At 49.3% G+C, this 250,175-nt stretch overlaps 9 protein-coding genes and 1 long non-coding RNA gene across 25 annotated transcripts; 7 read left to right on the top strand and 3 right to left on the bottom strand.

Annotated features, from left to right (window-relative positions):
• Window positions 1-9,614: 9,614 nt before the first annotated feature.
• ABCA5 (ATP binding cassette subfamily A member 5) lies at window positions 9,615-44,381 on the top strand. Of its 3 annotated transcripts, none has more exons than XM_080395399.1 (40): window positions 9,615-9,725; window positions 12,457-12,568; window positions 13,269-13,382; window positions 14,115-14,319; window positions 15,437-15,595; window positions 15,800-15,897; window positions 16,566-16,795; window positions 18,288-18,429; window positions 19,166-19,354; window positions 19,740-19,887; window positions 20,828-20,996; window positions 22,545-22,603; window positions 23,129-23,239; window positions 23,455-23,630; window positions 24,066-24,185; window positions 25,000-25,138; window positions 25,314-25,404; window positions 25,631-25,770; window positions 27,353-27,472; window positions 28,470-28,671; window positions 28,922-29,091; window positions 29,873-30,006; window positions 30,923-31,060; window positions 31,710-31,823; window positions 32,189-32,359; window positions 33,318-33,431; window positions 33,682-33,819; window positions 34,308-34,382; window positions 34,941-35,032; window positions 35,560-35,686; window positions 35,782-35,899; window positions 36,005-36,096; window positions 36,235-36,410; window positions 36,914-36,989; window positions 37,090-37,184; window positions 37,574-37,693; window positions 37,905-38,054; window positions 39,040-39,119; window positions 39,413-39,468; window positions 40,993-44,381. In XM_080395399.1, the coding sequence occupies exons 3-40, from the start codon at window positions 13,278-13,280 to the stop codon at window positions 41,098-41,100; spliced, it is 4,947 nt and encodes a 1,648-aa protein (XP_080251525.1). In that variant the 5' UTR covers window positions 9,615-9,725; window positions 12,457-12,568; window positions 13,269-13,277; the 3' UTR covers window positions 41,101-44,381. The 3 variants fall into 3 exon arrangements, with proteins under 3 accessions (XP_080251525.1, XP_080251527.1, XP_080251526.1); XM_080395401.1 differs by having other exon boundaries at window positions 9,687-9,754; XM_080395400.1 differs by lacking the exon at window positions 9,615-9,725 and adding an exon at window positions 10,022-12,362.
• A 1,303-nt stretch (window positions 44,382-45,684) lies between these two features.
• LOC308067135 (ATP-binding cassette sub-family A member 9-like) lies at window positions 45,685-66,472 on the top strand. 2 transcript variants are annotated; one of them, XM_080395465.1, is made up of 27 exons: window positions 45,698-46,749; window positions 49,727-49,839; window positions 50,332-50,542; window positions 50,744-50,902; window positions 51,837-51,937; window positions 52,302-52,528; window positions 53,365-53,503; window positions 53,998-54,183; window positions 54,771-54,903; window positions 55,565-55,736; window positions 56,453-56,511; window positions 57,431-57,541; window positions 58,024-58,199; window positions 58,526-58,645; window positions 58,993-59,131; window positions 59,665-59,755; window positions 60,388-60,527; window positions 61,000-61,119; window positions 61,654-61,813; window positions 62,113-62,279; window positions 62,717-62,844; window positions 63,267-63,404; window positions 63,968-64,081; window positions 64,509-64,679; window positions 64,841-64,954; window positions 65,117-65,227; window positions 65,812-66,472. In XM_080395465.1, the coding sequence occupies exons 1-27, from the start codon at window positions 46,635-46,637 to the stop codon at window positions 65,953-65,955; spliced, it is 3,759 nt and encodes a 1,252-aa protein (XP_080251591.1). In that variant the 5' UTR covers window positions 45,698-46,634; the 3' UTR covers window positions 65,956-66,472. The 2 variants fall into 2 exon arrangements, with proteins under 2 accessions (XP_080251590.1, XP_080251591.1); XM_080395464.1 differs by lacking the exon at window positions 65,812-66,472 and having other exon boundaries at window positions 45,685-46,749; window positions 65,117-65,705.
• Window positions 66,473-72,379: 5,907 nt separating this feature from the next.
• On the top strand, window positions 72,380-99,163 carry ABCA10 (ATP binding cassette subfamily A member 10). Of its 3 annotated transcripts, XM_080395431.1 has the most exons (39): window positions 72,380-75,323; window positions 77,498-77,607; window positions 77,987-78,197; window positions 78,635-78,793; window positions 79,043-79,143; window positions 80,004-80,230; window positions 80,551-80,689; window positions 81,060-81,245; window positions 82,269-82,416; window positions 82,922-83,093; window positions 83,699-83,757; window positions 84,177-84,287; window positions 84,380-84,555; window positions 84,943-85,062; window positions 85,495-85,633; window positions 85,775-85,865; window positions 86,150-86,289; window positions 86,910-87,029; window positions 87,200-87,389; window positions 88,116-88,282; window positions 89,004-89,131; window positions 89,497-89,634; window positions 90,156-90,269; window positions 90,562-90,729; window positions 91,079-91,189; window positions 91,824-91,952; window positions 92,777-92,845; window positions 93,299-93,390; window positions 93,825-93,945; window positions 94,297-94,414; window positions 94,883-94,974; window positions 95,345-95,523; window positions 96,118-96,193; window positions 96,474-96,568; window positions 97,019-97,138; window positions 97,354-97,494; window positions 97,767-97,846; window positions 97,927-97,982; window positions 98,577-99,163. In XM_080395431.1, exons 2-39 carry the CDS (start codon window positions 77,506-77,508, stop codon window positions 98,673-98,675), a joined length of 4,884 nt encoding a protein of 1,627 aa, XP_080251557.1. In that variant the 5' UTR covers window positions 72,380-75,323; window positions 77,498-77,505; the 3' UTR covers window positions 98,676-99,163. The 3 variants fall into 3 exon arrangements, with proteins under 3 accessions (XP_080251557.1, XP_080251559.1, XP_080251558.1); XM_080395432.1 differs by lacking the exons at window positions 72,380-75,323; window positions 77,498-77,607; window positions 77,987-78,197 and having other exon boundaries at window positions 78,745-78,793; window positions 79,043-79,907; XM_080395433.1 differs by lacking the exons at window positions 96,118-96,193; window positions 96,474-96,568; window positions 97,019-97,138; ... (2 more) ...; window positions 97,927-97,982; window positions 98,577-99,163 and having other exon boundaries at window positions 95,261-95,397.
• Window positions 98,993-139,675, bottom strand: LOC308067202. The gene is made up of 2 exons (XR_013929490.1): window positions 137,013-139,675; window positions 98,993-136,043 (listed from the first exon to the last, which is right to left on the bottom strand). It is a non-coding gene; the product is annotated as an uncharacterized lncRNA (long non-coding RNA).
• LOC308067201 (uncharacterized protein) lies at window positions 100,455-109,145 on the top strand (the record flags this gene model as incomplete). The annotated part of the gene is made up of 6 exons (XM_080395651.1): window positions 100,455-100,562; window positions 100,736-100,807; window positions 103,760-103,912; window positions 104,534-104,597; window positions 106,121-106,324; window positions 107,380-109,145. 6 exons carry the CDS (start codon window positions 100,455-100,457, stop codon window positions 107,448-107,450), a joined length of 672 nt encoding a protein of 223 aa, XP_080251777.1. The 3' UTR covers window positions 107,451-109,145.
• Window positions 139,676-140,491: 816 nt separating the features above from the next.
• Window positions 140,492-163,179, top strand: FAM20A (FAM20A golgi associated secretory pathway pseudokinase). The gene is made up of 11 exons (XM_080395602.1): window positions 140,492-144,436; window positions 150,803-150,987; window positions 151,428-151,478; window positions 151,916-151,994; window positions 153,115-153,207; window positions 154,748-154,863; window positions 155,306-155,486; window positions 155,808-155,917; window positions 156,289-156,370; window positions 156,454-156,513; window positions 159,626-163,179. The coding sequence occupies exons 1-11, from the start codon at window positions 144,132-144,134 to the stop codon at window positions 159,888-159,890; spliced, it is 1,527 nt and encodes a 508-aa protein (XP_080251728.1). The 5' UTR covers window positions 140,492-144,131; the 3' UTR covers window positions 159,891-163,179.
• A 1,221-nt stretch (window positions 163,180-164,400) lies between these two features.
• On the bottom strand, window positions 164,401-179,623 carry PRKAR1A (protein kinase cAMP-dependent type I regulatory subunit alpha). 2 transcript variants are annotated; one of them, XM_080395612.1, is made up of 12 exons: window positions 179,487-179,623; window positions 178,268-178,327; window positions 177,165-177,343; window positions 171,640-171,813; window positions 170,914-171,005; window positions 170,640-170,701; window positions 170,056-170,102; window positions 169,250-169,408; window positions 168,522-168,582; window positions 168,119-168,240; window positions 167,423-167,504; window positions 164,401-165,052 (listed from the first exon to the last, which is right to left on the bottom strand). In XM_080395612.1, exons 3-12 carry the CDS (start codon window positions 177,339-177,341, stop codon window positions 164,880-164,882), a joined length of 1,149 nt encoding a protein of 382 aa, XP_080251738.1. In that variant the 5' UTR covers window positions 177,342-177,343; window positions 178,268-178,327; window positions 179,487-179,623; the 3' UTR covers window positions 164,401-164,879. The 2 variants fall into 2 exon arrangements, with proteins under 2 accessions (XP_080251738.1, XP_080251739.1); XM_080395613.1 differs by lacking the exons at window positions 178,268-178,327; window positions 179,487-179,623 and adding an exon at window positions 177,540-177,781.
• Window positions 179,624-179,830: 207 nt separating this feature from the next.
• WIPI1 (WD repeat domain, phosphoinositide interacting 1) lies at window positions 179,831-212,455 on the top strand. 3 transcript variants are annotated; one of them, XM_080395534.1, is made up of 16 exons: window positions 179,831-180,978; window positions 181,453-181,592; window positions 186,512-186,673; window positions 192,459-192,541; window positions 194,164-194,333; window positions 197,830-197,926; window positions 201,683-201,780; window positions 202,826-202,918; window positions 203,240-203,310; window positions 204,228-204,335; window positions 204,729-204,893; window positions 205,073-205,180; window positions 206,415-206,536; window positions 207,291-207,391; window positions 209,495-209,621; window positions 211,917-212,455. In XM_080395534.1, exons 5-16 carry the CDS (start codon window positions 194,247-194,249, stop codon window positions 212,105-212,107), a joined length of 1,368 nt encoding a protein of 455 aa, XP_080251660.1. In that variant the 5' UTR covers window positions 179,831-180,978; window positions 181,453-181,592; window positions 186,512-186,673; window positions 192,459-192,541; window positions 194,164-194,246; the 3' UTR covers window positions 212,108-212,455. The 3 variants fall into 3 exon arrangements, with proteins under 3 accessions (XP_080251660.1, XP_080251659.1, XP_080251661.1); XM_080395533.1 differs by lacking the exons at window positions 179,831-180,978; window positions 181,453-181,592; window positions 186,512-186,673 and adding an exon at window positions 190,425-190,586; XM_080395535.1 differs by lacking the exons at window positions 179,831-180,978; window positions 181,453-181,592; window positions 186,512-186,673; window positions 209,495-209,621 and adding an exon at window positions 190,427-190,586 and having other exon boundaries at window positions 211,917-212,104.
• Window positions 212,456-213,673: 1,218 nt separating this feature from the next.
• ARSG (arylsulfatase G) lies at window positions 213,674-240,766 on the bottom strand. Of its 6 annotated transcripts, XM_080395484.1 has the most exons (13): window positions 239,321-239,505; window positions 238,311-238,422; window positions 231,821-232,596; window positions 231,334-231,521; window positions 230,386-230,433; window positions 230,195-230,306; window positions 229,732-229,872; window positions 226,911-227,104; window positions 226,177-226,257; window positions 222,728-222,836; window positions 217,978-218,098; window positions 214,357-214,447; window positions 213,674-214,040 (listed from the first exon to the last, which is right to left on the bottom strand). In XM_080395484.1, exons 3-13 carry the CDS (start codon window positions 232,015-232,017, stop codon window positions 213,706-213,708), a joined length of 1,617 nt encoding a protein of 538 aa, XP_080251610.1. In that variant the 5' UTR covers window positions 232,018-232,596; window positions 238,311-238,422; window positions 239,321-239,505; the 3' UTR covers window positions 213,674-213,705. The 6 variants fall into 6 exon arrangements, with proteins under 6 accessions (XP_080251610.1, XP_080251609.1, XP_080251611.1 ...); XM_080395483.1 differs by lacking the exons at window positions 238,311-238,422; window positions 239,321-239,505 and adding an exon at window positions 240,627-240,766; XM_080395485.1 differs by lacking the exons at window positions 238,311-238,422; window positions 239,321-239,505 and having other exon boundaries at window positions 229,732-229,869; window positions 231,821-236,191.
• SLC16A6 (solute carrier family 16 member 6) lies at window positions 239,615-248,638 on the top strand. Of its 3 annotated transcripts, none has more exons than XM_080395565.1 (6): window positions 239,615-239,771; window positions 241,762-242,002; window positions 242,627-242,770; window positions 243,531-243,659; window positions 244,627-245,451; window positions 246,052-248,638. In XM_080395565.1, exons 2-6 carry the CDS (start codon window positions 241,768-241,770, stop codon window positions 246,291-246,293), a joined length of 1,575 nt encoding a protein of 524 aa, XP_080251691.1. In that variant the 5' UTR covers window positions 239,615-239,771; window positions 241,762-241,767; the 3' UTR covers window positions 246,294-248,638. The 3 variants fall into 3 exon arrangements, with proteins under 3 accessions (XP_080251691.1, XP_080251693.1, XP_080251692.1); XM_080395567.1 differs by lacking the exon at window positions 239,615-239,771 and adding an exon at window positions 239,796-239,994; XM_080395566.1 differs by lacking the exon at window positions 239,615-239,771 and adding an exon at window positions 240,661-240,796.
• The last annotated feature ends 1,537 nt before the right edge of the window (window positions 248,639-250,175 follow it).

Raw genomic sequence — 250,175 nt, 5'->3', positions numbered from 1 at the left:
ATGACCGTTGTCAGAGTTTATATATTGCAATTTCTTACATCTCAGTGGGGAGGGATATGTTTTCCCCTGCTTCATATCCCATCACTAAGAATTGTTTGGAAAATTCAGATGCCAGTCACGTGTGGTTTATAACTGTTGTAACCATAGATGGTGTGAAAGAGAAGGAAAACTGGTGTCCAAAACACCTCTGGTACCTTTTACATCCTTGAACACTAAGACCAGGTTCTGGGACTCAAATCACAGGTTTCCCAACAGGTCATGCACTGTGAAGGTGTCGTAGCTATTGCTCTGAAGCTGTTGTGGTTTTTGGATGACAACGCTGTGCAGGGACGGACAGAAGTCACGGTGCCTGGGAAATGGGATCTTCCAAAACCGATACGCTTTGCAAATGAAGAAGTGGAGCAGAGCAGAGGAGCTTGGTGAGCCAACATCGATGGAGCAGGAGGTGGGACGGGCTCCAGCAGGACCTCTGCAGGGGGACCTGGCGGCTGGTTTGGTTTCCTTCCATTCCGGTTCGTGTTTTTGATGGATTATTCTGCTTCCAGCCATCACCTCCCTTCGTGGGAATGGGAGCTGTGGAGAAAGGATAATTGTGGGGCAAACGTAACGAGGGTTTGGCTTGGTCTGTCCTGTGAGAGGGTGTAACGATGGCTTTTAGCGACACCAGGCAGGGCAGTGGTATTTTCAAGCGTGATCCCATTCCCTGGACAGTATCTCATGAAATTTCTTGTCATTTTTCAGCTGAGGCAGTGGTCAGCCTCCATAGGGAAGCAGAGGAGATGGCCAGCCATTTCCCTAATGCTCCCCAGGTGCTGTGGCCTCACACTGCCAAGCTGAAAAAGGAAAAATAGTGGGAATAAGCACACTGAAGGCTCTGCCTGCTATGGGGCAGGCAGGGCAGGGCAGGGCTCTGCCGCAGGAGGTGGAGAGAGTGTAGGAAGTTCTCCAGGAGAAGACGGACCAGCTGGAAAAAGGGATGCCCCTGACGGGGTGTCTGGGGAAGAGGCTTGAAGAAAAGCCAAAGCAAACAGTGGGTGCAGATGCTGGGGAGGAGAATGCAGCTTGACAGGAGAGGAGGTGGGAAACAATGAGCTGTCCAGAGCACGAGCCGCTTCTGGGAGCAGAGACCACCTGCTGCTCTTCACCAGCCTGAATGGTGCCGAGCCGCATCCCGCATTCCTTTGTTCCCCAGTTTAAAGGGAATTGCAGGCTGCAAGTGCTGAAAGCCAAACACAGACCCTGAGAGTTCAGCCACATCTTACCTTTTGTCTGAATTTCCTCCGTCTCCTTCTCCTGAAGCATCTTCTCTTGCAGCCATCAGCTTGTAGCACATTTTTACACCTCAGAGTCCCGAGTAGGTGGATGAAAAGCCCAGGAGGATGTTGCACTTAGCAGAAATTAAACAAACTGTGCACGCAAGGTGGGATAGTTGGGAAAGTCTCTGTGTGGCTTTAGCCAGATAGCTAGGGAATTCAGAGAGGATAAAGTGACCCTAGAAGTATATGCAGCACGTAAAAGTGGCAGAGGCGAATAAATAAAAACTACTTTCAACTCAGTAACCTAATAATAAGTCTTAGAGTCGTAAATCTGGCTAGATAATAATGATGGGTTGAGCCCGCTCTGCCAGGAGGGGCGAGGGTGCTGTCAGTGGCTGTTAACCTAAAGCAGGGGGACAGAGATGGAGTGGAGAGCTGTGACATGTGAGAGCCAGAGTTTTTAAATTATTTTTTTTTAAAATCTAGGGTTAATGCACAGATGAGCTAAAGCAGCTTCATACCTCTGGAAATCATTTACTTGGCAGCTGGGGGAAAAGGTATTTTTCTATGGCATGTCTTCCATTGCATGGCCCTCCTGGGCAGTCGTGCTCTTGGAAATGGTTTTGTCTCTTGTAAAAAAGCCTGACATTTTACCAGATACATTTTGTGTGATCACTTTTTTGTGGTGTTGCTGGACACAGATGTCCACGCTCGACACATGCCCTGTGCAGAGAAAGCTGCCATCAGAGGGGGCCCCCCTCTGTCACACATTAGGGGTGGCACGACAGAGGCAGAGCTAAGTGTCGTGGCTGCTTTTTCCTTGGCTGCTGGTGTGGCTTTTAGTGCTGCAAAAACACTGGTTGTTCTTTTACTGTTTGCATTTCCTCCTATCTGTACTCCATGCATATACGTATATGTATAGAATAGATTCTCTGTTTACTTCAGTGAAGTAATGGACCAAAATGCATCCTTCAGGCATCTTGCGAGCACTCGGTTCAGTTGTCAGTCCCAGGCCTTTTGTGCTTTGCTAGATTTGCAGTGCTGGCTCTGGGTGCTTCCCGCACCAGAATGTGTACGTACACTGGGTACACTGGGGGTATGTACACCCCCAGCCTGACGCCGTGCCATAGGCTCCGCGCTCAGCGCCCTGCGGCTGCACAGCTCTGCTGGGGGAAGCGGGATGGTTAAACACCTTTCAGGGTCACATCCATCACCTTTAGTCTCCACGGTGGTAAGATTTGCAGGTCACTCACCAGGCGTTGTTTGAATGCCCAGTGGCTTCACCCCAAAGACAGGAGCAATAAAGGAAATTCAGGCTTTTCTAAACTCTGCCCAGCCACCGGTACCCAAGCCCTTGCATTGGGATGGGTAAAACACCACATCCGAGAGCATTTTAAAGGACTTCATCAAGGTTCTTCTAAAATCGAGGCACTTTTAAGCTGCATTAAATAAACGCCAGCCAGCTGGGCTCTGTTTGGGGAGTGCTCCTGCTCCTTCCCAGGCAGGCAGTAGTGGGGGCAGGACCCCGACGAGCCCGGAGCTGGAGCCGCCAGCCCCACACAGGGACGCCGGTGGGTTGCTGTTGGCTGGGTGTAGATGCAGGTGCAACCTCTGGCCCCATGGATGTCTGTCCCTGCGCGTCACCTGCCCTTGCTGCCTGGCTCACATAGGAGTTTAAGTTTGGGTTGTGTGGGTTTTTTGCCTTGTGGCACTGCTCTGTGCTTTGAACTTTGTTTCTTGCTGGTTTTCCCCGACTCCTTCGTTCTGCTGTTGTTTTGTGTTGGGGTTTTTTTTCAGCAAAATGAGTTGCAGGCTCGTTCAACAGCGCTATTAAGGGTTCAGCCGTAACCAGCTCATTGCTCAGGATTACCCCGGCTGCAATCCCGTGCCTGCACATGCTCCTGCGCGGGGGCTTTCGGCGGGAGCATGGCTGCAGCGGGGTCCCGGCTCCCCCACAGGGGCTGAGCACCGGGGGGGTCCGAGGGCTTCCCACAGGCAGGCTCCTCGCTGCCAGACCAGACCTGCCCGTGAGCAATCCGGGGTAGGAATGGCCTTTATCACTTACCCACCACTATGTGTGTGGGGTTTTTTGTCTAGGCGGTGTATTAAACCTTTATTATATTTATGTAACTCTTGGGGTAATATGATCTGAAGTTAATTACTGGAGCCAGTTTTCTTTCTGAATGCATCTGAAGAGTTTGTCAAAAGCCTGTGGTTAAGTCTTTTGCGCTCTTGTTTAACGCGATACAAATGTGGATGGCTTGGTGTAAACACGTGCACCAGGGCTCTTGGACACTGAGGGCGAAGGCGGCCGTGAGCCCCGTGTCGCTTTGCAGGGGCTTTGCCTCTGCACGGCCGCTCTGTCAGCAAAGCCCTGCATCAAATGTGGGCGCCCCGTGATTTTTGGCTATGGATGCAATACTGCACCGTGACCCAGCCAGGTTTGGTAGGAGACCACCCGGAAACGCCCGGTACAGAGCATGCAAGGCAAGGAGAAGCCCAGATATTCAGGGCTGGAAGCTGGTGCCTCTCCGGCAGCCAGGGAGAGGAAGGAGGAAGAGGAATCCACTGCAAAAATGTTCTCAAACATGGTTGAATGGGGGTGAGCAGCTCCAAAAGTGAGATTCTGAGAAAAGCGGTGCTAAATAATGACAGGTAGCAGCCTCTGTCTGAAGGGATATTTTTACTGGGCCGGCAGCAGGAAGCGTAATTTTCTTTAAATGACATGTATATCTAGACCATGCTGTAATACAAAGCCAGCCAGGGCGGCGCTTTTCTAAAGTGGGAAATTACATTTCGTAATGCGTACAGCACATTCAGTGGGCAGGGAATGCAGCTGGGGGTCAGCAAGTGTTTGCCGGCCGCTGGATCCGGGGATGCTGCCGCACACCAGGGCAGCGCAGATGAAAAATACCTGTTTTCTGCCATGTCCCCATCAGCAATGGGGCACGTTTCCCCCTCTGAACTCTGTAGATTTAAAATAGGAATTTTGGTTCTTTTTTTCTACAAACAAGAGGTATCATTCGTGGCCAGAATGAACATATATTTGTACTGATGTGGCTGTAATTATAGTATTCTATATACGTTGTGTACAATAGATGTATTATCCTTGTACCCCTGGCACTGCTGTTGTTAAGAGGCTATTGATGCTTCAGTTACAAAACTTGTTTTTTCCAGAGGTTTCTAAGTTTCCATAAAAGTCTATTCTGGGCTGAAACTCTGTGCCAAGTCTTAGGCCAAGATTGAAAATTCTTTTCTGAAATTTTATTTTGAGCCAGTTTGAGTGTTGTTACAGAAGGTGGATAAGGGCACAGAGTAAATTTTTTGTCTTGCGTACTATGAGCAACTCTGACTTCTAAAGAATTTGTTTTGCATAACCATTCTGGAGATGCAAAATGCTGCCATCCCCAGCAGGGATTTAACCCCTGTTCTTTATACACGAGTATAAAGTGCTGTTGGTATTGGCCTGTACTTGGTATTTGTGCCCTGCTTCTGAGTGTCAGGGAGGTTTTTGGTGGCAAAGAGCTCCTGGCTTTGGCACCAGCGGAGCACCCTCCTCAGCTGGGTGCAGCTGCAGGCTTTGGGCAGCAAGTGCTGAAGGAAGTTGGGTTTTGCACGGTTTATTTTAGTCTCCTTCTAGCCCACAGAAAGAGGCAGGTCTCTAAATTAGGTGGTCTGAATTACTGTTGAAGGGCTTCCCTGGCAGAGAATCCAGGCTCTAGCATTAGGTGATGCAAATACATCACCGTTGTGCTTATATACAGGTTTATCAATGCAAACACATCATTTCTATTAAATATGGAATGTATCTTATCTCTAAAGCCTGTTCTGTCTTCTTGCAAGCCATAGCCTCTGCTCCGGAGGGTGGAATAATTGCTTCCAGAAAAAGCTACCTAATTTCTGAGAATGGGCTTAACTGTTGGTGGCAACTTCTCTGATTAATTAAACCTTTAAAAAAATCCAGAGAAGCCTGCTTTTTTAACAGCTTTATTTTGCTTCAATCTGGATGAAACCACAGCAGGTGAAAGAAGCCGGGAAGCAGCAGCGGTTCCTGCTTGGTCCATGCTCTGCTGGGCACCCCTGATGCTCCTAATGATGAACTGTGCTGCATGCTGCCTTACAGCTGAACAAAACTCACCATAATGAAAAAAGGCACAAGCACATTACTGTGGTTTTGTTCTCCCCACCTGTGTTCTGCTGAAGTGCTGGGCACTCAGGAAATGGTGTCTCCAAATAGAAGCAGGACACAATGGGGAACTCATTTTTTTCACCTGTAATTTGTTCTGCCCGGCACAGTCTCTAGTAACGATCCCTGGAAGAAAGGAAAGAGCAGTTCTTCAATGCAGACCCTCAGCGGAGAGGAGGCAGGCTGCTGGCACGAGGCTGAAAACCTGCTGTCAGCGCTGGGCTTCAAGGGAGTCACAACCTGGGAGGACTTGCAGGCACTGGTTTGGATGCAGGCGGACCCGGGTGTTGGGGGAGAGCATCTATGCCCTCTGAGCGCATGATGAGGATATCTATGATTTACAGTCTAAATGCTGTTTCTTTTTTTTTATTTCTGCTTTCTGGAAAGCAAAAGAGCTCTTAGATGCCAAAGGAAGAGTGTGCCAAGGACTCCCAGCGTCAGTCGCCCCTTGGTGGTGGTCACTCGGTCCGCCTGTGACAGCGATGAGCCCGAGGTCAGGAGAGCACCTGCAGCACAGAAGCAGCATGGCCAGTGCCTGAGCCAGCTGTTTGCGTGAGAAAAATGCATATAAACAGTAACAAGGAGTGGGCCAGGAGCAGGACTCAAGTCAGTTAATAAGGAGATGCTAAGTCCAAAGGAAAATGTAAAATAATTTCTGTATTTGAATCTGAGCAATTTATGTGGTGAGCCTCCAGTTCTCAGAGGGCTCTGCAAAGCTCTGGTAAAAAGAGAAACAGTGAAAGAGCAGCTGCTTACCTGAAGCTTCTGCATCACTGGACAAAATCATTCCAACATTCCTGGGCTTTTTGCAAACTCTCTGCAGAATGGGAAGAGCAATCGGAGCAGGCGCGTTCTTTCCAGCTGAGACACAAAAGCCGCAGGGGACAGAAGGGCCACATCCACCTAACTGAAATCTGAGAATAATGTTCCAGCTCTGGCTATCGATTTGCTGTCTCGCTACTGAACTTGTGCTCCCCTCTCAACACAGCACAAGAAAGGACGGGCAGAACCTTCCATCCTTTGTATGCTGATGGCAAGGAACAGGCTGCTGTGCTGCAGGCATCTCCTACCCGCTGTGCTCCATGGCCAGGCGTCGCGGGGTTCGCCGTCCTTTCACCAGCAGGATGAGCAGGGATGCTACCGGAGAACTTGGAAATGTCCTTGGCACTTTCAATGCTTACTTTTTTTTCTTTTTACTTTTTTAATGCTTACCTTTTTTTCTTTTTACTTTTGAAAGGCTGAGTCACTACCTACTCAACAAAAGGAAATTGAGTTGATCATGTTTCCTTTCTGAAACACGATGGATTAGTGCGTTACAACTGCAGCGCAATGAACTGCGTTTCCATAATATCCTGTTGACAGAACTCCTTAGGTGAGCACCTGTGCACAACTTTCTTTTTTCAAAGAAATACTTCTGTCAGGAGATCCTTTAAAAAGAAAGTGGAAGGAACGGCCATCCACATCAGGCAGGGAAGAAGTGCCATTCCACATGTGCCGCTGTGGTTTCAGAGCTCACGATGTGACACGGAGTCCATCAGCCCAAAGTGATGAGAACTGGAAAAAAATCCCACTGCTTCAGCATGAGCTGTCAGTCATTTAGGCACAGAAAACAAACTGGAGGCTTACTGGCATAAGCACCAGCAAAATGGGGAGTTCAGATGTTTGAATTCCTTAAAGTGTTGAATTCTATATTCCAAACTCAAGCGCTGCTTGCTTGCCTACGCAGAGCAGAAACAGGGTGCTAAGGAGAGCTGGGGACCGGGCAGTCCTGGCGCTGGGTCACCTCCGTAGGTGCTGCGTACCTGGAAAGCGAGGGCAGCCCCCACGCCCCCGGCACAGGGAGGTGGTGGGGTGCTGCCCTGCAGCTCAAGGACAAATTTTGCCTTGGTCTGGATGTCCTCAGCCCGTATCGCCAGCAGCCGCTTGGGGTTGGACTGGGACCAGCACATCACCCCCCTGATCTCCGTGCACATTTTTTAAGTACAAACAGAGACCACCACAAACATCAAAGTGCCCAGAATTCGGCTTCTGTTCCGTTTAATGCTGGACGGATCAAGCCAAGAAGTGTTGGGTGGGTTGGGTTGGTTTTTTTGGAAGCTCAAGTTATGCCATTTTATTTACTCAGTCTTCGTTAGGCTAAACTAAAGGGCATTATTTAATTCAGTACTTTTATCTAATGCTTGTTGTCAAGGGGGAAACTACTGAAAAAAGGAAGTTTCCAGTTACGGGTTGAAGCAAGCCTTCCTGCTGGCTGTTTTTCCCTAAAGGAAGTGCTAGCACAAAGGTTGGGTGGGATTTGACCATTTTCTGTATGTGAAGGATCTGAAGAAGCCTGGACCCACCGATGCTGGGCCACCCGCTCTTGGGGGTCACCTGGTGGAAGCAGCCTCCCCCCCAAAAGTCCAACCCAAACCTCCCTCCTGACACCTCCCCTGCAAAATCTGCCCCCCAGAGCCCCCTCCCCAAAACCTTGCCCCACAATCCCTTCCCCTGAAATCCACCCCCCCATACCACCCCCCCAAACCCTCCCCCTCCAAACCCTTTCCCCCCACTCCCCCCCCCCCCCCCGAGCCTCGCCGTACCGGCCCACGGGATTTCTGCTGCTGGGGGCTGCCGGTCCCCGCTCCAGGGCTGGGGCTCGGCTCTGGGCATCTCCAGACAGGAGATCTTCGCTGGGGTGAGGTGTGAAGGCAGAGGCTCCTGCAGGGCCACCACGCCTGCCCCTGCTGGCCCTGCTCCCACTGCTGGGCTTTGAGACCCTTTTCTTCTTGTCTGGATGAGGACAGAGTCTCCTGATTCAGTTTTCCAAGGAAAAATGTAGAGTCCCAACTGGGACCAGTAGAACCCAACTGGGAGCCCCAAAACCCAACTGGGACCAGTAGAACCCAACCGGGAGCCTCAAAACCCAACTGGGACCAGTAGAACCTAACCGGGAGCCCCCAAACCCAGCTGGGAGCCTCCAAACCCAACTGGGAGCCCCCACCCCCTACCTGGGACCAGGAGAACCCCTGCTACCGAGTTGCACCGGGGCACCCGTGGTGCTGGCGTGATGCTTGTGCAGCTCCTCAGGTGCACAAAACCAGCTCCAACAAGGCATTTCCAGTGCTGTTGCCTGGAGCTGCTGAGCTCCTCCTGGAGCCACTGGTCCTGGGGGAGCGCCGGGAGCTGCCCGCTTCCCTCCCTTCCTCTGCAGCAATCCAGATGTTCCCACCACCTCTGGGCTTCATCCTGTGCTCAGCCTTTCCAGCAACTTGCAGGAGGCGTTGAGGAAAACAAGCGGCTTGTGCCCACAGGGACGGGAAGAGGATCATTAAGATTTTGGTGATTTGATTATTTTTTTTTTAATCAATTAAGCTTTGAGTGCATCCCGCTCGTCAGCAAAAAGTGAGGCTGGGGGCTGGTGAGGGGCCTGGCCAGGGGGTGACCGAGCGGGAAACGTCACGCGGTGTCGAGCCACCGAGGCAGGGGTGCAACAGGCGGAGATGACAGGAGTTCATCGCTGGTATTCAAGGCAGCATTTTCAATGCCTTAATTATATTTTGGGTAATGGCATAAAATACCGGCAGCCGCCTGGATGCCAGCGGGAACTGGCAGCGCTGGGTGCGTCGAGGCGGCTCCCACCCAGGCGTAAATCCCTGTGCCTGCCTCCAGCCCCTTCCTCTGGGCATTGGCTGGGAGGTGGGGGGGTCCCTGGGAGAGGGGGGGTCCTCAGGGGGGTGTCCCAGGGAGTGGGGGGTCCCTGGGAATTGGGTGTTCTTTGGAGGAGGGGAGCGGAGGTCCCTGGGATGGTGGGGTTCCTGGGAGAGGGGGTGTTTCTGAGGAGGGGTCCCTGGGAGGGGGGGGGCCTTGGGGGGGGGGGCTTGGGGGTGATCATTGGGAGAGAGGACGGTGGTCCTTGGGAGGGTGGGGGTCCTCGGGTGGGTTTCGGAGAGGGGTGTCATTGGGGGTGGGGGTCCCGGTAGAGGAGTGTCATCGCGGTGGGAGGGGGCCTCCCCGGACGGGGGTGCCATTTGTGGGGGGGTTCCGGGAGAGGGGTCCCGGCGCTGCGGTGCGGCCCGGCCCGGGGGCGGAGGGGCTGCGCGGCGCGGGGTGCGCTCCGCCCGGGGCGGTGCAGCGCGGCCCCGGCCCTGCGCCCGGCGGGGGCGGCGGGGGGCTCCGGCGGCGGGGCGGGGCGCGGGGGCGGCCCCCCGGTGCGGACGGGAAGGGGAAGGCCGAGGCCGGCGGAGGAAGAGGAGGAGCCGTGCCGCACCTGCCGGGCGCGGCGGGCCGAGCGGCTGGTCCCGGTGAGGGTGCCGCGGCCGGGCGGGCGGTGGTGCGGGGCCGCCGCGGGGGGGAGGCCGGGCCCGCGCTGCCGTCACCGCTTGCGGGAGCGCCCGGCAGCGAGGGGCTTCGGGGAGCGGAGCCGGCGCCTGCGTGCGGAACCGCAGTGGGGCCGGGTGCGGGGCCGGGTGCGGGGAGCGGCGCGGGGTGCGGAGCCCCAGCGGGGCCGGGTGCGGGGCCGGGTGCGGGGAGCGGGACCGAGTGCGGAGCCGCCGGCGGCCGGGCCGGGTGGGGGGAGCCGTGCTGGATGCGGAGCCCCAGCGGGGCCGGGTGCGGGGGCTGGTGGGGAGAGCGGTGCGGGGTGCGGAGCCCCCGGGGGGCGGCCGGATGCGGGGAGCCGTGCTGGATGCGGAGCCCCAGCGGGGCCGGGTGCGGAGCCGGGAGCGGTGCGGAGCGCGGTGCGGAGCCGGGGCAGCCCTGGTGCGGCCCCGCAGCCCCAGCCCGCAGGGAGCCGCTCTGCAGCTGCCGGGCTCCGTGGTGCCGGAGCCGCAGCCGCTTCCCTCGGGATCCAGATGGGGAGGAAGATTCCGCCCATTTTTAAAAACGCATAAATAACCTATTTCGCTTAAATAATTGAAGAGCAGTAAAAAGCACATCAGTGTTTAAGTATCATCTACGTTGCCGTCGCCTTGCAGCAAGATCAGTAATTTTATTTTCTTATCTTTCTGCAGGTGGTGTTCACTAAGTTGTTGGCCTTTTTTTTTATTCTCTTAAGCCACAGCTCATTTAGCTGAGGTGTGCACACCCGCACACCCGCGCCTTGTTCACGCACACGCACACATGCACATACACCCCCCACCCCCACCCCCCTTGTTTATTTGTTTGCTTTTAGCTTATGAAGCAAGGGCCGCCGGGCATACAGCACCAAATCACAGCAGCTTAAATCCCTTAAAGCCCGGCAGGCTGATGCCTGGGGAAGCGAGGGAAGCCTCGAGTACGGTCTGATCTTTATCCCCCCGTAAGGACCGCCAGCATCTCTGATCCGGAACTGAAGTACAAACCAAATAATCTCCTTGGGATTGCTTGGGCTGAGGTGCCAGCAAGCGTTTCAGCCACTTCTGTCAGTACGAGACCATAAACAAGGGGCGACATTGAGGGAGGCTTTTGCAGGTTCAGCATATTTGCGTTTTTCTCCGGTATTTATTCAGATAAATGTCTTGGCAGCTTCTTTTTCTGTTCAACCTATGTGTTTGTTTTCCTCCTCTGGAGTTCCTAGGAAGGTTTGGGTTTGTCAGCGTTCAAGTGATGCTTCAACGTTCTTAATTTTGTGTTCTGCAGCTTCATTAGCTTACGCAGAGATGGCAGGTGTAATATCAAGAAATCAATTAACGTTCTTAAAACAACCCCTCCTCCAACCTATCTGACGTAAATTAAAGCATGGGGGCATTCCAGGGAAGATTGGAAGAGTTACTGGTTTGTTTGGGTTTTTTAATAAATGGATAGAAAATAATTAAAAAACCAGTAAGTGGCATTAGAAGTTGAATCCTATTAAATCTCTGCCAGTTTTTTGGATTTTATTAGGATGGAGCAGTGTGACTGAGGGAGGGTTTGGCTTTGGTGCAGCCGTGTAGCATTCGGTGGGGACCATGGTGGAGCTTGTCCTCTCCAAAGGACTTTGAATCTGCTTCTGAAAGCAAAGGGTGGGAGTCTGGGCACGTAACAGGGCATGCTGTGAGCATAGGGCAGAAGCACATTATTCTTTATGACCTGTAAGCAACAGCTGCTGCTCTTGATTATTTTTAAAACATTCTGCTGTCATTTTGAAACATTTCTTGCTCGAAAATATCCAGAGGAGTTGGATGCAATTTTCCTGCAAGAGTTAGTTATTAGCATAGGGTGATGTTTAAGCAATTCGTGTGGGGTGGTCTGGGGTTTTTTTGAGCAAAGCGGGGTTGTTATTTGGGGGGGAGGAGGCTGGACTAGATGATCTCCAGCGGTCCCTTCCAACCCCAACCGTTCTGTGATTCTGGGATGTTTGAAGTCGATTCAATGGGACGTTATCAAAGCGCTGCAGGTGGGATCGCTTCCCAAGGCTCGGCTTCCCGGGATGTGCAGCCGTGTCCCACACAGCCCCTCGTGCTGCCTGTGCCTGCTGGGGTCACTGCCCCGTGGGGGACCCCAGCACCCACAGCAGAGGAGGCCGTGAGCAGTGGCATCGGGATCTGTCGCTTGCAGAGCCTTCCCCCTCCTCTCCTCCCTGCTGCGCTCGGAGGAATGCAGGCTCTGGGGGAGCTCTCTGTAAAGCAGTTTGTGCATTTGAAGTTCTTCAAGCTCAGCTCATAGCAGCGGTGCTGACATCCAAGCAACCTCATGTATTTCATTAGATGATGTCTGCACTCCCAAAATAGATTTCTATATTAAAATACAGCTGGGAAGGAAGCTTGAGCCATGTGTTGTCTAACAGATAACAGAGAAACCAGGTCCTGCCGCAGAGCTGTGCTGAACACGCAGCACCAAAAACATCAGTCCGCTTTCTGAACAAGCGTTGGCAGCTGTAAAACCTGAAATAGGGATGTGTTCTTAAAATCCGCACTGTGTTTTGTTGGAAACGCTGGGCAATGGCTCGGTCGGTCACCTGTGGCATGAAGGTGTTGCTGGAGGTGGGACGGGGCCGGAGCAGCTGGGGAGCTGCAGCAGCCCACGCTGGTTCTGCTGGCCCTGCTGAGCTGCTCACGTTGTATTTCACCTTCACAGGTGAGAAAACAGAGATGTAGATGGACCAGTGACTCCAGACCTCCAGCAGCAAAGTGGTGGCAACGCTGGGGATAGAAACGTGGTGGTTCCCCAGCCTGCCATCCCTCACCAGGTACGTCCCGGTGGAATTGGATGCTGTCTCTTGGAAGAGCGTTTCAAAATTTTTTTTTATTTTTATTTTTTCCCAGAATATTATCTTCAGCACTACTGTGCTGTACGGTTGGCCTAATGGAAAAAGTGGAAAAAAAAAAAATGAAAAGGAAAGTACGTAGTGTTGGATCTGCTCCCGAATGGAAAGGGGTTACTCATGGTAAATTGAACAGTTTGCCTGGGGTGAGGTGGCTCTTGCTTTCAGATGCATCGATCTGGCTGGCTGCCCTGAGCCCATGGGACATGGGACGCTGGAGCTGTGCTCCGAGATAAATACTTTGCTTTGTAATTCATGTGTAGCAAAATGAAAATAAGCCCAGGTTAGCTCAAATCTTAGCACAAATGCTGATCCTGCTTCTGGGTGGAGGATTGCATCCCGAGGCCTCTCCCAGCCAGTTTTCCCAGCTCTCTCGTTGTGAACAAGCGCAACCAATTTCTTCATGTAGCAGGCATCTGGCATATATACAGGAAGGCATTGAAAATATGAAAAAGTGAAAGTGAAATTTCTATCTGAAAATATAAAAATATGAGATACTGAATGCTGCAAATGCCTGGCTTCTGCTTTTTCAATTATTTTGTCATTTAATACAGATTTGGGTTTTGTTTGTGGTTTTGTTTGTGTTTTTGTTTGTTGTTTGTTTTTGTTTTTTTTTTCTAACTAGCCTGGAAAAATGGCACCAGCTGCTCCAAGAGAAGCAGGAGTATGGAGGCAAACCAGAGCTCTCTTGTTCAAGAACTGTCTTATTAAGTGTAGGACTAAAAAAAGCAGCGTTCAGGTAAGCGGAGTGCGTGCTCACTGCTGCCTTCATGCCTGCAGTTATTCTGCGTTTCAGTAGCTCCTGAGTTAGAGGCAATGCTCAGTTCTGTTACCATCTTTCTGAAGTTTCACGGTCTGCTCTAATTTTGGGTTGAAATAAGCTTTTTCAGAAGATATTTTGTGATCCTTTGGCTGAAAATGTGTTGTCATGCAGAAGGCATTGTCCAGAAAATACCCTGGAATTAACACTGCAGCCTTGGCGCGCTTCTAAAACCCAGTTAGTTGTGCCCATAACTGAGCAGTGTGGTGGGATTAGACCTCTCCAAAAGATTTTTATCTTTCCTAACAGTTCAGCCCTGTGCATAGGTGATGTGTGTGATGCTTTAAGATGAATTTTGGGGTGAAGAAGAGATAGTACAGTGCTTGGCTAGACTGGTTTAATGCTTCATGGTTTGTGTTTTGCTACTTCCCAAACAGCATGAAGTTGCTGATTTTTTTTTAAAGCATGTAGAGTCATCCCTTTGTACCTTAAAACAGCTTCTTAGGTTACCGATGAATGCGATTAAAATCCTGCTTCAGTGCCAGAGAAGGATTTGGCATTAAAATCGCTGTTGCATTGAAAACGTTCAGGGAACTTTACAGTCAAGTAATGAAACTCACGGTCCCTCCCTTAAGCTTCATGTAACTAAGGTAAACTTTGTTTCTGCGACTGCTCTTTGAAATTTTCATATTTCTTACTTTCCTTGTACAGGAGGTCCTTTTCCCACTCTTTTTCCTGTTTTGGCTGATTCTGATGAGCATGATGCATCCGCACAGGAAATACGGCGAGCTCGGCAACTCCAACCTCGGCACCCTGGATACCTCCGTGCTGGTGAATTTTGTCATCGGATACACGCCGCCCACCCGAATGGCACGAGAAATCATGAAGAAAGTGGCTTTTGATAACTTTGAAGATGGTATTCACACCCTAAGAATTTTCTTGTTCTTGCTGTGTCTCACGCTGTGGCTTGTGTTGGAAGGGGGAGCTCGCTGTTGCTGCTGCTGGTAGAAAAAAAATGTTTATTTTCCATTGCAGATAAAAGAAAAGACTGTGAAGGCTTTCTTTTGGTTTTGGTTTTTTTTTTTTTTTGCTTGGCTGGCAAATGTTCTGGCACTACCATCTTAAAATGATGCCCATTCTTCTGTCACAGCCAAGAAGTGTTACGTGGCTGCAGGAAAGTTTTGGGAGGACCCAGAGTACAAACATCCCCTGAGCAGCTCTGGGCTAATTAGTACTTGTCCTGTGGCATCCTGGGGCAAATCCAGGAGATGATGCTATCCCGCAGATAATTCAGGTTGTGTTTTCTATTCTGTTGTTCTTATCAAGACAACATCTTAGAGTTTTTAAAATGCTGATTCCCATTAACACCGTGTCACCTTTTCTTTTGAAAGCAATTTTTTTTGTTGGTTTAAACTGCTTTGCCTACACAGCTTACACATCTAGCAGGAACTTCTCTCTCCAAAACCTGATGTATTTTTAGTTTGGTGTCTTTGGTTCTCCTCCTTGTGGTATGCATGCCTCAAAGGTACCATGGGGAAACAGGCAGCCCAGCATCTGCCTTTTCCCTACGGGTGCCTTCAGCTACTTTGAGCAAACAATTCTGCTTTCTGCCTGTGCAGCCCATTTGCCTCCCATCCTCTGCCGAAGTTGGTGGAGAAATACCATGTTTTCATGTATTTAGCCCTTTGCAGCAGTTAATCTGCACTTCTTGAAAAGTGCTGGTGCTGGAGGATAAACTCTTGGGTGGCTGGCAGAGGATTGGGGCACAGAAGCTGTTGGAGCAGCAAAAGATCGGGGGAGGGAAAAGAAGACCTGGGGGTAAATTTGAATTACCCACCCTGCAGCTGAACAACACTCCTGCAGGTTTCTGTTCAGGAGAATAGTTCCTTCACTGGGACAAAAATATAACTGTACGTATCTCGAAAACAGAATGAATCGTTAATGATTAACGTGATGCTTCCTTAAACAGTCACAGTTTTTCTTCCTGCTGTGCTGATACTGAAATCAACATGAGAATTTCTTCTATCTCACAGGCATCATCACGGAGGAGTATTTAAGCGAGGAGGAGCTGCAAGAGGCTAGTGCTTCTAAATCCTCAAAATTTGTGGGCGTTGTGTTCAACGATGCCATGTCCTACCAGCTGAGGTTTCACAATTCCATCGCTATGTCTTCCATTTACACGGAATCAAGAGGTAAATGTGCGTGTTCTCGTATTGCTCTGTAAGGGGATAAACTGAAACATCATTCCCTCTTGTTCTTTTTTGGCCTGGTGTTGCCTGTATTGGTTTATGCGGGTTATTTCCATCATTTCTGAGGGATGGCCTCAGGCTGAGCCATCTTTGCACTGGGGATAAGACGGCTTTTTGCATTGTAAAACGCCTGCCTTTATTCTGCAGCCAGTTGCTCCAACCTGCAGAAAGGATGCGAGTCGGTAACATACTGGAGCTCAGGGTTTACAGCTCTGCAAGCCTGCATCGATGCTGCAATCATACAGGTAAACCTGAAAAAAATAACAAAACCAAGGAAGTTCAAATCCGTGGACTGCCTTAGGCTCTGTTTTTCTCATGTTGTCTATTAATTGTGTAAAATGCCATATGAAAAATTATCTTGAGTCTGATGGGGAGGCAGGATATTTCATGTGTTTTCCCGTATTTCATACAAAAGCGTTCTTCTGCGTTGAATAATGCAGGCATTTGTCTTCATTTACATCCAAATGAGCCTGAACCATACATCGCAGCAGTCTTTCAAACACAAAGGCTTGACAGTGCTCACCCCAAAATGTTATTTAAGATGCTGTACCAAAAGGGGCTGCGGAATTTGCCTTACTGCTTTGGTGTCGGCGTTCGTCAGCAGTGCCCTTCTCCCTGTTTCTTTCCTGTCACTCTGCTCGTGACAGGAGGGGGTCTGTTTTTAAGGTGCTAGGAATTGCAAAATTATTAATTTTATCTCCACATGTTCAGGTGTTCTCCAATTCCTGTGCTTTTGGCCTGGGATTTGGGGCCAGGAAGGTTTCGGGGTCTCCCCCTGGCAGTGGGGATGGAGGCTGGGCTGGGTGCGGGGCGATGCGCTGGCCGGGGGGGCTAAGCTGGGGTCGCTGCTGCTGGGTGGGATGAGGCACTAAAATCCGAGATGATGCAGAAATACCTCTTCCCTTCCTTTCAGCTGAAGACGAATCAGTCGGTTTGGGAACAGCTTGAATTGACAAGAGCAGTGGTTATGGGAGAGGCTGCGGTGGTGGAAATAGATAATTTTCCTCGTGCGATTATTTTAATTTACCTAGTGATCGCTTTCTCGCCATTTGGATATTATTTGGCAATTCATATTGTGGCGGAAAAGGAGAGGAAGTTGAAGGAATTCTTAAAAATATTGGGACTTCATGACACTGCCTTTTGGTATGTGAGTGTTTGTTTTAACCTGTTGTTTATAAAAGAAATATAAAATGTGTAAAGGAATAATACAAAATAACACTTTCTAGGAAAATTCCCCTGTCCTGTCCTCTTTTTTTTAAATTGTTTTCTGTCTGATGAACTGAAACCCACCCAGAAGTGAGATACTGTGTAAAATCTAACAGGTGCTTGCAGTATCGTGAAAATAGGAATATTTTAATAAGTAATACCAGAGTAATGCCATTGCATTTGTGCACGTAAAGTTATGCCAGAGTTAGAGGGATTAAATGTGACAACGTGTGAGATTTTTATGTCGTTCGGTTTTTACTGCTTTTAAATATTTTTGGCTCAATGCCTCCTCGCCGGGAGGCTCAGCAGGTCACCTGCGGTCTCTCTCCAGGGCTTAGCAGCAGTTTCCCCGACACATAATGAGATGAATCTAGCTCGATAATTTTAATGTGACGGAGCAGTCTGAGCAACAGGTTTTAATGTGTTTCCTTACCATGATGGAAAAGGTCCTGCGCAATGTAACGGGATGGGTTTTTTTCCAGATGAGAGGATGTAGTAATCTGAAATCATTGATAGCTGTGGAGATAAACACGGGTTTCGCTTTGTCCTTCGCCTCAGTGGCCAGCAGCGTTTTAGCATCTTTCCCTGCTGCAGGGTACCAGCCAGCTGGGCTTGTCTGGGTTACTTTTTTCCTGGTTGCTTTTGTTTTATTTCTGCGCCCAAGCTCTTTCTCTGGCAGCCGTTCCCTTTGCTGACGATACGTCCTTGGTGACAAATCTTCTCGAGCCGAACCCTTCGCACGCAGCGATGGGCCTCTGGCCCCTCTGGCCCCTCGCACATCAGCGCTGAGCATCCCTGCTCTGGAGAAAATCATGTTACCCTTTCCAGTGTGAAATGGGAGCGATGTGCGAAGGCTCGCTGGGAGTGCAGCCCTGAGCAGCCGCTGGATCTGACAGAAGTGTGCTGCTGAGGAAGATGGGTCGTTTTTTACTACCCATACACAAACCACCCTTGTTTCCTGAGGTCAGAATTGCTCACAGACTTGCAGCTCTGTTGTGAAAAAGAAAAGGGTTTTATTACCCTGCATAGCTACTGGAATGACCAGTGTATTAAATTTTAAATAGAATTTCTTTAATTATTGAAACCTACTGCTCAGTTACGCTCTTTTGGTTATACCAGGGAATTAATTATGCAAGTTAAAAAAAAATAAAATAAAAATCATGAATCATCTAATTGTGTATCTTTTTGATGCTGTGGGTATTGATGTGTGTGCTCTTATGCCTAGAACAATTACAAGGATGTTTATAAGAGCTCTTTTTATTTGGAGACTCTTGTTTTGTTGCAAGCTTGTGCTTTGGTGCAGCTGTCTGGAATATTAAAGAATGGTAGTTTTAGCTTTTTGTGTGCGTGGATAATTCCAGCTGGGAATTCATTCACTGGTTTCTTTTCTTTGCCCCCCCCCCTCCCCCCCCCTTCCTTTTGTTCTTAGGCTTTCCTGGGTGCTGCTCTACATGAGTCTGATTTTTGTCATGTCCATTCTGATGGCAGTGATTGCTACGGCTTCTTCCCTCTTTCCCCAGAGCAGTGCCTTTGTGATATTTCTCCTTTTTTTCCTGTATGGAATCTCTTCGGTAAGTATTCCTGGTCTCGTTGAATCCAGCATTCCCATCTCTGGGGTTTTTTTATCCCCTTCCCATCTGACCTTGTTTTCTCTACTACAGGGTTTGGATCAAATGTAGCTTCTGTCGGACAGAGTGGTGGGTGTCTTACCCATCCCGGGGACCACTCTGGTTGGGGTGTTGTATGGTCCTGACCATCGCTAGCAGGAATACCTTTTCCTACTGAGACACCCGAGTTTGTAATTGTCTTTGAACTGAGAACACTGTGCAGCACTGGTCTGAAGTCCAAAACCATGCCCTCTCCTAGACGTTTGCTGTTACTATACAGTGTAATGTTACAACCCAAATTAAAGATCAGAGAATTCATTAATACAGCCAATTGCTTGTCTGAGTTCATAAGCAACCAGTACAGGAATAGCTCTTTGTTTACTGTCTGTCATTCACGGAAGGTGTACTAACCAGGGTGTACATGCATGCTCAGCCATATGGCTCCTTATTTTTCCTTTACCATATTTTTCAGCGCTCTGTCACCGGCATCTCTGGGAAGTAGGTCCCTCCCAGCAGCCTGTTTGTAAGGCGAGAGTAGCACGTGGGTGAACGCTGTAGTGACTATACCAGGAAAATGATGCAATTATCAGAGGCAAAATTGAAGCGATGTTCTTTCTCCTTCAGTTTTTCTAAGCCCTGTATGATTATTATTTTTTTAATAGATACCTTTTTTTTTTTCTTCCCCATAATCTGTTCTTAGGTTTTCTTTGCACTGATGCTGACACCTCTATTTAAAAAGTCAAAACATGTGGGTATAGTAGAGTTCTTGGCCACGCTGGCTTTTGGTTTCGTGGGCCTTAACATTGTCCTGCTGGAGGATTTCCCCAAGTCCTTCGTGTGGGTGCTCAGCCCCTTGTGTCAGTGCAGCTTCTTGATCGGCGTCGCGCAGGTGAGCGACCGCCGGCCTCGCCGCTTGCGGCCTCGTCGCGCTCACTTGTCTTGCGTTGCTTTCAAGTAGGTCTTGATGTAGATATTCTTAAATACTCTTCTTTTTTTTCTTTTTTCTTTTTTTTTTTTCCTAATAATCTGTTGACAGCGGGGAAAAGGCCTGTCTTACGGGTCTCCCATGGCAATTTAATATCAATTAAACTACAGCGTGCCATCAAGCAGCTGTTATTCTTCATGTTTGTTGCTGTGATTTCAGTCACTTTTTCATCTCTCTTTTTTTTTTTAAAGTTTTTCCTTTTGCTAAGCTTTGCACCGTGTTGTCGTGTCCTCCCAGGCTGGTACCACGCTGGTGTGTAACACCTTCCTCTGTCCGTGTTTGTTGGCAGGTCATGCATCTGGAAGATTATGAAGACGGTGCTACGTTTTCAAACCTATATGACGGTCCCTACCCACTCTTTATCTCCCTTATTTTATTGGTGCTGGATAGCATATTTTATCTGCTTGTAGCTGTCTACCTTGATCAGGTTATCCCAGGTACGTTCTTTGGGAAAACTGAACCGAGCAGGGCCAGCGTCACCGGAGCCCTGAGCCCCCTGAGCTGACCCGGCTGGTGGCAGTTCTCAATTAATTTCTGCTGTGGGAAAGGAGGTGATGCTATTTGTAAACACATTCTATGCTGTGACTCGGAATACTTTTAGCTGAAATCATTTACATTCTGTTATAACTACGAGATGTGGGGAGAGGTGCTGGCATGTTTGGGATCGATGGCCCTTAGGCACACCAGCCGAGCTTTGTTTTGCCCTCTTTCTAGAGGAAAGCCTTTGCAATTTGCTCTTAAGGGTTGAAAATTCAGGACCACTCTGCCCGTTCCAGACCTTTCCCTGCGACGGCAGTAGTTTAACATGAAATGCAGAATTAAGTTGTTAATCTCACGACTAATGCCTGGTTAAGCCCTTCAGCTCCCTTTGCCTCTGATCTCTCTGGCTTTATATCGCCTGCGTTTAAGTCACCGTTGTTCGGTGCCGGGGATTTCTCCTGCACAGAGAGATTTGCACATACATTTAAATTGCGAGCAGGTTCCAGCTTTGCTAACCGAGTTGATGGGAACCGTGGCTTAAATGCAGATGATGTAAACTTGGCTGATGGAATCCCTCCAGAATGGGGATGTGGGCTGGCTGCTAGACCTTCGGCAGGGTTTTAGCTATAAAAGATAGAGATCTATATATGCACACACACATATATAAAAAATTACCTATTTAATATCTTCTATTACTGTATGATCTATAAATAAATAATACATATGTATTGAATAGTTATATGTATATGATATATAAATATTCTATATATATTAAAATGTTATATATGATTATCATATATATATTATGTTTATTTATATATATATATATATAAAAAAAAAGCTGAAGAGTATCCACAGTTACTGTTAAGAAATTGTCTTTTTCCCTGTATTCTCCAGGGGAGTTTGGACTACGCCGCACACCGTTCTTCTTCATGAAGCCCTCGTTTTGGTCGAAGCACAGAAAAAACTACAAAGAGCTGTACGAGAGCAGCGTCAATGGCAGTCTGAGTTTCAGTGAGATAGTGGAACCCGTGCCCTCCGAATTTCAGGGGAAAGAAGCCATCAGGTACAAGCCCTGCCCTGCCCCACGTGCAGATTAGCAGGTCGCCTGGGTCCCTGACATGTTTTGATGTGCAATTTGAAAATCGCTCTGAGTTCTCCAGGCGCTGGATTCAAATAGCATATGGTATGCATTGCAGGGTCCTCCGCACGGCTAGTTTCCATTTTCAGTGAAGCCCCATCATCAGTGACATGGATGCTCTCCAAGGATAAATCGCTGGGCTTAAAGGCAGGGTTTGTTTGTGGATTGTATTCCTTCGGCTGGAGTCCTCTCAAACCCGGCCGGTTTTCCATTCCCTCAGTTTCGCTGAGGCCACGAGAGGTGTAAGCGGTTGCAGATGTTGAAACGCCTACTCTTCTGGGAAGGTTTAGTTTCTGGTAACACGCATTTTTGAGGAGAGAAAGCTGAATTCTAAGTTTGTGTGGAGGCTGTTGTGTTCTCCATAGACCAGAGTGGTTTTCCCCAGCTGCCATACATAAGAGGGTAAACCAAAACTGAAAAATAGATGTCCATGCTGTCATCTTCCATGCTGTGTTTTGTGTCACCTGTTGTCTTGCATCTGGACTGTCATGTGTTTTCAGAGTTCCTCAGATATTATTTTCAGCATCTTCCTTGTAGCCCTTGTTGCCATCATTTTCCAGTGGCACAGCCTGATACGCGTAGGGGAACTCAGCAGCTTCACTCCTCCTGCTCGGCTCCACTAGCCTCAAATGGATGTTTGGGGTTAGTGACCAGAATGAATCTTGTGTTGTCCATGCTGTCCATGTCTCTTTGAGCATCTGCCATAGGTTGAAGGATCCGGTTCTAATCCTGACGTTCACGTGAGAACATTGTGGCCATTTTTGCATTATTCATCTACCCTGGACTCTTTCCGTAGCATCCCTCCACCAGCTCACCATCATTTTTGCACTGTTTTGTCATCTTTACATCTACAGGTTTTGTTTTCTTTCATACCCGGTTCTTCTCCCCCCATTCCCACCTGTAATCCACTCTCCATCCTCGCTTTCAGGGTGGCCAGGCTTCCAAAACCCATCCTTCAAATAAACTGGTTGTTTTTTTCATTTTGGAAAACGATGGGGCCGGAGGGATGGTTTTTACCCTTCTTGGAGAGAAAGATACCTGCTTGCTTTTCCCTAATTTTGATCAAGGGCTGTCTGTAATCACATCTTTGGAGTCTCTTCTACCCACGTCTCTTTTCCATCTGGCGTCTGTTGAGTCTTCTGTTGTTCTGTGAAATTACTGGGGAGTAGCCATTCCCTTTTCTAGCTTGGGAAAACCTCTAGTGTGTTGTTCAAGAACACAGATTTGAAATAATTCAGTCTGTCATCATGGGAAACGCCCTAGAAAGTGACCAGAAAATGCTTTCTGATGGCCAGGGTGGAGATGCACTGAGCTCTGTGGCAAGGTGGCCTGTCTCTTGCCTTCATGGGTCTTTAACGTGTCTAGTGCAACCTTAGTGTGGTTGTCTTGTTGTGACTGTTGCCAAGTGTTGATCATTCAAAATGACATACAAAGATCCTCAAATAGTTTATAAAATGACGTGTCTTCTTTCAGAATCAGCTGTGTTCAGAAAACATTCAGAAAAAAGGGGGAAACTGTGGAGGCTCTCAGAAGTAAGAACATTTTAGCTTTTTAGCTGCTTATCAGATGCAGAGGAGCAATAGCTGGATTGTTGAGTGACTTTTTTTTGTTTCGGTTTGGGCTTTTTGGTTTATTTTAGTGGGGTGGGGCCTTGGAGCATGAATGCCAGATGTGTTTGTGTGTGTCTTTTTGCAAAGCGGTGAGAGTAAACTTGTATCAATCGGTACCCCAAAAGAGGAGCCTTCCCATCACAAGAAAACCTGCTGACACCGGCCCCGTTACTCCTCCTGCGCCCGTGTTAGTAGTGATATGATCTTCCCTGCCCCGTCTCCCTAATGCTTTCATCTCGTTTCCCCGTGTGGCGTTTAACGCAGCCCCCAGCCGGTGCAGGGCCCCCCAGCCCCAGGGCGCGGAGGTAAGGCGTCCCCCCGAGCCAGCGTGGATGCATACCCCATATGTTAGTATTTGAATTTACCTCTGTGCTAGGAGCCGGCTCTGGGCGCCACCAGCCCATTGCTAACATCTCCTCTCTCTCTTGCGCCTGCCTCGGGGACCAGATTTGTCCTTCGACATCTACGAAGGGCAGATCACGGCTCTGCTGGGGCACAGCGGCACCGGGAAGACGACGCTGATGAACATCCTTTGCGGGCTGTGTCCGCCGACTGACGGTGAGCTGCTCCACTCTTAGCAGGCTTTGAGTACCCTGCTTTTGATAAACCAAAGCCGTTAGCCTTTATGGTTGTTCCGGGATGCACTGAATTTTTCTCTGGATAGGGTCTGGAAAGAGTCTGCTTTAGATCCACATCCTTGTTATCCTGCTCTCTGGCTGTAAAAAAACCTCTTGGCTGATGGCTCCCGTGTTTGTTCTGATTTGTTTTTTAAGGGTTCGTCTCTGTCTATGGGCACAAAGTCTCCGAGATCGATGAAATGCTTGAAGTGCGACAGATAGCCGGGGTGTGCCCTCAGTCCGACATACACTTTGATATATTGACTGTGGAGGAGAATCTCTCCATATTCGCTGCAATTAAAGGAATCCCTCAGAATGATTTGATACAAGAGGTAAGTCAGCTGGGCACAGACGTTATCTTACCTGTTCATTTTGAACCAATAAGGCAAAACACCCTTACGTTACACCGGTATTTCCTTAAGGCAAGTTTGCAGGGAAATGCTGCTTTACAGTACAGTCGACAAAGAGGTGCAGACAGATACTTGTACAAGAATAAACTCTCAGTTTTTCCTATGAAACTAAAATGCTCATGAAACATTTTGAATCCTTGTGTTTGTGTTCAAGCATAGACACCTTTTAACTTCAGGTTTGCTGGAGCTAAAGACCCTGCTGTTGATGTACCGGCTGGTTTGCAGGGTGCACAGTTCAGATACAGGATACACGGGGAATTAGGAGCAGTTCATTTGACCGTTGGTTATTAATAATCTTGTTTAAAAAACTTGCTTTTAAAAAAAAAAATAAATGTGCTTTTTTCTTATGTTTTGAAGGTGCAGAAGGTATTGCTGGATTTGGATATGCAGCCCATCAGAGACAATCAAGCTAAAAAATTAAGCGGGGGGCAGAAGAGGCGGCTGTCGGTGGGAGTTGCTGTTCTTGGGAACCCAAAGGTGCGAGTGATGGAGACAAACCCGACTTGCTGTCACTAACACACCCAAGGGTTGATGTCTCTTGTCAAAACCGACTAATAATACGTAAGATGCAGAAATTGTTCCTTTGAGTATCTGTGTCTCTTTTTTTTTTTTTTTTTTTTTTTTTTTTGTCTTCATTTGTGGTTTTAAAAATACCACTTCAACAGCTCAGCCTTTATGCTGGGGGATGCTAATGGCTTAGGTAGTGGCAGTAGCTCTGGGTTTCATCTCTCTGTGAAACCACAGCGTGACAGGTTTGATGTCATTTCTGGCAGGTGACATTTAGCCCCCAGCAGTGAACCTGTTGGAGACGTTCCTCGCAAAGCTGTCCACGCACTTGGCACGGGGCTGGGGACGGAGAGTGCTTTTGTGTTACAGATCTGTACTGGTGCCCTGTAAGAACGGGGGCTGCTTTGAGATCTGTGTTTAAAAATGGTGTGTGTGACAGTCCACCGGGACTTGAATATAATAACATGTGTGTGTATTTAATCATCCCTTAATAGATGGACTGCAGCCGTAGCTAAACATAATTGTATCAGAAACAGAATGAAAGAGACGATGGCATTAACTTACTATGTGATTTTTCCATTTGTCGGAAGAGGAGATGAATTTATTCAAAGCACAGTGAAGACAGCTGCCTTGCTTACACTAGGATGTTTCCTGCATGTTTTCGAGGACTCATTAGCAGGCTTCAAACAAGAAGCCCTGTATCTGTTACTTGGGTAGGATTTCCCACGGTTGATTCCTTGCACGTGGATATGGCTTTGCAAACGCTTCCTGGTTTTTCCCAAAGGTCTTGCTGCTGGATGAGCCGACTGCGGGTATGGATCCGTGTTCGCGGCACATCGTCTGGAACCTTCTGAAAAACAGGAAAGCGAATCGTGTGACCGTTTTCAGTACCCACTTCATGGACGAGGCAGATATCCTCGCCGGTGAGTGCCCTGGGTACCGGCCGGGGGGCAGAGGCAGAACAGCAGCAGCAGCCACGGAGCAGAAAGTGATGCTGCTCTAACGGTGGAATACAGCTTTGTTTGAAATACGTAGTTGGGGTTTGAAACAAACTGACAATTGTGTGATTCAAAGGGCCTTCTTGATTTTTGTTTCTAGATCGTAAAGCTGTGATTTCTCAAGGGATGTTAAAATGCCTTGGATCTTCTCTCTTTCTCAAAAGCAAATGGGGAATTGGCTACCGCTTGAGGTATTCTTTTTCTGTGGTATCTTCTATGTGACATGATGTATCTTTATTTTTTTTTTAAATTGTTTTCTGTTTAAAATCTATAAGATAGCACCCCCTGGCCCCCAAAAAAATCCTTTCATCGTGTTTGTGCTGAAGGTTTGGCGCTCTGCAGGCTGATAGTTCCGGTGTGGGTGTAAGGAGAAAAGCAAGCTTTAAAACCCCAATTGCTCATCATGTGTTTTCTCAGTATGCACATCGATGCCTATTGCAACACGGAAGCTACAACTTCGCTGATAAGACAGCACATACCTGCGGCCAGCCTGATCCAGGAGAACGACGAGCAGCTCGTGTACACCTTGCCGCTCAGGGACATGGACAAGTTTGCAGGTATCGATGTTTGGGTTGCTCTGCAGGGTTGAACAGTTGCAGAAGAGAAATCCTTCAAGCGTGGCCACAGCCTGCAATTCTTGTTAAATTGTCGCTTCTTTTTTGTGGTTTATATATATAAATATATATATATAAAAAATATATATCAATATATACATGTATTTATATATATATATATATATATATATATATATATGAAAAAACACATTGGTTGGCTGATTTGTCTGCCGCTCAGTCAGCGAGGTCTCTTCCAAGGGGGCTACGGTGTGTTTAGAGGGATGTGGTACCCGACAGCAGGTGCTGGGGAGGTGCCTTTATTTAGCAGAAGGGTGAAGAGACCCTTTTGCCCGAGAATCCCCTCGTCCTGAAGAAGCATCCTCTTACCACAGAGCATTTTAATGGGGAGGGCTGCCCTCCAGAGAGCCTCAAGTCCTACAAAAATCAATCCCCCTTGTTGTGACCTGTGTAGAGCCTTGTGTCGCTGCCTTGAAATTCACTGGCAAGAGGGAGTGCAGAACAGATGTGTTGATTTCACTAGATGGCAGCAATTATCTGATCAGCCCTATGCAGGGCTCCTTGTTTACCTCCCAGGAAAAAAATGGAAGAAACAGTGTGTCCTTTGCGCTGTGTGGAAAGCTAGGGGAGAATCAATACTGATGTGAAAATGCAGCTCATATTCCATAAACGGTTTTTTCCCCTTTGCATTTAACCAGTTAATAATTTATTAGTTTTACCTTTAGCAGCCACTGTGTGTACTTTTGAAAAACAGGCGTCTTTATGCAAGAATGAATCCATTCCCCCAAACTGTTTTGAGGAGGAGCTGAGGTCGGGAATATGCCTCAGCCACTGGAGCAGAAGTTGTGGATCTGATAAGCATCATCGGGTATCCAACTGCTCTTCCCATTTTACGCAACTGCATTTTCCTTCAGTGTGACCGTGGCTCTGAAGCTCCTCATTTTGTCAAGTCCTTCACTTCACAGGATTGACAGGAGCCTGATAGTATTTTTATCCAAAGGTGCTAAGAAGTGCTCTCACTCTTGAGCATCATTTTGGTTCTTCAGCCTATGCATGCTGTCCAGGTTCTCCTGCCCGGTTAAGCTGGCTTTACTGAATCTGGGTATTTATTTTTTTATATATGAAAAAATATAAAATCACTGAGTGGTTTTATTTGTAAAATCTCTTTGTGCCTGGGCAGGGATCTAGGTAGGACGAGCTGTCCTGCAGTCCCTGTGGGTGATGTTTCCAGGAAAAGGGGCTCTTGCAGCTAGCTGGGAGGCAGTTCCGAGCCCAGGAGCTTTAGGATGCTGAGGTGGTTTTCATAAACACTACAGCGTTGGGAAAACATGCCCCATTTCCCATACCTGACCACAGAGGTTGAAGTTTTGTGCTAAAAGGAGCTTATCCCTTCCTTGGTCCTCAAGCCATGACCTGTGTCTTTGTAATTAAGTGACCGTATTTACACGTTACCGGCTTGTTCCTACCATGCAGAAGGCTTTAGGGATGCCTCTGATGCGCTTGAAGATCTCTCGGGGGGTGATGTAACCCTGTTTCAGAGCAACCACTCTTTCCCTTCTGTCTCTAGGCTTGTTTTCTGACCTGGATATTCATTCCCACTTGGGCGTTATCACGTACGGCGTTTCCATGACGACGCTGGAGGATGTCTATCTGAAGCTGGAAGTTGAGGCAGAGATTGATCAAGCAGGTGGGGTGGCCTGTGGCTGGCTTCCTGGTTCCCTCCTATTTGATTTAGTCTTAATTAGCGTAGAACTGTCCACGCCACATCAGTGCCAGCAAGAGTTTTGCTATGAAGGTAAATTATATAAAAAAATCCTCTCGTGGAGCACTGCACCCAGCAGCGTGGGGCCCCTTCGGTCTCACGGCATTCCAGGCTTTTGAAATATTTAACATGAAAAAGCAGTGAGCCGAGCGGGGAGTGACTCTGGGAGGATCCAGGGGAAAAGCTTTTTAGTGGCTCTCTCTGCGGTAATTAATTTTTCATCCAGTGTACTTACATCTAATTCCTTTGCTTTGCAGTTGCACTTTTTCTGGCTAGCTTTTAAAAATGTGCTTTATTTTCCTAATGGAGCTTACTTTGGAGAAATTGTAAATGCAGTGTATAAAATTTATTCCCAACTTTCTGCACAAACAGTATTAGCAGCCTGCGCTTAAGGCTGAAATAGCTGTTGTTGCTCTTCCCCTCCTTTCAGTTAACTTTCAATTCAAGTGAAAAGTTGGGACTGCTTAATATTACTCCAGAATTAACCAGTTGTTCTTTTGATGCCAACTTCGAATGGTTTAAGCCATCTTGATCTCTTTAGAGCTTTCTGTGTGATACAGACGAGTGAACTGTCCTGCTCCGCAGGTCTCTGCGTGGGTATGAGAGTTCAACAGCTCAGTGTGCTGGGATGGAATAGTACGGGCACGTACGTAGGGCAGCGGTGTGAAACCGGGGCAGGTCTGCACCTTCTGAGTGGCAGAAATTTGTACCATCTGCCTTCAGTGCCCGCTGTGCGTGTGGTTCAGGGCTCGGGGGTAGCCCAGTGTCATTGACCTTGGGGCTGAGAGGCTGGGCTGGGGTGGCTGACGCAGTAGCGAGGGGAAGGAGCTGCTGGCCACCCAGCCTTCTCCAGCCCTGCCGTCCCAAATCGCATAGCTCTGTCGGAGCGTCGCGTTCGTAGTTCTACTCTCTTCTCTTTCAGATTATAGCGTGTTCAATTCCCAGCAAGTGCAGGACGAAATGGATACAAAATCCCTTGACGACATGGAGCAGAGCCTGCTGATGCTCTCGGAGACGAAGGTGCCGGCGATGAGCAACACGGCCCTCTGGAAGAAGCAGGTTTCCACCATAGCGAAAGTTCATTTCCTTAGTCTCAAGCGGGAAAATAAATGCGTGAGAGTGATGTAAGTATCGGGGCTTTCTCCTTTGTATACAAAATCCTCAAAACCTATTTGAATGAAACCAGAGAAAGGCAGGATGCAATTAATTTTTCTCCCATAGTTGCGTTTAAAATATAAGAAGCATGAAGCTGTCTGTTACTGTTGAATACATGCTTTTTGGGGGGAGAGGGAGATGTTGTTTTGATATCATGTACATAAACTGCATTGGCTTCTGCTGAATTTTAATAAACCCGAAATTTTTTATTTCTTTCAGGTTGTTGCTTTTTCTGATTTTTCTTGTCGTTCAGATTTTATTGTTTTTCATACACCACATCATCAAAAATTCTGTCGCTGCTATCAAACTTTCCCCAGATTTGTACTTGCTGAAGCCCGGAGAGAACTATCACAAGTACAGGAGTCGTCTGCTGCTGCAGAACTCCACAGGTAGGGGAGCAGGGATGCTGCGCGGGGCAGCTGCTGTCTCCAGCTCTCTTCAACGCAGCATGTCACGTGGTGGGGAAGGATGGCGTGTGATGCTTTTTGGGGCTGGGGTCAAACTTTTTCCTTGGAATTAACCCAGATGAAGAGTTTCTAAGTACCCAGAGGTGGCGGAGAGTGAGCATCCTTCATGCCACGTCTGGTAGCCCTGTGCTCGCTCTGTTGTAAGGTGGCCCCTGTGAAGGAACTGGCCGGACAGACATTTAGATACATCAAGGTTAAAATCCTGCTACGAAGCATTTTGGAAAATGCCATTTTGTTTCCACTTAGGATGTTTTAAAAGCGCGTAGCAGCAATCCAGGCAATAGAAATGAGTGTCTATTTGAGCTATCAGGGAATTTGTGCTTAATACAACTTAATTTCCCTGGGTGCCGTGTCGCAGTGCCGCTGGTTTCCAGCTTTCTTGGCTAATTCTCCGTTCAGCTGAAACCTTGAGTATCCTGATAACGCTTGTTGGCAGCTCCACTTCCTCGGTGCTGCATTTGACTTGCACAAATTAGTTGGAGAAAATAACTAAAAAAACTTTCTTGAGTTCTTTGGAGGTGGTTGAGTGGGAAGCAAAAAAAAAAAAAAAAAAAAAAGTCATTCCTGTTGTTCAAAGTAGCCGAGAACTCTTTGGCCGTGATCTTTCATCGTAGGGTTGTATCAGTGAGGAAACGCGTCGATAATTTTGTGTAAATACTCCCAGCTGATGGTGAGTGATCATGTTTTCTCTGTCTTACACCAGAATCGGATATCGATGACATTGTCCGCTCTCTTGGGAGCATGAACATACTCCTGGAGATGTTCAATGACAGCGATTACGTCGCAGCTGCACCTCACAGCGCAGCTCTGAACGTGCTGGACCCTGAGGGCAGGCAGGTAGGACGGGCAGACTGGGAGCAGGCACGCCGCCGGGCAGGGCTGGTGGTGCTGTACTCCTGCCTGAAAGGCACAGATTGACGTATAGAATCAAATGGTGCCATATACTATTGCTTATACAAGAAGCCTGCAAAAAGGACTTGTATTGACAGGATGGAAACGTTATCAAAATAACTTTTTCCATAACAATAATTATGGTAGGCTAATAAAACTTCCATCCCCCTTTCCTGCCCACAAGGATACAAAAAGCCAAGGGAAATATTGTACCTCGCAAGAGACCTGGCATAGGAATTTATTTTTTGTTTTATTATTTACGTACACTAGCTGAATTACCCAGTTTGACAGAAGTATATAATTCCAGGGTGCTCTCATGCGTAAAGAAAAATGAGTTTCTGGGATTGTAGGTGTTCGTTTCAGTGTGGCCGCTGCAGGAGTGTCAGAAAGATGTGTGCGTGGGGGTCGTATTTAATCTCCAGCAAAGGAACCGCTCTGCAAAATGCCAGCTCTGTCTCTTGTTCCCATTTTTATTCATTGCAAACTGTTAATATTAGGGTGACTGTGCAGCCCTTAGCTAATGCGAATTTTTGCCTGTCTGGTTTTTAAATGCATTAGCAGGAACATACGAGTGCGGGTCACTGTGTGTTTTGTTGTTCAGACTGTGATTGTCTGGAGCGTCGTTTGTCATAGCATCGCAGTTGCGCAAAACATTCTGGGAATTTATTCCAAATAATTTCTTCTCTGTGAACACGACTGTTCTCCTGAACTAGGCTACACGTTATAACCACCGTGAGCTGCCCAGAGTTCGCTATGCAGAGATTTTCCTCGCTTTGCAGTTAAATCAAGCCCATAGGAGAGCCCTCGCAGGGTATTGCCCTTCGTGCAGAAGAATTAACGTGGTGTATACTTTCCTCTCCAGAACTATGTTTTCGCGGTCATATTCAACAGTACCATGGTGCACTCGCTGCCGGTTTTGATGAATATTGTCAGCAACCTACTGCTGCGCAGTTTAAACGTGACGGAGAGCATCCAGATCTGGAGCAACCCCTTCGTGCAGGTGAGCAGCACCTGTGGCTGCAGCGGGGCAAAACCCACCCTTAAACACGGGGTGGGTGGCAGAGCATCCCTGGGGGGAGAGGGAGAGGGCAAAACCACGCCGTAAACAAAGGGAGAAGCTGTGGGGACTGGCTGCAGCACCGAAGGCTGCGCTCTGCACCGCGCTGTCGGGAAGGATTGGGCCTCGGTAGGCAAACCCCGTGGAGTAAGTCCTTGGTGGTGTGGTATGGATGCTTGCAGAATGTAAGAGGATGTGAAAGGTGCTGTGATTTTGCCCTGCAGCTTGTGGAAGTGGAGGAAAAAAGGGCTTGGAACGAGGGTGTCCTGTTGGGAATTTGTTACGGGTTTGTTGCGGGTTACCTGCGATTCTCGGAGGCTGAGCGTGGGGATGCGGGAGGTCCACTGCCTCCCGTGCAGCTGGGGTGGTCTTGAGGAGAGGAGAGGACCTCCTGCAGGAGATAACTGCTGCAGGAGTTGATTAGAAACATAAATACTCCAAAACCTCCCGTGGGTATTTTTCTTTATGCTGCAGCTCAGATGATCTTGAGATAGACAGGACACATGTTTTAGCATTTACAGCCACATTCCAATTCTGAGCGGTTTTTGGTCACGCACATTCTGGCATTGAAGCCATCTGATTTATATTTCAGAACCTTCCAGACACAATTTTCAGACTGGAGATCTATTTTGAAGCTGTGTTACTGGGAATCATTATTACCGGAATGCCACCCTATTTTGCCATGGACAACGCAGAAAACCATAAGGTAAACTCCCAGGTGTTGATTTAGAGACTGCACGAGAACGTGAAAACCTTGGGATTTGGGGGGGAAATCGAGAGAGGTGTTTTAAACAGCATCTTTTGCCATGAAAGGCAGCGTGGATGTGACTGCTGTTTGCTGCCTGGGGTAGAGCAGGTTTGGGAAAAGCCCTTTTGCTTTCCATGGAAAGGCTTTTTGCTCCTGCGGTGGCTAAAATCAGCAATAACCAGGTAACGTGCTGGTGCCACATCAGTGTAAAAGCAGCGTGTTAGAGGGAAAGCCGAGATCCTGCTTGCACACCGAGGCAGATTAACACAGTATTAATTTGAATAAATCTTTTATTAACATTGCATTTTCTTTTCCTGCTGCAGATCAAAGCGTACACGCAGCTGAAGATAGCGGGGCTTTATCCCTCCGCTTACTGGACTGGCCAAGCCGTTGTCGACCTCCCGCTGTTTTTCTCCATCCTCGTCCTGATGATCGGCAGCCTCTTCGCCTTTCATTACGGCGTTTATTTTTACGTGGGCAAGTTCCTCGCTGTGGTGAGTGTGGTGAGGCCAGGAGCACCGGGGGGATGTGAGAGCATGGTTAGGTTGTTTTCTACAAGTGTTTTATTTTCCTTGGATGGTTCAGCAGATTTTTTCCAGCCGATATACGTGGAAAGTGCCTAATTGAGGCTGCTGGTGCAGAGGCACTAGTCAAGCTGCACCAAAGGCAAAATAGTACTAGTTTTCGTGGGGAAAAATATATGCAAATTTTGGAGTTTTGTTTAGAACTGGAATAAAATGGAGCTTAAAAATAGCAGGATCTTCCGAGGAAATGCTCCATCCTTTTTTGCCCTGCTCGCTCAGCCTGCTTTGTGCTCTTCGCTGCCGATTGATATTTGCTCCTTTTGTATCAGCGTGCTGCTAACGACAAGGGTACAGTGACTTTGAGCACAGGCCGGCTCCACAATGAATTGCAGCATGTGATTAAATCAAAGACACTGCAAGTCTTCATGTCTTTTATATTCAGAGCGGGCTTCCCTGAGATATTGGCTGTAATTGAGAGGAATCACATTTTCCTAGCTGCTTTCCCAGAAGCTCTGAGTTAATCAGGTTTGGGATGTGACTGTCGTGCTGCAGGGCTAGTTTTCTGCCAGTGCATCTACTTTTATTTTAGTTTCTGTGAAAATGCTGAGGCTGAAAGGGGAATTTCTAGTATCTGCCAAAATCTTCAGGTCGACATTTATGGGAGCCTGTGGTGGTTTTTTTTTTAAAAAAGGGGGGAAATGGTTTAAAGGAAGCTAGGAGAGGTTCCTTCCTATCCACATACTCTTTTATTTGTGTCTTTAGTAGTATATGCTGTATATACCAAGGTGGCAAAACATCAAATTAAGTTACAAAAATGAATGCAGAGTTACGTAGCGCACCTGAAGTATTTCCAGTTGATACTTAGGCAAAAAATTCACCCCTGGGTTCTTGCTGTACCTTTCCTGAGAAACCTTTCCTATCTCCGCAGATTTTTTGCCTGATCGGTTATGTCCCGTCAGTCGTGCTCTTCACTTACGTTGTCTCCTTCACATTTAAAAAAGTCCAGAATACGAAAGAATTTTGGTCATTTATATTTTCAGTGGTGAGTAATTTTATCTTGATGTTGGTTAGCTGGGGAGGCTGGTTATCCACAACAGGCTTCTCGGTTATTTTTATTTAACTGCGTGTCCTTAATGCACGAGAAATTTGAAACGTTTACCAACATCTCTGTATTACTGCCGTATCCTACGTGATAAAAGCTTTTAAAAAATGTGCCTGAAATTAGATAACTTATGCTTAGAGAGTCTGAACTGCATGAAAATAGACTTTTTTTTCCCTTTTCTTTTGTACAGACGGCCTTGCTCTGTACAGTTGTCACTGAAGTGGCCTTTTTTCTGGACTTTTACCTGGTAACCACCATCCTGCATTACGTCTTCTCCATCTTCATTCCTATTTATCCCCTTATTGGCTGTCTGATTTCTTTTATAAAGGTAAGGGAACACAGGACATCCTCTCCAGAGCACTTGTAGATGGTTGGGATTGAGTGTTAATGATAGCGGGGCAGTGCTTCGGTGCCCGGTGGTGTAACACCATCCATAGCCGTTTAACACGTGAAAAATAGCAACTGCTGGTGACAAGTCACCTTTTTCCTGTAAGCAAAGTGTTGCAGTTAAAAGAAGGAAAGAAGCAGGTCTTCCGTTAAATACCTAAAGGAAACCCATACATGTCTCGGCCTGTGGGCTGAGCCGCCCCAGTGATGGGCGAGTTGGGAGTTGGTGGCGTTAAACCGGGAGCAGCCCCCGGGACTTCAGTGGAGTTTTCCTGGTGTCAGACTTGCACAGGCAGGGTCTCTGCAGACCCTCTCAAAGTGCTGGAGCGACATAACTTACCTGACCGATCCGAGGTGGAAGCGCGGTGCAGAGTACGCGCTCTCCGGTGGGTGCTGGGGTACCTGAACGTGGGGTTTCTGCGTTGTCAGGTCTCGTGGAAAGGCAAGGAAAAGAACGGAGGATACTACGACCCCTGGGACCGGCTCCTGGTAGCAGTTGTAGCTGTAAGCACGGTTATTTGATTATCTGCCATGTTTGCTGTAGAGAACTGCTGATTCCTGCTGGGAGGCCCCTTCTGTTCAGGCATCTTTATTAATAAAGATTGGATGTAATGCTGAGCATCGCTGGAGCCTGCAGCTTTTGCAGCCTGTTGCAGCACGAACAGTCTCAGTAGAGCTGCTGTGCCTGCCAGCTCGACATCTGCTGCTTCAATGGTCTTATTAACGATGCTAATGTTAATTCCGATTATTATGGGAGTCGGTGCTGATGGAGCAAGAGCTCCAGAGCAGGGGACAGTCCCTTCTCCCTCCAAAACCCCCAAATAATTATCATTAAATTAAAGCAGACTCCGGTTGTGCATCCTCAGTGTCAACCCACTGAGCAGCAGCGAATTATATATTTCATCTTTGCGGATACATCGGCACTTCTGTGGTGGTGAGGAGCTGGAGCTTCTTGTCACTCATCAGACTGGTGGGATTACCTACAGGGTCACCTATAGGATCAGCAGCCTTGGAGGGGCTGGCAGCGCTCCAAGTAACCAGAACTGTATTTGTCTGTTTTAGCCCTATTTGCAGTGTGTTGTGTGGCTCTTGCTGCTGCGATGTTTTGAGCTGAAGAATGGAGGGAGGACAGTTAGAGAGGATCCGTTTTTCAGGTGTGTCTCTGTTGAATAGAATTCTAAAAAGTAATAGTCCAAAGAAGCTGTTTTTCGAAGTGACGCTGATGATGAAACTGGAGTATGCAGCGTACAGCTTTGGGGATACTGCAGAAAATAAAACACCTTTAGTTACATCCCATCCCAAGTTGCTAAAGAATTTGTTCTCCTGAGTTCAGTTTTCTAAAATTCAGTCACTGACGTGCAGAAACAGGTTTTGCACTTCCTTTTAAGTTATAACGGTGTAAAATTGTGAGTTTGGTAAGATCATCCCCTATATAAAAATAGGGGAGCTTCCTTTCCCGTTGCATGGCTGGGGATGCTGTGCCCCGGCAGAGAGCTCAGTGGGAAGGTGACATAGTTGCTGTCACTGGCAGCTCTTTCTGCTCCTTTGGGGCTTCTCCGACGTGCCGCAGAAACGTGTTACTCCAGGATTCAGCAGGCGCAAATGGTTTCTGCATCGAAGCGGTGAGCGAATCTCAGCTGAATGCCGAGCAGAGGCATCACGTTGTTTTCTTCCCCCTTAGAAAATGTTCTACAAAAGCCAAAACCTGGAAGTTCCCGGATGTCCCGCATGACAAGAACGAAGATGGAGACGTGAAGGCGGAGAGGCTGCGAGTCCAAGAGATACTGAGCAACCCCAAAAGCAAGGAGGTAACGCTGTGCGCCCCCGGGCACTCCCCGGACCCCAGGTGTGAAGGGCTCCCAGAGCCACTGGGATCTGCAGCCGCTTCTCTCTTCCCTACTAGATGCCAGCGATCCTGGTCAGCAGCTTGCACAAAGAGTTTGATGAAAGAAAGGAATTTCTTCTGGGGAGAAAAATAAAGAAAGTGGCAACGAAACATGTTTCTCTCTGCGTGAAAAAGGGTTGGAGTTCAATTACTTGCTGTTGGGCTGTTTTATTTACAAAAGCAACTCTTGGATCTGTTTATCTGACCTCATGAGCCGTGTTTTGTGTCGTCCTTTCTTTAGGAGAAATACTGGGTTTGTTAGGACCCAACGGAGCTGGCAAAAGCACGTTAATTAATATGCTCGTTGGAGAGATTGAGCCAACCAGTGGGCAAGTACGTTACGTGCTACAAGCTAAATAGAAAACAAATCTATTATTTAAATTTTTATTATTATTATTGCAAGTGTTCCCAAGTGTTTCTTGGTAAAGCTTTACAAAAACAATTCTAAAGCTTACCATATTTTCCTCGCAGGTTCTGATGGGAGGTGATTCTTTTGGGCTGAACAGCGAAGAAGACTCAGTGAAATTTGTGGGGTACTGTCCTCAAACAAACCCGCTTTGGCCAGATATTACACTGCAGGAACACTTTGAAATTTATGGAGCTATCAAAGGAATGAGTCAGTCTGATGTTAAGGAAGTCATAAAACGGTAAGTAGTTTATTATAGAAACATTTTAAGGTTTAGCTGTGTTTTTCTTAGTGGGTTTGTTGGGGCTTTTTTCCACTTCTCCTAGTGCAATCTTCTTCTCATTTAAGTTTGATTGCGTCTTTTCAGCAAACTCGGCACGTGTGAATTTGTAGGTTAGAAGATACAGATTCAGCCACACAAAATGCAGCTGGCATTTGTGGGGGTTTTATTTTATTTTTTAAGTTGTGAAGTGCTAACGAGGCTGCAGGGACGGGTAGTCCAGGACTTGGAGCTGTTTCTGGGTTGTCACCACCGGCTGCTCTGGGACAAGGGGCAGGTGGTTTGGTAGGGAAGCACCCAGCTCAGATTCTGCTTATTGCTCTGCTTTTGGGGTCGTATATAATTTATATACAAATATTTGTAACTGAGCTCTTCAAATGAGACTGTTTGCATACTGCATGATGAGGGGCAAGCCAAACCATCACCCTCCCAGCTGTTCACATGTGGTCCTTCCTCTTCCACAGCATCACCAATGCCCTGGATTTAAAAGACCACCTGCAGAAGACAACGAAGAAGCTGGGCATGGGGCTGAAACGCAAGGTACGGGGGAGCTTTTCGAGCTGCCGTGCTGGCTGTCCCTGTGCTGGCTGTCCCCAGCAGCGCTGGTGTCCCTTACCCTTTCCCTTTGCCTTCCTCCCAGCTCTGCTTTGCCCTGAGTATGCTGGGCAACCCGCGGGTCACGCTCTTGGATGAACCGTCAACCGGGATGGATCCAAAAGCCAAGCAGCACATGTGGTGAGTGCCACCGGCGCCACGGGCTCGTTTCCTTTTGGGAATTTGCCCAATTTTATGTGTGCGTTATCCCTGTTAACACTAGGGAGAGCCATAGGCAGGGAATAAACCTCACCCTGGTGCCAGGTGCGCTTTGTCTGTGTCCTCTCCCAGAACAGCTTGGAGATCAAAAGCTTGAAAGTCAAAAGAAATCTTTAAAATTACATGAAAAATATAGATTTGAGTCATTTTTGTGAAAAAGTTAGGTGTTGATTGTTGCTGTGGCAGTAGTATTGGCCCATAAAATAAAGGGTTTGCGTCTGAGCATCACAGTCCTCTCTTCCTGCTAACCCAGGATGTACCGTTAGGTGCCGAATGTTTTATTTGGGGATTTTTTTGGTTATGTTTTGTAGGCGGGCAATTCGAGCAGCATTTAAAAACAAGGAGAGAGCAGCTATCCTGACCACTCACTACATGGAAGAGGCAGATGCTGTCTGTGACCGTGTGGCCATCCTGGTGTCCGGGCAGCTCAGGTACCACCGAGCACTCCTCATGGGCAGGTGTCGTGGCAGGGAGGATAGACTAAAATATATTTCTTTGAAAATACACATAGACAATTTTTTTTGCACCTTAAATTTGGAGCAAAATTAAACTTAAACTGCAAAAAGGGTCTGTAAGAAGTCAGAGCACTCCCTGCGCGTGATATAACGTGTTCAGCTCTTGTTTTCTCTCTGCAATGGGTAGGTGCATAGGTACTGTCCAGCACTTGAAGAGTAAGTTTGGAAGAGGATACTTCCTGGAAATGAAATTAAAAGAAACAGCAGATGTACAGCAGGTGGAGTACCTGCAGAGCCAGATTTCGCACATCTTCCCAAATGCAAATCGTCAGGAAAGGTGAAGTTTCACAAATACGTGGAAAATATTAATATTAATACAAGCCCCTCATTTTTCAGCAGCTCCTTGGCACAGAGTAGGGCATACTATGATGCTAAAATTTACCAAAAATATTTACATGTAGCTTCTAGAAAAAAAAAGAAAAAGAGGAAGGGTTTTGCAGGCTGGCAAAAGCTGCTGGGGCTGGGGCTGCGAGCCCTGCCTGCAGATGTTCGGCACGGAGGAAGCAAAACTGGATTTCTGCATAGCTGTTCCTTGACAGCTTCCTCTTCAGTTGGGGCCCCCGGGAAACGGGTAAAGTCTGAGTCACTGGCCCTTACCAGGAAATAATTGAATGTTTTCTGGGGATACCTTAAAGTCTGAGAGTGGGTTAGTTGGTTTTCCCCAAACAGCCTTGGATTTCTGCCGTGTGACCTAGAGGGTCTGGCTTGGTGGGCGCTGATGAGGCTCTCCGAACAGGGCACTGCGGGCATTGTGTAAGGAACATCCCACAGGTGTGGGAGATGTGGAGGAGCGTTCGTTTTTCGGAAGCAGGTGGGGAGGGGTAGAGCAGCTCCCTGTTCTGGAATCTGGGTTACGGGAACCGCTGCATGATGCAAAGCCCCAGGAGATCCTGGGACCTCTGTCCGAGTTCATCTGAAAAGCAAAACCTCATAACCTTGAGAATCCTGGTCAGCGATTTTTTTCTTTCATGAGTTTATGAGCAGAATATAAATGGTTGAATCTTAGCTGAAGAGCATATAAATCATGGAGCAGTCTCAGGGAGACCTCAGCTGATGCACCTGGACCTGGATCCCTGAGACAGGTTATAAACCAGCTGGGCTGCTGGCGCTGCAGCCTTCCTGTTGTCTTGTGTAACGATGACTAGTCAAAATGCCTGGAGTAACTGTCAGAAAATGAGCTTAAATCCATTTGCTTGGATATTAATATTTTCGTTTTGGTTCATTTTACCTGAAGCTAAGTTTGCTTTGTTTCTTTGTTCCAGTTTTGCTTCTATTTTGGCGTATAAAATTCCCAAAGAAGATGTACAGTCGCTTTCACATTGTTTTTCCAAGCTGGAAGAAGGTAATTAAGAACCTGCCACACATCATGTACAGAAATCATTTTGTCTCCCATAAATGACACATTTGCCATGCGGTGGCATTTTTGCATTTCTGTTCCAAAGTACTTTTTTTTTTTTTTTTTTCCTATTATTATTGCTCTCCCCAACTCTGTTTCTTGGGAAATCAAGAGTGAGAACTTGTACTGGCTTAAAATTCTTTAAATCTAGTTGTGTCCGATCGTTCAGTATCCCTAAATATAGTCTATATTATGTGTATAAATATACTAAATATGCTCTGTCGTCATTCTTTCAACAGTAAAGCACGCCTTCAATATCGAGGAGTACAGCTTTTCTCAGGCAACGTTGGAACAGGTACGTTACAGCAAATTGTATTTGGTGGTAGCAAACCCCGCCAGGCGAAGGCATTTGTTGCCGGGCATCGGATGGGGTTTGCAGGTGGCTGGGCTGGGTTCACTTTGCTCCTGCCGTAGAGGGCTTGTGCATTCCAGGCTGGGCAAGGCACCATGGATGGAGGGGACGATGAGCCCTGCGCAGGCAGCTTGTCCCCCGTCCCCAGCTGTCGGGCAGCTGCTGTGGTGGTGCCTGTTCGGGTGTTTTGGGGGAGCTGAAGTCCCCTTTTCCAAAGTGAATTGTGACTGCCAGTTCTTCTGCTCCTCTTTATCCCCGTTCTTGCCTTTAAAAATAAGATGCCATCTGTAGTGGCTGTTAAAGGAAAAATTTACACAGCCGTGGGTACCACTGGGCTTGCTTTAATCGCAACTTGGAGTTGGGCCACCACCCCAGTGAGTGACAGAGAACAAAGGGGTGCAGCACAGCTTATATAGACTGATCAACTCATTAGTCAATATCTGAAGTTTTTAGAAGTTTCCTTTGGTCTTGTCAGTTTTGCAGTCCATCACCTGACTCTGTCCCAGTTGATTCATCTATTCAGTTCCAGTCTCTGCTTCAGTTCCCAGCTCCTCCTGGGATCAGGATCTCCTTTCTGCCTGCTTTAACTCACTCCTTCAAGCACACTTAGTCTTTGAACAAGCAATTCCTATTCACACATACTGATTTTTTCTAGAAACCCCTGCATTTCTGAGAGCACAAATCGATCATCTATTGTTTCTCTATTCTCCCACTGATTAACCTAAGTTTTAAACCAGCCTTGGATTAGGGCTATGGTTCTGCCATTTAGCAGCTTCAGCACTTTAAATTTCTTAATTCAAACAGTGACTGGAGCAAAAAAACTTGTGGCTTTCATGGAAATGTCGCTCAGATTTATTCAAAAGATGGGCATTGCTGTTCGTTTTCTGAAAGGAGGGCAAAACTGAGGGTTTATTATTGCTTATTCGGGATTAATTATTGCTGACGATAAATGTCCTTTAGTGTGTGTTCTGTCCAACTTCCTTTTCATTGTACTCTTGAAGACATGAGGTGGGAGGGTAGGAGCAAGGAGGAAAAAACCCAGAATACTAAGAACTTCCTACTCGGAGATAATGCAATACATGCAATACCCATGGGGGTTTTGGCATAAATTCTATTGCATAGAATAGAGTCATTCAGGTTGGAAAAAAACCTTTAAAATCATCCAGTCCAACCATTAACCCAGCACTGCCAAGCCCATCACTAAACCATGTCCCCAAGCACCACATTTATGTGTCTTTTAAACACCTCCAGGGATGGTGATCCCACCGCCTCCCTGGGCAGGTGTTCCACTGAAAGGGTGGTGAAGCATTGAAAAAAAATTTCCTGATATCCAATCTAAACCTCCCTTGGTGCAACTTGAGGCCGTTCCTTCTTGTCCTGTCGCTTGCTATCTGGGAGAAGAAATTTGTGACCAAGAAAGTTCCTACAGGGAGCATGATGCATTCAGATCTTTTCTGTCTGTCCCAGGTTTTTGTGGAGCTGGCAAAGGAGCAGGAGGAGGAGGACAGCAGCTTTGGCACCCTGAACAGCACGCTGTGGTGGGAGAGGACGCAGGAGGACAGAGTCGTTTTCTGAGCTCCTTACGGTCCAGATCTGCTTGGCAGCTGGTGTTTTGTGCCAGCAATGATCCTCTGCGCACACTCTGGGACATGCGTGTGGAAAACATCGGAGCTGGAATAGAGAAGGAAAATCAAATTTGGAAGCACTGAGCGGGTTCCACCATCCTGGCCTTAGGAATAACACCGCAGTAGCAGTGAGCATCCCCACCGTTACTCTGGCTGATCTGAAATCCCTTCTTTCCTCAAGGTTTCCCAGTTTCAGTTGAGCTAGAAGACATTGCCATGGCTGTCGGTCATCTCCTGGTGTGGGTCACTTGCGCGGGAGCATCCGCCTTCGTCCCTCGGCTGTGCTGCCTGGGCGTCAGGGCTGCCTGAGGTTGGGTTGTCCTTACTGGAAATCGTGCATTTGAGCAAAAACAGTTGCCACTGGAGGATCCTGCCCCACGGGACCCCCTTGCTGGCTCGCAGGGTCGTGCCGTGCCATGTGCCCTTGGTTGGGCGTTGCTGCCTGCCCCACAAGGTGCTGTGCGGGCACGTGCCCCTGCAAGGTCCTGCTCCCCCACTCTCTGATCAGTCCTTGCTTATGCTTAGAAGATGCACCTGCTTAAAGAGAGGAAAACCCACCCCAAATAATTGTATTCACTGCTGAGAGGGTCCTGAATTCCACTGCGAGCTTAGCTTGGTATCCAACTGATGAGAAAATGTTCATTTACAGATAGAATATGGCCCTTGTTGACACTAACATGCCTTTCTACTGCGAGCTGGCAGATGTGGCTAAGTCCTGCTGCCATTCTGGGTGGTGTTGGTGTTTGTAATGCATGCACTGTAGGGTTAAAGGGGGCGTGCAGAAGTGGATGCTTTCTTTCCCCCACTTGGTAAAAGTACAAAGACATAACTGTGTAGCTACGGGATTTGCAGAGCTGTGAGTATTTGTCTTCATTAAAAACAGTCTAATTCTTCTGTTGGGTGTAACGACATGTATCTTGCCAGCTGCTTTTCGAGACAGTCCTTTTTAGATGTCTTCATTTTTCTTGACAGTGAATTCATAAGCACATGCAACAGTATTTCCTAATCCGTCTTTGTTGTGATAGCAGTAGGTAATGCAGTAGTGTGCTCGGCACAGGAACGTTAGCTTTTGCAATTTTTCATTCACTTTTGTTAAACCCAAAAGGAAAAGATCCAAATTTACAACCTCATCGGTAGAAATGGTGCCTTTGGTTTACATAGAAGCACTAAGAAGAGTGGAATAGGTGATCCTTTATCCTATGATATGACAGATGTATGTTGAAATATATTATTTTTTTGGTTTTTTCTACACAAAGCTATCATCACTTTTTTTTTAGTTTTATAAGGTGAAATTAAAGATTGCTAACAGTTCATTGTGTTCTGCAGTGAACAAATATAGAGGTGCATTTATATTGAAACATTGGCTTCATAAGTCATACCAATTATCTATCTTCACATTAAAGTTAGAAAAGACCTTTGCTTTTCTTGCAAAAACTCAAAAAAACTATGGGCTAAGGCGGAGCTGTGTGTCCCAACTGTATGTAATTATCAGGCAATAATGTATGTAACATGTCCGATAATCACCATGGTGAGCCAAAACCTGTTCTCATTCGTTTCTCACTCGGCTGTGGGGAGGTGTGGACTCTTTACGTACGACTTTTGCTTCCTCATTTGTACCCAAAGATTGCACGTAAACGTACGGATTTTGGTTTGTAGTTAAAATTTGAGCCCAGGAACTGCAGAAACAGCTGGTTGTCCCATTTGCCCCACCAGGGGAAGGTCCCTGCCCCTGGGGAGCGCAGAGCTGGATCTGCCCCTTTTGATGTGCCCTGGGCTCCTGTGCTGGAAACAAAACGGAGGCAAAGAACAGGATTAAAGCACCAGCCTCTAACCAACAGCTCCAGTAGCAACCTTGCTAGGGCTGGAGCTTCCCTGTAAGAAAAGAAAAGTAACCCAGACTCAGCTGCTTTTTGTTTATACAGCCTTTTATTTAGCCCCTGGGAGCCCCCAGCCCACTGCTCCCAGCTGCATCCCTGTTGCTGGCCGGTATCTCTGAGCAATTTCCTTTATTTGGAGCAAAGGTGGGACCCCAAATTTTGTCTCATGATACTTTCCCATGTAGGTCCATCCAAGTTAAGCGCGTCTTCCCCAAAGCCCACATTCTTTACTTTAATCTCTCGTCATAAATGGTGTTTCAGCCGAGTGCCATCTGCTCATCTGTCCAGCAATGTCCAGTGCGCTCTCCACGTGAGCTTAGGAAAGTACGGTTGTGGCCAGTTAGCCTTGATGTCTTTTTGTAATTTTATTCTTTAACTTCGAGTTAATAGTCTGTAAAATAGTTCTGTACTGTCTGGATGAAATTGCCCTACTTCAAATAATTCCATGCTTTCTAACATTTCAAATGGATCATATGAAGACCTCCCCTAGCAGCTAGATTTGCACAGTTTGGTACTGTTCTTGCTTACGCTGGGGTAACTCAGTTGATGGTGGCACTGTATTTGTGCAGCTGCATGGGCAAAGAATTCGGCTTAATTTGGGTGGGATCTCTGGCGTGGTGACATCACGTGTCGATGTGGCATAAGATGCTGCCCCAAAACATCAGTTTACTGTATCAGAAGTCTTTCAAAGCATCATACAATGTCCAGAACTGCCAGAATCAGGAAGAACATGTGCACAATTAAACCAGAGAATCCCCTGGAAAGGTGGGAGCTTTTTTCCTCCAATTTTAAGTCCCCTTGTTACCAGCGCTATGCCAAATCCCAGCCGTACAGCACACCCCCCAGTTTGTGCTCTGGGCGATAAAACCGAGATGAGGCGGCTGGATTCAGGCTGCCTCTGGGGCTTGGGCGAGTGCCACTTGTTCCAGGTGTAATGGGTTTAGTTACCTTGCAGGGTGGTTGTGAGAGGTCACTAGTATATCCAAAACTTGGAAGATGCATTTACTTTGTGGTGATGTTATAAGGTTGTATTTTTCTATGGAGGAATTTAATGTTGGCTGATTTTGTTTACGTTACCAAGAAAAGTCCTTATTTTAAAATATTTCCGTATAGCGAGTGAAGTCTGTTGTGTAGCCGACATCCAGTACTCTGTTAGCAAAGCCAGAAGTTACTTGGTCTAGACGTGGTAGGTTTGTAACACTCCTCCTGATGTTGGCGTCAGGCACGTGGGATCATTTGCAGTTTGTTTTCGACACCTGTCTTTCTTTTACCACTTCGCTGTATTTGTAAAGTCGAGGTTTTTCCTTTTCCAGCAGAAAGTACTACCAAAATAAAGATGGATTGGATTGTTAAATGCTTGTGTTGCTATCCTGCACGTGTTTTGCCATGCTAGAAATAGGGGGATTGTTTCCGAAAGCCTTTGCTGTTCCCTGGAGAGCACCGGGGCTTGCAGCAGAGTGGGCTCAGGCAGCGCGTGGGGGACCCCGGCTCTTGGCGTGGCTGGGGGTGTCAGGCTGCAGTAATTGTGTGGTTTTAATTGAGTTCAGAGAATTGCAGTATTGGAACACTTGGGATTCAGAACCGCCCGCAGTTGTGTCACGTTTTGCAGCCGGATTAATTCAGCCCAACTTCAGGCTAGAAGTGACCCGGCAGCAGCTGCGCGCTGCTGGCACGCCACATCGTGCATCTGCAGCGATGAATCACGTTCATCCACTTGAAAATATTAACCCCACTGCAAAAAAAAAAAAAATCATTTTTCTAGCTGGAGCTGTGCCCAAGGTGAACTGGCTGGGTGGCCAGATGGGTGCTCGCTCTGGCGCTGGTTTAGCTGGAGCTGGGATGTGGAGCCGTGGTCTGTGGGGATGGAGGATGGGGTCCGCCGCGGGAGCTGCGGCACCACCCGCTGCTGGGATGGAGGGGTCCTCCTGCAGCCCTGTGGGTCGGTTCAGCACCTAGTGGAAGGGGTTTGTGCCCCCTGGACCCCTCGGTGGGGAGGAAAATGACCCCAAAGAAACTTAATCTGAACTCGGTGCAGGTTCCCAGGTTTTCATACTAGTTTTTCTTTAATGATGTGTTAAAGGGTGGTGTGCCATTTATTTTTTTTTCAAAGCTGTAAAATTAATTCATTCTCTGGTAATGCTATTTTTTAAGAGATCCTGAGAAAGTCCCTAATTTAGCTTGCTGAATTGCTTCTTGATACAAGTTTTCTGGAGCTTTCAGTTCTCCTTTCTCCTGAAACGCATTGCTTGGGCTGCCCTCTCGGGGGGAGGGGGGGGGGGGCAGGCACTGGCTCCATCCCCAGCCCTTCTCCTCCTCCTGGCAGGTACATGGGCTGATCCAAGGCTGGCCCTCAGCCCCCTTCTCAGCAATCCTGTGGGACATGCTTGGGGATTTAGTTAATGTTATTTTGAGATGCTATGTGCTCTCTAGCTGCTTTTCAGTGAAGCCCCAACGGGTTGCCTTGGATTAGGGTCCCAGTATGCAGGATGGGATACCCCAGGGAGCACTCACAACAGGTATCTTTTTTATATATATATCTATATGTTAAAATGCATTTTTGATGCATTTTCTGCAGCTAATGCACAGGCATGCCAAGGCTCCGCACTGCACCAGGTACTGCCAGCACACCATGGCACAGGATATGGGTCAGAAACGTACTGTTTTGTTAGTGAAATGCATCTCAGATTTTCTTTTTGCCAGTAAGAATAACCTTCCCCATTTCTCCCTTGTTGGCTGATGGGAAGTGATGCAGGAAAACACTGCTCCTCTCCTAAATTAGCTCATTCCTTGAAAATGAGTAAATCGGCAGCTGCAGAAGAGCTCCAGCCTTTTGTTAAGCAACAACCAGCCAGCCTTTATGTTTTCAGTCAGCTCTGCAAATCAGATGCAGAATCCTCAAGCTGTTGAAGTTCCAGGACAGTCAAATTCCTTTAACTAGTTGAATTATCATGTGGCTGTCCACCCTTCCAACTCATTTGGATTTCCTGGGTTATCTGATTTCCTCACCTCCCTGTTTTGAAAGCAGATCCGTTTGAAAGCTATTTTTTAAAAAATACAAAAAAAAAAAACAACACAACCCAACAAACTCATTCTGATTCCAGCTGTGTGACAGCTGCTGGAAAAGCAATTAAAAGGAGGGGAAACTAAAAAAAAAAAAAAAAAAAAAAAAAAAAAATGTTAAAAACAAAGAGGGAAAAGAGAAACAAGAGATCAAAATCCTGTTGGTCATTGGACCCAGTTCATCTCTGCAGAGGAAGGCGTGCTTGCTGACTCATGCTCTGAGCAAGATGAGGAGAAGGTGGTGAAGCTTTCCTCTTGAGAACTCGGGCAGGACGAGGAGGTTGCTTGGCCACAGACCGGGAGCTCCTTTTGCCCCTTTTCAGGGCAGCACAGCTCTCCTGCTGCCACTCTGTCCTGAACTTGTAAGTGCTGTTACGTTGCACACGATGCACGTGTTGCGTTAAATCCTGCAGAACGCCGTGTTGGTGTCTCCGCGCTGTAGGCCAGCTGGGGGTAGGTATTGCTCCCCATTTGGGTCATCGCTTCAGAAGCGCTGGGAGCGTTTGCGCCGCCAGGACAGACTCTGACGTCAGGCTGGGAGAGGGGCATGGCCACTGGGCTGTACTACAGCGTTGAACCCTCTCCAGGAGTGCAAAGAGGCGAGGAGCCCAGACATATCAGAGCCGAAGGAGGCATATTTCTAATGGGAAACACATTACCAGGTAAGGAGTTTCATATTGCTCTTTTGTTAAGGGAAAAATTATACCCAGGGCGTTTTCATGCAGGGGTTGTTTGGTGATCAGTTTTTTACTTATTATTTTAATATAGTGTGATGCTGAATGAATAAGAGCTGTGCTTTCCAACTCTGTTCTCTGACAAGTGTTAAGCTTCACACCAAGATGTTTAAGAAGCAAAGGAGCAAGAGTATTCTGCTTTATGGGCATGTGTGGATTTTGATTCTCGCTGCTGATGTGCTTTGGCTCCAAGTGAAGAGCTGCAGGTTGAGCACTGGGTCCTCACGGCTAACGATCCCTCCCTTCGCTCCCCTCCTCTGGCTTTGCTATCGCTAATAAAGGCTTCTAAAAATGCATAAAAATTTCACTTCCCTGTATGATTTGTTGAACTTTGCTACAGAGCAAGCTTAGAGCTGCTTTTTCTCTAGAGTAGGAAAAAAAATCCTATTTCAAACCCCATGTGTTAAAGAGTAGAGTCAGTACAAACCTGTCTCATACTTATCAGGAGTTAAAGACAGGGCTGGGTAGGGGCCAGAGGCATGTTTTATGTTTGCAATAACTGGCAAACAGGAGGGTATGGGGGGAGCACGTTCACCTCTGTACTCCCCACACACAGGGATTAATCGCTGGCTCTCGGAAAGCCGGCGGCTCCTCTGGGAAGCAGAAGATGCGGCGCACATTGCTTGCTCGTAGCCAGCATCGAGAGGCTCCTGCCAGCACTCCTGAAGATCAGCTGGCTTGTAGGGAGTCGATACGCCCTCTTTGGTTTCTATTAGAGGGGGGGGAAATCTGAGGACATGCCAAATAGGAAATCCCCGAGATGTATAACCACTCCATTTATTTACTAGGACGTGCTTTCCTGGGACAGATTTTGGTGTAGCAGAGCTAGACACAGGATCCCAACAAAAGTCACTGCAACGCTGGGGGACCGTGTTCCTGGAGAGTGAGAAGTTCGGGTGCATTTATTGAGCCCTCCGGAGGGAAATGCTTCCAGAGATCCCCAGTTTCACAAATGATGCTCTTAACTGGTTGAAAGATTCTTCAAGCGCTGTTGCCTCCAAATAAATTTCTGATGGTTGTTTCTGTCTTCTGAATCTGAAGTTTGGAATCTCAGGTCTTGTGGAGGCATCTTTCCTGCTTACATTCTGTGTCTTGTGATACCTCACCGAAAGTTAAATTCTTCCTGATTAAGTTTGTAGGCACCATCACTTGTGTGGATTTTTTGGCGTCATGTTTCAGCTTCCATCAGTAATTCCTTCCTGCTCCACAGACAAAAACAGGATGAAAAGTGGTAGAAATTTAGTTGGAATTTTCTGAAAAGTTTTTGTTTTGCTCCGTCTTTTTTTTTTTTTTAATGAGGTGATTGTTCCATCTGTAGAGATTCAGTACAGTTTTTAGAAGCCCATCAAGTTTTCCGTCCATGTTCTCCAAATACTCCAGCCTGAACCTTTATTTACTGCCCCGACATCCTGGGCTGGGCTGGGCTGCTGCTTTCAGTTCACAACAACTGAAATCCAGACCGGGGCAAAAAAGTAGCACTTCCTAGAAATCCCTTCCTCATTGCCTTTACCCTTCGTTGTAGGCTGTGGTGGGGAAGCACGGGAGAAAGCTCCAGGCAGGGAAAGCGGAGCGCCGGGGAGATAAGCCCTGTGCTAACAGTCAGAGGGTAAACAGGGATTCTGGATCCATCACCCCTGGAGTCCGCAAATATTTAATTCTTCCAAAAACAAACAATGAAAGGAACAGAGTAGTAAAACCGTTTATTAACTCCAGCTGCCTGATCCGCGAAATCAGGAAACGATGTCCAAGGGGAAAAGAGCACTGTGCATTTGAGGTTGCTTTGATTTTTGGTTTCAGCCATTTTAAAGGATTAAAATTAAAAAAAAAAAATGTTCTGAGGTTTCCTCCCCTGCTCTCCTTCTGGGAAAGTCTGGAAACCAGTAACTCTGAAATCACTGTTGTTTTTGCACAGGGTGTTTGCTGGTTGGCCACGTGATCAAAGTTGGAGCTGAAGTAAATATTCCCCATAAAAATATCTCAAATAAATACTCCCTGCTCAGTATTTAGGAGGATACAGAGGAAGACACTGGTGTGTTAATGCTGCCCTGCTCTAGCTATACCAGAGTTACAGTTCATTATATTAGCATTAGGATGAAAAAAGAACAAATTGGTCCTTTACCACCTGCTTAGGGGAGGCAGTTTTAGGCTACTTTAAGCATCCAACCGGTGTTCCTAACTTGGCCTCCTGGGTGGCAGCCACCTTCCACCTGTAGACAATGTGGAGGGAAGGCATGTATGTAACGGGGATGGTTTAGGGTCTAATTACAATATCCAGAGCCGCTGAGCAGGGGCTTGCCAGCAAACCGCGTGTCTAAGGCAAGGCGTAAAGTCAGTGTAAGAAATGCAGTCTGAGGCTCAGCTCAGGTGTGCAGCTTAAACCAGAGCTACTGCACCCAGGAGCTGGACTTGACACTTCTGCTGCACACCATGGATGCTTTCAGTATTTTGAACAACTGAATAATAAATAAATAAATAAATAAAATTTATGTCTTCCTTTGGAATAGATTTGATTGATATAGATTGATATAAATTGAATCTATATGCCGTTCAATCTTCTCCCATTTTTAGTACAGGACAGACGAGCTCTTCTGTTGTTAATTTTACGTAGATAAGGAATGAAACTCTAGCTAGCCAGTTGAATGCCTCTTTCTCCAAAGTCTTTTTGGGATGAAGGATGGATCTGTGCACGTGGAAGGGGCAGCAGAGTCCAACCCACCTCTCCGTTGCCTCGCGCAATCTTGGACTATTTCCTTTGAACTCCTTGGTTGTCCCAGCTGTAAAATCGAGAGTTCTTAACCTTTGACGTGTTATTGGCTTCCTCAGAAGTGATGTTTACCCAGGGAAATATATTAACTGCCAGTGACTTGTTTTATTCTAAACGTTATTATTTTCTTTCGCATCCTAGCTGGGAAAATGCAAGGGATATTCAAGAGAGCCTCAAAAATATTTTGGCAAACCCGTGCTCTCCTATGGAAAAATATTCTCTTGATATGGAGGATGAAGACAGAAAATTTTCAGGCAAGTATCAGTTCTTCCAAAGGGGAGTTAAAGATTTCCACTACAAAGTATTTTTGCATTGCATTGTTTTTATGCTAGGTGACATATGAGAAGCCTCAGCTGGTAACGTGGTTCTCTGGAAAATGTCAGAAATTACACTTCTTCCTGGGGCACTGCAACATCACAGCATAATAAGGGCTTGTTACAAAGCCGTCTTGTTGCTTTTGGTTGTTGATCCATTGCTGCACTGAGGAACACAATGTCCAGTTCATGGTTATGGGTGTAAAATTATCAGCAGACCTTCTTGGCTCTGGTACTAAGAAAACATGTTTTTCACTTGGAACATTCCTCATCTTTTAAAATTATTACACCTGTGAAACAGCTCTTCCTCATTTATAGAAAGAAGGCATTCACGGCCGGAGGAGCTGGACCAAGAAGGGTCCTTGAAGATGCTTTCCAACCTCCAGGTCACTGGGCTGCCACTCACCTTTGCATTTTCTTCCCTTCATCTAGGAATGGATTACGTCAGTGGTTTTTCTCTTAGTGATACTAATATCATCGAGTCTGATATTCCACTACCCGCGGCAAGAAATCCCTTACGACTTCCTCGGCCGATTAGATGATCCAGCCTTTAACGCCACGGGGGTTACGCTCACGTACACACCCGTGACAAACACCACCAGGAGAATAATGAGCAAAGTGGCTTCGGATTCCGCAATGAAGGGTAACGCTGCTTTTAACCCCTGTTACAGATGCGTTGTCCAAACTGACCTGACACAGCCCTCGTTGTGCTGGGGGGAGAAAAGCATTCGGACAGCGCAGTTCTGAGGGTGCGAATTGTGGCTGATGCTGTTGTGTGGCTAATCAAAGTTTCAGCTGCAGTGGATTATTTTTTTTCTTCTTCATCTTCTTTTTTTAATGACAGGTATAATAATAGAAGAGATGGAAAATGAGAAAAAAATGGAAAAAAGAGGAGTTTTTGAGGAAGACGTTATTGGTGTTGTTTTTAACGATGACTTCTCGTATCGTCTCAGATTTCAAAGCTACAGTGTGGTGTCTCCGAATGATGCCTTTGAACACATTGGTAACAAAATAAATGAAACCGGAGAACTTGATTTTTACATTAAAAAATGCTTAGATCCTGTGGTGCCATGCCACTCGGAAGGGATTGAGGCTGTATGTGCCAAATGCTTCAAGAAAGATATTAATTAGGATTTGACATTTTGTTTACTTGTATGGAAACAAATGTCAGAGCAAAATGTTTTTAAGAACCATGTACACATTATCCGCGGTCCTTTTTGTCCCTCTCCCTTCTATGTCTTACCATGTCAAATCATGCCTGGAAAATGAGCATTGTGTGCGCTAATGTACATCTAACATACAGCGCGTGGACATCTAATATGTTAAAACATAAACCTGCACATATTTTTCCACACTACTACTGCTTTGCCCAAATGCACCCCTATTTACTGACTAAAGTAGTGAGCTATCTGAAACAAAAAGTTTATTATCAGACAAAAATCAAGTGAGTTCATCAGTTGATGGGCAAAAAAAAAAAAAAAAGTGTTTTGCAAAGATCTGGTCTTGGAAAATGGGAATGATGGAAAGGAGATTTATTCCATCTACACAAGTCAGTAGCTCTTTGCAGATGTGACCCCAGCTCCAGATGTGCTGGATTTCCAAGAGGGGTTCCGCTCCTGCCCTCGGTGCTGGGCACGGTTACGGTGGCCGTACTTAGAGCCTGGGCTCCTGCCAAGATAGGGGAGCTGAGCGTGGCCCTGGAGATGGGGTTGATGCCGTGTGTGGTGGCCCATGGAGCCAAAGCCACCAACTCCCAGTACTACATTATTCTTGGAGAAAAACTGACTGCCTCGGGAAAAAGGCTGAGTAAAACTAAATCTTGATTTCCTGACTCTTAGGTCAAATACGTTTTGAACCCCACACCTTATACACAAGCATTTATGTACACGTATATGGAAATATAGAGATTAAATTCTTCATTTTTTTCCTTCCTACAGATACTTGCTTCGATTTTTCATCAAGTAGCTGCAAAATTCCTTCGTACTGGTACACAGGTTTCCTATCGGTGCAGTCCAGCATCGATGCAGCAGTCATAGAAGTAAGTGTGATCAGGTTGGAAAATAGGTTTTCTGTTCTTTCTGAAGTTACCTGTGAACTGAAAAAAACAACCAAACCAAACAATAAACCACCAAACCAGTTCATTTTCTGTGATCACTAACTTTTTAAATACATAGCATAATTCAAAAGTTAAAAGAATGATGATCCTTATGGCTCAGGGTGCAGTGTTAGTGTTTATTACAAGGCAATGCAAAAAGATGCTAAATATTGTTATATTTGCCACTTATACATGTAACATTGTTATTGGCAAACTAATAATTGTAATGCTTATGGAAACCTGTTTGTGCTGATGTTGGCTGTTCCATTGCAGAAAATCAAATTGATGGCTAATTTATTTTCTTTAGATGAAAACAAACCATTCTGTCTGGGAAGAGATGAAGTCAATTAGTGGCGTTCGTCTGGAATCACCCTTGATCAAACCTTTGTATAAACTGGATTATATTTGGTTCATTGTTTACGTTGTATTGTGCTTCTCCCCGTATATATACTTTTTATCAGTGAAAGTTCTGAGAGAGAAAAAGAGGCTCAAGGTGTTAATGAGAGCAATGGGATTGGAAGATATCTCATTCTGGTAAGTCTCATAGAAATGAACCCATAATTAGGAATTGTATTATCTTATGTATGTAAGATGTACCCTAGCTTGCAGGGTGGGTGCAGGTCCAGTACCACCACTCAGCGGAGCAGCAGTATTTCCCCAGGCCCCAGCAGCAGTCATTTGCAATCCCCTAACCATTCGCCTGGGCTCTCGGAAACCAGCTTTTGCATGTTGTTGAAGCAAAACCTTTGCTGCTTTTTACCTGTAACGTACCGTTTGCTGGAGGACCTCGATTTCCAAGAACATTGCTCTGATACAGGATTTGTTGTTGTTGTTGTTATAGTTAGCTCTGCTCCCCATCTCCCCCTAAAAAAAAGAAAGAACACTCTGTGTAGCAGAGATGCGTGTAGCAAGGTTCTTGGTGTTGAGGTGTTGCTCAGGAAATGGGTGGGTACACTCAGAAAACACAGAAAGTGAAGAAACCACAGATTTTGGAGAAAACTGCAAATGGTGAAGCACAGGGGGACGTAGCCTCTTAATTAGATAAATAGCCTTCCAAAGCCGCCTGAGCACGGGCATTTCACATCATTAGGGAAAGCATGTGAATGAGTGGGACTGGCTGCAGAGCCTCTGCTTAGCTGCCCCGTGGCTCTTTGCTGGCATCAGCATCTGCAGAGATTTGGGTGGATGTGGGACATGGGTGTTTGCGCCTTTCCAGACTGGGAACTGTCAGTGGAAGTGTATTTGGAATTACACTTCTTTTTTTATTTATACAAAAAAAAATTTGAATTAAAAAGAGTGTTTTGTATTGGCTGTGTTGTGGCAAGTGCTGTCTTGTACAGAGGCAAAAATAACTGTGCCTTCGTTTGTAGGTTGTCCTGGAGCTTGCTGTACACCGTTTACATCTCAATAACAGCAAGTCTGCTGACACCGATCACGATTATAGGAGTCATCCATGACCACAACTTTTTTGAAATATATTTTTTTTATTTCTTTTATGGCATAGCATCTGTAAGTCTGTTTTTCTGTCCTTTTAAATGCTGTGTGTTTTTTTCCATTTCCAAATTAAGACATCTGAAACTGGGAGACTACAGAGTCCTCTAGGTCTGGCCGTTGCATGAGAAAGCAACAAAAATACCTTCACTACTGGGATTTATTGTTATAATCTGAAGGGTAATATATCACTCCTACTATATTTTGGGAAATTCTGACTCAAAATCAGAGTAAAGAGAGGTGCTAACACCAGTGTTAATGGGAAGGCTGGGGCTGCCACCTTGCATCCAGCCACCTCAGGAGGTTGAGAGGGGTCTGATCCATCTGTCCCTATAAACCTGCCCTAAATGTCGGAGCTAAATGATGCAAGCCTTGTCACGTGCCATGTGCATCTCTAGGGGTGCAACTGAAACTCAGCTGGGTCTCTCATTTTACTCATTGAATTTTCATGTTGTTGTTTTTAGTTGCCAGCAGAAATGCATCCTGCTAACTACTGATTTTCTCTGTTACAGATTCACTTCTGTTTCATGCTCTGCTCCTTGTTAAAGCAGCCAAATATTGCCAGTTTTGTGGCATTTGTCCTCCACATCATCTTTGGATTGCTGGGCTTTTGGACATTGTTTGAAAACCTACCACTGTCTTTGGAATGGATTTTTAATCTCTTCAGTCCCTTTGCCTTTACAGCTGGCATCTCAAAGGTACGTGCAAATTTAAAAGCCAGCACATTGTGAAAGCTCAGCCCACAACAAACACGCTGCGGGCTGTATACAGATAACGGTAGCTGCTGTACATGAGTCACATTGCCACAATGACCCAACCACACCCCTCTGCTCTAGATGCTTTGCAAAAATAAAAGTTTACTTCAAATAATACATGATAATTCATAACAAATATAGCTGGACTGTCAAATACCTCATGAATTTTACCAGCTTTATATATACAATAATTTTTGATCTCTGGGAAATTATTGTAGCAGTGGGATGTGTCTGGTGGGTACCAAGATCTGCAAGAACCGTGAGGTCGTGAAATGCTGCCTTAGTAAATACCGTGTGCATCACTCTTCTGGTGTAGTAACTTCAGCACACATTTGAATTCAGCTTACTGAAGCACTTCTGATACTCATGGTCATAATAAAGTGTTGCCCTGCTTACAAACAGCATCGTGATCACGAGCGGGCATGGGTTCCTGGCAGAAACGGTCATGATGACACAGCAGTGGCTTGCACATAGTATTTCTGGGTAACGGAAGTGTTATATCTAACTTGCGCTCTTTTTTTTCTGCCTAGATGATAAAATTAGACAAATATGGACCAGCCTTTACACCAGAATTGTACCCTTTCTTTAACCTGTACCTCATACTGAGCCTTGACAGTGTCTTGTATTTGCTGTTGGCCATCTACTTTGATAAGGTTTTGCCTGGTAAGCAGAAATGTGAGGAAAAGAACATACATTTCCTTGCACTTTTCTTCTCGTAAGGGGAAAGTTGCCAAAGGGATGGTGGGAGAGAACTGAGAAACCTGTAATCTACATGGAGCAATGGGACAGGTAGCCGCTGTAGTGAGCTGGTCAGGTTGTGGAAGGGCATCTTAACAGCAATGAGCCTTGCCACGGTACGTCAGGCGACAAAACCTGGATTTGCTGTACTGCTCAGGAAAAAAATGGTTGGGAAGGATCCTGTTTTCCCAGGAGCTGGGTGCATGTAGCTACCTCATCTAGTCCTGTCTCAAAACCAGGCTCCAAAAGGAACGTTAAAACCTGCAGTGAGGCACTAAGATCCCAGTCCAACAGCCTTAACCAGTGGGTTTAAAATTATACTGTAGGATTTGACCTGATTTTCCTACACCTTCTGGGCCAAAGAAACTGTCAATGAACAATCAATGTTGTGGTTGTTGCCCACCTGCATTTACAGAACGGACGAGCTGACAGCTTTAACTGCGAACTTACCGATCCCTTTGTGGCTACTGGAAGTCTGTGTTGTGCAGCCATAGAGGATGAGGTGGCTGGGCACGGTGTTTGTCAGAGTCAAGTGGGCAGCCAGCAGGTTTTGGTTGATATTTCACCTTCTCTGTTTCTGAATCAGGGAAGTACGGAGTGCCATACCCCCCTTCCTTCTTCCTGAGACCGTCGTACTGGGTCAAGCCCAGGAGTGGCTACGTGGGGGTGCAGGCTGTCACCGAGGGCAGCCACCATCCTGTCCTCAGCAATAACATCGAGCCGATGCCTCCAGGCTTTGATGGGAAGGAAGCGATCAGGTAAAGGCTCCTGTAGGCATGACAAATATAATGCTTTATTTGACTAGACAGCACAGACCACTTACACCGCTAAACATTGGACTGAGCCATCTGATGTATGCAGATGATGTTAATAGAACACATGTGGGAGGGAAGGTTTGTTCAGCATTTTGTTCTGCTCTAGAGCTGGATTTGAACATTTATCAGACATGGTGCATCCCTGTACCAGGGACTGACTTGCTGCCTCACACTTTCCGCAGAGCAGCAGCAGTGAGTCTGTTCCCCTCCACCGCTGTCTTTAAGAACATGGCTGATGGCACGTGCTGCACGAGATACCGCTATTGCCATCCTTCCAGGGCTAGTCTGGCCTGTCGCTACCGCTACCCGTTGCTTATTACTAGAAAGCAAATGTAAATCTGCTAAAATACTCACTACATCATTGCTTTGAATTGTATAAACCACATGTTATCTCCTTCCCTGGGGCCTCGTGCTTCATTCGCTGCGTGTTCATTGAGTTTGACTTCGAAACCTTTTAAACACCTTGTAGAAAAGCGCATCAGCGAATTCTGCTGAGCGAACAGGAAAGAAATTGCATAAAGCCATTCCTGCAGACGGGACCGAGCAGGAGCGGTACGAGGAGGAGGTTGGGGAATATTCTTCACATAGTTTTTGAGGCAGTGGAAAGATGCCAAAATTGTGAGAATCAACACTAATGACTTGCTTACCTTTCCCTTTAGACTAAACAATGTTACAAAAATATACAAGAAGAGGGACAAAAGAACCGAAGCTTTAAGGGGTAAGAGAGGTTTTGTTTTTCTTTTAATTTTTCACTAGATATGAACACGAACTGTTTTGAAATGTACTGGATGTACTTAAATCTGCCTTCAGCACCAGTAAAATACATTATGCAATGATTATTTCTGCTGGGGTAAGTTACCGGCAAATTTCTACCAGGTTGTTATCTTCCTCTTCACTCCAGGAAAATGTCTGTTTATTATTTATTTTTTTTTCAACAGCAGAAGTGTCCTTAAAAGCTGTGGATTTTGCAGGGATGAATCACTCTAAAAATCCCCTTTTAAACCTTCCTTTCAAAATGTAAATTATTTGGGGCAAACAAAACTTGGTTCTATAGCAGAGTCTGCTGTCGCTGACTGAGCGGTGTTCGAGCACTTGCACATCTGCCAGCGGCCGGTACGCAGGTAGAGGGCATCATCAGAGCATAGTCAGGGGATATTTGTTAAATGTCTTTGTTTAAATAGAACTCCAGATGATGGTGAAATTATCAATATGGTCTCAAAGGTTTATATTGAGTAAAAAAAAAAACTCGACCCAAACAATAGGAAAGGAGGTAGCAAAGTTTGAAATAGCTCTTGAAATCTCACGTGTTGGAAAGGCTATGGGCTCCTCTCTCTCTGTGGACTCTCTTGAGCCATGCTAAAATAAAAGGTTACGAACCTCACAGAGAACACAAGTCAAATTTCTGTAACTATTGAAGTTAATATGCTTGTTCTGTCAATTCAATCAAGGCAGGGCTACAAGTTCCTTACTGAGTTTAGTCCTAACTTGTGAAGATGTAACCCATGGGTTTGGATCTGTGGTTTTGCCTCTCAGCTTCAAAAGAAATGTCACTCCTGTGTCATACATGGCAGCAAGCTGCAGGTGCAAGTCTGTTTCTCACAAACTTCCATCCCAATGGTATCCTATTTCTGTTACAGGTTTGTCCTTAAATATATATGAAGGCCAGATCACTGCATTACTTGGTCACAGTGGATCTGGAAAAACTGCTCTCTTACACATGCTCAGTGGATTTTCCAAGCCTTCAACAGGTAAGATGATGGACCTGAATGCTGAAGAGGAGAAGCTGTTTGTTTTTTCAAGCGTAAGGGAGTAAAGATGCAAACCCCCAAGTTTTCCCTCACTCTGGCTTGCTGTCAGTGCAGACTGGTCCTTCAACACGAGCTTCAGGGCTAGCGCATCCCTTAGGGATACGCTCACGTGTGCAGGCATTCACAGGCTGTTATTGCTCCATCTGGTTGGCTTGATGTTTTCCATGAGCTGCATGCCTATAGGAAATACGGTTTAGTTCTTAAGGGATAGATTTGGTGCTCTGAAATATTTTTGAGTGGTATTAAAGCTTCGCACAACACAGTTTCGCTTTTTAAAAAAAAAACAAACAACAAAACACTTGAGGAACATCCACAATGCTGGAATTAATGTCAAAGGTACAAACACAAAGCAGCCAGCTTTCCCCTTGTAACTGGGAAATGCTGTACAGTGTGAAACTGGTTTCATTCATTCCTGTGTGCAGGTTCTGCGATGATATACAGCTACAATGTTTCTGAAGTATGGCATATGGAAGGATTTCAGGCAATGGTTGGGATTTGTCCCCAAGTTAATTTGCATTTTGAAGCCTTAACAGTGAAGGAAAACCTGAGAACTTTTGCTCACGTCAAGGGGATTCAGCCAAAGGAAGTAGAGCAAGAGGTTGGTATGTGCTTGTCAGTCACCGGCCTCTGTGTTGTGGCACCTTGGACAGTTGGAGCTTTCTTTATAAAAAATTATCACCAGCATCTTGTTCTGTGGAAATGAGAACAATCCTAATTTGGGAGAAAAGTGTTTTTTCAGTTCTTATCCACACATCATAAGAGTTAGGATTCAGATTTGCAGTATTTATCTCTAAGCAAAGCCATTTAAAGCAGATAAGTTTCAAATCCTGAAGTTATAGTCTCCTGTACTGTGTGTGGCTATTTATGAATTAAAAGGCAACCAGTGCTTTGGAAATCTGGCTCTTGTCTTTGTATGTTGCTAAGGTGCAGAAAGTTCTCACGATGCTGGACCTCACCAACCTTCAGGACGTTCGTGCCGATGCTCTGAACTGGGGACAAAAAAGAAAATTGTCTCTTGGAATCGCAATTTTAGGGAATCCCCAGGTAGGGACCAGTCATGTTTACACACACACAACGTGTGCTGTTTAGCACGTAGCTTTGCATTTGGACTTGGCGCACAGGCATTTGTACTTTTCCCCTGGCACTCCAAGTCTGCTGACCTTCTAATTCAGCTTGGCTGCTGGCAGGATCGAGGAATCTAGGTCAATGAGAACCATCTTTTACATTAAAAAGGTAATAATATTGTAACAGGAGAAAGAACAATAAAAATGGCTGATATTTGAGGATGCATTTTATTCTTAGTGAGATCATCAAAAGCATGAAATGAAATGATGTAAACACAGAAATGCCGGCTTGGACATGCGGAGTTCTGACCTTGTTCATCTTTGCAGGTGTTGCTTTTAGACGAGCCAACAGCCGGGTTAGATCCCTGCTCCAGGCACCACGTGTGGAACCTTCTGAAGGAACGCCAGGCTGGACGCGTGACGCTCTTCGCGACCCAGTCCATGGAGGAGGCGGATGCTCATGCTGGTGAGCTCGCCTTTTCACGCTGTGGTCGATGACGGTTTGCCAGTGAGGGTTTCCCATTGCAGAGCCCACCTTTGGGTCCTGCTGCGGCGCAGGCTGTGCTTGCTCGATGTGTTTTCTCTGGCAGTAAGCGCCCAGCCCAGGCAGAGCGAAGGCTAAAATTCGACTGACGTGCTGCTCCAAGACCTTGCTCGTGCTCTGCTTCAGGATGAAGCAGTTGCATATTATCTGGATATACCACTAGCAGAACGCACGCAAATTAGTGATAGTTTAATATATGTTCTATTTCCTTATTGCTCCCAGGTGGCATGGGAAATTTTCCCCAAGCCTGTAAGAATGCATAATTAAAAGATTAACCTTGATGCTTAGGAGAAAGGCAGCAGTTTAAAAAGACTAAAACCTTCAGCACTGGCTTGGTTTTGCTCGTCTTGATTTCATTATAAAAATGTCTGTTGAGTTCAGAAGGAGCAGAGCGAGGTCAGCCTACTGTACTGTTGTAAATCCCCCCTAAATCCTCTGTGTTCATACCTCCTTAGATCGGAAAGCTTTCCTCTCAAATGGGAGGTTACAGTGTGTTGGCTCATCTCTGTACTTGAAGAGAAAATGGGGAATTGGCTATCACTTAAGGTAAATCCTTTTCTTTCTGGTCATCACTCATTTGCTGAAAAGCTTCTAGTTGATATATTTCCTTGTACAGTCTGTGTCTCTATAGAGTTTCTATAGAGAGTAATAGAAGTCTTGACAATTCATTTTAAAAGACTTTTGAGGCTGCCAAAAATATCTTGCTTTGGATAGCAAGCTGCTTTTCTTTGGAACCCAATCCTGAAAGCTCTAAGCATGTAGCTAAAATGACTTTGCAACCTCTTTCAAATGACTTTGCAACCTCCTTCACAGCCAAAAGAGGACCAGAGTAAAATGAATTGCTATTTCCTCATACTTGATGGTGCCAGAGCAACGTACAATGGCTTTAACGTGAAGCTGTTTTTCTTTGGATTCTAATTTCGGCATTCTTGGTTTAGCAGTATGGGGCAGGATCATTATTCTTAACCTCAACTTGCACGCATGGCAAAACCAGGGGTGCTGCAATGTCTATAAAAATTCCCACTGAAATGCTGCCCAGTTTTGCAAGTTTCCCTACGGCTTGAGGAACGACCACTGGCTTTGTGTTTTAAATGGATGATGGATGCTTTTCTTTTTTGTTGTTTTTGGGGTTTTTTTCCTCATTTAATATTCTAGCAATTGCTTTTTAATACAAACAGGGCGCGCATAACTGACCTGTGTGACCCTGAGCTCATATCGTCCCTGGTCAGACAGTACATCCCCGATGCCGTGCTCAAAGGACAGAAACGGGGCGAGCTGTGTTACATGCTGCCTCTGGAAAATGCTGACAGCTTCCCAGGTAAGAAAAGCCTGTCGTTGCGCCAGAATTGGAAAGGGAAACCAAGTGGTGGGAAAAGCAGAAAGTAGAGTTGCTGTAAAGAGAATAATTGTATTCCCTGGTCCATTGTGCGTGGAATTAGGAAGCCCAAAGCTGCATAAATATCAGCCTTAAAGGAAGCCTCTAATGGATGTGCTAAATTTAATAATGCAGATGAACAAAAGAAAAACCACCAGTTAATTTACAAACTAAAATCCACTGAGTCTCCTCTGGTTGCAGGATAGTTCTTCCAGCAGGAAGGCCCATGGTAATCAAGAACTCTGAATCTTCTACTACTTACCTCTAAAGAGTGCGATAATTTTGCTGTGTCTTTTAAGTTATGGAGATTAATGATGTGAATGCTAGAATGTGCAATGTCAATCATGCCAGTGTGAGTTTCTGCTCGACGCTGGCCTTGATGTCTGGGCTGAGTCTGGTGGTTTCTGTCATGCAGATCTGTTCAGCCACCTCGAGAGCAGCTTTCTCCAGGGGGTTGTTAATTATGAGGTTAGCAGGACAACCCTGGAAGATGTTTTCCTGAAGCTGGAGGGCAAAGAAGCCATTGATCAAGAAGGTAAAACTTTGACTTCAATTTGCAAGTGTGGCATGACTAAGGTTCCATTTATACATATGTTTTAATTGAGTATCTAATGGGTTTCAGTAAAATGTGAAGTTTGGTAGTTTTTGGTATGTCAGGAGTTGCAGCTGTATTCAGCTTTCCTTTAGTGAAGAATATCTTCCTGGAGAAGTCTAGATGATTCAGTCTTGATTTTGCACAGGCTTTTAAGCACAATTGAGGACTGATGTTGGAAGGGTATTTGCCAGACTGGGAGATGGGAGAAGATAAACTAGACAGAATACATTCCACAAGGCCGGTGAAGATACTGGATGTGTTGCCACATGAGCCCAGGTTCAGCCAGTCTGAATTCACTGATGTAAATTATGTTCTGGATAAATTATGGCCCCTTTTCTCTGCCATTGTTTCTTTTCTGGCTAAAAGATAGAAGTGTTTCTCTATTCAGAACAGAAGATTGTTGTTGTTTGTGATAAAAATGTGTCCTTTGAACGCTCTTTGTGGATAATGGTATTTCTTGTGATGAACACGCAGAAAATGGAGACCTGGAGGAGAAGGACAAGAGCCTCCCGGTGTTTCCCGAACGGGGGAGCAGGGCAGCGAGCAGGATGGCGCTCTGGAAGCAGCAAGTGTGTGCGGTGATGAGAGTTCGCTTCTTCAAACTAAAGCACGAAGGAAAGTTTCTCAGGTCCATGTAAGTACCGGAGTTCTCACCTGCTCTGCAGCCCTTGTGCTGGCTTGATGCTTTTCAAAGGGTTTGATCATCCGCGTGAGTGACTGCGGGAAGGGCTACATACTGGTGGAGGTGTTTGGCAGCAGAGAGTTAGGTGGGAAATGTTTGACAGCTGCAGTAATAAGGACAGTTGGAACTTACTGGTAGAGCTTTGAATTGCTTAACTTCCAAATTTCCCTTTGTCTTTCACAACATAAACCGCACAATTAGGCAAAGGTGGAGTTTCCATGGAGCCACTTATGGTCTGTTTTTCCATCCAGATTGCTGTTCTTTGGAGTATTTACCCTTCCAATGCTGATGCTTCTCATTGGGTTTCAACTGTGGGACAGCTCTGTTAGCTGGGAAATCACGGCTAGCTCGTATTTTCTTCCCACTGAAGAGAAAATTCAAAATAAGTCGACAAAACTTCTCATCTTCAATGATACAGGTGAAGAAGAACATGTGATGTTGATTCACTTTCATGCACCACTCTGAGTCCTCTTAGAGTTGATAGACCAGCCTCGACTTACTCGTTCTGTACGTTCCTTTATACATTGGCTTTGAGAGGTGTTTTCTTTTGAGCAAAAGCAAATGCAGCTTTAGTGATGAAAACTGAGTAGCCAATATTTAAAAAAAGTAATGAACCAGGCAAATTTGGAAGAAAAAATAAAAAAGAGCAATAAACAAACTAAGTATGGAAATATTATGCTGTGTTTAACCAGTTTAATTAAAAAAAAATAGAGAAAAGATAAGTTTCCATAGATTGTGAATGTTTGGGATTTTTTAACATACCTCTGCTTTGCAGGTGGGAACTTGTCTATATCAAACTATTTCAAGAAAAAAAACTTCTGGTTATGCTGATTTCTGTTCTTGACTTCATTTCAGGATCAGAAATCGAGGATTTCATTTCTGCTTTGAAGACTCAAAACATAATCCCAGAAATAACTCCTGCAAAAAACATCACAAGCATTCCACAATATAATGGAGCTATAAAAATATCCCTGGAAGGCAAGGTGAGGGCTATTTTTTCTTCTTTCACCCTGCATGTCAACAGGATTTTCTGAAACGTGTTGAAGTGAGGCACAGAGAAACATACACACCAGCAGAAGAGAGAGTATTTGCTTGATGTATTAAATAATATCAGTAGTCCTGTTTGTGGGAAACCAGGTTTATATTTGGTTCTTTCCACTGTGTGCTTCTTTATGGTGATCTTTAGAGAAAAGCATTCATTCTTTTATGCTTTTCTCCAGAAATTGTGGTCTTTACTGATCATTTCACTCATGGTACCAGTTAGCACACCACCCGGTCTTCGCAGACCCACCAGTAAAGCCGTCTGGTTGCTTTTGTCTTTGCTTCCCTCCCAACCCCTCGCTGCGGTCAGCTCCTCACACCTCTCATGGCCATCAAGGTAACGTCTTTTCTCCTGCATCTGCAGAGCTACCGGTTCACGGTCATGTGCAGTGCAGAACCCATCAACTGTTTCCCCGTGCTCATGAACATCCTCAGCAACACCTTCCTCAGGCTCTTTAATTGCACCGCGCGCATCCGCATCTGGAGCGAGCCCTTTTACAATGTGAGTGTCCTGCCTTTCTTGGTGAAAATTAATTGAAATAGCCATCCTGAAGTGATAAGGACTTGGACAGCTTGGAGATGTGGTTGGATGAGCAACCTCCAAGAGTTGGGGTCAGTGGTCCCACTGCTGGCCAGCTCCTGGGGGCATTGCTCGGCCAGCAATCCCGGTGCCATTGAGTGACAATTCTCTTCTGCACTGTTTAAGGGCTCTGCAGGGTTTCAGTGCCCTACAACCTTTAAGCTCGTGCTGCGTGGCAATACGGTAGGAATACAACAGTAACACATGCAACCCCCACCTTTCTTCAGCATCCATCTGGCAAGAATCAGCATCAAAAAGATGGTCTCAACTGTAAATTGTTAAAGATAATTCCCATTACTTTTTTGCAAATTCTAAGGTGTTAAACGCTCTTTTTATATTGCCTTAGATTTTGTTTTTAAATGCAAATGATTTACCATTAGTGCTGTTGCTCACTTGCATGTCTAACCATCCTGTGAGTGTTGAACTAGCCAGATTTTCCCTGGGCAGCTGCTGATTATTGTTGACTCTGAATTTCTCATCTGCAGACACACAGCCTAGAAGTGAGGACTGAGTTTTTTTTCATCTGCCTCAGCTACATGCTGATTTTGGCTGCTGGTTTGCCTCCTTACTTTGCAGTGAGCAGCATGGAGGATTACAAGGTAAAGAGCTTTAAGGGGGCTCACACGAGGAGTGAATGTGAATGCAAACGCAATGTCGGTGGAGAGTAGTTCGTGTGCTGGGGGGCTGGCTGGCACACCTGGGTGGGATGCCAGAAGAAATACAGCCACACAAGCACGACGTTGTACCCAAGTGCGTTACCCTGCATCTCAGGGAACTGGGGAATCAGAACAATTTGGGTGTTAATAAATACTTTGGGGTCAGGAGGATTATTTTTTTCTTCTTCTTTTTAAGAACGATGTGTTTTTACACAATAGTAGAACTGACAAAGAACTGAAAGTGCTTGGAAAGGAGGGGAAGGCACAGCCAGGGAGGGGAGGAGCGGGGGTAATGGAGGAGGAGGAGGAGCAGCAGGATGGATGTTTCAGGCTTTTCTGAATCAGGTCCCTTCTCCCGTCTGCTTCATAGCTCCAGGCTCGCGCCCAGCTGCAGCTCGCGGGGCTCTTCCCCTCAGCATACTGGTGTGGGCAGGCACTGGTGGATGTCCCACTGTTCTGGACCCTGATGTGCCTCATGTTTGGGGTCATGGTACTCTTCAATCGCATCTGCCCCTTGCAGGCCAGCACTGTCCTGCCCCTGGTGAGCTCTTTGCGTGCGGGAAAACAGGCAAACACAAATCCCCCTCCCTTGTTCTGCATCGAGTTTTTCTTAAAATACTTTAATGGAAACATACTGCTCTAGGCAGATTTTCATATATCTACATCAATCTCTGTGTCGCTGACATCAGTCTCTCTCTCTAGATCATTTGCGTCATTGGTTACGGAGTATCCCTTGTCCTCCTCATCTATTTAATTGCCTTTAAATTTCGCACGGGACGAAGCAATCGTTACATTTGGTCTTTCGTCTTCATTCTGGTAAGTGAAGTGAATTTTCGCTCTGAAGTGTTTGACGTACACATCTTGCCACTTGAGATTTCATTTCAAATATACTAGTATTCAACAGGATAACCCAAATCAGTGCCTATTTTTTAGCAGCAATGCATTAACATTGAAAATACATTTTCTGCTTTATTCCAGGTGAATGTCACTCTCTATGTACTCGGTGACCTACATGAAGCATGTTACTTCACCTTCTCTACTTTGGTTCCTACATTTCCACTGCTGGGCTGCTTGATGATCTCTACACCAGTAAGTGAACATGTCCTACTAAATTCAATAATGGTCCTAATGGTGCAAACTGGAAAAGCAAGAGGCGCTTTCCAAATTCCCTGTCTCAAAGTGCCAACTGTCAAAAAGACAGAGCGAGAAAAGACAACAGGAGAAGGCAAGGTCCAAGCTGGGGAGTGTGAGAAGGGACCAAGATCTGACTTGTTAATCCTTGGGTTGCTTGGGACGTTTTTGGTTTGTTTAGTTACAAAGAGCAGTTACAGTGACCGTGTGCTGACAGCCAGGGTAGCACGGGAAGGGAAGGTGGTGGAGTGGGAAGACCTGCAGAGATGAAGTGAGCTGACAGAAGGAGTTAAAAGGACTGGGAAGAGAGAAGCGATGATGGAAAAGGTTGATCTAACCTGGCTGATTTGAGGTGCCTCTAAATTAGCCGTAGCCACAACTCTTTGAGGCACTATGGACCCAAAAAATAAGTACAGACCAAACCTGCCTTATCCCATCCTGAAGAGAAGCTAAGCATCCCTACATCCCACACTTGCTCTGACGCTGCACTGAGGCTCACCGTTCTAAGGAATTTTTCTAATTGTTTTGGTTTTATCTTGTAGCGTTTCTTCTGGTATCACAGTACCGATCTTGAGTCGTGGAATCGCATCTTTGTAGCAGCCTTTGCAGTAAGGAACAATTTGATGGTGGTTCTTGTGGAAAGGATGACTGTTATGGTGCACTGGACTTGCACTGGGCTTGTATAACTCTCCCCCTAAGTAGAGCATATGATATGTGGTCAAAGTTTCATGTTAAATTTTGGCAGGGGAGGTACATCCAAGTAATCACAGGCTTGTGTCTCAAGTGACCCCTGGATGCTGTACCATACATGCAAAGGTTGGCAAAAAGGGGGCTAGGGATTAAGTGGAGCTCACATATAAGGCAGAGATATTATTAATCACCTAATAGTTTAATGCTACTTCTACAAAAGAAAGATGATGTGATCTCTAATCCTGTAGGATATCTGTTGGGGTGCATGTTATTTGAGCAAAAACTGCAGTAGGAAGGCAAGGCTTTTGCAAACGATCTGCATATGAGATGGAAATGTATGCGAAACATCAATTTAACTTCTTTTTCAATAGCTGAATTAAATGAGATAGGTTCCTGCATCCCCTTATTAATTTAATCAAGTTTGTTGTTACCTTGTCTCCATGCAAATCTAATACATTTTTGCTTTTTAGCCTTACATCCACTGTGTGATTTTTGCTTTTCTCCTGCGCTGTTTGGAGATGAGATATGGAGAAGCAGTTCCGAGACTTGATCCCATCTTCAGGTGTGTCCCAGCAGCCAGGCGCCTCGTGAGCCACGGTTATCCCAGTCTGCGGGGGGCTCGGTGCTGCACAGCCAGGCAAAAGACCCTCCTGGCTCACCCCTGAGAGCAGGAGGAGGGGATGAGTAAACTTAAAAACATTTTGCAAATTGTGACTAAAGCTCATATTTTTTAGTTTTAACCAGTTTATCTGGAAGGGAGGAAACTGAGAATGAAGGGAGGGATTTTTATTATTCCTTTGGGTCATTACAATTTCTGACTTTACTTACTGGAGTTTCCCTGAATATGTCTGGAGGCAAATTCCTCCCCAGTGTGTTGCAATAGGTCAGTTGCACTACAGTGTCCTAGAGAGAATAATTCATGGGATTTAAGCTTTTTTTTTTTTTTTAGATTAAGATTCATAGCTGAGGTTTCAGGACATTTCACTACAGCTGGCTAAATTAAGTCACAATTTGAAATCCAACATTTTAACTCCTTTTCAAATGTGTCAGCGTTGCTCTCTGCAGGATAGAGACTCCCCCTAAAGCTTCATCGGGCTGGGGTCACCTGCTCCCGGCTTTCTGCTTATCTGTTTCCAACGACTGACCACCTAAGTCATGTGGGAGAAGATCTGTAAAAAATACTAACTCGTCAAACATTAGCCAACATGACACAGCTAGGAGTTAGACATCCAAATAGTCTGAAAACCTGCCACTGCGTGTATTTTAATTCTCCTTGAACAGATCATTGGCATGTGTCGCGCAGGGGACTGGTTGATACTGATGAAGGAATAGCTAAATCTGGCCATTATTTTCTCATCCATGCCAGTGGGATTTCTTTTATTTTTTTAATTTTCCCCCCATGAATAAATATTTGAGCAGATATACAGCTGTCTGTGGAATAGCTCCCTGAATTCAAATAAATTTTGCGGGGCGGTGCATTGGCACTGCCCTGGGAAAGAAGTTGTCAAACCAAGCCTTTTGGGGAGTGATTCCCAGCAACACCGTCTCTCCTCTTCTGCTCTTAGGATCCAGCAGAGGAGAGCAGCCACCCGTCAGAACAGGGACCCCCCTGGGGAGGAGCCCCCAGAAGTCCAGGCGGAGAGGGAGAGGGTGCGGAGTGTGATGGCCTCCCTGCCACCTGAGGAGGTGAAACCAGCCTTCTAGCTTGTTTTCTTCTGCATTTCCCGTCATCGGGTCTGTCTCTGCTTTCTTAGCTCACACACTTATTATTTACTGATCTGATGCCCAAGCGCACATCTTGCCATCCAGCCCACGGTCACCCTGGCACCAGAAGGAATTTAGCTGGCACTCTATTCTATTCTCATTCTGCTTTTTCCTTTTTTTTCTGTTGGTCCACTGCCTGAATTTTTAATTTAACAATTAGAATTCTCCTGAAAGAGTCCTATTTAATGGTAAGAATAGATGAGCTGTCTCACAGGAGAAGGGAAGAGCTTTTATTTCCTACTTCATCTCTTCACAGGAGTCTGTTATCATTGTCAACAGTTTGCGCAAGGAATACGAAGACAAGAAAGCCAGTTCCATCTTTAAGAAGAAGAAGAAAGTGGCTGTCAAAAACCTCACTTTTAGTGTCAAAAAAGGTTCAAGTATTTTACTGCACTCCCTATGTAACGGCTCACTTCTGATGTGAAAGTCACATTTGGGGACCATATTTTTGTTAGGATTTTCTTGTGTGCAACTGGACCCAACATACCCAGGCTACTGTGTTCACAGTTTTAATTCAGGGGGATAAGTTAATGAACGATCCTTTCTCCTACTGTAATTATAGATATTGCTTAGCACACAGGGAAGAAGGTCTTAGTAACAATAGTTATTACTAACAGTTCTTACATATTTGTTCCAGGAGAAGTACTAGGTCTGTTAGGACCCAGCGGAGCTGGAAAAAGCACAACTATAAACATGATTTCTGGACACTTAATGATGACTGCTGGGGAGGTAGGTGATGCCTTTGGAGCTGCTGGAGGGATGACCTTGATGCCCTTTATAAATTAAGCATATGATAAGGCAAGCCGGCAAGGCAGCCCTTAAGTCAGGGAATTTATATACATGCAACCCTGGCTGTTTGCAGAAGTGAGAAGAAAGTGTTGATGTACTCAAAGCACATTCTAGGTTGCATCAAAATCAATGTTACAGATTTAAGGGTTTAAGCTGCACAAAATCTTGGGCGTGCATTGGACACCCCATTGTGAAATTTCACAAACCCCGTAAGAAATGTTGACTTCTAAAAAAAAAAAAAAGGATGAAAACCAACACTCTTCATAAACAGCCTTGCAAAACCAGCAAATTGAAAACGAATGCGAACAGGGCTGGGCCAGTAACAATCCATCACTTAATTATATGCAGGATGATTAATGACATGTGCTGGGGGAGGGGAAATACCATTGCGGTTACAGATTTGGGACTGAATGTTTGAAATAGAAAAGTGTTACTAGGAAAAGATAGTCTCATGTCCGTACTATTAGCCAAAGTTTTATGGTTGTATGGTTTTGGGAACACGGAACGTGTGGTTGGTTTTGGGAACACGGAACGTGTGGTTGGTTTTGGGAACATGCTCTCCTGGACTCAGGTGAGCAGAAGCCGCAGTAGATGCAGGTGGTCACTCCAGCGATGCTGGCTCTCCTTTCCCCTGTGCTTCTGAGGCTCCTCACAACACGGGAGAATGTGTAAGTGTGTTTCCAAGGGGCTCATTGCTTCCCCCCGGAGTAACACGCTGCAGCGGTGGAGGCGTGTGTGTTTGTGCAGGTGCTGAGGGGTGCCAGGACCACTGCTGGGGGGCCGGGGCTGGGCAGCCTGGGGAGCCTGGGCTGCTGCCCACAGCATGACCCGCTCTGGCCAGCCCTCACCGTGCAGCAGCATCTGGAGGCGTATTCTGCCATCAGAGGGATGGGCAAGGAAGACGCAGCCATTACCATCAGCCGGTACGAAGCCGAAGGGGTTTAGCATTCAGTTCTTCCCCTTTCCAGGGGTACAGGACAGGGAAAGGTTTTTCTGCAAACAAACTTGGCTAGTGTGACTAAGTGACAGCACCTTCAATGCCTCCTTACCCTGGAGTTAAAAGGGATCTTCTGCTATTTATACTGTTCTCAGTCCCTGTCATTGAAGATTTTAGCCTTAGTTTATCCGGAAAAAGATCAAACTTGCTCCAGTTCATGGCCTGTTACATGAGCAACTCACTCTTCTCATTAGCTGCACTTATTATTAGCTGGAGTTTCTGCAAAAATTCTGTAATTTATCATCTGAGCTAGGAGTAAAATAACCAAGTAATTAATAAAATAAAATAATCAAAAAATAATCACCCCAAGGTGATGCATATTGGCCAAAACAAGTATGTTAGTCTCTGGTTTGTCAGTGCCCCTGACCACAGAATTAGCGGAGATGGTCATTTCAGTGTTTTTCCTTTCTGTTCCCCACAGCATAGCAAAGGCCATGGATCTCCAGAAGCATTTAAAAATCCCAGCTAGGAGGTTATCTGCTGGAGAAGCCAGAAAGGTACGTGTCAGGTTTGTGTTCGCTACTTGAGCAAATCCTGCTCTTTCTTCCTAGAACGTGGTGCACAGAAAACCTTCAGCACAGCAGGTTCCCAACACAATTTGGTTGCATCAATAAATTTTGAATACAGCCTGGCAGGATCCTTCCCCCTCCTCTTTCCCCACTCTCCCTCACTGTATGTGTAACAAATGCTAAAGGTAATCGCCTCTTCAAGCCCCACCACATGCACCTGCCAGTAAATGGGATGGAAAACCACTTTCAGATCTTTGGCAGGCTTGGGAGTTTTTGGGAAAGCTGATTTGGGGAGATTAAAATGTGAACTAAGAACACCTGAGGTGGGGATTTTTGAATCCCTGTTCCTCCTGCATTTTGGAATCGAAAGCTTCAGCTTCTAAAAGATTCACAGGGATTAAGATGATGTAGCAGGACAACTCCACAGTTTTGCAGGTAAATTAAAAGCAGACCTGATCTGACCTGGGTGTCTTTCCCATTTCAGCTGTGTTTTGTGCTGAGCGTCCTGGGAGATCCAACAGTAATGCTTTGGGATGAGCCATCAGTGGGCATGGACCCCAAAGGGCAGCAGCGTATGCGGTGAGCAGCCCTGTTTCAGCAGAACCAAGAAGCATGTAATAAATTTAACAGGATGGGTCTCACCCTCCCTACAACAGGTAGTAACTGTTGGGCAGGCAAAGAGGTTCTGCCTTGTGGGCTGAGTACATCTATATTTTCTCTTTTCCCTAATGTGCAGGGATTGGGGTGCCACTTGCTAAACTCCTTACTCAGCAGGCAGTAAGCCCTTGCTGACCATCAGATGTAATCTTAATGTTATCGCACCCAAAAAAAAATCTGAGTAGACACCAGCTGAACCCATGTATTTGGTACAAAAGACAAAAATTCCTGTTTTCTTCAGAGCAAGAAAAAAAAATTATAGATAGATGATCCTTTTCATCATTCAGTCCCTAGTGCTTTTTGTCAATAGTTTACACCGAAAGTGTAAAATCTGGAGGGATGCTGACATGACAAATTGCAATGTAGTATTGGCGTCCACAGGTCATCTTTAAACAAGGGAACTGGAGTCTTTTAAATAGTCATCGGCTTTTTTACAATTTTATCATTTCAGTTGGCTTTTGGGAGGGAGTTGTAAACCAGGAGATGTTCTTCGGTGATTCCTGGGAAGTAACTGTGATCCCTCTGTTCCCAGGAAAGTGATGCAGACCGCTGTGAAAAGCAAGGAGCGTGCAGCCATCCTCAGCACGCAGTCCCTGGAGGAGGCAGCGGCGATGTGCGACCGGGTGGCCATCCTGGTGGCCGGGCAGCTACGGTGGGCAGTGGGGTTGCATTGCTCCCCGGGGTGCCACCTGCTTTTTAGTCTGGAGTTTGGGGCATTTTGTTTGGATTAGATTGATTTTAATTTTTTTTTTAATTCTTAATCTCATACAAAATGTTTGTTTGGATTGTCCCAAGTATATAACAACCAGTTTTGTGAGGAGATGGGTTGTTTCAGCAGCACAGTTAAACAGCTGATGAGTAAGAGGAAATAAATCTGCTGCTCATATCCAGTGATTGTTTTATCTCCCAGTTATGATGGTTTGAGCCATGTTTTTCTTCCTCTGCAGGTACATCGGTTCCCTTGAGGATCTGAAAAGTAAGTTTGGCACGAGTTACCACCTCGAAGTCAAAATGACGGACATGGGGCAAAGCGATGCTCTCCACGCCGAAATCCTGCATCTCTTCCCCTGCGCGGCTCGGCAAGGAAGGTCAGTGCCCTGTGGGCTGCACACCCAGCCCAGGCTTGTGCTGGGATGCCCTGCTACTCCTACTGACCTTGCTCAATAACTTACCCGGGAGTACAGTAACCCAATAAGCACCCCTAAACCTTGTTGATGAGTCACAAAATGATGAATTCATCTTTTTATTACTATTTCAGGACTTCTTCTTTGCTTATCTACAAGATACCAATGGAAGATGCACTACCTCTGTCCCAATCTTTCTCTAAGCTAGAAGCAGGTAAAAGGAAACAAGCAATTAAGTAAGGTGATTGCTTTCAAATTGTTCACATGGATTCATTTTTTAAGGATGCCTTCTCCATTCTTCTGCAGCTAAACAGAATTTCAGGCTTGAGGAGTACAGCTTGTCATTGCACACTTTGCAACAGGTATGCTGACGTAGAAGTTACAGGTTAGAAACCGACAGTATAAAAAGAAGAAATAGGCTGTGACCCATGTACATACTGTCAGTCCTTGGCAGTAATGGGGCTGTTTCCACTGCATTGCATTGCAGGTGTTTGTAGACCTCACCAAGGACCTGGAGGAGCACGACCTGGATGTGGCATCTGATGGGGCTGTGGAGCAGAGACCACTTCATCCCTGAGCCCTTGGAGCCACAAAGGAAAATATTCAGTGTATTTCATCAGTGTTACTGATACGTGCAATCAGATGCAGCCCTAGGACTTGGTTACCCATGTCACAACTCATACTGCTCTGCAGGTTTTCTGCCTCACAAAGAAAAAAAAGAGTTATTATTTTAATAAATAAAGCCTGTATCCTTTGACAAATTGATGCCTGCCATTCATCTGTAGCCCTGATCAGACCAACTCATGAAAATCCTCTGCTGAGGAACAACACTGCCAGGTGCGAGGGGGCTCAGTCGTTGGAGACTATAGTGCAGACTTGGAGGAGCCTGCAAAACCCTCACTCACAGAATCACAGCATGGTCAGGGCTGGAAGGGAGTTCTGGAGATCATCTAGCCCCAGGTTCATCTACAGCAGGTTGCTCAGGATCACATCCAGGTGGGTTTTGAACGTCTCCAGAGAAGGAGGCTCCGCAGCCCTCTGGGCAGCCTGTTCCAGTGCTCTGTCACCCTCAAGGTAAGGCAGTTCTTCCCCGTATCCAGAAGGAACTTCTCGGGTTGCAGTTTGTGCCCGTGGCCCCTTGTCCTGTCGCTGGGCACCACTGAAAAGAGCCTGGCCCCATCCTCTTGGCACGTGCCCCTAAGGTATTTGTGTGCATGGGTAAGATCCCCTCGGTCTTCTCCAGGCTACGCAGGCCCAGCTCTCCCAGCCTTTCCTCCTAAGGGAGATGCTCCTTTCCCCTCGCCAGCTTCGCAGCCTCTGCTGGACCCTCTCCAGCAGTTCCCTGTCTCTCTTGAGCTGGGGAGCCCAGAACTGGACACTCCAGAAGTGGCCTCACCATGGCAGAGTAGAGGGGGGAGGATTGTAGTAGGAGTAGTAGAGGAGTAGAGCAGTAGAGGAGATGGCCACGTTCCTCCTAATGCACCCTGGGCTCCCACTGGCCTTCTTGCCCACACAGGTTCTGCTGGCTCAGGGGAAACTCATCCGTGCCAGGAGGACACCAGGGCTTTGGCTTACTCAGTTCTGGGAAGCAGCCCTGGCAGGTGTCATGTGAACAGCAAAGGCGGTGTTCTCTGGTGGAGAGGCGTGGGGCTGTGTCTTGACCCAAAAAGCTGCTGCTGTTGTGTGTTCCAGCTCAGGCCACCTTGGCCCATCTCTGGTCCCCACTGCTGGGGACACAGAGACAGGAAAGGACTCTGCAGTATCTGGAAAAGTGTAATGAAAACTGGCAGCTCCTAGATCAGCGTCTTCAAAAAATATAAACCTGGAGTTAAAATAAGACGTGCTTTAACCCAGAGTAATGCTGTAGCAGCACAGCAGGCCGAACAGGTCTTCTGGCCACACGTGTGTGCTTGACTTGCTTTCGTGGTTAGGAGGGCAGGGTGGGCTCCTCACCAACACCCACCCTGACCCTTTCTGAGCAGATCAGTGTCCCTTCTTAGACATCTGCCCACCAGAGTTAGCTTTAAATAGTAAATAAAATAGAAGCTCCCTACATTCAGGCAGTCAGGCATTTGCCCTGGTGCCCTGTCCCCAAGCACCCAGGAAAGGCCGGGCTGGGCACCCACTGGAGGATGGACAGTGCCACCCCATGGGACAGCCACAGCAGCAAGACCTCACCCACGCTGTGAGTCCCCTGGGTTCATGTGGGTGATGCTGGTGAATCAGGTATGGGTTGTGCAGGGAGGGAGGACGCAGGTGGTTGACGCAGGCGCAGATGAGTGGCTAGGCAAGGCAGGCAGGGATGCAGGCAAGCAGGTGGCTGCCGTGACTCGGTAATGGGCTGCTGCTGCCAGGAAAAGCCCCCAAGGAAGCCACCCTACAGACCCAGGGAACTGCTTTCCATATGGGTCTCCAAACATTTGTGCACTGTCAAGGATGTGGGGCAGGGAGGTCTTTTCTTGAGCTTCACTGACTGGGACCTGGCATATCTATTTTTCTACTTTAGGTGGGTTTGGGTATTTTCTCCCTTTGCAAGGAGGGTCTGAAAAGGGAGGAGGAGGTCTGTACACCTAGGAGATGTACTGGGAACAGGTCTTAACTTCATTCTGTATCCTGACTTACTACGCCTCTGGAGCCTGCCTAGCTCCAAAACATCTGAATGTTATTTAAACCTTAGGAGTGTTTTTCTTCCCGCTAGGCAGAGCAAAGGGAAGCAGATCCAGCTCCTCAGCATTTGCAAGCCCAGCCTCTGTCCCAGATGGTGGCTGCTCCCTCCCACCGCCTGTCCCTCGGCCGTGCTGCAGTGGGTGACCCAGGGGCAGGCGCGCTCCTCAGCCGTGCTCTCCGCCGGGGGATGCAATCAACCCCCTTCCCTTTAGTAGCACAGAGCTAATCAAGAGAAATTTCTTTTAACATTTACAATAAGTTTTTTAATCAGAAGAGCTGTTGCTATCCAGGAGACAGCACTTCATTGCTCTTCCTGCACAGAGGCTGCTGGCACTGACACCATTTGCAAACACAACCTTTGCCTTTTGGAGATACGCGAGAGCCACCGTTTGCTCCCCCGCCTGCAGCAGCGTGCCGTGATGCTGCAGTTGACTTCAGCCTCTCTCGCTGCACTGAGAAACATAACGGAGTTTGCCAGAGAAAGGATTTTTGTGTGGTTTGTTGTTGGGCTCATTTTTCTTCTCTTGGCCAAGACTCAAGAATTTTCTGAGTAACTTTTCAGAGAATCCGCTCCAGCAACTCAATAGCAATATGCTCTGTTTGCTTTTTATAACATAAATAAATCTGAAGCTCTGCCAAGGAGGAAGGGGGGAAGAAGTCAGGGAAAAGCCAAATGATGGTGTGAGGAATGCCTTTTGGCAGAAGTGCCTGAGTGAAAAAATGAGTGTGTGGACAAAGGAGCACTGAGAGCCACTGGGACAACCGGCAAGTCCATCCCAGGGAGGCTCGGCATCTCCACTTTTACAGGCACACTGCAAAGGACAAGCTCTGGATTCCTTTCAAACCTTCCCATTAAGGTAAGGCTTAAATGTTCTTCTTAAAGCAAATAAAAGTTGTTATTTAAAAGGTATGCAAACATCCACTGATTAGTTACACCATTAATAATACTGGGTGAGATAATGAATGTGTAGGCAGGACATTGGGCATCATTCTAACAGGCTGAGTTAAGCCTGTGATTAAGCTTAGTGACTATTTAAAGGCAATAGCATCTTTTTAACCTTACTTTGATATGAAATAACACTCAAATGCAGCTCAGTTTATGGCAGAGGTGCATTTCCAGTGCGTCTTAGTGCTCAGAAGATGTGGTAGGTTCACCACAGCTCAGTATTTTAAGTAATCCATCACATACAAGGAGCAGATTTCTTTCCCTACATGCAGTGTAAGCTGAAGATTGAATTAAAAAAACTCTTCTGTTCATTTTAGACTCTTAAAAATTACCCTGGAAATACTGAAGGAGCAATGAAATGAGTTCTGGCTCATTTCCCCCAGCTGTCCAAACTGCAGCAGCGCAGCAGGGGGTCTGGCAGCACTGAGGGGTGACGGGGAGGGGGGCACGTGCGACATCTGTGATGGATACCTGGGGCACCGGCTCTCCATCCCACCCAGGACCTCGCTGTGTCAGCTTGTCGGGGGTTACTCTATGTGACTATTAAAACGAAGGAGAAACTGGAAACCTGCTTTAGCCGTGACGCAATTCCCGTTGTTGTGGGAGTGCATACGGGTGATATGTACTGTCTTAGACCTTGCTTTTGTTAGGTGAAAAAGCGACCAAGCAATTGCAAGTTTAACTTCACAGTTTCCTCAAGGAAGTTTGGAGGTCATTAGTGTGGGCTAAATTCAAATTTTTATGTGCCTGGATTTAATGAGATCGTCTGTAAGAGAAAAATCTATTCAGAAAGCGGCAGCAAAACAGCAGGTTCCTGCCCCTGAGCCAAGGTCCCTGCACCATCCTCGTGCCGTGCCATGCCGTGCCAGTGTGTGTGTTTGCAGTGTGTACCTGGGGAAGGCCATTTGTTGCAGCTGCTTTTCCAGCATTTTGGTGCCTGCTGCAGTGTTACAGCAGAATGTGCCTCTCCTGCAGGCTGAATATCAATATTTGGAAGAAGATAAACTCTGTCTTGACTGTCAGCACTGCGAGGCATCATCCCCCAAAGGGAACAGGGCAACATAAATCTTCCTTCAATATGATGGGGAGGTTTGAAGGGATTAGGTCTACAAATGCTCTGATATTTCTACCTGAGATTTCACTTATAGGGGAACAAGATCCTGTTTGAAAGCATATTTTAGCTACTTGTATGACAGCAGAGCTGGCTACCTATGTGAGTGTAGCTCCTTTGCATATACGTACTTAGTCCTTTTGCTCATTAAAGGCGCTCATGATTATTTTACTGATGGTTAATATGGACATAGCTGATCTGCAAAATTTACCCTGACAGCCACCTTTATGCCTGTTTCTTGACGTTTCCACCACCAGCACTAACCCAGGCAACAAATCCTTGGTTTGCTTTGACCATGTCTTTTTAAGGACACTGACACGTCTTTTGGAGTACCACACCAACACATGCTCGTGGCTATCTGTTTCTCACTCATTTTCCATTAATATCCCCGACAACAACAGCTCTCCCAACACACTTCCAAGAATTTGTTCTCTCGTAGCTCCCACTTGCCTTCAGTTGACGCTGCTTTCCGTATGAGCTCAGCTCACGCCACAGCCAGGAGTTGCTCAACACTTCTTGGTGTGAAGCCTGCAGCATGTTAAAATTACATTCAAAAAGATTTTGGTGATTTTAATTGACCACATTATTGTTGTTTCTTGGATATTAAGGCCACCCAAGTCAATTAGGCCATCTAGTATCATCTTCCCTTAGTTATTTCTTATATAACTCCTCCCAGCCTTACCATACTGTGCACAGAAGCGTGGAATCCTGGTTATCCTCAGCACCTTACTGCTTAGCTGCAAAGCCTGGGGCTGCGTTGAGGATGATGATGTCTCTTGGTCCCTCACTGCTCAAAGCTGGGCTTGTGCTCAGCACACGAGGTCTCAGTTGCTTAGCTTGCTCTCTTGCAGTAAAAAAGGGGGGGGGGGGGAAATCATTGTTCACGTGTGCAAGGACTGTGCAAATAAAAGCAGCCACTGCTGCTCTAGCTTTTGTTGTATTTAAAAGTAATTTTTTAAAAAAAATGTTTGTAGGTTCAAAGATGCAGACACTTCAGAGAAAGATGAGTGTATTTCAGCAAATTAAAATTCTCTTGTGGAAGAATCTAATTGTCAAGCGGAGGATGAAGATGCAGAGCTTTGAGGTAAGCTAAAAAAAAAAAAAAAGTGAGTAGCTAACCATTGAGAGCAGCCAATCGCTGCCTGCCCCTAAATGCCAATTATTATTTTTTTTAAATTAAAAGTTGAAGTACTTTTGAAATGCTTGCCTGGTAATGAACACTTTGACACTTTTTTAGCTGGTAATATTTCTGTCTTTTATGTGACACGAGAGTGCAGATGGGCTCTTTGAGCAGAGTAATTTACTGAGGTGATGGGTGCAATGCAAAGACTGTGTTAGTTAGTCGATGTATAAAAAACCAGTGTGACTGTGAGTGCCTCTTGTTTATATTTCAGTCCCGCAGAGAATATGCTCTTCTACTGTTACATTATTAAATTCTCCTCCCCGCTCTCCCCCTTACCTAGGAGTGGATGCTGTCTCTGCTCTTCCTGCCACTGATGTTCATCATGAGCGTGTTCATTGTGAACATCCGCTACCCCGAAGTGCCTTACAGCCACCTCGGGCAGCTAGATGACCCTGCCTATGACTCCACTGGGGTCACCATCGCTTTTACTCCCATCACTGTCACCACAAGGCAGATCATGAATAAAGTCGCCTTGAACTCTGTAATGATGGGTATGTTTTGCTTTTGAAGTATTTTGCTTTGCCATTTTATTTTTAACCCATGTTCAATATGTTAAATGCGTTTTAGTCATTCTCCAGTATCTTTGGTCAGTAGAGAAAATTCATACTGAATCCTCCATTCTCACAAATATTTATTCTCTAGTATTTAAATTACTAGTGAGGCCAGTGTGTGCTTGAGCTGTAAAGCTCTGCCTTACCTGATATTCCTATGTAGACTAATACTATTACAACACCTTGGCTCATTCTTTTGAGGTATGCTTCTTCACAACTGGTGTAGTATAAAGGATTTTGAGGTGCCAGCCTGTCCAGTAAGGAGAACTGGAAAGGAGGAATTGCCATGCTAAAAAAGTAGAATATACACCCAATGCCTGTGCACACATTTCCAGACCTACGGAAGCTCATCGCAATATTTTTCTTACACGCTACAGGTATAAAACTAGAGGCACTGGAAAATGAGAGAGCCCTGGAAGAAGCCTGGATTTCAAATAATGAGTTAATAGGAGTTGTATTTAAGAACAACTTCTCCTATCACCTCAGATTTCCTATTGGCAACGTAGCTATCCCAAATGACAACTTTGGATACATAGGTAATACAAAAGGAGAATTTACGGGCGGGTGGTTGCCTGACATGGATAGGCGTCAATTTGTTGGCATAATCCATATATGTCAAGTGATTTAATAAATTGTTAGGTTGTCTTTTGTTTTGTCAGTGGGCTGCTGTCCATTTGAAGAGTTCCCCATAGTGCATATGCATGCTTATCAACCACTTTTGTATGGAAAACTAATTACATTTCAGTGCTCTTACCTGTGATGCCCTTCACCTTTCATCCTTGCAGATAACTGTTACAACTTCTCCTTGCGGCACTGTTACAGCCCCAGGTACTGGTACAAAGGCTTCCTCTCCCTGCAGTCCAGCATTGATGCTGCTATCATCGAGGTAAATTGAATTTATGTGTATGTAAGTGTCCTTTTATTTTAAACTTGGTACAGGAAAGACAAGTTGTTCCGTGGCAGTAGTAAGGGATGGGCTTGTCAGAAAATTTTGCAGAAAGCCAAATATTTTAAAAATCTTGGCTACCTGAATATTATTGGCAGCAACAATTGAATGAATTGTTAAATGAATGAAATTCAAGCAATGAATGAAAACCTTCAGGCAGGAACCTGAATGCAATCAGCAGTTCATGAAGGAAATAACACATTTTGATTTATTTTTTAAGATTTGTACTAACTTTTGTTTCTTTTCAAAATGATGATTTCTCTTAAAGGCTAGGAACCGGGCATGATACCACTATTTGATTTAGAAAATTTCTCAGATTCCAAAGAAAAGGCAATCCTTGCAGGAGACTGGGTGGTATGTGTATCTGCTGGACGACTCAATTTTAAAGTAGGGACATCTGTCATTTCTTGCCCTTCCTTTCCAAATTATTCCCCAAAAGTATACCAGGGCAGGGGCCATTCCACCTGGCTGTGCACCTCCAGCTCTCCAGGCGGCTTTCATGGGGAGAGAAACAGGACCCTGTGAGCACGAGTGATTTGAGTCTCTGGATCCTTACCTCTGGACGAGCTGAAGGATTTATCTCTCTCCATAGACAAGGGATGGAGTTCTGCTGAGGTGCAGACACACAACCGCGTCAGATGAGCCCTTCCCACAGGGCTTTATTGCATTACTGGTCGGTGTCTTCTATAAAGCTGCATTAAAAAGTAAATCCAGGGGTGATGAATCAGAAGGTTCCTTATATAAGTACATATCGCTGTAGAAAATCAAAATACTGAGATGTTGACCTTGAATCCCTTTAGATGGTGGCAAATCATTCTGTTTGGGAAGAAATGAAATCAATTGCTGGTGTCCGTATGAAGTCCCGGGGCGTCATCTCCTTGATTACGCTAGAATACAGTTATTTCATGATTACTATCGTGATGTGTTTCTCTCCATTCATGTATTTCTTATCAATGAATGTTGTAAGAGAAAAGAAGAAGCTCAAAGTATTGATGAAAACGATGGGGCTGCAGGATATTGCATTTTGGTGAGTCCTTTTTTAACTAAAGAAAATTTGCCAAAAATCAGTATACCCCTAGGCACTTGCATAGTCCGCTAATAAGTTAAATGAGTTCATAAGGTACTCTAAGGACAAACCAGGAGGGCTGAACATGTCAGTGGTGTATTCTTCTTCCTTGGGTATTTCCTCCTAAGGTGGATCACGCTATCTGCTCTGCCTAGGATGTGAATGAGTTGACCCTGGGAAATAATTAGTATTTTAATTTTAAAACAGTTCTGACATGCAGATGAAGTTGTAACAACAGTTCTTCATTAAACGAAAGTGTGATGCCACTTTTCCATCCTCAGGCTCTCCTGGAGTCTGCTGTATGCTTTTTACGTGATGGTCCTCTCCTGCCTGCTTACAGCTGTCGTGGTGCAGGATGCTTTCTACCTCAGCAGCTTCCCTGCGGTCTTACTGCTGTTTTTCCTGTATGGCCTAGCATGTGTAAGTCAGGTTTTAAAGCCAAATTTTCCCACCATGTGACTTCTTACTATGTTGAGCCTAAACATTACTCCAGAGCCTTTTGCACAGTGCGCAGGACTGTACCCTTTGCATGGTCGTATTAATATTAATAGCTGAGTGGACTCTCTGAGGCAGCAGTGGTGATCTGAATTGCAGCCTGGAGGTCTGACAGGCAGTAGGCTGGCTGTAAAAGATCCAGCTTGAAACTCAGATCAGCCCACCAAGGAGGACTTTAGTGTATTTTATTACATCGACTCAGCTCACCAGAGCTCTGTTTGCCTGGCAAATGGAAGTGCTACTCTTAAAGCTATTTATTTTTTTCAGTGATTGAAGGAAACTTCTGTTCTTACAGATCCACCTGGTTTTCATGCTCTGCTCCCTCTTAAGGACCTCCAAACTTGCCAGTTCCTTTGGGTTCCTCACCACCTTTCTCTTTGGATGCCTGAGCCTCGCAGTGCTGATAGAGAATATTCCAGAACCACTGAAGTGGTTTCTCAGTCTCTTCTGTCCTTTTACATTTAATGCTGGCATTGCAAAGGTATGGGGTGCCATCTCTGCAGCTTCTGTCCTGGGTGCGTTCGGTGGGGATGGAGTACGTTTTGTCACAGACAGTGCTGTGCTTTGCTGATAAAGGCATAGGAAGTCACAGTCTTCATTTTAGAAGACCAGATTTCCTACATCTGTAAAATCCTCAGGTACTTCTTGCTCATATCAGCTTCCCGTTGTGAAACCTCCATGCCAGCCTAGTTGCTGTTGGGCAGAAAAGTGGGGCTCCAATGCCCCCATTCATTTAAAAAGCCAATGAATGCAAAGAAAACCACAGCCCTCATCACAAATAATCTGTCATTGTGCACTTCTGTAGCATCCACTGGAACCCGAGGAAGCTCCAGCAAGCCCATCGCCACACACAACAGCACCATTATCCTCCAGGGCTGGACCCCAGGCACACAGGAGTTGACTTGGGGACATCAGCTCGTCGCTGCCCGCTTATTCCCCTCTCACTGCGGCAGCTCTTCCTGGCAACAGAGATTGCACAAACCCAATTCAAGACTCCTGCTGCAGCCATCCTTCCTCCATCCCTGCTTGGGATAATTCTGTGGAGTTTCCCAGTTTTCCATCAGTCCTATCTCCATAGCTCTAAGAGATACTTTCTAGCACCAGTTTTTTAATATCTGATTTCCTGATATATAAAAATCTGCCTGGGAGAGGAAATTTCTGCAGCAGCAGAAAAGAAACAGCATTTACTATTAATTTACCATATGGTTAAATCAATCACTATGTAAAATTATTCTGTCCTTGTTGTGACTGTTACGTCAAAGGTGCCAATATTATGTTTCTTGAATGATTTTCTATAGAACTCTAATAATTTCTTTTGCTTCTGTATGTGTGAAAACATAACATCTCTGCATGGAGTAAATTTATTTCCCTTCCTCACTAGAAAGAAAGGTAGAAAAATCAGTCAGAAAAATCTGGATTAACAAAGTCAATTGCGTCCATGGATTGATGCCATGTACATAGTTTTCCAGACCGAAAATTATTCTTCTTTGTCCTTTTATTTCAGATTTTCCATTTAGAAAAATATGGAATGGGTTTCTCTTTCTCTAACCTTATGGAGGAATCATACTTTTTATTTTCAACTTACATTACGCTGGCCTTTGACTCAGTCTTGTACATGCTGTTAGCTATGTATTTCGACAAAGTTCTTCCAGGTACGCTTATGATCACACTTTCTTCTTCTATATTTTTGATTTATATGGATTGCGTGTGGTATATTCTCCAAGAAATCATGGGCTGCTCCATCCTCTGAATGAACCAAAATAGGTTTTGGTCAAAAAGAAATGTATTATATCACTGAGTGACTTTTCTGCCTATGGCACACACTGGTAATACCCAAATCAAAGATCACAAAGTATTTAGTGTTTACTCTTTCTAATTATACTGCTGTTGAACTGTTTATGAGAAAATAGTACAATAGTGTGTGTGTGGGGAGTTATTTTAATGAATTAAGTAAAATACTGAATTCATTAGATACAGCCCTGAAGCCAACCTTCTTGTCTCCTCTATGCTAGCTCCAAACCTCTTTTTACAACTGGATAAAGTACCAATTTTGAGGCAACCAAGTACTTATTAGAACCTCCTAAATGGTTAGTCTAGGATGGTGTCTTTGCTGTGGCTTCGGTTAATGACAGGTCATCTTCTTTGCTTTCCTGTCAGGCAAATACGGCATCCCAGATCCTCCTTTTTTCTGCCTGAAGCCCTCGTACTGGGTGCGGAGCAGGAAAGGCTCCACCAGGGAGATGCCCAGAACTGCAGCGAGCCCTGAGGAGCTCCTCGGTGATGACATAGAGCCGATGCCCCCTGAATTCATGGGGAAGGAAGCCATCAGGTTAAGAGAGAAGAAATTGCCATTCATGCTTTTTGAGTTGGGTGGCTTGGGTGTCATGCTCCCACGGACCACCGCTTCTGCCATCAGCTTTGTTTTGACTTACCCAGGCCGTTTTCATGTTCATGAGGCTCTTGCAAAACACTTTATTTCACATAGAAAAAGTAGAGATAAAACGTAGATGAGATAAACAGATAATTCAGGCTGGTCACTACTGGTGAAAACTAGAAAAATTCAGATTAAAAATTAACAGGTCTTTTTTTGCTGTGGACTTTGTTAAATGTCCATTAGGGACCCCAAGGAGAATGTGGAGGGCAGCCTGTTGTAAACCAGCCACCTGTTACCATGGGCTTTGCCTTGTCTTTGCAAGGCTTGGTGCTCCGGTGCTGTGTGCCTCATGCTGGTCACCAGCAATGGTCACTGCCTGGTGATGCTCACTCCCGTGCACAGAGCATGCTGAACCCTGCTGAACCTCAGGGCTGCTTCTGAGTCTTGCTTTTCATGTCACTTCTGTCATTTTAAATTAAGGGCCATAAGAGTGAAAAAGGGCACCAGGGAAATGTATTTACAGGAATCCTGAAATAATATTATTCTTACCTTCCTTTTAGGCTCAACAATATTAAAAAAGCATATAAAAAGAAAGACAAGAAGATAGATGCTTTAAGAGGTATGAAATTTGTGATACTGATTGCTGTTAAAGATGAGGAAAAACAGTGCAAACATTTCAGTCAGTCAAAGAAATAAAACCACACTTGCATAACTTTTCAAGCTATCTAAGATATTAATTGATGCAACTGATTACTACTTTGTTCCATTTTTACTGATATTCTATTTTTAATATGATTAAGGAGTAGAAAGGGTGGGATTTTTTCTGTTGTTGTGTTTCTGTTTTTCCTGTTAAACACAAAGCAGCTTCTTACACTGTATTTAAAGGTTTGCAGAACTTTGCCCTACATTGCTTAATGCACTTTTGGCTAATTATTGCTACTTAGTTCTTATACTTCTTGACTTGTCTTGCCTTCAACAATGAGTTGAAGGTGAGTCAAGCCTCATTTCTTCCCAAACGTGATGTTGTTTTCATTGAAGGTTTGTCTTTAAATGTTTATGAGGGTCAGATCACCGCTTTACTCGGCCACAGTGGGGCTGGAAAGACAACACTGTTAAATGTGCTCAGTGGACTCACTTTGCCTTCTGAAGGTAGGATGGCAAAGGGTGGGATGGGTTGGGCTTGATGCAAAAGCTGTAAAGACCAGTTCATTCCACCCCGCCACATTTATTCCTGTAAACAGGCTCTGCAACCATATATGACTACAGACTCTCTGAAATAGGAGATAGGGAAGCAATTAGAGAGATGATCGGCATCTGCCCACAATCCAACATACAGTTTGAAGTCTTAACAGTGAAAGAAAACTTGAAAACTTTTGCAGAAATCAAGGGCATCAAGTCCAAGGAGGTAGATCGAGAGGTAAGTGTATGTTCCCCTGGAACGCATCACCGTGCAGCAACGTCAGGCTGTAGGCAAACCCCACGTTGCTGTAAAAGCTCCTTTTGCGGCTGGGAAGCTCAAAGGGTCCACCTGGCTGTGTCTTCTGAAAATCAAAGCTGGTGTCAAGCTTTGACCAGGTTAGTAGGCAAGTTTGTGGTCCTGATGCAACCACAGTGATTCCTCTACTCAACCCAAGGAGATGAGGGGATGCTGCAGCCCCTGTAGTGGCTGCTTCTGCTGGTGGTCATAGACCTCGGTACATGCTCTTAGAAACTGTGCTTGCAGTCCCAGCCAGATGTCCTTCATGGCTGATAAAGGATGGAAGGACAACTGGTGCTGAGAAGGGACATCCTTGTGCTGTTCTAGGTGCAAAACATTTTGGAACTGCTGGATATCAGTAACATTCAAGATACTCAAGCTGAGAAACTGAGTGGTGGGCAAAAACGAAAGTTATCCATTGGAATAGCCATGCTTGGAAACCCCCAGGTAAAGCAGCAGGCACAGCTCTGTAACATAGGAAAGGGTAAGGTCCAACACAACTAAAACGTTATGCTTGGCTACATAAAACTTGGCTAGAGGTTCGTGCATGGTTTCAGACCTCTTTAAAGCACTCATGAAATTAATAAATTTAATAATTTAGCTTTGTTAAATTCAAAACCCATTTTGCTAACCTAGTTTTAAAGCAGATAAGTAGTTCCACAGTTGGACTTGATGATCTTAAAGGTCTTTTCCAACCTAAATGATTCTATGAGTCTGTGATTCCCTGACCTCTTGCACAGCTCCCACAATAGCTGCCCTTGCACAAAAGGTGGCCTGGGTCTCTTGCCTTCAGGAGCTGAGGCTCCCAGGAGAACCCAAACCCAAAAGATGTGCCTTTGCTCCGGCAGTGAGGAATTCCTGCTTGCACCCTTTCTGCAGGTTTTGTTCCTGGATGAGCCAACAGCTGGGCTGGATCCCCTTTCCAGGCACCAGGTGTGGAGCCTCCTCAGGGAGTACAGAGCTGGTCGGGTGATCCTGTTCAGTACCCAGTTCATGGACGAGGCCGATATCCTAGCAGGTAAGCGCAGGCTCAGCCTAGAGCATCTCTGCAGAATCACCCTGGAGCACAAAGCCAAAGCTCACGTGAGGTTCAGTTGCAAAAAAAAGCTTTGAACCACTGCTCTACAGTATAAATTCCCTTCACTTTTTCTTTCTTTAGACCGCAAGGCTTTTATCTCGCATGGGAGGCTGAAGTGTGTTGGTTCTTCTCTGTTCTTGAAGAGAAAATGGGGGATTTGCTATCATTTAAGGTATCTACTTCAGCTCCAGCAGCTGCTCTCTGGGCACATGCATGTACAAGGAGCCACCAGGGTGACTGTAAGGGGGAAACTGTAGAACAGATGTCAAAACAATAAAACTAACTGAATTAATGTTCAGTTAAATTAATGGAAGCAGCACTTTACTGCAGAGTCAGGAATAAATGAAGCACGCTGGAGCTGTCCTTTTATGCACCCTAGCAAATAGTGGTGGGTGTTGTTTGTTTGGGTGGGGGATTTTTCCAAAACTAAGCATCTGGTTTTCTTCAACTGAACAGGATCCATGTCAGCGAGTCTTGTGACTTAGAGAGCGTGACATCTCTGGTTAAACGGTACATCCCCAACGTCATATTCTCAGGACACAGTCAATACGAGCTGAGATACAAACTGCCATTAGAAAACGTGAATAAATTCCCAGGTAATGTATATTAAAATACTTGAGAACTGTCCATAAGGAAAAAATAATCACGTGGGGAGGGGAGAAGAGAAATAAAGAGGGAGGTTTTCTAGAGGAATCACATAAAGGCTTTAGAACTGTTGCATTTTGGTCTCCCCCACACAATTCTAGCATCCATATGTTTAAGATAAAAACGTGCAACAAATGCTTTTCTACTGTTTCTAATGAAAAACCTAGCAGGCTAAACTGGGCTACCTGTGTTACCGAGAGATTATTTTTATTTTTGTTAAACGAGAAGATAGTGACAAGAGAAAACTCCGTACAACTGGTACCGCTCCGTACCTACAGCGGCACCAGGCAGACCCTCACTCACCGTGTCCATCACGTTCAGTCTGACAGTCCCGCGGATGCATAGTCTGAAATGCGGGTGCTAAGCAGAAAATAATCTCCAATGAGCTATAGATCTGGCAGCCTTGGGTTCCTCCAGACCCTTTGTATCCTGGCAGCTAGCTGCTTTATCGTTTTCCCTGTCTCACTGGAGATGCTCCAGTCAGGTTGACTCAGCTGAGCCAAAGTCTGGTCTGGAGATATGTGCTCATGTTTGAAACCTCGAATGCACTTGTATTACCTCTGTATTGCAGATCTGTTCAGCGGCCTCGACAGCTGCTCTGACCAGGGGATTGTCAATTACGGAGTTAGCATGACAACCCTGGAGGATGTCTTCCTGAGGCTGGAGGAGGGAAACACAGCAGATCAAGAAGGTACCATCATGGCTGCAGCTATACAGTGCACAGCCAGGGAGAACGGCTGCTTTGCAATAACCCTGGGCATGCCTCCAACAGTTGATTTCTGGGTGGCTTTTAATTTTTCACACATTTCGACTCAGAAGCTGATCTTAGACATAAACGTACATGTGCAAAACTCTCTGCAGATGAGCACGGGGAGGAGTGGGCAGAGGCAGGACAGCGATGCCCTGACGAGACAGAGCTGGGCTCCCTGCTGCTCTCGGACACCAGGAAGGCAGCAGTCAGCGGCTCAGCGCTCTGGAGGCAGCAAGTCTCTGCCATGGCATGGGTGCACTTCTTAAAGCTGAAGAGTTCGGTGAAAAACCTGCGGTCAATGTAAGTACCAAAATGATTCGCTTTTGCAGATCTGGAACTGGCCACAGTCGCAGCAGTGGGGAACAATTTTCCCTGTTTTGATAAGCATTTGGATTAATTAATATGAGGTCTGGGCTAGGAATGGTCTTGGTAACCTGCTGTCAGAGGAGAAGAAAGCTTCTTCCTTTGCAGTGCCAGCAATACAAAATCCCCCTTTTGTGCTTTTTCATTTCTATAGTGAGTGGTTTATGCAAGGGAAAACCATTTTCTTTCTGAAGAATCTTTTATAAACACTTTTATTTCAGATGCAGGAAGAAGTTCTAAAATGAACTAGTGTGTACAGAGAAAAGAGGGAAAAATACTACTTTCAGACTTCTTTAATGTTTTTTAAGCTTCTCCCTTGTTACCACTGTCTGAATTCACTTGGCCCCGCTGTTCTTAAGCTGGCATTTCCTGGTGGGGCACAAGAAACACAAGGGAGATGCCAATTTATGAAAAACTGATATCTTAAGGAAGTTTGAAAGGCATTTAATGGCCCTAAAAAGTTGAGTGCTCCAGATCTGAGGTCTTCTCCCTGCTAGATTTTGAGGGCTTTTGTGAATGAGCAAGGTTTGAGACTTCTGAAGTTGCCAAAAATTTTTAACAGAGAGTCGGGCAACTTGAATATAGTAAACCTTTCCTAACATGCAAATGCATTCTGCTGAATATCTGTTTTCAGAGTGTTTATCCATCTCTTTCTTAATGTAGTTTGCTGCTCTATGTGGTTTTTCTACTTCCCCTGGTTTTGCAACTGGCCCTGGTTGCTGTCTGGCAGAGTGTGAATGTTTGGGAGCTCTCGTCTGCGCGGTACTTCTTGCCCCGAGGGAAGAGGGCTTGCTCGGAGATGACCAGCCTCCTGGTCCAAAACAACACAGGTGAGGGCAATGAACCTTCCCTCATCCTTTTCTATTCTGGGGTTTCTTGCTGTTGCAAAGGAAAATAAGTGAAAGAGCAGATGGTTGTAGGACCATGGGGGATCTAAGGGGTGATGGTTTCAAGCATAGGCGTCATTTTTAAAGGGTTGTGAATGAAGCCCACTTTGGCTTCAGCAGCTGGTGAGATCCTGACACAGTGATGTGAAAAGGGATGTCACAGCAGATGAGATTAGAAGGGACACAGTTCTTTCCCTGCCCCAAATCAGACCTCTGTCCGAACAATTTCTGCATTTTCATAGTGTGGGATTCTCAAGCCAGGCACCATACTCCAGTGAGGGCTCACTAATGCTGAGTCAAATTAATGGTCTACTCGCAGAGTTATACCTTCAACATTCCTATGAGTGGATGCTATTTTATGTTATTTGGCCGGAGTATGATACTGTTGGCTTCATCAGACCATCACAAAGGAGAATATATTTTGCAGAAACTCAGCAAAGGCAGAAAAAAATGACAATGCAAAAATTCAGTCAGTGCGACTGAAATCCATTAACTTCACAAAAATTAATGTGCAATGATCTATCACATATGTGCTCTCTGATGTCCACGGTTATTAGACTTTGTCTGTTTTTGTTTGGTGGTCATGGATTTTTTTTAAAAAGCAAACCATCAAAGACTCTCTTGTTCAGTGTTATGATTCCTCTGCTTTTGGCTTTCACACCAGGCACAGACATTGAAGACTTCATCCGCGTGCTCGAGAGCCAAGATCTCACAGTGGAAATAACAAGTGAGGAAAATATCACTGAGGAGCTAAAACACAATGGGGCTATTAAAGTGTCTCGCAAAGGTCAGGTGAGGACTTTTGTTCTCTTCCTATTTCTTCCCAACCATTGAATAATTAAGCAAGGTGCCTCCATCAGCTCTACCTGTGGGACGGTCCTGTTGCATAAAGTCCACAGTTACCACGATTTGAAAGTGTTTAAAATAGTAAAGTAAATGCTAGAGTAGACCTTATCTCCCTCATCCTCCACGTCAAACTTTACATTTTTGTAGCACAGCTATACAGACTTCCAATACCTCATAATTTGTTCTTTTAGCAAACAAGGCATAAACAAAATTATTCCAGGCTTGGATTCTCCCGGTATGCTCCTTTTCTACAGCTGCCCTGCAGATGAGAAAACCCAAGCATTTTCATCTTGTTTTCTTGCTCTTTGAAGAGCTACAGGTTTACCGTGTTATGCCACATGGAGGCCGTCAACTGCTTCCCAGTGCTTGTGAACATCATCAGCAATGCTCTGCTGGGAGCCCTCAATTCCACCGCGCACATTCGGATCTGGAGTCATCCATTTTTCTCTGTAAGTGTCAGAGCCTGGCAGCCAGAAGGTGTCAGAAAATAGTTCTGAAATCTGCTTAAGGTCTCAGATTTTAATGGGAAGCTGTGTGGGGCTGTCTGTATCTGCAAACCCATCTCCCTCGGTGGTAGCTCTGGAACCATCACGTTTGACTTCAGGAAAACAAGCTAATTTTTCCCTTGTGGGTCTTGAGGGCTGCTGCATGGAAAGGGTAGCTGGGTGGGTTTCTTCAGGATGTTCCTTATTCTCTACGTCATGTTATTCAAGCTGCGGCACATCAGTTCACAGAAGAGAGCTCACCACAAGTCTGGGTTGGAGGAGTGGGACCTGCACCACCCATATCTCCTCACCAGTGGCAGGGCTGTGGTTTGGGGAAAACTATCCTCCTACCAATATTTGGTTTCCAATCCCACTTTGTCTTCATACTGCCCTGTATTTCATGAGAAATGCAGTAAGAGGTATTGTTGCATCTAGCCATTACGCTGTGAACGTTTCCTATAAATGCTTTCTTCTTCTGTTTCCAGATGGGTGATTCACGGTTCTGGGATTATTTTATTTCTTTTTACCTTGTTTATATGCTGTTGTTATTCCCTGGTTTTCCTCCTCACCTTGCAATGGGCTACATGCAGGATTACAAGGTAAATTCCTTGGAATGGAGCAGATGTGGGGTGGGCAGAAGGGGTTACAACTGCATTGCCACAAAGGGTGTTTGAATATGATGGGCAGCTTGAGGTGTTTTCCTCTGTGTTGCCATGTGCAGCTTTGCAGCCATCACAAAATGCTAAAAGACAAAAAGAGGTTGAATTTTACCCTGGTATCACAATGATAACAGCTTTTTGTTAGCTTTTTATTTCCTGGAGCCATTCCCACGGGTGCTGTTGGCCAGCCAGACACCGACAATAAACTGTCCTTTGCATCGTGCCTTCCCAGGTGGGAGCTCGCGCCCAGCTGCGGATCTCGGGGCTCTTTCCCTCGGCATACTGGTGCGGCCAGGCACTGGTAGACATCCCACTGTGCTGGTTCCTTCTCTTCTCGATGTTTGGGCTTCAGTTCGCAATGAGCAACGTTTCCGGGAGCATCGACAACCTCTTCTTGCTGGTACACCCCATTCTGCTGGCTGCTGGTTCACTAGGGAGGGACTGGGGTAATATTTTGAGCATGTGTAAGGGTAGCTGAGACACCATGGGTGCAGACGGTGCTGGCACACCCCTGGGTCCCAGAGGCTTCCTGACCTTCTCCTTGTTTCACCTCCTATCATTTGTGTGTTCCCAGATGGAAATAAAAGGCAATACATCTTGCCTTAATTTTGCAGTAAAATTGTGGCAATTTCTGAATGCCTTGACCTTAACGTATGATTGTTTAAACTGAACTGTGTTCATAGATATATAGGTTTCTGGTTGTTTACATCACTCCATTTTCTCCAGTGAAAGCCTTGTTTTTCCTGTAGATCATGACTACTTTTGGCTATGGAATTTCTATCATTCTCTTCATCTATGTGATCTCCTTCGTCTTTCGCAACGGATGGAACTGTGATTTTTGGTCTTTTATCCTCGTAGTGGTAAGCATGTGGCTGGGTGATGTGCTGTAGGGCTTACAGAAATGTATTTTGCGATCTTAAGGATGAACGAGAGGTCCAAACACCCAACTATAGATGCAGAACATAAATACGGGCATGTGTTCTATAGCAGTCAAGTCTATATTAAATTCATGTCATCATGTTCTGTTCCCACAATCCTGCTGTGGCACAGGGAAATGCTTGGATCTACCCTGAGCTGGGGCAGGAATGGAGGCAAAAAAAGTTATTTATTGCTCTGTTTGGCACCTCACATCCAAGAGGTAAGGTGCTGAGACATGAGCCATCAGGTTAGATGCAGATAGCCCAAGCCTGACCTGGAAGAAGATGAGTTGTTTGGCATGAGCCAGGATGGGAAAGAACAGGACAGGATCCTGTGCTTTGCTCTTCTGCTGAAGCATCCCTGTGTCTGGGACGAAGTTTCCCCAGCTGACCCAAACGACCTCAGGCAGAGGTGGATGAGGACCTCCTGAACCCTCGTTGTTTCTCGTCTTTGTATTCTTTGTCCATTTTTAGAAATTCAACAGGGAATTGAAAAGGTAGACCCACACAATTTTTAAGACCAGTGAGGAGTGCAACGCTTCCCATCAGCTAAGTTATCCTCTTGTTTTATTTCTAGGTATGTTTTGTTTCTTACATCATCGGCAGAGTCATGGATTTCTCAATTGATCCTCAAGTCTCCCTCTACGTTATGTCTCTCCTGATTCCCATATACCCACTGATGGCTGTAATTATCAGCCGCCATCAGGTAAGTGGTGGCACTGGGCAAGGAGAGGCACCCAGCGCAAAACACAACTCTGTGTCCTCGTGAGCACAGTCACGGTAACGTTATGCTGCGTTCTGGGAAGGCTCATTAGTTTCCTCTAATGGGTAGGATTTCCCAAACGGCCGGAGTGCATGGTTAGGTGACCATTTCAGATCACATCTAGTTTTTCCAGCTGTTCATTATGGCTAGGGGCTACTTCTTGCGCAGCTGAGCTGCATCTGTAGATTAGGGAAAACACTCTTTCCTTGCAAAGTTGAGCAATTTGGCTTGAACAGTCATAAGAGAAAACTTGAAGTTATGCATCTGACTTCGCATGGAAACCATGTGAGAGCTAAGAACACTCACAAGGTGATTTACCCCATGTCAACGGAGGGTGGTCATGGAAAACCAGCTAAGAATTTAACAAAACCCTCCAGCTATGTGCAACACCGTTCATGAGCCGTAAATGACTTGGGAATGAAGCTGAAGTAGAAGAGACTCCTCCTCTATCCTGTCCCACTCACCTCCATCTCTTCTCCACTGGAACACCAAAGGAGAGGGAACCAGGTGTTTTCCTGTGCCGGGCCATTACCCCTAGAAGGAGATGCATGAATTGAGTGCCATGCTTGTCATCTGGTATAGGACTGGGATGCCCAAGTAAACATCTGTATTTGTTCATCTGTCTGGTGAATATTTTGGGTCAATCAGAAAGTTTTGTACATTTTCAAATTATATGTTGTTTGCTTCCAAAATTAGCCAGCACTATACTGAAGAATTGCAGGTCTTCATTGTGGTGTTTTTATTTATTTATTTATTTATTCTTATAGATCTTTATAGAAGATGCTGACATGTTTGGTGTGACTCAACAGCATGATGTACTAATAGCTGTCTTCGCAGTAAGAAAACATTTAAGATTATTTTTGTTTAGGAATGTGTGTCTTCTAAACCCCATCCTCAGTTATAAAGAAGCAGGCAAGAACCCTGAGCTCATTTCGTGCAGAAGGAGGATCTGGGTGGGTCTGGATGGCAGATCACCTTCCTGTGCGAAAATAACCTCACTCCTTTGAAATGGGGAAGGGAAAATGGAGTAAGCCCAGATCACTTAATGCTGCCCCATTACTTTGTGAATTGTGTTTTTCTTCCACCATGGGTATTTTCTGCAGTATTGGTAAGTGATACCAGAGTTCAAGATCCTCAGGATTACCCTCAGTTTAGATCTTCATGGAATTTATTTTTGCATATTATGTTTTCCCCCCACATATTTTATAACACTGCCACCACCTTCTCGGTTTCAGCCATAGGAGGATGGAAGGCAAGGCTGTTTAACGTGACAACCTCTTTTTTTTCAGCCTTATATCCATTCCGTCTGTTTCATTTTTCTTCTTCGATATTTGGAGATAAAATACGGAGGAGCAGTTCTGAGAAAGGACCCAATATTTAGGTTTGTATCAACATGCATGCACCACAGGTGTGGGAGGTAAAATCCTACCACATTGCTTTTCCTTGAAGACAACATTTTGATCAGCTTTCATTGCCTTTGTGACCCTATTTTTCAATATTTTTTTTAATACTGGTCATTTTTCATAACTGAAATAGGCACTTAAATACTACAGTGCTATGCTCATGTAAAACATCACTCAGTCTTGTTAGTACCTCCCCACAGTGCTGCCTGTGCTGTGTAGGTGTACCAGCTTGATTCTTTGTATAACAGAAAGGTTATAAATATGAAATAAATAATAATAAATTAAAAAAAAAAAAAAAAACCACAAGAAACATTGAACCAGAGGGACATTCCCTCTAGGTCTATCCAAAATGCATTGGTGAAGAAACAAGGGTAAAGAACAAAATGCTGAGGTGAATCTCCTGGGTTTGTAGAATCTCCCTAAGGAGAGCAAGCAGCCACCAGCACCCTGAGGAGCTCGAAGAGGAAGACGAAGATGTTAAAGCTGAAAGAGCAGCAGTGAGAGATGCCATAGCGGCTCCAGGCCAGGAGGGGGTATGGCTACGCGTTGTCCTTGGTTTATTTTATACCAGTAAGAAGCCCACTGGTGAAAAACAAACCACCAGGTATCAGTAAGTGCAGGTCCGTGCTCTGGCTTTGTTATTCTCACTGGGAAAAACAGGCTCCCAAACGTGCAGTGTGGGTCCCATCCGGATGGAGAAGCAAGCTGTTAAGAGGAATGTGGACAATAAAGTGCCCTGTTGCACCTCATATTCTCAGTGAACTATAAAACAAATTCAAAGATCTTTAGAAGGTTTTCTGCCTTTTTAATGGAAAAAATATTACTGAAATATTAATGCTATCTGGTATAATAGATTAATCTTTCTTCTTCCTCCTTGCGTTTAGAAATCAGTCATTATTGTCAGCAATCTGTGCAAGGAATATAAAATAAAGCAAGCTGGTTCAGTTTTTAAGAAGAAGAAGAAAATGGCCACCAAAAATGTTTCCTTCTGTGTTAAAAAAGGTGAGAACTGGAACTGTTCTCCTAGACCTTTTTGGAGCCCTGATCACACCCAGAGAGCTAATTCTCTGCAGATTCTCGGTTAGCTAAGCAATGACATAAAGGTCAAACCTATTTGCTCTGTGGTTAAGGCATGTTCCATCTGTGGCTGATGTGTTAACGAATGACATGATGTGGATGCATCCTATTAGTTATCATTGACTCTCCATTATCTAAAATAACACAGCCCCCTCTCTCCGAGAGCCACTTCAGCAGTGGCTCCTGCGAGACCTGGGAGCAATGCTCAGACTTGCAGCGTCGCTCAGAGTTATAACATTACAGGCTCCCAGAGCGTATATTTGTATTCTTTACTTTTATATGATCTTTGATATTAGCAAGCTCTTTTACTTTTTTTTTTTTCTTTTGTGGGACTGTGCCTGATGTATTTGTCAAATGGAGAGTCAAATAATAAATTATATGTATTGATTCCAGGAGAAGTATTAGGACTTCTGGGGTCCAACGGAGCTGGTAAAAGCACAGCTATCAAAATGATTGCTGGAGAAACGACACCGACAGCTGGACAGGTAGGAGGCATCTGGAGGAAAGAGATAGATCCGTGATAAAAGTGCAAGTGCAAACCTTGCACCTAGGCTAAGCTATATATTTTTTCAAAGCATTATTAGTGATCAAGATTCTAACTGAATTCATTGTGCTATTAAGTAATGCATTGTTAAAAATATTGTGAGCTACTTCTAACTTGGACAAGCAGGTGCACCTACCCTATTTGGCCGTGTTTATATTTAGAAAACATGTCAATGAGGGTTGCAAAATCATTCCCCTGCTCTTTGGGTTTCCCCATCTAAATCCCAGTGAAGCCCGCGATCTTCCTCTGCACCAGACCCTTGTATCTGGGCAAGGCTCTATGAGAGCAAACCGACCAGCCTGGTTGCGCAGGTGCTGATGAAGAGGGGAGATGGAGCAGACCCCCACCCCCAGGACCACGCGCCCACCTTCCTGGGGTACTGCCCGCAGGAGGACCCGCTCTGGCCAGACCTCACCGTGCACGAACACCTGAAGGTCTATGCAGCCGTGAAAGGGGTGCGCAAGGAGGAGATGGCTGCTGCTGTCAACCGGTACGGATGGAGGGTGCTTCCAGGGGTTGGTCAGTGGTTTATCCCCTAGTCCTAGGGCATGGGGAGGGGACCAGAAAGTCAAAATTCACTGTGAATCACAGCCAACCTTGGAAAAAACTCAGGAAATGGAGCTGCAAAAGTGATTTTGTGCTAAATGCCGTGATTAAGAGAGTGGGTTAAGAAAATCTCCAATTTGCCTAAGTGCATTTAGTGGGGATAAATTTACCACTAATGTCCTTTTAAGTATGTTATCTTTAGGAAGCATTTCTGAAATCTCTGGTGTTATAGTTTGGCACTACAAGAAAGGGTGCTTAAGCGCTGCCTGCTCAGCTGACACTGGCAAGGTGGAATGGATTTATAATGCTGTTGACAGTAATGATGGGTTTAGAAAAGAGCTTGTGGCTTATTCAGTACACTTTGCTTCAAATATTCACTTAGATTTTAATAACACAGTAAATGTTTAATGAAAGCAAGCAGGAGCCAAGAGCAAGGGGAAGAAAGTTCCTTTTTCTTATCGTTTTGGGAATCCGTGGTAAAAGTATTGATTTGGATTAAGAAAAGTATTCCTTTTTTGCTTGCTCCTTTTCCCCGCAGAATAGTGAATGCTCTGCAGCTTCAAGACTATTTAAAAAAGAAAGCCAGAAAATTATCTGCTGGGATAACCAGAAAGGTGTGTTTTGTTTTAGCTATAATGAGAACTGCAATGCTCACAGCACAAATCAAAAAAACCCCTCCGTGAGCAGAGGGACCTACCTGTGCTCTGAGCTACCCAGGAGAGCATCATGTTGGCTCCCACGGTGGGGTGATGGAAATCAGCCTTTTCCAAAACCACGTTTCCTAGGAATCAGAACCTCGATTCCCATAAATGAAGTGATGCTGTCTGCAGCTCTTTGTAGACAGAGTGCCAGGGACTGCAAAAGGTTTGACCCAAGCCCCTTTCCCTGTTGCAGCTGTGCTTCGCCATGTGCATGCTGGGCAACCCCATGGTCCTGCTCCTGGATGAGCCATCAACTGGCACAGACCCCAGTGGGCAGCGCTGTGTTTGGTGAGTAGGACCTCAGGCACTCTGCCACCACGGTGGTAAAGGGGTTGGAAGACAAGAGGAGATGCCTAAGGTTTGGTAAAGTGGTTTACCCTATCTGCAGTTAGCTGGCGCTGCTCATCACATGCCAGCGGTTTTATTGGAAACTCCATTTTCTTGGTTCTCTATAGCTAAAGCAGGAGCAAGGGGAAAGAAAGAAACATTTTACCTTTGTCCTTGTTCCAAACTCGGGGACAGTCATATATGGGATTTGGAAGAATTCACAGAGGCACCTAAGTCAAAAATATTTTTTTTTCATTATTTCCAAGTATTACCATGTGCACATCAGTCTAAAATTGCTGTATGTAAAGCTTTTACACTTGTTTTATGGGAAAAGCATTTGGAAAGACAAAAGTATAAGAGCCTGATATTCCTAGGGGGTGTTAACTTTTTCTTCTCCCACCTTGTCCTCAGGAAAACGATCCGTGCTGCCCTGAAAACCAAGGAGTCGGGAGCCATCCTGACGACGCACTACATGGAGGAGGCGGAGGCAGTGTGTGACCGCGTGGCCATCATGGTGTCTGGGCAGCTACGGTGGGCAGCAGCACGGCCGGCACGCGGCGGAGCCAGGAAAGGGTCCATGCAGGGACAGGGGCTTCTCCCCCTGCCTCACCTACCTGAGCCCATCGCCATGGGTGCTATGAAGTGCTCCTTGCGATTTCACCGGCTGTACAATTCGGGAAGGAGCAAATGGTGGGGCATCCGTGGTTTCACACTGACAACTCTCATTTTTCCTCCCTTCCCTGCAGGTGCATTGGCTCCATTCAGTACCTGAAGAACAAGTTTGGCAAAGGCTATCTGCTGGAAATTAAGGTCAAGGATCCAGAGCACGCTGATCTTCTCCATGCTGAGATTTTGAGGATTTTTCCAAGTGCAGCTCGTCAGGAGCGGTAAGTACAAAATATGGGATGAACGGTGTTTTCAACACTACCTCATCCCTAAAATGTGCCCAGTGTGGTGGGCAGAAACGGGATCTCAGTTGGAGAGGGATGAAGAGCTCAGAGTCCCTGTATGGGGATCTGATTTGGTAATGTCACCACATCCAACCCTGCTGTGATCCCTGCAGCAAAATATCCATACATCCATCTCATGGCGTGACAGAAAGTTTTAATCCCAGAACCTCAATACAGAGAAAGAATCTCTTTTCTTCTTTTTCTTCAAGGTTTCCCTCTTTGCTAGTCTACAAGGTCCCAATGGAAGATGCACTGCCCCTGTCGCAGTCTTTCTGCAAACTAGAGGAAGGTAAAGGCAAAAGAAGATGACTTTTTGAGAAGGTGGAACACAGACTGCTAATTTTTGACTCTCCTTCCATTTCTCCACAGCCAAACGAAACTGCAACCTCGAGGAGTACAGCTTCTCTTTGAATACTCTGGCTCAGGCAGGTGGTTTCGAGGCTAGACATGCTAAAGGCGTGTGCGGGAACAAAAGCCATAGTGAGATCCAGGCTGGTGCAGGAGCAGAAGGCTGCTCCTCCGTGTGGGGGTGGTGGGCAACGGGTCTTTTACTGGGAAAGTGGTGAAAAATGGTTTGGCTCTTTTCACAGCTGGGATTTAGCATGGTGGGAACAAGTCTAGGCAAAGTGTTGCTACCTGACTCCACTCACTGGGGCCAGGCACACCACACATCCAGGGGGTGGGCACCCTCGGTGGATACCCACGCCCAGCTTCTATGTTTGTTCCTGAAGCTGCAGGTTATTGCTGCTTGTACAAGGCTGGTGGCAAAGATGAGGAATGTTTATGTCAGTCCGTTGGTGGGTGAAGCCTACTCTATGCATACACCTACGGGCAGCCAGTGCCTCTCAGCATCTTATATCAGAGAGCACTGGAGGTCTGAGCTGCTGTGTATGTGCTCCCCACACAAAGCTGCTACACACAGCTCTCATAGGGGTTGGGGAGCTGTACCTCCTGCAAAGGAGCATCACCGTTTCTACTGAAAGTCAGAGGAATAATCAGTGTTATCTTGCCCATTTCAGGTGTTCTTGGAACTCTCCCGAGAGCAGGAAAAGGATAATTTTGATCTGACTTTGGATGGAACTTTTGAATGGAAACAACTTCAGCAGGAGGACTGTTAAAGGTCTAAGATGTTCTTGTACACATTACTCAGTATTAACCCAACTGATGTTATACTGCACATATTTACTACCGTTATCAGCATACCACAAAGAGAAGGAACAGACTGCCTTTCCAGCAAGCCTCAGCTGAGGGCTCCTCTCTGATGCAGAAGACATTTCACCTGGACTCTGCTGGTGTCTCGCTGAGCCCTAGCCCAGGCTGCCTTTCCAGTGTCTGGTTGATGAAGTAGTGCCTGCCCTGGTGAGAGCTCTTGTCAGGCGTGGGGACAGAAAGATTTGCAGAAAGAAGGGTCATGCCCCGTCTCTGGGGACTGAGGTTTTGCTCGGTGGATCTGGGTGCATCAGGGAATCTGGACACGCTGCCAACCTTCTGGGCCCCTCTCCCACCAATGTATGGGACTATTTCCCTATTATGTGTTTAGTAACATCCTATTGAAATTTGCACTCTATTTTTATAGCCTTCCAATAAATGTCACTATAGAAACCACCGTTACTCCCTCATATGTCATCACTGCTGTGGACCATCAGGAACAGCTGAGCAGCTCAAACATCATCCCCTGGGGATGGAGGTGGCTGAAGAGGGCCCAGGGCTGGTGGCCAAGTGGTTGTAGTCACTCATGTTTACTGTCTCCGTGAGCCTGGCTCTGCCAGGGCGCTCACCCCTGCCCTCCCTCTGCACTGGGACCAGTGCTTGTCACTCCTCCCTCCAGAAAGCAGCCTGGCTTGTTCAGCCTGGAGAAGAGAAGGCTCCAGGGGGGGCTTATTGCAGCCTTTCAGTACTTAAAGGGGGCCTATTAAAAGATGGGGGCAAACTTCTTAGCAGGGAATGTAGTGATAGGACAAGTGGAAATGGCTTCAAACTGAAAGAGGGGACATTTAGATGGGATATTAGGAAGAAATTCTCCCCTGTGAGGGTGGCAGGACACCGGCACAGGGTGCCCAGAGCAGCTGTGGGTGCCCCATCCCTGGCAGTGTCCCAGGCCAGGCTGGACGGGGCTGGGGGCAACCTGGGCTGGTGGGAGGGGTCCCTGCCCAGGGCAGGGGGGTGGAACCAGATGATTTTTTATGGTCCCTTCCAACCCAAACCTTTCTGTGTTTCTATGATTTTCCTCCTGACAGCTCGGGCATGTTCTTCCTGTGCCCAGCTCATTTGCAAAGGTTAAAACTCTCACAGAAAATATTGAGTTCAATTCTCTTTATATAATCTGCAGCAGTGGCTGTGTTGCAATCACTGCTTGTGTACATTCCCCACTTGCCTTCAAAACATATTTTGGCAGTTGGAGGACATGTATTTAGAAAGATATTTCCCTCCTGGTTGCACAACAGCTCCATTCCTACTCCCCACCCCTGGGAAATGGGTAAGTGAAATCACCGAACATTTTGGTCACCTGTTCATACACTCAGCTCTGGGAAACGGGAACTCAGTAAAAGGGAAGAGTTGCATTTAGTGCCCTGGAGTTATCAGCAGCAGTGGAGACCTCAAGCCCTGAGCCTCCTAATTTAATGACAGCTTGTATGATCCATTCCTGTTGGGTTTTTTTTCATCAGCATTTTGTGGTTTGTGCCCCTGGAGATGCTGCTGGTGAGAGAGACCATTCTGCTGTGGTGGTTGCTGGTTTGAGTGGACTTGTGCCATACACTGGTTTCCCTCCTCCTGTATGTCTGCTTTTACACACAGACCCTCACTTCTTTAACAGAGAAATCTTGTCTGCCACACAGCAAGAGGGGACCCAACCCTTGGGAGGTCTTTAAATGATGTAAAGATGCCAACAGTAACAGATGCCCCGCAAACAAGTTCTGTCCCAGAGAGCATCTCTGGGAGCTGGAGAGGGGAAGAGGAGTGCACTGGGACAGAGGGAAAACCAGGAAGCAGAGAGCAGGACTGAGGTGTGAAATCCTGTGGGAGCTGCATTTCCTTTTCTGGGGTGAAGAGTATCTCCTTCTTCCAACACCACTTGCACAGTTGTTTCTTCTAAGTAACTACCACCAACCCACTTCACCCTCTGCTACCACAAATCGGACAGATTATCCTCCATGATATTCAGGACTTTCCATTGCAGGGGAAGACAAGCAGAGCCAGATCCATCATCTCCTGCACAGGCAGAAGAAAAGACCCACAGTGGTCCCCAAAGGTGAGCTGGATGGTGCTGGAGCTTTGCATTAACCCGGGAGGAAGGGGGACAGGGCTTGTGGCATTGCCAGCACGCAGTCGAGATTTCCAGGCCCTGGCCCACGGCCAGTGCTTGGAGAAAGGGGTTCTGTCACCAGCACAAAGCCAGGCTTATCTGGCAAGAGAGAACGAACAAAAGTTCTCAAAAAGTTCATGAGGACTTAGCTTTTCCATTGGGAGGGGGGGGAGGGGGGGGCGGGGAGAAAGAAAGAAAAAAAAAAAAAAAAAAAGAACAAGAGAGAGATTTCCTGGAAATGAACTGGAACTGGCTTCTTAAACACTCCCTTCAGAGGTCACCTCCGCCTCCGTCCTTTCCCCTGCCCTCCGCTGAAGGGCTGCAGGGACAAACCATCCCCCAGCAGCTGCAATCGCTCTACCTGCTTTTTGAGTGCAGGGGCTGACAGCAGCCTGGTGAGAAGCACCCGGACCCAGCATGCAAACCAGTTCCAAAAGCAGTCTAACATTTGGGTAATTCTCCTTGTTTTCCAGCACAGCACGAGCCCTCCGTGCATGCGGGGTCTTTGCTGATAAACCTGAACCGGCCCGTCAGCCGTGCTGCAGGCTGCACCCATCATGCCAGCACAAAGTGTGTGAGGCAGCTGCCTGCTGCGAACGCTGCACATTCCCCACAGTAACTCATGCAATAACATAGTTTTATTAGCAGGGAGATTCTTATTTATTAGATTTAATAATACCCTCTTTATGCAGCAAAGCAACAAAGCGCACAAAGGGCCATTCACCACCAGCCGCCTCCAGTGCTGGCCTCAAGCACCATGCCCCAAACAGGCATCCTGGAGCGATGGCAAAGAGCTTTCCGTGCCTTCCAGGGTGAGGAAAGCAGTGCCAGCCAGTAGGTTTTGAGTGCTTGAGACCAGGGGTGCAAAGCACATGGGTGCTCAGAGTTTGGGAACTCGGGGGCAACGTTTCACCCTACAAGGTTTTGGGAGCCAAGGGATATTTGACAAATGTCTGGACAGGAATGACAGAGCATTGCAGGTCTCCTCATCCTCTCCCAGCTGTGATAGAGATAGGAACGTTGTCTAGATCAAATGCTAGTTAAACAATTCCCCGTAAGTGCAAGTAAGCAAGAACAAAAAGTGGTACTTCTGAGAATTTCAAGGAACTTCACAAAAAGCAGTGATGCAAGCTTCAAAATAGCTATGAGACAAACTTCTGCAGAATAGGAACAGGGTTAAGCTGAGGGATGTTAAGCGAAGGGCTGGTGTCCTGCAGGAATCCCATCATGGGGCTGCCTGTAGTGTCCCGCCTGCACACACCCCGCGGGGTGAAGGCAACGCACCCCAGCCCTGTGCAGCTCCTCGCAGCCCCTCCTGTATCCCCTCTTTGCAGCAGCAGTTCGTGGCCATGCGTGCTTTCTCCCAGGCAGGCACCTCTAGATCTCGTAGGTCAAATGAGCAAAAAACATCCTTTCTTTAGAGCAACCTGAGGGAAAAAAAAAACAAACCCAAAACAGGAGACAGGACCATCATCAAACAGAAAGTTATTTGTGTCTGCTCTGGAAGAGCATGCCGTGAGGGCAGCGAGCATCTCTAGCGGGCAGACCCATTAGAGGCTTTATCACAGTGAGCACATCTCATTTGATGCAACACAACCGGCTATGCGCGGCTGTCCCAGAGCAGAGCCAGATGTTCCTCAAGCAGAAGAAATGAGGCAAGGCAGATGCTGGCAACCTCCATGGCGCAGGAGTCCAACTCTTCACTTGAGACAAAAGAGGAAATCGGGGTTGGACTCCATCTCCCCGTGTGGAGGGGGGGGACAGGGTGTATCAGCTCCTCAGCTAGAGTGCAACCAGCATGTGCTCTCCGGTTTGCAGCACATGAGTACCAGGATGTCGTAACAACCATGTCTCAGAGTATTTAATTTTTAAGGTACTTCAGCTTGAATTACTATGCACGTGAGAGCCGAGAAGAAGATTTTTCTCTTCCATCGGTACAACCTAATTCTACTCAGTACCTCAAAACCCTTTGGAGACTTTCAGCTCAAAATATTCTCTTTAGCAACAGATGGATAAAGTATCAGGCAGAAGACTATGTGTGGCTGTGACAGCAGCCAAACCCAACAAAATATTTACTTCAAAGCAGGCAGAAGGATAGCTTGTCCAGCTGGAAAAAGCAGGAAATGTTTTTTAAAAGAGTGAAAGAGAAGGACAGAGAAAGAGATGGTTGTGTAAGTCATGAAGTTTCAATTAGATCACTCCTGAATGATAACAGAAGTTCATGAACTTATGTTCTAGGCAAAATGTAGGTGTCCGGTTTGTCCCTGTGCATCCTTATCCTGGCACAGACATCACTTGGTGGTTTATGATCAAGGAAGGGAGGACATGGGCTGTGCAGCAGCTGAGCTAGAAATGCACCTGTACGTCTGTGGTCATGGTGGATGCCACCGGCATGAGGACCGAATGCATCCCTCCCTCAGGGTCTTAGGCTTCTCAGAAGGAATTTTGTCTACTTGAAAAGGTGAGAAGTCATCTAGACTAGTAACCAATGTCCCTGGAGAGGTTTTGGGTTGGGTCAGAGGTGGCTGATGGATGTCAGTGGGAGCCCACATGCCACAGGTAAATCCCTCCCGTGGATCTGGGGCCAGCCGGAGCAGGTCCTTCTGTGTCACTGTGGCAGTAAAATGGCATGGGTTTGCTGGAAGAATTGTCACTGCCATTAACAACCTCGTCTCTCCTGGGTAAATGGATGCAGCCACAGGAACCTATAACACCTATAATCAGCTTTCTTGCAGGTGGCCACACCAGCCTGACCCTTGCTTTGAGCAACTCCCTTCTTTTCAGCAGTCTTCCCACTCCGTGACCCAGGGCCTTGGGAGCCAGGAGCCTGCCCAGCCATCAGCTCCTCCGACTGCAAAACCTATCAAGATGACTTAAGACATCTTCCTTCTAATTCAGGCATGTCAACAAAGCTATTTTTGCCCCCCATCACCTGCCCCAGACCCCGGTGGGATTCCAGCCTCCAACAACAACACATCAGGCTCAGCAAGCCTCCACGGAGATAATGGGCAGCGGCAACTCAGCAGCTGGAGCACTGCTGCAAAGCGGGAGGTTAGTACTGTCAGGATTGAGCTGTAAAAATAGTATTTCTTTGGTTTCTTCAGCTACTTAAGTACTGCGTCCACAGATGGACTAAGGGGCAAAGTCTGCTCTGGGTACTGGAAATATTTTCTGTGTTCCCAGTCCTAGCAAACATTTATTATCTGACTTTAAAGCAAGTGCCCTGGGGTGCAAGGAGGATTTGAGGCAGTGCTTGGCCTCACCTTAGGCAGCTGAGCACATCAACTTGCTGGCACTGGCTGCTGGCATGGGCCACAGCTTCCTCCACCCACGCACCTTGGTTTTCTTTGGCCTCACTGTGAGAAATTCATGTTCCAAATGCAAATCCTCTAAAGGGTTTTCAGGATGCTAAGTAGGAACTCAGAAAGAACAACAAAAAGCAAGAATATTTTTTTTTGCTTTAATTTGAGAAATAACTGACCTTGAAACTGCTATTTTTTTTACCTCTCAGGATAAGACAGGAGACTCCTGCCAACATTATGTAGCAGGGCTCTACCGCATTTCCCACGGGGATTTGTAATTGTCTCTCACAAGGGACTGAAAAGCAAGAAACGGGCTCTGGGAGCAAATGGTTGCACAACATCTTTTAAATCTGATTTCTTTCATTTACAGAACATCTATCTACCATCCTGGACTTTTCTGGAAGACTGGCTGCAGCAGTTACAGTGGCAAACAGGTGAGGACCGTCTGAGTGGGAGGGACAAGGAGCAGCAGCTCTGTGTGTCCCCCGTATGCCCTCCATGGGGGTGTCCTGTGCTGACTCTTCCAGCCTGAGATAGGAGGGCATGACACCGAGTTAGCTGCATCCATGAGGGTGCTGTGAAAGTTAAAATTTGAGGGGGCTTTAAAAAGTGCCAGCACAAATTCATGCAAAAGAAAGCCACCCATGGGGAGCTGCTAAGCCCCTCCAGCTTAGGGACCCCTGAGCCAGGGAGCAGCTGGGGAAGGGGCAGCAATCACTTGCCCTCTCCTTGTGCTCCTGCACCCAAAGGACCCCAAAAAGTGGCCAAAGGAGGTGCTTGGTTGCTGTTCTCTTGGGACCCCTCTAAGTGTTTCGGTTAACTTCTGACACGTAAACCCAAAAAGGGAAAATTGGGAGACAAGGAACTATTTTCTGGGAAGAAATCACCTTCGGGTTTTGTTACAAACTGGGCATGGGCTATGTGGTATGGTATACGTTTTACCAATAACAGCAATGCATTTCAAAATCATCCATTCAGGTGAAAGGTAGACAAAATTCTCATGAAATGTGACGTTTCTAGCACTGTAGATCAGTGTTTCATTAAAAGCAAATCTTGCTGCTGGACTGTTAGGGCTGAGCTCTTCCTCCTACATCCTCTGCTCTGCCTTTGCTAGAAAGGGAAAATTGCCAGTGTTCAGGAAAAAAGAAATACTGCTTTGCTATTTCCAGCTGTATCCCCTCAGGCAGAGGTGCCTAAGGAGTGTCCCACAAGGGAAGATGGGCTAAACCTCTCCATGGGGAAAAGGCATTTGATCCCACCGGGGAATCGGCAGACGCAGCCCTGCAGGTGGGAGGCTGAGGGGCCGAGCTGTCCTTGCTCAGCCACCCAGACCTCCAGCCCTTGCACTTTTGCAGGAAAAACCTTCGCAAGCTGCGGGCTATTAATGCGATGTAAGCCATAAGTGGGGTTTCCTTAAGGAGCACGCTGACAGATTGGACGTTAGAGCAGGGAATGAGGGCACCAGACAGAGGAACAGGAGTCAGCAGGGGCTCTGCTCATGCGGAAAGGCCATGGGGACACAGGGGAGTGAGTGTCTTGACAGCTGCGTCTTTTCGAAGGGGGAGAAATGTGCTCATTTTTTTCCCTTTTCTCCAAATAAAATGCTGCGTTTGTGCCCTTTTGTCCCCCCTCCCATGTGAAAGGACTTTGCACAACGCGTTTCCGAGAAAGAAGATGCGAGACTTTTCTTCTCTTTCCTGAAACTGCCCTAATGAATCACTCGGGTCCCCCCGGGGGTGCGCGGGGGCTCCGCGGACCCCAGCCCGCCCGGCGCGGGTGCGCTCCCCCGGAGCATCTCCGTTCGTGCTGTGCCACCTCCCGGTGACAGCGCCGCGGTGCAGGGCTGGGACAGCACGCGCACCCCCCCAGCACTGCGGGACATCCCGCAGCGACCAGGCAGCGGCAGGTTTGCATCTGCAGGGCTGGTTTTGCTACCACAGTTATCCCATCTCTTAAGGTGCTGGACCAGCCAGCTGTGCCCCCGGCCCCCCTCCACCAGCGAGCGTGCTGCATCCCGGTGGGAAAGGACCTGGGGTGCTGGCTGGACATGGGCCAGCGGTGTGCCAAGGTGACCAAGGAGGCCAACAACATCCTGGTTTGTATCCAAAACAGCGTGGCCAGCAGGACCGCGGCAGCGATCGTCCCTCTGTGCCCGGTACTGGTGAGGCTGCATCTCCAGTCCTGGGTTTGGGTTTGGGTCCCTCCAGAGGGACACTGAGGGGCTGGAGCGTGTCCAGAGACGGGCAACGGGGCTGGGGAAGGGGCTGGAGCACAAGTCTGATGAGGAGCTGCTGAGGGAGCTGAGGGGGTTCAGCCTGGAGAAAAGGAGGCTCAGCGGGGACCATATCGCTCCCTACAGCTGCCGGACAGGGGCTGTAGGCGGGGTGGGGGCTGTGGGATGTCCGTCTCTTCTCCCAGATAACAAGGGACAGAACAAGAGCAAACAGCCTGAAGCTGCACCAGGGGAGGTTTAGATTGGATATTGGAAAAAATTCTTCACTGAAAGGGTGGTGAAGCATGGGAACAAGCTGCCCAGGGAGGCAGTGGAATCACCATCCCTGGAGGAGTTTAGAATGCGCATAGATGTGGCGCTTAGGGACATGGTTCAGTGGTGGGCTTGCCAGTGCTGGGTTAATGGTTGGACTGGATGATCGCAGAGGTGTTTTCTAATCTAAATGCTTCTGAGCTGCCCCATGGCATCCCTCGCCCTCTGTGCCCATGCACGGTGAGTCTAGCCCTGGCATCGAGGTCACCCTTCGCTGACCCTTTGCAGGCTGAGACAGGTTGGTGTTGCTGGGGCTGACCCCCCTTGTGCTGCTGTGCACAGAGGGAGGTGAGCAGAGGGGTGGTTGAGGTGGGGGTGAGCTGGAGTCCTGGAGCAAGGTGTGGGCAAAATACTTGCTGGGATCATAGGGACTTGGGTCTGAGAAAGGGCTCCGTACAAAATCCCTTACGAGATTGTTCCAGTGACCTTCTAGGGGATGCTCCTGGCCCACATGTTGCTCCAGGCGGCCAGAGCATCCCCACCTACCTGTTTCGAGGATCGCTTTTTCACTCCAATACCTCCCTAACCCCAAAGGAGTGTGGCTCCTGCTGTGTTACCGCTGTGTGATGGCTGCATTAGCAAGACAGCATTTATGAGAAATGAGGGCAATGCACAGCCTGGAAGAGGTTTAAGACTCTGGTGCAAGATCAGTTTCTACCTTAACTTCCCAGCCAGGAGCAACTATGAGGATGCCAGTGATACCCTCATCCCAGGGCTGTGGTTTATGAGCATCAGCAAGTGAGGAGCACTCACCACATGGGACCACAGGCTCCAGAGGCAGAAACATGGGAGGCGAAGAGGATTGTAGAGGACTGGGCTGAATCTCAGGAAGACTCACCAGGTAATGATGTGTCAAAAAAAAAAAGCTGCTCAGAGTTTCCATTTTCTTAGGGGAAGTGCAGAACTATAGCAGAACCTTTCATCAGAGTATTTCCAGTTTTCTGTGCAAGGCATCCATCCAAGGGAAAGCAGTGGTTCCCAGGCAAGTGCTGCCCGGCTGGAAGAGCCCCAGGCTGCTGGGAGAGGGGCTCAGCCCCCCAGGCCCTGCTGCTCTGTGCTGAAGGTGGCACCACCGCCTCTCTTATGAGCGAGAGCCTTGTTCTGCAGCTGGACACACACCAAGGATTTGCAGATGGAAGGAGGACGTCAGAAATGTGGCCCGCAGATGCTGTGTATGTGGCTGGTGTTCACAGCAATGTGGCAGCCATCACCAGCAGGGATGGTCGCACCTTCAGCGTGCCTGCAGCGAACCTCCTCAAGGAAGTTTCATCTGTTAGTGCACGCACAGACCTTGCCAGGAGCACCAGGACTGGTCTGAGTCTGGGGGCAGATGGAGCCTGAAGCTCCCCTTTGCCGGGGGATGTCTCAATATCAAGTACACCGACTCGATGCTGAAGGAAAAGAGAGAAGTCAACGGGTATTATTCTAACATCTTCCTCTTCTCTCCTCCATGTCCATGTGACCGCTTCATTGCACTACTGATGTGATGAAAAGGTATCGCAGCGCTTTCCTCTGCAGTCTGGCATTATCGCTATCTGAAACCTTTAATCCCTGCTCAGCCACGGAGACTGTTTCTGGTCACTTGTGCATTAATGCTGCCAATCAGACTCTCATTTTTTTTACAGTCGTAAAACTCCACCTGGCCTCATGCTGACTTCAGCAGCCATAAATCTGTGCCCCCTTTCTCCTTCGAGGGGCTGAGGATGCCCCCAATTCAGGGCAAGAAGGAGCAGTTAATTGGTACGAAAAACATAACAAATGTGGGCACAGATCCAAACCCAGGATTTATTTAGGAAGATTTTCTGGTTATTATCTACTTAGGAACAGAGGATTTGTCAGAACAGATCAGAGCATTTTCATCGAATCTGGCATCCTGCATGTAGCAGAGATAGTGAGAGGATGGATTAGAGGAAAAACTCTCTCCAGCCTCTCCCAGAAGTGTTGGGTCCAGGGCCTGGCGCTGTCGGGAAGGGGAGCAGAGGCAGAGCTGTGGGCAGACCCAGAACTGGCTGCAGGTGACCAGACCCCGTGCGAGCAGAGCCAGGAAAGGCAGCGTCAGCCTGGCTCGACCCTCGGCTGAGCTGACCCAGCCGAAGCGGAGGTGATGCTCCCCTCCCGCAGGCAGGCTGGCCGAGAGCTAGCCTTGGGCTACAGCCTCTTAACCTAAACCCAAATGCTTTCCCAACGCAGGCCACATCCAGCTGGCTCGGCCAAAAGGATCCACCAGTCCTCTGCATCCCATCTGGCTGCTGGGAGACGGGTGGCACAAAGTCCCCAGGCTCCACCAAGAAATACATTTTCTGCTGTTCGCACTGACCTTCCAGTAACAATAACATCATCCGAAACATCGAGCGCTGGGGAAATGTTTGTTTTACAAAGTGCAGTAAGAGCTGCTAAAAAAAAACATTTAAAAGGAAAATATTCCCTTGTCAACAAGCAAAGAAAAAAAAAAAAAAAAAAAAAGTGTGTATCCAGAGAAAAGATCCCTGGGAAATGCCCTTTCCCATGCACGATGGCAGGGCTGCTGGGCTCTGGCAGGACAGCGGAGACAAAGAGCTGGATGGCAGAGGGTGAGAGCCTGGTGTGGGAGCACCAGGGCTGCGGTGGCCTCAGCCACGTAAGTCAAGTTCCTCGCTGCTGTTCTCATTTATAAATAGAAAGGCAGTTAATTATTATTAGAGCTTCTTGAGTGGGTCTGGAGGAACTACAGCAAACCTTTCCAAAAGAGCTGCTTTCCAGTCCAAGCAGAGCTCCTGGGGTCACATCTAGAGAAGATCACGAGGAGCACCTGGAGTTTTGGAGACAGGTGTGGGCTGGTCTCAGGATGAAGGGCTTCACCCCTGCACCAGGTCGTGGTGCTCCCAGCATGGCTGGGGGTGGTGTAGTGGCACCCTAAGGATGGTCTGTCCTCATCCCACTCTGTGCACCTGCGTTCCCCATTCCTGTGATAACAGGGCAACGCACCAACAGAGAAACTTGCCTTGGGTCTTTTATCTCCAGCAGCTTCCCCAGGAACTCGGAGGACACAGCCAGCTCCTGCACTGTCACACTGTCCCACCACAGGTGAGGAAGCTGTTTCCTACACCAGGAAAGTGGCTCAAGGGGACCTTTCTGTCACACCTTCAAGCTGCCTCAAGACCTCTGTGGGCTCATGGATGGGCACAGAAAGAGGAAGATGTTCACCTGGAAACCCCAGAAGGTAGGTCAGTTCTCCTGGCTCTGGCAGAAGAAACCCCATCAGGTATATTTGGGTGGCTTTTTTGTGTGTGCCCCATGTTGCCCTCATGCCCAGTCACTGCCACCCTCCTCCAGACCTCTCCTAAAGAGGAGCACACAGGCTGCGCCTGGGGGCTCTCAGCCATGAGATGATTTTTGGCCATTTTTCCTAAAGTCTGGAGGATGAGATCTTTCAACAGCATCTAGCTCTTGAAAGATGCACCTTGGCACATCATGTCTAAGCTGCTGGGTACCCCTAATTGCAGAGCTCCTGCTTTTAAATCTTACTTATCTTGCCTGTGTCTCTGTTGGAAACCACATTTTTATTTTATCTATATGTTATACCTTTTAAAATATGTCCCTGAATCTACAAAACTGCACCAGTAATGCAGAGTAATCCATGACTGAAAGCCTTTCGTTAGTGACTGTCCTTTACAGAGCTGGCAGGGTCAGAGGAAAAGAAAAACAACACACACATGATCAATATTTTTTAAAATAGGATTTGAAAGCAAAGCATGAGAAGCCTCTATCTGGTTTTAATTTCAAATGAAAAAAAATGGCTATTAATACATGGCAATGCTACTTTACTGTAAGAACAAAGCGTAGATAAAAACCTGCAAGCTTAATGAGGCTTAGGAAAAATAAAATTTGAAAGCAAATCTTTGAAAATCTCTAGGTAATCTCTGTTCCATTTATCATGCTTTGGCAATCAGAAAGAAAAACCTGGCTTAGCATAATGAAGAAAATCAAACGGGCTTTTTTTTTTCCCCTTCTGCTCTAAAATCGCAGAAGAATAAAGTCATGGGAAAGAAAAAAAGGAGTAACTTCTGCCCTCCTGCTAGCACCCAGGGAATCTAATTGCAAAGGTTTCCCCTGCATGTCTGAGTAGACTATGCGAGATTGGAATTTTCGAATCACAATATTTAAGCTCTCCTCGGTGACACAGAACTAATGCAGTGGTCCTCTCTTGATCTGCCAGAAACGTGAAGTTATCTTCCTTCTGATCACTGAACCACAAGTTGAGAATGTGAAAAAGCCAAAAAGAAATTCCTGCCCTTGACATCTCCAGCCGGCCAGGTCAGCAGCACAGCTCCAGCCCTGGGAGATGCTGAGGACGCTGGAGGACAACACAGCTGAGGAGGCTTTGCCCGTGGTTTTGGGGATGTGAAGTGCTTTGATGATTGCAGACCCCTGAATCTCCCCATTCCTGGGGCAGGATTGTGCTGCAACACACTCCTGGAGCTGCTATGTGACAGCCTGGCCAAGCACCGATCCCCCTCTCCAAGCCTTTTGGGGTAGACCTGGGCAAAGCCCCAAGGCATCGTATCCACCTGCCGCCAGGAGCCGTGCTGAGTGCTGCCCACAGCGTGGGTCTCTCTGGGTCTCCTGGCTTAGCGGCAGGGGCTGTGAACACAGAAGGGGAGCTGGTATTTGGGAATTAGGTTTCCAAGAGCTCCAGCTGGTGCCGCAGGACTCTGTGATGGATGCTGGTGCTCCTGCAGAGCTGGAGGTGGCCCACACTCAGGTAGGGCAGAAGATGTCTGTGGTCCCTGCAGTCTTTAAACTGGTGGCTCCCAAAGACTTCCACTCACAGGCCCATTCCCTGGGACACCTCAGACCTTAGCAGAAGAGTCTTGTCAGCAATCGATTTTCTGTTGGGCTGGTAGCCCCCACAAACTGTTGTCCCCCCGCCCCATGGCATTGCAGCTCTCCCTTTAGAGATCATTGCTCCAAGGGTATTTCATTTCTCTGCAGAGCCCCCTAGAAAGCCGCCCAGTAACCTTTAAACTACCTCATTTGGCTACCGCCAGCACCAAGCTCAGAGCAGGAGGCTGTAGCATCACTGTAATGTGTCCAAAACATCTTTGAAACAGTGGGTTTGACCTGCCTGTCCCTTCTCAGCTGTAGTTTCCCCACGTAGCACAATCACGGGACGGCTCTCTTCCCTCCCAGCGCTACAAAGCTGGGCGGTTTCACAGCTAGCTCCCATGTCTGCTTGCTTGTTTAATCAGGGCTGTGCCAGGATCCTTCAGCTAACGGTTCATTGGAAAGCAATTTTAGATCCTTGGGTGAAAGATTAAATATATAGTTGATGCATTATTCCAGTACAAACTGTGCCTGTTGCTATGGACAGGGAACACATGTGGGGCCATTTGGAGGTAAGAGGAGTTGCTTTTATCTCCTATTCCCTTTGGCAGTGGCCACAATTACTGTGCTTTGAAATCACTCCTTTTGCAGACAATTAGGAGGGAGGAATTCTCAGCAATTAGTCACTCTAAATCACATATGAGCATAAAAATAAGGATAATTGCACCATTTTGAGCTTACTGCAATGAGATTGGATACGTGCAATTCACATATATTCATATTTTGTCTCCAGCGCCAACACTACTAAGGATTTCTTCTTCAGTAGTGGCGAGTGCACGATGCTGTAAAATGGGCATTTTAATATTGTCTCTCTTCCCAAAGGTGCTGTAAGATGAGAACTGCAATGAGCATAAAGCATTTTAAGACTGTGCAAGCAGCGTTACAGGGCTCTTCCCATTACTGTCCTTAATTCTGCTGGAAGATGGGTGTAAAAAGAAATAAGTAATGATCCAAAGCAAACACTTCCAAGGCAGAAGCTCGGCTGGCTGAGGCTTGCTGCCTCCGTAGGCTCATGCCCTTGTGTAGGACAACAGTAATGAGCAGCTCGGGTTGTGTACCGCGGGGGGAAGGCAGGGCTGTATTTAGGGTGCTGGTGCTGGGTGCTCGGCCAGCTCCATGCAGCTATCACCATAGCTTCTCGCTGTTCTCTTCCCGTTACGTAGATATGGGAGTGAACGCTCAGAGTCCAGATCTGACAAAGCCACAAAGCTCAGACTTGAATTTTCCCACAACTCCAAGGTCGATGCCTGCAGCCAGCTCCAGCCAGGAGCAGCGGGAATAACCGGCAGCTTCTCTGCCTCTTTGTCACCCCCTCAGGCGCTGCAGGTCTGGGATGCTTTCTTGGAGGCTTGCCTGTAGGTGCTTGTGCTGAAGTTCCCACATCTGCAGCCAGGACAAACATTGGAGAAGGGGGATTTTCCCCTCACACTCATGCGACAGCCTCCCTGCCTTCTCTTAGTCTCCGCTCCATTCCTCAGGGTGTTAAAGCTTGTCCGTGCCAGCAGGTAAGAAGTGGTGACCCACATAGCCCCGCAGTGCTCCCTACAGCCCCTCCGCCCCCCAGGGCAGCCACCTCCACTCTCACCAGCAACGCCAAAAGGATTTGTCCCAAGGCAACCATCCAATTTCAAAAGAAATGCAGAATTCAAGCCTCATTAAATGCCAACACGCCACACACGGGTTTGTCCCGTTAGTGAAGAACGAACAAAACCCATCTCCAGGCTGCTCTGTCTGATGCCACCCAGTGTTTGCCTTGAACCCTGCTGCTTTTTGAGAAACCAGGTCTAAACCGTTGCATTTTTGAGAAACCAGGTCTAAAACACTGCATGTAGGAGAACTGCACTGCCTTTGTTTGTTTCTTCCTTCACAAAGACTTCCCTCGGCTGAAAGCTGCTGAAGTCACAAGGGGGCTTTTGCAGGGACCAGAGAGCTGTTTTCTCCCAAGAGAAAGCTGGCAATCCAGCCGGGGCAGATTTTCATGGACTCTCTCTGCTCCGTGCACACACGGAAGGGCAGGGCCAGCTGGCACCAGCACACGGGAGGAGGGGGCCTGCACGTGTGCTCGTATCATCCCTAATAATGGAAAAATCCGCAATTGCAGCCAGTAATGACTATTGCTGCAGTACAAATGCACACAGTGGGAGAGATTCCAGCAGACCTTCCTGAAATCTTTTTTGCATGACTAACTCCAGGAGAGAGGAGCCCTTCTGCAAGAGCCAGGGAGGGCTTTTCCACGTGCAGCCAGACTACAGCAGAACCATGTCTGTTCCACTGTAATGAGACATTTTAAATTCTCTGTGCTGCATCTCACAAGGAGCAAGTCCTGGCAGTGAGGGGGTTGCAGCATCCTCTGGGATCTGAGAAGGGGACAGTGCTGTGGCTGGCCAGGGCTCAGGAGGTGGTACGGGAGGAGCTGGAGACACATCCCTATTCCATTATTTTGCAGCACAAGGAGATGGCAACACAGTGAGACACACACCCCCCAACAGTGCCTCGCTTGCTCCTTACATTATTTTAATCTATTCCCAAATCAAGAACAAGCCACCAGCTGTCACCAATCTGTCCCACCACAGATGCCACCAGCAGAAAGATGCTGAGCTGTGTGGCACACCCAGCCCCACTTGTTTACTGTGACATTAGTCACTTGCTTCCCAAATCCATTGGATAAACCACAGCCACAGGTCCAATGCTTCAGCCTTTCTGCTACCAGATCAACATCAGAAGCCACAAGGAACAAGTGGACCAATTCTAAGGCCACCTGCACCCTGCAGTAAACAGAGAGGGTGAGGCTAAAGCAATGTCCTGTAAACCCACCTGGAAAACAAGTCCCAGCTGCCTTTTAGCTCTTTACCTTCGCACGCCCCTGAGTTCATGTCATGGTTTGGCTCCTGTCACGTCATGTTTGCCCTCAGCACAGCATCATCGTTTGGGATCTGGGAGGGAGAAGTGCTTGGGCAAGACTGAAAAACACTTTGTGAAACCCACCCCCAGCTGGTGTGCGGTCAGTCTTGTGCATGACATTACCTGGAAACTGCTGCTAAGACCCTTCAATGTCCACTTCAACCTTTTTGAAGATGTTAGGAGGGGGTTGCCATCCTCTCCTGCAGCCATCCATAGCCTCCAGCTTGCTGTCCATCCTGGGCAGGCTGGGACCCAGTGGGGAGACTAGCAGCATCCTCCTGCCACCGGTCCCTTGCAGCATGCGCTGCCCTGGACACCCTGGTACCCGCAGCTGCAAACACCCTCCTCTTCACCTCTCGCATCTGCTGCCTTCAGCCTCCAGTTTTCACACGCGTTCAGCACTCTGCCTGTGCCAAAGGAGAGCTCGTTACCAGCCCAACACATGCCTTCCCCTGGAAACGCTCCTAACTCACCACAGTAATGAAGAACACAACCCCATCTTTTACAGGGTTTTGAACTATTCCCCACTTTCACATTCAACACAACCAGCACAACCCACACGTGACCTCTGCGTTACTGACTGCTCCATGCAGGGTCTAATAGGCACCGTACACAGCATAAATCAGCATTTACCTTCTGGGGTTCCTCCTGGTAGCAGCAGGACGGGTACCACACTACGCACGGCTCAGCATGCAGTCAGAGCACGTCTCGCCGTCCCAACCTGACAGCAAGTGGCACTCTCCCCGTGCAGAGAAGTCCACGAGCAGTGGCTGATGTGACCCACGTGGCCGCAGGGCTTCTCCCTTTCAAAAGCAGAAGGAACCCATCATCTGGCCAAAGAAGATGTAATTCTCTGGTATGCGATGGCACAGCACCAGTTCCCTTCTCTGGCCACTCTTCATTAATCAAAGGCAAAGTGCCACAAAGCAGAACGCTTCACAGCAAGTTCCCCCTTTCTGGCAGGTGGGGAGAGGATCCGATGGCTCCGCTGTCACTGTGCGGGATGTTGAGTTGGCTGCCAACCTCCTCTCCATCGGCCGTGCACACAGGAGGGGTAACACACGCGGTCCCTGGCAGCTCCCAGCACAGGCTGATTGCTGCGGGAGCGAGATCTCCAAGGTCTGTGCGCTGCCCCAGAGTTAAGATCTAACACCACCCCAGCGCAGGAGCTTGCCTCCGGGGGCAAACTGAGTCTTGACCACATGCTGCAGATGTGGCTTTTGAGAGGAGGATTTATGCTGAGGTTAGGTCTTTAGAAATTGACTCAAAGAGTCTAATAAACCCAGTTTAAAATGCATGTGTGCGATTTGTTATGGAACTTCAGGAGAAAGCATGAGTATATTGCTTTTCCCCAGCACGGCTCCAGGTGCAGCACCTCAAAAGGCAGAGCAACTCGTGGGAGTGCTGAGCAGGGGTGCTGCAGTGGAGCAATGCCTTTGGGGAGCCCTGCGAGTCTGGAAAGGCTGCTAAAGCTGCTCTGATCCTGCCGTCAGCAAGATGCTGCGAGTATCCTGACCTGGCGACCCACAAGGATGCTGGCTCCATAGCAGCACTGGGATTTTTTCCAGTAATTGTAGTGGGGACCAGGGTCCTGACCCAGGTGTCCAGAGCACGTCACTGAAGCTGTGAGGACACAACACTCATTCAGCTTCGCATCCCAGGCCAGCATCCCGTCCATTTCAGGATACATTCCAGGAGATAAAGTCCTAGAGTACAAGTTTTCCTGGCTTGGTTGCAGCTTGTTCTCCCTGAAAGAACTACAGGAGCTCCCGGGGCTTGTAGTCGGCAGCTTTTCCCAGCATAACACCGGGGGCTGTCATTCCAGCCGAGGAAAGCATCTCCTGCAGAGGAAGAAACACTGTAATTCAGGGCTGGTGACAGGGAAGAGCCGATGCATTCCTCACTGGGACCCGCCTGGCAGGTGCTGAACACAGACGTGCTCAACTTAATACCTTGTGCTGCTTGCGACGTGTAAGAGATGTAGCGAAGAGACGGGTTTATCCCTTGGTATTAAAAATAGGAGCAGCGTGATGGGGTGAGCAAGGGAGCAAAACCAAGCATGGCAAACAAACCACATCAGTGGGATCAGGACGGGTTGCTCCGGCACAGGACATGCCACTGGCCACCTGGCCAGTAGCAGAGGGCGGCCGTCCCTTCAAACCAGCACCAGGAGCTCAGGCTGAGGAGGAAAACTATATTGGGAAAAATACAGAGGAGGAGAAATGGGTTCAGAGTGGGTTTTTAAATGCGTTCCAAGACAGCCACACCTGGAGGTGGTAGCTGGCAGTCTCCTGATGTGGTGGCAGCCCAATTTTCATGGGGAATTTTGCTTCCTCGTGAGCAAAGAGGCAATGTGGGAAACTCAGAAAAGGCAAAAGCGGCTCATCCTCTAGCCTTGCAGCAAACGAAGTAAATCACCGGTGCTGCTGCTGGCAACAGACTCTGGAACTAATGATAGCTGCTGGCTGAAAGTGATGCTAACAACGTGAGGAATTTTTCTTTATAATATACAGGTTCTGAAGCTGAAAAAATACTTTAAAAGTTCAGGAGAAGCTTTCAGAAAAATGCCTCCCACTGCTGGGCAGTGCCATGCCTCTGCGTTCCCAAGCCTCAGCACAGAGACATCCTTGGCCCTCCAGCACCGGGGACGAGCCCAGTGAGTGTGCTGTTATTTTGGATGCTATCTTTCAGGGTCTCCTAATTTTGGGGTACAGCACTTTTTTTCCCAGGCACCCCTTTTCCCTCACAGATTTCCCTACTAGACCCCTGAGATCTGCAAAACTGCTGCTGCAAAACAGACCCATAATCACGTCCTCTCTATCTGCCTTGACGATCCCACTATTTTGTCGAGCAGCCTGATCGTTTAATCCCCCTAGGATGCAAAGGGTCATGCAGACACCAAGAATCCCTTGGGTCAGGGGCTGCTAATACATCTTGCGTGGCTCTGCCTCCCACTCTGAGGGGGAAATACCGAAGCAGAACGCGGTGCCATGGCTTACCTACGGTCACCAAGCCATGGCTTACCCACGGGCAGGCAGGAGGTCCCTGTAAAGCTGGACATGAGTCACTGGGCGACCTCACCAGCTGCCGGGCAGCCTTCTCCTCCACAGCTCCATGATGCTTTCCTGGGAGGCTCCTCATTATTTATGGTTCATCACACTCCACTCACGAATACTCCTGCTACATTTGCTCGAGCCCAAGCAGGCAAAACCTGAAGCAATGCGATCTCTGAAAGCATTACCTGATTAAAACACATAAAAAAATAAAACAGAGATATAAAACTACCAGTTGCCCACAGAAGCAAATAAAATTAGTTCAGCTCAGCCTCCCCATCCTTCCTTATTGCTCAGGTAATAAAACCACTCACTGTGCAAATATCTAATTTCAGGTGTACAGGAAAGCAAGGCACGGAGCTAACAGGTTCCTTGGGGCAGCAGGAGAGCTCTGCCCAGCACAAGGGTGCTTTGGAGCACCAGCTCTCTTGTACCAGTAATTGCTATTTATATGACCCAGGGTGCTAAGCACTTTATCAAACAAATAAAACGACAGCTCTCCACCAAGAGATAGGCAGCAGGTGTAGACCATGACCTTGCTTGGAGCTGTGGTGGCTTCATGCAACAGCTGAAAGTCTTCTCCTTTCCATCCAGGGGACACTGGCCCAGAGTCAAGGGAGGTTTCTCCTCCCCCAGTGCACATCCATCTGCACCTTCCTTCTTCCCCGCTTGCACGCTCGAGAGCTGCAGTCCACCTTGCAGGACTGCTGATGATCCAGGGCAGCTGCCAAGGGTTAACGTGCAAATTATCCTGTAAGAACCGGGTTGTTTAAGGAGCATCTCTCCCCCAGGTAATGACCAGTGACAAGAACATGCTCTGCTACAGTAATGCCTGCAACACACCAGCCCGCTGAGGAGGGAGCTGGTAGGTGAAGTGAGATAACCCTCTCCCCTCAGCTGGATTGCAGTTTCAGCCAAGCTCATCTGCATTAATCTTACGCTCATTAAAATGAGTTGTTCTGTTTCTAATTCAACCAGTGCTGCCAAGCTCAAGAATTAAAAATTCATGAGCCAATATCCCTGAAAAAAAAAAACAAACATTAAGTTCATCTTAAGCAGCATAGCTTTTTAAAACAATCATAAAAAATGTCTAGCTGCTCCTTTGTGCTAGAAGCTTTCAGCCCGCATCTTTCATGAGGAATAGGAAAATGAAAAAAAACTGGGATTTTCACACACTCGTGTGACTCCAGAGGCTGGTGCTTCCTGGAGGCAGCCTCACTTGCACCACTTAGAACAAAAACCAAGAGACTGAGCAACACAGGAGGGATGAGCTCATTTGGTTCCCCTATCCTGCCTCAAAACAAGTGTCAGTGCAGACCCCAGTGCAAGCTGTCCACCAGTGAGGTCAGGAGCCTAGAAATGATGCCAGAAATATTTTTCCAGCCTTGGTCTGGACAAGAACATAGAGTTCTTGGCAGCCCCCAGCCCCTCTGGAGCCACAAGAGCAGGATTAAACCTGCAACAGAGATGCAGGACCTGGTGCAGACCCAGCCACGGGCAGCAGCGAGCAACAGGCAGGGCTGTGGGAAAAGCCAAAGCACAGCACCACATCACAGCAGGTCACTCTGTGGTTGCATCCAGCATCTACCACGAGCCTCATGCCACCTCTGTGCCCCTCAGCCTCCTTGCCCAGAACCCCAGCACCCACCCAGTTATTTCTGCCCTTGAGGTCTATCTACGCGGACAACAAGGACTTTCCAGTGAGCAGCCAGACACTCTCATGGATACACCCAGGAGAAACATGCAAGTTAATAGTAAAAATAAATAATGATTTTTAATTCTGTATGTGTGAATGACAAAATAGACGTGATTTTTAATATGCTTCTAATTAAGGTCACCAATGACAATAGCTGGAGAGCTGGAGACAAAGACAATAAAGATGGGAAGCATCTTTATTGGAAGCAGATGGGAACTCGGAAAGGGCTCGCTAGTATTTTTTTTCAATAGCCCAAACTAAACAACTTTTCTGAGGGTGCCAGAGACCTCCCAGCCCATGAAAACACCCAAGGTCTCAAATGGCCTCTGCTGGCCCCGGCTGGCACGATTGCGCCGTGCTGTCTGCGTCTCTCTCCACAAAAGCTGCTGCTGTTTTCCCTCAGAAAAAGGCACCGTGTTTACAAAGTAAAGCTCAAGTAGGAAAACACCGAGCCAAGCCAGTGCAAAACCAGCCCTGGCAAAAGGTTGGGATTAACTCCACCAGAGCCGAGCAGGGTTGGTTGCCTGAAGAAGAAGGAACATAAATAAAGATGTGGTGTCAGTGAGCGCTAGTGAGCGTTGCGGCGGTTATTTATAGAACGCATTAATTTCCTTCATGATCTGGATAAATATCCATTAGCTTTCGAGGTGATGAATCAAGTATTAATTAACCTTCTGGGGAGAAAAAAAAATAATACAGATATTAATGTATTGGAAAGGAGCGATGAGCAAAGAACAGACCTGTTGGATACACTTAGTAGGAACACCAGTCCCTGATTTGGTAACAGGAAAAAGCAAAACCTGCGAACGTGGCATGTCTGCAGAGCTTCAGGGTGGGGAAGAGCTTGGAGTGAAATGTAAGGGGTGTTTTTCACCTGGCAGCGACAGCACCCACACCTCCCGTAGCTGCCACCCCCGGGCAGGGCAGAGCCGCCGGGTGCCTGAGCCAAAGCCCCCGCCAGTGCGGAGCCGCTCTCCCCCCGAAACCATCGCACACCCTGGCACAGTGGGAAAAGTTCTTCCACCTTCAGACACTGATGCAACAACTCTTTTTTTTTTTCATCTTTAGTTTGTTCTAGATGTTCAAACTACAGCCTGGACCCTTCTTTCAGTGCAAGCAATAAAAATCTGGAGCAACCATGAGGAAATCGGCAGAATAGCCAGAACATGCTCTGGGTATGACACGCTCCCATAAACGGGAGGGGGCCTTAGCACTCTGACTCCCCACCTTCCCCCCATCCCCCTCAGTGACCGGCTGAGCTAAAAAAGTCCAAAAAATGGACTTCCCACAAAGTGGCAGCATCCCATGGAGACTGGTGGGGCTCAGCTCAGCGTAAATCTGAGTTACACAGAGAAAAGCAAAATACTGCCTGAAGGCGACAACTGTTCTCTAAGCAAAAATGCCAAAATGAGATGCGACATCAAAACAGGAAAAAGAAACAAATTTCCTGGTGGCACCGATACAAGACCTGCAAGACCCATGGCAGCCTGGCTGCATCCCTTCTCTGCTCTGCAGAGCAAGGCAGCTTCCAAGTGACATAAATCAGAAGTTTGGACTGATTATTTTGCAAACCGAGACACATCTCTCCCATAGCCGAGTACGCACGGCTGTTAATGAAGCGCAAAACATCCTGTATTAGATGTGGTCTTCAAGACTGACTTCCATTGCCATGCCTGTGCTCCACCCCCACATACCCAAATCTTTAACAACGTCAAGTTCTTTTTTTCATTATTATTTAAGAAAAAGAAATAAGCATATGCAGTCAGCCTGTTCCTGCCCATTTTTAGCTTTTTTTTTCCCCTCTGCATATTCCCCGGTTCTCTTCCCACACATACCCACACCACAGACAAGCTATCCTGAAAAAAATTGAGAGAGATCTAAAAAAACAACAGTAATCCAGGGCGTCATCAGCTTCCAGGAATGCAAACTGGCTTAAGAAACCACAACTTCTTTTTGTTGTTGTTATTTTTTGTAGGGGTGGGGTTTTTTTAGTCATTTACAAACTTCTGTTATAAAAACCGCATGAATTCACCCGTCCTTCACCCTCCTTAGTCCTCTCTCCTCTCCCCAGCTATATTCAGAAAACATTTCTCGCCAGCCTTGTTTAGCTCACATTTCAGGGCAGAGCAAATGTTTGTGCATGGAGGGGGTGGGGGGGGCAGGGATGATGAGTCAATTAGGCACCCAATAAAAATCTGATTTTAAAAATTCCCTTTCCGACTACAAGTGTGATGCAAGCTGCGGCGGCCACAAAACCAGCGCTGCCAGCTCGGTCCAGCCTGCCCAGTGCCTCCCTTGCAGCCAGAGACTGGTTTCCCACAGTGAACCCGCTCTCCTCCTGCACTGAATGTCCTGTATGATGAGGCAGCTGCCACTTAATGTGAAAGACACCATCACAGCCTAATAAATCACACTGCCAGAAGGACTTTTGCACTGTCACCACTGCTCTTTTAACTACACGGCCTCCCCTCTCCGTCTGCTCCCGTTCATCACCGTGCCCTGCAGACCTCACATATTATAGGTGATTAACTCATCCCCGGAAAAGGCAGCCGAGCTAAGCTCTTTGAATCTGCAGGTCTTGCAGTCACCTCTTCTGTTGTTCCCATCACTCCAGCCCCAACTTTCTGACTCTGCAAAGGAAAGCCCTAGGGATGCACCATTTGTCATACAGATGCCATTTATCATGCAGACAGCACCTACTGCTGCCTTTTTCCAGGCGTGCACTAAATTGGAGGGGGTGGATGCAGGAGATGGTGCCTATTCATTCTCCTTGCAGATGGTCAAGCCACAAAGCACCCAAGCAAAGCCGCGTGCTTCCTTCCAACTGCCTTGCCTTGGCCGAGACCCAAACCACCCACCGGTGGAGTCATGTTGGACTTGCACGCTCTCTTAGCACGTAACCTTCTCTCATCGTGCAACTGTCCTGGCGACACGTCTAAATGCATTCGTTTCCCATGTCTGCAGTGCAATTTGAGCATTTCAGGTTAGATTTTAATTTCATGGGACTGGTCAGGTTTAGATGAGAAAATGGAACAACACAGCCAGGGCTTGGGCATGTTAGAACAGCGATTATTTCAAGCAGAACATGACGTTGCAAAATCCATACTCTAAGAACCAATTCCATATTAAGAAGAGCTGAATTTTAAAAACGTCACTGTAAAACCAGCCATTTCATAACCAATAACCCTGCGGGGTGCAACCAAGCTGGATGGATATCACAAAGGAGCACAGAGATGCTTCTGGGACTGCACCAGCCCCCTGCGAAGCCTGCTACAAGGCACATCAGCCAGCCACGCTCACCAGCAGCAGCTGATGCCAGCGGCCAGCTGGGCTGGGATGAGGACTGGTCTGGCTGTGCTGATCACAGCCTGGAGTAACCAAAATCACAGCGGAGTGGAAGGCCGTGGGATCACGGCGTGCTTGTTTCCATTGACAGCTTCGCATCCCTCCCACAACAGAGCTGGTGGTTTCCTTTCTAGGACAGGCTATTCTGTTGCACTGAGAGGGTCCCTATTTTAATTTTGCTCTGGTTAAATATGACCAGTTTTGTGGCTGGCTGAAGAAACTTAACTCATTATTCAAACTTGCTTGGGTGTTTATTTTTACTTTTTCTCAGTGAGCCCTGGGGACAGCAGGCAGGGTCTGGGCAGGAGAGGGCTCTGAGCAGGCAGCAAGCCATGGCTGATGGGCTGCTCCTCCAGCCAGGGAAGCCACAAACCGCGGAGAGGATGAGGTCCATGGGGTCAGTGCCAATGCCAGCAAAACAGAGCAGGAGGAGCATCAGCGGGGTAAGGGTTTATCAGCCAGCCTAGACTAACACATACGTTTTCCACTGGACAAGTCTACCCTCCTCTCACCAGTGCAGTCCAGCTCATGGGAGTGCTGGCCCAGACTGTGAAACCTGGTTTTCTTAGCTGCTTGCTGGAGATAGCACATCCCGGAGTAACCAAATGCAGGGGAACGATACTGCCCTTGATCTGTCCTTTTCAGCCATGAAAACAAGTTAATGTTGGTGTAATTAGAGACTGACCGGTATTTGCCATTGAGCTTCATAAAAATGTGAGGAAAGATGTATGCATTTTAATTAAGCTCTGGGAGAAAAAAGCGTGTACCTGGCTAGACTGCAGAGAGATGAGCTCATTACTTCATCCACGTCTCAGTCTGCTGCCTATTTTCCTCTGCAACAGAACGATCAGCCTAGGCTGGAGACAGGGACTTTAAAAAGCAAATAATCCTCCTGAAAAAGCCAGGCCAGCACTCTGTAATTCTCATGTCTCTGAACTGGGAGCCTTCACACAGCCACGTTTCTAGTGAGACCGATGGGCAAGCGTTCAAAATCCTTGAAATCCGAGGGGGAGCGCTCCCCAAACCAGGGCGTCAGGAAGGGACCCTGACAGAGCTCACTATGGATTTTTCCAGCAGCCAGATGGCTCCTACAGCTGCCAGACTTTTCCATAGATTGCCCAGGTCTGATTTTCTGCTATGAAACAGCCTGGGCCTGAGCTGCCCTTTTTGCCTCAGGAATGCACAGCTGCGAAAGTGAGGTCTCGGTTCCTCCCGCAGAACGTGGCTCCAGGAGTGCGGATTTGTGCCCAAGCCGTTAAGCCACACTGCCAACGGGGTCACATCGGTGCTCACACTGCGCACGAGCGAGGGAAGGGCAGGCAGGGGGTGCAGACACCCCGTTGCCTTTGGGTGCGTGGGAAAAAAAAACCAAACAAAACATGGGGAAAACCCATCCAGAGATTGAACAACAAAATAAAACAACCAAAACCATTAAGTAGACCTAGAAAGTTTCCAGGGCGTAGAGCAAGAAGCAGCAATCATCATTTGCCTCCTCTCCCCCGAGAGCCAGCTGAGCGACCTTCCGCAATGGGAAACATTCTGCTCTTAAACACTCAGACAGGTCCCCTGTGGAAGTCACTGTTCCTCCAACAGACTCATTTTTGGTGTCTGTGGGCTTTATAAAGACTAAGTAATCTGTTTGCTATTATTTCTCCTTGCAGCAGGTCGATCTCGTGCTTCAAGGCACTAGGTCCATAGTCCCAAGCATCAGGGAGGACATCCTGTGTACCCCTCGATGGCACTGCCCAGCCAAAGGCACCAAGATCCCTTCCCAGCCAAACACACGTGTTTAATCCCCATGAAGTCAGCAGAACATATCTACGCCCTTGAAGTTAAGCACCTCTTTAAGCCCTTTGCCAAAGCGAGTTTTGTGGAGTGAGCCGCAGAGGTGGCCGAGGCAGCGCCTTCAGCTTCATCCACCGTGTGGGGTGGGCTGATGGCACGTCTGGCGCCTGGTCCAGGTGGGAGAGAGCTCAGCACAGCGATGGCACTGGACCTTCACAGCACCTTTACGGTTAAGCAAGCGCCTTGCTGAGTTGGGCTCTTGTGTCCCTCTCTGGGCAGTTTTAGATGCCAGCCCTGCCCAAGGTGGGACAGTGGCTGGCAGTGGTACAGTCTAGGGCAAAAAATTTATCTTTTGCCAAGAGCCGACAAAACTGGACAACACCTGGTCTGTACCAGTGACATGGTCTTTGCAGGCAGGGAATTGAAACAGCCCCTAGAAGCCGCAAGACCCAAGACGGCAGCTCTGAGAGATGCTGGCACGTCAAAGCTGCGGAGGTTCAGCTTCGCCTAGCACGGACACAGGCTCCCTGCCTCTCCCGTCCTGCTGGGAAGAGCTTGGCTCCAAACCCAGCGGGCTGACCACAAACCCTGTCTGCATGAATATATTTGTTAAAACACTCATTCACACTGTAGCCACGGCGCTGGCTGGAAGAACATATATCAGGCTTTTTGTCAAACACAACCCATTCCAGCTGTCTGGGAGGACAGCAAAATCTGCCATCGTGCTGCTTTGAAGGGTTTACAGTTCACTGCAGCACTTTCTATCGGCAGTTGTTTCCATAATCCAGTCCAAGAGGGCCTGTGAACAGGAAGGCATTAGGCACTCATGCAAAGACCATTAAAGTCAAGGGGAATCTTTCCATTGACTTGAGAGCGTTTGGCTCTCTGAATATCAGGGTCTGCTGTGCGGGATTTAGAGCAGGAAATGGGAGCAGGACTTTGCAGGTTTTCTCAGCATTCGTTACGGAGTTTAGCACTAAAACTCTCTGTGCCCGTTTCCCTGCATGTAAGTTGAGAAGCGACTGCTCAGCCGAGATATGATGCCCTAACTGACCATCCCTCTGCCCCACCTAGGCACCTCCTCCATCACTCCTGGGGCAGGCAGACCTAACACCACAACAAGCTGGACCAGCCCATTCCTGTGGGCAACAAGATTTCTTTACGGGTCCTGACATGCCAGTCCCTGATGCATAACCCATGCATGATGTGTCACTCCAAGAGGCAAAAATACCACAAACCAGAAGCTTCAAACTTGCTAAAGTTCAAATTCACATCAGGGATGAACCTCCCACTGGGATCTAGGCAGCATTTCACTGATTTCACTTCTGCCTGTTCAGTTACAACCAGTGGTTTTGCACAGGAATGTATTTGTATTTTGATGGAGATGACAAAAGATGTGAGCTACCTCTGTTTTCAAACAGAGAAGCAGAGATCTGATCTGCATTGCTGGGGACTTAACCTCTGGAAGCTGATGCTTTCCATGGAGTATCTTCCCAGGTACCCAAAACTGCCAGTACACGAACCACAGCGCACTCTGGGAAACTTCAGGCTCTTTTAAAATACAACTAAGATCCAAATTTCCTGCTAATGGGAGCAGTGATGCTTCTCTGGGCTTGCAGTAAGGCAGCCTGTCAGGTGAGTTTAGTGAAGTGCTGTGCCACGTGCAGGGGTCTGCAGGTCAGGGATGGAAGGTGTTGGTGCTTGGGAGATGCTGGTACATTTTCTGCCCCAGCTGCGTTCGGCACTATCACTTACCTCCTCTGGTGGGAAAAGCAGGGAGGACGTTTCTCCACTCCACATGCCATGGGAGAGGTCACACAAAAACATCAGCTAGAGCGAAATGAGGAGGCTCTGATTTGGCACTGGGGCGAAGGCAGCGAGCCTGGCCGACGCTGTGCTCCCATCCCCCAGGGCTGCTCAGGCCAGCCAGGGTGCCGTGCTGATGGCCATCCGCTGCCGGGGGCTTCGCAGGCGGCAGCATCTAGAGGTTAGAGATGTCCTTCCCACTCCTCGCGGGCAGCATGCGCCTGGGAGAGGAGCAAGGCTGCAAAGAACAAGTTATTCAAAACACGGGCTTAGGGAAAAGCTCTGCATCCTGGCAGATGCTCAACACTTGGGCTGGATTTAGAGCAACAGAGGTAACCAAGCCTGCTTCAGCCTTCGGTGGGAAATACAGAGAGCAGGCTGTGCTTAGCCGCAAGAAACTTGATCCCAGAAAGAGGAGAAAGGAGGGTGGAGAAGGAAAAGCACCTTAATGCCAGGGTGACCCAAACCAACCCTGCACAGCCGAGCTCTGTCAACAGACTCATGGATCCGGATAGGACAGAAACAGATCCTAAAGCTTTATAAAGAACAGATTGCTTTCGGTGGCTGCAGCCTCACGTAGACAGCGCCGTGGTCAATGGGACGGGCTTTGAGCAGCGAGTGTCACTTTTCCAAGACAACTCAACAGGCTCAGGAGCCTTGTGCTGATCCAAAGCCCACCTCTGCAGAGCGGTGGTCTGCAGGTCCCCTGTGCAGGAGCATCCACCCCTGCGCCCGGTTGCCTCCGTTAGCCTGGAGGGAGCTGTGGCCACCCCACCAGGGGAAGTCAAGGGTGGCTTTTACTTTCCAGAAGGATGTGGTTTTAGGAAATGAACTTTGCTACCACCTGCTGCAAGTTCACCGGTTTAGTGGGACAAATTGCCAAACTCGACAGGAGCTAGGGTCTCATTAGCGTGGCTGAGGCTTTGGCAGAGGGAATGCTTCTCAGCTTCCATTTATAGCCTGCTCGGAGAGATGCCGTGGCAGGAGTTCAAGGCAGGGCGGTGTGCACCATTGCATTATGAAGTCTAGACAGCGCTGGAGCCCTGCAAGCCTGAAGAATGCTTTTTCCCTGCCCTTGCATACTATTGAAAACCCAGCAGCATGCCTCAGCCGGCAGCGATGCAGGGAAATATTTAATTCCCTTGTTCAAACAGACCTTTTTGCACCATTGTCTCCCACAAAACCCTCCACCTCCAAAGCTGTGCCTGGAAGACGGGAGGTTGCCAGCGCTGCTGCACGCACACCAGCACAAACTCTCATTTACCGAATGCTGCCAGGCTCCCCAGAGGAAGGAAGTAGGGTACAAAAGTTTCAAAAACCACCTAAACCCCATGGTTTTATTCCTGCCTGGAATGAAAACACCTTTGGAGCAATTCTTGAAATACCTGCTTTTAACTAGTTTTATTCCTCCTTTTTCCTCACTCTGAGCTGAGTGGAGAAACCCACCTGCCTGAGACTTCGCTGCCTCCACAGACCTCCGAGCAGTGCTCCCTCCTCCATTAAAAGATGCTGAGCTGAAAAGTGTCCAAGCAGCTGCGCTCATTGATATCTGCAGCCAGCCTCAAAGAGAGCAGGAGATGGTTCGAACCTAAACCAAAAATTAAAAGAGAAGCCATTTTAATTTATTGCTAGACTCCTGTTGCACCTTAACTGCTAAGTGCACTTTTCATGAGCTGAGGGGCAACTTGTGTCTAGATACCATTTCAGCAGCTCCTGAAGCTCAACCTGAGGGCAAGGCTGGGGGAAACGTTGCAGCACTTTCCTATCCATCACCAGAAACAGGGATGACATCTGGGCAATGCCCCCCTACCTTTAACTGTTCATACTGCAGCAAGGTCCAATGCAAGGACTCAGTCGTTCAGCAGCCATCCAAAGGAAAAACAAAATAGGATCAAATGATGATGCTTTAGAATTTGCCAGGCTGCCTCTGACTGCACACTGAGCACGTACACTCTTTCCTTAAGTGGATTGATAAGCTCTCTGCATCAGTATTAACACATGCCAGATGCTGGGGAATCATCTCCCACTTATGGCAATTAGGAGGATGTCCCAGAATCCAATAAAGCAACTGAGAAGATGAGCATCTGGTGGTGGCTGTCAGGCCCCGACACAGCAAGATAAATCTATGTAATAAAGAGGTGTGATTTTTTGTGAGGTTTTTTTTTTTGTTGTTTTTTTTTTTTTTGCTTGAGTCATATGCCATTTAGCACTGGATATGTGCAATTCCTCCTCCCTTTCTCCTCCTGGGGTTCTCCTCAGGAGGAGACGAGCAGAGCATCCTTCCTCCAGCAGGGATGCCGAGCTGCTTCCCCTACCCTGCCCTTTCTCTGCTGAAATCCAGCTACCACACACTGATCCCCCAGCCTCATCGGCATCACCCAGCCACAGTTCTTCAGAGGGAGCTGTGCAAAGTGACCCCGCAGAGCCAGCAAACAGCACCTCCAGGCACAGAAACCACCCGGTGAGACCATCTCCCTCTCCCTGACCTTGTCCACTCCACGCTTCCAGCCAAGGGCAAAACTCCACAGCTCGAACTAAGAGAATCTGTTTTCAGATTTGCTAAAAGACATACAAAGTGGTGAAGCGGGGAAGGTTACTTCTTACATAAAGCAGCCAAAAAATAATCCTCATGCACAGGGAACACTGGATTGTGCAACAGCAATCCCGTCTAGCACAAACACAGGGCAAACACGTGGCTGAGCAGCATTTTAAAAACACTTAATGGATGATTCCTCGAAGCAATAGCCAGCAAATTTTATTCGCGTGAAAGGCAGTCAAGCTGAGCTATATTTAATAGAGGAAAGAAGATAAAAGTAATCTCCAAAGGTCTGATAATGCAGACGCTGTGCTTAGATATACTTCAGTACATCTTTATGCAGTAAATGCCAGCATAGCTGCAAGGATGTTTTTCTCGGTTTGGACAGCAATTCAGGGACTCATTGGTTTTAAGATCAGAAGCAGCCACTAAAATATCTCACACGAGCTGCTCTCCAGTGCAAGCTGAAATGTTTCATCCAATAACTGAACAGGGTCAGAGGTTTGGCAATTTAGAGCTATTTGCAATGAGTGACACACCAGCCTTCGCCCACAGGCAAGGGCCAGCCTAGCTCCAGGGCCCTTCTCCCACGAAAGCTGCTCTTCAATCCATTCCCTGCCCTCACAAACGAATTTTAGTCCCAATTTCCTTCCCAGGGCTTTCTCAAACAACATGCAGAAAACCAGCCGAGGAAGAGAATAGCATGAAGAAAAGTCCTTAAGCAAACACTGGGGACCATCAGCATCAGCAACTGCTGCCCGTCTGGGACCGCGTGCTCACCTCTGGAATCCCAGCAGTCACCGTGAGCATCCTTCCAGGCTCCCAGCCTTCCCACCCTGCTGAAACACATCCTACCAGGAGGACTTCCAGGAGACCTCCAGACTCAGAAGTCCGTGGAGAATCTGCTCTTTCTGTTCATTCCACTTGCCTTTGGGCTTTTCCTAAAGCAGAGTTTTTTCTCCACGTAATTTCCTACAAACATCTGAAAAGAAACATGACCAGCACCTGCTGTAACAGCAGCAACATTTGAAAAGCATTGAGCAGACCCAATGTCACATAATACACTTACAGGGACTCTTACAACGTTAACACTGGAAAAATTTTAAAAGTCAATTTTTATGTAATATTTGTGCTCATGGTTTACTTTTGGTAAGATTAAAATGCTTGGCATCAGTTCCAGGTTTTCAGGACTGTGGATTCAGTGTGCAGAGGGTACCTGGGAGAGAGGGGGGCGTTTTTTCCTAGAGAATAATAATGTTTGTTTGAAACATCTTAAGGGTTATGAAATCATCGTTTTGGATCCTGGCTCATGTGCAAGCCAAAGTATACAAAAAAAATTACATTTGGAGTCAAACTTACCTGATTCCTTTCAAGAAGCTGCTGCTTTTCTTCTTAAACGTTTGTTTAACTTTGATCGTTTCCGTGTTTGAGATCTGCCTGTCCCTTCGTGTGGCCGGCGCCTGGGCTAACGAGTTCCCTTTCTATCGCTGGGATCTTTGACAGCACAGCATTACAGCTCTATCAACTACATGAAATACACTTTGAATGTCCCCATTAGGGGACATTAAAAATGGGCTTTAACGTATGAATTTAACGACTCATGATAAAATCTAGTTCCTATGCAATATTTGACCATTGTGTAAATATTTAACCAATTAATGCACCGAGTCCCATTGCAGGGAACATGGTAAAGGCATTTTGGATCCCATTTTTCAGAAAGTGTATCTGTGTAGAGCTTTCCTAAGGGTTTGATGCGAAGCGCTGCCAGCAACGCCAGCTGCAAGGCTGTGCGGAGAAAGGCGCTGTCTTTGGGGGACTGAGAAGGTCTGACCACAGAAGCCCAGGGCTCAGTGTGGCCAAGCCCCGCTGCTCGACCCAGCAGCCCTCAGCTTCACTAAACCTGACCATTTCACCCGGTTTAGGGACTTCTATGCTATTTAATAAAATGGAGTGTTAACATCACCCAAGACCACGGAGCGAGGCTGCGGTGGGGTGTTTCGCTCCACCGAGGTCCATGCACAGGAAGGAAAAGGAAGAGTGTGTGTTTGCCCAGCTGGATGCCTTCAGAAAACACATCCATCTCGGTGCCTCCAGCTACGTGTCTGTAAAGTGCTGAACAACAGGAAATCGTTTGACTTGTATCAGACCAAATCCAGAGAGTATCAGCCCTGCAATTAGCTATAATTAGAAATCCACTCCGGCAGTCTCCCCCAGGCAGCATCCATACACACCCACATGTGCTCATGTGCTGGAACGATGCTGGGAGAGAAACACGTGGTGAACACCTTTCCCAGGGATGGCCCATGTGGCCCCTGTCCCCCATGAGGTGCAGGAACCACCCTCACACTTGGACCTACCCACGACCTTGCAGAAGCTGAGTGAGGAACTGGTTTGTACCATGGAGTCAGACCTCAGGTCTTTTACAAGTAACCCTCCCAAGCACCCAGTTCCCACCTCTACTGCCCAAGTAGCCATCCTCTGGCCAGCTATGCCAAGGTTCAGGCCCAAATTCTCCTTGGATAAGTATATAGTCACTTTTTAATGTGCCTTTCTGCACTGTAACTTTTCTATCTTTAATAAAAAAAACATAACCTGCTGATGTGAGACCCCATGGTGAGTAAAAATGAATTCCCCAGCCTCCCACTCCAGCCCTTCCTCTCCATCATCACCCAAATACCAATGGGCTCCTTCCCAACAACATCGCCGTGGCCAAATCCAGTGCTATTTTTCCACTGCTCATGCCCCTCGAAGCCTGTGCCAGCTCTCAGAATAACATTCAGAATATAACGGGAGAAGCTCAGTCCAGACAAGTAAAGATTCAGTTGTCACCTTATTTTCAAAGAGATTTTGCGCTTGTGATTTCCCTACTTAACTGTCTCTCCAGCTAAAGCTAAACATTGCCATATGAGCAAAAAATTCCAGCACTTATGAGATCTTTATACTTAGGGATCTAGTAAAATGACAGCAACCTCAGCTATAATTATTGCCCTGTAATCTGCATGTCATGAATAACTACATAAATCCGCAATAGCTACAATCACTGCACACAGTTATTTGCTCTTTGTGCTGAAATGAAATGGTGGGGAAGATGGACAGCAATTGAGTGCTGTGTAAATATTCAGTAATTTTCAGCCTTTTTCTATCAACAGACCCTCAAGATTTTTCCTGTGGAGGCCCCAGGCAACAAATAGGGGACAGGAGTGCCCGGGCTCGCCTCTCCAAGCTATCCTCTGCACACCCCCAAACCCACCCACCAGCTCCAGTGTGAGCTGAGGGCTGGGAAGAAAGGTGGGTAATTTGGAAAAGGAAAAAAAGACTTTAACCACAAGTAAAATTGAGGCTTTTCTCTTGCTGTTCTTCGAGCCATTTGGTTCACAGATGTTTTTAACAGCTTTCAGAGTGTGAGAGTCAGAGCCAACAGAGCACCCACACCACCGCCAAGGGGAAAACTTGCTATTTTGATCCAGCTTTGGGCACACGGGCTAAATGTTCGTGTTTTGGCCAGTGAAAAAGTAATGAAAACTTGTCCAGTGAAAAAGTAATGAAAATTTTCATTTGGAAATTGTCAGACGCCCCATCCAACCAATGCAATGCAGTGCCAGGGTGGAGAAGGAGAAGGAACACCTCTGGTACCTCCCAGATCTGCTGGGTAAGGTTATTACTTCCAGCTATTCAACACATCTTTGCACATCAGCCGGTTTCCTCTGTCAGTTACTTTTGATGAAACAAGCCAGGTTAGCCCTGGAGCCAAGCCCAGCTCTTTACAATGCTTACAGCCAGGTGGTACCTGCCCTGGACTGAGATGGGAGCGCTCACAGGAGCAGGTCCATGGAGAGACCAGATGGACACCAACTGTGGCCGCAGGTGATGCTAAGGATGACACCAGCCCAGGAGCCACAACTCACCCACGTCAACGTCGACTGACACCTGTACCACAGGAAGCTCCGAGCTGCAACTCCCACAAGGCAGGTACAGATCAGCCACTGAACCTACCCAGAAAGAAACCTTTCCATGTTGTCAGAGATCAAGTTCGTCAAAGCCAGAGCTGTTGCACAACTGCAGTTCCCACCAAAAAAAAAAAAAAATCACATCAACAGAAACCTCCTGACTGTGCTAATACATCCCACGTGGGACAGCACCCCGGCACATGACCTAAACACAATGACTGAATGCTTCACTGCAAAACGGAAAGGCCAAGGCCAAATTGAAGATTTTCAACTGTTAAATCCACATGATTCTGTTGGTTAGAATGGATGGTTGTTAAATTACATACAGTTCAAATCTTTCTCTAAAACTCTTAGCGCTTACAAATGCCTTCATGTGCATATTAGTGGCAGAGATGGAGCAAATGCTCATTCAGTGATCTCGTAGCTCCTTCTTTCCCGCTATCTCATTTGTTCGTAGACTGAAGAGACCCTAGCATTAATAATGACTTATTTTAAATTAAATTCAAGACTGGGGAGAGGAGAAAAACCTTCCTGAGTTTGGCAGTTGACTTTACGACTTGCTAAAACTCCCCCTAGAGCCACAGCTGTGGGTACTGAAAGAAAATCAGCTTTGCTGAGGACCTCAGCCCTGCACACCAGAGGCGTGCGATAAGAAATACTTTCACACTCAGGCCAGGAGCATCGTGCATTGAGCTGCCAAGGTTTCACTGACCTCTTACACCGCTGTGTGCTACAGAAACAGCACAGAGCTCCAGCCGGCTCTAACCAAGCGAGCGTCAGAATCTGAAGGGAATTTTTGTAAATGACTTAAAACACCTCTCATGGGAGCACAGAGGTGGTATAAGGGAAAGGGGAGCCAAAGGATCCCACTTTCCTGAGCAAATTTGGAGTGCAGGAGAGAGCCGGGGGGGCGGGGGGTGGGGGGGGGGTGGTAACCTTGTTGTGAGACCGTCACCCATGTAGAAGGGAAGGTAAAAGGGAGGTCCCTCACCCCTCTGAGCCCGAACTGTCCCTCTCCCAGCAGTGATACTCTGCCCGTCACCCTCTGGCTTCCAGAGATTTCTGTAGGGTGACAGACAGACACAGAGGAACACCAGGAGCAGCAGCAAGCAAAGGCAATTTCAGCAGTTCTCAGGAACAGCTGAGGCTTCTCTGACTGCCAATTAAACAGTTTCCCTGACCATTTTTTATATAAAGATTAGACATCCCTACACATCAGTAAGGCTCTGCAGTTCCACCAGCCAGGACACAAATGACAAGGGCTCCATAGCCTTTTGCTTCCCACCATCAGAGAAGATACATTACCACGGGCAGGAAGAAATACTCCCTGTGGTTACTGCACACAGCAGACGAACAAGTCTGTTTTATTGGCATTTGCCTTGGGATAAGCAACAAAGGCAGAAATTAAAAACCCAAGAACAAGCACAACCCCCACCCCACCCCAAGAGCTCTCATGCTACGCCCGGTAGCTCAGTGGAGAAATGCGATGCTATAGAAATACTTTGGCTGCAGCTGAATGTGTGAATATGAATTGTTAAGTGAAATAATTCATTGTGCATTGGCTTTCACCACAGCTCCTAAGATTCAAATCCATGTTTTTTCCAAATTACTGTAATTTTCAGCCTACCTCCCGTGATGATGTACATAGCCAGCCTGACATTCCCCTGTGGCACTTCAATAAATAGTTTAACCTGAGATATAATTTACTAAGATTTCAGTGTGTGCTCAGGAAGATCTATTTCTGTTACAGGAACTTGTGCTAAAATTGGCATCATGTCTCTCCAAGGCTTTCTCCATCGAGCACACTGTGCTTGGGTGAGGAGGTCTACCTGTGCCCTTTCCCATGGACTGCAGAAGCTTGGAAATATGGAAAGAATGGAAGTCAAAAATGTTTTCCACTCTTGGAAGTCCTAGGAATGCAGAAAAGTGACATTCTCAGTCCCTGTCCAGAGGTCCTGGCTGAACCCCAGTTATCCAGGCTTTCATTGCAGCACCCAAAACTTCACACAGCTGGGACACAGCGCAGAGACAGAAGCAGAAACAGGCAGAGCTGACAGTGATTAATATTGCCCTAAATCTTAGTAAAATGTGTCGTGTAGGAATCAAGGGCTAACCACCAGAACCTCCAGACCAGTCCGGAGATGGCAGCTCACCCCTGCTCGCCTGGCTGAGGTTACCAGCATGTTCCCACATCCCCTCTTCGCCAGCTGCCCCTGCCACCCATCCTGGCACTGGCCCGTGCATTCAACCCGCTCCAGTCAACTGCTTGCTTCAAGTGCTTCTCTCAGGGGCTGTCAGGAAAACCTGCTAATTTGACGATGTGTCACAAAAGAGCCAGCACAGCTGTAAGCAGCCCAGGTACTTCTGTGTTCACCCCAGTTCCCCTGGTCAACCTTCTCCATCCAGAGAGCAACCCGCTTTCTGCTCTGCATGGCGTGCCCTGCCCTGGTGCTCACCCATTGGGGGCGACTAAGGGTTAATAAGGAAATCAAGGAAGGACAGAGTTGAATAACAGCTGAATTTTCTGCTAAGAGACTCCTCCTTCCCACCCTCATTAAAACTATCCTGATTATTTTCTTGCTTCAAAAAATATCTTGTTGCTCGTTCTCCAGCAGGGCAGCGAGTTTTCTGCATCCCCCCACCCCGTGCAGGGATGAACAAACTGTAACAGTACTAGAGGGCTGGTGAAGTCAAAGTTCATTGTTCTGGCTTAAGAACCCATGTTTAAAACGCTAGAGGCATTTTATACAGCAACATTTGAACCTACAGGAAAGTCTCAGTGCCATAATTGCATCTTAATTTGCTCTGAATGCAGGGTTGTGTTGAAGACAGACATGGGCTCCTCCTGGGCAAACACACACAGGCTCAGCAGCTCTTGGGCAGGGTGCTAATTTTCTGTTAGTGCAAGAGATTCACTGATTCTCCTTATTTTACATCCTACTGGTAAAGAAGAAAAAAAAAAAAAATCTCAACATTACTGTTGACTTCCAACCAAGTGAGAAAACAGGAAGCAAAGCTGACAAGCCGTTAGGGCCCAAAGAGTTCAAGCTGTTTCGATGGCAAGAAAGCCGGAGGAGCCATCAGGCAATCAATCTGGGTGTCAATTCCCCGGATCCAGCAAACACATCTATTCCGGCATCCTTAGGAACAAGTTGTCCTCTTGAGGTCCTTCCCAGCTCCTCCATTTGTTTTAATTTTTTTTTCCTTTAAAATTTATGTTGTTTTTATTGCAGAATAAGCTATTTAACAAATTCTTGTGGCGCAGCTCCTGCATAAGCACTGTGTTCCAGAATCGTTACTTTGATTACTGAATACTATGCCCACAAAGAGAGCTCCCCCAGAAGAGTTATTGCCAAATGGGTTGTTCCCGGCGGCCAGCCGCGGAGCCAAGGTTAAGATGACCCTGGTGAGCAGCAAAGATTGATATGGTCAGGAGGGGTAAAAACAAATACAAAAAAAAAAGGGAAAAAAACTCAGGAAAAGCTGAGCAGGGATGTGGTGCCACAAAGGCTGCCTGGGAAGAGGAAGGAACTTCCCCAGCAGCTGACATCAGACTCATACACACACCTACAGCATCCTTACCTAGCGGGGAGCAATGGATGGCTGCCCTGCCATTTGTTTTCGACCATCCCAATTTACTGGTGCTTCTTAACTAACAATTTTAATTGTAGGTGGAAGTTGAAAGGACTTTCCTCCCTCCCCTCAGTATAACAAACAATACTAAACCCAAAACTTTGCAATCGAGAAGTTCGCTCCCTTTCCTTTTCTTTCCCTTGCAGCTTGGAAACATGAGGGCATTTCCAAGTATCAAGATATACAGAGGGGCTGGAATGAAACATCGATTTATTATTATTACTATTATTAGGCATAGGCATTCCTTTTGAAACTTGTTACTAAGCCCCAACCCAAACGAGTGCATGGTTAACTTCAAACTGAAGTTTGGGGCCCTGGGTTCTGCTCCCCAGCCTGCCTCTGCGTGCAAGCACAGGCGAGGTCTGAAGCATTTTGGAGGTTCAGGGGTCCAGGATACTCGCACCCTGCTGTGACACAAGCATTGCCTTGGTAGAGATGCTCCCACCTATGAACCAGCCACAAGCAAAGTGCCCACCCAACCCTGAGGTCATGGCTGGTTTTTACGCTTTTTCTTCTTAAGCTTTTAGGGAAGGGTCAGGGAGTCACTGTCTCTGCCATCATTTTCCTCCATCTCCCTTGGTAGTGCCCTTTTCACCTGAGAACACACAAAGCCAAAGCCTCTCCTTCATCCCATGACTGATCCCTTGGCACTTCCAATGCCATCCAAGGTCGTTCTCAAACCCAGGATCTCACCTATAACAGTATGTCCCCAGGATAAACTAAAAGTATCCAGCCTCACCTGGTTTAACGGTTTCACTTTATCTTCCTACTAAAAAGCAGCCATAATTTTACAGCCTTTCTGCCTGCAGTCTTCACAGGGACAAGATGTACAATGGCCACAGCAAACAGCAGCCAAGATTGTATAGTTTCCTCTAAATAATTTAAAGCACTGTTCTTGCAGACAAAGAGGAGTCAGCCGGCCTCCCCCATGGAAGGACATAATATAAAAACTACACTTAACTCATAAGAGAACTTATTATCTACTGACAAATTGATGTTTATTGGCTTATTTTATTTTAATAACATATACTCTTGAGGATAAAGGTGTCCCAGTTGCTATCACAGCCTACCATGCTCACAACCAAGAGACTGGCTATTTTCTTTTGCGGTCTGAACTGGTACAGGGCCAGGAATCGGAGGTTTGGGATCCATCTGTGATTTTCCCATCAATGGAGGAAAGCACAAAGCCCTTCATTTTCTCTGTTTTGTAAACAATCCTTGTCTCATCCACTGACACACTTTTAAAGCGCTCTATAGGGAGTCCCACACCAGCCCTCAGTGGTTTTACCCAGAAAGTGGTGGGCAGCTGAGCTATTGCAGGATTTGGAAGATGTTACAGCAGCTTTGGAGGGAGGTTCAAACCCTCCGCCTTGGGTTTGGGTGTCTGGGCCAGCCAACGGCAAAAGGAACATCTGTGCCTCTTCCCAGCCCCTCTGCTTGGTTTCAGCTGCACTGCCTACTAACAATAGAAAAAAAAAATAATATAAGTTCCTCTCTTTGAAAGCCATTAGAATAAAAAAAAGCCTCTGCAAACAATCTGCATTTTATCTTCTTAATGGCTCTAAAGCCTCCACTTGTATCCAAAAATAATTGCACTCAGCAAGGGTTGAAGAATATTCTTTTCAAATCATGGACCAGATGTTCCACTGAGACCATTACACAGTTAACTACCAATAAAAGTAATTCAACAAACTAAATACTGATTAAAGGATGCGCGTACACAGCCCAGCATCATTTGCAGACAAGAAATGCGATTTGCTGTTATTTAACCTTTTACGACGCAGACACGCTGTTCCCTTCCTCCTCAGCACAGGCGACACCAGCCAGCGAGTCTGGCTGTTGGAGAGGATTGTTTTATTTTTACTATCTTGGAAATCAGATCTCATAAACTCAGCGCAAGCTGAGCCACTGGCCGGATGGCAAAAAAAAACCCAGCATTGCTTAAGAGGTCAGTGCTGTTTTCCAGTCCACCCCAGTCCAAGATAAACAGCCCCACGTCACCCACGCTGCAGGGGACATGCAGGCAGCAGCAACCCTGCCCACGTGCTGGGCTGCGTGCAGGTCACCACCACCTTTCTCCATGAGCTCTGCTGGTTACAGACCTTTTGTAGGCTCCCAGGCGTGGTGTCCATCAGCCGGGCTTTGGATGAGAGCGCAGGGAAGCACAGCTGGAGCCTTCTGAGACCCCATGCACCAGGCAAGGGTTTCATGACTTATCACCATCCTGGAACAGGATGGTCTGGTGTTGGAACCAGCCGCGAGGACCTGCCACAGCCACTCAGGACTTTGCTTTAAATACACACACCAGCTTCAGAGAGACTTGGAGGAAGAGAGGTGAGGGGGGAGGGGAGCAAAGCCAGGGTGGAGGAGACAGCCCAGAAACGGTCCCGGCACACAACAGCTGCTCTCTTGGAGCGCGAAGGTGGTTTTGTCTTGTTCGTGCTTAGCGGTGCAAAAGCCAACTGCCAAGTAGGATAGGAACCGCCCGGCCTCCAGAGCCCACAGCAGCTGAGAGCTCACCGAGGCCAAGGGGATGAGCCTTGAAGAATGGCCAGGAGAGGTAGACGGGAGGAGGAAAATGAAACCACCAGCCAATGGGAGCTGCTGCCAGCACCTGGCAGGTTGGGGAAGCGTCAGGGGGTGTCGTGCCTGGGGCACCTCACACCTTCTGCTTTCCCTGTCCTGCAGCAAAGGAGGTTTCAGACTTCATTCCCACTTTGCATGTTTCTGAACACTTCCTTTTATACCCTATAATTGCATTTTTTTAACCAAAAAAATCCTCTGGTGTGAACAGGCTTCCTCTCTCAAAAGATTCATCTCCGTTGCAAGCGGAGAGGTACTAATTGCCCTATCGGGGTCTCCAGGGCTTTCCTCTGTACTGTTAGCTAGCAAAAATGTGTTCTTCATTTAAGCATTTAGCCCAAATATTTCATTTTTAATTACAAGCTGAGGCAGAGCATGAGGCAGCCCAGAGCAACAGCAAGCAACTCCCCCACCAAACGAGTGGGGCAGAGACCAGGGAGGGAATTCACACAGCCCTGGTGCTGAAAAAGCCCCAACCCCGGGGGGTGGGAGGAGGAAGAGGGGGACAGGCAGGGGGGGACCCCAGACACCCTGCCAGAGGTGTCACCTTCCTTTGTCCTTGGGGGGAAAAAAAAAACCCAGCCAGGGCAGGAGGCTACACCCAGGCTGGGAGGGGCTCTCTGGGGACGACCACCTCCTCCTCCTCCCTCTGGCCTCCCCAGCCGCTCACCAGCAGTGCTTTAATAGGCAGTGCCGCTCCCTGATTGGCCTCTCCTGGCCACACCCATGGGTGGGGCTCCCTACCATGGCTCCTCCCCCAGGCTGTGGCTCCCCCCCCCCCTCACCAGGGACTGGCAGTGACCCTGCCCACCCCCTGCCCACCCCAGATGCCTCGCAGCGGGCACAGGGGGCATCTGCTGCTCCACAAACAGGAGCGGAGCCGCCACCATGTGCTCCTGGCCAGGGGCCTGGTGGTCCGGCAGCCAGGCTGGGAGGGGGTCCTCGTCCCTGAGAGCAAAGGGGAAAGGGGAGTGAAACCCCATGCGGGTCCCGGGCACCTCCTGAGCCCTGAGCGTGGCGGCCGGCCTGTCGGGCTGTGTCTGGGGCCCTCCATTGCTAACAACCCAGGACAGATACAACCGCTGAGCATCTATCTGATGTAGGGCAGGAGCCCGAGCCAGCAGCTCTGCCTCCCCAGTCACTTTAGGGGTGGGAAGGGCATGCGGGGGGGGTGGCCGGCTCTGGAGGGGCTCCAGCCAGGCTCCAGCCGGGACTCACAGCCGAAGCCCTACGGAGGACACGGGGGGAGCAGCCGGACACACGGGCACAGCCCAGCGAGCCCTGGCCACGGAGCTGCGGGGACAGCCAAAAGCATCTGCGTCACAGGGGTCAGGGAAACAGCAAAGACCTCAGAGGTGAACTCGCGTTCCAGAAGAGCTGCAAATCAGCCTGGTTTTTTCCCTGGGAGTGTCCAAGCTCCAGCTTTGCCTCTGTTTCTAGCCCTGTGCTAACACACATCCCCAGGCTCCCTTGCTCCTTGTGGGTTTTTCTCTCTCCTCACCAGGAATACCCGCTGGAATCACCTTTTTTCAGCAGCTCCACATGCGGAGCAAACCCCTTTCCCCTCCACACCACAGTGTCCTGGTCCCCAGCCACATCCCTGTCCCCTGCCACATCCCTCTCCCCCAGCCCATGGCTGCCATGGCACGGAGCAGCTTGGATGCATAAAGGGGGAGAAGCTGGACCTGGTGCTCTGAGCCCCGACCAGCAGGACCGGTGAGGGGACTGGAGCTGTGGGATGTGCTTCTGGCATGTTGGTGCCACGATGTGCTCAGGCACATCTCAACAGTGAGGCAGCAAATTAAGAACTTGGCTCCTCCGATTGATATTTTTATTTCCTTGACAATGTTGTGTAGCTGCCTTGGCGTTTAATCCTTGTAATTAATGAGAGACTGAGAAGGGGATCATTCTCATCTCTTTCTCCCTTTTACAAACATTATAATCTGCAGGGTGGGACTGGGTCAGTTCTGTAGCATTTCAAGTAGAGTAAAAAAGACAAAAACCAGCAGACAGGCATTTACCTTTTGGCAAGTAAGAGGCGTCTCTGAGGAAGATGATTTTTAAATCAATAATGTGTGAAAGAATTCAAATTACATACTTACATCTCCAAATATTTTAAGTTGTGTGTCTGGAAGAACAAGAGGGATCTCTTTTGTTTGTTACAAAATGACTTTGAAAATGACCTGGCTTATTCCTATCTGAAATACAAAGGAAGTTTTTCTTAACATGAGATGTCATCATACATTTATTTAAAGCTTTAATGATATGTTTTGGAACATCATCTATGCCTGAATTTTTCTCCATTGCAGTTGTCTGGAGAAGGGAGCCTTTTTTTTTTCTTTTTTTTTTTTTTCCATCTTAAAATAGTAAATGAGGGCAATTATCTCATGGTAATTCCAAATGATAATTTGATTCCATTTTAGCTGTCAGCGTCCTATCAAAGCAGTTCTTGCAGGTTAATTTTAGGAACACGTCCACCTGTTCCAGCCCTGCAGAGGCTGGGGGTGGGAAGTGGCGCTTACCTGCCTGCCCCGGGGAGTGTGGTGGCCTCACACAGTCAGGTACAGCCCAGCAGTGAGAGCAAGGCACCAAGAAACCAGGGTCTGGTGGGATGTCAGTGGGATGGAGACAAGCTCCAGCGGGATTCCCCCTGTCCCATGGGATTCAAAGCCACAGCTGAGCGAGGAAGCGGCGCTGGGGTGATGGCCATGCCGGTGAAGCCCAGGTAGCACCAGCACTATAGGACCATCACTGAGATGCTCTAAATAATAATGAGAAGAGCAATTTTGCATTCCAGCGAGTTAGAAGCTGGCAGTCACTAATGCTTTGGGAAGGACTGTAGTGCTTCAATTTATTACAGATTAATGTGATTGATTTATTATTTTTGTTTCTTTTTAATTAGCCTCATTAAAAGTGAAACAATCTTCCTGCGGAGCATGCAAGTAACACAAAGACACAGGCCCAGCTGATGTTTGGTTCCTGATGCATTTGTTCAGAATTAGTATTGCAAACCAGGAAAGATTTATTATTGGTTTCTGGGAGAGATTAGCAATGGGGAAACAGCTCAGGAAGGATTAAGAGCGAAGCAAGTATTAGCCAGTTTTTTTGATGGAGTGTTTGTCAAAAGTTGCTCTTTACGTTTAAGTGAGCCAATGAGTGCCCTTCAGAGGGCTGGCAGCCACAGAGCGGTGTTGGCTCCTGGTGATTCATTGGGGTTTGTTGAATTCCAGAGTTTGTTAACTTCAGCTGGTTAATCTCATCTTTTTTAAACATTAAAAAAAAAAAAAAAAAAAAAAAAAGAAGAAGAATGCTATTGTTAGTCCCAGCGTCCCAGCCCACTGCTTATTATTGAGCTTACGATGATGCTGGTTTGGGGAAGCTGCCAAGCCGCCTGTCCTGTGGAAGGGCTGAGGACCATGGTGTCCCCATGCAAAGCTTGCCACTGCAGCACAACGCCCCTATGCCTTTCTCCAAAGCAAGGCAGCCAGAGGGCTGGAAATCATTTTTTCCCCTCTTTATATCCAGTTTTATGTCCCAAAAGCTTCTTCTCTCTTGCAGTATCAGGAGAATCAGCTCTAAGGCTGGTGGGAGCCCTTCCCATCCCACAGACCCTAACCTGGTGCCTCTGAGCACAGCCCCTGTCTGCCCTGTGCCCCCCAGGCCCTTCCAACACAGACAGGACCCTCAAATTTTCCCTCTTGATACCTTAAGTCTGGGTTAGAGCATAAAGGAATTCGAGTATAACCATTATATCAATTTTTCCCCCAAAGGGCACAGAAGCACAGGCACAGCCGGTTCCCCGAGCAGAAACGGAGCGGTGCAGGGAGCACATCGCTTGCTCCCACCAGTCCTCGCTGGCCCATAGAAGCACCAACTGCAGTTTGTGCTTAGGATTTTTTCTGACATACTGTGGAAAACACATAAAACTTTGTATTATTGAAGCAAAGCTTAGAGCAAGCCCTTCAGACCTGAAACCCAAACTCTTCAAATCTCAAAAGATGGAGCAATACTGAAATCGCATTTCTAAATGAGAGCATGAACTAGCCCCCGTCTTCCAAAGATTAAGAGAGCAAGGGGACAGATGCGCTCCAGGTACCTCCAGCCACAACCCAGGGGATCATCTTCTCTCCCTCCCCCGACAAAAGAAGCATCGCAGGTTCTCGGACAGATGCTTGGCCAGCAACTCCACCGACGCCTGTTTGCAGGGTCCCCGAAGCCCTGATGCCAGCACACTTCCCAGAGCCGCCCCTCGCAGCGCTGCGTGCAAAACTGAGCCCTGCTCCAGCCAGCTGAGAACATAATTGCCTTTTCCCTCCTTCTACAGTTTATTTTTTGTTCTCCCTTCAGCACAGTGCCGGAGCCAGGCCAGTCTAGTCATGCTCCTTTTGTTTACGGGCAGTTTCTCCTCCGTTTCCCTCCCTTGGCCTTGTGCTCCTCAACCTGTTCCTTGCTGGGGTCCTTGCGGCAGGGCTCCCCTTCCCACGGTGGGCACCACGGGTCGCACAGGCATCCCCACTGCCCGGCCTCTCCCAGCACACTGCGGGGAGGAGTTTCCTCAACTACATACATATACATATATGTGTGTGTGTGTGTATATATAATTTTAAAATTATATCTTTTTTTATTATTTTTTTTTAGAAATTAAGAAAACAAAAGCAGACCAGACCCATGTGCCAGGGAGCACGGCAGAAGGGCTTCAAGCCCAGCTGTGGGGCCGGAGCTCCCCAGGGCTCTGCCCACGGTCCCCCAGAGCTGTTCAGGCTCCTGGTCACCGACCCCGACCCCAGCCCCGCGCGGAGCCCCCTCCCGCCCCGGCGCCTGCCAGCTCGCAGCTCCTGCCCGCGGCTTTGCCCGGGCGGCCTTTGCGCCTTGGGCAGAGGGGCAGAGCCCCCCGGGGGGCAGGGGCGGGGGCAGGCGGGGGGAGCCGGGGAGCGGGGGGGGCCGGGCGGCTCCGGGGCTCCGGCGGCTGAGGGGGGCGGGCGGCAGAGGCGGGGGCGGCTCGGCTGGGTCCCCGCGCCCCGCCGGGACCTGCCGCCCCCCGCAGCCCGCCCCGCAGCCGCCCCCCGCCGCGGGACCCCCGCCGCTCCCTTCGCCCCCGGCCCCCGCCCCGGCCGGGCTCCCCGCCCCGGGCCCCGAGCCGCCCTGCCCGGTCCCCGCCCCGAGGTGCCCGCACACCCCCCGGCTCCGCCGCTCGAGCTCCCCCGTGCGCCCTGCCCCGGGAGGCGGCGGCGGCGGCTCCCCGCGCCCGGAGCTGTCCCTGCCGCCGCTGCCGGCCATGCCGGGGCCGCGCCGGGACCGCCCGGCCGTGCTGCTGCTGCTGGGGGCTCTGCTGGCGGCCGACCTCTACTTCCACCTCTGGCCGCGGGCGCGCCGGGAGCTGGCGGCCGGTGCCCCGGGCTGTCCCTGCCGCCGCCCCGCGCCCGCCGCCCCCCCGCCCCGCGCCCGCGCCGCCTCCGCGCTGCGGCGCCTCTTCGCCCACCCGCTGTACCGCGCCGCCGCCCCGCGGGGCCCCGCCGAGCCGCTGCTGGGCGCCCGCGAAGCCCTGCGCTACTACCGGCGGAAGGCGGCTCGCTGGAACAGGTGCGTCCCGCCGGCACGGCACCCCTGGGCGGGCACCCCTCCGACGGCACCCCTGGCTGGCACCCCTGGGCGGGCACCCCCTGCGTGGGCATCTCCCGGGCACCCCCTTCCGCGGGCACCCCCTTCCGCGGGCACCCCTCCGTGGACACCCCCTGCATGGGCGCCCCCTCCCTGGACACCCCCTGCCCGGAAAACTCCTAGGCACCCCTTTCCCATGCAACCCCTGCATGGGCACCCCCAGCCCAGCGCCCCAAGCGCAGGACCCCCCGCGCACCCACTGCACAGGCACACTGCCCCCCAGCACTCCCTGCATGGGCACCCCTCGGGCACCCCTCCTGGGTACCCCCTGCGCAGGTACCCCACAGGCACCCACGTTCTGGGCAGCTCTCCTGAGCGCCCCTGCTTAAGCACCCCTTAAGCACGCGCCCCAGGGTACCCCTGGCATCCCCAGCTAGGTTTGTGCCCCCTTCCTGGCTCTCTGCCCCACCATCCCCCCACCTCGCCCCCTCCCCAGTAACTGCACCCCATGGACAGGCAGAGCCGAGCAGAGGGGGGGGTCTGCTGGGAGGGCTGTCCTGCGGTGCCCCCCGCTCGGCTGCTAGAGCCCCAGGTGAGGGGAAAGGTGGCTGCTGACCCACAGCATGAGACCCTGCAAGCTGTGTCCTCCCAAGAGCAAGCACCTCTGCTCCGTGTCACTTTTTTTGGCGTGGGGCAGGAGGGGAGCCAGTCCCCAGGTGCTGAACCCCAAAGCTGGTCCCCTGCATCCCCCAGCCCTTAGGCTGGGTGACAACCGGAGCCCTCAGGCTGCAGCAGCCAGTCCCCCAGGCCAGAGCCCTGCACGTCTCGGTATCTGCCTCCAGCGGGTGTCCTCCGACCCACGGCAGGGGTGTCGGGGCGCTGGCACCTTGCTCAGCCCCTCTCCCGTTCCTTCTGCCAACTCCTCCGCGAGGAAAGGCACAGAGGGTTTTACGCTGGGACAGCAAAGGGCTCCCAGCTCAGAGCCCCCTCTCCCTGCCTCTCCCAGCCACGCTGGCAGGAACGCTCCCCCATCTCCTGCTCCCGGGGTGCGACTGGCACTAGCCCCTGCGGTCCCCACCCCGGAGGGGACAGTGACCCTCAGCACCAGCTCTGAGCAGCAGCCGCCTGCGCATGATCCCACCACTGAGGCTTCCCACACCCCGGAGCCCTGAACCCCTGATCTAACCCCCCTTGCAGGAGGGCTGCGGCCAAACTGGAAACGGGCAGCACCTTCCAGCATCCTCCAGCTCCTCCCTGCACCCCACCAGCTTCTTCCTTCATGCACAAACTCAGATCCAATGGGGATGGCTACGGTGACACGATGCCAAAGCAGGTCACCATGGTGCCTCTGCGCAGAGGCTCCCAGCATGCCGAGCTTGCAGCATCATCTCACTGTCCCCTTCATGGGATGGGACAGTGCCCACCAGGCAGGGGATGCCAGCATTTTCTGGGACCACCTCAGAGGTCCCTGTCCTGGCACTTCCCCACTGCCGGGGTTTGGTTGTCAGTGTCCGAGCCAGCCCCTGCTCCTCCTGCCACCCACGTGCTGCTTGCTGAGCCGCGCGGGCAGGATTTCCAAGCTCCCACTTTCTCCGCTTCGATGCAGATTCCTCTCATTTCTGTGGGTTCACCCAGTCCTGGTTTCAGGCACAATTTGCAGGAGGAGATGACGGGAAGCGATAATGGAAGGAACCGAAGAATGATCCTGGGTCCTGGAGCTGCCCCGTGTGCTCGGCCGGGGGTCACCCTGCGAGGCTCATCGCTTGCTCGAGTCCGCCTGGAGCACGTTGAACTCTTCACACATCACTTGACGCCCATGGACAGGGTGTTTGGGGATCCCTGGGGACAAATGCCCCAGACCCCCCTTGGGTGCATCTCCTCAGAGCTAGGCAATGCATCCTGAAGACATCAGGATTTGGGTAGCGAGATGGATGTTTCCCAAGGAAAAGCCCGGTGGGATGGGGGCATTTGAACCGAAACAGCTCACAGCGTATACTTGGTGGCTTCTTGAGTACCACCAAAAGCCCTGAGCACCCAGTGCTGAGCATTTGCAGCAGTGCTGGCATCACTTCCACGCCAGCCTCACCTGCAGGACAGCCCCAGCTATTTGGTAAGAAGTCTGCATTTCCCAGCTTTATTTACCGCTTTGTTTAAAACATGCCATTTGTGGACGAAACCGTGGCTGCACAGTGCCTTTTGTTCTGAGGTTTGGTTATGACGTGGCCAGGAGGAATGCTGTGATGCCATTTGCCCTTGGTTGACTTCACTTTGCACCTCCAGGTGAGAGCAGAAAGGAAGGAGAAAGAAGGCAGGGTATTGATTATTCCTCAGTCACTTTGAAATAAAATATATGATGCTCACATAGCGGGTAAAGCCTTCGGAGAGCATGCACAGGCCGAGGGACACACCACCTCTCCTGCTGCCGGTGCTGCAAATTGCATATACAAGACAGCACTTCCCAGCGCTGATGCGTTTCGTGAGACTGTTAATTTGCTGTGGGCATGGAGGAATTTCTGCCTCACCAGAAGCACTGCAGAGCCCATGTCCTCTCTGACACGGTCAGTGAAAGAGCCGTCCCTATAATTGCCAACAATGAAGGGCAGCGCCTCCGCGGGACTCGGGAACCCATGGCTTTGTCTCCCAATGCACAGGCTTAGCGAAGCTGCAGCTGAAGATCATGCTGTGGGAGCAAGGTCTGCACCAGCTCTCCCCAAGGTGTGACCACATCCCCTAGCAGGCAGAAGAGGCTCAGAGCTGAGTGTCCCTGGGCCGCCCCCTCCTCAGCTTGGCTGGGTGATGGCATGTCTCTGCATCACGTGTAGGTCTGGCTGTTGGCAAAGCAGCTTTCAGAGGGGCAGGATGCTCTTCTTGAGTGGAAGAGGCTGTAGCTTCAACCCTGCACCTGCAGCACAGCGTGCCTGTCTTTATTTTTGTGGCCAGATGGACATCAGCTGGGCTGGGACTCTCTGCCAGCTCATGGAGTGGCCCCAGGACATGGCCCGTTTCGGATCCCCGTGGCCAGGGGAGCACAGCAGCACACATCCTACCTCCACGGTGCTGGCTGCACGCCAGCTGCTGCCCATTCCTGTGCTTTTCCCCAGCACTTCAATTAGGACCAGGAGTTTGATTGCAGCATGCAGAACCAGCTGGAGCCACTGATGGGGATGCAGGAAGGAAACAGCAAAAAAACCCATCCACACCTCTTCAAAACCAAAAAACAAGACAACCCTTAAAAACTCCAGAGCTCATTTTTATCCTTCAAGGAGCAGCTTCCACACCCCAGACTCTGCAGCCAGCTCCGTGCGGGGGGAGGCACGGGGTGAGCAGACACCAGCAGCCTGATGCCGTGCCCCTCGCAGCCCGGCAGCGAGCTGGCTGAGCAGAGAGCTAGGGCAGCCCCGGGGCTATTTATAGCAAGGTACAAAAGAACCTGCTTTTTTATATCGTTATGTCTTTTGCAGAGATCTGTTCTTACAGGGAAATATTTCAGGAATCCTGAAGGAAATGGGGAGGTCGAGGGAGGTGCGTTTTGGGTTTGAAGGCTGGAAAGGGGCTCGCTGGCCCTGCAGCAGCTCACCCGGGACAGGGACCACGTGGGTGCTCCCAGCCACCGTTGGGAACTGCCTCCCCTTGCATAACTGGTGCATTTTTTTCCCCATCAGTGATCTACTGCACACTGCCACCCCGGGGGGGAACAGCCTGTGTGTACGGGAGGCAGGAGAGCAAATATGGTAAAATATTTGGGCAGCTTCCCTAAAGAAAAATCCTGAGTCATTCTTCTAAGTTACACTGGGGGCTTTATTGTCCCTGGCCACAGTGTGGGGCTAAGGCTGTGTCTTGCCCCCTCGAGACCTGGTGTGCTGGAAGGTCAAGGCACATCTGCTGGAGCCGGCAGCATCCTGGGGCCGCATCCTTGTGCACAGCCTGCCAGCCAATCCCCCCATTTGGCCTCGCTCCTGTGTCCCACACCTCCTGTCTCGGGGGAGCTTCTGCCTCCTCTGCAGATGTCCTGGGCAAAGGGCTGGACTGAGCGCAGCACACCACCAGCCTGCTGCCCGACCACGCACGCGTGGACTTCGCACCGCAGCTGACCCCGTCCGACTGAAAGGCAAACAGGCTGGGAGAGGGGACAGGCTGCTCTGACCTGCAGATAAGCCACGTCTCTCTGCTGCCTGGATTTCTCCCAGGGTGCTACTGAAACGTGTCCCTCGCCACCAGCAGGGCTCATCCCTTGCTTGTGGTTAGACCGGACTAACCACGCTGTTTAGCCTGCTTGGATGGAGAATGACGGAAAAAAAGACCAGCCAAAACCCAGTGCTTTCCTACTGGTCTGAGCAGGGAAGCAAAAAACCAAGCAACACCTGTGAGCCCTTTCCAGCCACCAGCACCACCTTCTTGGTTGATAAATGCCTCAGTGCATGGTCAGCACCTGCTTGCCGCAGCCACCACTGCAAGCTGTGCAGCGCAGCCAGCCCGGCAGAGCCCCGCTGCCTGGACACCCTGCCATGCCTGCGGGTGCCCGCACACGCCTCCCTCTCCTCCCTGTTTTTGGTTTTGTTTGCATTAGACAAAACCTAAAAAATCGGGAAAAATAGGAGAAACTAAAGGGGTAGCAAAACATCTCTTTTCATCTTTTGTGTTTCCCAGAGTGTGTTTTGCTAAGGGTCTGGATTGGGTCTAGCAAGGCATATGGCACTGCCCTCCCTCCAGCTGCTCCATCCCAGCCTTGGGTAATGCCCCACTCGGGACCAGCCCCCAGCTCCTGTTTTCTTTCACGGATTTATCTTGGCACTTTCAGTGCAAACTGAACTTCGTTTTCCCTTTATCAGGACCAGCTACTCTGCACATGGCTTGGCCAGCGCTAATGAGAAACTAACGCGCTGTCCTCCGCCGCGTGGAATAAGTGACCTTTCAGTTGCAGTTTGGCAAAGTGTGGGTCTCAGCTGTGGAGGTCTCGAGGTTGAGGAAAACACTGATCAAGCGGGGAGATGTTTTGGGGTTATTATTGAACTTGGGAGGCCCCTTCAGCTCCACCTGCCGAGAAAGGGCCGGGTTCAACCTTGATCCGAAGAGCTGATGCACGGGATGCTGCCAGCGGGCCTCACCACATCCCTGCCCACCAGACCAAGGGCTGTGAATCTGGTCACAGGCACAATCTCTGGCTCTAACTTGATGATTTTTTTTTCCCCGCCTGGGACCTCTGGCTCCAGGAGAAAACTGTCAGAGATGCAATGACCAGAAAGACAGTCCTCAGTGGAGGCTCGCTTGGACAAGACCCTGTCATTCTGCTGGGCTCTCCGGACTCCTCACTGAGCAGTCAAGACCCAAGTCACCCGCTGTCACATCATATCCCCTCCCCAACTCTGGCCTGGAACCTGCAGCTCTTCCTTCATCCACCACACAGGCCAGCTCTTGTGTTGCTGGAGATGTGGTTTAGCTCCAGCCATGCCCTGACAACCTTCCTGCTCCTGATGGGGTGAGGAGAAGACAACAGGGTCCTTTGTCTTCCCTCTTGAGGCTGCTTTCTCAGGGCTTTGCAGAGGCAAGAAGGTGGCACAAATTGCAAGACCTTTGACCATCTCAATCATTGCTCCCTGCCTCAGTTTCCCCTTGGGTAACACCCAGAGTCTTTACCCACCCCATGCCCCCAGCTCTGCTCCCCTGTCATGGGTTAACCTCAGCCAGCCGCTGAGAACCGTGCAGCCGCTCGCTCGCTCCCCCCGCAGTGGGACGGGGAGGAGAATAGAGAAAAAGGTAAAACTTGTGAGTTAAGAATGATTTAATAATGGAAATTAAATATAATAATAACTATAATAATAACAACAATAATAATAATTGTAATGAAAAGGGGAGAGGAAGAGAGAGGAATAAAACCCGAGGGGAAAAACCCAGGTGATGCACAATGCAGTGCTCACCGCCTGCTGATGGGTGCCCAGCCATCCCCGAGCAGCGATCGGCAGCCCCCAGACAACTCCCCCCAGTTTACGTACTGGGTGTGACGCTCTGTGCTATGGAATACCCCTGTGGCTCGCTGGGGTCAGCTGTCCTGGCTCTGCTCCCTCCCAGTTTCTTGCGCACTCACTTGCTGGCAGAGCATGGGAAAGTGAAAAGCCCCTGGATATAGAGTGAGCACTACTTAGCAACAACTACAACGTCAGCGTGCGAGCAGCATTCTTTCCATACTAAATCCAAAACACAGCTTTGTACCAGCTACTGAGATGAAAATCAACTCTATCCCGGCCAACACCAGGACATCCCCAGCACCCTCCCCACAGCCCCCGGGCTGTGCGCAGTAAGGGTTTCCGTTCCCTGGCTCATCCTCATCACTCCGTAACCGCTCTCTTCCAGGAGACACAAGCTTTACAGGGAGGAGCTGAACCTCACCTCCCCAGCAGCACCAGTGCCGCTGCGGCCAGAGGCCAGCTGGCTCCAGTTCCACCTGGGCATCAGCCGGGATGGGCTCTACCCGCGCTCCAGCCCCACCGTCAACAGGCTCCTCCGGGACATGCAAGACTTCACCACTATCAGTGCCGGTAAGCACCCTCCTGCCACAGGGCTGGGGCTGGGGGGAGCTGCATGGGGCTGGGGGGCTCCAGCCCCCCCCCCAGCTCACTTTTGCAAACAAGGCAGGGGCTGTCACCCGCTGGAGAATGCTCCCAGCCCTGTGCTGGCTTCCTTACACGCTGGGCAGCTGCTGTGCCCTTACCTTGAGATGGGAGGAAGGCTGTGGCCCTTAATGCAGCATTTCTTTGGTGCCAGCCACGCTGCAGACCCATTGCACAGCAGCTCAGTCCCGACAGGCTGGCTCAGCACCCCCCGCCCCAAGGGGACTGCACCCCTCGCTGCGCACCAACGCCACCGGGGCTGCCATGGACATGCAGGCAGGGCTCCCCTGCATGCCCAGTGCTGGGAGGGGGCTCAGCAGCAAGAGACTGATCCCAGTGGGGTCTCACCGCTCCTCCTGCCTTTACAGACTACAGCCAGGATGAGAAAGCGCTGCTGGGAGCCTGCGACTGCAGCCAGAGTGAGTTTCAGGTCCCTGCTCTCCCCTTGCATGCCACCACCTCGGCTGACCCCATCCCAACTCCTCCATCCCAACCTCAGCAAGGGAAACATAAAGCCAGGCAATGCCAGGTCCTTCTCCCTTCCATTAAACCGCCAGCAGAAGCTGGGATGTGGGTACCAGGACACTAGTATGCCACTGGTTTGTACTGGGAGGAGGAAAAACTCCCCAACGGGACGTAACAAATGGTTGTTGGGAGAAGTGCTAGAGGGAAATCTCTGGCACAGGGGAGAGGGAGAGAGGAAAAATAGCCACAGAAGCAGAGGGGAGCAGCCGGAAGGAGCGATGGGATGCGCTTACCAGGGTGGGAAGCCGGATCGTGGCACAGCGTGTAACCAGTGCTTCACTGCGCGCCGGGGAGGCTTTCCAGGTGGCTAACGTCCCGTTTCTTCCCCAAGTCGTGAAGCCCAGCGGTGTGCACCTGAAGCTGGTCCTCAGGTTCCAGGACTTTGGGAAAGCCATGTTCAAGCCCATGAGGTAAGGCACGCAGCAGAGCCCCCACCAAGCCCCCCACTGCCCCGCATAGCCATGAACCCAGGAGCCCTGCGGCGTGGGGTGCAAGCGTCCTTGGCAGGGACAGCCACGCCGCAGCTGCGTCGTTCCTCCCCTGCGCTCAGCTACCTCGACAGCTGAGAAGGTTTAATTATTGTTGGCTGCTCGCACCATCCCAGAGGCGTGCACGGATAAACACCGGTGTTCCCACACTGCTTACTGATGTTGGAAAGTTCTTAGTTCGTAGATGCCAGATGGCAAAGGACCTTGGGACACTTGTTCTCCCGAGAGCTTTGCTTTTAGGGACTGCTCATTTCTTCCTCTTCCCCAGCTGACTTTGTGTTTTACCTTGTTTCTCCTTGGATTCCCCAGAGTATTTCCAAGAAAGAGCCACCAGTCCCAGTCACCTCAAACAGGAGTTTTAAATTGCTTCTGCACTTACTTGGGACTCTTCATATTTATTCCCCCTCTCCTTTCTGTGCGCAGGCAGGGCAGCCAGCAGCACACCGACTGCGATGGTCTGCTCATCTAGAAAGCAGCCAGCTCCTCTCCTGTTGGTTTCCATCCACCTCTGCCAGCGTCCGGCAGGTCCCAGAGGAGAGGGAAAGCATCCATGCACTCAGCTGAGCCAGGAGGGCCCAGCAGTGCCTGTGGGCTTTCCCGTGATATACAGCTGCTTGGGAGGCTGAGCATGCAAATTCACATGCTACGCAAATTGGGCACCACGTGGCAGCCAGAAAATGAAATTAAATAAGGTGGTGTTCCCATCTCGGGGGTATAACAGGCCAAACCTGAGCTCTTCTCTGCCTCCCACGGGGACATGAGAAGCGCAGCATGGCCTCTAGCATCCCTGGCTGCACCCACCTGAAACACCGTCCCGGGTGGGTGTAAGCCGTGGCACAGACGTGTTGAAGCCCACAGTCACCCCTTCCCCCTCCCTGACCCACCCGGCACCAGGGCAATGCTCCGGCTCAGCACTGGGCACTCTGGGACAGCCACACGCCAGCTGTCCCTGGGCACACCATCCTCCTGCCACCACTCTGCGCCCAGGCTGCCTGCCCGCGCTGCTGCGCGTGGCTGGGTTAACCCCCGTGCTCTCTCCCAGGCAGAAACGTGAGGAAGAGACTCCTGAGGATTTTTTCTACTTCGTTGACTTCCAGCGGCACAACGCGGAGATCGCTGCCTTCCACCTGGACAGGTAGGGGCCTGCCACCGCCAGCTGCCAGTCCTCTGCCCGCAGAAGGCTTTGGCACGAGGAAAGCCGCGCTGAGCCCTGCAGAGCCGCTCAGCCTCAGACGAGCGATTGCTTTGCAGCACCCACTGGAGAGCTGATGCGTGATTTGGGGACAGGGTGGCTCTGGCCCTCGCCTGAAGCCCAGGAGCCAGCTTTGCCTTGCCCAGCGCACGAGAACAGGCTGGCAGATGAAGTCCGGGCTGTGAGCGGGTCAGGTCCTTGCCCAGCCATCCCACAGGCACACACACGCGCTCCCTCTCATGCATTGCAGTGCAAAGAGGAGCTCTGGGTGCAGCCTGGATCCCTTCCCAGGGAGGGAGTCACACGCTCCATCGGCAATCACGCCGTGGTTTGGATGGAGATAAACTGCAGCGATGCAGTTTCAGGCTCTCAGCTAACGAGCAATTAACCTGGCTCCTCTCCCTAGCAGGCTCGGTATTTAATAAAATCAAAAATACCCTTATTAGAAGAGGAAGGCAGCAGCTTCTTCCTCTCAATGGGATGAGCACGGAACATCCCGGGAAAATGATCCCTGATGATGATGGTGGTGGATGGGGGTCTCCAGTTCCCACACCCAACTTACATGAAAAGCAGGACATGGCTGTAAGTCCTGTAGCCCAAACTCTGAGCAAGAAATGGAGCTGAATTCCCTTTCCAGCTCTATCCCTGCATCACCACAGTGACTCTGCTTGACTCAGCTACCATCAGCTTACCTCTCTGCATCCCAGCCCCACCGCCAGAAAAATGAGGCCGGAGTGCTGTTCTGAAGCGCTTTGTGGTTTTTAGAGCTGAAAGACATTAGATGAAAGCAAATGATTCTTCTTTCTTTGAACATTGCTCAATAAGGAACAGGCTAAATCCTGTTTTCTGCCCGATTCTCAGAAGCAGAGGGCATTGCCCAAGGAGCAAAGCACAGCATTCGCTGGCTGACCCCGTGTTACTGACTCAGCAATCAGCAATTCCACTCACTGACATGAATGCCTTTCTGCCCCAGGCCCTGATTTTTTTTAAGAATATTTTAGATGAATCAGCTGGGCATGAGTGCCTCTGAGTGGGGTGATGCCTCCTCACCTCCTGCTGTCTCAGCTGCGTTGTACTGGGTTCTACACATCTTTCTGTGTCAAACCCAGCACTATAGAAGAGCCTGAAGGGCTGTTCTGGCGCCTGAAGAGCCTTGCTTATGTGCAAGGGGATGGGAGAAACCGGTTAGGGAAAAAGACATGAATTCTGGAGAACATCCAGATTGTTCCAGGCAGCAGCTATTAAAATACCAAAATCCAAACTCAGCCGCATTTTGGTCCAGGGGGTAAAATGATGCAGGCTATTTACTAGAAAGAAGGTAGAAGGAGAAAAAAAATAAGAAAAAAAAAATCCATGTAGGCATAGTCATCAGAAGGTTTACCAACGGAAGGGACAAGGACAGCATCCGCTGCCCCGTGTTGCCATCCTGCACAGTAACATCCCTTTGCACCGCAGGCTCTGAGCCACTGTCCCTCTCGTGCAGGATCCTGGATTTCCGGAGGGTACCACCCACGGTTGGGAGGTTGATCAATGTCACCAAGGAGATCCTGGAGGTCACCAAGAACGAGATCCTGCAGAGCGTCTTCTTCGTCTCACCAGGTAGGCGAGTGCTGGGCTACCATGAGCTGGGGTTGGACATGTTGGTCCACGGTGGGTGGAGGGGCAGGGTCTGCAGGCGAGGTGGGGTGGCAAGACTTGGGCTGTGGCGCAGAAATAAAACACCTGGGTGAAACAGATGCACAAAGACACGGCTACAGCGGAGGTGGCCCTCTCTCAGCCTCAAGCAGAAACCAGCTGCCAGGTCTGTCCACCTGCCCCCTCTTCCTAACTTTGCCTTAGCATGGGACCAGTCTGTCCATCGACTAAAATCCAGGTATTCTCCATGATTTTCCACGAGTTTCACATCCACAATGTTGTTACGTGTGCCACAATATATGCAGTCGCCATCACGCGATGGGGAAGAGGTCAGTCCAGGCTATCCTGCGGCCTCCTACAGACCGTAGCTCCTTTCCCCACTCTTTTTCTTCTCTTCTCCCCACAGCCAGCAACGTGTGCTTCTTTGCCAAGTGCCCGTACATGTGCAAGACTGAGTACGCGGTGTGTGGGAACCCTCACCTCCTGGAAGGGTCCCTCTCTGCCTTCCTGCCATCCCTCAACCTGGCACCACGACTCTCCATCCCAAACCCATGGATCCGGTCCTACTCGTTTGATGAAAAAGAGGAGTAAGTGGGTAAATGATGCTGCTTCCCGTATCTGCATTGCAGGGCGCACATGGGAAGGAGAACGAGCAGGGTACAGACACACATACAGAAATTGTACGTCCAGGCAGAGGAAAGCCAAGGTTCCCAGATTGCCTGTAATTAATCTAATAAACTCTTAATGCCCGGGCATTGACTGGGTTTGACTTCCAGTCTCCTGCATGCACAAGGAGGGAGATTTAAGTCCTCCTCATCTCCGCATGGGAGACCAACCTTGGCATGCCGTTAGGACACAGCAGCAGCAACACCCGAGCGCACCTCTCCCTTCTCCTCCATCCCCTGCAGGTGGGAAGTGAATCCGCTCTACTGCAACACGGTGAAGGAGATCTACCCCTACAGCAACGGCAACCGGCTGCTTAACATCGTCGACATGGCCATATTTGACTTCCTAATAGGTATGTATGGTGAAGGGGGAAATAACGTTCCTTCCTTCGTGTGGGCCTTCAGCAGCCTGTCTGCCCTCCCACGCCATGGTGTTTCTCAAAGTCATCCCTTCTGCTCCAGAGACAAGTTTGGGAGACTGCTGTCTCCCTACAGCCAGCCAGCACAACCCCTCCTGATGTGCAGGCAAGGGGGAGCCCCCAGACCCACCCCAGCCCACTCCCCAGGGGGCCCAGCAAGGAGAGCACAGCAGCCCTGGGCATCGAGATGCTTCCAGCAAGGCAACAATTCATTCACACAGAGCTGAAAGAAAATGTAGGATGTTTTAGAAAATTGCTTGGTCACATGCAAGGGAAACTCTGTTCCTCTGTCTGCCCTTTACCAGGGAACATGGACCGTCACCACTATGAAATGTTCACCAAGTTTGGGGATGACGGCTTCCTCTTACACCTGGACAACGCCAGAGGGTGAGGCTGTGGGAGGACATCAGGGTGGGGGGAAGGTGGTGGGCAGGCACTAAAGCTCTGTGCTCTCTGCTTTACCCCTCCAGGTTCGGGCGGCATTCCCATGATGAAACCTCCATCCTGGCCCCGCTTTCCCAGTGCTGCATGTAAGTGCCAGCTTCATCTTCCTGCCCAGACACATCAGTGTTCCCACCATAACAGACCAGCAGCGCTTACTGCTGGAAGTCACCCAGACCTGGCTCCATCCAGCAGTGCAGGGAAAGCCCCTGCTAATCCCAGCCAAGGGGGCAGGCCAGGCGCTGGAGCATGGGAATTGCAAGTTGTCCCTCGAACGGGGATTAAGCTGTTACATCAGAGCATTAAGCTCTGCTGTGCTGCAGCCGGCTGCGGCGTCATACGACAGTCCTTCCTGGATACTTCCCCACTGGAGCTAAAGGCCTTGCAAGTGTAAAAGCTTTCACAGCTAGACCAGGAGACACTGTCCACTGGATCAAACCCTTCCAGAAGGGTCTACTGGCATTTCCCAGCCCATCGACATAAGGTGCTATCAGCCCCATTTGTCTGACATGAAGCTCAGAAATCTCCATCCAAAAACCTGATAGAACTTACCAGTCAATCAGGTTTCTTCCCATAGCATTAAGAAGTTCATAAATTTTCCTATTTGAATCCTGTCTTCCTCCTTTATTAATTTACATAAATCATCAGCTGAAAGTTACATTTAAGAGACAGAAAACGCTGCTCTTCCCTGTGGTTTCTCTTTAGGGGACTCCTAACCTATTTCCTTGCTGTACCTGCTCCATCTCAGCCCTGGGGTGTCAACTGCACTCTCTCCCCATACACTTGTATTACTGGATCTAATTTTAAGAACTGTTATTTGCACCCAGTCAGCCTTTTCATTTATAATGGCAGGCTCGCAGTGAATCCTTCTCTTGAACTCCTATTTTGTGCAGTGTAAATTAACTCTGCCTCTTAATTTGACCTGTATACAGTAATATCCGCAGGTCAGATCCTTCCTATCCTGCCAGATCCACCTCCCAGAAGCTCTTCTTAATTTGGTTCTCCTTGTACAAGGCAGTGGTAAGACCACCTGCAAGTTACACCTTGAAATAAGCCAACTAAGGCCAAGAACAGCGTAAAACCAACTCACGCTGCCCAGAGGACACACAAAACCCCCCTCATTTCCCAGAACAGCCAATCCATTTGGAGTGGGGGAGCATCCAAAAATGCTTGGAAAGGAGGTAAAAAGGTTTATCTGAGTAAACTGTAGAGGCCACCGATTTCAAGCCTGCCCTGACCAACTGGCTGGACTGAGCACACCGAGTCACCTCCTTGCTCCTAGGCGAAGCTGAGCCGTGTACACCTAAGCAGGAACCAAGTCCTCCAGCCACGAGGGACCACTCAAACCCCAGGGATGCTGAACAGCCTGCTCGCTTCCCTGTCAAACATGTTCATCTTGTTCCCAGCTGAGTTCTTCTCTAAGTTTGGCTTCCAGCAGATTTAAAACTGGTATTTTTAGCTACCTTTCACAGCTCCTACAGCAGTTCTTGTCCCACACGGCTCTCCTCTCCCAGCGTTGCTCCGAGCATAGCAAACAGCACAAATGTAGCCATGCAGTAAGAGATGGTCCTTCTCCTGAAAGGGTCAAAACCCTCAAGAAGGTACAGACAGGCCTGACAACAGCCCCCACTTAACCTGGCATATGTATCTTCTTGGCTGATGAAACCCTGAGAAGGCTCAGGGTCAAATCTTCAGCAATTCAGTACAACAGCAGGGTTACAACCACCCTGCGGGAGAGGAGCGGGGCCAGTGGCAGGATTTCCATCTCACACTCCTTTCCATGTTCTGCCTGTTTCTTATGTAATTGTGACAGCATGGAATACGCCATTCCCCACAGGGTCACACTATCCCCTACTCCACCTCCAAGCCCCGTCACCGCTTGGACCAGAGCAAACACAGCCGGCGTTTACCCACAGCAGCTCCTCGGTCACCCCTCACCTAGAAGAAGGTTTGCGCCTGCTCCGTGCAAAGCTTTCTCTGGCAGCAGCAGAACCTCACACCCATGCTCTGGCAGCTATTTAAAGCCTCGTTGCCAGCCTTTGCACTTGATCAATTGATTATTTGGGGGTTTGCAGGAATATCAACGCAAGCCTGGCAGCCAGGACAACAGCCACAGGCGAAGTTTCCTGCCCCCTGTGCCAGCACCACGCAGGAGGCAGCCGCTCACAGCATCCTTCTCCCTCCTGCAACACAAGCATTGCTGACCAAAGACACGCAGGGCGCTTGGCTGCCCCAGAGCACTGCTGGCACCTCGTTGCTTGTAGCACCGCTGGCACCTGGTGCGATTCTGTGGCTGCTCAGCCGGGCGCAGCGGCAGCAGCAAGCCTTCCCCTGCCATCCGAACCGCACGTGTCCCATCAGAGCTGCAGAGCCAGGTCGCTGTTCCCAGCTGACAGCCTGGGTAAATAACAAGCGTACAAAGACAAACTCTGGAGCTGGTTAAAATGTTTCTGACTACACCTTTTCCCATCTGAAAAAATCTGGCTCAGCTAAATCAGAATGGCTCCATGAACATGGACTACTTTGTTTTCAAAATGTAAAGGGCAGTAATTAAAACCACTGATTAATTTCAGTATTAGAGATGCTGAAATCAAAACACTTCTGCTGAGGATTAAACACATGATTTCAGAATACTCAGTCTCGTTCCCAGAAGTGTTCCAAGATTATAGCTTTTCATCCCAATTTCTGTCAAAAGAAAGTAATATTTAAATTGCAATACCTCTTAAGGTGAAGAGTCACAGTTACATCAGTGTCAGGAAAGACTCCCTCTTTTTGCTCAGAGTTTTGACAGATTTTTCTTTTCTCATTCATGCCTCTTCATTTTACCTCCCCCTCTGCCCCCAGCCCATAAATGCCATCCTTGGGAACATGGCACCATCCTGCAGTAATCTGGGGAATCTCTGGCTCAGAGGAAGAACACTCATTACTGAGAACTTCTATCTTGTTTTTCTCTGGTGACAAAAATCCACAGTACAAATAAATACTCAGCAGTCTGGAAAACCAAAGGAAGCAGCAGAGGTTGCTGCAAAAATTTTCATTTCCTTCAGAAATGGCAAGGGTTTGTTCCAAAGTTCTTTGTGAAGTATCTCCACCTGTCTTTGCCTTCCCTCCTTCCCCACTACCCAAGGCACCCAGATAGCTGGTTCTTGCTAGGATGCCACAAGTAGTTTGCATTAAGATATGCGATTTCTTTTTTTCCAGAATAAAGAGGACAACATTATTACGACTCCAGCTCCTGGCTGAGCCAGAGTATCGGCTCAGCGACATGATGAGGGAATCCCTCTTGCAGGACCGCCTGGCACCTGTCCTCACCGAACCCCATCTCTTGGCTTTAGACAGACGGTTACAGCTTATCCTGAAAGCCGTGAAGAAATGCATAGACACATATGGAGAAGCCAAGGTGGTGGCCAATGACACCACACAGGTCGAGGCTCCTGCATCCGACAGAGTGAAGTTGTCCACTTAAAACAGTCCTTAACTCGGGCTCAGAGGCAGGGAAAACTCCTGCAAGGCAAGTGACAGGTTTAATGGCTGGTAATTTCCATCTACAAACACCTGCAGAGACAGAGGGGAAACTCTTCAGGAGATCTTCAAGAATCACGCTGGGCTTCTATGCTGGGTATTCAACCAAAGCTGCTGTGCTTGGGCAGCGTGTTGGTAAGTTGTGGTCTGACCACAGCAGACCCTTACACCCGGGACAGCAGCTCCCTGGTGGAAAAGCAGCGATCTCCTGCTCTGTAGCTGGTCATGCCCTTGGGAGGGCGGGGGAACACACGGCCGTTTGTTTGCTCAACCGGCACAGGATCTCGGTCTTGCTAGCGAAGGACACAAACCAGGTCCAAGGATGAGGCTTGAATAAAGAGATGCCAAGAGCATTTTCCTCTTATTAAGTCTCTGTTCTGTAATCAAGACTACGCATTGAGAAAAGAGCAGTCTTGCTTCATGAGGGCAGTACCTGCCACCAAGACAACACGCTGATTCAGCATGGTCAGACTGAAGAGCATCTGCACAGTATTGACCATCAGGCCTGTCCGCTGCCTCTTGGTCTCACCAAAGTGGGGGAGGCCTCTAGCTCAGGTCATCTTGCTCCCCATTTGCTTTAAAATCACTTAAGTTGTCAAGAGTTCCCTGAAAAATAGAAATGGTAACCTGACCCCACCCCACACACCCCTGCATTTCGAGGAGATGCAATAGAAACTGGAGAACAAAAAAGCATGGGGAGGGAGTTACTGTAGATCTTCCAACGGGCAGTTTTCCCCATGCCTCCCAACAACAAGGCTTAAAAATAGCTATTAAAGAGGACTTCAGTAACAAGTTTTTTCCTTTAACTGTTTAAGAACAATTGCACTGAGCTTTCTGGCAACCTAGGGAAAGTAGTTGAGAACTTTGTTGATAATTTGTCATCTTTAAGGGGAAAAAAAAAAAACCAAACCAAACACGCCACAACCAATGCGCTAGCTCATTCTAAACTAACCTTGAAGTTAAACAAATTCCACCCACAGCATTGCAGGCCTTTCAGAAGAGAATCCCAAAACCATAGTGCAGATGTTGTCAGGCAGCAGTTAACAGGTTCTCAGCAAGCTGCTGCACCTAGCGCTGGCTCATTTTCTCACGGGCTGGACTTTTGCCCAACCTAAAGGGAACTCAGTGATGCTGTTAATAAGTGCCTGGATCATGCAAGGAAGGAACAAAGCTCGTTTGGCCGCAGCTATCATTTTTCACAGGGGACTGCACTGGCACTTCATTCAGCTCCACTATAATTCTACAATATACTTGTCTCCACACTGTAAAATGACAGGCGAGACTGTAATTTCTTTATGTCCCCACAGGTGCCTATTCTATTCACTGTATATTTGAGGAAGTCTGGAGTGTTTCTATTTAGCAAAGAGATTCCTCCAACATTCTGAAGCCATGAAGCTTAGCAAAAAACCCCCACACAAACCCAGCCAACCCCAAACCCCACACCACAGCCCTTTAGTCGCTCCTGACTTGTGATTTAGCCATGTCCTTCCATTTCCAGCTTTCACAAAAACAGGGGTTTAGACAGTCTTAATCAAACAATTCTCAGCACCGGGGGGGCGGGGCTTACAGGCCTTTGGACTCTTGGGGACAGAGAATACATGAAAATAAAAAGATTTGACTCACTCTTGGCACGCGCAGCACAGCGGTTGTTCCAGTACAAGATGCTGTATTCCCAAAGTTGTATCTCCCTCTGCCGGCGATGTTTTACGGGCTTACCACACATGACAAGTCCAAAATTAATTTGATCAGTCTCATGGAATGGTGACTGCTGGCTGGTTGCTTGAACAGGAAGAACATGGCAACAGAAGATAAATTGTAAAAAGTTATAAGGTTGGAAGGTTTACAGTTTCACTTTCAATAATAAGAACTTGTTCTCAGCCTTTTTTTTTTTTTTTGTCAAGGGGAAAGGGAGGGCAGGATGAAGGAAAGAAACCCACAGATATATAAATAGCTAGTACACTAACTGGGGTTGCAAGGTTGCCTCTTATTTTTATTCTCTTTCACATGGTAATTTTTTAACATATCTTCAAAGTTGGGTATTAGCTTTCTCATAGCTGTATGTAAAACATCCAGTCTGAGCTGCTTCAGGTCATCATTCAACTTTTTTTCTTACTTCATCGGAGTATGAAAATCCCTCTTTTCTATTTCTCACTGTCTGTCCACCAGAACCCATTCATGATACGTTCAAAACTTTCATTAAGGGTATGCATAGATGGGAACAGACACCTTACAGAAGCTTATGAGCCCCGGTAACAGTGATCAGGCTGGGAATTAACAACCTTAACAGGAGATCAAAGCAGCTCAAGTTGCTAAGAGAGACTCAGAAAAGCCGCAGGTACCTTTACTGCAAAAGCAGTCATGTGCACGATGCCAGAACTCGCCTGGAGTTCCTGGGGCACAGGCACAGGCTGGCTCACGGCGACCACGCTCTCCAGCAGGCTCCGGAGGGGAAGGTGCAGTTGCACTGTACGCTAGGACCTGAACACAAGCCTCCGGCGTTAACACAAAGCTAATCCATTAAGCTTCTTAGTTTCTACCACCTCATTAATAATGTACGCCCTGAGGCCAAAGGAAAACACAATATAAGGATGGGAGGGGAAAAAAAAAGAGACTGATTGCATTTAAGAATTTAAATCATTTTATTGCTTTACCTGCCATTAGGACAATCTATAACAAAAGGAATATAATATATTAGCACATACAGTAAATCAGACTTATATAGTCAGGTAACAATACAAAAATGGTCCTCTGGTTGACTATAGCTTTCTAGGGCAATAGACTTCATAAATTCGCTAAAGGCGGACTAGCAAAAAATTACTTCTAAAGCCCTGAATGTTAGCTAAGGCAAAACTATGCCAATTGTGGTTTCAAACATATTTAAATTGCACACAAAGGTAAAGCTATAACTGTGATTAATATTTAACTCAGACTTAGCTGATTTATCTTAAAATCTTGTAGGTAAAACTACAAAAGGGAGTAAACAGCAAGCTAAAAAGATGCGGTAGTGAAACAGGATTAGAAAGCCTTATATAAAAAAAATGTGCATTTTTTTTGTGGAGCTCTAACTAGTTTACACAGTTTTTGGTGCTTTAAAGTAACACAAAGAATACATATGAAGAAAAAACCTGGATAGTCAACTGAAGAAAACAGTTTTACAAAAAAAAAAAAAAAAAAGACCAAAAAACCAGAAAAGGTAGCATTTGTTTACTCCTTAAGGACTCTGGCAGAAATCCTCTACTCAACATCTTCCGAAAAAAGAACTCAAACTGCAAGCATTTAAATCCCATTATTGGGAGTTCAGGTTCAGAAATACCCTGAAACCTTTTGTAAAGGCTTGATACCCTCACTATTATTTTGCATCAATCAGCAGGCTCTTCCTCATTATCTACGGGCCTGGGAGAAAGTCTGTTGAATTTGAATCCCTATCGATTCAGAAGGGAAATAAAATGAGGGCTCCATCGTTAGAAGTAGTTGCACAACAAATGCAAAACTGCTTGCTGTCACTCCCAAATACAAACCTACACTACTTTTATATAAATTACAGTTTAAAGGAAACCTTAAAAATTGCCTACCATTATTGAACCGTGGAATTCAGTAAAAACTTCTGGGAAGTACTGGTGCGCACAGAATAATGTAACACAAAGCTGGTAAATACTGAAATACATCTAAGACTCCGCAACATACTGAACTTGGAAAAAAGAATGAGTATGAAATACGTGTCATGTAAATTCCATTGGCAAGGAAAGAGAATGCACCTTTTGTATTCAAACTAGATTTATAATTAACCATTTTAAAAATTATGGATTAACTGATTTAAAAACTTAAAATAACTGAGTGTTGCAAGAAAGTTAAAACATTCACTTTTTCTGCCTCATTCTCTACCAAGAATAATGGCATCTGTATAGACCAGCAATCTTGCCACCTGCAACTGATGCTGGCCATAAATACTCAACATTTATTTCCCCTGGTAACAAAGGGTCACCTGAACTGATGATCATTTCTTTAAAAAGTCAGCTGAGTAATACAAAGCAAGCAAGAGTCACAGGGAAAGTAAAATGTTTGCTTCCAATTTCTACACCAATCTAAGTACTTGAACATTACTAACAGCTGGACAGCTGCACCATTCTTACACCAAAGTTAGGCATTTAACGTAACATTTGGTTCTTGCCACTTTGAACAGGAAGAGTTTTAAATGGTATATCTATCGCTGAAGAAAGAACAAGAAAAAAAAATCAGTTGCGGCAAGTCAGCAAATTAAGTAACATCTGCAGTAGTTCACCAGAACTATAAACCTTAAAAGCTTTGATTTACACTTGACAAAAACGTAACTAAGCAATCTTAAACCAGCAGACAACAGGAACAATTATACTGTTAAATTCCAACTGTGGCTTTCTTAGCAGCTGATGCCTCACGATTGAACCCAGGATTACAGTACCCAGAAAATTTTTAAAAAAAAGAAAAGAAAAAAAAGAAAACCCCAAGCCTCAACAAGCGCCATTACAAGGGCAGTTCTCATTTCAAGAGAAATACAGCAGATTATGACCACAGCCTTAAAATCTGTCCAACAATTTGAGTAACACCTTTAAAAGCATTTCCACCCACTCCCCCATCACCTCCTTACTCTATGGCAACTGGCATGGCGCCAGGAGATCTCTCCCTCGCTGACGCAAGGCTGCATTTGCCCGAGTTGGACATTGTTGCACAGAGAGAAGCCGTAAGAGCAAACACCTCCATAGAACTTTTTCTATTAATTTAAAAGGGACAGAGAGCACAGAACTAATATGCTCTAAAATTAAAAATAGTGCCATGATAAGCAATTTTTTTTTTTTTTAAACAGACAGGAAGCTGCAAATGCCAGTGGCAATGTGGCTCTGCACAAGGGTAATAAAGCAGTCTGCATTCGTGAAGCATGGTGTGGATAGGGAGGAAGGTTTCAGACAGACAGCGATACAAAACTGTTGTACTGCTGGATGTTTCGCTTGAGAATATCCGAGCACGGACCCAGGACACGTTCAAATCGGGGTCGATCGAGCTTTACACATTTCAACAGGCCACGAGCAACAACTGTGGCAGCACGGGGACGGTTCATCAACAGAGCTATTTCACCTAGGGCAACAGGAAAGCATGAACAGTGTTAAAAATCAACGTGCAAGAAAGCCAAAGAAATCACCCTGCTCTATTTCAAACTGCTACAAGAACCAAAGGTAATTCAGGTTTTAACACTGATCAGAACAAGTATCTACATAGTTACACTAGAAGCAACTGTGAAGGCAGTTTAAAAAAAAACAAAAAAACAAAACTACTTGATTTTCCTAATTAAAAAGCCTGTCCACATTCAAGTCTCTCTGAAAAAGGCCTAAAGAATTTTGACTATTGGTTCTATGAGAAATGGTCATGTTTCAATTAAACATGTAATTTTTCTAGTCAACAAATAGTTATTTTTAATATGTAAGGTAAGCTACTGTTCAATTCTGATATTTCTAGGAAATTCAGGACAAGACAACCACGGTATTGAAGTAAAAACGTTAATGCACGAGACAGGAGCTTTTGACCCACAGCTAGCCAGAATCAAGAGTTTGACTTTGCTATGGGACTGTGGAAGATGAGTATCTTGAAGTCCCATCGGATTCCCGTTTCGTAAGTTATGCACAAACATGCCAAAAGCTTCGTTTCAAATACCTGTCACAACTGCTAAACAACATATTTGGAAATAGCTTTCAACAAGCCCCTGCTTCCACTGGTGATAACAGCTACGCCTAACATCCCTAGGAACAAGCACGAAAAATCACAGCATCAACCACCAACTTTTGGATTTGTTTGTTACACCCATGTTTGGGACTGAGGAAAGAACTTGGTGCTCCACAGAGAATAGATTTGCCTGCATTATCAGAAGGGATGTTCAAAAGCAATGAGAAAAACTTTTCCTCTGTGCCCAATTAAAACTCCTGAACTCACTAACCTACAAAACACAGGCTTGCAAAAGAATAAGTAGGTTCTAAGGGAGAGTTCAACCCCTGGAGGACAGGTCTGCAGCACCTGAACGCAACGGTAGAGATAACTTTTAGTTTGAGAGTGGAAAACTCCAGAGTACACATGAAGGGAAATGTTAGAAAAGACTGAAATGACATTCACCAAACAAAAATCCAGTACTAGATACTGACCTAAGCTGACCTTTGGTCAGATCCAGTACTACTAACACACTCTTGAGTACATCCCACTTTAGACCTTTGCAACAGAGTATTTGTTGATTACATCATCTACAAAGCTGAAAAACTGAACAACCAGAACCCTTCAGCAAGAGGACTGCTTAGAAGGAGTAATAAGTAGTAAGGAGAGAGGACCTACCTTAAACATGAGAAAAGAGTTAGAGGTTCTGGTTTGCAGCTGGGTTTTCTTTCTTTTTCTTAGTGAGGGAAGTATTATTACACCTTAAACAATAGGTTCTGAACAGGTTGAACTGCAAGCCACTTTTCTTCTGAACCCAAATAAGGCCACAAGGAGTATCTTGTTATATACTGTTACATTATACTCCAAGAATGCTCTCTAAGCATACATATCCAGTCCTTATCTGTGATCCAAAATAAATCAACATGCACTAGACAAGAGACTAGTTTCATGTGAAGATTATTCCAAAGTCTTCACAAGCAAGTACTTATCACAGGATCTCAGCCTTTTTCTTTGCCAACATATGTTAAGTTTTTTTCAACCCAAAGCAATTTACATGGTATGTAACTTTTAGCTGAGTTAGAACACCTTCAACAGGAGAAAAGACCCTGATCTGCACTTGGGAGACAACGTTCAGAGCACCACACAGCTTTGGGGTCCCCGGTACCAGATGCTGACAAAGCACAGCAAGTCCAGCAGTGCCACCCAGATGGTCAGGGGACTGCACACTGGGTGTACAGAGATGCTGAAAGAACTGCGTTAGTCTGACCTGGAGAAAAGGCAGCTAAGGAGGGAATCTTAAGGCTGTCTTCGCTGCATAATGAGTTATTATAAAGGCAAAACTAGGCTGCTCTCTGCACTGTGAAAGGCAGAGAGAAAGCAACAAGTTGCAGAACAGGAAATTCTTGTCACGCACAAAGAAAATTCTTCACAACGTGAGTTAAACAGTGAAAGAAATTGCCCAGAGAGGTTGCGGGATCCCCATCCCTGGAGACCAAGAGACTCAGCTGGACACAGCCCTGAGCAATATGACGCAATTTCAAAGTTAGCTCTACTCAGGGTAGGGAAGTTAGACCAAACCACCACCAGGCCCCTTCTAAATTATTCTAGAACAATCACATTTCTGTGATACACATGCACACCTGCATGCCAAGCGACTCTGATACTCACCTGATATTGAATGAAGCCACAAGAGTTAGCCAAAACAGTAATTAAGCAAATCCACCTCATCACTATCATTCACAACAGTCATCTACACAGCACAGGTAAAATGGTGACAGTGGTGTATGTCACCATCAGTACGTAACTCACCAAAATAATCAGAAGGTGCCAGTCTGCCCACTTCAACGAATTCTTCATTTTCTGATCGACGCTGTAACACTGCAGCTGTGCCCTTTAATAAATCACAGCAATTAAACAATTGGAATTTCCAGCATCACCTGAAACATTGAATTCCACACAGATTCAGCTGCTTTGCACAAATAACTGTTATGATGTCTCAGTCTAAAAACTGCTGCACAGTCCTTGCATAGCTCAGCAGACTGCTCTATAAAAACAGCTGGTCCTCCCTCCTCTCTAAGCAGAAAATGTCTGGGGTATCTGCACATCCGCAGCACTGACCTCTTCCTGCTTTTCCTCATAACAGTAAGAATATTACAGTATAACTAGGGGGTGGGAGAAAGACCAAATGCACTCAAAAAAAAAAACCCCAAAACAGACAAGAGACAATGATTACCACTAGCAAGACGTTACTATCTAGAACAGGTCTCTTCTGAAAAAGATAAACTGTTTCAGCCAAAAACTTGTTACTTTTTTCCAGGAAGTACCATTTGTAAAAATAGCAAACCAAATATAAGCTTCTGCACGCCCGGCAAGATTATATTTCTTTAGGAATTCTCCACAAGTATGTTCTTACATTTTGATTTTTTCCAAGTGCCTATTTAGGGACAGAATAAACCATGTTAAGAAGAAAAAAAGTTCTAGGCTTTTATTTTTTACTTTACTTACCTCCAAGATAATGAAGAATTCATCTCCTGGCTCTCCCTGGACCACAATCTTCTGTCCATCCTCAAACTGTACTGGTTCCAATGCATCAGCTACAGTGAGACGCTCCCACTTGTCCAGAGATTCTACAGATTTAGAAGTTCATTAACAGAGTATCTTTTCAAGACACAAATTATACTTTTTGATCTCTCTTTACACAGAGGTCAACCTATTTCTGGCTACACCTGTGCATCAGGTATCAAGACTTGAATTAGAATTATTTTGGAATGATGCAGAAAAGCTGCACACACTTTGCAGTCAGTTTAACAGATTTCCACAATAGCCTGTTATCATAATAAAGCTGGGTAACAGCTTTATGACAATATGGCAATTTATTCCACTTCGCAACAGAAGTCTTCTCACTTACCCAATATAGATACTTTACTAAGGAATTCCTCGTACATCTTTCTCTTTCTCAGAGTACTGCCCTACAAAAGAAAAAAAAAAAAGTCACTCCACCCCAAGCACACGAAGTAAGTTTTCTTTCTACTTCATATTTTACATGAGGCTTCAAATAAAACTCAAGATAAAAAATTTCAACCAGACATACTGCATCCTGTCTCACAGACCCAATCACAAGATTGTTTTCAAATTTATTTCAGTAATATTTCAGAGCTGAGCAACCTTCATAAAGTACTTAAACATTAAGGCTGCAATAAACACTCTTAAATGCATTCTAACTGTATAACCTTACCAAAACTCACAACACCTGCTCAACTTAGTTACAACTGCTGTGCACACACACCACTTACAAATAGCAAGCTAAATACAGAATAGAATCAAAACATCTGGCTCGTTAACCAGCAGCTATTACATTTTTTAGTCGTTTAATACTGCATTGGTATTGTTCTGTTCACTAATGCAAGACTTCTCCTTGTCCCACGCCTGACAGACATATGCTGAGTGATCAGTTTTCTGATTACAAAAGAGACAGGATTTTGAATAACCAACTCCAGGAAAGGACCAGCACAGATAAAAGGTCAGATGACCAGTATAAGTTGAGTGAATAGTAAAACCAAAAGCCTGATTCCAGGCTATGCACGCAGCTACTTGAGTCAATGACATAAGCCACACACCAGCTGGAAAAATACTTGCCATCAGGATCCTTCTATAGCTATCTCTATCAATGCCCCACAACTTCACATTCGTCTTCGCTTTGACAGTTGCAGCACGAGGAGTTCCATAGATAAGGGCAAGTTCTCCAAAGCTTCCACCCTCACCAACGCTGGTTGCCCATTCGCTGTTCACATAAACCTGAAAGGCAGCGCACTGTGGTAAGCCAAGGCCCACCGTGTCTCGCGAGCTGGTCAAAGACAACATGAAGCTCCTGCTGCCCTTTATAGAATGCCTAGAATAGCATTCTAAAATGCTATTAGAAAACATTTCCTTTCTAATAAAGGGAAATTCTCACATCTGTACAGCCAGAGTTGACCATTCCAGGGTCATCAACACTCCACAGCCAACCCCAGTCCCAGCCACAATTTTTTACTTTCATCAACAAAGGGACTCTCTTCTAAATCACATGCACAGAGACTACACACAGACTCCCGAGATCCTGTGATAAGAAATAAAATATCAACAAAGTCTCTGTCAGAGAAAGTTACAGATGAGTTGGACTGGAAAATAAAAAGCCTGTTCATTCTTAACGCCTGTCCCGCACCACAACTAGACTCCACCCTGCTCTTGTAAAGCATTAATATTGTGTTGGTGGCCAAATCGTTCATTTTGAAAGCCACACAACTCAGTATGAACAGCCAGATTGAGCTGTTAAGGGAACAAAATAAATTCTTCCTTGTAAAAGCTTATTATGAGAACAGTTGCTAAAGGAAGGACCTGTACAAGAAACCTACTTCTTCTACTAGGAACAAACATATCATTAATAAACAACCAATAATGCTTACATCCATTTCTCCTTGATCAACAACATAGAAGTTATCACCTTCATCACCTAAAGACAAGAAAATATTGAACACACATTAAAAAAAAAAAAAAGCAAAGCTATGCAAACATTCACATTTCACAGAAATGGCATCTCTGACAACTTTGATGTTTAGAACCTAATAAGGTTGACAGCAACCAATTTTTGCACAGCTTGCAGGATGAAATTTCACATTTTGCCAATTTTGCACTCATCTTAGTCCTGTGAAAGAGGACACCTACTGGTATGTGGGAGATCAGCAGCATTGCCAGTATTACTGGAAAGGCATACCAGATCCATAAACTGATAAAACGTGTTCTACAGAGCCATCAAATGACAATCTTTACAATAGATAACATATGTAATGAAACCACATCTTCCTGAAACTGCTCCACTCCTCACTTTAGTATGAGCTGTGCTTCAGGTAACATAACAAGAAAGGGTTACTGTATGCAGACAGTGTTTTTATTAAAAAACAAACAAACCAACCAACCAAACAACTAACCACCCAAAACCTAACAGCAGCACTAGGGCACTTATTCACCAATGTAAACAACTGTCACTTGCCTTGCTGTATGACAGTCTCTCCTGCGATGTAAGTGACAGGGAACATTGCATCAAAGATGTCACTGAAGAAAAGGATACCAACGTTAGACAAGTGCTGGAGAACTGCCAGGCACGCATGCATCCATACATCCGTACCTCCAACCTCTCAATACTCTTCCTATAGCCTCTGTATGGTTACACTACTATAAAGTGGCTGTGCAGCTTTGTACGTTATGACACATTTAGCTCTTCTGAAGTCTGCCCTTCAAGGAAGACTACAAAGATTTGTTCCTACCTTCTTTCATTATCATCAAGATGGGCAAACAGCACATTCTTCTCAATAGCTTTTGCCAAAGCAGCCATAGTCTTATAATCTTTTGGAATAACCTAGGATATAAACAGAAAAAGTAACTGATTAATTAAAAAAAAAAAATCTGCACTCCCCAGGGTAAACAGATTATTTAAATTGCTACAAAACGCTGGCTGAGTTTTTGCAGTTTCTTTCAAGGACTACAGATCTAAAACCAAATATAGTCAGTGTTTACAGCCAGTTTTCGCAGAAGGTAAATAAAATCCTGTATTACTTCATGCAACTGTAAAAGCATCCTTCAATGCTAAGTTTTTCAGGGTTTTTTGCAAGAGTACAAGTATCTGTTCAACTTCCATTTTGCTATGAATAGCAGCAAGTCTGCTCTGCCATTAGGCTAAACGTAATGTTGTTGCAGCTGTCAAATAACTGGAAACACTTTGTTTATATATATAATATATAAATATGTGCATCTAAATATATGTATTACTTCAAAAGGAACAGATCCAAGTTATGCATAAATGGTTTAATTGCATGACAGTTTATTCTAACCTCCAATTAAACAGCTGTACACAGAGGTCTGCTTTTTAGTTATCACAAGACTTAACAGGCTACAGGAGCTTAGTGTTACTTAATACACTGGCTAAAAGGTGGTCTTAGACAAACTCTTGGATTGTAGATGCAATTTTTAGCAACATTTAGAAGTCAAAGCACCTTTCTAACATAAGATGCAGCATCCTCTTCTGTATAGACTTCTGCACTGATGGCCCCGCGCCTTCTTCGACCCTTAACCACAGGGTTCATAGGAGGAGGGGGAGAGATTTCATCCTCCCGCGAGTCTGAGCGAGAACCAGACTTCTGTTGATTCAACAACTGTTTTGTTTCCTCCTAAACAGGAAGGGAGACATGTCTGCATCACATAATCCAGTGAAGAAAAAAGTTGTTATATATCACATTCCAATTCAGCCTGCCAATGCAAGGGAGCTTCCTGCATACTACTGCTCCCGCATTAAGGCCAACAGGAGACTACAGCAACCAGGATCAAAGGCCTTTCAAAATAGATGGCAGATAGGCCATTCACAACATTCGTATCACAATGGTGTTTATTTTTAATAAGTTACGCTAATAGTTTCATAAATTAAGTAGTATAAACAAGTCGATTCTACTTGCCACTACTGTAATCCACAGGCAATGAGGACATTCTGTAAATTGTAAAGTTTTTTTGTACAGTTTTCCCAACTGTAAACCCAGCAGTTCTTTCCCTCAGCTGGGAGGTGTTAAGCCTTTTTTGATTTGAAAGACAGAAGAGCAATTCCTCAGAAATCCATGTTACATGAGAAGCTTTTGAAACAAGGTCAAGTCATGGACCAACTTGATACTCAATAACCAACAGTTATTTTAGGAGAAAGAAATATGAACGCTGCTTACAAAAGAGCTGGAGGGAGGATGCTAGAGGCCAAATGGTAGGGTTTTTTCTGCAAACCCCGGATCTTTGCATGACGTCACACATTTTCCTTATTTCCCTCAGCTACCTGCTGCACTGTGTTGTAGTGATTTTGTAGAAGACTAGCATACTCACAATAAAGTGAAGTCTAACTTGACACACAAAATTTGATTCTTCTATGTACTAGAAGATTCACCTTAATCAACTAAAATCAGACTAAAAACAAAACAAAAAAGCCAACCTTGGAGCCAAAGCATTTGCATCATAACAGCTCAAATTACTTTCCCAGCATTAAGGAAACAGGGGTTTGGGACATGCCTTAAAAGCACACGGAGTCATCTGTTCTCTGACAGCTCCCGGCACTTTTAAAAGCTGGGTTTGACCCAGTGTCCTTGATCAAACTGTCCCCTGCTCAGCTGGGCAGCTTGTTGCTTGGCTGCCATGCTCCGCTCCGGAGGTGCACAGAGGCTATGTATAACACCACCACTTTGAGGAAAGGGACATCAGATAACCATTACAGCGAGTTTACATTTTACACCTCTCAGATAGCCAAAGAGCAAGCACTGATCCATCAAATTACATTCCACTTCCTGCTTTTTGCCCATTGATAAAAATAGTGCTACATTTCAAAATGATGGGAGCAAAACATATTTAAAACCTTGTTTCCATCTTCTGATTTTAGAGAAACAAGTCTCAACTGAGATGAAGTTAAAAATAGTTTGACCAGTAGTAAGTGTTCGGTTTAAACTGCCTCTCTACTAAGTGGGCAGCACCACCAACCACAGAAACATATTGTTTGTTCACATACAAAGTATTTCACCCATAAAAAAGCCTTGACACTTTTTAAATAAGTGAACACCAGCTGCTGTATTTTTTCCCCAGTATCACATAAAATATTGAGATCCTCTAACTTTCACAGCTAGAAGCACTTCAGCAGCATTTACCAAGGGAGCTGTGTATCAAAACACTGTTCAGCAAAAGACTCATCAGGGTAATGGTCCACTCAAGGAACAATAAAACTGCACTAACAGAAAAAAAAATACAACTGGAAACTTCTGCCTGATCTGAGATTTAATATTACTATATTAAAAAGAAGTATGTTAAGATAGGGCATGGACATATAAACAAGTTACAGGTGGGTAAGATAACACATTAATTTAAAATATACCAGCTATTCTAAATAGCCTACATACACACACACCAAGAGGAAGATTATCCTTGAATGAGACAAATCTCCATGTATCCCATTACACCTTGCAAGACAGCACTGTGCCACGGAGTGACATGCTAAAATCTCATTGTTTTCACAGCAGTAGCTTTTCATGTGCTCATCTTTTTAAAATACAGCTTTTACAATTCCTAATATTAAACCACATTACTCCCCCACCAGATCAGAGAAAAATTGCACTAGGACCTGAAGGAAGAGTGGCAGTTGTTAATCTGTTACCTTAGAATTTAGCCATTACTTATGACTGAGAAAAATGTATTTGTTCAGGTTTAGAGGCTCCTCAAATTAACAGAGAATGAACAAAGGCATTCATTTTACTCTGTATGGATCAGTATAACCATTACCAGGATTTTAAGAAGGTTTAGTAATAAAGTTAGCCTGTTTATTACATCCAAGTGTTGAGCCTGCTCTTTCTGTTGATGAAGCAGTTCGAAGTTTTCAGTGTCAGTGACCATTAACTGTAAAATCTCATTTCTCCTGACAAGTAAAAAATTGTTATTAAGTTAATTTAACGTTTCTTACTTGTAATAATTTAAAGTGATAAGACTTCACATACTCACATTGAAGTCTACCAGCTACTGAGGATGACCTTCACAATTTCAGAATTATGTTTTACACTGTACAGCCTGGCACCTGGTAATTGTCACCACACCAGAAACAGTCTCAACTTCTGGCTAATTAGTATTTAATTTATATCAGCTCTCCACACACTTAAATCCCAAACACTCAGAAGCTAAAAAAAAGTGTTAAAAGCCCTGCAATAAAATAAAGTCACAACTGCACAGTTTATCATCCTTAACTTCCATGTTTTGCAAAAGAAACACTTAGGAAAACGGGAAAATATTCAGGTATGTATGTACAGAGGCAGGGCAGGTGGCAGGGAGTAAGTACAGTGACTGGGTGTCAATTGCACTTTGTAATTCCAGCTTTCTGTAAAGCCTAAGATGCACATAACTGCAATACACACAATATTTCAAACATGCACTTATTTCAGTGGACAGCCATAACCAATATCCATCTGGCAGACTGTAATAACGATCTCTACATTACATTTCCATAGCTCAGACTACCTACACAGCCAAGCATAGCCATTAGCTTTTAGTATGCATTGCTGTTACCAGACACGTTTGCACAGCAAAAAGAATAGAGGCTTTAGTACACCACAAACAGATAAAATAAAAACATTTATACAATCAATGTGTAGTAATTAGATGCATGAAACAGCTTTCATAACCCAGAAGAGGATATCTGAATTCCTACAGTAGGTACAGCAATCTCAGAGGCAGTAATTTTAATGTTTCTGAACATAAATTCAAAAGCATGTTAAAATGTCTTCAATGTATTTTAATAACATGACAGTGAATCAGCTCTGTGTTTGTGTGCTGTGGGAGAGATGACTGTCAGGATAACCACAGAGAAAATAGCAACCTTGCTTCAGTTTTAAATGGTGTTCCTTCAAAATTCAATCTTAAAAAAAATACTGTATCTCAACCTCAATTTCAGCCAGTCTAACAGATGAATACATTTATAAAAGTATATTGAAAAGTTACCCTGCTTTATTGAAGATGTAACAGACATTACTTCTGGAAGGTGAAGCAGATTTCGTTTCACCTGTTTTTCCTCTCCCAGAGCTAACTACCACGTTAGAGCTGGTTAATAATAGTGCTTCACATTTGTGCTTTCCAGACACAGATGTCAGAGGAGTTGGCTAACATAGTACAGGATGTTCACTGCTGTTACTTGATAGCTATTAAGGTACCACATTACCTGGCTAAACTAAGACCAATCCATTAGACTGAACAGTGAGACTTGACTGAAGAGAAAGCTGTAGCAATTTTTAAATTCAAGAAGGCAAGAAGAAAAATACTAGTTTCACCTGTAGCTATCGCCGTGCTGGTGGGCATGTATAACCCGTACCAACACAACTCATAAGAGACCCTGACCAAAACTCTAATAATAATTTAAGGGGGAAGAAACATTACTTAACCGGTTTATTTTCAGCTTCCTTGTGGGCTGACCAAATACTTAGACAGCCTACTTGCACCAGAATAAAATCAAGTTATTCAACTCCAGAATACATGTGATTAAGTTCAGAGCTAGACTTGTCTTGCTAAAAGCCAACAGTTCCCTTTACGTTTAAATAATGCACGTTGACTGTAAGTTCACTACAAAAGCATCGAAATATTCCTATTTTATATCCCTATGTATGGATTGGTTTACAATTTATTCTAAGTGCGCTAATGCAGTTTACTTTGTAAAGTTCTGCATATCAACACTTGTGGCAATGTTTTACCAATTACCAATCTATCAGTACTTAGAAACTTGAGAATCCAAGGTGGGGAAGGAGGCACAATGAATTTTTAAGAACCTGCTTACTAGCTGGTTTGCTGCTGGTATTCTCTCTGAAAGAGAATGTATTCAAGATGCGTCTACACCAAAAAAAAAAGCAAGTCAGGCATATTGCAGAGTTCTTGGAGTTTTTGTTCATTTAATAAGCAAAATGTTCTTCAAATACTAGAAAATGACCACATGGTGCAAACTAACCTGTAACTCAATGTATCTACCTTGAACACTTCCATTAAAAGACAATTTGCACTATGCATATTGATAACCTCTAGTGTTCATTTCTTTCTGCTTTACATTCGCAATTAGTAACTAGCTAGAATAAAAAAAAAAATTAAAAAGACATAACTCCCATATACAACAACTACTGAAAGGAGCACCTGCAACTGACTGTGTATGAGGTCACAGCTACATTATTTACTAATTGTGTATTCTGAATAGTCATTGTATCTAACCTTTCCCTGCATTAGCCTTTAAAACCTTCCATTTTCATAGCAGCTTCCGTTCCTATCTGCTTAAGCATCAATATATAAAATGAACAGTTCAAAAGAATGCAAAATCACCGTTTCAAGCATGAGCACCGAGATGACAAAATGCTTTCCATTCCCAAGATTCCAGAATACTTCCAACAACAACAAGAACACCAAAGAGACCTTGAGGACAAGAGGAACAACAAAGCAAAACACCAACACCGAACTCCCAGGAGAAGGCAGAAACAGGCTTGCTCTCCTAGAGATCTGGAATGCAAATACTTCCATTTGTCCTCAGCTAGGCCTGCCTGACTACCACTAACCTACTCCTTCTGTGCTGTACCCACATTATCGTAAACCATTTGTCTCAATATAAGACATCAGACACCTAATGTCTGTGTCTAACCAAGGTCAAACACCACAGTTATCTAACTACAGACACAAGCGTGTGTGCCACCTACTAGCTTTCATGAGCAAGCATTAGACTGGGATTACATCTGCATCCCAGCTGGGTAAGTCTCCTTCTCAGCTTATGTTCTGCCCTATGTGCTTTGCTATGACAGAGGTGCTTTTACACCGTGCTCAACTGGCATAAACTACTGGAAAATAGGATTTGTTTTCCAAAAGCATCAGCTCCAATTTCAAATGGCCAATATGAACACCAGACAAATCCAAAGCTCCATCTCTAAATCACAAGGAGATGATGCAAATTTAGGTTGTTCCACCCTCCTTCCCCCCCGCTATGTATTTTTACCTTCTCCAGTCTCTCAAAGTACTCTCTGAGGAATCCCATGGGTCTTTCAGGTCTCACTGTGCACAACTGTACAATGCAATCCTTCAGAAGTTGCTGGATGTTATGTTTTTGGACATAAAGTTCACATTCCCGAAGACTACGCTCCTCCTCACTGCTGCTGCTGCTAGAAGCTGCCATTGCTGAAGATAAAAGAAAGAGAAGGTTAAATAACTAGCAGAAACAAAGATGCTGCAGCCCGATATAGTCAGACATGCTATGCTGCCTGAAAGAAAGTTACACTGCATTACAATCTTACTGATACCACAGCATAAAACTACCTTTATTGGTAAAACTAGTAACTAAAGTAAACCGTGAAAGAAAAAGCTATAAACTTACTTAGCACCTGGAGAGAAATAAAAAATCTAGGTGCTCTTTAGCCACAGGCACAAAAGGAAAAGCATTTGATTGAGCTGGAAAATCTTCAGTAACTCAAGCTCTACAAGCACTCAAAGTCAGGGAAGCTTCCACCTAAACTTTCTGCTGATTAAGCCTAGTATTCCATAGGACTGGAGGCTCACTTCACAGAGCTGTACAGGGTCACGGAGATGACGAGCAGGAGACACATGGGTGGAAGCTGGGAATCTGAGAGGCCAGTATGAAAAGTACTAGGAAGTGAAACACATTAAGGTTGAAACCAAAGCCAGTCTGCCAAATGCCAAGGCAGAATCCACTAACGGAAGTTATGGAATTAGAGGCATTACTTCTAAAAAGCTACTCTCCATTTTAAACTGGTCCATATTTCGTAACTATCTCCGTGGATACACTGCAGTCCCAAAAATATTTCTTCAACTATAAATAATCAAGAGTACATCTTTAAACGCATCTATTACGATGCCAACTTTTCAACAGACTTTAAAATTATAGTGTCAGCTGTAACAATTTGAAAAATATTCTTAAGCAGGTGCCATCCCCTCCAAGTTATAGAACCAGTTTAAAATATATTTTTACATTTATATATAAAACATTTCACGTAACTTTTTTCACAAAGCAATTAACACTGAGACAACTGAAGAAATAGAATAGAATTTCTCAGTGCATTTCTGAGGAAATATAAATAAAGTTACCTGCTACAGGGACTGTGGCAACAGCTTATAAATACGAAGATATGTTGATCCCAGGATCAGCTTTTGAAAAGAAAAAAATGGATTCAGTCAAAATGACATTGAGAAGTGACAACTGAAAAGCCAAATGATGCAGTCATATTACGCGTTTTATCCTACTGAGGCAGCAGATTGAGAAACATAGGCAATATAACACTGTGCCCCTTGAATTATGCCACCGGAGATTACAGGAGGACTAGAGTTAATACGAAATTGCTAACACTTCAAACAGGTTTCATTCTTGTCACAGTTAATCCCTGCATAAGTATGCACAGACAGATGTATTGTGTTGCACAAACACCAATTATGGACTTCACATGGATTGAAAGAGTGCCTTAAAGTTCTCCAGTTACTTCTTTTGTTTTGACAGCTCACACAGTGAAGGTCAGTCTTAATTAACAGCCACAGAGAAACTTGGTGGCTCCCTGACAGACTACAAATTACAAACTACAGAAAAAGAATTGCACTGCTGATAGACACGGATCACGGTTGGTCATGAGAACAGCAAGGCCAGGGCTGAAAATACCAAAGAAATACTGAAAACTGCAGCATTTCTACAAGGTATTTTTTCTGCATATTACAAACCCGAGGTTTCCCAGAGCCTCCTAACGCCCGGCTGCACTTGGATGGCTCGAACGGCCCGGGCCCGGCCTGCCCTCCCTGGGGCAGCCCTGCCAGGCCCAGCCCAGCCCGCCCCTCACCGCAGGGCCGGGGGTGCTCCCGCTCCCCGGGGCCGCCGCCGCCGCTACGGCCCAGCGGGCAGCTCCAAGGCAGCACCAGGGCGAAAGTAAAGCCACGGCGTTCCCGGGGTAGGGGCACCCCCGTAGCCCCCAGCCCCACGCCGGGCCGGGGACTGCTGGAGCATTGGCCGCCTGGAGGCGACGCCCGCCCAGCCCCACCGCGGCCCGACAAGCCGGCGGGGGCCCAACGCAGCGCGGCCTCTCTCCCTCACAGACCCGGGGCCTCCAGCCACGGCAGGAACGGGGACGCTGCCCCCACTGTAGGCTCGGGAGCTGCCCGCACCGGGCCGCTCCCCTCAGCGGGGCCAGCCCCCGCCCCCAAAGGCCGCAGGCCTCCCGCCCCGCGCCGCGCCCCTCGAGCCCGGCCTCGCCTCCTCGCCCCGCCACCGCCCGCATCAGGGGCGGCCGGGCCGGGCCGGGCCGGGCCGGGCCGCGCCGCTCACCTGCCGCGGGCGGCTCCGCCGGGCCCTCACCGCCCCCCCGCCAGTCCCGGCCCGGCCGCGGCCTCCGCGACAGCAGCAGCGGCGGCAGCAGCTCCCACCGGAAACCGACTGATCCAGCCAATCACCGCCCGCCGTGACGTCAATGCGCCTCGCTCTCACCCAGACCCGTCGCCACGGTAACCTTAAAGGGGCAGCGCAGGGCGCCGCTGCTCCAGCGGGCCGCGGGCAGAGCTGGGAGCGGGGCCGCCTGGGCGCCTTTAAGGCGCGCGGGGCTGGCGGGGAGAGAGCGGCTGGGGCGCTGAGGGGAGCGGGCCCCACGGCGGGCGGACCGGGGCCGGGGCAGGCCTCCTTGCTGGGCGGGGGGATCCGGCGGTTGGGGCCGCCCGGTAGAAGCCGCGCTGCCTAATGCCTGTGCGGGCCCGACCCCGGGCGGGCGGCCGTTACCGGGATCCCGCTGAGTGGCGCTGGGGCTTGCGGTGCCGCGGCCTGCCCTCGGGGGCCTCGTTCAGTACTGGTGCAGCGGCGGGTGCTTGGCAGCCTCGGCCTTGGAGCTGCCGGGTGAAGGGAGCAGGGGCTGTTAATGGGGAAATGAACGGTGTTCAGGTGTGGCGGATTTCATTGCCATCGATGTAAAATCCCCGTGCGGAATCGCCTCTTCTGCCGCTATGGCTGAGGTGAGGCCTCAGGCCCATGAGGAGTCACCGCAGATCCCAGCTGCGTTGGCAGGGAGGGACAGGGCCCGTCCAAGGGCTTGGGAAGGGAAGGAATGACCCCTTCATTGCGTATAACCAAGAACATAACGCCGTTTTACAACTCCATGTTACAACCGCTGTGCGAGCGCTTCAACCAATACTCACCGGTGCTTAACTCCTTTGGGAGAATTGTCTTACAGACAACCAAAATGATCCCAGAACCAGAATTTAATGTATATTTCAAGACCAGAAGATACTGGTGCTTTTGCAATGATGTGACAAGCCATCAGGAGCTATCTGCCATGGCATTTCTTCTTGGCTAGCTCTTATATTAAAGAAATAAAGGGTAACATCTTAGGCCTAGATCTTGGATCCGCATTTATGACGCAGCAAAGAAAGCCCGAGTTCACATTCCTTAGATGTTTGATAGCTTCTGTCTGTTACAGGTTAATTAGAAGCCAGGGTCTGCGATTTTCTGACACTAAGCCAAAAGCTGGAATTTTTACAAACAATATGTATTGTAAGGAATCATTAATATTTGTGAAATGCTGTCAGAGTACAGTATTAGTAACTATCAAATGTACATGCTCACATGGTAACATTTCTTTCTGTAACTGAAAACTGTTAGGAGTTTCTAAACACTAGAAAAAAAGCTGCACGCATTTTACCCTAGAGATGACTTTTTGCTTTTTTATCTTCCCTTTTTGCAAGCTCTCTGCTATTGTCACATCTCAGTCCTTGTTTGGACAAGTCCTGGTGCTGTTTTGGGATAGATCCTGTCTGGAGCAAAGATCAGACCAGTATGTAAAACCTGTTCTGCAACATTCTCTTTATTAAGAAAACAAGTATACTGTTGTACAGCATGCTGTTGATGCAACCCTCTCCTGAGCTCTGGAGCCAGGGAGTTCAGATGGCAAGGCCGGAGTCTAATGAAGGGAACAGAACAGGCTTTCAAAAGGAGCCTTGTGATGCCAGCCTGAGGTCCCTCTTAACTGTACAACTCCTTCACCGTGAGTCAGCACTGATTTATCTTTGAAAGTTAAATCATGCTTCTCATAAGCATATGTTCATACATATGCATGTGTTAATTCTTACAGTGTTAAAGATGTAAGAGAAGTTAAAAACAAACAAAACCCTGTTCCCTTTGGTCAGGTCTGAATTACAGGCAGACCCTGGTCTTAACTGTCTAATTAAGTAATAAACATTTCAGAGTAAATAACTGGCATTACCGTCAGCACTGTTCCCACAACTTTCATTTCAATTTTATGCATTAGAGTTTCTCATGTAGCAGTCTGTTGCCTGAGGCTGTGGCTGCTGAAGAGCAGAGGAGAGCTGCCCATTCTGCCAGCAGAATATACCAACACAAGCCTAAGAGACGTGGCGTGATACAGCCAGCGAGTCACCATAAAGAGGGGTAAGGTGGGGAACTGTACGGGCTGTTTCTGGTTACACTCAATAAGAACTCAACAGAATCATTTTTCTAATTCAGTCTCATCTCCTATCCTGTAGCAGAGCCTGTCCTAAAGCACCGTTATATTTTTTTTTTTAGGCAAATCTAGTAGTCTTGGTTCAAACCCCAATGGCAAGCACTGTGGGTTAGCGTGGTAGTGATTTCAGTGACGGTAACCATCACATGTCCTTAGTGGTGGGACATTCAGTTTTCGAGACTGGTAAATACTGGCAGAGTCTGAGCATGGATGAGACGAGACGACTCCCCAGGCAGGGGCTGTGAATCATCATGTGTCACAGCATGGACTTGCAGAAAGCTGCAGATAGGACTTCCTGCATTTTAGCAGCCTGAGTACTCTCATTGTTAAACCAAAAAAACACTGCCTGAAGTATGGTATTTCTGGGCAGATTCTGGATGAAAGTGTCTAGAGATACTTAGGTGCCTGCAAGTTAAGAGGAGTTAGTGACCTAACTGCCCTGGAGAACCTGGACCAGTATGTCCGCTCATTTTTGTTCAGTGCTCTACTCTTAGAATTATGTATTTAGCTGCTTCTGCCTCAGCCTCATAGGGAGTCAAAAGCGCTATTTTCATGATTAAAAACAGGAACCCTCTTCAAGATCATCACAATTCCTTCATCAACTGAGTGATAATGCCACCTCATCATTCTTAAGCATTTGGCTCATCTCCATTCTGCATTAAGCCATGTAGGATACATATTCCTGGTCTCATAAAAGACCAATAAATTTGTCTGTAAAAAGCATCTGAAATATCCCAAGTGGGAAGATAATTTGTTTGCTTTTTAACAAAGCTTCCCAGAAGTTCTTACAAAGACTGAATTTATTACTCTAATTTTTATGGTGCTATTTATCAACATGGTGATCAACAGTAATAGAAGCTAAGAATGGTCACTGGGAAGGAAAGAAGTGAAGGCTTGCTGTTCCGCTTACCACCACGCAATCATATAAACCCCACAGAGATACTGACTCGTTATTAATCCTGCAAGCATAGAGCATTGCAGCATTCACTGAGGAAGTAAATGAAAGCACGCTGGCACAGCAGGTTAGCTGAGGGGAAGGAGATCCAGGGCAAGGTAGCCAGGTAAGAAGGCTGGACATGGAACAGTGAGGATGACATGGGGAGAGGGCACAAGGAGCAGTGCTAAAAGGGCATGAAAAGCAGCCTGAAGTTAAAGTGGCTGAGGAGTCGCTAGATCCATCTGAAAGGAAAATGGGGAAAGAAAAAAAAAAGGTAAAAATCATAGATTACTAGGCCAGAAAAAATACCTCCATGAGCAATCACACTCTGCCAGGAATAACAGTGGGCAGTGATTGGGGAGCTCAGGGGGAGAAAAAAATTATATGAGCCAAGATGAGAAATAAGAGCCCAGAAGTCATCTACCCCTGCTGTGTGCATAGAACAAAAAAGGCTTCTTGAGAGATACTTCAGTGGCAGCAAGGTTAACAGCACCTGTGAGTAGGTGGAATCCTACACAGGAGTTACAGTAGCAGGGGTTTGCACTGAAGATACCGTCCCACCTTTGCATCGTGTTCTGCCCATGAGGTACCACCAGCTCAGACAAGCCACTGGGACTGAAAGCAAACAAATTGAACAAGTGTCAGACTGAAGCAGCCACTTTTGTGTCCCACACACAGCTTCACATGTCAAGTCGTGCAAATCCATCGCCCTTGAGGTACAAGCAGGGTCCAAAGAGGCACAGCCTGGCAGCAACACTCTTGATCGGGGAAACTGCTGTGTGTGCACTGTCTTGGGGTGGATGAATGGGGAATGAAGAAGCATTAGGGGTACAGAAAGGGTTCTTCTACCAACTGAAGCTGCCATCAGCCCCAACAGCCCTAAAATCCACATCGATCAGTAATCAGAAAGTCAGTGAAACTAAAAATCTGTGAGCTCAGTGTGGACTATGGTGATGTCAGAGGTAGAGTTCACATTGTATCCTTTGGGCATGTCTTCTTGTATGTTTAAGCTTTAACTAGCATACAAAATAACTGCCTATTGCTGCTACACACCATGTCTCACTGAGACTATGCAGTGTGATTCATAGGAAGATCCATAAATTAGGAGCCAAAAGACAGAAAAAAACATATTCCTGTTTGACAATAGACTGTTTGAGGGCTTCTGGGTTCCAGGCCAAACTCTGGAGTTGACTGTACGAACTTGACCGCTTTCATTTTGACACTTCAATGTACCTGCGTGCAAGGAGGGAAAAGGGTACTTGCCACACAGTGCCCAGCAAGGCACAATGTTTGCCAGGTAGTCTGAGCCTCTGGATGAATTACAGTGTAAATAAATCTGCTATCAACATCTGTAATTTTGCCACATGAAAGGTGATAAAGGAACAGAGCAAGGAATTGATATGGTCACAAAATACAGTCTGAAAGCTAGCGCTTAAGCTTCCTGCTCCAACCCCATCGTGACCTGCGCCATGGGCTAAAAGCCACTCTGGACCACAAAGGATGGTGCGTGGAAGCTGGCTTTGGTCTTGCTGCACATCAGCTGGGCAGACAGTTGTGTGAAATGGTCCCCAGTGTAAAACGAGTTTGCTTTGAGCAGCAGATCTCAAATCATTTCCATATGTTACTTTGAAGAAGAAAATGACTGGTAAGACTCAAAACAGAGTATCCAAAAGCCAAGAAAAAAATGCCCTGAAGTGCCTAGATCTTAAAGAGAGGCCAGTCGGGGAATCCATTTACATCTGCAAGACCTGCCTGATGCAACACAGCCCGTCATCATACACTCAGTGTGGTTCCCAGCTGGAAGGCTTCCAGCACCCAAGGGGTAACGCTGGGAACATTTTACCTCCTGAGTAAATGCTAAAGAGCTCAGCAGCTGAGGAAGGCAGTGCAGCCAGCCAGGTGCCCTTGTTATCTGAGGTATGTCACATAGCTCTCCTCTGTTTGCTTTAGGACAGGCTCCATAACACTTTGAAAAAGCCATGATAGCATGTTTAAATTCTAACACAGATAATGATGTTCCACCTGTCATCCAACCGTGTTTAACTTGAATTCAGTGTTCCCTCTTTCTTCTGACCTAAGGAGTTGTAGCTAGACTGGTAATTAATCTGCACCTCAACAGCAAGGCAAGAAGTTTTTAAGCACCCTCCTGACAATATTTATTGGAAACACCTTGTTTAGGTGTCTATGTACAACTCTGAAGGACTTCAAGGACTCTGAGTGAGGACAGGGATTAGCAGAGGGGGAAACAGATGCAGTCAGAGTGCTAGGCTGCCTCACAAGAGCTGGGAAACAGAAAACAGCATCCAAAGCACGACAAAAAAGGCCCTGCAAGGCTCAGGCCTCCAGAGAGGGAAGAAGATGGGAGAGCAGCAGGTCTTTGCCTCCTGCAATTTGGATGTGAACCATTTTTGTTTTGCATTCTTAACTTTATACAACCCCTGGGCAGCTTCAGCGGTTCATGAACTGCCCAAGCATCTGCAAATGTGATTCTTGATTTTAAGATCTCTGACGCAAACCGAATTAAAGAGCAATGAGATAGTGTACAGTTACTGTTGACTTCTTTTCCGGGAACGCATGTGAAATGCTACCAGTGTTTGTTTTGTAATAGAATGTAAATACCCCCATTGAAAAGAATCCTCAGTTCCCGTGCTTTTAACATAGAAGCAGTCTGGGGAGAGCTCCCTCCCTGTGCATCATCTGTGACACAGTTCCCTTGCACGATAAATGCACACATAAAAGCATTCAAAACAGCCATTTGCTTATGTGCTTGTCTCTGAAAGCAGGTGGCAAAGTAAACACATCATGCAGTCGGTCAGATCCACTGTTCTTGGTCTGGACTGACATCCAAACAATGTCTGGACCGACATCTAACAAGCTTGCTACAGAATCAAGCAATTTCTGATGCAAGTTTCTGCCTCCCTCCCCCCAAGATAATAGAACAATTTCCCAGATGGAAGGAACCCACTTTAAAAACAATAGGTCTTTGAAATGTCAGCTAAGGCTTGCTTGGCATGTGCTGTGTGCCCGCAGGAATACGATATAGCCTTTTTTCATTCTCCAACTGTAACCCTTAAATCTGAAGCAGCAAGATGATTAAGAGATGTAGGTCTAGTTTCCTGCTCTGCTACTAATTTCCAGCCTCTCCTGTAAAAGTCATTTAGCCTCACTCCATCTCCGCTTCCCCCAGCAGAATGAGGATAAAAGCACTTTCCGGGCCGAGGAAGAATCCAAGCTCATGAGATGTTTGTATGCTCCAGTCATGGGAATCGGTAGTTGAATTATTTGAACAAGGTTTATGCCGGTCACACGAGAACTGATTCGGTATGGTTTGCAAAAGAAGTTGTGAAGCTGCACCCAGATGAACTTGGAGGCTGTGGCTAGCGATGGCTACAGTTACCTTGGCTCTGTGTACCCCACAGTCCCACGGACAGGGTAGATGCCTCTCTGCACCCTCTGTTTGAACAAGAGCCAAGTTGTTTCTGCTATGAATGCATTTATTATACCAATGTTTTGTGTTGTTTCTCCTCAAAGCCCCTCCTTGTCTCCTCTAGCATGAAAGGAGAAAGTCACCCAGGTCATGAGAATTACTTACGTGCTAACAGCTTGGGCAGTGAGCCTGTCTCTCCCCATGTTATCCCTCCAGAGCCTCACTAAGGAGAGCTGCTCCTCTCGTCTGGTCACACCAGGCTGTGCAGGATCCCAATGTTCCTCTGTCCGTCAGGACCTCTGTGTGCTCCCAGTCTCCCTCTCACAATGTGACCTGTTCTGATCTCTCATATCAGAACATTCTTTGGTCTTTAGATAATTACAGAGGAATTATAATTAGCGCTGTACCCAGAAGTTAAGGGGAAGGCAAAAGTTCCTCTCTCCCCACTTTCAGTTTTAACCCCTTTGTTCTCTGTGGTACAGGTCTTACGGTTCTCAGCTGAAGAGACTCCACAACTTTTTAAAAGAGTCCAATGTGTACCCCAAAGAGACGTGAAGATCAGCCACCCTCAGCCTGCACCACTCCTGTGAGCAGCGCGTCAAACCAATTTGTGAAAGCCTCCAGTGAGATAATCCATTACCAGGGTAAGTGTGATGTCCTAATGCTAGTTAGGGAAATGGGATCTTTGCCAGAGCGAGGACAAGATAAGGAGCATTAATCCAACTTACAAGGAAACGCAGCATTAGGTTGCACGCTCTTCCCTGACCTTGGCAAACACTTCTGAAAGGGCTGCTCACAAACGACAGCTCATTAAATGGCAGGAGCTGGCTCAGGGTCAGCATCTAAAACTGAAAAGGAAAAACTACAAGAAGCAAAGCTCTCAAAACTTTGGTGACATTCAGACTGGCTCTGGAGTCAGACACGACCGCTCTTGTCCTTCCATCACCCTGACAGATGTAAGTGCCAGCAGATGGCTCTCAAGGTCTCGATGCATCTTTCCTCATTCCTGAACCTTAAACGGAGTGCAATGAGTCTCCGTGTATGCTCACGGCATGCACACTTCCACTGTGTGCCCCTTTCCCTCCCCACACTAGGTTAGCATCTGTCCAGAAAATTTAGCAAGACAAGTGAGTCTGCTGATAACTGTCATAAATATGTTCTGTCCGTTGTTTTTTCTTTCCCACATTTTTATATTTGATACAGGAATCATAATATGAAAAAAAAAAGCCTTTGAACTGATGACTTCTCTAGTGTCTAGATCTTGTGATCAGGGTTCTTCCAAACTCAGATTAGCCTCTGACATATACAGTCCAGCTCCCTGCTTTCTTCTCATTTTTCCACTGTATAGGAGGGAAAAAAATATATATCTGTCCTGGCATAAACAAGAAGTAACTCAAAGCAAGAGGTGAATGTGAGGTTTAAATTCCACATTTCTTTCTATAGCTTTCTATTACCGGGGCCACTCGACTCCAAAATCAGTGGGTTTTCCTACATCAGTACCAAAAGCTAGTGGCGATGCAGGTAACCCATTGGGTGATCCAAAGAGTAAGCAAGGACCGCTCTCTCCTGTGAACAAGTACCGTGCAGGGGCATCGCCGTGTGCTGGTGGCGGCACGAGCGATGTGTGCCGCCAGCCTCGCGGCACCAGATGGCAGCATTTATTGTCCGGAGATCCGAGAGGAGCCCGGGCTGGCCCCTTGGTGCTTGGCCGTTGGCTGAGCTGCTGCCCCTTCTTCCTCCTCCACCTCTTGGTAAGGGTAATAGATAAGAGCAAAGCAAGCACCTACGTGCCACCTTTCCCCACTCCTTTCACACGCAAAAGACTGTTTCCTTGCTACAAGAAAAAGTCACTCTCCCTAATAGACATTCACTTTTTTGCCTGTTCCCTCCTGCCTATTTTTCCCCTGGAAGGCTCTAGTCCCTCAGCAGGCCCGGGTTATCACGCATACCAGTGAGGGATATTTAGCAGATTTAGCCCTGGCCAAGACCTTTCTTAATGTAGCAAATTTCATTCAAATACCAGACATGGTAGGAGCAGGCTTTTATCTGAGAGGATAGAGCATAGCTGGAATTTAAACACTGAGCCAGGGATAAGCCTAAAAGCTATCAAAAGGTACCTAAAAGCCTTTTCATGCTGAATGGCAACATGCAGGATCCCATGGCTTCTAGGCACAGCAGCTTCTTCACCTCCATTTCCTCCACCCATACACCCAGGGTGGAGAATGCAAACCAACATCTGTCGCACAAAGTTTTCTGCTTTGAAAAATATTTACAATCAGATGGCCACACTCTGGGCTGGTTTTAGAGTTAATGGCTGAGTTGGGGTTGTTACTGTCAATGGGTACTGCACACAAAGCAGAGTTACAGCAATCACAGGATTGTCAGGAAAGGGAATCCAACTCCTGGTATATTCTTCCCAGCAAATGCATGCATCAGAGCCAAGAGCTATCCTCCTGGTGTCTAGTATGGCTCTCTGCTGTGTCTGCCAGACCATTTTCCCCAGGTGTGACATATACCCAGATCCCAAGAAAGATCTTGGGATCTAACTACTACCTCCTTCCAAAGCTGCGCTCCTGAAAAATCGGTTTAGCTATTTCTTTACGTTTGGGACATCAGACACCTCATTTTTGTATTGGAAAGACCCACGGTTTCCACACACAGCACTTCAGCTTCTATTTCATGCCCAGAACCCAAGTACCCCAACCTGTCAGAGCACATACCTTGAGGTCTCCAAGGGCTCTTGTGAGGCTGGGCTTCACCAGCACACACCAACTAGTCCAGTCAGAGGAGCACCTTGCCCTGGTGCTAGCCATGGTCTTAACAGCAACAGCCATCACTGTGACATGGCAGTACTCAACAGCAACAGCCGCTCCCAAGGCCACCAAAGGTTTTCACAGTGTAGCAGAGGACAAGAACAGTTTGTTTCTCCCACCTCTACTAAATAAATAGCCATCATAGGCAGCTGGCTGAGAGGGAGATTGACCAACATGGTTGCATCAGTCAAGCTACAAAAATAATTGTGTTGCCGAAGTCTCAGTTCCTTCCTTGGCTCTGCTTTATCAGGGCTTCATTTTAGAACCAGCTCATGGTGATTACCTAAGCAGCAAACATCCGGCTGTAGAAGTTGCTCAGAAACTGTTTTTTGAAGTGCAAGGCACTGGCTCCCTGGTTTTGATTGTTGGAGGGTTTTTGGTTTTGTTTTCAAGCTTCTTCCTGCTCCACAACCCCATTTTCTGTCTGACATCTCTGTTCCAAAATCAAACTATGCTGATCCACAGAGGCAGTCTCAGGACATTCAAAAACAGCTTCTGTTTCATTTTGGGTTTTATTAGAGCTTCCCACTAGGCCCCTATGAATAGAAGATGTTTTCCCCCAAAATGTGATGAATTTAAAATTATTCCTTTGCTGCCGTTGCAGCGTCGCTCACATGCTCTATGTCCTAGGGTATGATCCACCATCAGCCTCACTCCAAGCTAATGCTGTTTGGAAGGTCTGCATTTTCGTAATTTCTTCCCCAAAAAATATCAATCATCTTCACAGTTTCAGGTTTTAAACTCTATAACAGGGGAACACTGCAGACACTTGAAGGCCCACATGCTGCAAAGGGGGATTAATCTGGGCAGATATATGTGTCCACATGGAATCTGCCTCATTTAGATGGTATTACATGTGGCTCTTTTTCCAAAAGCCTTGTGGTGCACATCAAGTGATCTAGGGCCAATGACTTCAGCACTCACATGAGGATTACTCATCTAATTAGGGGGTTTGCAGACTCTGCCTGCATTTCTGTGCACTGTTAATGTTATTGTACCGACTTCTAGAACATTTGTCATTTAGCAACTGGCTCTGGGGTTTGTTTTTCCATGTATTTTCCCCTGGTAGATTCAACCCTGCAAGGTAGCAGCGGCTTTAGTCACATGAATAAAGCAGTTGTGTGCACAAAGGCAGCGAGTTTAGTGTTAATTTTGTAAAAAAATATATTAAAAAATATGTTTAAAAAAAAAAAAAAAAGGAAAACTGAATTGAAAGCAGTATTTAGCCAGGGAGACAGATGGGCGCAGCGCTGCTCCCCGGGCAGCGGGGCCATCACCCCTCCGCCAGGCCGGCCCCCAGCTCCCCCTGCCCCCCAGAAGGCCGCCCACCCTCCCCGCACGGCCGCCCAAGCCCCCAGATGTGCTCCCCCAACATCTGCCCGGGCCCGTCTGATGCAACCACAACATCACCACGTGGCCACGCACAGCTGTTCCCCCCCCGCCAGCCAATAGCCGCCGGCTCCGCCAGGCCCGGGGCGGGACCGCCCCGCCTTCCCCTCGCGGATAGGTCGATCCGCGAGTCTATCTGCAGGCGGGGCGGCTCCTCCGGCGGCGAGCCGGCCAGTGGGAGGCGGCCCCGCCCCGGCCGCCGCCTGCGCCGCGGAGCGGGCCCGGCGCGGGGGAGGTGCCGCCGCCGCGGGGGCCGGAGCGGGCCGAGCCGCCGCGCCCGCTCCATGGAGGCCGCGGCCGAGGCGCCGGGGGGGCCCGCGGCCCTCAGCTGCTTCTCCTACAACCAGGACTGCACGTAAGCGGGGCGGGCGCCGTGGGGCGGGGGGCAGCGGCAGCGCGGCGGGGCTCCGGGGCCTGCAGCCGGGCACGGCAGCTCGGGGCGGGGCTGGCCCCCGGGACCGGCCCTGCCCGGGTGAGCCCCGCGGGACCCCCGCCCCGCCTCGGGGCTGGCTCGGTGGGGCCCGGGGCCAGGTTCCTCTCCCCACACGGGGCTGGCCCCGTGGGGCCCCCAGCCCTGCCCCACTCGGGGGCCCCGGCTCCCCACAGACACCCCCGGTCAGGCCTCTGGCAGGCCCAGGGAGGCCGCACACGAGGGGAATCATTGCGGGGGACGGGGGTCCCCCTCCCCACCGGTTTGGGACGTGTTTTCGGCAGGTCAGAAAAGTGACTTCCTCGGAGGCCTTCGCTGACCCGCACCGTGGCCACTGTGTGGGTGGCCAAGTGGCCCAGGGCTCTGGCCCCACCACCGCCTGGTGACAAGGAGGGTTTCCTTGGAGCCTCCCACCCATACACTGTGTCTAACCTGTGGTTTACCTGCTTCAGAGCCCATCCATCATTTTAAGAGCCATTTCCAAGCGGGACAACACCCGTCCTGCAGCAGCGAGCCACACACGGGGTCTGGCGGTCGCAGCCCAGAGCCTGGGGTAGGAGATACGGATCAGACCCCAGCCCCACACCTGGAAATACCATTATTCCCAGCGCTGCTTTGCATTTGCTGCGTCTAAACAAAGGGTGCTTTGATGGGTGGAGATGTGCTGCTGACGTGAACCTGCTGGCCACCAGTGTGCTGGTATTCTGAGCTGGCTGCTGGTTTAAGACCTAGGTGTTGCCGCTTGCTATATCTGGAACCGAGCAAAGCCAGCGCTTGGCACCACCACACCTTATGCCACATGCTTGTGCCCACAGCCATTAGCAGCGAGAGCAAAGCTTCTACAGCCCTCACAAATCTGTGTGTCTATCTAGACTGATCAGATCATGGCTTTGGAAGCAGCCCCCATTAATGCCCCAAAGGTCCTGTCTGCAGCCTACCAGGTAGATATGCCTGTTTCTCATCCATTCATGTGGTCCCGTGGCTGCTGGAGAAACAAGTTTGGTGTCTCACAGGGATATTTACCTTCTGTAGGCTGCAGTGGCCTCAGACTGACAGCCAGATCCTTGGGCTCTTTTACTTGTTGGGTTTTTTTATTGTTTTTATTTTTACTCCTTTGTTACTTTATATGCTTTTGATTGAGAGTTGAAACTGAAGTTGTGCCTTCACAGATCACTATACCTGGGACTACTCGTTTTCACCCATGTCATGGTTTAACCCCAGCTGGCAACTGAGCCCCACACAGCCACTCACTCCCCACAGGGGGATGGGGGAAGAGAATTATCACTATTACCCTTCTAAAACTAGCGTGTTAAGAACAGTTTAACAGGTAAAGTTCATTCACCACCTCCCATGGGCAGGCAGGTGTTCAGCCATCTCCAGGAAAGCAGGGCTCCACCACATGTAACAGTTACTTGGGAAGACAAACACCATCACTCCAAGCGTCCCCCTTCCTTCTTCCCGCAGCTCTGTATGCGGAGCATGACCATATGGTCTGGGATATCCCTTGGTCAGTTGGGATCAGCTGTCCCAGCTGTGTCCCCTCCTAACTTGTATACCTCCAGCCTGCCAAGAAGCAGAAAAAATTTGATGCTGTGTAAGCACTGCTCAGCAATAACAAGAATATCCCTGTATCTTCAACACTTTTCAGCACAAATCCAAACCCATAGCTCAGTACAAGCCAATATGGAAAAAAATAACTATCCCAATCAAAACCATCACAAACCCCTGCAAGGGACTCCTGCTATCACCTGGAGGCCATAAGATCTGAACTAGCAGATTTTTGTCTTGTCTTTGCAGCTCCCTGGCAATTGGAACTACAACTGGATACAGGCTTTTTTCCTTAAGTTCTGTGGATCAACTGGACCAGGTCCACGAAAGCAGTAAGTCTCCTGTTTCACTGTGGTGGAATATTGGCCAACAGACTTCACCTGTGTTACTGCACTTCAGTCTGCCTCGAGGGGGTGATTCTCCTCACCCTGCTGCAGAGATGGCATCTGTACCTGCTGTACCTGTATCAGGAGAGGAACGAGTCCGATTACCGCCCTGTGCACAGCAGCCTTTAGAGCTAGCTACAACCTTGGAGAAGCTTCTAAATTTTAACTTAAAGCAGCAGTACTTTAACAAAGCTGAAGGAGTCCCACAAGTTTAGAATCCAGCTTTTTCACTGCTGTCAGTCTGACAGCAGCAGCTTGTCCTACCAACCAGCTTTCAGAGGCAGTTTACTACTACCCCATTTCAGATACACAAACAGGAGGCCTCAAACTCCCAGCACAGATGCTAGATAACTTGCAGGCTTTTAGTCCAATGTGGTATTTACAAGCAAGGCGTTTTTAACAAGTTTCCTGTTTAAGAAGGTTATTCACAGCAGGCTATTAGCTATTAGCTGTGCTCAGAGCAGCATGCAGTGCACTTAACAGCCCAAAACAAGTCAGGCCTTATGGAGCATGTACTCTAGTCTGGTTCAGGCCATGGCCAGAAGCATTTTAGTCGAGATGCGGTAAAGATACATATCACAGCTGGTATACACTAGTCTCTCTCCAGTGGCTATAGAAGGAGCCTCAGCAACCAGACATAGCTGCATCATCTGGAACAAAGTCCAGGCTCCATTCATCTTTGTCTCAGAGGGTAACTAAGCTGCTCTACAGCAGCAAGCCGCAGGCTTACAATAAGTAGTATTTCAGAGCTCAGATTGCCCCCAGAGTCAGGCCAAAGAGAAACAGATCCCTGCTGGTGCCACACTCAAGGGCTGAGGCACAAGCAGCCCCACATTATAGCTGTGGAACAGTGCACATGCTGCCAGGGCAGCACAGCCCAAGCACTGAGCAGCATTCAGGGCTACTTAAACTAGAACTCATAACCCCTTATGATTTATGCACAGGTCCACCAGGACCATTCTAATGGTGCCTTCTCAACACAAGGGGAGTCAGCCCAAGCACAATCACTGCAAAACATACCACACTGCTCTTCCCCGCAGCCGTGCTAGAGTTCTCTAGAGGCCACAACCCCAGTGACAGGGAGGGGGGGTTTGCTTAAACATGTCAGCCTTCCCTAAAGAGGCTGGGAGAAACCAGACACTATGCAGAATAAACAGTGAGTTATACATGTCATGTTCCTTATCTCAGTAAGCTGCCACTGCCTTCACCACCCCACCTTCTCATACCATCCAAAAAAAACCCTGACCAAGTTGAGTGGGCTTCTCCTTTTTATATCCCCTTCCCATGAATTAGTTTCAGCTGCAGGGCCCTGCCCAGGAGAAGCCTAACAGCTCTATCAAAGGGGGGCTGGCTTAAATTCTGCCTTCAGGGAAAGGTTCATTAACCCTTTCTTGTTCTGACCTAAATGGTTTGTGCCGGGTATGAGAAATGTTTAACAAAAGCAGATGTGGAACACCTGCACACCAAGCCTTCCAGCCCAATTCCCAATTGAATTGAATCTTGTTGCTGCAATCAGACTAACCATAAGCCAAGCTAAAGACTCTGTCTTGCTTTCCTTCTGTGCCCAGATGAAATCCCAGATGTTTACATCGTGGAGCGTCTGTTCTCCAGCAGCCTTGTGGTTGTGGTCAGTCATGCCAGGCCACAGCAAATGAATGTCTACCACTTCAAGAAAGGGACAGAGATCTGCAACTACAGCTATTCCAGTAACATACTGTCCATCCGGCTGAATCGTCAGGTAAGAGGCTGGGGGTTAGGCAGGGTTGTTCCACTCTGGCTCTTTGCTGGTGTTGATTTTCTAGCTGGGGCCCCGCTGCCTAGGAGAGCAGTGTCAGCCTGGGTAGGTTTGCACAGAGACTGTGAAGTGGGACTGGAGGAGTAGGTGCCTGTCCTCCCCTACCAGCTCCACTTCAGGCTTGCTGACCTCTGACAGAGGAGCAGGGTGGCTGTGGATATCATCTCCACAACTGTTTCTTTCAGTAAAATGAAGCCAAGTCCTGTTTCCATAGCAGTTACACAAAGACTTTTTGTTGTCTGCCTTCTTGCCTATTCTGCACGCAGCTCTGCCAAAAAAACACCTTTTCATCTTCCTCCCTCCCTTGGATTCCACATCCTGACTTCAGGCCCACCTCTGCCATCTTGGTTGCAAATGACACCTTCAAATGCAGAAACAAAGCCCAGGAGTAACTTGAACTCCGTGGATGAAGTGAAAGGTTGCTTCTTAAGTACTGCTAGCAGCCTTGCTTGATTTTTAAAGGTATAGAAAACATTCAGGCCACTTAAAAGGCGGCTTTTAGAGTGTTATTCTCTGAACTGACACAGCTTCATGCAGCCCTGAGCCCTTTTGGAGGATTTTAAGTCATCTTTTCTTTTTGTCCATAATTATTTTCAAAGTATATGCCGTAAGAAGCAGAGGAGGTTTTACAATGAAGAAATAAGCAGTCTGTGTAATTGTATATAATCAGCCTCTCCTCAGCAACAGTGAGTCCTGCAGTAAGGCTCTCCCATAAGGAAACACTGGGTTGAGTTTCCAGTAAAGCTGTGTTTGACCAGAAGTTCCTGTACTACAATTAAATCTGTCCTAAATTGATTTTTTTCACTTAAACTTACAATGGAGCTGGCAAAATAAGGACTTCCTTTGAATTGCAGGTAGATGTATATGTATAAAAATAAACTGGGAGGTTCTGCTTAGCAGCTCTAGGAGGTTAGTGTGAGAATAAAATAAGTTCAGGCTTTTCCCCATGTGCTGCTCTGGAGATTGCCTAAGGTGATGCATAGAGCCAGCACTGCACCCGTGTTCCTTGGCTGCTTTACGAGCTTGGGTTCAAGTCCTGAGCTAAGCTCATCCTCTAGCTGTAACACAGACAAACCTGGAGAGATGTGAGGATGCTACAGATAGCTGGTTAGGCAGAAAAGTAATCACCATTTCAATCTATGTTCAGGATCAAACTGGTGGCAGTCAGGTTCTGCGTGTGCTGTGACATTTGAACCCCTTGCCTGGGCTTCTGTATGAAAGCTGTACTTTCATTAAAAGTCCACAAAAAGCCAAATCCCATGCAAGGTGTTAACATGGGGAAATGGTGGCAAAAAAAATAGGAACGGGTCTCAAACAAATGGTGCATGTTTCCATTTGATCTCTGTGAAGAAGTCCTCATTGTGCAGACAAGTGTGCAAACACTCAGTTGTTGACCATTGGGAACTCTTTGTTCCAAGCTCCAACGTAACTCTTAAGTGTGTTAAGGTAGATCGTGATTTGTCTCGAAGTGAGGAATAAGGCTGTGCTGTGGGACCGGTGAGAAGCTCTCCTGTAACCTCCCTGAGTTTTCATTTGCTGCAGAAACCCTGCTGAGCTCTTTGGAGAGATTTGATATGTTTTTCTGGCTGTTTCCATACCCAGCACATTTAAGTCCTCAACATACAATTCAGTTATCTAACCCGAATCATGTCCAACTGAAGTACTGAAGAAAAATGCTGGTGAGCAGTAACATTGTGTACAAGATGTAGTGCCTTGAGCCCTGTGTGGCAATCACAGCACCAGGCACCTTCTCTGAGGCTCCACCTGTGTGCACCGTGAGGATAAACCCCCATTCCTCATCTCAGCATGGTTTGCGCTGATGTTAGCATGTGCTCCAGGGCTGCGTGGGGCGCAGGAGGCAGAGAGCCAGCCCTCTCCAACTCACAGAGAGCTTGTGCAGGCCTCCTTCACCTGTTTGCCTCCCACCCCGTCACTTTCCTGGATTTTTTCCCTGTCGGTGCCAGCATCTCTGGCTGCTGCTTTGCCATCATCTGGAAACCTCCTTTCACCTGTACATCAACAGCAGTGCAGTTTGCAGTTCTGGGAAAGCACGTGGTGGCTTCGCCGAAGTCAGCTGTATAAATATTACTGTGACAGTCTCTGCTAGCAAGCTGATGGCTGTTACTGTAGAAAAGGCAAAGTCTTCCTGGAAATGCAAAATGGCTCTGACACAGCCCCAGATGCTGTGGTTAGCAGGAATAGAAGTGGGAAAGAGTTTGATCTGAGAATAATGGTGGAGCAAGGCAAAGATTTTTCTAATGTGGGTGTTTCAAGTTAGTGAGTGAGCTCCGCATTTAGATACTAAATAAGTGGCCTCATTTCTGAAGAGGTGGAGGCTTCCTGTACATGGATTCGGGAGCTCCAACTTCAGAAGCCTGGATGGAGTCTGGCCTTACATTTTTATTGGGAGGTTTTTGGTGCTTCTGGACACTTGGCACTAACGTAGGTGGAGCTGTGAGCTTGCTGGACTTAGAAAGAACAATCCTTCAGCCAGATCCAAAGCCTGGTCCCAAAAAAAGCCGCTATGCAAAATGCCTCTGTGGTAACATGTAGAGATCTGGACCAAGCTGAGGCACAAAGCAGAGTGGTCACGGAGATGGTGGCCCAGTGCTAAAGTTACAGCATTAGGCTTCCTTTTTCCTTTCTGCCTTTCCTCCCCATCACCCGGCAGCTCCTCTCTTAGCGGCTGCCTCTCGGCTGGGTGGGTGTTCCTGACGGGTTCAGTAGAAGAGGAACAAGCACATGAACTTGGAAACACCTTACCCATCTGCCAAGGTGGTGTAAATGTGACTGTCCTGGAACAAATGTTTCCTAGCCCATTTTTTATGCAGTTCTGCAGGGCACGTAAAGCAGAGTCTTGCCCACTGATGCTGAATGGGAAAAGAAACGTTAATTTTCTGAACAGATGCATTAGGTTTAGCAGCAGTGGGAGGCCCATCACTTAACTGTTCGCTCCCAAATCAAGAAAAAGTCGGGGCAAGGGGCACGTAGTTCCATCTGTAGGCATACTGACAAGCAGGACTGGCAGCCTTTATGAACAAAAAGTGATTTGCTATGAAAAGAACTGCAGAGAAAAGATGGATTAGGAATAGACGGCAATCAAGACCCATGGTAGAGTATAATCCTGATGTGTCGTCTTGTTCCTGGATTCTGGGAACGGAAGATCAGCTCTTAGAGTAGCAGAGTAGTCATGACGGTTTGTCTGCTTTCTAAAGCAAGACCAGATGCAGACAGCTCTCAAAGGCAGACAAACAAAATCAAAGGTTGTCCAGTGAGGGGGGGTGGAGAAGCAGAAGAGATCATGTTTCTGTTACATGTCAGTGCATGAGAAATTCCTGTTGAGTTTTTCTGACATCACTGTCAGGTTTGGGTTTGTCAGCTGTGGGAGCAACAGCAACATGCTGGTGAGGTTCTGTGCATGTCCTTTGTGTCCTTGCAGAGGCTGGTTGTTTGCCTGGAAGAGTCAATTTACATCCATAACATTAAGGACATGAAGCTTTTGAAGACTATTATGGATACACCTCCAAATACAACAGGTAAGCATGGGAGAACTGTGTGAAGGGGAGAGATCAGCTCTGCAGGAGCTTTGTAGAACCACACTTGTGTTAGAATTTAAACCAGCCAGTGGCTTGTGTATCCTAAATCAGTGTTAGGGAGGCAGAAATACATGGAGGCAGTCAGTCGGGCCTGGGAGAGCACAAATCCTGCTCTGCCCTGAGCAAAACCCTGTTCTGCCCTGAGCAAATGCATCAAAGGAGAGCAGAAATGGTCAGTGTGGTTTGACTTCACCCCCCAGGTTCGGTCCCTTCCTGTCCTCACGTGCAATGCCCGTGCAGCTCACAGCTTCCTGCAATGTGCCTTTATTCTCTTTCACAAGCGGAAAGCTGTAAGGCAGGCCAGGACCGCAAGTTACCCTCCACGTATAGGACAACTTGAAATTCTTCCTCCGGGACTCCCTCTCCTTCCTTCACCGTGCCCTGCGTCAGAGAGTCCCGCGGGCTCCCTGGACAAAGGAGCCCCGCATGCTTCCCCGTGCTGCCAGCATGAGTCAGCTCTGCAGCGTCACACTGTGCTGCAGAGCTCGGTGCTCCCTGCAGACCTGCGGTTAACCCAGGTTCTCTTTTCACCATGGACATGCCCTGCTCTGCTGAGGTAGAAAGCTCCTGTGATTACTTACGGGCTTGGGGTCCGCTCCTAAAGTGGTTAGTGTTGTGAAGATCACCCGGGGCAGAAAACACAGCAGGCACAGCGCTAATTCCCTGCCAGGGAGCTCACGGGAGCCTGGGCTGCTACCTGATACTATTCCATATATGCAGCAAACCCAGGGGGCAGGGCAGGTGGCTGCAGAGCAGAACCTTTCTGTGTGGCGTAGGGTGAATCCGGCTTTCCTGCTCATAGGAGAGGTGCTATTTTTAGCCATGGAGAGGGAAACTTGGCTGAGTGCCTGTGGCAGTGCTGCCGTGCGTTGCTGTGATATCCTGGTCGGTCACAGGCTGCAGCATCGTTTGATGGGTGGTTCATTGGGAAGTTGCTGATGTACTCACGCTTGGCTTCTGGGCTTTCAAGGGATGCTCTTCCAGCGGCGCCCCTGACCTACTTCAGGTCTCAACAGATGGCCTCTCCGTGTGGATTAAACATGCTAAATACTGCAAATATAATTAAAGTTTAAAACCTTCCCGAGAAAGTCCTGCCGAGCAGCAGCAGGAATGGCAGGGATACCCAGGCCTGAAGCTGTTCTGCAGTGGGGTTGAATGATCAGGTCATGGTTTAAGAGCGACAGCGATCAGCACTCGCTGGGCCAGGGCTCGGCTGCTGCGGGTCACAGGACTTCATATGGGCTTAGTTTTTTAAAACCCTTTTACTGCAGCAGCTCTCATTGAAATGAGCTGAGTGACAAGTGCTGCACCATGCGTGCTCCCTTCGTCCCTGGACCATCTGCTTTGGTCCTAAACTTGCCCCTGAGGATGGTGTGTCCAGGCGGTCAGGGCAGTCCAGCCTCACCGCTCTGTGTGTAACCCTTTTCAGAGTGGGGAGCTGCGCCAGCGGGCTGTAGGAGCGCAGGGCAAGTGTGCCACCCCACCTCAAGGTGTGCTCCCTGGGCACAGTGACATCCACACGGTGAGGACTGGGATTTGCTACACACCCACAGCCAGTCGCAGTGAGATCTCTGGCCGTTCCTGACCAGGACCCAGCTCCTGGTCCAGCCTCCTCCACACAGGAGAGGAAAGTGCCTACAGTGACCAAGCCTGTTGTTTTACATGTGTGCTCAAGCGTGTTGTTCTTCATGTGACTCATGTCAGGGGCAGGATTTGCACCAAGGAGGTCACAGTGTTCATGGTGACATGTGTGCCACGAGGGCATATCTCAGGGATGACTTCAGCTTTGGAAACCACTTCGCATGGCTCCCCCCAAGCCCCAGATGCGCCCGGTCCTGCCAGCTTGAGGGCAAGGCCAGGCTTCTCAGACATGTTTGCCTTTTTCCATGCTGCTTGACAAGCTACCCGTGATGTGGCACTCCCGGAGGTGCCATCCTGAGCAGCACCAGCCTGCCTCCTCCCTCCTGAGCCCATCACTGCATGCACCAAGCCTGGTCAGGGCTGTGGGGCTGCTGAGAGCGGAGGAGCATCTTCAAAGGCTGCCCGTGTCCCTTGTGATCCTTGTTCTTTGTGCGTCCCTGAGGTCAGCCCAGTACACTCACATTTGTGTTTTCCCCTGGCCTGGTTTCCCGTCCGCCTCTCCCAGCCAGGCGTGGAGCAGAGGGAGCGGGTGACTCACACCAGCGGCTCAGAGCTTGCTTTGTTTAGCTCGAGTGTTCTCTAGATCCTCTGCTTAGAGAACGGGCTGCGCTGATCCCCCTGTGCTGCCTGGGCCGGGAGAAGACCATCCCAAAAAGAGAGGATGCTCATCAGGAGCGAAGTCCCGGGACTATCTTTGCCTGACTCTTACCCCTCCCTCTTTGGATGCCTTTTAATTGCCTGCACTTTGCTGCTGCTATGCCTCTTCTTCTCCCTGGTGCGGTGCGTGCTGTCCCTGGCATGATGTAAATGCCTCTGATTGATAGGGAGTGGATCCCTGGGGCCCCTGGCTGATCCTGCAGCTCCTGGCTCCGCTGCGGTTTCTTTGTTTAGTTATAAACAATGACCTAAAACGAAAGCTTCAGCCGATCCTTCCCTGCTGCTGGGCCTGGGCCAGGGCTGTGTCCTGACAGGACGGGTTGCACGGCATGTGTGCGCACGTCCGTGCATATACGTGCACACGTGCGGGTGTCCTGTTTGGGGAGTATTGCAGCATCCCCAGCAGCCTTTAACTCCGTGGCTTCCTCCACGTGTGGGACTAGGTGGGACTCCCGGGCAGGGGCCAGGAAGCTCAGGTCGTGCTGAAGCCTTGAGTCAGTTTTGGGAGGACTCCGAGCACGCAGACGTGGTGCAGGAAGCAAGTGAGACACGTTTCTGTATGTGACAGGATTCACTGGGATGGGTCCTCAGCCAGCAACAGAAATGAGAGGCAGGAAGAGATGCTCTTTTCCAAGGTCACCTGGGGGACAGGCAGATGGACGTACCCACACACATAGCCATCCATCCCTGTCTCCTCCTGTAATTCCTGCTCACTTTGAAAGGGGTGTTTGGGAACCCTTATGCTCACGTTAGCATAAAAGCAGATGGCTATTATGGGGAAGAATTCCCCCTGTGGTTAAAATTCAGCTAGGTTTAAGTTCCTTGTCAGCTGGAAACTCCCTGCACAGCTATGGCATTCGCTTTGTCTTTCTCTGCTTCCCTTTTCTGCTCAGAGCAAAAGGAAACAGTACTACGCAGCCACACAGCCGCTGCCTCGCCTGCCAGCCTTCATGTGCCAGGCTTCATACCAGGGCTGAGTCCACGCTGTGCTGCTCATCCCAGCTTCTGACCTGGCATCTACACCTTGTGCACATCTGGAGGTGCTCAGATATGCTTGGACAGGAGTCCTGTTAGCCCTGAGACCAAGATGTCCCTTGCTGTGTTTCATGCACCTACTCCTGCCTTCTCAAAGGAAGTGATTAAGGGGGAGAAGCCAAGAACATGCTCAAAAGCAGGACCTGGGCTCCTTCGGAGCAGGGTTTGGGGACGCTGGCCGGAGAAGGGAGCCGTACTGTCCCATACCAGCAGGTGTCCCCAACGCCGAGGCATTGCCAGAGCTGCCGGACACTGACCCAAAATGAGACAGAGCCCGAACCCCCTGCGGTGTCCATGGCCACATTTCTGCTTTCCGTCTTCCACCAGCAAACAACCTCAGCTGTGTCCTTCTTGCCTTGCCAGGTCTGTGCACTCTCTCGATCAACCACGCCAACTCCTACTTGGCTTATCCCGGCAGTGCGACCAGCGGAGAGATCGCGCTTTACGACGGAAATACTTTGGTAAGTGTGAAGCTCGCCCATTTGGATACCGGCGGGGACAAACAGAACCACAGCAAATCCAACAGGGCCTTTGGGAAGGATGAACAAATAGACTCCACCGAGCTCGACTGCAGGGAGTTGCCTGGGGAGGCACATTCCCCATCCCCCTTGCTTGGACGCCATGCGAAGCAGACAGCCTCTTTGAGATCAGGACGTCCATCTCCCAGTATGGGATGTTCAGGGAAACATGACCCGTTACCCCGCAGTCCGAGGGCCGCTGCCAGGCTGAGGCAGGGGTTCCTATAGGGCGTTCCTATAGGAGCTTCAGCAGTGTATCCTGAGGGACTGGTGTGACCACGGTGGCTCAGGGAGGGTTGGAGCTGCTCCAGGCACAGCGCAGGACCTGAAGCAGTTGCCGTTGCCACACCACGGGCTGGAAGGGATGCCAGATCCAAAGTCACGGAGAGGGCAAGGTGTCCCAAGCCCCCTCAGGAAATCTGTCCCTGGCTGGAAGCAGAGTCATGATTATCTGCTGTTTATGCCAGGGCTTTGGATTACATAAGGCTGTCACTCTGTACGTGCAGCGGGAGCTGAGGATCTGCAGCAGGGGAGGAGCAGAGCACAAGGGGAAAACACGCTGCTGCTGCTGCGAGAGGTACTAGCGAGGGCCTGGGCTCGCTGCAGGCATCAGGTGGTGTCACTGCGGCAGCGCTTGCTGGACAGCCCAGCGAGTGGCAGGGGGGCCAGCTCTGGCTCTGCACAAAGAAATGCCCGGCTTTGGAGAGGGCACCGTTTGGTCCTGCCGCCCGGAGAGGTGGGGAGCCGAGGACCTCTGCCCCTGATGTGAGCTTTCTGTAATCACAGTGGACATAGCAGGTGGGGAGTGAGCTCAAGGCAGGGCAGAGATAAGAAATACTGACGATGTTGAAAGGATACCATAAGTGCAATACGATCCCGTGAATCCGTATGGGCAGGCGAGGATAGGGTGCAAGGCAGGGAGTGCCCTGCCCTTAGGCAGCCCGAGGAGACGTGCCTCTTTGCACTCACGTTACCTTCTGCCCCACAGAAAACAGCCTGCACGATTCCTGCCCATGACGGACCTCTGGCTGCTCTCGCCTTCAACTCCACTGGCTCGAAGCTGGCAAGTGCTTCCGAAAAAGTGAGTGAGCATCACTGCGAGCACCCTCTCTGCTGCCTGCGCTCTCTGCCCATGGCTGGCAGGGGGTCCCAGCCTGCTCTGGTACATCAGCTGCCTGAAGTATGGAGAGCAGGACCTCTGAGCTGCCCGTTCTTAAAGACAGCCAACAGAGGAGGGGCACTGAAAGGACTCTGACTTGTAAGAGGCCAGTGTTGGGTTCCGATTGACCTCGGCTGGCAAAGAGGGGCCTTTGCACATCCTGAGTTTCCTGGGTGTGTCAGAGAAAGGGCTGGCACTCTTTGCCCTGCTCCTGCGTGATCTTTCCATTTGCGTTTTTTGTAGGGCACAGTCATTCGTGTATTTTCCATTCCTGGGGGGCAAAAGCTCTATGAATTCCGGCGAGGGATGAAAAGGTCAGTTCATTCTTCTGTCGGTGACAAGTACACAGAGGGCTCCCGGAGCAGAAATGTAAACAGAGGGGAAGGGCAACGTCAGATTCTGGTGGCTTTGGCATCTTTTGCAGAAAGAAAACAACAGCAAACGTAGCAAATAGAAATGTCATTGTGCCAGACAGCCACGCTGCGCCCAGCTGCCTCCGGCAAGTTTAGTGATTCAATTCAGTGTGTCACAGAACAGGGCGATTGCAGAGAACAGAGGTAGAGTCAGTCCATTTACTCTGTCCGTTCTTGTTTCTTATTTAAAATAATGAAGTCCCAAAAGTTCTCAGCCCAACTCTTGCCCTCTCAAAGGAGGTGCTTCGAAGCTACTAAGTCGTTTGCGCAGAGCCCAGGACTCAATGGTAGGAGTAGGCTGTTGTGGCCCTTCCGCAGGCTCCCTCAAATATTTTCAGTAGATCCATTCCTGACCTTTCCCTTTCACCTGCCTGTGATTTTACACCCACTTCTGCCAGTACAAAAACTGCCATGACTGAGACACCCTGGCCCTGCTGAACCTGCGCAGGGGGAGATGCCGTATGCATCCCACTATCCAGCACTTTGGATATCCTCCCTGGCCTCTGCAGTACCAGAAGCTTTAGCTGCTGTATGAGGCTGGCACAGATGTTCATTTCACAGGCAGCTCTGTGAGCAAGGACATTTTCACCTCTCTGGCTGTTTGTCACTAGCTGGAGGCTACCCACAGCCCTGCTGAGCAGAGGTATTAGGGAAATGCTAGTCAGTCAGCCCACAGGCTCAGCAGCGGGCAGGCAGGGTGCCTCCTCACCATGCATGGGTCTTCTTCCTCCCCGTCCTCTTCTCTGTGAGCAAACCTGAGCAGTTCCCCTTGAACGGTGTTCCATGAAGTGACCAGTCATGCCTGTGCTTGGCCCTAGGTATGTGAACATCAGCTCTCTGGTGTTCAGCATGGATTCCCAGTTCCTCTGTGCTTCCAGCAACACGGAGACCGTGCACATCTTTAAACTGGAACATCTCACTGACAGGTGAGGGCGTTAGCCTGAGTTAACCTCCCTGCCCCAGGGGCATCTCTGCCTCAGAGGTCTGCCTTTACACAGCTGGCCTCCATTTCCTCACCACGTACTCTCCATGAGCAATACCAGCTGCAAACTCTTTGGCTTTGTGTCGTGAGGGCTGCACTCCCTGGAAAAGCTATGCACTGCGTCCCTGCTGACAGCCTTTGCAGGCCTCCGGGTTTGTTAGCTCCTGCTGTCTCCTGCCTCCTTCCTGTGTATCCAGCTAGGCTGGTGCACAGCGTGGGCAGGTGCTCCAAAGGAAGCCTTTGCGTTCCTGAGATCAGGATCATTTTGCCTGGTCCTGATCTGTCTTGTCACGCTGATTGCAGTAGCCCCACTGATGCTGCTTTGTGACCCCCTCAGCCGGCCAGAAGAGCCTCCAACCTGGAGCGGTTACATGGGAAAGATGTTCCAGGCTGCTACCAACTACCTCCCTGCTCAGGTATCAGGCATGATGAACCAGGATCGAGCCTTTGCCACTGTTCGCCTGAACATCTCTGGACAAAGGAACATCTGTGCCCTCTCCACGTATGTATTGACATCTGCATCCTCTCTGCCACGCCAGCCTGTGAGCAGACACAGCTATCTCTGCAGAACACCACCACTGTGGCCCCTTATCTTGTGCCCGTGGCCGCAGAGCCTGCAGTGTGGGTGTGTGCTGTATCTGTGTGCAGACGCGCTTGGACTCATGATGCTTTTCTCATTAGGATTCAGAAGCTGCCTCGACTGCTGGTGACTACGTCAGATGGACACCTCTTTATCTATAACTTGGATCCACAAGATGGAGGGGAGTGTGTCTTAATTAAGAAACACAGGTAACTACACCTCCAGACACATCTGAGAGAGGCTGATCTTTTAGCAAATTAAGGGAAATTTCGCCAAAAAGCACAAAATGGAGCTGTAGGAGCAAGAATGTTAGAACTGACTTTGTGATTTTTAGCTGCCTGACCCGACAGGCGTGGGTGGGAACCACGTCAGCAGGCAGGGACGTGGGGCTGCTTGCAGAAGAAGCCAGAGACGTCTCAGATCCCTGGGCAGTCGTGGGGCATCTCAGCAGAGATGGACAGGCTGTGCCTTAGGAGATGCTTCCAGCAGCAGAGTGCTGGCCACCACGGTGGCAGGAGAGCAGAGCACCTTCTCCAGGTGTGAGTGGGTGCCGGACAGGTGACTTTGGGGGCAGGATGGTGCGGAGCAAGGCTGGGAGCTTCCGCAAACAAAAACTCGCACAGCTGCGTGCCTGCAGGCGTGCAGTGCCAAGGCAGAGTATGCCGTGCTGCTGTTCAGTTTGTATGCAAATGTGATTAAGCACTAACCTCCCCCCACATCTGGGCTACTTGGCTCCAGATGTGAAGCCTTTGGGGTGGGGTGCGATGTAACATGTGCTCTAAGCCGGGAGGTGGCTGACAGCCAGGAAAATGCCAGCAGTTTTTTGAAAAGCCACAAAACAAAAGCACTTCAAAGCTGCGCTGTCCAGCGTGCTCCGGCCGCCCCGCCGCCTTCAGCCACCGCTGACGCCCGCCTGCTCACGTCCCGGCGCAGCCGTCCGGCGCTGGTGGGCCAGCTTTGTAATGTGGGTTCCTCTTAGCATCAGAGGACTGAGAAGGGCCCTTGGGTCATGAGTTACGTTACATCATACTATATCTCTGCTCAAACTCCGTCCTAAACTAGCCAGGGCTGCTTTTCCCATCTAGTCCGCTCCTGTTGGAAGCCCTTTGGAGCCCCCTCTGTGATTAGAAACACTGTTTGCCTTTGTAACCTAAAGCTTTTGTGGTCAATCTGTTCCCTTCTGTTCTTGTGCCAGCATTGTCCTCTAGCTGAAGTAGTGCTTTCCCTATCTTCTGCCTCCCCCCCTGCTTTAGCTGTGGAGCACAATGCTCTCCTCCTCAGCAGCGCTGTGAGGGCTGCAGGCAGTGCCCAGACGCAGTGATGTGGATGGGTGAAGTGCTTCAAGGCGACATGGATGCATGTGCTTGTCTTAGCCGGTTCGGGGGGAGGAACAGTTGGGATCAGAACCAACTCTTCTCCCTTCTCTTGCTCCTGTACAATTAGTCTGCTCGGCTCAGGAAAGACGGAGGAGAACAAAGAAAACAACCTTCGGCCTCCGTTACCTCAATCTTATGCAGCAACCGTAGCCAGACAAAGTACAGTGCCTTCAACTTCGACCATGCCAGGTAAGCATCGTGTCTGCCCTTCCTCAGGCAGAAGCAAGAAAGCCACCTGAGGTGAAGTGGAAAGTCTCCCGGCTTCCAGGGTTCCACCAGAAACACCACTTGTGCTATGCAGGCTGGGGCAGCAGGGCTCTCTGGAGCTTACCTGGTTCATCCCCAGCCCCAAAAACAGGCCAAGCATTTTCTGCTCTGCTTCCCGGGACCCCTTGCCAGCGGTTCCCCTTGGGCAGAGCTGTACCACAAACGGCCCTGCTGGCAGAGCAGTAACCGCATCCGAGCTTCACGGTTCGTCAGACAGCAGCTGCTGTCAGCCTGCTTTCCAGGAGTTGAAACCCTGTGTGTAGAAGTCAGATCTCAGCTGTTTTTGAGGCAGGATCGCTGCAGATCCTCCTGAACCTGTTACACCTTACCCTAACGAAGCTAGCACTACATTGCTGCAGGAAAAGACTGGGGGACTCTCTCATTCTCTTTCCAAGTCTAAAGGTCTGCACACAGATGTGGATCTTATTCTGAAATCGGTGCTTTACGTGCGTGGCGGGAGGAGGAAGGCTTCTGCCACAGGGGCTAGCCATGTAAACCATTCCCTAATCTGCAGTGTCGATTGAGACACCTTTCTGTTCCGCAGTCTCCCAGAGCTCTGCCAAAAATCCAGAGAAAGCAGCTCTGTGCTAAAAAGGTGATAACATTGTCTCCGCTGTTTGTTTCCAGCTTCCTTCCATCCATTTCTCTGTAACGTTTTGTACTTTTACTTGGACAGGTTATTCGGAGGACGGTGGTGCCCTGCGAGGAGAGGTTATCCCAGAGCATGAGTTTGCAACTGGACCAGTGTGTCTTGACGACGAGAATGAGTTTCCTCCTGTGAGCATTCGAGACCCCTAAAACCGCGATTCAGCCCTCATGCTAAGAAGAAAGTATTAAGCTCTTACAGAAGAGATACCGTTGCCCCCACCTTGTCCCAGCTGACTGTGAAGCCTAAAATAACTAATTAAGTTATAGGGACAGTGCCAGGAAAATTACACCCCCACTAAATGGGAGCTGGGGATGGGGCAGGGAGGATCAAAACTATTAACGAGATGGATCAGAACAAACTTATTGAATGAAGGGCAGACGCAGAATGACGTTCAGATCCAGATCTAACCTTTGTGCCTTGTGCAGATTTCTAGTGTTACCAAGAATAGCTTTAATTTGAACAATACCATCCTTTAGAAATAAAAACTTAATATTCCCCGTTGCATTTACAGTCACTTGTATTAGTTTACAGAATGCAACTGGAACATACCTGAACCTCACCAGTCTCTTCATTTCCAAGCTAACTGAAAAGGAACCCCCTTTTCCAAGTACGAAGACAAAAGACGTTAACAGTGTTTTAAACTGTTTTATGATTTTTATATGGCACTTTCTCAGTTACGGTTGGAAGAAGATACTGGCTTTTTGAAATCTAACTTAAGCCTGGCAGTGTCTTTCTGGCTCCTTTTCCTGTTACACACATATTTATTGTGTAAAGTATCTAACCCCTGAATGGACAGATGTTGGTATCGCGCTATGATCTGGTTGTAATCAGCAGTGTCCTCGTAATAGTAATGGATTAATATAGCAGAATTTTGTAATGGATTTCAAGTTGTAGGCTTGGCAGATTTGAATCCCTTACTCCGTTTTTACATATCCTGCTGTTGGAGTTTTGCCTGCAAAGGAGGAAGTAAAAACTTTATCGGGATCCCAGGATTTGTGCCATATGAGGCTGACCTCTGTGAGGCACTTTCCTATTAACTGATTCGAAGTGTTATTTAGATAAAAGGTGACTAGCTCATGCTTCCCTTTGAAACAACACTACCTAACCCAACTCAAGTGGCGTAAAACTAATTATCTTTTGTTACCTGCAACATAACCTGCTGCAAACTGAGAACAGGAGTTTTCTAGCTGTCTGGCTCTGCTACCCAAGAAGGATGCTTAAAATGTCTCCCCTTTGGTCAAAGCCCTGTGGCCATGGAGAAGCTGGTGGCCCGGGACCCTGGGAGGAGCAGCAGGGCCAGAAAGAAATCTTTTGCTTGTGTCTGGTGAAGCTGCTCTTGAACACGTGGTTTGGGGACAAGCAAATGCCAGCAAGCAGGAATCACGCTGCTCCTGAATGAGCCTTCCTGCTGCGACTGTGCCCTATAAAAGCAGCCCCAAACCCCTGCTGTACAACAGCAGGTACTTTTATTAAATGAACTTTGATCTCTCAAAATCCTGTGCTGTAATTAACCTGACAGAGCAACTTACATATGTAATGTTAGGGAGGAGGCGGTGTGGGAGGGAAAGCGCTTTCCAAAAATACCCCCTGATATGGTGGCTTAGCAATTGGAGCTTCCAGATAAAGTCTCTGCAGCCAGGACTTTGCTTTTGCGCCTCCTTTGCTGACAGTAATGTGTTTTGCATCTGGTGTACCAGCTAGTGCGGCGCTGGCTCCCGCTGCGTGAGTGTATACAGGGAGTTGGTTGGGATGTTTTGATGCTCTGAATTTCACTGAACTTTGCTGTTTTCTCAGCACTGAGATGTTCAGTCTCAATGACGCGTTCAAGGGGGGTTTCAGGAATCGGTCACTTCTGTGCGGAGAAGGAAGGAGAGAAAACCTGACCTTATCCAACAAAAATGTTTTGACAGCATTCTGCTTTGCGGAAACATGGGAAGGGTTTTGTTTGTTTTCCAGTGTGCAACAAAAAGACATTTAAAAACCTCAAAACTTGTGACAAAATGGAATATTCACCCACAGCCCACGCCACGAGTATGGCTTTGAACTTAGACATACTTCTGGAGAAACAGCAATGCTCAGACCCAGCAGTTCCTCTCCATTTTGAAACATCTTGCCTTCCCTTGACCTCAAGCAAGACTTCAGAGGCTCAGCTGTCAAAAGCGAGGAAAAGCAGCTTCAGTCTAACATAAAATCAGTTGCTGATTCTCAAAAACTGTCTCTTCATTAAACAGGAGGAGGGACAGATCAGAAGAGAGATGAGAAGTCCAAGGAGGGCTCATAAAAAGTGGCCTCAACAAGAGCAAATGTGGATGTTGCTACTGATTGTGCCAGGACTGCTGAAGGATCCTGCGGCAAGAGGTTAAACAAGTTCAATTATGTCTCTTGCTTGCACTGATGGGGTGGATTAAGTGCTTTCAGGCCCACTGTTGATCTTACTCAGAAAGGACTCAGGCATTATTGAGATGGACAGCAGGCTAAAGCTGCGGGTGAGGAGAAGGTGCCGTGCTTGAGACACTCTGGGAGGCGGCTGCGTCACCCCTGCTCCGCATGGTCAGAAGGCTTTGCGGGATGGGAAGAGCAAACCCAGCTCTGGTTGCGGCGATTACAGCTGGTTTCTGGTTACCTGCCCGAGCAGCTGCCACTCTTTGTGGGTTTGTCAGTGTCAGTGAGGTTCCCAGCAGTGTCGGGAGCTGCTGGTGCATGCTTCAGGCCAGGCAGGGCACAGCTTGGCCAGCTCCACTTTCGGGAGCCACCTCGGTGGCTCTCCCCACGAAGGCATGGTCAGACAGTTTTGGGGTAGTGCAGTGAGGTTTGACAAAAGAAATCCTACAGGATTCAGCAAGCAAGACAGCCCGTGTGGACCTGAGGAATGCAACCAGGGGATCTTCTTAAAACTTCTGGGGTTTGGTAGGAAAGGTGACTTCTTCCAGCAGATTGCTCGGTGCTTTTCTGGGCATACATGATCCATCCTGGATTTGGCTGCACGCTGAAGCTTGTCAGCTCCAGGACCAGAGGTGAAGGCTTTATCGGGAGAGCCATTTCATTACGTCAGGCTAGACTGCGTACAGCACTCAGCTCTTCAAAGGCAGCTTCCCCTCACTGAGGCACAGCTAGTTTTTCAAAAATCTCTTTCACATCGACTTCTGGCTACCTCCAAAACTGCTTGGGCAGCTGCTTGTGCTGCCAAAGGATGCTGCTGCCTGTGGCTCTTGCCTGCAGTGTTGGTTACAGGGTGCACAGGGCAGAACGAAAACTCCCCCCGCGGCAGTGAGCAGCAGCTGGCACCAGCTCCTCGGGGCAGTCCCACTCCTGCCTGCTCCCTGGAAGGATGGGCAGGAGCACAAGCTCCAGCAGCCCACGCACCGCAGCCACCCTCGACAGCACGACATCCCCACCCTGGCAGCACTGCTGTCTGCAGGCGGGGGGAAATCAGTGCCCCTGCGTGGGCTCTGCCGCATCCCTGCTGCTCCAAACCACAGATCTTGAGAGAAGCAACCAGGTTCAGATGCATCTTCAGCTCCATGGGACCGATATTTGCCCAAGTTCCTCCTCGCTGTTGGCTGAAGGGTCTTTCGCTCGTTCTGTTGCGCGGATATGCGACAGTAATGATTTTAAGCATCGGGGTGGGTTTTTAACAGCTGACTTAGAGGAAAGGCTGCAGAGTTTGCAGTGAAGCCCTACTGGTAATCAAGTCTCACGGGGGATGAGCAAGTTTGGCAGAACCTGACTGGCCTCTTCTTCCTCACAGCAGCTCCTGCCCTGGTGCTCAGACAGGCATTTTGGGCAGCTGGGGCTCGCAGGGTTAAGCCCAGCTTGTTGGTACATTGGTACGTGGTTACCCGAGGTCCCTCGGGAACCGTGCGCTTCAGTTCCAATGCTTGTCCCTCAAAACTGGGCAAGTGATAGTCCTGAAGCCCATGGAGAGGAGGAGCTGGCACAGACCCTCCTCCAGCTGGGGCTGCGGGGTCACATCTGCATCACTGGGAGATGCAGGTCACATCTGGCAAGGCTGGAGCTGATAAAGAGGAGCTCTGTGCCTTGGCCCATGGTTAGTGTCCGCAGAGGCACCCACCCGGGTGCGGCAGCAGCCCTGCCGCTCTGCCCAAGCATCCTCCCGTGGCAGGAGGAGTGATGTGAGCGGTTCAGGGTCCTCACTGCTGCCTGGCCTCTGCGCTCGCTCTGCTCTTTCACGCGAAGGTTTTGCTGATACCTCGGCTCGGCTTCCCCTCACCTGATCCAGTCTGACACGCAGGTGTTTAACTCTGGGCTCCAGCTGGAGACCCCGGAGAGACAGGGTGATGCACAGCATGCACCTTGCCCCTCCAGCCGTGCCAGGAGCTGGACTTTTGGGGAGGACTTAGCAAGGCAAATGGACTTGCCCCCCAGTAGCCGAATGGCAAGTGTGGCTGCGCTCAGCCCAGGGCCAGCTAGGGGCAAGACACACATCACCGAGCCAGATGGTTCCTGTTCCCAGGACTGTAAATTTGGGGAGGGGGAGAGTAAATAAATAAACCACTGACAAATCTGCCTTTGAATGGAAAGTAAAACACTGCAGGACATCCCTCCCCCTTCTCCTCCCATGTGTGTAAAACCAAGTTGAAACACACCCTGTTGCTGGGAAAAGTAAGGCCAATTCTGTTTTGATTTTGGTAGATAATCTTGTGCCGTGGAGGTCAGCCGGGCAAAGCGAAGAGGTCATGATGAGAAGCAAACATCCGCGCTTAGGACAGCTGCTGGGAAGTGCTTTGGAAAAGCCAGGAATTTCGAAGAACAGATTTGTGAGTCCCCCAAGACGAGAAAAAAAAAAAAATATATCTCCTGCTTTTTCCTATGGTATGTTTTAAGTGGATACCTGGCCCCACTATCCCCTTGTTTTAATTCATGGCTGGGTGGGGTGTCAATGTACTGTATGCACATCGCTATATTTAACAAACTATATGTTAGAACCACAATGTAAATGCTAATTTAATCAGATTTGTATGTAACCAGAATTTTATATACCCATTTGTCCCTTTTCTAATTTATGCCGGTTTATGTGTATAAATGTACTTATAGGAAGATATATTAAACTTATGTCTTTGTACAGTATATACAGAATATTTTACCCAGGCAAAGTATTTTTGCAGTGATACTAGGGAAGATGCCATTTGCTACGTTTAAAGACAGAATAAAGTCACGGTCTGTCCCTGGCAGCTCGCTGCCCGTGCTCCTGCTGTTCTTTGTGGGGCCCTAAAGATGTCAGTCTTGATTAAGTTTTATGAGTGGGAGAAGGGGTCTGGGGGGCTGGCGTGAGGACAGCTGGTCCCACACGGCACCCACCTGGCCAAGCCCACGCAAGTTCACTTACGGCTTGTCCAAAGAAAGATCTGGGTGCGTAAATTGGAGCCCAAACTGTTTCAGGAAGCCCTCGCACAGCTGCTGAGAAGTCCCGGTGATTTCTGAAGTTTCAGTTGCACCTTCGATTTTGCCTTTGCAGCTGCCCAGAACTGGCCCTCTAAGCGCTGTTTCACCCCACCTGCACCCCTGCATCGCACTGGGACCGGCAGGAGCAGCTTCTCTGCCCAGAGCCCTGATCTCTGGGGGCCCTGGGGGCAGGGACCTCTCCCTCACCCCCCTAAAAACAAGCGTGCAGTCACACTAGTCTCTCCGTGCAGAGTTGATGGGGAGCAGCTAGCCCAGTTCTGCACTGCAAACCTCTCCCCCCTTCCCCAAAAAAGCCTTTTCCAAAGACTTGGACTTGGGTGCTTGTCTCAGCAGAGTCCCTGACCTCTGCCATGGCAGTGCAGAGGATGAGTCAAGCATCCTGCCACGAGGAGGGCAGCTGTCGGGGGGGGAGCCCAGGACCCTTTTTTCTTTTACAGCCAGTTGGGTCTTTAACAGAACCCCATTAACAAACGTCACTTGGCAGCTGGCAGGGCAGGTGCTCCATCTCCCAGAGCACTCATCTCATGCCAGCCGGGAGTTTTCTCTCTGCAGCCACGGGCTGCCGGGGTCTCAGCACCTGAAGGGGCATTTGCTCAGAGGCTGTAGGTCCTTCCTCCCACCAGCTGCTCCTGTAAGGTCCACTTGACAGGAAAGCCAAGCGAATTTCCCAGAGGAATGCTCTCCCAAAGCCTCTCTCACAGAAGGTAGTTTTAATTCTAGACTCGACTGTTTCTCAGCCAAAGCCCTACAAAAAAACCTGTCTCCTTCCATCTGCCCAGACCCACCAGGTGCTGCACTGCCTCGCTTTGCCGGGGTGACAGTCCTGCTCGGCAGCGAAGGGGACCTGTGCTCACACAGACCCACGACTAACTCACCTCCCCGCTCCACAGCACAGAGCAAAGGGGACCTCAGCCTCCATCCCTCTCCTCCGTGGCCAACCCAGAGCCAACACGCACAACAGTCCCATTCACAGAAACCAGACTCAGGAAAGGAGCAAGCAGCTTGAGCAATTCTTTGCTTAAAGACAAAGCCACGTTGCTCTTCTTCCCGCACGATGGGCCGGCACAGCTGCGTGGGACCCGGGCGCTTGGCAGCGGCAAGCCACGTGCTGCACGTTGCAGCAGGGCGTCGCAGCCGTGTCTTTGGAGTAATCTGCAACCGAGACGTTGTCTGTTGTGATGTCCTCCAGAGCCTGGGCGTAAGCCCTGCTGACGGCAGGTAGCACTGCCTGATACTCTCTGGATGCCACGTCCAAAGGCTGCTGCTCCTGCATATCATGATCCAGATTAAAAATGAGGGGTGGCTGGTGATGCTCAGCTGGCCCAATGCTCCCATCGCAAGCCATCGCCCCTCCTAGGGAGGAAAGGAGAGAAAAACACTGGAGTCCCAGGCTGCCCAGGCATCACCTCTGTATTCCTCACCCATCTGTGATGGCTCAGTCCCACCATGTCCCAGCTCCGGGAGCCAGTGTCCTGCGGCTAGTCCGAGAGTGCTTCTGAGGCCAACAGCCCCTGCAAAGCCACCGTGCAGACACAGGTGGGCACACACTTGCCCCTCACTGGGTTTGCTCTTGCTTGAATTAACCCGAGTTGGTTTTTACCTGTCTCTGCAGGGAACCAAGAACTGCAGAAGTTTTCCCCAGACTTCACCGTCTCTAGGAGCACAGTACCTGTGGTGTAAAACGCCTTGTACTGAGCCAGCCGCAGCGCCTCTATCCCGCCGTCCTTCCCAGCCGCCCCGCTGTTGGGGTGCAGCAGAACCTGAAGGAAGAACAGAACCGTGCCTGTCAGCCCACCGCAGAGAAACCTGCTCCCCGAGACCTCCTCCCTCCCAGGCGAGACCACATCCCACCTCCGTGTGCACGCGTACAGAGACACCACTTAGCCCCTGGAGTCTGAGCAACCGACCATGAGTTTTGCTCGCTGAAAGCTCTGGTGAAACTGGGAAACACCAGCACCTCTCCTGTGCCTTCCTGGCCCCGCACGCAGGACCCCCAGCATTTACCTCCACGGACCGATTCTACCGCAAGAAAGCGATGACGAAGGTGCGGGGCTTTCAGCAGAGCAGGGCAGAGTATTTCGGAGCTGGGAGGGTCTCGGGCGCTCTGTCGCCCACCACTGCCCCACGCCATGAGATGCCCAGCTCGGTGCTGGGAGCGCTGCCGGGGGCAGGGACCCCCAGGGGGGCTGACCCACTGCCCGGGGCCGGCAGCAGGCACAAGCGGAGGGTGAGCTCAGGCGAGGCTGCACGGGTAGGTGAGGTGGTGGAACATCACCCCCGGCCCTCCGCGCCGCTGACTCACCCCGCTGCGCGGGCGCTCCCTGCCCTGACAACAGCCGTCCCAGCACCGGGAGTGGGGTGAGAAGGCAGGGAAGAAGGGAAGGGTGGGTCGAATCTCGCCCTTTCTCTCCTTAGGACACTTGATCCACACAGGACGACTGCTTTGGCACACGGGAGCGAGGAGACAAGTGACCTGGACGGTTCAGCGGGCTCATCTGTCGGATAATATCTGCCGCTGAGCCAATGGCTTCATTGAGGGATGAGTCACTTAAGGTTTCCTCCCTGGGAATTGAGTTTAAAAGTGATTCAAGAAATTTCCACTGTGCTAAAAATTAGAAACATCTGCTGAAGTTGTAGGCAGCTGCGGTGCCAAGTTTAGTAACAGCCTTCGCAGCTGATCAGCGCGGTGATGCCTTAACAGGTGCCCGGCACAGAGCCCTGCCCCAGCACACAGCACCACCAGGCACTCCGCGCAGCCGCACCGGGGCGTCCAGCCTGATCAGGATGTGGCCACTGTCTCGGGGGGCCGGTTGGTTACTCATCCAAGAAATGCCAGGATTTGTGTGTGTGTGTGTGTGTATTTCCCAATGCTGTCGGTTTCCTTTATTGCCTTCCATGGCATGGTAAATTTAAAAAAAAAAAACCAAACAAATCACCTTCTAGAATTCAGTTTAAAAATCATGTTTCAGGGAAAAGAATTAAGGGTGTCAAGTGGAAGAGGTGGTGCAATGTTAAGCCTGCTGCAAGGAGGAAACCTCTGCTACAGAGTCCCCTATGCTGACTCTCCTCAGTCGCAATAAAACAATTTTTTATTATAAAACATAAAAATATTCAAGGGCCCCTGAAGCCGAGGTACCAGGAACCAAACCAATGCATCTGCCTCCAGCCTTAAAGCTTTGGCTACACCTGGAGTAGCACTGCTGGGACGCTGCCATCTCGGTGTAAAGGCACTCAAACCGCCCTCGCTACCAACAAGCACGTTCCCAAACCTGCCTCACAAAACCCCACGCTAAGAAAATCTGTTATAATTTACTGCATAATTAAGGAGATTGTTTCCATTGAGCCCTGTCAAGAAACCGTCGCAGGTCTGCAAGCCTACTAGCGATCTGTGACTTCGTTATTTAAAAAAAAAAAAAAAAAAATAGAAAAGGGTAAAATAAAGCCTTTTCTCCCCAGAAAACCCATTGTCTGAACTCAGGGCTCCAGCCTGCTTGCACCAGTGAGCAAGCCCACACCCCTCTGCCATTGAGTTAATGGCAAGAGCTTATTTGTCCGGCACTTACACCCTTGATACACTTTGTAGGCTGCGTTTATTTTTACTGTCAGTAGCCTTCACTCAAAACAGGACCTTGGCATTGCCCCAGCCCTGCTGCCAGCTGGGCTGGTGCTGAGCACGCAGGCTGGGGCGCTGAGCAATGCTGCCCCGGCAGCTCGTGCTGAGGAGCCTCAGCCGCCCTGGGGACCCCAGTGAGGGATGCAGCTGCCGGTGGCGTGGAAACTGGGTGGCGGGGCGAGCGAAGGAACCACTTTGGGGAGGATTTGTGTCCAGGAAAACCCTGCAACATCGCAGTCAGGGTGGGTGCCGGAGATGAAAAGCAGCGAGCCGGGGGGGGGGGGGGGGGGGGGGGGAAGGGGGACCTGTGCTTGCTCCCCCCTGCCCTGCGGGGCTGGAGCAGGCGGCAGCTCTGTGTCCCCCAGGGTCACCCCATCCCGCAGCAGTGTGGGGTCACATCCCTTGGGGATGCCCACCCTGCCATGCTGCCAGGATGGGCGGGAATTGTGCGCTCCCAGCCCCATAGATGTTAATGCAAATTCACCCCTGACTGCAGCACAACCCCCCCAAAAAAAGCACCAGGCTGGGGTGATGCTGGGGAAGGCTGGGGAGCTGGCGGTGTGTCACAGCTCAGGACTTTATTCCTGTCTGAAACATGCAGGAATGGCTGGCGCAGGCTCTGCCCCTCCACTGCACCCCGACACCCAGCAAACCATTGCTCCCAGCAAACTGTAATTCCCAGCAAACCATTGTTCCCAGCAAACCATCATCCCCAGCAAACCACTGGTCCCCCCCTCCAGCACCATGTACACAGAACAGGGTTAATGCCGAGTACAGCAGAGCGTGCTGGCTGTATCCCATCCGCTTCTCCACTTTATCTCACGGTTCAGCAGAGGGTTCCATAAATACGAAGCAAATACCAAAACCCTGATGGACACAGAAAGCAAATCCAAGATCCCCGCTGGGAGCTGGCTCATGGTGCTCACAGGAGGGTGGACGTTAAAAGCAAAATCAGGCTTTATCTGTGGGACTGCTATTAAAGCCACTTTTTTTCCCCCCCTTTTCTTTTGGTTCTGCAAAAATCTTGTGCAACTCTGAGAAAAATGCACCGCCATACTGCTTGTTTTGCTCACTGCCTTTTTTAGGCTTAAAGGAGCTGTCAGCAGCTGCTATTGTATGGACAGAGAGCTTCAGGGTATGGGGCGGGCTGCCCCACTGAACATCAGGAACAAGGGGCATGTTCCCCAGCCAAGGAGCTGGGAGAAGGAGGGCTCTGATAAGTCAAGTGGGTACAACTAGACCTGAGCTGGGATCTTTTCTTTTCCACACTGACGTACCTTTCGTGGTCAGAAAGGAGACACACCATGCTGGGCACCGCGGGACTGCCGTGTCGGAAGGCAAGGCCAAGCATCCCCAGGGATGGGGTCCCCCAGGAGAGCAGGCACAGCCCTGCCGGCACGCAGGAAGGCACACCAAGCTGCACGCGTTGGCATTTTTACCTATAATCCCAGATTTATGAACAAAGCACAAAACAACTCTTCCTTAATCCAAAAGCCCTTTTACCCCGGCACCTGGAGCTCAGTCTTGGTACAGCATCTGGTTGTCCTCCTCCAGGCTGGGGTGATGATGCTCCCACAGCTCTGAGCCGTTATCACCTTCCACTTACCTGTTTTAGCTCAGAGGTGGTGGGCCCTGCTGTCAGGAGGGGGATGTCAGCGGGGGGTGGCTCTGCCTTACCTTGTGCCCCACATCCGACCACCCAAAGAGAACCGGGGACACGTCCAAGCCATCAAAGCGCCTGTCTGGGGGAAGTGCTGCCCCAGCCAGGGCCACCAGCGTAGGGAAGATGTCCAGGGTGCTGGGGAAAGAGGTGGCTTTCATCAGAGCAAGGAGCAAAGATCCCTGGAGGGTCCCCCCACGTGCACCCCGCAGCCCCTCACCCAGGGGGGCACACTGACAGCAGACGAGCGCCTCGAGGGGGGGCAGCCGCTTCCCAGCACCCACCCCAAGAGCTGAGCTCTGCACAAAAGGTTAAAACCGGCTTCAAGCAGCGCCTCGGCCCTGGCAAGCCCTCGCTTCGCACACCTCCCACCCCGGCTGCTCGCCAGGCGCTGCGGGTTCAGCCAGGATCTGCAGCTCCCGCGCCCGGCACATCCCGCACCCGCAGGGCAGGGGCACAGTGGGGAGCGGGGTGGCCCCTCCCGCCCTCCCGTGTTCCCCCCCGGGACACATGGCGAAGGCAGCAGGTCACCCTCCAGAGAAAGTGCTAGCACAGGGACTTTTTACGCCAATGACAGCAGATCCCATCGCCCCAGGAAAATGTGGTCTCGCTTTTGCATGGCGCAGCACGAGCCATCGCAGCCAGAATGGAAAATGAGAGCGGTGCTATTTTGTGCACTCCCACCAAAAAGCCCGTCAGCATTTCCACCGTAAACCTCTCGGGTTTTTCAGGGGCCTCAGCCGCAAAAGAGTGCTTGGGGCTCGTCCTTGGTCGCTTCCCAGCGTGGAGAGATGCAGGGAAGGAACGGGTGACCCGGTGTCCCTCTGGCTCCATGGGGATGCAGAGAGGGAGAGTCTCTGCTCTCCTGCCACGCACGGCCCCGGGGGCCAGAGATTGGCCGCAGGACCCCCCACCCACCAGCACGTCCCCACGGGGCAGAGGGGCTGGGGCGGAGGGGCTGCGGGTCGAGCAAAGTCATTGCTGGGGTGGGACGGGGGCCCAGCCCTGCTGCCAGCCCCTTGCCCAGCCTGGGACCAGCTCCCCTGTCCTCCAGCCACGTTGCCCAGTGGGTCCAGGCTCGACGCCAGTGGGATGGGGACAGCCTGCTGGCAGCCCCCACATCTGCCCCCCACCCCCCACATCCCGCTCCAGCAAGGAACAAGTGTCTGCCCCCCCCTGCTGCCACCCAGAGCATCCCTCCCTCTCACAGCCCACACCTCTAAAAGGAACCACCTACACGAGGGGTGACCCACAGCCCTGGGGGGCAGCAGCGCATCAGTGTGGCCAAGTGGCACATCACAGTGCTGCCCTCCCTGGGGACAAGGCTGCGGCACAGGAGTTGATGAGCCGGCAGAGCCACCATCCCTCTGCATCCCTCATCCTGCATCCCTCTGGCTGCACAACCCTTGTGCCAGCAGCTCGGGGGGTCAACTGGGGCAAGGAAATTGTTGGAGGCAAAATCACCAGGTCCCCCAACTTTGGGGCACCAGGGTACTGCCACAGTCCTGCCACTGTGCTCCTGCCACCACATTTCTCCTGCCCGGCGTGCAATGCAGCTGCGTGAGAAGAGAGAAAAGCACCCAGGGCTTAAGGGCCCCCGGTTCTCCCATTCAACAAGTTTTAATTTAGCTGCTAAGAGACGGAGAGAACAAATAAGAACAAACACTGCTGAGAGGCAGCCCCGGTACGGCGTGCTCGCGGAGACGGCCCCAGCAGCCAGGCAAGCTGGGAGGCGCCGAAAAAAATTCTGGCTCCCCGCTGCACCCAAGGCAGGGCACAGCACCTTGCTGAGGTCAGCCCAGGTCCACCCAGCATGGCAGCCCAGGGCAGGCCCTGGTCAGCATGCTCCTGGTCCCATGGGTGCTCAGCACCCTCAGGATCTGGCCCCCAGCAGGGCGCATGAGGATGCTTGCATGGTTGCAGCAAGTGGTCCCAACCCAGCAGATGGGACTGCTGGAAACTGTCACCGTGATGGGAGGGCAACATGATTGAGGGCAGAGGTGGTCAAAGATCCCCCCAGCTGCAGGCAGATGTAACCCATGGAAAAAGGCATGAAAAAATAGGGTTTTTGTCTAAGCTGGCATCAAAGCACAGGTCGTGCCAGCAGGCACATCCTCGAAGCTGGGCTGGGGAAGCTGTGCTTGCAGGGAAAGGGGAAGCGACGCCGCCAACCCCCTGCCCCGGGCCAAGAGGGATTTAATAAATAAAGTCACGCCAGTGTCCTGCTGCCAGCCCAAACACCAGGGGAAAAGGGCCCGGCAGCGCCCAGGGACGAGCAGCTGCCTGCCGGCTGCCCAAGGGGCAGAGCTGCCTGCGGCACTGCGCTGGCCGGAGCATCGTGGGCACGACGGCGGCGGGGAGCTGTGCCGGGCCCTGGCGATGGCGCGGTGCAGGCAGCCCAGGCAGCAGCACCATCTCTCCCCACACCCCGACCGGCTTGCCCAGCCTGCCCAGCCCCGTGCCGCCAGCACAGCCAGCGTGGTGCAATTTGCTTCTCCGCCACCCCACTGACCTATTTCTTCTGTGCCCTACTCTGGGTTGGGGCAGGGAAGGGCAGACGCACAGCGGGTGGTTCCGACAATTAAATATGATTAAGAAAAGCCGACAAGGCAGTTTTCTGCAGAAACCAGCGTGCAGGTGCAGGTCGGCAGCGATGCATCAGCATTTCTCAGCTGGCTTCAGCTTCCCCGGCCCCTGGGCGCACTCACCCTCGCTCACCCCTCCACCCCCCCGTGCTGGGGATGACATGGAGCCAAGGGCTGCCAGGGAGAGGCAAGGCAGTCCGGGCAGGCTCTTCTCCCAGGCCACACGGCAAAGGCTGTCACCGTTTTCATAACCCCAGGGGCAGAAGGAGGTTCATGCAGGCAGCCAGCGCCTGCCCTTGCCCAGCCCCTGCCCTTCCCGGGGGTCCCACTGGACAGAAGTCCCCCCTTGTGTGCACAGCTCTCCCAGCCACATCCGTGCACAGATGTCACTCCCTCCCCAGCTTCTTGGGCTTCTCCATCAGCTGGGGGGACAAATCTTCAACTGCCCTATCTCACATGCTTGTCCTTTGAGGGATGCCCCCAGGGGTGAAGGTGCAGAGAAAAGCCACCTGCCCTGACACACTGCGAGCACCAATCAGCCCCTGTGCCCTCCGCATCCCTCCACATCCCTCCGCATCCCTCCGCATGCCCTGCCTGAGAGCTCAGGCCATGGCCAGGACCACAGTGGTGACACCTTTCTGAGCATGAGCCATCACTTGCATCCCCCAGGACGGCTCTGTGCTGCCCCCCAGACAGGGAGGTGCCTCTCACTGATGCCAGGGCATCATCCTGCACAGCTGGGCATCACCCTGCCCCAGCTGGGCATGGCCCCCTAGCAATGCTGTGCTGTGGAGGGTGCTGGGTGTGCTGTGACTCCCGGGGAAGTACAGAGCTGCTTTCTGAGCACCTGGCGTGCAGCACAGCCCGTGCTGCCCACCCCCCAACCCCCAGGGCCCCCAGCTCTTGGGATTTCCAGCTGTCCAACCTGCTGGACCGGAGCTGGGAAATGCAGGAGATAAGGTCTTCGAGGAGATAAGCAGAATGCCTGGGCTTGGCAGTGGGGCCACAGCATGCGCAGGGGCATGAGGAGGGGGCTGCTGGCCAGGGGGACAGGGTCAGGCACTGGCCCCGCACCGTGCTGCCCCAGCACGCACAGGTTGGCAGCTCTGCCCCACGTCCCAGGGGTCAGGCCACCACCCACCCATGGTGGGGAAGGGTTGGGAGGTGAAGCCCAGCGTGCTGCGTGCACCCGTCCCCTCCGCCAGACATCAGCCACCCAGCTTAGCCTCAAACCTTCCCCCACCTGCAAAAATCCAGCGCCCAGAGCTGCCCTCAGGCCAGCTGAGGAGTAAATGGCTCCAGCTTATCTCCTGGACCATAGAAACGCCCAACACCTCCCCAGGGCCCACCAGTCAGGACCTGCTTCCAGCAGCTGGGACACTCTTTCCCAACGCCCAGCAACCCCACCCCCGCCAGTCCTGCCACCCTGACCTCCACCAGTGTGCTTCAGGGGATGGGAGGGGATGGGGCATCCCACCACGCTGCCCCCAGCCCAGGCTGTGCTCCCCCCCTGCCTTGGCTGCAGAGGAGGGCTGCGGAGAGGGGGGCAACGGCTGCACGGGAGAGCAGCAAGTGCTGCATGCGGAGGTGCAGCTGCCGCAAGGAGAGGTGCAAGACCGCTGCAGCAAGGGCCCCTCCACGCCACCCTCCGCAGCGCAGCACTCCCAGCCAGGCGAGCAGCAGCAGCAGCCCTTCCTCTCCGCTCTTGCTGGAAACAGCAAAAGTCGCTCGCTACCTCCCAGCCCGGCCGCATCCTGCGCCGATTGCGAGCGCCATCTCTCCGGCCAGCCTTTCCCAAAACCGCACCCTCCTCCACATCAAGCCATTCACAAACCACAAAGCCTAAGCCTGCTTCTTGGTGGAGAGAGAGAACATCGTCATCTTTTAATTATCGGGAGGCACTCGGCCACCGCAGCCAGGAGGCACACGGAGCCCGGTGGCAGCGAACGCCAACCCAGCAGCCTCACAAAAAGCCCTTTCAGCTCCTCTTTGCTGAAGCATTAAGTCTTACGGGCTTGAGAGAGGACAAAAGTACAGAGTCTGGCACAGGGCAGGCAATAACCAGCGCCGGCAGTTGCTGCGGCCAAAATCCAGATTGTCACCTGGGTCACAGCGTGGGGACGGTGGGTCCTTCCAAACAGGGGCGCAGGGGCTGCCCCACGCGATCCGGACAGGCCCTTACCTGAGCAGAGCCTGGCTCGTCCGCTTGGCAGGGATGCGGCCGGGCCAGTACGCCAGCGCCGGCACCCGGTGCCCTCCTTCCCAGGTCGTTTGCTTCGCCGAGCTCCCACCTGCGAGAGCAAAGGGCAGCGCTCAGCATCCCGCTCGGGAGCTCTGCGGCGGTGGGAAGACCTCCTGACCCCAGAGTTTCCCCAGGAATGGAACGACTCGGCGGCAGAGATGGAGTAAATGACCCCAAAGGAGGATGGTTTCGCTGGAGAGGGAGCTAGGCCAGGGGAGGGGAAAGAGTTACAGGAATTTTTAGAAGAATTAAGGACAGGGGAAAGAAAGTGGGCTCCGTTTGACACTGCTTTGTGTTTCTCCTCTGCTCCAGCAAGAGCTGAGAAAGGCAGCCATCTGCCAGAGCTGCCACATTTCCATCCACTTTTGATGTCAGATGAGAATATGGGGCAGGCGGGAAATGTAGGAATTTATGCCAGAGGCTGCCAACGGCCACGCAGGCAGGGTGCTGCTCTCCATGTGGCAGAACACCAACAGCCCCCCCAGCCTGCTGGAAACCAGCTTCATTAAAAATACCAGCCTGCTTGATAACCCTCCCGCTGGCTAATTAACCTGTTAGCTGTTTCCCTGACACCACCCAAAATGCCCTTGCTCTGCCCTTGGGTTTGAGGTGCATGGCACTGGGGGGCTGCCCAGTCCCTTCCTCCACCTGGGATGCTGAGCAATCGAGGTGGGGGTGCTGAGCACCAAAACAGGGGTGCTGAGCACCAAAATGGGAGTACCGAGCTTCAAAATGGGTGGAAGGGTGTTAGAGAGCCTCTGCTTTGGCTGTAGCCCAAAGGGCCCCAGGCAGCTGGGGGAGGGAAGGGGCTGGGAATGGGGCAAACAGAAAATCCCAACCGGATTCATCGAGCAAACTTCCCAGGCGCAGCCTTTGTCCGGCCGCCTTTCAGCGTGCGCATGGCAACGGCGCTTGCCCAAAGCCATTTCCTCCGGGCAGAGCCAAGAGCGAGGCCAAGTCCCCGCAGTGGCACGGCCACCCCACACTCCTCCGAGTCCCTGCACTGGTCCCCACGCCAGCCCGGCCTCGCTGGGCATCACTGCCTGGTGCTACGGGCTGATCCTGCGCTCCCAAGCGATGCTGCTGCACCCACAAAGCCGGAGCAGAGGAGGACACGTAGGGCACGGACGCTGCGGCACGAGGAATAGTCCGGGGGAAAGGTTTCTGACCCCACTGCCCATCCTGCCGGCACGGACCAGGCACTTCCCCAGTCCCTACTGCTCCCACCCAAACTTTTGGTGGTTTCCCACAGTGAACATCTCTCGGGGCCTGAAGCGGTGGGACACAGCCAGCACCAGCATCTCTTGTGGCTATTGGAAACTTCACAGCGCTTCTAATGCGCATCACGCACGGCTTAAGCGAGGTGCCTCCCCTGCCTTTGGACACCCTAGGAAATTATAGCAATTACAGCAATTAATATCAATCCCCATCTCTGCAAGCATATTAAATAACTCATCCTCCCAGTAAGGCAGCTGCGTTTCAAGGGCTTTTCCATGCACGCTCAGGGGTCTCCTGGAAGACACCGCGTGGGTATTTCCCTCCAGCCACCTGAGTGCCTCTGGCCGGGCAGGATGCTGGAGCTGCCCAGGAACATTTTGGGCAATAAAAGGGGCTGAAGCACCCCAAACCCAACCAGGGAATTTTCTGCAGAGGGGGCATGATGCAGCCCTGCTGCTGTGGGGACTGTGGAGGCCGTGGCTTTCCAGGAAAGCTGAACTGAGCATCCCCGTGCTGGGATGAAACCCCTGGTCCCAATCCCACCACGCACAGCAGATCCTTAGCACAGGGACACCGGGTCTGGAGCCTCCAAAACCTGCCGCAAAACACACCCAGCACCACATCCCTGAAACCTGCACCTCCGTCCCGGCACCTGCCCTTGCTGGGCTCCCGGCCACAAGGCGGGAGACGGGTTTTCAGGGCAAGCTGGGGGCTGTGGGAAGCTCCCCAACCAGAAAAGGGGGACAGCCCACATGGATGTGCTGCTCTCCCAGCAAGGACCAACTCCAGTGACCACCCAAAATCAATGGAAAACATCCCTGGAATTTGGGTTGGACCCTAAAAGTAAACGCAAAGGTATGTGGAACATAAGGAGGAGTCCCCAGCAGCCCATCCCCCCCTGCCCTCCCGCTCCTCAGGGGGCTCTTCCCCACTGGGGGACGATACCCCCGGGATGGGCTGGCCCAGCACCCTGTCCACCCAGCACCCACACCAGCAGGCGCTGGCAGCATTAGACCAGCCGGCAGCAGACAGTAACAGCAGGCTGGCTTTCAAAACATCCGTGCAACGAGCGGCCCAGGGATTTCAGAAGTCACCCGTCCCAGCTGGTATTTGCAGCCAGCTCCCAGAGCCCTGCCAGCCTGACCTCCTCCCAGCCCCCCGCGATAGCCAGGGCTCGAGGGCTCGGGGTGTTTTCACAGGGAAAGGCTGGAAAGGGGCCGTGTTTTCCTAGCTTTGTTCCCGAACACTGGACTGCCTGTACCATCTGCTCCAGCTTGTGACTGTTGGTTGCTCAAGAGCAACCCAGGTCGTCAGCAGAGTTTGTTTACTAAAAAAAAAAATAAATTAAAAAAAAAATAATAAATTAAGGTTACAATTTCATCCCCGGGGCCAGGCGAAGGGAAGTGCTCTGGGAATGGGAAAGCCAGCCAGCCCAGCGGCAGCGTTTGCCCAGGGAAGTGGCCACGGTTGCATCGCCTGGGTGTCAGGAAGCGGAGGAGGAAAGAAGCGCGGCCGCCCGCGGCCCCTCCACCGCTGCTCCCTCCCCGCTGACCCCGAGCAAAGAGGGGAACCGAGCCCGGCGCGTTTACACTGCGTAATACAAGCAGAAGTGGGAAATGCCTGACTCATGCATGCTTCTGGCTGCGCTGGCTGAAACAAACCCACCAAGCAGATGGCTTGGCCGGAAAAGGAGGAAAGGCAGGAAAAAAAAAAACACCACCAAAAACCCCAACAAAACGGTGGAGAGAAAGAAAAGCAAAGTCCCGCGGCACTGGGAGGGCAGCCGGGTACTCTCCTCTGGGTGGGACGGGGCCGGGGACTGGGAGACCCCACTGGAGCCGACAGCCCCTGTGCTTGGGCGGTGGGAGCATCCCATCTCCAAACCCAGCCCCTGCTCACTTCAAGCTCTGGGGTAACAGGGACCAGGAGGGCTCTGCACGGCCCCCCCCCCCCAACCTCCCCCGCAGCAGTGGTTTTAGGGGAAAACTTGACTGCTTGAAAGAAAAGAATAAATAATTATTCTGGGGTTTCTTCAAGGCAACGCAGGCCAGGGCAGCAGCCAGCGGAAAGGCTGGTGGTGAAATGCTCCCCATGTGCCCCTCGATGGGCAGTGAAGGGCTCTGTGGAGCAGCCCCCCCAGGACAGGGACCCCCACCACACTGCGGGGTTACCTCGCTGCCTCTGCCAGGCGCCCAGGAACGGCCCCAGGCGCCCCGCCAGCTCACACTTCTGCGCCCAGGGGCCATTGTCACCTGCAAGAGAAAGAAGCATCCCTGTGAGCGACAGTGGGACCAGGGGGCTGAGAGGGGGCACCTCCGCAACAGGGGGTGTGCGAGGACAAGTGACCCCTCCACCCCTCCTCCCCATCCCTGTGAAGATTTCCCACATTAGCAACAGCAGCAGGTTTATTTATTTTTATTTCTAAAAGCTTATTTTGAAGGGCTGTGGCTGCCTGGGTGCTAGGTGGGGGGCCGGAGTGGGGCTGGGGCGTGGGGGGGGCGGCTGCCACCAGCTCTGGGTGGTAATGAGCAGTGGAGCGGTTCCTGTTGTCAGGAGCAAGACATCCTCATTAGGGAGGCTGCTCAGTGAGAGCGGATTTGGGCTTCTTAATGAATGAGGATTTGTAGTTTAATTAGGCACAGCCCTGCTGGTTCAGCCCTGTGGCCCAAGTGAGGTGGCGGGGTGGGCACCCAGCTGAGCGGCTGCAGCCACCCGGGACCCCCATCCCCATGGGTGATGGCCCTGGGCAGCTCGGCTGCAGCTGCCCCTTGCTCCCCATCTGCAGAGCATCGAGGGCAGGGGACAAACATGGGTGTCCCCCGCCGCCACCCCTGCAGACCCTGGTGCTGGCGCTGGAGCACCCCTGGCATCAATCCCAGCCCCTGCAGCTGGCTGTCTGCTGTACCTGCGAACCACAGGAGCGTGCTGCCCTTTCCGTGGCCGTCGGCGACCTGCTTGATCCGTCCCACCAAGGCATCCATCTCGCGCAGGGCGGCTCCGTAGATGCCCCTGCCCGAGGCTGGGGGTGGCGGGGGGACCCCCAGCGGGACGTGCATATGGGCCAGCGCCAGGTAGAGGAAGAAGGGGCGTCCGCTGTCGCTGTGTAGGGGAGGGGGGAAACGTGTTCAGCCGGCTCGGGGAAGGGGAAGGCGATGGCAGGTCACTGGGGTGGTGGCACTGCCGAGCCTAGGGACACAGACACAGGCGGCCCTTCTTCCCGAGAGCCCCACAGCCACCCCTGCTCCGTCGCAGCTCCCAGGGGAAAACCCACCCTCTGGGCACCCACTCCCTTTGCCGGAGGGATGCTTGGCCCGGCGTGAGCCACTTCTGCCTAAAGCTCTCCCCGGTGTCCCCTCATTGCCAGCTGTCCTCCCGCTGGGGATGGGTTTGCCCCTTCCCCCCCAGCAGCGTGCCGGCCGCCAGCCCAGCACCCCGCGACGCTGCGCCCGGGCACCCGCTCGCCTCCCTCCCCGCTCTCACCGGCCCGTCTCGGCCCTCGCCCCCCGCCCAAGCGCTCGGCCCCGCCGGTGAGTTCAGCGGAGGATGAGCAGCAGCAGGATGCCCACGCTGACCCCGAGCGCGGCCCCAGTGCCACCCAGCAGCCCTGCACTGGGAGCGCGGCACGTTCCCTTGCCGTGCGCTGCCCCGCTGCCTGTTTGCTTTTAAATCATCAGAGGACACGTCCTGTTTTCTTGTTTACAGCTATATTTATCTCCTCCAACGAGGCCTGCTCTTCCTCAGGGACTTTGGAGGGGAAGGGTGGGATGGCAAGCGGTGGGGAGAGGCCGGATCCCGGGGACGTGTCCCAGCCCGCGCACGCGCCCGGCTCCGGCCACCCCATCCCTGCCTCCAGCAAGCGCCCAGGGCCCTCCGACAGGCGTTTCGGCACTTCCTTCCTTCACCCGTCACCCACCTGGGGATGGAAAATGAGTAAATCCCATCCCCACCCGGAGCAGCCGCATCCTTCCCCAGTGGCGCTGGAGCCCTGTCAAAGGGCTGCGTCCCCCCAGCACCCTGCCCAGCCCCTCCAAGACGCTGGGGTTCAGGGGGTGCTGGCGCACCCCTTGCAAATCGCCGCTGCAAAAGGCTATGTGGCACCTTTTCCCTAGAGATCCTGGAGCAGGGAAAGCTGCTTCCCCCAGCTCACATCCCACCCAGGAGCACCGCTCCAGCATCCAGACAGACTCATGACTGCGGTGTTCAGCTGAACACTCCGCTTGCCTTTCGCACCGACATTTCAGAATTCTCCCCAAAATTGAGCAAACATTTAATCGATAACTAAAGACAAACATCCCTGACTTTTCCTCCCCTGTTCATTGCACTCTTAAGTGTCCCGAGCAGAGCCAAGTCTCACTGCCACGAATTGCTCAACCTTGACACGACTAGTTAAAAAAACACCAAGATGACAAATCCGGTGTTCTTTTGTTGTCCTGTAATGAATGAGTCAGGCAGAGGAAAACTGGAATAAGCCATCAAAGAGAAGGAGAGAAAAGGCAGGCACCTGCTTAATCCTGTTCTCCGTGAACGCAGATAACCCCAAGATACTTCTGGGAGTTTAAAGGTTTTTCCTATTAACCCGGAGCTCACGCACTTAGTTTCACAGCCTAACAGCTTCCTCGCAGCACGGAGGGCTGGGGGGTGGCACGGGAGGAGTGACCGCTGGTGCCCTGAGCCTGGTGCCCCGGTACCCTCCAGCCCTGTTCCATGCACGCATCCTGACCACGCGGCCGGGCCACACTGCACCTGATTCTTGGTACCATAAACCATAGCTACTGTGCATGCAAAACGGTACCCAGGCTTATGAAGAGCCATTTCCCCGCCGGCTATCCCCTGCCCAGCCCTTCATTTGCCCCCATTGCACAAACCCTTCCCCAAGCACACCCACAGGACCCCCCCACCGTGGCCCTCCACTGGGCCTGTGTTATCGCTGGATGCAGGTGCGGGATGGGCTCGGACACGGCTGCCCAGCGGCGCTTCCCCTCCTCGTGCTGCGGGAGGCATTCTGCAAAGTCACAGCTCATAATCCGCTGATAATAGGGATTAAAATTACACAACCCATCAGCAGGGCTTTGGGGTCATCATCTCGGAGGAGCCACTTTGCTCCTCAGGGAAGAGCGTGCTGGGGCTCCTCATCTCCCTGTGCGGCTGGGGAGGGCAGACCCTGAAGCCCAGGGATCCCGGAGCGCTTTATCCTCAAAATGGATTGAACCCCACGTCCGGGGTGGGTTTAAACACCTCTGGCTGCTGCCCTGGTCCCACCACTGGAGCGGCTGTGGGCACCCGCTCCCATGCCCCTGCCTGCACCCACAGAGGCAGCCCCGCCGCCCGGCACAGCCACCCGGCGGCCACCTCACCCCATGCCACCTAGAGTGGCTAATGCCACTAGCCGGGATCTCGTTGTTACCCCCAGGAAGGAGGCACAGCCCAGCTCCAAGGCTTTAATCTTCCTTGTAAATGGCAGTTTGAAAAACACACGATCCCTTTAGAGGAGATGCACCAAAAGGCTTCCGCAGCAAGCCCTGCAGGACACCGGGGACAGCCTCGGTGGCTTCTCCCTCCTCCAGCGGGATGGGAAGCTGAGCCACGGAGACACCAGATCTGCTCCCCAAGAACCATGGGGCAGCACCCGTTCCCCCCAGCATCCCACCAAGGTGATGCAGAAGACTCTTGCAGTGACCCACAAGCTCTCCCGGGGAAGGGGACCGCGGCGGCATGTGGCACCTCACCTTGCCTGCCGGATGAACCGCGCCGCCTCCTCCGCGTAGCGCGCTGCCAGGCTGCTGAGGTTGACGGGCTGTTGGACGATGGTGATGTTCTCGAAGAGAGGAAGGGCGATTTCTGCGTAACAGTCCTTCCTCACCACCCTGCTGGGAAGAAGCCACCCCACGCTCATCACCGGAGCGGGGACCAGTGTGGCAGCAGGCATGGAGCCTGCCTGCTCTCCTGGCTTTGCAGAAAGCCGAGAAGCAGAGAAGGGAGCAATGCCAATGTCCCCATGTCACAGGGTGCTCCACGGACTGACCCACCTCCCCCACCTGCACCCTGCTGCGGGGTGCACAGCGGGGAAACTGGGTGCACAGAGCATAAGGGGAGGTGACCACAGCAAAGGGCAGCTCCCCAGGCTGGGGACATTGGTGCAAACACCGACGTCCCAGTGCTGGCACTCGACCCCCCTACACACCCCCATACCTGGCAGTCGTGCCATGACTTGGGCAAGGCGGACAGGGTGGCAGGTTGTAGCCGGGGGTGTCTGTGCAGCCCATGTCATGGCTGTAGGGGATCCCCAAGTAGTAGTCAAATCCTGAGGAGCAAGCCAGGGTGTCAGTGGGGACAAGGCGGCCACGGGGCACTCAGCCCGTCCCTGCTGGCACAGCCCTTACCACGGAAGCTGGGGTGATGGCGGCCGTGGTGTCCCAGGTGCCACTTGCCTGTGTGGAAGCCACAGAACATCATTTCAGAGGTTAACACAACTACAGCCGCCACCAGCCATCACCCACGAGGTGCCCGCAGTGCCGGGGGCTTTAATCTAGCAACAAGAAAGGCTACTTGTTTGTGCTGGCCACGTTTCCAAAATTCCTTCTTTTTTTTGCAGAAACCCAGAAAAAAATGCGTAAGGTATCTTGTGCTTGTGCAAATTGGCTGTTTCCAGACTTAAAAGGCTCTTTCATGTGTTTTGGTTCAGAGATGACTTTCTAACCCCTCCCAAACCACCTTCATCCTCCGACCTCCAGCACATGCTTACTCCCACCGAATGCATCAATCCAAGAGGGAGAACTGCAAAAGCTACGGAAGAAAGGAGAAACCAAGGGCTTTTCTGCCAGCACAATATGCACAAGCCACAGGAGCAGCGTTGCAAAGGGTTCACGACCACCTGGGGCTCGCGCAGGCTTGGGGGGGTCCACGGCCACAGGAGGGGTCAGCAGTATTGACCATGCTGGCACCAGCGGCATCACATTGGCGTGGGATGCAGGACAGCAGAGCTGCCGCGCACAGCCATGCTTGTGAAGGAAAAGCCGGTGTATTCCTTGTGGGGTGAAGCAATTAGAGCCTAAATGGATAACTGGGGAGGGCCTGACTTTCAGGCAGTATTGCAGGTTTGGAAATGAAGATTTAAGCTTGGGATTGCAAAACCTAAGGGCAATGTGCAAAATCCAAGTGGGATATGCAAAATCTCTCCCACATGATCCTTTAGACTGCCCTTTAGTTGCCAGCATTTTACCTAACTAGCCACGGTACCTCCTCTGCAAGGGACAGACACGGGCATCTTTGTGTTTCCCCTTCCCACCACCTCCTGGCCCTGGGTGCCCTCTCGGCACAGCAGGTGTTACCTATAGCCCCCGTGCTGTACCCAGCCTCCTGCAGGACCTCAGCTAGGGTGGTCTCATTCAGGGGGAGGCCACCGACCGACGTGACGGCAAAGTTGTGGGTCACCCCATTGCGTGCACCAAGGCGCCCCGTGAGCAGGGAGGCGCGGGATGGGGAGCAAGTGGATGCAGCCGAGTGGAAATCCACGAACCTAGAAAATGAAAGGACCCTTCACTCGCAAGCCCCTGCGTGGTCTAACACTGCCACATCCCTCCCTGCTCCCCTGCCCGCCTCCCCTTCTGCCCCATGGATGAGGGTCTGGAGTGAAGCTCGCAGTCCCAGCAGAGATGGAGGGACCTGCACCCCAAGGTACCGGGCTCTGGGCACCCTCCCTGTGCACCCAAAACCATGTCCATGAAATCCCTTTGCCTGCCAGTCCCATGGGAGTGAATCCCCTTTGCTGCGGGACGGAGTAACCAAGGACGCTCAGAGAGGGGAGACAGATGTTACCTTGTCCCTTCAGCAGCCAGCTCATCCAAATGTGGGGTCTCCTTCGTCTCTGCCCAGTTGGCCCCTAGATCCCCCCAGCCCACATCATCTGCCAGGATGACGATGAAGTTGGGCTGCTCGTGTGCCACACAGGGAGCCAGGAGTCCCGCCAGCATCATGACAAGCACCAGCACTGCCCACGGAGAGGGGCTCCCCATGGTGCCACACGTCCCCTCCCACACACGCCAGGGCACCAGGGTCTTCGTCTTCCCCAAACTCCCTCCGCTACATCCCTGCAGAGGCAGCTGAGCTCTCCACGTGCCCCTGCGGCGATGCAAACGTCCCCTCCGCAGCGCAGCTGCTCCCGCACGGCCAGGCCAGGGGCTGCAGGTCTGGGTTCTCTCCCTTGGCTACCAACCAAGCTGCAACGTTTCCTCTGTCTTTCACACCCAGGCACAGCTGATATTCCTGAAATTGGTGCCAGCAAAGGTGTTATTCTTAGAAGTCAAAAACACCCTTTGAAGTCACTGTCACCCTATTTTTAACTTTCCTTCCTTCCTGGTAAATATCTAATTAGACACCAAACCAAAGTGGTATTTTCCCCTCCAGAAGCGTGCTCAATCCACGGCAGCAACTCCTCTCCCCTCACTGTAGCTGCAGGAGGATGTTTGTGTCCGAAAAATGGCTCTTTCCCTGCAGACTGCGCTGCCCTCCCTTGCTTCAGGCGGATAAACAACTGCTGTGGTTCTGCCAGCGCCTGTCAGTCCATCCTTCACCTTGCACGGCTACAGCATCCCCTGTGCAAGAGAAACAAGATGCAATCAGGACCTGCCAGAGTGCTCCTGCACCCCAGCCCAGGGCAGGACACCTTACCCAGACGCCACGACTTTGCCTTTGAAGTTGTATTATATGCTGCCTGGCTCACCATGGCTCAGCTGGAAAGGACTGGAAAGGACAAGTGTCCCTTTCCTGCATTCACTGCTTGGGCTGGGATGGTTTCCCGCGGTGCTGTCATCCCTGGGGAGCACCACTGCTCCCTCCCACCCGAGCGCTGTGGGGTGCACAGCACCATGGCGGGGAATATGCAGAGCTTTGCCAGAGTTTGTAACAACTGACAGGTCTGTGAAGCTCCTTTTTGGGATGAAGCTCTACTCACGCTGCCCCACTGCTGCCGGGGAGCCAGGGCAGGCAGCGCTGCCGGCCATCGGGCACCAGGAGGGAGCCGCTCCCAGAGGCAAGAATGCAGAAATCCAGACAAATCCCAAAGGCAACAAACCCCAGAAATACCCACGCTTACAGGTTTAAGCACATATGGCTGCTGCAGGCAGGATTTGGCCTCCAGTAGTGGAGAGGTAACAAGGACAAACACCCCAGAGACCGCTGGTGGAGATGGAGCCGTGAAACACGACGTCTTACAGAATCATAGAACAGGCCACCTTGGAAGGGACCTCAAAGGATCATCACATCCAGCCTTTTGTGGGAAAGGGAGCCCAGATGAGATGACATAGCATCCTGGGCACAAAGTTATAGCCAAAGGGAGATGAAGCTGCAGGGATGTGCCAAAACCTCACCGAGCCCAGTGTGAGGAGCTTGCACAGGCCACGGGATGGTGTGGGGACCTGCGCCTGGGTGGGGATGGCCGGTGGCCTGTGGCAACCAGCTGGGACCAGCGCTGTGGCAGATGTCCCCAGCTGGTACCAGCAACCCTGGGGGAGGCACATGCCATGGAGGATGCAGCTCCCAAGGGATGGTCCACACAGCCAAGCAGGACATCTGTGAAGACAAACTGGGAAGGTGAGGAGAGAAGGCAATACTGGAAAACAAAAGAGGAGAAGACAGGAGGAGGCAGGAGAGGGAATATGATGAGCCCCATCTGTAGGCCAAGAGGTTTGTAGCTGGCAAAGCAAATTATTCCCAGGTTTTGCTGTTCGCATCTTTAAAAGCTTTGAGCTGTCACCTCAGATCAGCAGCTTCAGGACCGTCAGTGTAGCACTGCAGTGATCAGGGATATGACTCCATTCATAATTCATAGCCCAGAGCATCAATTTATAAACTTCCATCCGAGGGCCCTGAAATTCTCCGTGCATTAATTAACGGGGACGGGATGCGGTGGGTCAGCGAGCTGAGCTGTGGGAGGGGGCCGAGCTGCGGGAGGGGGCTGCACAGACCTGCCCAAACAAAGCACGAGCCAAGTTCCCATATTCTGCACCATAACTGCAAAACCACAGCTTGTCCCTCATGCCCTGAACTGCCAAACAACAAGAAGAATTGCGATCAGGCATCTGGACATGTAAGACGACGGGTAAGTCATCTTTATTTTCCCATTAAAAATTTCCTTTGCAATTTCTTTGGGTGTTTGAAAGGAGCAGCCCTGCTTTGGTCCGACAGCCCTGCTCAGGGGCTGAGCCAGGCTGGACGGAGGAAAGCAGAGAACTGAGCCACCAGCTTCACCGGAGCAGCATGGATTAACCCGGACATGGCCCAGGGTGACCTCAGCCCCATCTCAGCCCTCTGGCTGGGGCTCTCCACAGGGCGATGGAGCAGGATATACCCACCACTGGAATTAGTTTGAAACTGGTTTCAATTGAGGGAAAAAATCAAGTGACAAAGTTCAGCTGAGCCGCAGGTAAACCAAGGCAGGTGATGCTCATGCTTAAGCTTACCACGTAATCACCCTGGGGCACCGGCAACCAGCAGCTCCTGAGCCCCTTTGCCAAGCTGAGCCAGGTCTCCCCGCCAAGCCCAGCCTCTCTAAGCACCCTCCTCACAGCACCATGCTGGACTCCATCCTGTCCCTGGTGGAGTGACCCTGCACGGCGCACTGTGCACCAGGGATGCCCCATTGGCACCTGCAGCCACCCAAAAAACCAAGCAAAAACCCAGGGAGCCAAACCCATGTTCGCCCACAAACCTCTGCCCTTTCCATTTACACTGGGGAGGGATGCCGGGATGACACGGCTAACAAAACCAATCAAACCATTTTCAAAGGATGCTCTCTCTGAATTGCAGGGGAAAGTCACCCGGGGCTGAAAGGTATGCATTAGCGTCAGGTGAAACCTCTTGATCTTGATGCCCAGAGGCCATTTGAAGAAGAGGTGGAACATGACCCGTGGGAGGTGGGATGTGCTGGCACGGCTCTTGCCAGGCTCCTGCAGAACCATCCTCATCCACCGTACACCCAAACCCCGGCAGAGTGTGAGGCCACCCCTTGGCATCAACTCCAGCGCGCTGGCCTCTGAGCTCCTTGGTGGAGGTGCCTCTCTGTCCCTTTTCACCCGAACTCCTGGGCGAGTGCCGGCTGTGCCCCCATGGCATGCTGTGCACACCCTCCGGCAGTGCCAGGGCAGTTGGGGGAACCTCCCTGTGATGAGCCCCGGTCCCCACCAGGCCACGACCTGCGCTTCAGCAGCATCTCTGTTGCCCTATAGCTTTGCAGACCAGACCCATGCAGAGCTGGAAGGACCACCTTTTAGCTATTTTTGACACACACAGCCCCCCCAAAAAAAAAAAAAGTGACTCAGAAGAGATCCTATGGCAAACTATGGTGGGAGCACGGTTGCTGTGGCACCTCACTGCGTGCCAAGCAGGAAATACTGCACTGGTGGTTCCAGCTCCATGAATTACCCGAGCAGAATCAGGCCCAGGAACCAAGGCTTGTGGATAACCGGCACTGGCACCACGCTCCTCACCGCGTGGCACTGGGCTGTGAGTGCCAGCACCGCTCGGACAGGGTGCTGTGCGCCTGGGCTTCACAGCACCCACCCTGTACCAGGGAAGAATTAAATAAATAAAGGGCATTTTTAGCAAGCCAGACAAGGCAGTTCACAGAAAGACAAGGGATAAGTCAAAACCAGATAAACCAGTTCAGAAAAGCCCCAAAGCCTCTCCAGCCAGGGCTGCTCGGGACACCCCCCCGGGCTGGCCTCAGGGCAGGGGAGGGGAGATGCCCCCTCGGCTCAGGGATGCCACCGCCGGCTGTACCACCACTGAGCAGCCACGGTCACCCACCCAGCACTGGGAGTATCTGTCATGTATTTATTACACATTAACCAGAAGTTTACAAATCTTGGGGCCAGCACGATCATTTTCACATTTTTCACATTCTTTTGCATTTTCACGCCTGCCTGGAGAGCAAAGCAGCAGCCGGAGCCCAGAAAAACCTGCCACCCTTTGAAGCACACCCGGCTGTGCCAGCTGAGCCGAGCGGCGGCCTGCCAGCACCGGGGGCTCGCACCCCACTGGGGTGTCACAGCTCTGATCTCCGGCCCAAACCCGTGCCACTGGCCCTGCTCTCCTGCTGAAAACCCCAGCAGGCATCCCCATCCCCAGCAGGCATCCCCATCCCGGCTGCCAGGGGTGAGGAGATAAGGATGCAGCGGGGGGGGGGGGGGGGGGGGGGGGGGGGGGGGGGGGCGGGTGTGTGTGTGAGAAATTTAAACCAGAGCAGGCACCCGCTGTTATCCCACAACCACCCCCCCGGGGTCCCAGCATCGCCTCTCGTGCCAGCTAGGGTCAGGGAAACTGAGGCAGGCAAGCAGAAGCAATCGCTCGAGCTGTGTGCTGACCCCACGGTTGCCCAGTGACCCACGACGGGGACGTGCCCCCATGGTGTGGCTCATGGCGCTGACCCCCACTCCACAGGGGGATGCCCAGCCACAGCCCGGAGGGGATGGATGGTGGCACATCCTGGCAGGGATGGCCAGGCTTCCAGGGAAGGGGAGGTGGGGGGAAAAAAATATCCGTGTTTTGTTTGCAAATTAAGCACGCGCAGATTTTAAGTTTTGATTCGAGCGCAGCAAAGGGCAGCAGGTGCTTGTGAGGGGTTCGCCCATGGGGCAGGGGGTGCATGAGCTCTGCATCTGCCCCGTCAGGCCTCCTCGTGCCCAGCATGTCACCAGCAAAGCTCCATTCCCGCTACAGCTGTCCTGACAATGCTCTGAAGAGAGTCAAAACTTTATTCCAGGAAAAGGTTTTCTACTGGAATAGTTTATACTAGTTCCCCTAACAGAACAAGCAGCACCGACAAAAACATACTTCTGCAGCTTTACTAGGATTTCTGCCAGCTCCTGAGACAGGAGAATGTTTTTCGCCCGTCTTTCAGAGCAAACATTACCCATGCCGAGCAGGGCTGGGCGAACCCCAGCAGAATAAATGAACTGGAAGTCCCTGACCATCCGGTGGCAGAAGGCAGGGGCCCGCGCTCCCTGCCTGTTCGCAGCCCACCCTGTTTTCCAGCTCCCGGCTGATTTATGCCCCCCGCCAGGACACCTGCCCTCCTCCGCCATGGCTTACGGACCCCCGAACCGGCCAGGCCCCTGGCTGGGGCGGCGCGGGAGCCCCTGGGAGGATGGAGAAGCACGTCCCGGTGCGAGCCGCCGCCGGGCACGGGGCTGACCCACCGCCGATGCACCGGGGCAAAGGGACCCGGCAAGATGTGGCCAAGCCAAGGCCAGGCTGCAGAAGGGGAAATCCCCCCGAAGCAGGCAAACAAGACGGGGGAAGGAGGATTTTCCAGGGGAGCTGGGAAGCCCTGGGCTGGAGAGGCTGCAGCCACCAGCCCCGTCCCTCTCACGGGGCCCCTGGGGCCCCCACCGCTCCCCAGAGCCTTACGGCACTTGGAAAGCCCAAAGGAAAGGAATGGGAAGGTGAAGCGGAGACAGATGCAAAGTATTGACAAGAAATACCAAGGAGTAAATCGCTTTTGTTTTTTCATGCCAAAGATATTTGCGTTGTTATTTCTCCCCTGGAGGCACAAACCTCCTTTGTTGTCCCATAACCACTTGCACTGTCGCTGCCAGGAGGAATTACAGCTCCGGGAGGGTGACCCATTCCCAAGGAAAGGCTTGTATAACGGGATCTATCGGCTCTTGGAGGCCAGACGCGGGGGCTGCCCCTCGTCTGTACCCCTGGGAGGCAGAACCCCTCGGAGGAAGGGGCTTCCTGCAGGGCAGGGCGGTAGGAGGCTCCCCGGGGACACACCGGGCACAGTCCCCATCGCCCCCCATGGCCAGCACCTGGATTTTAGCTTGTTCAGGACAAACCTGCAAGGGGTGAAGGTGCCGAAACCTCCCTGTGAGGATGTGAGCATCACCAGCGGCCGCTGGACCGGCACTGCCGTGAGAAATCAGCAGCAGCTTTCTCAAAGCCCCCAAGTGAAGGCAATAGCTAATTCACCTCATTTGTCAGAAGTTTGTAGAATTTGCCCCCACTACCCCCTACCCACACCTGTGCTGCCCTGCTAGCAACCCCCCAGCGACAAAACCAACAGAAGCAGCAGAAGGGACGCCCGCCCACGCAGACACAGCAGTCCTGGCTGACATGTGAGGCGCTGGAGGAGCTTTTTAACCTGGGTGTTTTTTCCAGGGGTGTGAACCCAAACCACCAGGTTCCACGTGAACCCAGAACACTGCGGTTGGGGTCCCGGGCCAGCACGGGAGGGCAGGCGAGGAGGCGTCTGCTCAGCACCCCACCCCGAGCCCTCTGCTGTCACCTGCGGGCACAGGTCACTCACCATGAGCCCCAAGGAATGGTGTGAGGCTCCAAAACCTCCCCAGCAGCATCTGTCCGTGCCCAGCACACCGAGGCCAGCACCAGCACACAGCGACGGCAGTGGCTGTGACGCACTGAGATGGGAAACACAACGCTGTCAGATTTTCCTCTTTTTTACTGATTTCAGGGAAATACAGGGGAAACCCGAAAGCACTCATGGCTTTAGGTCCATCCCCCTTTGTTGGGCATGGGAAGGACTCCTGCCCCGTGCTCTCCGTGCCAGATGTCTGCTCCCCCCGCTCCCTTCCTTCCCCGTCCACATAGGTGGTGAGTCGGGTCTCGCCTGCTTCCAGTCTGACTCACAAATTGCTACTTCTTAACCTCCCTACGTAAAGGAGATGTTTTCCCCTAAAAATGCAACACACGCTGCCCGCCATGCCGGAGCACGGCTGGGCCCAGTGCACGCCAGCATGTCCAGAAATGGCGTGCAGGGCTTTGGTGTGTGCTCAGCCCCAGCCCAGCCCCAGCCCCTCACACGCCGAGCAGGATGGCGGCTGCCCAGCCTAAACCCGGCTGCTCCCGGTGCTGTATCCCACCGCGGCATCCCGCTGCGGCAGGGCCAGGAGGGCAGGAGCTGGCCAGACCAAGGCGAGCTTGCCCAAAGGGCCAGAAGTGTGCCGGGACAGTGTGCCGGCTGCCTGCTCATGCCATTGCAGCCCCACTGGCGCCATCGTGCCCCCTCCCCAGAAGGGGATCGGGCCCCTCCTGCACCAAAGGACTCAGAACCGGGGCACCCACCCGGCACAGACCCTGCCATGGGACCCCCGCCTGCCCCCCAAGGGCTGCACGGGCAGGTGGGGCACTCCCCCCAGCAAGCACCGCCACAGCTTGGTGCCCCCTCCCCAGCTCAGCACCGCCACAGCTTGGTGCCCCCTCCCCAGCTCAGCACCGCCACAGCTTGGTGCCCCCTCCCCAGCTCAGCACCGCCACAGCTCGGTGCCCCCCCGCCGCCCCCCGTGCAGCAGCGCCCACCCCGCAGCGCAGCCGCGGCCCGGCCGATCCGGCGGAGACCTGCTGCGCCCGGCGCCGCGCCAGCCCCCCGGGCTCGGTGGGGGGTGCGGGGGGCTGAGGCGCGGCGGGGGAGCCCAGCCCGCTCCGGCAGGTGCCGGCCCGGGGGCGCCGGGAGAGCCGAGCCCCCTCCCGCAGCGCCGCCCTCCGCCGCACACGCGGTGCCGGCGCCGCCGCTGGGGCGAGCCGGGCCCGGCGCGCACATGGCGCTGCGGAGCCGCCGGCGGAGACCGGCTCCAGCCGGTATATAAGGGCTGGGAGCGAGCGCAGAGCAGCCGCCGCCGCGGGCAGCGGGAGCAGCAGCGGCCGGAGGCCGGCGGGCAGCGGGGCCGCCTCCTCTCGCCGCCCCGCCGCCGAGGGTCGCCCGCCCTGGCCATGGGCAGCCCCTAGCCCCGCCGCAGCACCCCGCCGCCCGGTGAGTGGGCTCCCGCCCGGGGGCTCCGGGGGAGGGGAGGGGAGGGCAGGGCGGGTGGGCTTTGTTCGGATTTTTTTTTTTCTCCCCAATTATTATTATTTCTTTTTATTTTCCCTGCCTTTTTGCTTTCCTCCCCCTCCCCTTTTCCGCATCCCTTTATTTTTAGCTGGCGGCCCCGGCGCACGCCGAGGAGCCGGTGCGGCGGTGGCGATGCAGAAATCAGGTCTGAAATGTTCGGAAAGTGATGCAGGCGAGGGGGGGTGGGCGGGCGGGCACGCCGGGCCCCTGAGCTCCGGCATTTTAATTTTTAATTATTTTTCCCACCGTAATCTCTTTTAATTTTTAAACGTGTATCATGTACGCCAAGGTTTGGGTTGGTGCTGGTGGTGTTTTTTTTTTTCTTTCTGCTTCTAAATAGCGTGCTTCCTTCTAATCTAATCTCCCCCGCTCCTTGTGCAGAGACACAGGAATGCACTGCAACCCCGTTGCCTTTCTCGGGGGGGGGGTCCAGGCACTTCCCACAAAGTTTGGGCAGAGGCCGAACTCCCGGGCACCCGGCGGTGGTCCTGCCCCAGCCCCCGGCCCGGGCTGCCGCAGAGCGGGGCGCAGGCAGCGCCGGGGGATGCTGGAGCCCACGCCTCGCTCCATCCCTCGGCAGAGCCCCCCCTCTCCCGGGGCCGTCCACCAGCCTCGACCCACCGCGCAGCAGTGCAGAAGGGCCGGCGGGGTGCAGAGCCCCCTGCCCCGCTCTGGGGAGCCCTCGGTGGGTGTCTGCAGCCCCCACCCCTGGCTCCCGCGGAGCCGCTCGCGGGTCCCGGTGGGTGCCGGTGTCACCGGGACCGCGCACGCACTCGCCTGCTCCTCCGTGAGAAGTTCCCCCGTGGGATGGGGAAGCGCTGCCGGAGCCGCCTCGGCTTTCCCTGCCGAGAAAGTCACGCCGATGATCTGGAGTATAAAATGGAGGAGGGAAATGCCTGGTGGCTGCTGGGGACGGGGAGGAAACGCGCCGCCCGCAAGAGCCGCAGGTTCACGCTGTGCCCGGGACACCGCGGGCGTGGGGCCAAGGCAGCCCATGGCCACCGGCCACGGCCACCTCGCCGTCCCCTCGCGGGGTGCCCTGCCTTGCAGGTGTGGCAGGGCTCGGCTTTGGCCGGGAGCCCCGTGCGGGGCAAAACCTGCCCCAGTGCATCCCCAGGTGGCACAGAGCGGGGCTGGAGAGACCCCCAGTGGTACGCAGGGTGCTCCCCTCCTGAGGGTGCTCCCCTGCAGCCCTTGGGGCCGCAGCCGCCTCCTGCCCTGGGGGCAGCTGTGACCCCGAGGGCTGCAGGGGACAGCAAAGGCAGCTGGTGGCAGCAGGGGTGTCCCTACCCCCTCTTGTGAGGCTACAGCGCTGTGGGCAGCCGGGCTTGGTAGCCCTGCAGCAGTTATTTGGGGGGGGGGGGGGCAGGCTCCCGAGGAGTCACCATCACCCCGAGTGCCAGCGGCTGCCCAGTGGGTTCAGGACACGGCAGGGTGCCACGGTGGGTTGTGCCGTTGACTGATCCCACTGCAGATGGGTGGCACCAAGATGTCACTGGCCACCCCAGGCTGGGCAGGAGGACATGGCGAGGAGAACTGGCGCTCCTGGGGAGCTCCTGCGGCTCCGCCAGCCCGCGCTGGGTCCTGCGGTGGATCTTGCACAAACTGCATCCATCCACCCCCACGCACCAAAATACAGATGACGGCTCCCAGGCGCTGGGCTGTGCTGATGGGAACAGCTTGCCTGGGTGCTGAGCAGACAGTTTCTGTGCTGGGCTCAAAAGGCACCAGGAGAAATGAGCCCCATGGGGTGACCAAGGCAGAAACTTCAGCCCAGCTCCTGCATTTAAATCCCTGGGCAGCACAGGGACCAGCTAGAAGTGCCTTAGGGGTGTTTTGGCTGCTAGGCCATGCCTCTTCCAGCAGATTTAACCTTAAACTGATGCCTGGCTCTTTCTCCCCTCTTTTCCAGATCAAAATGACTGTCAAAGCTGTAAAAATGCCGTGCACGGCTCCAAATGTTTATACTAAAGTGCCTGATGGAGGATGGGGTTGGACAATTGCTTTTGCTTTCTTCTTTGTGGAAGCTCTAACGTACGGCATCATAAAATCGTTTGGCGTCTTCTTCAATGATCTGATGGAAAGCTTTGACGAAACCAACAGCAGGATATCCTGGATAATATCCATATGTGTGTTTGTACAGACCTTCACAGGTAAGAGCAGCAGGGTTCAGCACAAGCACAGCGGGCAGTTGTACTGCTGACTCAGCATATGAGGACCTGGTACCTGTGACTCTTGGTGTCTCTAATGGCTTCACTATAAGTAATAGCCATAAAGCCCAGAGGCTGCATGTCCCTGAAATAACAACAAATGTCTCTGTCAGCCCGGCAGTCCCTTTGAGCCCCATCTCGTGTCCTTCTGCATGGTACAGGGATGTGGTCCATGTCGCTGAGCCTGGCCTGGCCGTTCAGCTCTCTCCACTGGGGGCAAAACCAAGAGTTTTAAAACGTAACGGTGCTGAAAAGGATTAGAAATTACTTGAGCCTCACTGAAATGCGCTGGTGTTTGTGGATATTGCTGCAGGTTTGTCCCAGGCTGCACCGCACCTGTCTTGGTCTCTTCTGATGACTTTTTAGCGCATCCTAAGTGCCATGAGCTGTGCAGTGCTCCACAACGGCTCCGGGGGGATGCTCTGCTATGAGGCCAACTGGGAAGGGAGGTGGCATGTCACGGGGACCTGGGCAGGGGTACAAGAAGAGCCTCTGAAGGAGATGATAGCTGGTGAAGTTGCAGATTTGGGTGCTGACCATGGCTTTCTTCCCCTCCTGCGCATCCAGCTCCTCTGTCGACTGTCCTCAGCAATCGCTTTGGTCACCGCTTCGTGGTGATGGCCGGAGGGGTGCTGATCAGCACCGGCATGGTCTCCGCCTCCTTTGCCCACACTGTTGTGGACATGTATGTCACCATCGGTGTCGTCTCTGGTGAGTTGTCCTATTCCCCTACCAGCCGAACACTTTGCTCTCTCCTGTGGCTTCCTGCAAGCGTGGCTCTGGCCAGGTTGTTTTTTACTCTCCATAGTATGGGGAGTGCTTGAGAATTGCTGCTGCCCCTTCTGAGCTGACCTCTCTGTCCTGGTACGGGTGACAGCCTGGGCTCAAGGCTTGGCTTTCTGCCCTGTCTCACCCTGGGGACCACCCTGGGACTTGGTCCTGCAGACCACCACGCTCGTGCAGCTGTACTGATTGCTTCTGATTGACGGGGGGTTGTGGGTGAGATGAAAGCTGTTCACAGGGTCAAATCCTCTAACCTCTCCTTCTGTCTTTTTTTTTTTCTGATACTTCTCCCCCTCCCCAGTCTGGCCTGGGTGTCCTGCTCGCATCCATGGCCAGGAGCTTACCTTGCTTAGGGGAGCAATTGCTACAGGCTCAAATTCTTTAAGCAAATGAGGTCCTCAAAGCGGACCCTGCTGGCTGTTTGGGAACAGAAGGCATTATTTAGCAGGTTTGGGAGGTTGGGCCTCTTGGTTTGGTTTTGGTTTTTTGTGTGTTTTTTTTCTCCCCTCCAATTTAAAAAAATAACATTCTGGTTTCCCCAATGATTTTTTTTTCCAGGATGACTTGCTGAGTTGGCTGAAATGATACTGTAATCTCGCCACTGGGAAAGCTGACTTAACGTGTTCTCGCATCGGTGTTTCCCCCTCCCTTACTTGTTGTTATGGCAATTTTTGGCATTTATTCACAGGCCTTGGATACTGCCTCTCTTTCCTCCCGACTGTCACCATTTTATCACAGTATTTTGACAAAAGACGTTCGCTGGTCACAGCAGTGGCATCTACAGGGGAATGTTTTGCTGTCTTCTCCTTTGCACCAGGTACACTGCCCAAACGCTGTGGCTTCATACGTGCATGCCTAAAGCACAACGTTGCTCCAGTCCTTTCCCCCAAGCAAATGGGAGCCAAAGGCCATCAGTACAGAACTGGTGCTCCTGGACATTCCCATGAGCTGCTAAAGCCCACAGGTGGTTGCTCCTGTGCCTGTGGCAGGGTTAAAAGTAATGCCAGAGACCTGGTCTAAGGATGCCTGAGCCCTCCCCAGCATGGTCTGCTGGAGCAGGACGTGCCTGACCAATATGCAGCCTGCCAGGTTCCCTGCATAGATCTAGCAGGCTGAAAATTAAGACTTCAGCTATTCAAAACATCTGCAATACACGTAACTGTTCCTAAAGGTTAGTGGGCTTGTGCTTGGTGCAGGCTGCCAAACCGCTCCAGCCTTCTGGGCGCCTGTCCCCAGACGCTGTGTGCCAGTCACTGTGTCACCTCTGCAGCTCAGGTGGTCTGCTGCTGCGCGTGCCTGCTTGTGCCTGAAAACTGTTGCAAAGCTGCTTTGATTGCAAGTGAAGGCTTGCAATGAAGCGGTGACATGCACCTTTGAGTAGAGGAAGTCTCTCAGCTCTAGTAGCTGGTTTCAGGGTGGGGTCAGCTCAGAGAGGAAACCAGAGTGTTGGGTTTGCTCTCATTCACTAAAAATAACACCACCTTTGTGCTTGCGCATCCCAAACCTGCTGGGACCTCAAAACTGACTACTTAGAGGCTAGGTTCTGCTAGCCAGGTGTTACATGCAGCTTCTAGCTCTCGTCTGCTGCAGCTGGTGGGAGGAATGTGGGTGTCAGATCCCTGGGTGGACCAGGAGGGACCCCTGCTCAGCCTCTGTGAGAGTTGAGGTGCTTGGGACCCTGTAGTGATGAGGCTCCCATTACTTCACTAGCTGTACATTGAAAGAGCTCCTCAGTGTAACTACAGGCTTTTTTAGTTCCACTTTCTTCTGCCCTCTTCCCTCAGCAATTACTGCTTTGAAGGAGCAGATTGGCTGGAGGTACAGCCTGCTTTCTGTCGGGGTGCTACAGCTAAGCATCGTCATCTGTGGATCACTGCTGCGACCCATTGTCATCAAAGAGCAAGAAGAAGTGAAAGCACAGCCTCCTCCAGAAGAGCCCACGGAGACAAAGTACATGCTTGAAAATGAGCAAACACGCACCTCAATAGAGTCCATAGACTCAGGAGTAGAAATAACTACCTCACCCAGCAATGTGCCTGGAAACACCAAAGCAGAGCCGAAAAGTGAAGAACCAAAGGAACACGTACAGATACTTGCTGAAAATAACAGCACCCCTCCAGAACCAAAAACCAAACTACTGGACTTCTCTGTGATGAGAGACTATAGCTTTATCTGTTATGCATTCTTTGGCCTGTTCGCTACCCTGGGCTTCTTCGCTCCCTCCCTCTACATCATTCCCCTGAGCCTCAGCCTTGGCATCAGCAAGGACCACTCTGCGTACATACTGTCAGCCATGGCCATCGCAGAGGTCTTTGGAAGAATTTCAGCTGGCTGGGTCCTCAACAAAAAGCCTATCCGCAAGATCTACATCGAGCTCATCTGCGTCGTTCTGCTGTCTGTAGCGTTGTTTGCCTTCCCTTTTGCCTCTGACTTCTGGGGCTTGATGACATGTAGCATCTTCTTTGGGTTTATGCTGGGAACGGTGGCAGGCACGCATATTCCCCTCCTGGCAGAAGACGATGTGGTTGGCATCGCCAAGATGTCTTCTGCGGCTGGAGTCTACGTCTTCATTCAAAGCTTAGCTGGGTTGGCTGGACCACCCCTTGCAGGTAACTCAAACTTTTACAGTCTTAACTTTTTTTTGGTATATTTGATAGCTATGGGTGCTGGTCTCTGTCTAGAGAGTGTTCTGGCAGTGCTAACCGTAGTGCTACCCTAAAAGCTGTGCAACTAGTATTAGACTCCCGGAGCCAGAAGACTACTGCAATGCAGCTCTGCAGAGTCCCACAGATGAGGCAGTCTCCACTGAGGAACCTCAGAAGGAAAATACTGCAGTGCTACCCTGATCCTGTTAGAAACCTAAACCCGGCATCACTTCAGGCTCTAGCGAACGGCAGAAGCAAATCGCTCTCACTGCGTGTTCCTGCTGTTCACTGCAGAAAGGTGAAGTCTCTATCGCAGTACACAGATGCCTGAGATGCATCAGGCTTAGTGGTACCCAGAGGCTTCTGACTTGCCTGAGGACAACACTGTACCCTTGGAGACAAGGTTTTTACTTTTTTCAGTTGGCATCGGCTTGTTGTCGAGTAGCTTGTGATTGCAAATCAAATGATGCGGTGGTACCCGGATTAAAAATCCTACAGGAGGGATGAATGGATGGGTGAAGGAGAGTCAGCTGTGGCTAACTGCTGTATGTGTGTTTTCTTTAGGTGTCTTAGTGGATACGACGCAGAACTACAGCTCAGCCTTCTACTCCTGTGCTGCTGGCATGGTCCTGGGTGCTGTGTTTCTGTCCCTGGTGAGACCGTGCAAGGCTGGGCTGTGCCACCGCCAGCAGCAGTGCACACAGGAGAGTGTGGTGGAGGTCACCCCAGATCCACCAGATGACTTTATTGAAATGGATATTGGAAAAGCAGAAAATTCAGGAAAAGGCTGTGATGGCGTGGCATAAAAAACCGTTCCTTCTCAATCTAATCTACTCAGCGTAAGACTGGGGAAAATGTCAGCTCTGCTCCACGTTTTAAAACTACATTCTAAAGGGAATGTGAAATTTTAAATGTGAACAGTTGCTACCGACTTTTTTTATTAGAACTTTTTTAACCAACAATGGAAAGCTCCATAGAAAAATACGGATAGCCACATAAGAGTAACTTCTGTCTAGCATGAAGATGTGATGCACACTCCTGCTTTCCCAATAACAAGCATAAGTAAAGGTTTGACCGATCCACACAAACTGAGAATAGCAACAGCAGAAGCAGCTCAGCCTCTGCCTGTCCTCATCCATCCCCTACCACAAATACCATGCAGGCAAGAAACTGATGATACAAACTGGAGACGAGCATTTTGTACACCGCCAGTAGCCAACTGACTCTTCTTCTGAAAGAATATGGACTCATGTTTTAGATTTGAGGAGGAGGCTAGGCTAGATAGCTGACTTAAGAACATTAGCAATGGTTTCTAATTAACTTGAACATCACAAATGCTGGGAAGTCATAAGGCTCTGTATGTCTTTATGGCCAGTTATTACTGCACATACTTCATAAGATCATTTTTCTTCTCCCAACTGGTATCCTTAGGACTGTTTTTCTATTGATAGTCAGATCTGATGTACTGTTTCTAATTTAACTAGTATTTATTAATTTATTCTCAGATTGTTAAAGGAGGTTAGTTTAAACTGGAGAGGAAAAATAATCTTTTGCATAGCGGAAAGCTGTCTTGACATCCATCTCTTCAATACCTATCTTGTATTGCTAGCTTGTGAAATTGTTGGGAAACTTACTCTTACAGCATAGTGTAGCTGTTTTTAATAGATAGGTCTTAGGTAACCCAGTTGTTATTTAAAAAGGAAAAAAAAAATACTAAACTACAGCTCGAGCATCTCCTTCCATAAGGCCTCAGCTGGTGTCAACGGACCTGGCTCTGCTGCTGCCACCAGCCCAACCCCGCAGGGAGGATTTGGCCCAGTATGTCTTAATGTACCTGAAACCTTCGCTAAGAGGTGCACCTGGGAATCTCTGCCGCATCACAGAATGATCATGGGAAGCCTCACGTCACCCAGCCCCAGCAGCCTGCCACCCCTGGGGGCATGGGGCTGCTGCTTAGAGCCGTACCCCCTTCCCTGGCTCTCCCCGCTCCCCCAAAGTCAGCACGAGGTTTTGGTTTTTGTTTTTTTTGTTTTTTGTTTTTTTTTTCTGCTGACTTCATTGAGACATTAACTGGAGCCTGTGCACGTGGAAGGCGTGAAGGGAATGACAAAAGACAATGTATTAGCTGTTCATTTAGTCTTAATGGGAGAGATTCCTCCTCCCAGTGATGCAAGCTTGCTTACCCCACCTATATGCATCTTAACGCCTCTAGGCAACTCAGGGGGACAAATAAAACAAGTCTGTTTTGGTTTGAGGGGAAAAAACCCCAAACATTTCTGTGTATTTAAGTGGAAGTGGCATCATGCATTAACTGCTATGCTGACCTGTCTGTATTTTGCCAGCCATAGAAATGTGGGACAATCTGAGAAAAGAAAAAAGAAAACCACCACCACCAACAAAAAAATCAACCTCTTGGGAAGGTGCTTGATGTGTTTTTTCTGTCTTAGGTGTCAAAAAAAAAAAAAAAAAGACAGGCACTCTTGCAACCAAGTGGCTAGAGCTATTCATCCTCACTGCCCGAGACCTGCGGTCTCGTGTCCTTCCTCTGCCTCAGCACTTTATCACGGCCAGCAGAACCTCGCTGCATTGCACCCAGGACTGGAAGACCCCTTACAGAGAACTAGAGTTTTGTGAATCAGTGAGTAAATGAACAAATAACAATGTTGCATTAAGATGTAATTTTTATTTATTGTTAATTTATGATACTTCAAGCATTTTGGTAAATGTTCTGTAGACTATAATTGTAAGATTATTGAAGGCTTTGTGATATGAGACCTCACTACAGCACTTTGCTATTACAACTCTGCTTGGAAGTGGGATAAGGCCTCCAGGTTTTGCGTGTGTGTGGAAGCTCCCTGTTCTGCAGATTCACGAGGTTCTACTGTAATTTAATTTTTTTTTTTTTTACAAAAATTTCCAATACAGATCAAATAATGTTTGTCACTGACCTCACAGTACGTTTCTGTTGCTGTCTGTGTAGCGGCACGAGCAGGGGAGCGAGTGAGTATGTGTGTGTGCGGGCGCAGAAGACCCAGAAGCAGGCTTTAATGCGTTCAAAGCAGGATTTACTGATTTGTTTGTAACAGACCTAGTGGACTCTGGAAATACTCTAAAACACTGAGTTTTGCAATAAACTTTTTCTTTTTTCTTTTTTTTTTTTTTTTTTTTAATAAAGAAAATGAAGAAACTTTCCTCTTCTCCCTCTTCTCCATCCCTAGGAGGCTGGCTCAGCTATCGCCCCACAGGGTCCTTGCTGGGTCTGGCCACTGCTACCCCTCCCCAAAGGGAAAGCATCCAGCATGGCTGTCACATGCCACTTCCCCAGCCCGGAGTAGTGTGTTCACCCTGGAGTTGGGCAATCCTCTGCTTTGGAAGCTGGTGGATTAGTGCTGACCTCAAGGGTACTCTTATAAACCCTTACTGGGGAGGCCTGATTAGGAGCCTTTTCTTCCTCTGAGTGGTGACTGAATTGGTGGCACTTAGGAACATTGCCCTCAAGTCTTAAAGAAGCACGCAATCATGTAATTATTTTATCTCTCTGACTTGCAGAATACTTTCTCCGTGCCAGGCTAGGCAGCTTATGTATCCAAAATCAACCTACCAAATAGGACAGTCGCAGTAAAGGGCAATTCTCTTCCCCCTCAAACCTTATTTCTTTTTACACCAGCTGAGGTGCACCCTTCCCTGCATAGCCCGTAACTCCTGGCATCACCAAACCCTCCGAGGAGTAATGCTGCTTAATTCCAAATATCAGCACGTGTATTAGAGGTGCAAAGGAACCGCCTGTGGAAGGAACCATCACACCACTGATGTGGATCAGGCACAGTTTGGTTTCCTTCTTGTTGCAGAAGTCCTAGGACAGGTGACCATGCGTGCAAGTGGAGCAGGCTTAAGGCAAATACCAAAGTCCTGGGAAACTAATCTGTCTCCAGACGGGACTCTGGCTCAATGACGGCAGGGAACAAACATTATTGGCAACAACTTCCCCAAAAACACCTCCCCTGCCCCCCAGAAAAAGCATTACAAAGGCTGCACACAGCTGACAAACAAAAAGCACGTCAAACTGCAACGCTATCGGCTGTCTCCCTGCACAGCAACTATTCCTAGCAATCCTTCCCACCCGGTTTAAATTAATTACCCATGACCTCCTCCGTTCTCCTGGTACAAAAGCACTAAGGCCAGTACAAAATTGGGTAAGAATACTTACTTTTATTCAGTAGCACTGTAGATCTACTTTGTACCAGTAAATAAGAGGACAACACGGGGCAGAACTTGCTTCTCCAAGCCTCGGTATTCCTCTCGAAGCGGTTGTGTAAGCTCTTAGAGTCAACGAGCCCAGTGCCAGCCAAATGTAAATAAAGGAAATTGCACAAGGTCGGCTTGCAGAAGGACAAAAAGCCCTCAGACTGTAGGTAGCTATCCTTTCTGAAGCAGAAAGGAAGCTGTACAGTGGGTTTGTTTGTTGTTTCGGGGTCTTTAAAAACAAAACCCAAAACCGACAAACCCATTTTTCCATTTGGAATTGAAAGGAAGGGCAACCTCTTGTTCTCTTTCACTTATTTTAGATAAGCCGACGTCAGGTACTTAAGGGGACAAATGGATCTTTAAAAATAGCTAAACTGGTTTTGGAAAAAAGTAAAGTAGGTGCTTACACAACAGTGCAATGTTTTAAGGCTTCCCCTCAGATG

The sequence above is a fragment of the Falco punctatus genome (assembly GCF_963210335.1).
Source record: "Falco punctatus genome assembly, chromosome: 1".
NCBI lineage: Eukaryota > Metazoa > Chordata > Aves > Falconiformes > Falconidae > Falco > Falco punctatus.
The sequence above is the reverse complement of the archived record's forward strand: the minus strand, read 5'-3'. Positions and strand labels throughout refer to the sequence as shown.

Coding starts and splice junctions, on each gene's coding strand:
- ARSG (XM_080395483.1), bottom strand. CDS start 232,017: ATGGGGAGCCCCTCTCCGTGGGCAGTGCTGGTGCTTGTCATGATGCTG. Junction 231,522..231,820: donor CTGGCTGCTGAAGGGACAAG/GTAACATCTGTC, acceptor TTCATTTTCTAG/GTTCGTGGATTTCCACTCGG. Junction 230,434..231,333: donor GTACAGCACGGGGGCTATAG/GTAACACCTGCT, acceptor GCTTCCACACAG/GCAAGTGGCACCTGGGACAC.
- SLC16A6 (XM_080395565.1), top strand. CDS start 241,768: ATGACTGTCAAAGCTGTAAAAATGCCGTGCACGGCTCCAAATGTTTAT. Junction 242,003..242,626: donor GTTTGTACAGACCTTCACAG/GTAAGAGCAGCA, acceptor CTGCGCATCCAG/CTCCTCTGTCGACTGTCCTC. Junction 243,660..244,626: donor TGTCTTCTCCTTTGCACCAG/GTACACTGCCCA, acceptor CTCTTCCCTCAG/CAATTACTGCTTTGAAGGAG.
- ABCA5 (XM_080395399.1), top strand. CDS start 13,278: ATGGCACCAGCTGCTCCAAGAGAAGCAGGAGTATGGAGGCAAACCAGA. Junction 25,405..25,630: donor GGAATTGGCTACCGCTTGAG/GTATTCTTTTTC, acceptor GTGTTTTCTCAG/TATGCACATCGATGCCTATT. Junction 33,820..34,307: donor GTCTGATTTCTTTTATAAAG/GTAAGGGAACAC, acceptor CTGCGTTGTCAG/GTCTCGTGGAAAGGCAAGGA.
- ABCA10 (XM_080395431.1), top strand. CDS start 77,506: ATGCAGACACTTCAGAGAAAGATGAGTGTATTTCAGCAAATTAAAATT. Junction 83,094..83,698: donor ATGGGGAAGGAAGCCATCAG/GTTAAGAGAGAA, acceptor CCTTCCTTTTAG/GCTCAACAATATTAAAAAAG. Junction 92,846..93,298: donor TACTAATAGCTGTCTTCGCA/GTAAGAAAACAT, acceptor CTTTTTTTTCAG/CCTTATATCCATTCCGTCTG.
- PRKAR1A (XM_080395612.1), bottom strand. CDS start 177,341: ATGGCAGCTTCTAGCAGCAGCAGCAGTGAGGAGGAGCGTAGTCTTCGG. Junction 170,702..170,913: donor CTTGATGATAATGAAAGAAG/GTAGGAACAAAT, acceptor CCTTTTCTTCAG/TGACATCTTTGATGCAATGT. Junction 169,409..170,055: donor TTGATCAAGGAGAAATGGAT/GTAAGCATTATT, acceptor GCTGCCTTTCAG/GTTTATGTGAACAGCGAATG.
- LOC308067135 (XM_080395464.1), top strand. CDS start 46,635: ATGGCCACTGGGCTGTACTACAGCGTTGAACCCTCTCCAGGAGTGCAA. Junction 52,529..53,364: donor TTGGAAGATATCTCATTCTG/GTAAGTCTCATA, acceptor CTTCGTTTGTAG/GTTGTCCTGGAGCTTGCTGT. Junction 57,542..58,023: donor ATTTTCCAAGCCTTCAACAG/GTAAGATGATGG, acceptor TCCTGTGTGCAG/GTTCTGCGATGATATACAGC.
- WIPI1 (XM_080395533.1), top strand. CDS start 190,516: ATGGAGGCCGCGGCCGAGGCGCCGGGGGGGCCCGCGGCCCTCAGCTGC. Junction 207,392..209,494: donor ACGAGAATGAGTTTCCTCCT/GTGAGCATTCGA, acceptor TTCATTAAACAG/GAGGAGGGACAGATCAGAAG. Junction 209,622..211,916: donor GAAGGATCCTGCGGCAAGAG/GTTAAACAAGTT, acceptor TGATTTTGGTAG/ATAATCTTGTGCCGTGGAGG.
- FAM20A (XM_080395602.1), top strand. CDS start 144,132: ATGCCGGGGCCGCGCCGGGACCGCCCGGCCGTGCTGCTGCTGCTGGGG. Junction 144,437..150,802: donor AAGGCGGCTCGCTGGAACAG/GTGCGTCCCGCC, acceptor GCTCTCTTCCAG/GAGACACAAGCTTTACAGGG. Junction 155,487..155,807: donor TCGTTTGATGAAAAAGAGGA/GTAAGTGGGTAA, acceptor CATCCCCTGCAG/GTGGGAAGTGAATCCGCTCT.